The sequence below is a fragment of the Xenopus laevis genome, chromosome 1S (genome assembly GCF_017654675.1).
Source record: "Xenopus laevis strain J_2021 chromosome 1S, Xenopus_laevis_v10.1, whole genome shotgun sequence".
Classification (NCBI taxonomy): domain Eukaryota; kingdom Metazoa; phylum Chordata; class Amphibia; order Anura; family Pipidae; genus Xenopus; species Xenopus laevis.
Genome location: NC_054372.1, coordinates 145,201,061 through 145,451,919, shown reverse-complemented (window position 1 = coordinate 145,451,919; position 250,859 = coordinate 145,201,061). Strand labels below are relative to the sequence as shown.

The 250,859-nt window shown below is 40.1% G+C and overlaps 5 protein-coding genes, 1 long non-coding RNA gene and 1 other non-coding gene across 18 annotated transcripts; 5 read left to right on the top strand and 2 right to left on the bottom strand.

The window, feature by feature from the left end:
• The first annotated feature begins 15,214 nt into the window (after positions 1-15,214).
• On the top strand, positions 15,215-67,913 carry ulk1.S (unc-51 like autophagy activating kinase 1 S homeolog). Of its 5 annotated transcripts, none has more exons than XM_018244169.2 (28): positions 15,215-15,802; positions 17,730-17,822; positions 17,943-17,984; positions 30,312-30,344; positions 31,772-31,808; positions 36,750-36,923; positions 39,407-39,480; positions 40,135-40,236; positions 44,799-44,857; positions 46,278-46,360; positions 47,651-47,701; positions 48,119-48,207; positions 48,786-48,954; positions 49,806-49,866; positions 50,263-50,349; positions 52,378-52,500; positions 52,840-52,991; positions 53,449-53,532; positions 53,715-53,977; positions 54,561-54,754; positions 55,409-55,521; positions 56,947-57,087; positions 57,226-57,413; positions 60,694-60,872; positions 61,025-61,143; positions 61,764-61,921; positions 62,704-62,839; positions 63,751-67,913. In XM_018244169.2, the coding sequence occupies exons 1-28, from the start codon at positions 15,713-15,715 to the stop codon at positions 63,804-63,806; spliced, it is 3,150 nt and encodes a 1,049-aa protein (XP_018099658.1). In that variant the 5' UTR covers positions 15,215-15,712; the 3' UTR covers positions 63,807-67,913. The 5 variants fall into 5 exon arrangements, with proteins under 5 accessions (XP_018099658.1, XP_041436256.1, XP_018099656.1 ...); XM_018244167.2 differs by having other exon boundaries at positions 15,216-15,802; positions 53,712-53,977; XM_018244168.2 differs by having other exon boundaries at positions 15,216-15,802; positions 48,783-48,954.
• Positions 67,914-73,394: 5,481 nt separating this feature from the next.
• Positions 73,395-79,899, top strand: pus1.S (pseudouridylate synthase 1 S homeolog). The gene is made up of 6 exons (XM_018244165.2): positions 73,395-73,844; positions 75,115-75,368; positions 76,671-76,808; positions 76,889-76,991; positions 77,919-78,598; positions 79,484-79,899. The coding sequence occupies exons 2-6, from the start codon at positions 75,153-75,155 to the stop codon at positions 79,511-79,513; spliced, it is 1,167 nt and encodes a 388-aa protein (XP_018099654.1). The 5' UTR covers positions 73,395-73,844; positions 75,115-75,152; the 3' UTR covers positions 79,514-79,899.
• A 2,944-nt stretch (positions 79,900-82,843) lies between these two features.
• LOC108707142 (E1A-binding protein p400) lies at positions 82,844-167,243 on the top strand. 6 transcript variants are annotated; one of them, XM_018244160.2, is made up of 52 exons: positions 82,844-83,015; positions 85,451-86,791; positions 93,530-93,617; positions 94,529-94,615; positions 96,081-96,403; positions 101,438-101,719; positions 102,851-103,036; positions 103,376-103,516; positions 103,927-104,005; positions 107,596-107,633; positions 109,758-109,815; positions 109,976-110,154; positions 112,774-112,951; positions 113,038-113,174; positions 114,353-114,522; positions 115,464-115,635; positions 117,723-117,859; positions 121,255-121,441; positions 121,622-121,788; positions 122,078-122,244; positions 123,671-123,835; positions 125,652-125,816; positions 128,342-128,494; positions 133,468-133,556; positions 134,390-134,673; positions 136,532-136,734; positions 139,371-139,540; positions 140,000-140,196; positions 140,747-140,858; positions 141,644-141,781; positions 142,084-142,239; positions 142,474-142,557; positions 143,610-143,747; positions 143,861-143,905; positions 144,017-144,170; positions 144,253-144,494; positions 144,604-144,777; positions 145,471-145,518; positions 150,502-150,629; positions 151,638-151,694; positions 151,780-151,858; positions 151,936-152,154; positions 152,797-152,842; positions 152,921-153,021; positions 153,648-153,843; positions 154,449-154,597; positions 154,893-155,072; positions 155,162-155,327; positions 155,555-155,670; positions 156,504-156,650; positions 157,531-157,608; positions 165,570-167,243. In XM_018244160.2, exons 2-52 carry the CDS (start codon positions 85,487-85,489, stop codon positions 165,825-165,827), a joined length of 8,718 nt encoding a protein of 2,905 aa, XP_018099649.1. In that variant the 5' UTR covers positions 82,844-83,015; positions 85,451-85,486; the 3' UTR covers positions 165,828-167,243. The 6 variants fall into 6 exon arrangements, with proteins under 6 accessions (XP_018099649.1, XP_018099650.1, XP_018099651.1 ...); XM_018244157.2 differs by having other exon boundaries at positions 82,848-83,015; positions 156,486-156,650; XM_018244159.2 differs by lacking the exon at positions 82,844-83,015 and adding an exon at positions 83,060-83,114 and having other exon boundaries at positions 156,486-156,650.
• LOC121399587 lies at positions 139,739-139,865 on the top strand. The gene has a single exon (XR_005965160.1). It is a non-coding gene; the product is annotated as a small nucleolar RNA SNORA49 (small nucleolar RNA).
• A 5,207-nt stretch (positions 167,244-172,450) lies between the features above and the next one.
• On the bottom strand, positions 172,451-188,856 carry rnf113a.S (ring finger protein 113A S homeolog; the record flags this gene model as incomplete). Its single annotated transcript, NM_001093618.1, is given in 10 exon segments — positions 172,451-172,607; positions 179,649-179,755; positions 181,064-181,157; positions 181,477-181,566; positions 182,203-182,309; positions 182,511-182,620; positions 182,915-183,022; positions 183,275-183,382; positions 183,691-183,764; positions 188,667-188,856. Coding segments are annotated over 10 exon segments (960 nt in total). The 3' UTR covers positions 172,451-172,536.
• On the bottom strand, positions 176,561-178,877 carry LOC121399490. Its single transcript, XR_005965073.1, has 2 exons — positions 178,502-178,877; positions 176,561-177,690 (listed from the first exon to the last, which is right to left on the bottom strand). It is a non-coding gene; the product is annotated as an uncharacterized LOC121399490 (long non-coding RNA).
• On the top strand, positions 185,518-207,002 carry noc4l.S (nucleolar complex associated 4 homolog S homeolog). 3 transcript variants are annotated; one of them, XM_041574825.1, is made up of 15 exons: positions 185,518-185,649; positions 190,330-190,450; positions 191,098-191,204; positions 191,819-191,926; positions 192,012-192,161; positions 193,005-193,107; positions 200,592-200,626; positions 200,711-200,761; positions 200,860-200,971; positions 201,154-201,214; positions 201,371-201,481; positions 201,571-201,731; positions 202,309-202,391; positions 203,909-204,022; positions 206,853-207,002. In XM_041574825.1, exons 1-15 carry the CDS (start codon positions 185,533-185,535, stop codon positions 206,964-206,966), a joined length of 1,548 nt encoding a protein of 515 aa, XP_041430759.1. In that variant the 5' UTR covers positions 185,518-185,532; the 3' UTR covers positions 206,967-207,002.
• Positions 207,003-250,859: the final 43,857 nt, after the last annotated feature.

Below are 250,859 nucleotides of genomic sequence, written 5' to 3'. Positions count from 1 at the left end.
TTGTACGAATCGAGGATTCGTACGATATTCGGACCGTGTGTGGAGAGTCCCGACATTTTTTTAGTCCGGCGGATATCAGGTGTTTGGTCAATCGAACGGGTTAGAAAATTTCTGTCGGCTGCGGATAATATCTCTGCGTGTATTGCCGATCATACGATTTTCAGACGGAGACTGTCACTAGCTTTGTCTGACATAACTATCGTACGATTGCTGTCAGGGGCAGAACATCGGCTGATCTGTTCTTACTACTTCTGAATGGTAAGACTTTGATCTTTATGGTTAGTGGCAGGGAGATGGGAAAGTCCGACTGTACGTTGATTCGTACGATCGGATCTTTGCGTCTGTAGCCAACTTTAGTTTGCAATTTTACCTTCAGCTAAAGAGAATTTCCTAATGTTGTTTACTGTTGTTATTGTAAGAACATGTGTTACATGGAGATAACTGCCAAAATACTGATAAAGCATTGATTATGATTCATAGGCATACTGCAAAATCAGTTTATTAATATATTGCCACACGCTTATTTACTTAGAGATGGCTGCATGGGATCATGGCCCTGTTCCAAAGCTGCTGCCTGTGAAAACAACTGGCCAAAAAAAAGAAAATTACAGCTTGATTTTTAAAACTCAGTTATTCAACAAGTAATTATGTACTATCATTATTCTTTTTTACCTGTACTTGTGCTAAAATACATTACCGTAAGTCACTGGTGGAAACATCTAATAAATTGGTTCTAGCACATTATAAAGGTACACTTATAAAACATGTATATGGGTTAGAGGTTGTCAAACTGTGGGGATTCCCCCACTCTGGGTTACCCAAAGCATTCATTTGAATTGGTGAGTCTGTGCTCCAAACATGGTGCAGAGACCTGCAACTATTCATTTATTTAGAGAGCAAGGTGGATTGTGCCCATTTTTTACACTTTGCAGTGCTGGGCCAAACAGGCTGTGTGCCCTAGGCAGCCCGGCTGGCTATGTCGCCTCCCCTGTTGGGTGCACGTGTGAACAAGGTCACATTCACTTTCAGTGTCGGACTGGCCCACCAGGATAACAGGAAAAGTCCTGGTGGGCCCAGGTGTCAGTGGGCCCTCATGCTGCTAAACATTTCGCCTATTTCATGGTCATTCCCTATTTCTATGAGAACAAAGAGGCTAAATAGATGGAAAAATAGATTATAGTAAAGAAAAGACACTAGGAGAATGGAGGTTGAGTGAGGATAGGAAGAATAATAGTACTAAGAGTGGTCTAAGATTAATTGGTGGGCCCCTGGTCAAAGGTTTTTGGGTGGGCACCTGGTGTCCCAGTCCGACACTGTTCACTTTCACATGCACGTAAGAGTGAATGCATGCACCTACCATCACTAAGGATATAGGAAGCATTGCCAGAGGTGGTCCACACAGGGGCCCAAACTAGGAGATGGCAGCAGAAGAGGTATGTGACTGGCACCCCTCCAGCTTTGCAACCTAAGCACGTGCCTTTTCTGCTTACACCTAGTTCTGGCTCTGCTTTGCACATTGCTTTCACAGTTGTAACTGACCCCTATAATATATTTCACATAGATTGAGAAATGCTAAGAACTTTATTTCATGTCAGATAGATAGTTAGCCTACTTGCATAAGAAATTACAATTGTACTAAGCAATTACACTAAAGCACCTTTTATGTAATCACAAAGATTAATTCAAAACAACCTTCAGGAAAACCCTGATACTCTGGGAAAATACACTCATCCACTACTTGAAACGTGGTCATGCACTGCCAGATCCACTTGTTTGTTGAGGTTGCCAAACAAGCATATATGGGCCCAGTTTTATTATCCTCTCAATGCATCAAATCAGGCTGATCTAATCACTGGCCCTGATATTGGTCAGGCAGGTCCATCGGTGGAACACATGCACTGGGCAATAAAATCGGCTCATTCTAAAGGGCCAAAGAGTTGGTGTTTGTTGGCCAATGTTTGGCTGACGAAGCTTGATAAAGGGCAGGAGCCTGAAACGTAGTCTGGTTTTTGGCACAAATAAACACTTCATAACACTTTTCAGAATGCTGCAGTGTGAATTTTCTGGGTTCCATAACAAAAACCCCCTAAATTATGGAAATAAGACATATTTCATAAGCGAATACAAAATGTGTCTGATTGGATTCCTGACCTCAGGGCCGCTCAGCAGTCATTTTGTCAGTTTTTTTAATAGTTATGCCCCTGACTGTTATTTGCTATTTAGTGTACTGAAAAAGGTTTCAATTTGAGATACAATTCAATTCAGAAAAACTTATCTCACGGTTTATCATGTGAAAATCCTATTTAAGTCTATGGGAAAAAAATTGGAACTGAATTTGGAGAAAACCTTTTTCTCTTCGATTTGAAATCACTTTTCACGTAATAAACCATGAGATAACTTTCTCTCCCTGGATTGAATCTGGCCCTGTGTGCGCAATTCAAATCCTACATAACTGAATTTGTTGAGGTAACGAAACTAAAAGCAACAGAGGACCATGATTTTGGTATTAAATATCTCTCCATGGAATTAGGAAAACTGCAATTTTACTTTAGGGTGCTTATTATCTGTCCCAAACAGCTTGTGTCAGCCTGAATCTGTCTTGCAATTGGAAATATCTGGTATGTACAGAAAAGAAAGAAGCAGAACAATCTCTTGCAAGATGAACAGGGTGAATCTCATGCTCCTTAATCAGCATGAAGAAGTATCTTATATGGGAGGAAGAAAATTTTTTACGTTTTAACTATGCAGAGAGGTACAATGTCAGGCAAGTTGAACAGCGCGTGAAGCGCACCCCGATCAGCATGCCGAGCTGAATCATTCAGGTGGAACGAGCAAGAACACAGAACTCGTGAAAGACACTGTGTCAAACAGATTTCAGAAAAAGAGCAGGAGGTGTGGAAAACATTGAGAAAAGGCACTACATCTGGCAAAGACAAACTATGGAAGTAAACAATAAAAGTGAGAATACAGTGGTGTGGGATTTGAGAATACATTAGTAAAGACCAGTGATTACATAAACTGTACAGTTACATCTTGTATAAGTAGATGTAAAATAGTAAACAATGACATAAAAAAACTTTTGATTCTTCATTCATGATATTATATATGTACCAAGATACTAAATATTTACAAAAGTATTATAACAGTGGCAGTTTAAAGGGATTCTTTCATGATTTTTATGATTTTTTATTTCTAAATAACACTGTTTACACTGCAAAAAAATCACTACCATATAAAATGTAATTCCTAAACCAGCAAGTATATTTTTTCTAGTTGTAATATTGGTGTGTAGGCAGCTAGCTCAGATCATTTACCTGGTCATGTGCTTTCTCCTACTCAGTGTAACTAAATGTGTCGCAGTGGGACTTGGATTTTACTATTGAGTGCTGTTCTTAGATCTAACAGGCTGCTATCTTGTGTTAGGGAGCTGCTATCTCGTTACCTTCCCGTTGTTCTGTTGTTAGGCTGCTGGGGGGGGGGTGAGGGAAGGGGTGATGTCACTCCAACTTGCAGTACAGCAGTAAAGAGTGATTGAAGTTTATCAGAACACAAGTCACATGTTTAGCCCCATGTCAGATCTCAAAATTAAATTTAAAAAAATCTGTTTGCTCTTTTGAAAAACAGATTTCAGTGCAGAATTCTACTGGAGCAACACTATTAACTGATGTGTATTGAAAAAAAATATTTTTTCCCATAACAGTTTACCTTTAAGGAATCCGATGTCTAAGCCAACTGTGAGACAAATCCACCTGTGAGGTCCTTGATCCCCATGCATGGCATTATCCGCTACTGCTTCTCTGAAGATTCAATTTTACTTGGCCAAACACTAAGGGTCACATTTACTTAGATCGAGTGAAGGAATAGAATAAAAAATACTTCGAATTTCAAAGTATTTTTTTGGCTACTTTGACCTTTGACTTCGACTTCGAATCGTATGATTAAGAAGTATGTGAAGTCTGAGTGGAAAGGAACCACTTACCTTTAATAAACCTTACAGTATAAAACTCTATGTTGCAGCCTAGTCCAATATTAGCTTATAAAAGAACATGATATAGTGTTACATAGAGTTTTGCTTTCACCCTACATCCCAGTAAAAGACAGCAAAAGCAGTCACTGTGTGTAATCTGGTAGATATATATTGCCTACTGTAAGAGCCTTGCCAAGTAGTACTTGGGCCAGCACCTGCCAGCCCACCCTTCTGTTGTCCAGTGCTGTAGAACACTTTGGCACATAAATGCAAAGAATGCAATGTATAATGCAGTCATAGAATATATACTAATAAGATCATTTATAAATGAGCTCAATCTACTCATACTCTCAACCCCTCTTTAGTTCCCACTTTATAAACTGCCTTCGACTCTGGGCAGCTTTTCAATATTTTATTTCTGTAACTTTGAACATCGGTGAGATTTGCCATTCTGCTAAACATTAACTAGACATTTAACCTAAATCTAACTGTTCTGCAAATTTCTCCTAAATATCAACATTACCAATTTTAGAGGTATTTTATACTAATTGGGTTGTTTATACTTTACTGCTCTATATTACAGTGTTATAGAACCAGACACTCGCCTCAGGCGGCAGTGCCCCCCTGGTTGCCAGGGGCGGCAAAAATGTCGCTCCTAGTAACTAAGAGCCAAATGTCATTTATGTAGAAGAGTATTAGAAAAATTGAACTCCTTTTGAAAATGTGGATTGATGGGGCTCCCATTTACACCAACATTTTGCATGAGATGCAGCACATGAATCATTACCTATTGTCCCCCTTTCTCTTATGCCTGTCTTGCTATGTGTTTTACTGATCACCATGGTAATATGAAAGTATGTGCCTTACGGCTACGAAATTTTGATCAGCGTTTGTAGGTCAGACCTTATCTGACCCACAAAATAATGTCACGTAACAGCACAAACAGCATGAGATTTCGTTGGATCTTACAAAATCTGATCCCCTCTGCTATAATGTAAGTCAGATCAGATAAAGATGGATGGTGTGTTTTGTTTGTGCATCTATATCCAACAGTCCTTATTAAGTCCGAATTTATCTGATTATTATCAGACCAAACTAGAATCCACGATTGGACCTTATTTAGTATTAAAAAAACACAATTTAATCTGATCCCAATCGTAAGTTTTTTAGTGAATCACTTTTTTTGGGCTTTTTCCCAGAAAAGCCCGGATTTTTCGGATTTTTGCCAGAAAAGTCAGAATCAGTCAGATTTTCAGGCTGATTCCAGCGCAGACCACAAAAACTTGCAAATATGTTAGGGACCTCTCCCATTGGCATTTTACAAACTCGGTAGGTCTGAGATGCCGGATTTTGGACTCTGTCTTTTTCCATCCTCAGGGTTTAACAGATCTTGAAAAAAAAAAAATTTCCAGTAAATATTCAGATTTTCCAGTTTTCGGCATTTGGACTTTAATAAATAACCACCTCAATGTTTTTCAGAATAAGCCTGTCAGACACCATATTTTATCTTGTGAGATTCAGATGCAGCATGCAGCGTTCCCTTCCAATAGCCGTGTTGTGTGGCATGGCAAATTCCATGTAGTTTACACGTGAGATTTTTATATTATTCCCATTAATATTTTTATATCTCATATAACTACATCCAACCTGTAGGATGTGACCTGTAGATTTAACACCATCCTATCAAATATCCTGTTTATTTTAGCCCTGAGATTAAGATGGAAAAAACAGGATGTCACTGTTTTTTACAAAGCGAGACTGTGCTACATGAAAACAACACAAGGGGGCAGTAGAGACAGCATTAATGTAGAATAACATAATATTTGATTATTCTTAAATTTAGATGGGGACCCTTGGGCACTGTAATCATGTAAAATCAAACCCAAATCATTGTCCCTCCTTACCCCACCCCTTTACCTGGCTGCAGTCACGCAAATTGTCTTGCAGTTGTACCAAAAAAATAATTAAAGGTTCTTGATTCAAAGGTACACGTTTTAAATGCAATGTGCCTATTGATCCAGGGAACCCCTGGAGTTCTGCATTTCGGCATGTGCAATTTTTTTCGTGAAACTATGGCAAAAATTTGACATGGAAAAATTTGCCAAGACAAAACGCCCATAAGAAAAAACGCCCATAAGAGAAAAGGCCCATTGACTTTAATGCATTAGGACAAAAAAAATCACCATAAGAAAAAACATCCATTGTCTTTAAAGCATTTGAGCAAGAAAAAATTGTCGCACGCGTAAAAAAATATTGCATGCGAAAAAAGTCAATAGACTTCAATGTGTTTCACAAATTTTTTACAGTTTCACAATTTTTTTGCTGAAGCGAAACCGGACAGATTCACTCATCACTATTCACTACCAACAGCTCCAGTGTTTCCACAGGGATCTTTGTCAATTTTTGCTATGCACTTGTGTTTGAAGAATCAGGTCCATGCTTATTTTTAACAGCAAGCCTGAATTGACACCATCCGGGCTTAAAAATGTTCAGTGCTATTACATTAGATTCACTGCGTAAGGGTGTTTCTTTTAATGCATGCAACACAATTGCATTAGGCGCATTTTCCCTTTGCAACCACAATTACATAGTCACTTGCACTCTACTTTTCCCTTGGCAGACTGCACTTGTGGTCTTATTAGACCCTTTTTGCCTGTAAGTTGACAGATGGGGATAAATCTCACAATGCTGCTTTTTTCCTAAGGTTTTCTGTTGTTAGTTGTTGGTTGTGCAGATAAATGTAGGTGCTAGAAAATGAGTACTTCTAGTGAGATGGAAAGTAGGAGGCGGAGGTTAACAGCTGAGGGATAGCAATTGTTACAAGAGGCTATAGTTGGAATAAAAGGGGGTATAAATGCAGTTCACCCAAACTTGGGAGAAGCTTCACGGCACTTATAAATGATGCACAACTGAACAATGCAGTTTGCTGAACTACAGTTCTCAATATTCACCTGAGGGTGAACCGAACTGCACTAAAATGTACAATAGTAGTGAGAAAACTGTTGCTGCCCTAGTACTTTTAAATTCCTAATTTTTTACTGCACCATAGAAGCTGGTCTGCAGTCTGGGATACAGGGTGCTGCAGGCAAAGCACAGGAGGCTTGGGCTTGTGCTTGTGAGTAAAGCTAATGGAAGTTCTAGCAGTTCTAAAAAAAATCTGAAAAGCAAATGGAAAAAATGCAGTGAAACTATGTGTAATGGAAATGGAAGTCATTACTCACATCCAAGATGGCGATGGCGTCCAAGATGGCGACGGCATCCAAAATGGCGACTCCCTGTACTCTCCATGTGGATCCTGCTGGTAGCAGCGCTATGACACCAGCGTCTTCCCGCCTGCCGATAGGTCGCCGGCGACGGAATGGTCGCCGGCATCAGAACATGCGTCGGCGTCTAAACGTCAGCGTCATGACGCCATTGCGCTAAAACTTTGGCGCCAATCCTGGCCTATATAAAGCCTTCTGGATATTGCAGACATTGCCCAAGTATAGGTTTAACTTCATGTATTCCTGGGTGTGTTATTACTGATGGATTCCTGCAGTAGCGTCACTAGAGGGGGGCGGGCCCTGGTGTGTGACGGGCAGCCGGGCCCCGCCCCCCTCCGTTCGGCCGCTTTTGGCCACATTTGACAGTGGCGGGTGAGCTGCCGGGGGGCCCTGAGGGGGTGCGGGCCCTGGCCCGCTCGCACCCCCTGCTCCCCCCGTAGTTCCGCCACTGGATTCCTGTGTACCAACCTTGCCTGTTATTTCGGATTGACCGTTCGCTGCCTGGATTGAACTATTGCCTGGACTTTTGACTACTCTCTTGCCTTACCCTTCTTATACCGCGAACTTTGGTTTAACTACCTGCCTCCTCCTTGGTCCGCACTCCAACTGTGCCTTCGGGCCCTTACATTATGAAGGGTGAGGTCAAGTGCTTGGAAAACTGCTACCGGGCTGAGCCTCTGGGCCCTGTCAATGCAGCTGTCAACTATTTGGCCTCCTGTATAACTCAGTTGTGTGTTTCTGTTTCCAATAAATGGCAAACAAGAATAATCTTTTTTTATTACACTATAGGCATTTGATATGGTTTAAAAACTATAATATGAAAATCTAAAATGATATAGTGGTAAAATTCCTTATATGTTTTCTAGAGGGAAATATTAAAAAACAAATCCTCACTCTTTCTCACTCGACAAGCACATTTCATTACAAACTAACATTTTTTTTATCTTAGCCCAGATGTCCCTGTTTTGTTACCTTCCTGAATATTGCATAGCTACATGGAAAACAAAGTTTCATTAAGGTGTAGCCAATTATGAAAGGTGCTGCCCTATAATGCTCAGCAGAGGTCAGGTGTTTTTACTCTAAGGACAGATTTTAAAGAAGAAGGAAAGGTTAAAACTAAGTAAGCCTCATCAGAAAGTTCCACCTAAATATACCAGTAAACCCTCAAAGTAGTGCTGCTCTGAGTCCCCTGTCAAAAGAAATACTGCATTTCTTTCCTTCCATTGTGTACTGTATCAGACTTCGTGCCTTCAGCTTAAACCTCATTGCCCTGGGCAAGAGCATGCTCAGTTTGCTCCTCTCCCCCCTTCTCTACTGTAATCTGAGCCTAGAGCAGGGAGAGACTCAGACAGGAAGTGATGTCACACCACATTAATACTGCAGCTCCTATCCTAAACAAACAGATAGTTTCTAGAGCTTTTTTTTTTTTTATGGTAAAACATTCTACAGAATAAATATAGCATTCTAGCTTGCACTATTGCAGCTAATCTATTGCCAATAAAATGCCTCCGTAGCTTTCCTTCTCCTTTAAGAACTTTCTATAAATAACAACATTGGTAGATTATTCAATAGAACCTAAAAAAGAAAATGTTTGAAAACTGATCAGCTGATAACTTCTCCTTGAAAACCAATAATGCTGACTATCTGACTATACTGAAACATCTGCATTTGGATCTTTGTAATATTCCAAGTGCTGACACATAGAGTACAGGGCAGGTTTTAGCTATGTGTTATACCATTCAGTCACCTGCACACTAACAAATACAAACTGAGTCAGCATTCATTTTCTGAAAGCAGCATAAATACTTTCTCTAGGGTTTTTTTTCCTAGCTCATCATTTGCTTTGTCTTTATATTTAGGTTAGAGAGTTCAGGTCAATATGTACTAGTCTTAGTTTCAGGGTCACTTCAGTCACTAATAACTTAAGGTCTAGTGAGCATCTGATTAAAATCACACATAATTCTCTGCAAAAGTCTGCTCTGGTATTGTGCCTGTTCTAGACCCTCTAGCAAGTCTAATAACTTGAAATGTAAAGTTTTTTTCTGAAATCTAAAACTGGATATTATAATGCCCCCTTTAATAACAACACTTGCATTAGCTTTTTATAAATGCTGTTCTTTAACTACTTGCCTGCTTTAGGTAAAAAAAATGGTTTAATGGTTTATGACTTTACTACCGGCACTGTATAGTTTGCATGTGTGTCTGAAGAGCTGAAATGTATTTTAGGGGTAATCGATTTTATCAATATGTGCTCTTTTCAGAAGTGTAGGTAAAGAAATGCTATTGTCCTTCCATGTATCCAAGTGCTGAGTTTAGAATTCAGTATTTATCTCATTCAGCCACCTGTAACAAAAATTAAGATTGTCAAAGTTGTGAAGCTAGGGTTGTGAATGATACATAGTGATGTACAGTAGAAAATGCGTCTCTTACTCTCTCAAGAACAGCACATGACCTAAATACACTATAATAATCATCAAACACCAACTAGTATTTTTAGTGTGTCTGTACAGTGTGTGAGCAAGAGGAGGGTACACATGTAAATAGTAGGTAGCAGGTCTTGACTGAGAATCAAAATAGGCCCAGGCATTTCAGGTACCCAGAGGCCCCAACAGGCCACACAAAGACCCAAACATCACCGCACCAGCCCACTAAATAGTGAGTGTCTATGGCATCTTACAGCAGCCCCTCTGGCATTTGCCAGAACCTACAGATTGCCAGTCCGGGCCTGGTAGGTAGCTTCCCCATCATTCAGGGTTGCTATCAGAAGTCATGTGCATATTTTTGTGCATTTTTGTATAGTAGCCCTATATAAAGATATACATATCTACATAAAAGGCCCCAAGCCCAGTATTAGTTGGAAGCCCCCCCTTTAAGGAGCCTTGCTCTGGATTGGGATGCCAGAAGCCCACCAGAAAACCTTAGACCATGGGCTCACCAGAAAATCTTAGACTGTGGGCCCACTTTCCAAACTATTATTCCTCTTCTCTTCACTCACCCTCTTTATTCTCCTAGTCTTTTATATCTACTTACTATATTCTTCCATTATTAAGCATTTTATCCATAAAGAAATAGGAAATGACCATGAAATAGGCTAAATGGTTAAAAGCAAGAGGGCCCACTGACACCTAGGCCCACGGGAGTTTTCCCGGTATCCCGGTATTCCGATACTGCCTGGGCTCCAAGCGGTGACACAAATAAAAAAATTAGCTCACATACAATGCATATTTGGCCATGCCTGCCCTTTTTTGGTCCAAAAATCAGACCATTCTGTCTGTCCAAAGCCCTGTGACAGGATTCCCACCTACCTACCTGCAAGCACATTTTATTAGGTAATAGGCATGTATTGTTTCCTTATGAAAATTATTTAACAAGGTTAAAGAGTAATCCTGCAGAATCGATGCCATGTGCAACTAGAAGTGTTGTTTCATTTGTGACATACTCTTTGGGGGAGGGTGGCATGACACCAAATACTTTCTCAAATACCTCTTTTCGGCAATTCATTAAAAACAGTTTTATTAAGTGGAATGTCCATGCATAGTAATGTCCCATAGGACTCTGAGTTAATGCTTTGACATAAGGTATAACTGGCTTAAGAAAGGGGACACTTTTCAGGGAAATCTATTAGTCCCATCTCAGGCTTTTCTGAAGTTCAGAATTTTTAGCAACAGAAATTGTCAGCTTAAAGTGTAACTAAACTTAAAAAAATGACATAATGTAATTTTAGAGCGCTTCTCTGAGCACTTTTGCAATTAACATAAATTTTCTTCATAAAGTGATTTCTGAGATATTAGTTGTTTAGTCAGTTTTATACCGCTAACATGTAATTCCCAAACAAACAAAGCTGAAATAAATAAAAACGATGATATAACATACATCATGTTATTTACTTCCACATTCAGTATGTTGGGTGCACAACATATACCGTGAAGTGTGAGAGGTGCAAACACATTGTTTCAAAAATATATTAATAGTCCAATATATACACTTTTTTTTTTACAATGTAAATGAGATTGTTACATGCTGAGGACAAATGCATACCTCCCAACATTTTGGTAATAGAAAGCGGAACAAAAAGATTTGGCGAGTGGAGCGCAGCAAAAAAAAATCGGACTACACCCAATTTTAGGCCATCCATTTTTTGTCTTATTGCAGTTTTGCTAATGAAGGTGAATTGCCCTTTAAGCTGCAAGTCACAGTATCGACAAGAGACCTACTTATCTTAAACTGTTACAATTGTTTCTTTGCTTATTTTACATTGTTACAAAAGTACCTAAGTGCACCTGTCACATATTCTGGGCTCTCTGCCAAAAGCCAATTAAGTTTTTGAAACTTTGTATCTTTTTCTGGCTGCTCAGTGCAGGAGATCAAAGAGAAAGTCAGGACATTTCAGTAACAATCTGGGGTTGCGAGCTGAGCTGTCAAAATCAGGACTGTCCCGCAAAAAACGGGACAGTTGGAAGGTATGCAAATTAATTCTTTTACTTGGCACCTGTCATCCAAATTCTATTTTTGATGTCAACTATTTTAATCTTTTTAGCTATTAGAATGTAAGGCTTTTTCGCTGTGAGTTTGTTTACAATGTTTAGAGAGCCTGAAATACACAAAACATATCCTATATAAAGAAAATCAAGAAAAAACAAAGCATGTGACATGTGTAGGAAAGCCATAAGACATATACAGCAGGATATTGCCCTATATACTGTACATTTCCTCACAATGTTCACATAGTGTGTATTATTGAAACATTATCACTGCTTGTATGAAACATGATACTTGTATCAGAAAAGACATGCATCAATTCAAGGAGGGCATCATTGGCAAGTATGTATTTAGGTAAAGCTCCACTGAAAACAAAACAGTGGGTGTATCTTGGTGCAGACAAAAACCACGATAGCTGAAGAGAGCAGAGGGGATATTTGAAACATGCTGCAATAAAGTAAGGAAGCATGATTTATTGGCAAACTTGTATCCGATAAATTGATTGACTTAAAAGAACATTTTGTATTACCCAAAACACTTCTATCAAACCAAAAAAGTTTTGCTTTGCAACGACAAGATGAATATACTGACATTTATCAGCATATTAAAGATATCCCATTTTTGTTCTGTGTTTAATCCTGTGTAAATCCCTCCCCAGTTAATATTGTTCAGAGATGCCAATATACCAAAGTTTTCTAAAATGTTGTGTTTTAGTTACACCCTTATAGACATGCCTCCAATGTTCCCTCTAATTCTTTCTCAGCTATGTGCATAAAAAAATATTTTGTGTGCAGATTTTAAACTTGTGTGCTCATTTTTAAAACACTGTGTGTTCTAGTCAAAATAAATACAAAATGTTGAATTTCCACACTAAATTCATTGTGTGCACCACAATTTGTTTTGTGTGCTGGCCTCAAAACTTGTGTTAGAGGGAACAATGTTGCATCTCAAAGGAGACCATGTTATGAGCGTTATTTCCTAAATGCTAACTCACACAAATGCTAGAGATGAGTTCAGTATTATTAGTTATTACAAAGTGTAAAAGAGAGTCGTTCCTAGTAGCTTCCTGAACGAGCTGAAATAAAAAGTTGTCATTCAGTATATTTACAAACCTGCTAGCTTTATCTGACTTGGCAACCCCATTACCCCAGTCAATGTCTGGAAAAAAGTCACCCATAATAATAACTTTACCTAGTGGAGAAGCTGCCTCTGTTTGTAAAAGTAGCAGGGTTTGATTCTCATCACTTATACAGGGAGCATTATACCATATATCAGGTTTGCACACTCAGAAAAAACTTTTGTCTTAGACTCAGGTGGTATCACAAAAAATCTTTTTTCTGTTTAAAAGGATCAATTTGGCAATTACAACAATGTTTACAAAAAAATCCAGCATATATAACAATGATGAACATACCACCCAAAGGTGTATACAAAGCAGAAGGAAAGCAAAAAGAAGAGGATACACCTGCAAAAATGAGAATGACCCCAACGTTTCGGCACAGCGGCCTTTGTCAAGGGGATTCTGATGTGCAAGGAGATTGCAAAAACAAATAAATACCCTATTAGATTATGCGTCAATTCTTTCTTTTCGCATGCTACCCGAACTTCCGGGTCTGTGACGTCACATGTGCCAACATCACGTCCGTGGATGGCTCATCCAGTGTGGTGACGTGGCTCCCCATGTGCATAAGGTCTCGGGGGACATAGACAAAGGAAGAGCAGCGTGTGGATGTGTCACATGCTGGGTTATACTGCTTGAGGATTTTTGTGTAAACATTGTTGTAATTGCCAAATTGATACTTTTAAACAGTAAAAAGATTTTTTGCGATACCACCTGAGTCTAAGACAAGTTTTTTGTGCAAACCTGATATATGGTATAGTGAGTATTTGGTTTATCTATGTAGGGGTAACTTTAAGTCTTCTGCACCTCTAAACATATATTGCTAAATATTTTTATTGATTGGTGTGGCCTCCAATTATCTATATTCTTAGGTTTCTAGCATACACCAATGGTAATTTTCTTTGTTACCTTTTTATTACTTATCGTTTGAATTAGGCCCTTTCCTATTCATATTTCAGACTTTTATTCAAATCAATGCATGGTTGCTAGGGTCATTTGGACTCTAGTGATCAGATGTAGAATGTAGAAAAATACACATTATAATAAATATGTATAAATATACAAAGTGCCAATTGGTAAGAGACACAGTAGGAAATAAAGCCCATAGAGTTACAATCTAAATATACTCTGTAAAGCTTTCCCTATGCAGGCTCTGTTTAAATCCTAAAGTATGGGGTATTTATATAATGTGGCAATTACATACTGTAAGAAGCATCTTTCTAACCGCAAAATTTAGCCACTAGAATTAGAATTTAGAATTAGAATACTAGAACACTAGAATTAGAATATTAGAACTAGAAGTAGAATATTAGAACACTAGAATTGAGGCGCTGTTTCACATTGAAGCCCACATGGATTAGGAAGTGCTTCAACCCAAACAAAGCAGCTAAATATGGTTGAGCAGGGTTGGCGGTTTTCCAGCCAAATTGGGCTACTTATTTATAGACCAGGTAGGTTTTGAAAGTACAAACTAGCCAAGGTGCAGATTTGGGCTACTTTTTGGGCTTTTGGCTGGTTTGTACTTTGGAAACCAGCCAAAGTTTTTCCTTGCCCTAATGTGCCAAGCCTGTGTCTCCCAATGCATGTTGGGTAATGTAGTTTTTGTTTAACAATTTGCCAACTGCCAAATTCAATGTAACTTTAATGTAAGATTACAATAACCCAGCACGCAATGGGGCTGAGTTGTGTAGAAATCAGGAGTTACTAGATTTTGGGCTCTGTACCTCAGTCTACCGTCTCTTAAGCATTCTCACATTTTCTAGTGAATTTTCTCAATTTTAGTCAATTTTGGGGCAAAAATCTGCTGGCCACCAAAATGTCTATAGGTTGACCTGTTTTACAAATATTTATAGAAATTGTATATGAATTAGTGCCTTATGGGGCCCCTATACCTCCTGGGCCCCCCTTTGTAGTTACACCCCTAGTGACGGGCGAATCTGTCCCACTTTACTTCATGGGAAAATTTGCAAATCAGAGAAAATTTGAAAAAGGCGTATTTTATTGTGCTACTTTTAAAGTGACTCCTGGCTAGTTTTGGGCTGGTTTTGTAGCTGATTGTGGCTGGTTTTGAAAATCTGACCTGGTAACCCTGTGGTTGAGTTAAATCAGTACGTTTCACAAGGCATTGCTTCTCTCCAGGTACAGATGAAAGGTAACCCCCTTACAAAAGGCTAAAGTATCTTTAATTCTTGGTAGCTGGCAGAAGGGTAAGAGGGAAACATTTTTAATTTAGAAACAAAACTACAAGCACAATACTTCTAGTACGCGGGCACGCCTAGCATAAGAAACAAAATAGTCCAAACGCTGACCTAGTATCCAGTACCGGCATCTTTCTCTGCGCATGCGCGCCGCTCGACAACACAGCGAGCAAGTGCGCGTGCGCGAAGCTCTGCTATGCTGAGAAAGCGCCGCCTGTGGCCTTTATTAGCTTTCAGTGACAGGAGCAGCAGCACAGCGACTGCCTCCATCACCTGGATACAGAACAGGGGGCCTCCCCACTTTGTGCTGTACAAGCAGTGCGGGCGAAAGCTCGAAGATCGCTTTTGTGGAAGGTGCCATAGCTGTGAGCCAGGCTGCATTACCGTTTCATCACCATGGCAGTGTGGGGGCAGTGCCCAAGGGGGCACCCTGATCTCCTCCGCTTCTAGTGGGATCCCCTTCCAAAGTGACTGTACCCCCGTCCTACACCCAGTAACATGCCTCAGAGAAGCGCACAGAGCTGGCAGCAGCAGCCAATGCAAGTGAGCCCCAGGAGTGTGATCCTCAGTTGCCGGGAGGTTGACAGGAGAGCGGCCCTCCTTTTCCAGCTGGTGCCCAGCTTTTGACTCTCACCCCCTCTTACCCCAGCACCGCCGCTTCATCTCTTGCCTCCAGCACCTGATTATGGAGTCCGTGGGCAAGTTTGAGTTCAGCCGGAAGGATCTGATCGGCCACGGAGCCTTTGCTGTTGTTTTTAAAGGCAGACATAAGGAGGTACATCTCTCTATAAATATACACACTCCATAGCTTGATACACATATACCAGCTGCGATCCTACAACTCCCACAAGCCTCTCTTAGGCTTTGGCAACGCAGCAGCTGGTTGGATTGGTTGGTTCTGTGCTCAGACACTTGCTGAGAGATAGTACCTGTTGGCTGTGTATTACTTTAGCTAGTAAATGTAAATATTGCATAGAGTGATCCATCTCTTTGCTCCTTTTTAGATCCCACTAGGCTTGTCTTGTTGTGACTGCAACTGAAAGCAGTCTTTGTTTTATACTGTTTACCCCTTTCTACTCTTGAAACAGTGTAGCAGAAGTCAGGTCTCCTGCAGGCCTGTTTATCAGCTGGCTTCTGCAACATTGTTCCAGGAGTGGAGATCTTGTAAGCAACCGGACAGGTGCTTCTTTCATTAGTGAATAGATCTACAAATGGAGAATCACCGCAGGTATGTAGGTATTGGCAGCCCAAAGCATCTGACCGGGTGCAGGAGTCTCTTAGCGCCCAACGCTGTGCAAGATAAAGAGGGGAAAATTGTAGAATTCCGCACACCGGACTGTTTGTTTAAAAACCAAAAAAAATCTTTATTTAATCCATTTAACATGGATTAAATAAAGATTTTTTTGTTTTTTTGAAAAAACAGTCTGGTGTGCGGAATTCTACCATTTTCCCCTCTTTAATATACAGGTAAAGGATCACTTATCCGGAAACCTGATATCCAGAAAGCTCCGAATTACGGTATGACTGTCTCCCCTAGACTCCATTTTATACAAATAATCCAAAATTATGAAAAATTATTTCCTTTTTCTCCGGTTTTTCTCCTTTTTTAAACACAGTCTGGTGTGCGGAATTCTACCATTTTCCCTTCTTTAATATACAGGTATAGGATCCCTTATCCAGAAACCCAATATCCAGAAAGCTCCGAATTACGGAATGGCTGTCTCCCATAGACTCCATTTTATCCAAATAATCCAAATTTATTAAAAATGATTTCCTTTTTCTCTGTAATAATAAAACAGCAGCTTGTACTTGATCCCAACTACGATATATTAAACCTTATTGGAAGCAAAACCAGCCTATTGGGTTTATTTAATGTTTAAATGAATTTCTAGTAGACTTAAGGCATGAAGAGCCAAATTACAGAAAGATCCGTTATCCAGAAAACCCCAGGTCCCGACCATTCTGGATAACAAGTCCCATACCTGTATCTACTTTAAACCCATTGTCATTATAGTGGTGACTGTATATTGAAATGTTGATTAGGATTACATCCCTCATTATGCAAAAAGAGTTGATTGTGGTTCAGTCCAATCTGATTCTTCCAAGGTTTCTAGTAGGACATAAATGACAGGCAGCACCTTTGTTTTATGACATAGCTAAAAGGGGCAGCGTCAATGTTGCAATATGACTTGCAACTTCTACTACTTGCTTTCAGAGCGCTTAGTGTGGCCAGAGCTATAGGACTGTTATAAAAACAAACTGGTAACCTAGGGATGAGATGGCAGGAAAACCTAAATATAAGTTAGTCAGGAGATTGCAAAGAGTGGGAATGTTGATCTGGCTAATAACAGCACATGAGCTAGTCAGCATGGGACACAGCACTGCAATTTAATAGGTACAACTGTTCTACTATAAAACAGGTTGCACTGCTAAGATCAGACCTATTCTTGGAATCTTTACCTTGGCTAGAAATAAAAATATCTTGTTTTGGCACCGTGTTGCTGAGCCACTGTTAATGCTCCACAATGAGCACTAGTTCAGCTTTGTGCTATTACAGTATGGGGATGTCTGGACATGTCTGGACAAGTGGGACTAGGACACCAGGTTTCAATAAGATCTATTCATATGAAATCAGATCCAGTCTGTTTTAAGCCTGGGCCCACCTAGTGCTAAACTCTGTTCTGGTTGGATTTCTCTTCTAGAAGCAGGATTTGGAAGTAGCAGTGAAATGCATCAACAAGAAAAACTTGGCAAAATCTCAGACTCTTCTAGGAAAGGAAATAAAGATCCTGAAGGTAAATCCAGTTCCATCTTGGCATGGTGGGAATACATAGTTCTACCCTGTTAATAACTGCTATATGAATACATGTTAATAATAATAATAATAATAATAACTGCCTCTTTTCTTTTCTTAGGAGCTGAAACATGAAAATATTGTGACCCTTTATGATTTTCAGGTAAGATAATATTTTTTAAATCTCATTCAGCTTTTTAATGACATAAAGATATTCAGGAGCTTGAAGAGCCTGTTTGTTTGTTGATGGGAGTTGAACACAAGCCTTATTGAGTGATGTTCTTACAATGCGTATTGATTGTACTTAATGATCTGTTAGAATATAGTAACGGATTATTAGTGATGTATGTAAATCCCGTGGTTGTTATGTAATATGTCTCTTAGATAAATATGTATCATTCGATGGAAACAGTCTACATAGACCTCCTCCTCGTCTGATCCCTTTTTCCAGCGGCGTTCTTCCCTGTCACGTGGGCTTGCTCCTTGTTTGTTGACATTGCTTTTGCTGCGTTCCCATTGGCTCTCGGTCGTTGCGCGTCACGGGATTCTAAGAAAACCCTCCCCCCGTTGCTGGACTCGTGGCGTTGATTTCGGGCTTTCGGGGCTTGTAGTTCGCAGTGTTTGTTGTGTGCCTTCTGCTTGAAGTAAGGAGGACTACAACTCCCAGATGTACCCGCGCGGGTTGTATACAAACGCTTGCTTGTGTTGGCCTTGTTCCAAGTTTATTCGCTAGAAATCGGTTGAACTTGAGAGCGGTTTGTTCCAAAAGGACTGCAAAGTCATCTGTGAGGCCCAATAACAAATCTGTGACCCAATGCAGTGCTGTCCTATAATACACGTGTTTGAATTCTGGGACATTATACTGTAATAATAGATCATTTCAGCAGAAAGGCCTCACATATAATGTTTAAATAATAAACAGAATCATTGCAGGACCTAGCTATTTCTGGGCCCCACAGCAAACTCATTTTACGGCAGGAGACATCCATAAGTTTGTCTGATTTACACTCCTGCTCCCCCTGGAAGGTCTAATAAACAATGGTTTTTATTTTGGATTACTCATAATAGCAACAACAAAGACCATGAAATAGGCAGGAAAGACAGACAAGAAAGAGGAGTTTGGATGGATGGATGGACCTTAATCATGTTTTATCTCTTTAGGCAACATATGCCAAAGTGAGTTAGTCCTATTAGTTGTGAATTTCAGTTGTGAGTTTGGAACATTCTAGTTGTGAGTTTATTAGCTGAATCCATCTTAAAAATGTCAGTTGCAAAGGACATGAGAGTCAACCAATAAACTAATATTTAATAAGCATGTCTGAATTCTTTATTTGCTCTAATGTTATTACAGTTTAATAAATGAAATGTACACATTGCTATACAGTATAAAGGAGCATGCTTGCCTCTATTGACATAGTGAGGCAATATTTTTTAACTAAGAGCCCAAATATTGCTGTCATTTGCACTAAGCAAGTCTGTAATGAATACCAAGAATAGTGTATATGGATGTGCACTATTGTTTACAGTTTATGCTTGTGCCTTCATGGTTTTAGGAACATTGTTTTTCTGAATTAAGGTCATAGATTTTTTTTTCACTGATGTGTTTGTCTTATTTTGCATCTTAACATTGTGCTGCCAGGGTATGTAATGATCCATATTACAAAATGTTGTTTTCAATACAGATTCACCGTCTCATACAGTCTCATCACAGTTGTTGAGTTCAGTTGTGATTCTTAGAATGATGCATTGCAGTTGCTCTGATCCAAGTATTTACTGATTTGCACTACAGACAATTGGTCCATCTGCAGTCAGAGCCAAACATGTAATACATCACTTTTGTTTCTAGTAGTCTGTGTCTTTAATATATTTAGACAGAAGCTGACCATCATTTACTAACATTGGTGTAAAACTGCACCAGTGCAGTAGCCCATAGCAACATGTCAGACCTCTGCTTTCACTTTAGGCATACTGTAAGTCTGTCAAATCTTTTTATTTGTTGGTTGCAATGGATTTGGCTGACTGAGAACACTTCTACAATACTATCTACAGAGTTGCAAGTTGATTATCCCCTTCCTATGACATTTATTGAGGTCAGGGTGAAAATAACAGTGGGCCACAGTGCTGGTGGAATTACAAAACACACACATATAGAGAATACTCACAATTAAGGATCATGTGAGAAGTGCCCGTGTGACAACGTGTTCCCTGTGATATGTTACTGTAAGCAACACCCCAGGCTTTAACAAGCACCCAGCATACTTTCTAAAGGACCAATGCTACAGTGTTTTACTATGTCCCATGGGTATACTATATTGCACTTCGGACTGTTTATCTTAAATACTGATCAGGAAAGCTAGCAATAAATGTTCAGGTAAAAGGGTTCATCAGTATTTCCAGGGTCATACAGAAGAGCAGCAAGCTAAAGGTCACTGCCTTATAATGCTATTATTTCTTAGTCAGCATTAAGGGCATATTTTGATTGCACTATTGTTATATGTTTTGTGTTTGATAGTTGATATATGAAGGTCTGTAAACTATAAAAAAAAATTACCTATGTTGTCCAACGATAAGGCTTTTCTCCTTGTGCTATAGATATATGGATGAGAATAATCCTTAAATTGAGCATCCTGGTTGGTGTGGGGGTTTAAGCTCCACATTTATTATCTGCAAGCATTGAATTCAATAAGCACTATGTTTTACATTTAGTGAGTAATTGATACAATCCGTGATAAATAAAGGCTAAATCATAGAAGTGGCTGATGATGATTGGAGTTTAAACCAGTTGCTGAAATACAGTCTATGCTACTGCTTGCCAGACAGCTGCGTGATATAACAATGGTTGCCATAATCTATAATAAATAACCACTGCATACGTACAAACATATGTCAGACGCCTGACTCTCTCTGCATCTGATGCAGGTATCCACAGTTGAATTTGCCAGGATTTCAGCCACACATACAAGTATACCCTCCAGGGTTTCTAGCCAGCTGACATAGAGTGGATTGTATGTCAACAGTCGGCTTAAATGCCTTGACCTGGCCAACCAAAGGTTGCATCTTTGTTCATCTCCATGGAATGTTTCTAAGTGTATGCCTGATTTCCATTCATTTACTAGGGTTGCCACCCAGCCGGTATTTTACCGGCATGGCCGGTAAAAATGATGGTTGATCCCAATGTTATTAATAGGGAAAAAAGATAAATGGAATGATGGAAAAGTGATGTATCCAGTCCTCCAATACACAGTATCTGACAGATTCAGTTGGATTTCCTCTGTAGTGTTATTAAGGCCTACATGTATATTACACCACCTTGTTCTACATGTATATTAGTCATCTGAAAGTGAACAAAGCACTGTGGGGCAAATTCACTAAGGCGCGAAGCGCCGAACGCTAGCGTTTTTTTGCTAGCGTTCGGCATTTTCGCTACTGCGCAAATTCACTAACGAACGCTGGCGTAGTTTCGCTAGTGTTACTTCGCAACCTTACGCCAGGCGAATTTTCGCTAGCGACGAAACTACGCAAATTCACTAACTTGCGCAGTGTAGCGAACGCTACCTTTTATGCTAGACTTCCTTCGCCACCTCAGACCTGGCGAAGCGCAATAGAGTAGATAGGGATTGTTTCAAAAAAAGTCAAAATTTTTTCTAAGTCCCAAAAAAACGCTGGCGTGTTTTCTACATGACGGGTGATAGGCTGAAAAAGATCGAAAATTTTTTGGGGCTCCCCTTCCTCCCCCCTACATTTCCTGACTCATGGCAACTTACCTAGACAGTGGGCACATGTGTAGGGCAAAATAAAATTTTTATTGGCTGATTTGAAGGTTTTCTAGGCATTTGTAGTGCAGATAAGTGTTCCTCCATTGAAATTTGAATTTCGCGCCGTATGCAAATTAGCCTTCGCTAGCGCAACTTCGCGTTATATAGCGAAACAACGCTAGCGCAACTTCGCAAACTTACTCTACCCCTGTGCGCAACTTCGCATTTTAGTGAATTTGCGGAGCGCTGGCGAAAATTCGACTGGCGAAGTGCGGCGAAGAGCGGCGAAGTTGCGCCTGGCGCAACTTCGATTCTTAGTGAATTTGCCCCTGTGACTCAGCACTTAACTGTAATAAGGAAATTATTTCACATTACAAATACTGCTTGGAAATAATCACTCTGTAATCAGTTATTTACTTCATTTCTTAATCCTGAATCATTACAGAGATGCAGATTTTGTTGAACAACGAGAGTCTGGTAGTTTGGTACCTCAAAAAACTGCAATTTAAATCATCTGTGTGCTTTCATAGTGACATTTAGTCATCTTTTGGCAGTATTTCTTTCCTCGTTGCTCTTGAGGAAATACTGAGTATGCTGTCCTTTGCTGAACCAACATACATGTGTTTTAAAAAGAGTTATTTATATCCTGTGGTGTTCTCTTGCCATGAAAAGAAGCACCTTTTAACCATTTGACTGCCATCGGTCTGTGACCTAGCTGCTCTGCATGTTTCCACACAAAACAAATCGACCAAATAATCAAAATATTCATGATTACTGCGTGTTTTTATTATATAAAAGGAAAGTAAGGGACTTGCCTAAAGTCATAGTTCCTCCCGTCTTGTCTAGAATACTATTCATTTTATTGTAGAAAAAAAGAAGCCTATGATTAAGTGAGTTACTCCTGAAATGCGTCAGGCGATCATGGTCAGTGACCTGTTGGAATAAACCACCTTTCTATTTTAAGCAGAGTGCCGCTTTTCTATTCTTTGAGCAAATATGAATTTTATTAACTTTGTCAGAGATACATGGTAGATATTTTAAATGTGACATACACATATTTTCAACTAGTTATCAGCTACATATGTCTGAGAAAAAGCAGAGCAGGATCTACTTTTAAAGGGTGGATCGCCCTTAAGTTAACTTTTTAGTTCATTTTATATGTTATAGTATGACTAATCCTAAGCAACTTTTCAACTAGCCTTTATTTTTTATAGTTTTTTTTTTTATAAAAACTAGCCTTCTTCTCCCGACTCTTTCCAAATTTTAAATGAAGGTCACTGACCTCACATCTAAAAAATTAATGTTTTGTATTTTGTATTAGTCTTTTAGTCATCTTTCTATTTTATTAGTCATCTTTTTAGCCATCTTTCTATTCATACCCTCTGATATTTATATTCCAGTCTCTCATTCAAATGAATGCCTGTTGTTTAGGTTAATTTGTACCCTAGCAACCAGAAAAATGCTAAAACTGTTGCAAAAGTTGCAAATTGTCTTAAAGTTTTTTTAACACATTGAAATGTGCTGCTCCAATAATGCAATGTATTTTATTTGTAAACAGTAATAAAGGTATTAAGTCTTTATTTCTAAAGAGTGGAAGTATTCAGTGCTCCATTAGCATTATATACATGTATTTTCTATTGCAGTTCTTATTTTGAAATGATTTTGAGATTTTGAGGACAACTGTGTCTATTTTATCATATCGGTGACTGGGAAGTAAGATCCATTGCTTTCCTTGGAAATTAATGACATCTGGCACCTGGTGACACTATAGAAAACCATTGTACCTACATGGTTAGGGCTATTCCCTAACCATCTGTGATTAGGCTGAAAATTTTATAAGATAAAGGTTAAAAAGGCTCAGATTGCCAGATTGAGTAAAGAATATACAAATATAACAAATAATTGGTCTGCTGTGCTTAAATTGGCTATATATATTTTTAACTTGTTGATTGACCCCTTTAAGTTATTTATTGTTTCATGTTTATTGAGTCCTGAAAGCTGAGAACCTAAAGACATTCTAGAATGTCTGGCAGTATAGAACACTATCATACTGTTGCTTGTTATTCTTGTCACGTAGCTGCTCATACATTGGCTGAGATAAAAGTTATCTGTAAGAATGTATAGGTAACCTCAGCGACCCGACTAGGATAAAGTTGTGTGTCCTGGCATTACCTTGCTGTGCCTGCCAGCCTGACCTGATTTGTTTTTTGAAGAGCGGGTTTGTGTGAGGACAAACATAAGCTTTTAGGCTTGCTGGATTCATATCAAACTGCAGACCCAATAGAGGGGAACAAAATTAGCTCTGATCATATTAATTAAAGTCTTTGTGTTATGGCAGTTTTCTATTCTTACCAACTAGGTTAAAGTACCATTCTGGGTGGGCAGCTTTTCACTTCATAATTAGCTAGTTTTGTATGACAAACCTGAACAGCATGAGAAATGCCTGCAAACCTGTAAGGGCTCATTTATGCAAGTGCAGTGTGCAGTTTTGGATGCAAGTCACCATGTTATTTGTCTGCAATGCAGTTTGCAGCATAATTTCAGGGTAATTGCACCTGACATAATTGTGTTTCTTGAACCAGATGCAATTGTACTGAAAATCATTTTCGATGACGATCCAAGTGGTGTCTTTGCATGATTATTTAGGTGCAAGTACAATGCACATGTCGATGAATCCAACTGTAGGAACTACCGCTACCTTCCAAGTAATTTAAGTTCCTTAGCATGAAGAGGAGCCCTTGCTCACAATTCAAACCCAACTGAACATTATTAATGTACAGGTATGGGACCTGTTATCCAGAAAGCTCGGGACCTGGGTTTTTTCTGGATAACGATTCTTTCCATAATTTGGATCTTCATACCTTAAGTCTACTAGAAAATCATGTAAACATTAAATAAACCCAATAAGCTGGTATTGCTTCCAATAAGGATTAAGTATATCTTGGTTTAAATCAAGTACAAAGCACTGTTTTATTATTACAGAGAAAATGGAAATAGTTTTTAAAAATTTGGATTATTTGATTATAATGGAGTCTATGGGGGCCTTTACGGATAAGGGGTTTCTGGATACCAGTATACAGGAAATTAGCTTAGAATCCCATTTTCTTTCATTGTGCAAAAACAGGTTTTTGCCTTGAGGCAGCTTTTGACTTGTAACATTTCTTACAAATGAAGCTGCTCGACAGGGAGTCAATATCTGCTCTTATATTAGATCTCTGATTACATTATCTATTCTGCTTTAGGGTCACACAAGGCATGAGTTAAGAAACACTTCCTAAAATGAGAAAAAAGGAAGATGGATTTAATATTTACGATGTGATCCCCCCCCACTTAGCTTTTACCAAGGCTGCAGATATACAAAAATGTTTCTGTAGTCACATATTATTCTGCTATTATCTTAAACAGCGATTAAATGGACCCCCCCCCATCAAAAATGCACCTTAAATTACTTATATGGAGTCCCCTTGCTCCACAATCTAAAAGTCACTGCAATAGAGGCATTTTGGCCTTATGAAGTGCTAGTGTAGTGGTAAAAGCATACAATGCAGGCTTAGGTTTGCTAATGAGAACCAGTGCAGAATCAGATGATCAGTCCCTATTCACACATAGTCATTATATTATTCAATGGCCACCCTCCTTTTGTTCAGTAGCAGCTTGTGCCTTTGTTCCAGGATCACTGCTGTAAGTGTGTAAGAGTCTTTCAGGTTACAGGTGGCACAAAGGATCATATTAGCAGCAGGCACTGGTCTGAACCAAGCAGAAGAATAATGGGCTTTGTTCTGCGAAGATGTGGCTAAATGGTTTGTGATAAATATCCTATAGAATTATTTATTTGGCCACTTAATGCATAATTTATTAACCTACATTTATCATGCACTATTTAAGTTGATTGTCTGTCACTGTAGCAACATATCATTCAATTTCTTATAGTTCTACAATATTTCAGTAAATATAAACATCTCCTAAAAGGTGACGTGTGCTTGGCTATAAGTTCAGTATCAGACATTAGCTGGATAGACTCCATTCACACTCACATACAGGAACCTAGGTAGTAATTTTGCTTTGTGAGCCAAATCTGAAAGCTACATTTACCAAATAGGAATGTATTTCATAGTGTAATTGATAGCCCACAGAACAGAAGAATGTGAATGGAAATGGAAAATATACCATTGACCTAATTCTGTTATTCTTCATCGCTGATTTATCCCTTTGTTAAAGGGTATGGATGGACACTCAAAAACCATTTTTGCATAATGAAAGAAAATCTAATTCTAGCCAACCTTCCATTATATATTCATTAAATATTTTTAATGGCTTTAGTGATATTTGTAAATCTTATTGCTATTGAAATTAATGTTTGTTGCTTTCTATTCTCTGGTTCTGACTCTTGGAAACAATGCATTAAGAAACATCTTCTCCTTCTGTTGATCAGTGCTCCATCTGTAAATCAGCTGGCTTCCGCTACAATAAGAGTCAAACCTATACTATTAGAATATAAACAGTCTGACAGATACTATTGTCCGTAGCAATCATATTTGCAAATAAATGTAAAACCATTAAAATGTAATTAATGTTTCTTAGCATTACATTATTTTTTTTTTCATCTTACAGAAATGAGTTTTTGGCTAGACATCCAATTTAAATAAGAAATGTCTTTCATAGCGTGACTAAATGATACATACAGGTATATACCCGTAATATCAGAGGCTGCTACTTGTCCCCATTTCAGAACTCCAAATAAATATATTTTCATTTCAAATGTCATATCTTGATATCCATTATCCATGCACAAGTGTACATGTCAGCGGGGTCTGTTATTGTTCTTTCAATGTTTAACACAGCAGCACTGGATATAGGTTAGGTTTAATTAAAAGACCACATAATCCTAAATGAATTAATCTGGTGACAGAATGCAGCCCATTTGAAATTGCTTGTGCTGTTTCCCAGCTGTCATTTGTACCTTGTGCCCTTTTCACACACTCCTGCTCAGGGCCAAGAGGTGCTATGTACAAAGGCTTATTGATTGTGGAGTCTTAAGTAGTGTACGGATGGAGGTCACTGACCCTGGTCTTCCAGCATCAAATGAGGTTTCTCTGACAGAAAATTATGTAAATTATATATTTTGTGGGGTGCATAAACTCTGCTGTACAACTGAAATAAGGTACTGTAGGTTTTCTACTTTAATTAGCTGCCAGATAAAAGGACCACTGCATAACAAAAAGTCAGAATGTCAAATGAAAATGACAGGCAGCCTTTTGGTAACATTATCCAGGAGAGTCTTTCTTAGTTCTGGCTCTGTGGCTTTTCATTACCCAGACAGGGCTAGAAGCACTGGCCAAACAACAGGCGAGACTTGGCCTAGTATCCCCCCAGCTCTTTTGTCTTTTGTTAAATAGAGGAAAAGCCGTCCTACATGTCCCTTTCATAAACAGATGGCCTGCATTGGCCTCTTATCTTTAGCAGACAGCTGGTAGTAGATCAGCTGTGAAGAAAGGGAGGCGCTCCCATGTATATGCTTTCTTCTGTTGCTAGGCAGGATAGAAGGCAAAGGTACACACACCGGGTCACCCAGCATTTGCACGTCTCATATGCACATACACACAAACACACACATATGTGTATCTTCTATATATATTGAATAAAGTACCCCCTATTGTAAAATAAAAGGATACTATACCAAGGAGTTCATGGTGCCAGCTGAGCACGCGAATAGCCGCTCCAGCACGCATGTGCGAATTGCCACTCCAACGCGCACACGCTCGACTTTCCGCTCCAGTGCACACGCACAAATTGCCGCTCCGCTGCGCAGGGCGCAGAAATGCATCTAGACGTCAGAATATATGGAGACAGTCGGGGAGAAAGGCGACCGGACATGGGGTAGACTACAGAGAAGTTGCGTGCCTGGCGCCTCCCAGCTTTGCGCCCTAGGTACGTGCCTACTCTGCCTACCCCTAGTTCTGAATAGAGATAATTACTACATGGCAGCACAGAAACCAGTGCAACTAGCATCATAATTTAATAATCAGCCTTGTAGCATCAGCTTATATTACAGACCAGCCTCATTTTCTACTTGATAATTTGAGACGACCCCTAAGCTTAGCTTCTCAACAGCTGTTCAGAGCCCACTGAGCACGTTAGTGTCGCAGACACTAACACGGGGCAAGATGGTGACCCCCTGTGACAAGTTTGAAGTCCTGGATCATTGCTGCTATTGAGAAGCTGAAATTTAAGGCTGGTGCAAATACGTTCATTATATAAAACATTGCATTTTATAGCCATATACATTTTTAGAGTTTAGTTCTTCTTTAAAATATATTCCATTATGCAGTTCATAAAAATCCTTCGATTTCATGCTTCACCTTTGCTTTAAATCAGGCAAAAAGCACTTGTTTGGTGAGGTTGCCAGTTTATACAGTACTCATTCATTAAACCATGCACATTGTTGTCTGACACAAATACCAATACGTTGGAGGAGGCCATGCCTTGCCATCACCTGCTAGCTACTACATATTTTTAAGTAGCGGCAGCTGCTTTGCTGAACAATAAAGGGCATTTGTGCACTGCCTTGAATGCTTTCAGCTTTCCGTTTACCCCCGAGCACCTGCATGCAAAGTAACATCAGGAATATGTATGGGATCTGAATACGGAGTTAAACAAACATCTCTTAAAAAAAGCACAACTTTAAACCCTTTTTGTGGTCTGTTTCTATAAATGTTATATCTTTCACCCTCCATTTGCTGCTTTTTTGTCTTCTATTTGTATTGCTATTTATTTGTACTCTCTATATGTTTTGTGTTGCTGTCACTTATCCACCTGCTGCACTCTCAGAAAGTGGCTTTGCTTACCCGGTTTATTCAGTGTAAATTGCCAAATCCATATTTCCATGGCAATAATCATCAGCTAAATTATATCTGAGTTAATTGTATATCCGTAGAACAGTAACTATCAGACTGGGTTGCCATACATCATTCAGCTCCTGTCTATTGCAATGTCATCTTATTCAAACAGAAATGTGTTATAATTAAACATCCTGAAACAATTAAATAGCTGTTACAGTGTTAGATGTTATAATCTCGGTCACGTCAACCATAGTGTTGCCCACCTTAGGGTCTTTGGAGTATTGCAGCAGTCTGGGTTCAATAATAACAGTTATATTAGATTTCAATCTTCAAACAACACTATCTGAGCGCTACTGTGTTGCCTGCTACACATATAGAATCGAAATGGTCCATTTAGCCACACATACATTTAGCCCTGGGTTCTGTAATAACTTTTAGATTCCAAACCTCAGACCACAGTAATTGAGTACTACTGTGCAGCCTGTTGTCCTGTTCTTATAGAACTTAAATTGTCTATTTCACTCATACATTTAGGAGGTTATTTACCAAAGTTCGATTTCTTCTGTTTTTTTGTGTTTTATTAAACCCTGATGCTGCTAAAAGTCTTTAAAAAAAAGGACCCAATCTCAAACCTGTCAATGGCAGAAAAATAGGCATTCAATAATATCTTTACCTATAATATCAGAATATCAGATTGTCAGCATTATAATAGAAGTTAACTGAAAGTTGAAACTATCCCCCTTTAATCCCTGAAAGAAAAATGCCATAGCAAACATATATTAAATGTTTCGATAACTTTTTCAATCAATTATTACATACTGCTTGTGGCCTGGCCATACTGCTGGCCTCTTGGGAGATCCATTTGATTATTAAGAAGCAAGATTCTTCAATGTAGCCATCTGCCTTGTAGTCTTTAGCTGAAGCACTAGATAAAAAGTATTGAGGATTCTTTGATATGTTCCATGTTCCAGAGCTGTTAAAATATCCTTAAGTTGCTCTTGTGGATTTCTTCATAGTCTGAAAAGTTTCTGTCTGGTGAAAAAAACTGCTGCAATTTATATGTTGAATAAAGAAAAATGTAAAATGTACAAGTTTGTCAGGCACTAGAATAAAGCTAAGCTTTTAATTGTATATATAAGACATTACTTGCATTCTTTTATACCCTAGAACATTTGCTGGCCTTGTATGAATATTTGCTGTTAATGAATACAGCATACACTTTTTAAAGGAGAAGGAAAAGCTTGCAGCACTTGGGGGTGCCAAATGTTAGGAATCTGTTCAATCAGTGGTAATGCAAAACCTGTGCGTGTATTCGGGTGGTGCTCAATCTGGAAACCTTGCTGCAAACCTTGGTTTCATTAATCCGTATATAGTAGAAAATCAGATGGCACACACTCTGGCAAATGTGCAAAAAACTTAGAGCTCAGAGAGCACTTGAGAAAGAAGGTTGTACCTCCGAAATGTCGTATGTAGATCTCAATGTAGATCTCAATAAACTATACGTTTTTTGCACATTTGCCAGAGTGTGTGCCATCTGCACCGGCCTGGGGTTATACCAGTGAGCACCATGGCGCGATCCACTTCCATCTTAATCTGTCTTCAAATTTCCCGGGGGAAATGCATGTGCAGTTGAATGAAATAGCCGGCTTTTTAGTTAAAGTTCGGTTTTTCGTTCTACTGGGCATTCGCAGCGAAGAAGAAGCCGGTAGAAGATTGCTCAGTGGTGCTCACTGGTATGGCCCTGGGGTTTCAGGTAAGTAAATACAATCACTTGGGCCTAACATTTGGCACCCCCAAGAGCTGCAAGCCTTTTTTTCTCCTTTAATAGATTGTTTGCAGTTTTACTTGACAAAAAATAAAGGAGTGACATTTTTGTTCTGTTTTTGTTTCATACAGGAATTAGCTAATTCAGTCTATCTAGTTATGGAGGTAAGTTTTTTTTATACGTTTCATGAAAAATCTACATTATAATCAATTTTTCACTGACACTGTAAATTATAACCTTATAAAATACAATTACCACGAGTATATTGTATATGATATACTTGTAAATAATGCTTAGTGATGGATTCTGCTGTAATTGGTGTCAACTCTAATATTCACCTCCTGTTGTAAAATATTAGAATATTAGAACTCAGAAGGGATGCTCAGGTCAGGAAAAACTCAACCCTCACCCAACCCTAACCCACAAAATGTTGCCATTGTTGGAACTACACCCAACCCATGTCTTCACACTCTGTACGCCACTTATTTGTGCGCCTGTGGTTTCAAGACAGGGAATCTTTGGGAGCAATGAAGGCTTGTCCTTCCCCCGTCTGACCTGCACCCAGCCCTAACCTACAATGGTTGGCCATATTTTAACCTGTACCTGGTGGTCAACCCATGAGTTACTGTGGGTTTTAGGTCAACCAGCACACCACTAGAACTCAGGCTCCAGCCTTGTGCCAGTATATATGGTCATGAAACTTCTTGGTGGCTTATGATTTCCTTTTTTTGCAGTAGGGGGTACATTAATTCCTACATAAAAGCTGTATTTTGATAGAAGATTGCATTGTTTATACTGTAGAAACATTCACACTGGCAAAACATTTCAAAAGTTGAGCAGCTGCCTCTAGCAGTACATGCACTGACTGATGTACTTGCAACAAGACTGAGAAGACGTGCAAAAAAGCAGAAGGCAAATCATGTCATTCTTCATTAGTAGGGCAGCGAATGAAGGATGGAGAACCTAAGCAATTTTATTGCTGAAGATTATAATACATACCGCACCACTACTTATAGTGATAAAAGATACTTAGGGGCCTATTTATTAAACCTCAAATTTTGCTGGTCGAGTTTTTTTTAAAGGGTTCAATGGCAGACTTTAAACATTGGAACATGTTTTTTTTAGCTTTAGGATTCTCCATAGTTTTGGGCTGTTTGTACTGGTTTTCATTCAATAAATTTGATCAATTCAAATTTTTGGGGCATCAAATTGACACACGATTTTGACAACTTTTTCTTGCACCAATTTTTATTAAAGACATTTTAATGGTAAATTAAGGGTATTTGGGTTTGGGAGTTTGGTTGAATTTTTTACATTTTAGTGAGAAAAAGTCGAGTTTTCTTAAATACCCCCCTAAGAGTCACCTCAGAGTTCTGCAACATGTATAAAAGCACTGTACCTGCAGCATTGTGCTTCTATATGGACACAGAATTCCTTCTAATACTTTGCTAAATAGTATAAAATGATCTCGGTGGGCATCATATCATCCTAGAGAACTGATTGATACTTTAAGCTTTAGATTATTTCCTTTAATACATTTTTAAATTATTGTAGAATTTATTGTTCATCATATTTTGATATTATTTTTCAGTATTGCAATGGCGGAGATCTGGCAGATTACCTTCACAGTAAGTAAAGTATTTCTTTTGAATGCAAATTCAAAACATGAGCATGACAGACTTCTAAAACCAGGTATAATCATTCAATAAGAAAGAAGGCTACTAGGCATTCTCCATCTACGTATTTCAGCTGTCCCTGCAACTGATGAGATGCAATACTACTGGTTCTTAGTATTTCTACTAGTGCATTTTTAGTCCAATGGCCATTAGTAATGGTGCTTTCAATTGGTTCACATTACCATTACATTCTGTATGGTGGTAGAGTTTCAGCTTCCATGCCAGATGAAATACTCCAGTGTATTTTCTGCAAAGCTTGCAATACAAGAACGTGTTACTTGCAGATGATCTCAACTGTCAGCAATCGAAAATATGTTTGCATGTGTGTATATTTTTATTTATGTAGCGCTACTTATGCATGCAGTGCCGTATAGCAGTTTTCCTATTGGATAATTGTGTGTCCGTGTTGTTGCCAACTCAACCCTCCATCCTCCAATGATTCCCATATTTTCACGGTTGATAGAGAGTTACATGACACCCCACTGACCTCCCAAGCAACATAAAATATTTTTATTGTTGACAACACTATAATGGATTTTTAATTGATTATATATGAAAAAGTTTCTTATATCCAAATTTTTATGATAGTTCACCTTCATTGTGATTTTAAAATGGCCTTAGCTTTCATTAGTTTTACAGAACTAGCATTTAGAAAAAATGTTATATCTCAAATTCTCTCCATAACTGTCAGAAACTTTATATTGTAATATTGAATTTCAAACCATCCCTAACTTTCATTACCCAGAAAGAAAAATTGCCAATTGCTTCAGCTATATCTCTAGTCATCTACCAATACAACAAGACCAACACAGTTTAGGTTATCTGTAAGCAAGTCAATCGTAAAGCTAAATCAAAGGTGTCATACATTAAAAAATAATAACACAGCCCTGCGGTATCAGATGTTGGAATATTTTTTCTGGGACTGAAAAGATGCAGAAAAGGTGGCTTGTATCAGGCTTGTTCCGGCATGTTGAATGTAAGCTTAGAGAGTGTATGTATATTTATAACTTGAAATTAAGAGTAGTTCTAAGGCACTAAATTATTTTGAGGGTGGTATGGCATCCTCTTGATTCATGCAGAAAGATTATAAATAGTAATATCCTTGTAGTGGCACATTAAGTCATAACTTTGTAGTTATGTAAATTTAAAGTATGCAGAATTCATTTTCATGAATGTTATCTGAAATTTCAGAAACCTAAATATTCTGAAAGATTTTTTTTATTAAAGGGGAACTCCGGCTTCCAAACCAAAAAAGAGGCCCACATATCACAGAAAGCCCTAATATATCCATCACAGTTACCGGTTTCTTCAAAAAGTATGAATAAATGCCATTTTCAATGCTGAAATCCAGCTGTTTAACAGTTCTTCTGTTTCTGCATCATTTGAAATCCTGGCAGGGAAGGAGGGACTAAACACTGATGTTACAAATTGCAACAACTCCTCCACAGCTTACAGACAGCATGCAGGAACTACATAACCCACAATGCATTTCACTGCGATGTTTCATTCCTTATTGAAATCATGTGTGCAGGGAATTGTAGGGTTTGGGGATGCAGGATAAGGAGAGATGGCTGTTGATACAAAGTAACAGTAGTCAGCCAGCTCAGCAAAGTAGTCAGACAGATCAGCAGGAGAGCAGTGGGCTAGGCTTAGGGAACTGTCAGAAACCATTAAAAATCGTGAAAAGTCTGCATATTTTTTAAATGGTGTATATTCAAAGTTGCTGGAAATTATGTTTACTTTTCAAAAATCTTAAGTTATGTTTTTTGCGGAGTTCCCCTTTAATAACTATAGGAAAATGACTGTTGCTTACTCTACCTAAAATTATATGAAGACATTGAAAGTCCATCAGGCTGAAGCTCTCTCAAGTGCCCTTATTAGTTATTTCTTAAGTTGTTTATAAGCTTCAGAGAAACTGAGGCGCCTTTATTCATTTTGTGACTATAGTTTAGTGCTGATAGTCCTGGAAGTCCTTGTACAAAAAAACATATAGTGTAAATCAAAAGGCAAATAACTGCTAAATGGAACTTTATAAACCAAGTAAGTAATTGACTCAGGCCTAAGAAACTCAAGATCAGCTCTGAAAATGAACCGTGTGTGTGTTCTAGAACAGGCTGATCCCATGCCTGTCAGTGCACAAACATTTAGGGTCAGCTTTGGGTGCCATTAGCCCAGTTTTTGTAGTGACATTGAAAATGGTTAAGGACTGACTGATTCATGTGATAGACATGTGAGGCAAATGTGAAGCCTGAGAACCACTGGTTCCCTACAGGCAACAAACCATTATAAATAAACACAGACGAGACACAACCTGTTGTTAGCGACAGCCATAACCTTTCCTCTGTACAAGTGAGCAATGTATAATAAATATTTATAAACAGATCTCTGGTCACAGAAATAGTATGCTTCTGAAACAAGCACTGCTGTAACACAGTCTGTCAGTAGTGTCCCAGTCTTTCTTTGTGCCCCTGACACTAAATTGCACATCTTTTGTCATGTGTTAAAAAATGTTGGCAATACTGTAATAAACTGGCTTAATATTATTAAAGGAAAACTATACCTTCAAAACAAATACATGACCAACAAATAATAATGGTTGTTGTTATTGTAATTATTAACATTTATTTATAAAGCACCAACTTATGCCACAGCTTTGTACAATAAGTTAGTGTATGCATTGAACATACAGTTTACAAACAAAAACCAACAACCAATACAAAAGATAAAGAGGGCCTGCTCAAATCTGATGTAATACGTGACCTAGTTCTGACTACTGTGTTCTAGCACTGTGTCTTCTTTAGTTATGCCTTTGTTGTCTTATTTTTAAGGGCTGAAGTATATAGGTATGAAGAGCATTTTAAACACTATGGATTTCTTTAATACACTACTGTATATGTTTTTTCACATGAGAATGGAGCTTTATATGGTAATGCTATACCTTTAAATCTTTGTTACTTTAAATAAGTTGAATCTGAGTAACATGCTGCTGTTGTTTCCTAGACAGACAAGGTATTAGGACATTGCACAGCACTAGGCCTATGAGTGACCCAAACAGGCAGTTTGTCTTGACCCTGTGAAGCAGACATTGTGCCAAAAGTGATATGAAGATCTAAACAAACTGCTCCATCTCTGGGAAAATCATTTCATCACAGTGTCAGTTCAGAGAAATAAACTTCCGAACACTTAAGTCAACATCATGTTCTGGGATCCAATGCATTCCCATTTAGCGAGTGCTACTGAGAGCACGTGTCACTGCTTCCTCATGGGAGTATCTATGTAAAGTTCATCTTGCTGTGGATTAACCCACTCATTAGCAACATGTTTCTGTATTATTCAGACATAATCTCTCACCATTGGCACAGTCATTTTTAATCAGTGATTCCATGTAACAGACTAAATACAGCTTCAACATAAACAAATCCAGCATCAGGTTCTCAGCAATACACTCACCTGTGCTTTGCAATTTGCTGTCAGCTATTGATTTATTTTTGCACCCTTCAAAAGTAGAATTATGAATCAAAAACAATTGGCGCTGCACAACATATATCCCAGCATGCTTGAGAGTTGTTGACCTCTGCACCCCATGTATCTAGTAAGGAATAGGTCACAATGTTGGGAACAATGCACAAGTCTTATGTCAATGAAATTGCTAATTTGCCAGTAGGTTAACGATTCTTGCAAGTTTAAATCTAAAGATGGCTTTTAAAGGGATAATTTGTAACCTACACTAGTGAAACATTTAAGGAAAATACCCCTTCTGTCTTGTGGAAAACACATTTAAAATGCCACTTTTATTACAGCATGCAAAACATTCTTACTTCATTAATAATACCACCTATATGACAATTATATAGGCGAGGGACAGTGCGCTTAGAAAGTGCAGCCTACTGATAATGCAGCTCCATATATAATACCAACCCAATTCCACAAATTCCAGCAACCCGCCAACATATTCAGTTAGTATTCTGCACTGAACACTGAGGCTAATCCACAAGCTACAGACCATCTATGCCATCCCTAGCTTTTTGGCTGCCATTTTTATAAGGGGCATGAGTGAACAAGGTAACACTAAATGCATTACAAATGCCTCCGTACACAAAGACCAGTTCGTAGCCACCTCAGTAAGCACCATGAAGCCTTTAGTTGCTGTCAAGTATATTGTGTTCGATAGTATTTTTTTTAATGAACAATGCCCTTATATGTCATTAAATAAGCCCTAAGGTCTTTTGGCATTACTAAATTCATACTGCATATTAGCAACAATTTTTTTCACTGAAAAGACAGTTCTTTCACAACATTAGTTAAAGCTTCCTAACATGCTTCATGTAATACTGATGAATGCAACTTAGCTGACGGCTCAGAGAACATTTCTGATTTTATTTTTCTACTTAAAGTATACAAACAGTTCCCACGCTTGTTGGGGAGGAGAGGCTTCCATTTCCTGTGTTGATGCAACAAAGCATCTACTTTCATAAGCAAGGCCACTTATAGTTCACAGTACTGGCTGGACTTACCACATTACCTAACTGGGGAACTGAAAATTCTGCTGTAACCGGGGCTGCCTAATTGGATGTCCAGATGATCAGACTAGAGCACCCAGAATAGCTGGAATAATACAAATATCCTTATAAACCACTGAGAACAATCATTTCACAGAATTTGAACTTTTCAGCCAGTTTACACCCTCACCTGCCTCCCATTCAGTCTAAACACCCGCACTAGAGCCTTTTTGAGCTGAAAAGCACCAGACTAATTGAATAATTCTGCATCTGATTTGTAGGATTCATTCTATCGACCAAAAGAATTCCAGTAAAGGTCATTAAATTTGTGTGAGAATTGGTCAAAATTGGGCACTAATTCACAGGTTTTTTTTTTTCAAATGTCCCCTTTTAGCCATGCGGACACTTAGCGAGGACACCATCCGGCTTTTCCTCCAGCAGATAGCAGGAGCCATGAAGATGCTGCACAGCAAGGGGATCATTCACCGTGATCTGAAACCCCAGAACATACTCCTATCTTGTTCTGAGGGGCGCAAGTCCAACCCCAACAATATTCGCATAAAGATCGGTAAGAACCCTGTCATTACTTCTAGATGAACTGATTATAATGTTACAGGAAATATACTGTATCTGAAGAAACTAAAAGGGCATTATGAGTCATTGCATCCTATACATATCTTGTTTTTTCTTCACAGTTTATGACCCTATTGGCCAACCATACTTTCCTATTCAATATTACAAAGAACATAAAAAGGAGTTGTTTTTTTTTTACACATTTTTACAAACAAGAGAGATTGTGTACGTCTTACGTTTGTTATTGCACCATTTTAAACTCTCAATTTATTTTATTATTCTCATGTTATTTCATCTCCCATCATAAAATGCAAAATACAGGAATCGTGCTTATGTGGTATTCAGGCCATATCTTACAGGAGCTGTGTACAAGTTATCCTGGCATTGTTTCAACTTCCTGTCATGGCGCCATGCTGCACCTCTAAATATAATCACAGGTTATTTAAAGTTAGGAAATGAAGAAACTGTCATGTAGAATCACTCAGAGAAGCATTTTTGGTCTTATGAGCTTAGCGGCAGCACTAAAATTCCAGACAATGTTACACGGTAAAAAAAAACCTTTGTGATCTCTTGAAATTCCCATGTTTAATTACTGACATAATTATGCTGAGAGTCAAAACTAGTTAACTGGAACATTTTATAATTTAGTAGTGCTCATTTAGCATATGTCTTTAAGTTCATGTCCTGGTAGATTTCCTGTAAAAAGATCAGACCAGCTTATTATCTGCTTCATGCCTTGTAGTTGACTACAATTTTCCCTTTATGCCAAATAAACTGGAACAACTACTAACTAAGCCTGACAGCCATCAAGGGAGATAAAGGCAATCATATATATTAAATAGAAGGATATGCTTCCTGCTAAGAGAGTCCTTGGTGCTTAGCTTGATGTCAATGTTCATGTTGCTTTAACTTGAAACATTTGAAAAGGCAATGTCATTTGCCACAGAACATGTTTCCCCCATGAGGTCAGCTAGAGATAGAACATTGGCAGAGGATCTCGCAGGGGGCCCCAGCCAAGGAAAATTGCTATCCATCCATTCTTATTTCTGCCATATGCCTATAAATGACTTGTAAAATGTATTACTGCCTATAATTAATTGTGGAATGTGAATGTCTTAGTTTGTCATAGGCCTCAAGTTGCTTAGTCCATCTACATTGCTAGAGTTTTGCCATTTATTAACTGTAGGGAAGCATTTCATAAAAACAAATCCTTAGCACTCTTGCATATACATTCTTGGTATATGTTATTGACCAGTTATGGGGTATAAAGCAGTACATTTTTATTGAACAGGATACACCCTTGTTTGGGAGATACTCTTTGGAAAATGCATTGGATTTACATTTCTGTGTGTCCCATCTGAAAGTATAGTATTTGGTGCATTGGGGATGCAGTGCATAACTTGGGTGTATGAAAAGGCTGCACTGGTGTATACGAGTATCTTTGCACTAGACTCCACACAACTGCATGAGAATACCATGGCGTGCATTATATTGTTCCGTTTCCCTAAGGGGCAGATTTACTAAGCTCGAGTGAATAATTAGAATGCAAAAATATTCGAATTTCGAAGTATTTTTTTGGGTACCTCGACCATCAAATTGGTCAAATTTGATCGAATTCGATCTAATCGAATCATTTGACTATTCGACCATTCGATAATCGAAGTACTGTCTCTTTAAAAAAAACCTTCGACTTCATACTTCGCCACCATTTTTTTTGATCGAATAAAAATCATTTGATCGATCGCCTAAAATTGTTAGATTCGAATGATTTCATCGTTCGTTCGAACGATTTTTATTCGATTGTTCGAACGATTTTTATTCGATCTAAGCTTTTGCGCTAAAATCCTTCAAATTCGATATTTGAATTCGAAGGATTTTACTTCGAGGCTTTTTTTAACCCTCAAAATTCGACCCTTGATAAATCTGCCCTTGAAATGACAGTTTGTGCATCCAAATCACAGAGCAATGTAAATGTGATTAGTAAGGATTCGTTAGTAAGTTCCAATAAATTGTTGACCCCCAATAAATTCTGCATATGTACCTGCGAAATGAAGGTGAGTATTTATACTGACATGAGGGAGTGAAAAATACACCTTTAATCAAGCCCTTTGGGAATATTATTGATGCATGAATATTTAAGATATAAACACTGTCTATGTTTACTATATAGTGATCTAAATTAGAATAATTAAATAAGAAACAGATTAACAGATTTAATGCTTACTTGTTTCAGCTTGTTAGTTTCTGGCAACAGTAATAATACAAGTTGTGAATATACAGAGCTATAAATTGAGTCTAAAGGTTGTATGCAGGGTCATATACTAATATTTATCTTAGCTATCTGGAACAAACTATGCTAGAGAAACTAAGATGATGGTAAACTTTATGAATGGTTACAATGACCATCATTCCTTAGTCTACGAATTGTGCACATCTGGCAAATAACTGGTTTTTTTTTTGTTTGTTTTTATTTTACAGCTGATTTTGGCTTTGCACGATATCTGCAGAACAATATGATGGCAGCCACTCTTTGTGGGTCTCCGATGTACATGGTAATAAGCTCTGCTTTTACTGGTATTTAATATGTAATAAAACGGAGGGCTGCCTCACTAAAGTAAACTATAAGCAGCCATCAGACACATGTTTTGGTGGTGGGTATGATGGGCATTATTTGCTGTCTATTTTTGTTATGTTCTAAGTGGAGCCTTAAACATACCGTGGCTCAGAAATTGGATATTATGTGATTTTAAATTTTTTAGTCCATTCAGCAGAGGATGCTGAACTAGGGGGCAAAGCTTTGAATGGTGGTTTGGGGGGGGGGGGTCATTCTGACAGCAAATTATCTTGATATTTGATGCTGAAAAGTCTTTTGCTGTTCAGGATATTTTAGAAGTAACATTTTCTATTGGGAAGCAGGCGCTTTCCTCCTGATTACTAAATCTGTTGAGACAAGTAATAGTTTCAGTTTAGCTAAAGAATAACTGCCTTTCCTATAAACTCTTGTCTGCCTTCCATTATTAACTTCAAAATGACATCACTGTATCTTCCTTTGAAGATGCATAACTGGCCAGAAGATTGCATAAATGACATTCCTTCATTATTTTTATTCCTGTTGAATCATTTTCTTAGGTTTTAGTGTTTTATATTCTCAGAAATTGTAAACCAAGCAAGAAATAATTATTTTTTTGTTGTTTTTGCTGTGTCAGGCGCCAGAAGTCATAATGTCCCAGCACTATGATGCCAAGGCAGACCTGTGGAGCATTGGCACCATCATATACCAGTGCCTGACGGGCAAGGCACCTTTCCAGGTAGACATTAGAAATGCACATGGTTCAACATGTTAATGTGGATCTTACCCAAAATGAATATTGCATCTAATATATGCTTTAATTCTGTAAATATTGTTGTGTGTTCTTTATTAAAAGAAACTCAGCTTATGTACAGAATGAGTGGCAGGAGTGATTCAGGGTTTCTCCACTGGAACAAATATTTGCTCATACCCTGAACTTTCTTCCGCCAGTGAGGACCTAAGCCACTGAATTTGCATACAGTGCAACAAAAGAACCTGCAGTAAAGGCATAAATTAAACCAAGTGGACTTTATGCCTCCCTCTAATATTACAGGTCTTTCTGCAGTAGGTCTGTTTATAGAAAAATATGGAGAATTCATGAAATTTGGAGTTGCATATGTGAAAGGCTCAGCTGGAAATTATTTTGTCCTTTCCTTGCAAACATCAAATACAGAGAGGAGGTTACACTGAGCACACATAGAATAGGGTTGTTGTTTCTAGAGCTGATAAAGCTCCCAGCATTCTTTGCCAGTTACATTCGGTTTCTGTGGGGTAGTCAGATGGGAATCATAATGAAGTGAAAGAGAACCTTTGGGTGGCTATTTATGATGTTAAATAAATGCCACAAAAATGAAAGTGTGAGAGAAGATTAATGCAATCCCTGTTATGAAACATCCATGATATTGTGTGTGTGTTGATTTAACTGAACATGTTACTTATTTTCAAGTGAAATCCTGTGTGCGCAATGCAGTCTGCATTATCAGATTCACATGCTGCAAGGAAAGTACCTACCGTATATACTCGAGTATAAGCCGAGTTTTTCAGCCCCCAAAATATGCTGAAAAACTCTACCTCGGCTTATACTCGGGTCAAGCGCAAAAACGGTCGCCGGCTTCTAAGAATAGTCGCCGGCGTCCAAGAATAGTCGCCGGCATCCAAGAATAGTCTCCAAGAATATTCGCCAGCGTCCAAGAATGGTCGCTGGCACCTCCAATGGGAGCAGAAACCCTTAATTTTTTGACTGAAACTTACCAGAAGCTGCTGCATTTCTCACCCTAGGCTTATACTCGAGTCAATAAGCTTTCCCAGTTTTTGGAGGTAAAATTAGGTACCTCGGCTTATACTCGGGACGGCTTATACTCGAGTATATACGGTAGTTCCCTTCAAGTATAAAATTGTTCCCAGAATAGAGGTGTTTCTACAAACAAATCACTACTGACCTCTCTGATCCCCATAAGCAGAGAAAAAAAGAGAGAGCACAGGCAACATTATTGCTCCATGCACATACCAGTTTTTAACGGCCATTCTTGTCCTGAATGGCCCATGGGGAATGTTAAAACTTTAGTGACCCAGTTAGTCAGCCAGTGGATGTGGAATCACAAACTGATGCAACTTTCTAACAAATTGCCTCTTGTGCTGAGAGTCAGAGGTGAAGCGGCATGACTACATTGCCCTGGTCTGTCTGTCTCAATCCAGCCTGCAACTCTCCAGCTCTCAGTGTGGCTTTCCGGGGAGCACTAAAAACTGTATATTAAAGCCAACTGGAGGGTAAAAATTCCTGGGTGAGGCACTATGGATATTAAGGATGAGTATGGTAAATAATATGTAAATCATGCAGTGATCAGTGGAAATACTATGAAGTCTCTTTTAGAAAATAGTAATTTTCAAAATGTTAAGGGGGATATAAAATACAGTTACAGTTATTTTGAAACATAATATAAAAATGAAACCATAAAGTTAAGTGAAACTCCCATCATTATCAGCCATTTAGGGGCTGATTCATTAAGGGTCGAATATCGAGGGTTAATTAACCCTCGATATTCGACTAGGAATTGAAATCCTTCGACTTCGAATATCGAAGTCGAAGGATTTAGCGCAAATTCTGCGATCGTATGATCGAAGGATTATTCCTTCGATCGAACGATTAAATCCTTCGAATCGAACGATTTGAAGGATTTAAATCCAACGATCGAAGGAATATCCTTCGATCAAAAAAACTTAGGAAAGCCTATGGGGACCTTCCCCATAGGCTAACATTGACTTCGGTAGCTTTTAGCTGCTGAACTAGGGGGTCAAAGTTTTTTTTAAAGAGACAGTACTTCGACTATCGAATGGTCGAATAGTCGAGCGATTTTTAGTTTGAATCCTTCGATTCGAAGTCGTAGTCGAAGGTCGAAGTAGCCCATTCGATGGTCGAAGTAGCACAAAAAATACTTCGAAATTCGAAGTTTTTTTTACTTCGAATCCTTCACTCGAATTTATTGAATCGGCCCCTTAGTGTTGCAGGTCAGCAACAGCTGGTGGTAAGCAGTTTTAGAATACCATTGTCCTTGATTTATAGAACAGGGGTTACAACCCTACAGCCCTCCAATTGTTAAGGTGATGTGATGCAGGGAGCTACAACTGAGCATCATCTTCTAGCACCTGAAGGTTATATGGGTTACCTGTAAAGGTGGCCATAGACGCAAAGATCCACTCGTTTTGCGACATCGCCAAATGAGCAGATCTTTCCCCGATATGCCATTAACAAGCATGGCTATATCGGGGGTAATCTGAACGTTCAGCCGTATGGCCGAACGATCCGATTACGTTGCGCAATGGGTTCAGCCGGGATCGGTCGAGTCAAAATCAAACCTGTCCTATCTTCCTAAACGACGTCCGCCGGACGAAAGATGTCGACACTCTCCACACACATTCCGAAAATCGTATGAATCCTCGATTCGTATGATAGGAGCTGTGCGTCTATGGCCATCTTAAATTGGTGGAAGAGACTTATTTGTTTTAGATAAAAATCAGTCATTATAAAGTTTAGTCTCCTAGTTATGGAACTATATCTGTCAGGAATAAACACAATAATCAAAAGTTCCAAATGTTAAAACAAAGGAATATTGGATGGAGGAAATGGAATATATCGGGATCAGGGAACTGCCTTATTTGAATCTCTGACTGTGGTTGGCCTACGATTCCCAACATCTTCCAACAGCCACATTCTGAAGATGCAGGTTCTGTATATGAAGGCTTAGTGGTCATTGGTCAGCCATCTTACTTCAAATTTTCAGATGGTTTTACATGGAATTATTAAGGTCAACAAGCACAAAAACACAACTATGTGACCGCTAAAAATTAAAAGGTCCATGTATAATATTTCAATGTTTTTAAAAGGTTATGGGCTCCATTAAATAAACAATTAATTTTTATTGTGTACATGTTCATAGATGCTTTTAAAGCAAATGTTTGACGATTTTTAAAGCTGGACACACACAGTGGGCACTATGTAGTAAAACGGCAATCGTTTTTTATTTGCCAGAAAGTTGGGTGCATTTGCATGCCCAGCCAAAGTATATTTTTTTCACATTCACAGCACACAGCCTGCACAAGTCTGGACAAGTCTGGAACCGATACAAAGCAAAAGGGATTGGATACATTTCTGAATTTTGAAGGACTACAATTAAAATAATCAGTCATATTTCTGTGCGCAACAGAATAGAACATATTCAGGAGAGAGTTGCTGGTTTTGGACCAGTTAGCCAGTCGATCTATTTGTAAATCTGTCTTTGGAGCATTTAGCTCCTAAGAAGCATTGATTTAACAATATTTTTAATTTAAGTCAATTTCTTTTGTTCTCGGTTTCCTTCTGTGTTCTATAACATAGCAGCAGGAATTTGCAAACCTTTCAATGGGCCTCTGTATTTCCCCGAAAAAACATCTCTCAGCTACATTCTGCAGCCACTCTGGTTCAGTTAACCCTTCCAGTGCAGCTGTGTGAACTACTAAATTATGTCTGTAGTACAGATATTTGCAAAGCTGGTATTTATGTGCCAAATTCCCTTTACAGAGATTGTATTGTAGTAAAAATTCCAGTATATGAGTATCAAACATCTTGATAGAATATTAAATTGGGGGGGGTGTTGAATGCTGAATGAAGCATTAGTACACCATTGTAAATGTGCAATATACAGTAGGATATTCTCTTTAAATGTATCCTCATCTAGAGCATTTTTTACCTAATTGGCCATTAGGCAGCAACCTTACTGCCAGTTGTAGTTCAGCACTGGAGTGAAAGGGGTTACTTTTCCCAAGTTAATGCTATTTCAAAGTATTAAAATGTTGCAAAGCACTATAATTTAGAAGACCATAAGTTCATTTGGGCAGGGCCCGCTTTACCTATTGTATCAGTTATTGGATGTTTTTGTATATAATCTGTATATTCTATGTATTCACTCATTAATTGTACTGCTCTGCTCTATAAATATGTGTTATTAAAAATAATAATATTTGACATAATTCAGGGTCAAATAAAGTATCCTTACTTAACAATTGTGTGGAACCTTTTATAGTAAAGTATAATGTGCTTATCTTATAAAGACCATATTTTAGGTGATGTAAATAGTACCATAATTTAATATTACTAATGTAAGGGTCTGTCATTTCAGCACTTGGAAAGTAGACACAAAATACAAATGTTTTGAATATATTCAAATGTGTCTGAATATACACCCTTGTTATAACATACAGTTGGTTTCTAAAAATCATTCTTAGTCCTGCAAATGATCGGTGAATAAAACTTGCTTCTCTTTCTAGGCCAGCAGCCCTCAAGATCTCCGTCTGTTCTATGAGAAAAACAAGAACCTGACGCCCAAGTAATCATTCTTCCATCATTACTGCTGTTTTTCCTTTGACTTACTCTGTTGACACCTGCTGATTCTGAACTAATCTCCCTAGTTGTCTGTGAGATGGGCATCAAATATTTGGCACCATCTTAAGCATTCCTTAATTAACGCTGCATATCTGCAAGTACCAGAGTTTGACAGAGAAGCCTTTAATCCCTTGGAGCAGGTTATTTGAGGAAACTGTTTTATTGCATTAGATACTAGTCCCTTGCAAGGTCAGAGATTCCCCGCTGCTTTGTTTTGTTTAGGGGGAGATATGAAATACATGAAAGATTAAATGAGAACAGCTGTGCTAAAAACTGTTATGGGTAACACTGGGCACATAATCTATGGCTTTGGGGAAGGGGCATCCCAAACTACCTTACCATATTACATTTTCAGTCAATGCTGGTGTTTTCAATGACATTAGAAATATGCTGGAGCTGCAATTTGCCCATGGCTTCCTCAAGGCTTAAAGGAATTGTATAAAAATAAAAACTGGGTCAATAGGCTGTGCAAAATAAAAAATGTTTCTAATATAGCTAGTTAGCCAAAATTGTAATCTATAAAGGCTGCAGTGACTGGATGTGTAACATAATAGCCAGAACACTACTTCTTGCTTTGCAGCTCTATTAGTTTTCACTGATTAACTCAAAATACTGTAGCTGAAAAGCAGGAAGTAGTGTTCTGTTCTGTTAGACATCCGCTCACTCCAGCCTTTGTACATTACATTTTTGCCAGGTTTTATTTTTACACTGAACTGTCCCTTTAACCACTAAACAGGAAAGTTAACGTGAAATAAAGAATTGTATTTCCCTAAAATTATTTTGCATGTGAGTTGCTAGGAAGTTATTGGTACTGTACTGGTATTGTATCCATCTGGGACAAACTACCAACAAAGAATTCATTGCATGTTAATTGAGACTGGCACAGCCTGAAAGGCTTTATTTGCAAGTCTTGCTCTGCCCCCATTTCAAATTATATGCTTCCCCTGAATGAATTGTAGCACATATCACACTACTAAAATGCATCTCTGGAAGAATGAGAGGCCTTTCACCACCTTCCTAACCAAAAGCCAACTGACCTAGACATATTATGTGTTATATTTGTGGTCTCCTATCACATTGATTGGGGCAGGCCACAGACACCAGATACCTCTTTGTCTTTTGTCACACCTCCTCCAGAAGGATACCTTGTATCATGCAAAGGGGTGGGGGGGGGGTGGGTAGACGCAGAATGCTGCTCTGGGACCTTACAAATGTTAAAATTAAACCTGGCAGCCAGATCCCCCTCTCAGTTTTCACTTGCACAGGCTGCTTGAATATTCAGCTCAGCATTTTTCTCTACAGTGGCTGTTTTTCTGTATGTCGTGTTTTTTTATCTAAGCTGTATGCCTGTCTTGCCTTTATAGCATCCCCAGAGAAACATCATGCCATTTGAAACAGCTGCTATTGGGTCTCCTGCAGCGCAATCAAAAGGATCGAATGGAGTTTGGTAAATCGGTTTTATAAACATCTCTCTTATGTATATTACTTATGTATATTACAAATGTATAACAATTTGGTTAGGCATCCTTGATTCATATTAACTTATTTATTATTTTATTAATTTATTCAACCTGCTCAGGGTGTTTTCTATGGTTAGATGTCTCTGGTCAGTTAGTGAATGACCCTAGTGTCACTCTCCTGCTAAATTGCCCAGTTATTGGCTATTGGGCTAGAGAGGGTAAGTGGTTGGAAGGGAAAATAGGACAAATGTCCCTTTTAAGCCATAAAGCTGAAATTGTTACTTAGAAAAGATGTCATGGTTAAAAAAAGTGCCCATACAGAATAAACCTTTGCCTTTGTAATACTCTTTTAAACACCCTATAAATGGTAATTGTGCATTTTGTTCTCAAACTATTTTCTAATATGCTTAGAAGTAAACAATATGGCAATGCCTGTAAATATGTATAAATGTATATATGCAGAGAAGCCTTTTTTATTTTGGTCACAGTAAATGTGTGCCTTGTATAGTTTAAGGGAACAGCTTCTGGAGAATAAATTAGAGTGCATATTTGCACTTGAACACAAACTTGCCTTCATGCAACCTCTCACTGTGTCAGTCTGTTTCTGAAGACAGCAGCTGCCTGTGACTTGAGTTATGTTTGACTATGCAGAATGAAGTGGGTGGTTCCTGGAGAGTGATTAGTTCAGGCTTGCTGTTTGTGTCCTGGAGAGGGGAGTAGCTGTGGATAAACCGACTGGATGCCTACACCTATTGGAAGCTGTGGGCTAGTAAAGCAGACTTATCTTATTAAGCTCCTGTTAAACATTGTATCTCTTTATTCATAAATATCTGTTTATTTGCCTCTTTTATTCCTTAGTTTTCATTGTAATGGTGAAGTCCATAGGATACAATTTCAGTCCAGATGTTGTAAAACTAAAATTCCCAGAATCAATAAATCTGTTGAGTAATAGAAAAATGATAAAAGCTGTTGATCGGCAATGCACGCGGTGCCAATGGTTGACTGTTGCTGTTTTGAACAAGAATATAGTAGTTCACTGCGCAGGCATATTTTTATTATATATAAGAAGGTTACTAAATAGTTTTATCCAGTATACAACAAATATCTATAAAGATATACAGGGAAGGTGAATTAGAAATTTTCCAGAGACTGTATTGTGCGCCCTACAGTACCCCATATCAAAGGGCTAGGGGGAAGTATGCAACTGTCCCCAGTGAGTGGCATGCATGAATTTGATAGGACACCTACTTAGAATTCTCTTTGTTCCTGTCTTTCAGATGAATTTTTCCATCATCAATTTCTAGATGCAGGCTCCTCTATGAAGAAATGTAAGTGCTGCAATTCTGAGATTTACAACCAGTGCTCAACCAATGCCCAATAAGTTAGTGTAGTCCAACATGAAGAGATACTGTGCTATTTCACTTGTTGGGAAACTGGGCATCATATGCAGTGTAGCAATTTTGATACAAATATTTTGGTGCTGGTCATTATACTCTTTGGTACCAGGTGATGGATAGTTTTCTACTTGCAGTGCCCTGAGCGTACCTAAGTATAGTGCCTTGCCAACTATTGATAGAAACAAACAAAAGTCACATTTGAGAGAGACATTTTATTGATAAACTGAATTCATTTAAAGTAAACTGCATGGACAGCATGTCTCTTTGTCAGACATGGTCCCAGGCACAAAAAGAATATAAGATCCTGTTTATTTGTTGTATATTAAAATGTGAATTGTGTTTATCTAGCTGTGCCTGTGCCAATGCCGTCATATCCAAGCTCAGGATCTGGAAGCTCTTGTAGTAGCTCCTCCACATCACATCTGGCTTCAACCCCTGTGAGTATTTACACCTCCTGGCTAAGCCTATACTTAATAGAGACAACAATACACACAACCTGCATCTAATCTTATCTTATTCTTCATGTAAAAGGTCACATGTCATTCAGTTGTCAAAGAACATCATAATTATGTAGGAAAACTAAACTCATTCCTGATATCATAACCATAACACTGTTCCATTAGCACCTGGATGGCAATATATGGATTGCCAATATATATGTTACATATTAGAAATCATGTAATGGCTATCACATTTATGTCTCTCTGAAGGTTACTAAATGCACTACATTTTTTAGACTTAAGGCTTTGAAGATCCACATTATGGAAAGAACCCTTATGCCAACCCTTATGCCAAAAAACCCAAGCATTTTGGATAACCGTCATCCCTGTATTTGTATAAGAAATGTAGCATTTTTTACTATACTTTATACTCTGAGTTTTATGAGAGCCTCAATTTTAGTAATGTCCTGTTTCCCATTAATGTAATTATGCCTCTGTACTTATATTGAATGCTTTTACTGCTGACTTGTCCATATATCATTCACCTTTACATCTTACCCCTTACTGTTCAGCAGTCCCTGGGAGAAATGCAGCAAATACAAGGGAAAAAACTGGTGTCTCCTATACCTGACTCTCCAGGGTTTCTTCAAGGTTCCAAGGAGTCTGCTGAAAGCAGCAGCAAAAATTCTTCATGCGACACTGATGACTTTGTAATGGTGCCCGCCCAGTTTCCGAATATGCCAGGTTTGTATAAGCCGTACCATATATAAATCTCAGAGTTGCCCCTGCACTCATCAGAGTAGTGGGGAATATATTAAAGTATAAATAATATGCCTGTTTTTGTTGCATCAATTCAGTTGTGTATCAGTTCGAATATTTTTATTCATTCCATGGTTGCTTGTCTCTTGAAGACACACACTTTTGTGCATCCGGCACCAACTTTATTTAATTAAAATACAATGTGTAATGATCATCTGTCTTCTATGTCAAACCTTTTTCTATCTCAATTTAAAAGAGTTTTACAAGTAAATTAGTGCAGATCTACAACATAAACATGCAGGACACTGGAACAGTTGTTATGTTTTTGTTATTCTAGGTCCCTATCCCCTGCATCATTGTGTGGTATGCTGCGGCTAATTACTTCTCTCAGACCTAACACAATAATTAAAGTCTGATGTGCTGCCCAGGCAATTAAAACAAAGCAATTTTATTCTCCCTGCAAAAAAAAAATCCCATGAGCAGTGTTGCCAGGTGAGAAATTTGACTGAGCCGCTGGAAGAATTCCAATTATTTTAGTGAGAAAGGAATATGTAAGTGGATTAATGGGGTGATTATAATGAGGTGATTATATCAAATACATCAGGGATTCAAAGGCTGCCCATTCAGTACTTGGGATATACATCTTTAACTTCTAATTTAATGAAATCGCAAGAAAACAGCTTAACACAACATGGGTCTTGGCTTGTGCAGAAGTGCTTGAGCGCAGTCTGAGCTGTGACGGCAATAAAATACATGAAGAGCACAGAGAACCACAGAACCGAAAACTAAAAGAATACAATGATTTTATGATTCATGGCATTTTCTGATCTTTTTAGGTGATCTTGCTTGTGATGGCATTACAAGCAAACCTATCCAGGATACATTAATGTACAGCGGGTGAGATTAATTTACTTATATATTTGCCCTGTATGCCCTATGATCTGAAAGACTGCTTCTGTCCTATTGGTACAAGTACTCTAAACTGGCAATGTGTATCAACTAAGCTTTGTGCAAATATTTACTTCTAGAACAAAACACAGATACACTGCTGTGAAAGTTTTGAGCATATCTAAGAATGTGTTATGTTTATGCGCTAGCTAAGAATTGTATTAGCCTAATTTATATTTAACTATAAAACAATGGTTATAATTGGCACTTTAAGGCTGATACTCTGCCCCCTGTACTTCTCTTTAATTATTTTTAATGAAATTCTATATGTGTAGACAGATCTTTTTGTTAATCTATTTGAACATATCTGTTTCTAATACCCTAAAACATTTTGTCACTTAACAGATCGCTGCTAACATCCACAGGCCTAGAGAGTCGCGCTCGAACACCATCACCAACTCCTGCATATAGCTGTTCTCCTGGCCCTTCCAGGTAGATTACACTATAGGTGGTTTTTGCACTAATGCTACACAAATTGTTTTGCAGATCTTACCTGTGAAAATATGTAGCATTTTGCCATGGGCTTCAGTGTGCCATCACTATTTACCCTAACAAGCAGCATTTTATGTAAACCAGCAAAATGAGACATAAGCTAGTAGCTTTGTGCTTATCTTGTATGCTTATGCTCCATGAATTCAATTAGTATGATAGCAGATGGGGAGATATGTCACCAGTGGTTAATTCTGTGCTACCACAGGCAACAAATTCCCTGAAAATGCTTTCCCACCAGCAATAAAGTAAAACACACGCAATGCTTTATTTTTCAAAGTCACCTGAAGTTTCCTCGCTTTGGCATCTTTGACCTCTGCAAATGTTTTCTCACTTGCCATATATTTTGCCGGTTGAAAGCAGTTTTGGGAGATTTCTCACTCCAATAGCACAGATTTAACTGCAGGCAATAAACCTCCCCATATGCCATCACCCCTATGGTAACAGTTTAAACAGACAATTATTATTACTGGACTTATGTGTATTGAAAACTTAGTGGTGCTGCTTTGGTTTAAAGTCTAGTTAGTTTCATATTCATGTGTAACGCTAACTTGGCTATACAGGCCAAACAGGGTTAATGTCCAGTCAATGCTTTAAGCATGGGTTACATGTGACTCAAACACTTCAGGCTAGGCCCTTCGCTACATGGAAAATTAAAGGTGTGGTGTAGTGAAACTGCAACTCCCACAGGCTACTGTGCTATAAAACAGGAAAATAATGGGCGACAGGAGGTTCTTGCAGTCAAACAGAATGAACTTTTTTTTGTCAGAGACAAATGGTCCACAGGGTTGTACTTACATGGATACAGAGGCATTTGCAGAATATATATGCACACCCGCTCACACAGAGCTGACAGAGGTAGAAGCAGAATATATATAGGCACACACACACCACTCAGCTCACTCAGAGCTGGCAGGCTCACAAAGAGCTCATAGGTAGAGGCAGAATTATGTAGGTACATAACTCATAGATAGCTTTAGAGGTAGAGGCAGGTACATTTTCCTGTGGATGTAGTCAAGGCAGTACAGCATACCTCCAGGCAGAAATACCTCACACGTGGTCTGGATCTCACCCAGTGGACTGGTCAGGGAGGAGAACCTAAACCTATACAGCCTGGGAAGCTACTCCCTGCTACACCTCCTTGATGGAGCACAAAGCTGCTCTTTCTCTCTTCCCTCTCTGCCTTACTCTCCTAGAGAGTCCATAACGATTATTGCCACTCACTAGTCTCATTCACGGGGTCCCTGCTCCCCGCCTTTCACACTAGAGGTACTGGTCCTTCTAGAGCACATGGCTTTTCTGGGCCTTGTTGTACTCAGGCTCCCCTCGGCACACCCAGCTGGATCAGCATCCAGCAGCCAAAGAGAAAGATCCACCAATTCTCACTCATTATAACAGAATGTGACAGTTTGTGGTCACAGCGCCTCCTGGCCAATAATTGGGATATGTAAATTACATCTAGCTACATGGGCATCTGCCCAGCAACTAGGGAGATCAGGAAGTGTAGGGAATTAATGTCATAGGGACACGTTAACCCTATGGGTCCCTACACATGTTATTCTTAAACTATGCAGGGTCTATTTTTTGTCCCTACAGTTGTTCTGTGGGATACGGAGGACTGCTCAGAGCGGCTTCTGGAATTTTGCTAAGTTTACTTTCCTTTAAAGTTAGGCCTTTTCACTGTTAAGCAGAGTTTTCTGTAGTGGACCGACATAATCTGTCAAATGATTCTATTCTTAAATGGATACTGTCATGGGAAAAAAACATTTTTTCAAAATGAATCAGTTAATAGTGCTGCTCCAGCAGAATTCTGCACGGAAATCTCAAAAAAAAAATTCTCAAAAGAGCAAACAGATTTTTTTATATTCAATTTTGAAATCTGCCATGGGGCTAGACATATTGTCAATTTCCCATCTGCCTCAAGTCATGTGACTTTTTTTTTTTATAATGTGTTTTTTTCTTCTGTTGCAGACTAGCCCAGCCTTCAAGCAGTAGATATGGACAGTCAGTCCCCATTCCTGTTCCAACACAGATCCATAATTACCGACGTATAGAGCAGAATCTGCAATCTCCAAACCAGTTCACACCACCTAGGTGAGGGATTGACTTTTGGATCAAATACCTTATTCTTAGTTTTGGCTTGTTTGCATTAAATTCATTCTATTAAAAGTAATGGTTTACTGCACCCAAATATAAAGGTAGAGCAGACTACCGCAACTACAAGAGCTGAAGGGCTTTGGAAACTGTGATATTGTGATGACGTGTTTGAGGTTTAATCCAAAATATGTCTTCTTTGGTGTGTGTCTAACTGTTGTAGCACAATCCTCTAAAAGTCAGAGTTTATGCAGCAATAATCATACAAGCTGATGGTAATATGTCTAACACAAACAACTCTTTTTGCTGAAGAATAACTTTGCTACTCTTGTTTCCTAGAACTGGCATGGTGCACAAGTCTAGTAGCACAAGCCCAGTGAGTTTCATGAAAGTGGGCACATCACCTCCTTCCCACATGGAGAGCACGTCTGCCCCCACACCAAGGAGGCTTTCATTTGGTGGGGCAAAACCAAACACACCCTCCCCACAAGGTAAAATGCTAAGATTTCATTACTAGCCAGAATTCTGACATGTAAGAACTATATGTAAAGGGCCCAGATGAAGAGAACAGCGAGAGGTAGTTCCTTGCTTGAGTCCGACAGGGCAAATAAAGATACAGCTGCAGCATTTGTCAAAGTAGTTACAAAGATGTTAATCATGTTTGTGTTTTAAAACTCTACTTGCTTCAGGAAATCATGCTACCATATTTACCCATTATTTAATTTGTAGCATGCCTGAAAACTTCTCTTGGCTTTTAGGTCTTATTATTACATGTTGCATTGCACACTTATATTACTGGATATCTATCATTGTAAAAAAAAGTATAATTTATTAATTTGCTGTACATGTGACTTTTCTTGAAAGCTTGGTTTTATTTCTTATTTGCTTTTATTATTGTCAGATACTTTATTGCCTCTTCATATTAAATCTATTTGTGTTGTTTTAAAGTGGGAGCTATCCCAGAGCAGCCAGGCCAAAGCATCACTATAAGCCCAGCAGGAACTGAGACCCAGAACAGAAGTCCCGTCTATGGTATGTTCTTTATAAGTGTATGTTTTATGGAGAAATTATTTGTGTTATGTCATGGAGGATATGTTTTTAACGTTAAAATTATAATTATTATTTTTTTATCTCCATATACTGCAAGCCTTTTGAACATAGAGAGATTTTGGTACAGGACTTTATGAAATTCATGAATTTATCTTTATCAGCAGGTATTCCTGTACCTGAACAGAGCTCCTGTGGAATGGGATCTCGACTCCACAGTGCCCCAAACTTGTCAGACATGCAATCCTGTGGACAAAAAATCAAGAAACAGTATTCTGATCCTGTGATGCCCCAGGATGCTCTGCCCCAGCCCAGTCAGCCACAGCAGATCAACAGCCTGCAGCCAACCCGTCCTCTTAGATCCTCCCCAAAGTTATCTGACTTCATGCAGAGAAGTCCTCTTCCTACTATATTAGGCTCACCCACAAAGGTACTTAGCTAGGCATTCTTATGTCCTTTTTAAAAATGTCTGCACTGTCATAATTTAATGAGAGAGATATCTGGGATATAAGAGACAGACACTGAAAAACCATAAAATGCCACAAAACATTTTATATGTGCAGGTCAGACTGTATTCCACATTGTAAAGTACCATTGGACAGAATTGCTAGCACATGCTCATATATGGCTCTAGCTTCAGGCCAAAATATACCTGCATGGTTTGATTTATTCATATAGATCTTATGGCAATGTAACTTCCTGTTGGGACACTTGTTTCCCTGTTAATTCATTTAATTTAATTTATTTTGTCATTTCTTTGATGGCTACAGAAATTAGTCCCTTTTCCTTTCTTATATTTCATTTTTGGAGGGTTTTCATTTTGCAATTTCTGTGCTTTTTATGACTTGAGAAATGAGTTCTTAAGTTTCCTTCTTAACAACCAATAAGCAGGCAGCAGACACAGCAGGCAGCAGAAACAACAGGCACTTTTCCTCCTATCCCTCCTCTAAAAGATATGCATTTTGAAAAAGGAACCAGACTGCAACTAGAATTTTTCTCATTGTTTTCTGCAGAGCATATCGCCATTTGAGTTCTCACGGGGTCCTAGCTCTCAAAATCTGCTGGCTCTCCTCACTCACCAGGGAGTGATGATCCCTCCCACCAGAAATAAGACTCTCCCTGATCTAAAGAACATGGGTCATTTTCACTGCCAGCAAAACAATTTAGGCCTGCGTCCTGTAGCAGAAGTGAAAGGACCATTTGGCAGGTAAATTGTCACCTGCAGAATCAAGTATTCTTGGTATAGTATCTGTTATTTATTTAGGATGAGTCCAGGAAAACATATGTGGAAATCAGATGTGGACATATGTGGAAATCAGATGCTTGTGTCTCAATAAACAAACTTTATATACCTTACATACTGTATGGGGAAACCAGGCAATTGCTACTGCACAGTTTCAGTATGTTAGAAGTACATTTTCCCCAAGTTTTGGGTGCCCTATGAAGATTTTTCTGTGGTACCCAGTTAATTCAAGTGACATCACTAGGAAGAAGCTTCGGTATTTTCCACATTTATATTTTTTATTTATACAGTTCTTACATATTCTGCAGCACTTTACAGAGATAATACATCATTCACATCTGTTCATGCCCCTGTTGAGCTTACAGCCTAAGGTTACCATTACATACATTTGATGGTAAATTGTATCAAGAACCTATTAACCTGCCAGAATATTCTTAGAGTGTGTATTCTTGGAAAACCAAGATGAAAACCACCACAAACACATGCTGGTTGGAATAAAAATTAGGACCCAATTTCAATTAAATGATGTACATGGGATTTACTATATGCAGGTGAAGAAATTACAAAGGCTTCAAAAGCAGCCCATCATCCAATGATGTGCTTCTTTGTCTCTTTCAGGTCCTTAAGTACTGGAAAACTGACAGATCTGTTGCTTAAGGCTGCATTTGGGACTCAGGCTGAGATTGGAAGCAACGATAGCCTCAACGCAGAGAAACCCATGGAAATCGCAGGTAAGTCACTAAGGTTCCTTAACTCCAGCAAAGAGATTGGGTTTATAGTAGTAACTATACGGCTTTGTTTTATGTCAATAATGGTTTATCTGCAGTCCTGATGTTGCTCTACAATTCCCTATACCTCTCTATCAGCTCTTAGCTGCTGGTGGGATGCAAAAGTCCTGGGCTTCCAGAGAATGTCAACCAGGAGCATAATCAATAGAAGCCAGGACTGTAAAGGCTTCTACTGTACATAGTCTTGGTCAGCAGTGCCTTTCCAGGACTTAAAAAATTAAAGACGAAAAGATGGCAGCAACACCACTACACCACTATGCAGCCATAGCACTGTTACTGTAACCAAGTGATTTGTTAGGGCAGGGGGCATCTACAGGGGCCAATTATTTAAAAACAGGAGTTGGGGTGTCATTCTCCTTTTATTTATTTATTTTATTCTCTGTAATAATAAAAAGCACCATGTACTTGATGGTTACTAAGCTTCATGAATTCATATCGGTGGCAAAAAGTTTTGGGTTTATTTAATGTGCATGTTTTTGTTTTTAGATTATTTAATATATGGTGATGCAAATTACAGAAATATCCTTATTAAAAATTGATACAGGTATGGGACCTGTTATTCAGAATGCTCGGGAACTGTTATGGATAAGGGATCTTTCTGTAATTTGGATCACCAGACCAGATCATTTAAACATTAAACAATCCCAATAAGATTGTTTTGCCTTCAATAAGGAATAATTATATCTTAGTTGGGATCAAGTACAAGGTACTGTTATATTATTACAGACAAAAATGTGAATTATTTGATTAAAACTGAGATTATGGGAGATGGCTTTTCCATAATTTAGAACCTTCTGGTTAATGGGTTGCCGGATAACATTGTCTTTCCCATTGCCACAGTGGGTTATGAATTGAAATATAAGCAAGGATTCATTCTGTTTCATGGGTAGGCAGAAAGGAGGCTCTTTAGATATTGCTGATATACAGGTCCTAGTATTCCACAATGACCGTATGATGTTACTGTGAGATGTAGTCCATTAGCTTCTAAATGCCCTATAGTTGCTTGTGCTTTTCTTATCCTGTGTTTTAAAGCAGTAATAACTTCCTTCATCAACAATTATGTTTCCTTGCATTGACTTTCATATCTTTCATTGTAAAAACCTATGTTCCATAGACCTGGCTTCTCTCGATGATGTCCTGAACTTATTCTAGTAATTTTAGAAGACACTGCACTGCATCCCAAAATATGCTTATTGTTGTTAAATTCTTGTTAGCTTCCTTATGCGGCAACTCCTTCAGATCTTAGTGTAAAATGGCTTAAACCCAATTAGTTCTTGTATAATAATGAAATTCTTAGAAACAGACTATTTTTCTATTTTAGTTTTTCACATTGTAAGAAACTGAAAATTGATCCTGTCTTCTCTGCAGCTCCCTTAATTGGCTTTGGAGGAAATTTGGCAAGTGGTGCACAGGCAGGGTGTTCTACTAGCCCAGCTCCTGTCATTTTTACTGTTGGTTCACCTCCAGATGGAACAACCACTCCCCATGCAAGAACCCGGCTTTTCTCTGGTAAACGTTTATACTCAACCCTTTTTTATTTTTTATCCTCTTTTTTTTTATCCTTTTCTTATTATTGCTTCTACCATTATTATAATAATCTACCATATATTTCCAGTTATATATTTCCTCCATTGTGTTCCTCCACAGTGGGATCTTCCAGCTCTCAGAGCTCAGCAGGCTCTTTTACTGGAAGGCATCTTTTGGTTGGAGCAGGAGGACAAGCCTTTGAATCACCATCCAGCCTCGGGTGCACCTATCCTGATTCTGGGACTGCTAATGCTGAGGGTCTTGTAATGTTTGAGGTGCCTGAACTGCCTGAGGAAACTCTTATGGAGGTAAGGAAAGCCATCTTAGACCGTTAGACTAGACTGCTTAATAATTATTATCTTTATAATGCTAGATTTGAGTGTTTACAGTAAAATACTTCTAGCAAAGCCTAAAAAATAATGCAATATTTTTCAATGGTTGTGCAATATGGAAGCCAGCAAGAAATAGGTCAAATTACAAGACTGTTGACATGTCCTAAGATCCTTGTCTGGAAAATACACCAGAGGTTGCACTAATGCACTAAAGACTAAACATACAACAAAAACAGGTTAGATGAGAAGGAAGACAAGAATAAAACAGAGAAGCAATGCTAAATAGGCTTTTGCGAGTCATATCTATTTATAAAGACTGAGCATTCAGCCAAGTATCCCAAATTGCATGGAACTTAGCTGCCCATCCTCTTGACAAGTAGACCAGTTTTTGTTTGGGTAACACATCATTAATTAGTTTTTTTCCAGAGGGTGAATGCTGGAGCAGATGTGGATTTCCATGTCAACAGTATGGCTTTCTTTACATAGAACAATAGCTGGAGGTAACATAACCGCTGGTGTAACGAGAGACTCGAGTCTTCCAGAATACCTAGTAAACATACTTTCAGACATTGAATGTTGGGGAGTGCCAGTCTCTCGTTCATGTACCATAAATCCTCTGACAAAAACAAGATTTTGATACTCATCGTTAAATCTGTTTCTCTGTAGTCTATAGGGGGGACACAGGTAACTGTAGGGGTTAAGCTCCACCCTCCAGGAGACAGGACACTTGTAAATCAGGTAGCCGCTTTGCAAATCTGTTCTAGTGAAGCGGAGTTGCGCCAGGCCCAGGAGGCTCCTACAACTCTTGTTAAGTGAGCTCGCACATTTTCTGTTTTTCCCTTGGACAGGTAGGCTTGTCTCATCGTCTCTCTAATCCACCTAGCGATTGTCGCATTGGAAGCTACCTGACCCTTGCAGGGGCCAGAGGGCTGCGTGAATGTCGAAATGATCTTGATCTCTCGACGTACCAGTGAAGTGCTCTCTCTATATCAAGTTTGTGTAGCCGTCGCTCTTTTTAATTTCTCGGTGTCAGGATGCCGGGAGCTCCCTCCAGGGAGGTAGTCAGGATCAAGGAGGAAGCCCTCTTGAGGGAGCAAGGTCGCGGTATCCAAAGGGTAAAGCAAGCGGATGGTCAGAGTCCAGGCAAGAGTTCAGTGGCAGGCAGATCAGGATCAAATAACAAGAGTCCAGGCAGAGGGTCAGAACCAAGGCAGGAAACAGGCTGGAAACTGGAAACAAGGTTGGGAGCAGGAATCAGGCAATAACAGGAACCCAGGATTCTTAGACAGCAAATACTATTCTTGGGCGCCATTCTGGCGTCCTGGAAGCACTTTTATATTCGAATTTGGCGGCAAAGTGACGTCATTGGCGTCCTTTCGCCGGCATGTTTGCGCATGCGTGATTACGCATGCGTCTGTGTTGCGGCGCTGGCGTCCCATCGCCCACGTGGGCCAACTGGGCGCCGTCATTTTGGATTCTTCGCCGCCAGGAGCAGACGCGCCTCTTCGCGCTCCCGGCGACCTTGACACTCGGGTCCGGACACAAAGACAGAACTACGATTTCTTGATTCACATGGAACTGAGAAACTACCTCTGGTATGAAGGACGAAAAGGTGCGGAGTACCGATTTGTCCTTATGGAAGATCAGCAATGGAGGTTCACATGAGAGTGCACTCAACTCAGATACTCTTCTGGCTGATGAGATTGCTACTAGGAATACCACTTTTTTGGTAAGTATTGTATCCATAATTGACCCCATGGGTTCAAATGGTGGATCCAGTAACGCCTCAAGCACTAGGCTCAGGTCCCATCCTGGGACAGGCGAGCAGAGGTTGTATATGCTTCACTTCCTGTATGAATGTCCGAATGGAATCATCTAATGCCAATCTTGTCTGGAATAACACTGACAACACCGATATCTGAACCTTCAGCGAGCTGAGTTTGAGATTCAAATGAATGCCCCTTTGAAGAAATTATACAATCCTCGGGATGTTTAGTTCGAGAAATGGTAGACCAGTCTCGTGACACCAATACCGGTATGATTTCCAAACTCTATGGTAGGCTCTGGATGATGTTGGTTTTCGAGCCTTTAGCGTTGTGGTTATCTTCCGACAATTCTTGTCCCAACAAATGACTGTTTTAACAGCCACACCGTCAAAAGGAACAGCCCAGGTTGTGGCTAGCTATGGGTCCTTGGCGGAGGAGGTCGGCTCTGGGAGACAGACGTATGGGATGATCTATCAACATGTCTTGCAGTTCTGAGAACCATGTCCTTCGTGGCCAGTATGGGGCTACTACCACTACTGTGATTTGAGATTGCCTGATCTTTTTCAGTACCCGAGGTAACATTGGAAGTGGTGGAAACACATACCCCAGATTAAAGCTCCAATTCTGCATCATTGCGTCTGTTCCTGCTGTTGCCGGGTCCTTTCGGTTGTTTCTGGATGCCATCAGATCTATCTGTGGTCGTCCCCATTGAGTCGCAAAGTGTTTTAAATCCCCATCTGTTACTATGTCCCTTAATATTTTTATACCTTTGTCTACCCATTGACTAATATCAGGCATTGTTGAGAAGTAGTGCAGGGGCATTCTGCCTGCTTTAACGGTACCCCTGCCATGCAACAGTACCCTATCTTAAGCATGAGTAGTCACGTGATGTTTTTGTACGCTGTGCAGAAACTGAAAATTTAGCATAAGCAACAGCCTGATGCTTTCAGCCTGGTTAGAATAATCTGTTAGTGTGCTCTGATAATGAAGTTCATTTGCAGTTTGGTGATTACCTGTGACATCTGGAGCAGAAAAAGTCACTATTATTATTACTATGAACAGGCATTAATAAAGAACCAGTATTTTCCAAATCATTGTACAATAGAAAAGTATATACAGTACAGCATAACATCTTCCTCTGAGTGTTTCATCTGCCATATTATTCTGGTGTCCAGGCATTCCCTGTGTTAGTGTAAAGCACCAATGTCCGTAATGTGTATGTGCCCTGCTTCAGTAAGTACAGGGGATGCCTGACTCCACAACAACATGGCAGCACAATGCTTGGTGAAAAGGTACCAGGGACCCAAAGTCGGTAAGAGAATAAAATCACTGGGGGGAATATCTAAAAACCTGGTACCCCAGTGATTCTACCTTTCATTATTCTTTAATTCTGTTTTCCTGCTTAATAATGTTTTTAAGAATCTAGAAATGTAACCTGAGAGTGGTGCAATTGTTGGTAATTAGGGTGGTTCCTCAATTTTTTATTGCAGCAGGAGCACACAGACACCTTGCGCAGTCTCCGCTTCACATTGGTCTTTGCCCATTCTGTTATGGAGATTGCATCTCTCAAAGGAACCACTGCCGATGTGGGTGCATCAGTGATGTCTGAATATCAGATGCAAGAAAGTGTTGTGGCCGATCAGATCAGCCTCCTGAGTAGGGAGTGGAGGTACATTTCTTATGGGGGTCCTGTGGAAGGATTTAGTATAATATAGCATATACGGTAGCTGCTTGCATATAACATTGCGTTCTATTCTGCAAGCTTCTGCAGAATATTAATTGTGGCAAATTTTAGAAAAGCCCTTTCTTTAATCCCTTTAGTTATGCGGAACAGCTTGTTCTCTATCTGAAGGCTGCTGAGCTTTTGTCATCTGGATTACAGACAGCCATGGAACAGATCCGAACTGGAAAGCTATGCCTCTCCTCCACTGTTCGGCAAGGTATGAGCCCTGTGTGTTGTAGGTGTGTTATTGGATATGTAACACTGCAAGGTTCCCATATAGGTATGATTCTTGCCTGAAAGCATTAATATTTTCATTTTTATGAAAAAAAGTCTGCCATAATAATCTGGTTTTCCCATTACTATGTCATAATTACTTGCTTTTTGTTTGCCAAGTGTGCCACTGCCTTTAGGTGGATTATAATGCTTAATAATGATTCCCCAGCCCGAATGTTTTTACTTATGTTTGGGTTTTTCTATTTATGTTTTCTTTTTACATTGTTTTTGACAAAAGCCAGATGTCAAGAAGAGTAAAGGTTGTACAAATGTGAGGTTACACTGCCTTCCAGTGGTTGGTAGTATAAGTGATTGATTTCAGTTATGTAACCCTCAAGTAAATTCTTTCTCACAGCAATTGAAATGTTGATTGGCATTATGAGTTATAATAATAATTTGAGCCCCATTGTACTTTGTTGGCAGGGAACACTTCCCACCTGTTAAGTAGTATAGGGCCCAGCCTGTGGGCAGTCCTGAGTTTCATTACTGGGGGTTTATACAATATTATTTTGTCATAGTGTAAGTTGCCAAAGGTTTGACATCCTTCCCTTGTTTTTCTAATAGTGGTGAAGAAGCTGAATGAGCTGTACAAATCCAGCGTATCTTCCTGTCACTGCCTGAATGGAAGGCTCCAGAGGTTCTTTGCTGACAAACAAAAGCTTATGGATCGGATAAACAGTATCACAGCGGAGAAACTCATCTTTAGCTATGCTGTGCAAATGGTAAGTAGTAAAAGGAAAGTTTATCTTAAAAAAAAAAAAGGAAATCAATTTTAAAAGTCTGGATTTTTTGATTATAATGGAGTCTATAGTAGACGACCATTCCGTAATTCGGGGCATTCTGGATAACTGGTGCCGGATAATGGATCCCATTCCTGTATATGTTTGTAGCTATTTGCCATTCAGTCTCCAGTGTTAAATTTAAAATGCTGGGTTGCTGGGTTTACAGCCATGGCTACCAGTTAGAAATGTTATTCTGGGACTCAAGTTTTAAATATTTTTATCACAGTAAGCTATGCCCTATACTTTAATGTAATCCTATCTGTCATGATGCCAGGGTGTAACCCCCCCCCCCCACACACACACACAAACTGCATGCTAGGTGGTAAGGTGGTTTTTGTCTTTTCTGGGTGTTTGTTTTTGAGAGTTATGGGGAACTTAGCTTTTAGGCACAATCATGTTTGTACAAAAGTAAGATAGATAGATAGATAGATAGATTCAAATTTGTCATGCATTTGTTAATAAACTGTACTGAGACTGTGTACCCAGTGGCAGAAGTACCGGGGGAGCAGGGGGTGCGAGCGGGCCAGGGCCCGCACCCCCTCAGGGCCCCCTGGCAGTCCGTTCGCCTCTGTAAAAGACCGGCAAATGCGGCCATATGGAGGGGGACGGGGCCCGGATGCGTGTCACGCACCAGGGCCCGCTCCCCTCTAGGATCGCCACTGTGTGTACCACCTCTTATGAGTAGAGTGAGCAATGAGTGGCTAATATATGTCTACTTGTAGGTACAAACTGCAGCCCTGGATGAGATGTTCCATCATCGGGAGGACTGCGTGCAGAGGTATCACACAGCTTTGCTGCTGATGGATGGATTACTAAACTTCATGACCGATCAGAGTGATATCGAGAACATTAGCAAATGTAAGACATTTTCATCTTTGTAGCATTTATGCCAGATGATTAAGGTGAAGATAACAGATCATTTCTAGATCGGTACCAGTGGGACTCGTTTATAAACTCTGCGCATATTTGCACCTGGGCAGTAGCAACCAATCAGTGATAACAATGAGCCCCAATGTTTTAATGCCTAGATACTATGCTTGATTTGTTAGGGATTTCAGATTAATAACACAAGACAGTCAAACACTGGACAGCACAGCAGATTGAAATTCCAACACAATTTGCTTGTATTAATATGTGGACAAATCATCAATGCTGGCCAAATAGAATCTAAACTCTTCATTTCATATGTGCACTGGACAGTTTTGCTCAAATTTAAATATGCAAATAATGTTTGAATTTGGTTCAATATTTTGCATGGTAAACAACATGGGTATTTATGTTGAAAAGGACAATTGGTATTCTTGTCTTTATAAATTGTTGGTTTTAATGCTGTGGGGGTAGGCAGGTTCCTTAGACGCAACTAGGGGAGGGCAAAATTTAGCGGAAGGTAAAAAAAATCATACTGCTCCCACTGTCCTGAGCCCTGTACACATATCACTGCGTATGGGGGAGTTATATTAAATGTCCATCACTGTCTGCAGTTCTATTTTTGTATTATATCTGTTTGTTCATAACAGTTGTGCATCATTCTGTTTACATTAAGATGCGCTTTTCACTAACATGGTTACATTTTGCCCTGGTGCATTAATTCATTAAACCAATCAGTATCCAAAGAAACCAGTTCGCAATTAGCATAGCAGACTCAGCTAATGCAACTGCAAATGATTGGTGGATATATGTCACTACACTGCAACATTTGCACCATGTTAATAGCAGATCCTGACATTTTTAAATGTTTGTGACTAATGAATGAGTGTCTTTTCTTGTAGGTAAGCTGTGCATTGAACGAAGACTGTGTGGCCTGCAGGGCAGTATTTGTGCATGAGCCTATCTTCATTCTCCAATCTCACCTGTCAGTCTGACGCCAGCTGAGTTCTACTAGGTATTGGATGCATTTGCCAGTGTTATCAAATACCTTCGACATTAAGGAGACATCTATGTTTCTTTTCTATTTTTTGAACATTTGCCAAGATATCGAAGAAGGCCAAGGAAAATATTTATTCTTTATACAACTGTATTGCACCTTGTTCCTTTAGTCCTTATCACCCTCACCATAGCAGTATGCTCATCTTTGCCTCTCCCTCTGGCATAGAACAACCATAATCAGTGCAGCGGTCTAAAGACCTGGCAATCTGAACTGTAATGCAGTGCTGCTCATTTCAGAATCCTTGGACTCCAGCTCTTACATGCCGCCGCTTTTGAAAATTAGAACTGCTGGTGAGTGGTAGGAAAAAGCCTTAGGAAACCAAGTTTCCACTTAAAATGAAGTCAAGACCTTATAGTTCTTTACAAAAGACGAAGTATAAATAGACCAGGAGCAATAGAAGTACTGACAAAACTGTTAATATGTTAGAAAGAGCCTTGAAAAACAAGACACAGGAATGCAGCTGGTTTGCAGTGTACTTTGTAATTCCCGCTCTGTGATGCAGATTTTGCAATGTTAATGTGATCTGGATGTTGGTCAGATCTTCAATTTTAAATGATAATCTCAGCAAGAATGACATTAAGGCTTTGTTTGCACAAGACTGTACAAGCCTGATATGATGGCTTACACTCTCTCTTTCATTGGACTATTAATAGCCGTTGAATGTTAGGGTCAATATTTTTGTGAACTTGTGAAGACAACCACATCTTTCAGGCAAGACTGCAAGGAATGGATGCATACTGACCGACAGGAATACAAGATACATAAAGGAGCACTCCATCAGAGGTCTCCTTACAATGCTCTTGGATGTATAAAAAGTCCACTCTAACTAAAGAATATTGTGCTGCCCAGATCTCACTACTGCTTCAGAGACTGGACCTATTCCAGACAATTACTGCTTCAGTCTGTTTGTTAAGCATTTTGGAAGTTGTTCAACCAGTAAGCCATCTTTGAGCATTATCCCTGTGATTAATAGTAGCTGCATTAATACTTATGATGTGTTGAGAGACCTAATGTCGCATTGGGCACATGGACAACAAAGGGTTACACTGATTAAAGAGCTCAGTGTAGATCTATTCTGTTGCATGGTCACTTGAAAAGAAGAAAAAACAAATCACAATTTTAAGTTGCACTTTATTCACTTCTTTAGATGGTCTGTAAAACAATGAAAACAGTCATCACTAAATATATGGAAAAGGAACATTTTATATTGAAGATTGTTTACTGAGCTATTACTTTGGATTCCCTATCAGCTTTTGAGCCAAGCCTCTAATGCGCTTCACAAGATCACTCAAGGCTATTTCCCAGTCCACTTTAATTTTAATACAATATTAACTGTGTACATATGCCATTGTATATACAACTATATATGTATATAATGTATAGTTAGTCAAATTGTAAATTGATGCTTTGCTAAAACAATACGTTTTGTCTGCACCATGTCCTTTGCCTTGTCTTCCCAGCAAGCAGTGGCACGGCTCTCGCTGATCCTCTTCACATGGCAGTTGTTTTTTTATTATTATTATGCTTATCTGCCTCTTTCCTTAAGTGCACCAATTTAATTGCAGCCTGCAGATTGGACGTGTGCTAGCATTTCTTAATAGCAAAAGGACTCTTTAGTGCCTACGGGCCGCAACACTGGAACCGCAACAACATGCATCAGAGATATCTTCCAGTCCTCAAGTTATTTCATATAATGAATAATGTTCATATAATGGGTCTTGACAAATGCAGTATAGAGTAATTGGGAAGATACATGTGACTATACAGGCAGCAGACAGGGCATTTTTATTCAATCAACTGTTTCAGTGTTTTCAGTCCACTATCACTGGTACATTTCAGTTAGACATTTTCCTTCCTCCAGAACATGAAGCAGTTTGTTGCTGCTTGATTACAGGCCCAGGGAACACACTAAAGCTGAACCACTGGGAATGGCAGGTTAGATATGCATCTGAGTGTAGCTGTTATATAAGAAAGACTTGGCTCAATGTTTTAAAGTATTACTCCATAAACCATGGTTTACAGGTCTTTTTAAGCAGCTGCTCATGTTCAAAGTGTAAATATTTGCACTACCTAATACATAAGCATGATTAGCAATCAAAATGCACACAGTGATTGATTTTTGTCATGTTATCTCTTTATTGAGTATTACACAAGTACAGTACATAAGATTATGTGCTGGAAATACAGGCACAAGTCCTTCAGTACTATTGCAAATTGAGTGTAATGCTCTGTACAAGTTCTTGCTTATGTAGGATGCTCTGAATATGAACAGCTGGTTAAACCTTTAGGGTAAGTCCACACAGGGCGTTTTGGGGCAATTTGGTCGCCTGGCGACTAATTGCCTCGTTTTTGCGGCGACCATTCTCCCCAAACGCCTTCCCTGTTCCTGCGCCGGCTAAAATGAAAAAAACGCCGGCACTAATCACACGTGGCAATTAATTTTCCGAAGTGAGGCAACTCGTGAGGCAACTTTGGAAAACGAACTGCCGCGTGTGATTAGCGACGGCGTTTTTTCATTTTAGCCGGCGCAGGACCAGGTAAGGCGTTTGGGGAGATTGGTCGCCACAAAAACGAGGCGATTAGTTGCCAGGCGACCGAATCTCACCAAAACGCCCTGTGTGGACTTACCCTTAAAGTTTGTTTCTCAATACTTGAAATATTATTTACTGTGGGGTTTTTTGGGGTCAATTAGCTGTTAACCCCATTGATGTCAAGAAGGTATCTCAATGCATGCATTGAAAGGCTTTGGGTAACTAAGGGGTTGAACATTTTAACATTTTGTTTGCCATCAGTGTGCATTTGTATCGCTTTTCTAAGTTGTACATAACATTTCTGAGACAGTATGGTATTTATTAAGTGGTAGCCAAAAATACACAGGAAAAAAAATCACAAAAAATTGTAAAAAAAAAAAAAAAAAAAGTGTCCTTTTAATCCCCTTGCTAGAAGAGACCAACTGAGTACTGCAGATGCCTTGCTCTTTTGGAATCTGCTATGTACTGGGCTTGCTAAGGTTAATCAAAAGGTTTGTATGTGTAAGTGTGCATGGTGTAAGTATCCCTGTTATGCAGAATGGTTCAAAAGACAAGATCTAGAAATACATTTACTATCTACTTTAGCCCTGGCAGAGGGCTTAAGTAGATATCCCTCAGATGACAGTATAAGCTATTGCACTGTCAGACCTTTCCAAGCACCTCCCTGCCTCCCTGTGCCTATAATAACAGAGAACAAATGTTACTTTACGTAGGACTTGCGCATACTGTGTATGTTCTGTGTGGCCCTTGAAATCCAAATTTGGGGTGTTAAAGTACTGCATTGCAGTTTGTGTGCAGCAAAGTCCTGGTTTATGAAAGAACTTCACTTGGAAATAGCATAGACAAACATATAGTTATAGAGTACGGAAACACAAAGCATAGATGAACTAAAAATATGTATGTCTCCTCCCTCTGCAATACTACAATCTTATAATTTCTTATTTTTCTTTTTTCATTTTTGCATACTACACATAAAAAACTATTTTTAAAACGGCCAAATAGAGTCCAATACTGAATAAAAGGCTAGATCTAGGGCCTGCTGACTTGTGGGTTGACTGATGGCCTACCTCTCACAGGGAAACAGCTGATCATATTTTCAGTTGGATGCATAGTTTGATCCAATGGGAATGCGAGATAGTCTGTCAGCCCATATTCAATGCATTGAAAAAAAAAAAAGAGAGAGAATAGCCCTAAGATCTTACCCTGTGTAATGACTTCAAACTTTGGAGTCAATTTTATTCTTTAATATAATTGAATATTTAAGATTGTCGCTATGGATCATACAATCATAAAACATGACAAACATTGTACAGTTATATTCATATATACATAATGAAAAGAGTCCCAGCAGTTGGATCTGTTTTAGGATTTAACAAAACTTGCCTGTTTCTGGAAAATAGAAAATTATCGGACACTGATAAAACTGACAACAAAATGTTTTAAGTGAACTATTAAAATGGCGGATGTGTTATAATTTTATGCTCAAGACATTCCTTTCTGTTTTTTGCCTGGTTGCTTCCTAGTATCCTTCATATGGACAGACATGTTTAACCAAAACACAAACCTAAAGACTAAAGGTGGCCATACACGGGCATACTTTTATCACTCTGCGATGAACGATCGTATCGTTAAACTATCGTCTGACGATTATTTTACCATACAATATGCCATACATGGAGAACGATTATATGAACAGATATAATCGTATCGTTTGCTTCATGTACGGACAAACGTTGTTCAACAAATGAGGAGTGGTGCTAGCATTGTGTCACTGTCTGTAGTATGTAGTCAGTTTCTCCTTCCCTGCTCCATACAGACATATGGATTTATGTCTTGCTATGGCATAATAAACTTTCTTTCACAGATGAGGTGATAGGGTGATATTCCTGCAATCAGCACCAATTTATTTGTTTACATAGTTCATTTGGTTACAAATGAAGCTTTCAGCAAAGAACGTTCGGGTCCTTCCGTATATGTTCGTTGTTCCATATATGTTCGTTGGCTTGTGCTACAGTCCTGACATGCGCAAAGAGGGATTTTTTCCCTGAACGGCAAAAATTTTTAAACTCAGCTGATCAATTTTGCGAACGATAATGTTGAGACGATCGTTCGATAGGTTATCGATATTATCGGAGTGTTCTGGAATCGGTCGTTTGGAAGTAAAAAATCTGCCTGTGTATGGCCACCTTAAGTTAAGTGTAAATGTTGACCCAAAGTATGCTAGTAAACCTACCTAAATTATACAGTATATCTTGGTAATGTTCAATGTTTTCGTTCAGTGGCCCAGTTATTTGGATTATATTACAATTATGATGTAATACAAAGAAGTAACTTGGGTCCTTAAGCAGCCTGTAATAGGCAATTGGCACAATGAAGCACTTGTCCCTGGCATGGCTGCAGAGTAGCTGAACTTCACTTACAAAAATAAAGGGGGCCCTGGATTTAATGCCTGCCTCCCCTCCTGTATGCTCTGCTGCCAGGTGCTGTGCTCTTGTTTGTTTGCTCCCCCACCATCTATTAGCCTTTTAGTATCAGAAACAAATCTCTGCACAAAAATGTATAATTTAGTAAATGCAGTATTTGTAATGCCCTACCAGATTCACATCCGTGACAGTGGAATATATTCCAGTTTTTTTTTGGTATTTAAGGGGCCACACACTAGTAAAATAAGAAGTCTCTGTTAGACAAACTCTGAAACATTGATGCCTGCCAACTATGCATAATGTAATGTCCTACTCTCACGGATCTACTTTGATGTTTTGGGTGCCATAGAGTTTATGAAGACATTTATTGTGTTCTCTATATTGCTCTATGGTACCAAATGGATAAGCAGTGCAATTTCTTGTAAAACAAGACTGCTGATTTGAGCATCCTTGTAACTTGCAGGCATTTTAAAGTTTAAACCACAAGCTCTAGTCTTTGGGAGACCCCTTCATTTTCCACTAACAAGACTTCCTAAGGTCACTGAGTGTGTTTCCATTTTCTTGTCTTTAAATGTTAACTCAAATGAAAAAGCATGGCTGGTAGATGAACTATGGTCTGTTTTTCCTGACCTAATCCCAAAGGATCGTCGTGGGCGGTGTCTAAAAGCGATGTTGGGTGTGTATGTTTTTTTATGTTTAATATACTTTGTTTTTATTATTGTCTTGTGTATGGAGTTGATTTTTCTTTTATTTGTATATCTTAAAGTAAGAAAATAAAGTTATTAAAAACACTTTGATTGGTATTAATAAAAAAGGGATTAGAAAGATGGAGGGTGTATAGAAGGATAGAAGACATCAGTTAGATACTAGAATTAGCCAATAAATTGACAAATTGCTATAGGGTAGACATCATATAAACAGTGACTGCAATGACACAGGTTCTTACTTGCCACAAAGCGGTTGGCATTTCCAGGACCTAGAGCAAAAAAAAAAATTATTAAACCAGCTTAAAATATTGTATAGGTGTGGGATCTATTATTGGGAATGCTTGGGACCTGGGGTTCTCTGGATAAGGGAGGAACCTTTAGAAACAGCCTAAATACCCTGTTTTATTAACAAAACCTTGGCAGGCTGAAGAAAGCTAAAGATAGGTCTGCCCTACTCCAAGTGACCAAATACCCAAGGAAAGTCTGTCTTCTGACCCTGATATGTGCACCTTCTTTGGAACAGTGGTGTACTAGCCTCTAGGATCTGTGAAGCTGCGGGTGTGAATGCCCAGTGGCTCTGCAATAAAGCAGTTACCCCATATGTAATAAAGGCACTAACTTTGACCAGTAGCAGTAACCCATAGCAGCCAATAATATGTTTGCTTTTAAACAGGTGACCAGTAAATGCAACCTGCTGATTGCTTGTTACGGGTTACTGTACCTGGGCAAACGTTTCCACAGACAAATGGAAGTGTTATACATCTCAAGGATATGGTTGTTTGGTGAAAACAGCAGCTGAAATAGTTACCTTGTCTGTTCATAGCACCTCAGCCTTGGCACCAGAGAATACCATGATATCACACATGAAGGCATGAAGGCATACTCCCAGAAAGATGGGTGTATCAATGACAGTACGCTGCCATTAGAAGTAATAGTCTGCTATGCAGGGCATAAACTTTTGTCAAACAGCAGAAATACATTGTAAAAAAAAAATTGTAGAAAATGTCTAAAACAACTCCCCAAAATATAGTGAATGTGTAATAAATCTGTTTCAAAGGAGTATGGCACATTGCTTCAAAATCTATTTAGATGGGACATTCCCAAAGCTTGTGCAGGTCCCCAACCCTGATAGTGTAGCATAGTATAACAGGGAGTGTTCCAGCCATACAATAACTATACAGCATGGAAAACAGAATGGATAAATGTACTTTACACTGAACTTTTCACACATGATGTGACCAAAGGGGCATAATCAATATAAAGCATGTATTTACTAATATCATCCTAAAAATAGGTTCAATTATCTATAACACAAATTGAATGGAGCTTTCATTTATACCATTACTGGGAACATGGTGGACTCTTTTGCAGTTTCAACAGTTCACTGTTATCTAGTACCCCAATGCTTGCCCATTAATCCACATAATTCAATTTTTGGTTTCATGGAAGGTTGATGGGAAAAGGAGAAAGGAGGATAACGGAAATATTCAAACCAGGAGCAAACTTCTCTTCTGAGGCCTGGCTATCAGTGTGCATGCTCCATCTTCTCAGCAAGGACAGCAGTGGAAGCTCTGAAAGGATGTAATTATTGTAGGCAGGGTTGGCAGTTTTTCTGCCTAATTGGGCTATTAATATCAAGCCCAGACGGGTTTCAAACTAGCCAAGGTACAAATGTGGGCTCCTTGGCAGGTTTGCACTTTGAAAACTAACCAAAGTTTTTTTCCCCTAGTGTGCCATTCCAGTTAGGGTTGCAACCTGTCCGGTTTTGACCCAGACAGCACGGTAATTTGAAGGGCTGCCAGGTCAAAACTACCTGCCCAGGATTTCCTATGATTGACACCGCAATCGTCGTAGTCTCAGCATGCCCCCTCCGTGTCATAGCCCCACTCCCTGCCCAGTCTCCACCATGCTAACAGGTGGTAACCCTAATTCCATTGCACGTTGGGTAATATAGTTTTTATTTAGCAAATCCCTCTACAATACCCAGAATGCAATTGGAGTAGAAAGGTGTAGAAAGCAACTCCCCTTTTCATTCCTATTTGCTGCAGTTCTAGCCTATTAGTCCCAACCTGTCTGTAGTTAGGGTTGCTACCTTTATGTCTGGCTGAGACTGGGCAGGGGGGTCTGTGACGTCAGTGGGCGGACCTGTGATGTTAGTGGGCGGGGCTATGACGTGGCGATCAGCGATTTGCCGATCGCTGTGTCAATCAAGGGAATCCCGCCCGGTTTTCCTTATTTGGAAAACCGGGCAGGAAGTATAGACCCGGGCAGCCCCTCAAAATACCGGGCTGTCTGGGTCAAAACCGGACAGGTGGCAACCCTATCTGTAGTACAGCCTATGGCCCGCTGCATCTGGTACGTAATAATCCCATGTGCCATACAAACAGGGCTGCCATTAGAAATCACGGGGCCCTGTACAACAACATTTTTAGGGGCCCCCTGGGCCCTGCCCATACTAGCGCCCAAGCCCCACCCACCTAGCGATCCCGCCCACTCCACCCACGCTAAAAAAGTAACCCCCCCCACACACAAGTTATAAAAAGCTATTGATGGTCAGGGCCCCCTTATAAGTTAAAAAAAAAAAAACATTGGTGCCAGGGTCTCCCTTACAAGTAAAAAAAAATTGGGGCCCCAAAAAATATTTTTTAAAAAAACATTGGCGGCAGGGCCCCCCTTACAAGTTAAAAAAAATTGGGGCCCCAAACATTTTTTTTTAACTTGTAAGGGGGCCCTGCCACCAATGTTTTTTTTTAAAAAAAATTTTGGCCCCCCCAAAAAAAACAAAAAAAAACCATTGGTGGCAGGGGCCTATAGAATATTAAAATAATAAATTGGTGGCCAGGGGATTAAACAACAAAAAACCCACATTGGTGTTCAGTAGAATTGAACCCGTGGCTTCAGCACTTCAACTTCGCCTCCTTTCGTGACTTTGGGTCGTTTCACAGCTTCAGGACTTCAATTTCGGCTGTTTTCGTGACTTCGGGTCCTTCGGCACTTCCGCGTTTTGGCTGTTCGGGATGGTCGCACGCACTGCTTCGGAGGTCTCAAGGGGGACTGGCTCTTTTCAAAACTGCAGCACTGCCTGGCCCCCCTTCATGCTCGGGACACTTGTCCCCCCTGTCCCCCCCTGATGGCGGCCCTGCATACAAATAGAATCATAGTTAGATGCTTCTATATGCTGTTGTCAATAGGGATGCACCGACTCCACTATTTTGGATTCAGCTTGAACCCCGGAATCCTTTGAGAAAGATTCGGCCGAATACCTAACTGAATTCTAATTTGCATATGCAAATTAGTGGTGGGAAGGGGAAAACATTTTTTTATTTCCTTGTTTTGTGACAAAAATGATTTCCCTCGGATTCGGTTTGGCAGGGCAGAAGGATTCGGCTGAATCCGAATTCTGCTGAAAAAGGCAGAATCCTGGCTGAATCCCGAACCGAATCCTGGATTCAGGGCATTCCTAGTTGTCATATTGATGATTGTTCAGTGCACAAATTGGGATACTTTTTAGGCGACTTTTTTGACAGTCTTTGGCTGGTTTTGAAGTATAAATCTGACAACCCTGATTGCAGGTTGCAGTCCAACATAGCACCTGTCCAAACCACTGCAGATCTTTATTCGGCCCCTGAGTATGGGCGGGAGGTAAATCGTATCATAGCAACCAGGCAATGTGATTACAAAAAGGAGAGTTGCTGAAGAAAAAGTAAATTCAAAAGATGTAGAACAATACTACATCGTGCTGTACAAGCGAAAAACACGACTATAATACAAATTGTTAATAGGAACTATTTGTGAACATATATAGACACGCTGCTCTACTTCCAACTTCCGCCCACAGTGCGCGTTATGAGGTGAGGCGTAGTTTGTCTCACTGCGGGAACCGTAGTGTTCAGGAGTGAGAGTTGCCTTTCCCACGTGTTGAAGCCGGATGCGAAGTATGAGCTGGAGAGGTGGCTGTTTTAAAGGTGGATAGAGGCAGAGCTCTGATCAGCGAGTTGACACAAGGCTGTTCTTTTCAGGTGGAAACCAGCGAGCGGGACAGCGGCTTCATTCAGCTTTCTCTTGTGACTGGATACGGCATTGAACCGGCCTCTCGCAATCCCTGCGTGCCCCAGTGCCCTCTGAGCTGTCATGCCAGAATATGATTGACCAGCACATTAAGCTTGTTACTGGCAAAGTGTAAGCACGGGCGTGTGCATTGTTAGTGGGTATCTCGATCAATACTAACGGCACATCAACATTATCTCAGCAGAAAGTGCATTGAGGAGAATTGAGGTATGGGCTCCCTGTACACAAAAGGCCATTGGTGGTGATAATGTATATGTCCATTTAGCAGCTTGAGAGCTTTTTATATTGTACCCCTCTGTCCCTCAACCGGCTCCATAGCTTCCACCTCTTGCCTCTAATTGTATCTGTATTTTTATCTTTTACTTTGTGTGTCTTGCGTAAAAATCATTACTGATGCATAAAAATGGAGTCGTTTGCGCAACTGGCTTTACCTATGGAGCCCTGTCGGAATAATAGAACCATCTTTTCAATATGATTTCAAGTACAATATATGACCTGTTATGCAGATTGCGCCAGGCCTGGGGTTTTCTGGATAATGGATCATTCCAAAATTTGGATCTTTGTACTTTAAGTCTACTAGGGAATCACGTAAACATTAAATAGACCCAATAGGCCGGTTTTGCTTCCGGTAAGGATTAATTATATCTTAGTTGGGATCAAGTACTAGGTATTGTTTTATTTTAACAGAGAAAAGGAAATAATTCTTAGGCACACAAGGCTACTGGGGGAGATTAGTCACCCAGTGACAAATCGCCTCTTCTTCAGGCGACTAATCTGTCCTAAATGCCTTCCCGCCAGCTCATGAAGGGACTTAGGAAAACGTATCAATTTATATTGTAGCCAGCGGTAAGGCATTTAGGGGAGGTTAGTCGCCCATAGAAGAGCACATATGTCGCTCGCCCACTAATCTCCCTTCAGGGCACACGCTCAGATTCGGAGAGATTAGTCGCCCGGTGACAAATTTCCTCTTCTTCAGGGCGACTAATCTCCCCGAACTGCCTCCCGCCGACTAGAATGAAAATCGCCGGCGGGATGGCACTTGGAGCGCAAACGTGAGGCGACTTTGTAAGTGCCATCCCGCCGGCGATTTACATTCTAGGCGGTGGGAAGCAGTTCGGGGAGATTATTCGCCCCGAACAAGAGGAGATTTGTCACCGGGCGACTAATCTTCCCAAATCTGAGCGTGTGCCCTGACCCTTAAAATGTCAGTTATTTGGATAAAATGGAGTCTATCGGACCTTCTAAAATTGGAGCTTTCTGGATATCGGGTTTCTGTATAACGGATCTCAAACCGGGCTTGTTCTTACCATACTTTTTTTTGTCTATTGTTTTAATTAGGATATATGTATGTTTGTCTTGCACTAAAGAAAATGCAAAATTAGCACAAGGGGGGGGGGGTTAGGGGTCGCATGGACAATATACCCTGTTGAACTACTATGCATTGCTGCTTTTATAACATGCTTTTCTTTTTCTTCAGGTATAAACTGTGTACTACTAAACGCCTAATCAGTTCTAATGGCTGATCTTGAGAAAGAGACTTTGTTAGAAACTGTAACTCCAGGGGAAGTCCGGAAAGCAAGTGTTCTTCAGGAGGAGTCAGGGGCACAGGAAGAAAATGGACACCAAGCTAAGAAATTTAAGGGTGACCAAGAGGAGCTGTGTAAGAAGCATCCTAAACGAAAAGTAGTTCTCTTAATGGCCTACTCTGGGAAAGGCTACCATGGCATGCAGGTAGAAAAACAAAAACAGATTGTTCAGTTTAGTTGTTCTATTATATTGGGGTTATTTTATTATTTTCCAGGGTTAAAAGATTATCTTTACAGTAACATTTGTAAAACACATGGCTGTACTATATGTATTACGCATGGCTTAGTCCTTATATTGTCACTTCTTCTTTGTACTGTGTGCAGAAATATTTTTTAATTTATCATTTGTTTAGAAGCATTTTAATCCTTGTGTAATAAAAAGCACAAATTTGCAGTAACCCATTGCAAACTTAAGATGTTTTCTTTTAAATCCACAACTGTTAAATTCTTCCTGCTAATTGGTTGATATAGATAAGACCAGCAGCAAGCTTTGAACCTTAGGTAGCGTTGTCATTGATCATAAACCCACTGCTAGACCGTAAGGTGCTTAAAGGGTTGTTCATCTTTGAGTTACTTTTTAGTATAATGTAGAGCTTATAGTCTGTAATTTTGCAACTGGTTTTCAGTTTTTATTATTTTTTTTTTTATTATATCATAAAGATATGATTAAACATTTTTTTTCTTGATACAAACATGTTAACCATGCGGTATATCAGTGCATTGCAAACTGCTGACTGATTCGGGAATTATAGAGTTAAGGGGGCTATACACTAGCCAATAAAAGCTACTGACTTGGACCATTTCAGAGAATTTGGTAATTTATTGTATGGGCTGCTAGATAATTTGTTGGGTGGATTATGGATGGGTGAGACCCATAAAGGCACATTGATCTGGTTCTCTCCCAACTGGTTTCTCTAGGCCCCCATTATCATCAACCTTATTTGGTGCAGTGTATTGGTGGGCATATTGGTTAAAGATCCAGTTTGTTTGGTGACCTTGCCTTTTATAAGGTATGCCCAGCTTCAGACATCTGTGAATTCTGTTCGCTACAAACAGCATTCTTTTTGCGGCAAAAAAAAAATGAGTTGAGGGACTCTCAAAAAAAATAATTCGCAACCGTAAAGAAGAAAATGCTTCGCTGTGTGCAGACATCTTTCATGTCCCATTAAGTCTTGTCATATTTAGCGCTGACTAAAATATCCATCACTCACTCACTGTATGTGATAATGCTGTTTAAAAAATATTGCCCAATATAGATTTACATGTTTAAAAATATTGTGACACACATACACACACAGGCACGCGCGCCTTGATTTCTTTTTTGGTACAGAATTCATGCAGAGTAGAACATTACTTTTTAGGCTAGAAAATTAGCCCTTTTAAACTCCCCCCTATTACTTGAACAACATATTTCCTGATGTCTATATAATGACTGTATTTTCTGCAGAGAAATGTGGGTTCCTCACAGTTTAAGACCATAGAGGATGAACTTGTTCAAGCATTGGTTTCCTCTGGATGTATCCCTGACAATCATGCTGACGAAATGAAGAAGATGTCTTTTCAGCGTTGTGCTCGCACAGATAAGGTGAGTATTGAAATCATACAGTTTGTCCTGTAATTGCATATTAGGATTTTTTGTCTCAATATAGTTTTGCCTTTTTCCAGGGGGTTTCTGCTGCTGGACAAGTTGTATCTCTAAAGATTTGGTTGATAGACAATGTAGTTGAAAAGATAAATGAAAACCTGCCCTCTAATATCAGGATACTTGGTAAGTAACATTTTACTGTATAGGCCTGATTTTTTTTTTTTTTTTTTTTTTTTTTTTTTAAACCTCTCTTACACAATAGTTAATAGATATCTATATTCTGTATGTTGCTCAAGCAGACTTGTCTTGGACTTTTATTTGGAGACCAGTGTAATCCACAAAATGCCATCTCTTCTGTCAATATGGTTCCTCACCGTCAAGTATGTGGGGAACCATATTGTGGTGTTAACGCTCTAAGATATTTGTGTCCACATTTTTATCAGGTAGTTACCAGTACAGGCCCTAGCATTTCAATTTCCCTACAATGACCCTGTTAGTTTGGGTTTAATATATGATTTCATAGGTATTTCTTGATACTATGCAAATTTCTTCTGGAAATGCTTGAGAGTAAAGTGGTTCTTTAATCCTATACACCATACTTGTTTTTTCAGATTGCTGAGATTGCTTGATTTATCACCTACCAAACATTTTTTTTTTTTTTAAGTTTAGTTGTTTTCAGACAGTTAACTATAAATAAAAACTTTTTTCAGTTACTTTGTATTTGTGACACTTTTTCTAATATTAAAGTGTAAAGATTAATTTTTCACCTTGTGTCTTTCTAAAGTAGTTCTGGGGGTGTCACCAACTCGAAACAACTGTAAACTGTTTTATATTGATACATAAGTTAAGACATTTCTTATCTTTTGCTCTGCTGAGTAGAATCCCCAAGTTTTGAAAAAAAGTATTTTATTTTTGGTGAGCAATCTGAAAACAACTGTAGTAAAAATATATCTGGAAGGTGAACAACCTCTTTAAAAGTTTGGTGAGTCAATCCATAGTTTGTTTCAGTGGATAAATGAATAAAATATATATAGCACTATGAAAGTTTTTGACTTCTTTCATTTATAATTTGATCGATTCTGTAGTCTATAACTAATTTTCTCTTTTAAGGATTGAAGAGAGTGACAGGGAAGTTTAACTCAAAGAACACCTGTGATGCTCGCACCTACTCTTACACTTTGCCGACCTTCGCTTTCTCACATAAAGACAAAGAGACACAAGATGAAAACTTTCGACTGAGCCAGGAAACGCTAAACAGAGTAAATGAGCTTCTTGCTCTTTACAAAGGCACTCACAACTTTCACAACTTTACCTCTCAGAAAGGACCAAAAGATCCTAGTGCAAAGCGTTATATAATGGAAATGCTATGTGAGCCTCCCTTCCAGCAGGGAGGGCTGGAGTTAGCAGTGATCAAGGTGAAAGGTCAAAGCTTTATGATGCACCAGATCCGTAAGATGATTGGATTGGTCATTGCTGTGGTGAAGGGCTTTGCTCCCAAATCTATCATAGAACGAAGCTGGGGAGAAGAAAAAGTGGACATTCCTAAAGCTCCTGGCTTAGGTCTGGTACTTGAAAGGGTTCACTTTGAAAAATACAACAAGCGCTTTGGGAATGATGGACTTCATGATTCTCTCAATTGGGTAGAAGAGGAAGAAAAAATTGAGGCCTTTAAGAAGGAGCACATTTACCCCACTATTATTCAGACAGAAATTGAAGAGAAGTCTATGATTACTTGGCTTGCCACTCTGCCCATCCATGATTATGATGCCACATCTTTACAACAAAACCAGGTAATAAAGTAATAGCCTAGGCCTGAAGTAAGAAGCATTATATATAAATTCAAGAACATGTATACCTGCTAGGAAACCATAATACAGGTCCCAAGTTCACTTAAAAAATACAATAGAGACCTATTTTATGTTTCACAGGGGACAGTGACAAAATAGCATAAATTCCAGAGTAAAAAAGATGCCATTTTTTTCTGGACCATGTAAAAGAAAAAAAATGGGGGGGAAGTAAAATCAGAGTTCTACTGTATTACTCTTTTGTCGCTGGCAGGTCATACAGGAAGTAGAGATAAAAATCTATGGACAAATTGTCAAATCTTTTCCTGGTACAGGTGTGGGATCCTTTCTTCCGAAATCCATTATCCAGAAAGCTTCGGATTACGGAAAGGCCATCTCCCATAGACTCCATTATAATCAAATAATCCAAATTTTTACAAATTATTTTTTTCTCTGTCATAATAAAATAGTACCTTGGACTTGATTCTAACTAAGATGTAATTAATCCATATTGGAAGCAAAATCAGCTTATGCGGCTTTTTTAAAGGAAAACCATACCTCTGAAATTAAAACTAAAACATTTTATATCAAATTAAGTGGAATATTAAAGAATCTTATCAAAATGACGATCCAAATTACAGAAAGATCAGTTATCCGGAAAACCCCAGGTTCCCAACATTCTGGATAACTGGTCCCATACCTGTATACAATTTGCATCAGTAATAAAGATTCATAATTTAAGTTGAAACCCATTAAACAGTATACTATTCAGCTGTGAACTTTGTGAGTTCATAAATTGACACTGTAGGGAGCATGTTTTTGTTTATTAGGAAAGTATCAAATTGGGTTTCTTTCGGGAGTCTTTCTTATATATAACTATTTTGTTTACAGGCAGAAGAGGAAGAGGAGGAATCAGATTGATCTCGGTTGTTTTTTTAAGAAGCCGGAGATGCTTAAGAAGGCAAAGCTGCTGTTACTTTTACCAAACTTATTTTGTCTGCTTAAAATGCATTAATAATACTGTGATTTGTCTGCACAGAATTTCCACACTGATGAGAGGATGACTATTTTGTACATTGATTTTGTCATTCCAAGAAAACCTTTTTTTTTTTTTTTTTTTTTTATACCTCTTAAAAAATGACTTGTGGACATACAGAAGGAATATTTGTCAATATTTTGTATTATATTGTAGTGGCCTGCAAGTAAAAAAAAAACCCCAAAAAACAAATTAACAATACAACTTTTTGTAAACAAAGCGTAGCCAACAATGTAAAATATTATGTAATAAAGACAAAATTCCACTGTAACAAAATATGGTAACAGAAAAAGTAATTGTAAAGTAATTCAAAGTGTATTTGAGGATAAATATTTGGGATAAAACCAAATCTAGTAATTGTATAGGATTTCTGATTGACATTGATCAAAGGTGCCAGAGGCAGTAGGCAATTTCATGTCATTGCTTTTTCTTTTTGTATGAATTTGTTTTGTGATCAGATCAGCACTTACACTGTTTTGAAAGCACAGCCAAAGGTAAGTTCAGCTAGTTATCTATGTTCCTTGGAAATGGAAAACTTAAAAGCAAATCATAACTTCCTTTCTGGGGTTCCTTTTGCTTACACAAGGTCGGGCTTTTTGTCATTATGCTGTCCTTACAAGATATTAGGGTTGCCACTTTTCGGTATATTGTTGGCCTGTAAAATACCATTCAACTTTTGGGTAAATTTATAATACACTTTTTTTTCACATCAATTCCTGCTCAATCTTACCTTCTCTGTCCATCATCCAAAATCTGCCCCACAACCCACCTCATCGCTCTGCCTCTCCTACATCCTGATGCCTTTTGGTATATCCATAGCCAGTGTTCTAATTAACAGGAGGCAATCCTAATAGAAAGGTTGTGTTGAGGTGTAACCATTCACTGATGTGGTTTCACAAATGCTGATGCGAAACACTGAGAGACACTGATGTACAACTGTTTTTAAAGCAGGTCTTTTGGGATCTGTTCATTCCCTGGATTGGCAATGTTATGCATTTCACTCTCCTCAATGTAAATGTGTTGCCATCTTTTTATTTAGTTATTTTAGAACCACAAGGGTGCAATAATTTGCAATGTTTTATAAAAATAAAAAAAAACATTGGTAGTGCAAGAGCTGCCATACCAAAAACCTCCATCTTGGCATTTTATGTGTACTTAAAATGCCAGGGCCTGTTTTAAATCCAAGTCTGAACCTGAACATGTACAACACCAGAAGAAGCACTGAATGAGGCTTTGTAAAATGAATATTACAAATTTTTCTGCCAGTCTCTTCTTTTTTTGTGTGGGTGACTTGAAACCAGGGCTTGTTTAAACAGAGGGAGGGGTAACCAGGGCTGCCTTAACATTTTCCAAGGGCCCCAGCATTGAGATGCCTCAAGTAAAAGTTATCTGGGGGGAAAGGTCTGGACAGTAATCTCGCTTCAGACCTGCTTTCAGTTATTTCTCTCTGCTTTGTCCAGAGTTGGACCCCACCCCTCTTTAAACATGGCTGCCCTCCTGAGACTGGGGACCAGAGTATTGCCATCCATCCAAACTTGCGTGTTGCAGCTCCGCTGCACTTAGGCGTTATGGAAGGCCAGGGTTGCCAGGTCTAATTTTCAAAACCAGCCAAAGTCGGCTACAAAACCAACCAAAAATAGTGCAATATGTGCAGTGAAAAAAGTCTAAAAACTAAAGGAATATATGTCAAAATACGCCTTTTTCAAATTTTCACTGTTTTTCATGAAGCAAAATTGGACAGATTCACCCGACACCAGGGGGTGTAACTACAGAGTGGGGCCTAGGAGGCAGGGTCGGACTGGCCAGGTGGGACACTTTGAAAAAACCCGGTGGGCCCTAGCCCTCATGGGCCCCCGCCGTGCCAGACCCCCTCTCTTAATTTTCTGGCCCTTCAAAAAAAAAAAATTACAGCACCGTTCGCGCATGTGCGCCGCACGGCTCAGTTTGTGCATGTTTTGCAATGGTGGGGCCAGGGGGGCACTGGACAGTAGTCCCGGTGGGCCCCGGACCCCCAGTCTGACCCTGCCAGGAGGTATAGGTAGGGTTGCCACCTGGCCGGTAAAAATTATGGCTGATCCCAATGTTATTACTAAGGGAAAAAAGATAAATATATAGGAAGGCCAGTATTTTTTTTCTAGAATGGTGACAACCTAGGTATAGTGGCCCCATAAGGCCACAATTTCAATAAATATTGGTAAAACAGCTCAACCTCTAGACATTTTAGAGGCCAGCAGATTTTTGCCCCAAAATTGTTTGAAATTGAGGAAAGTCAATTGTAAGTCTGGGAATGAATTACATACATTTTTAAAAAGTGTTTCTTTGTAACGAAAAAAAAACACCAACAGATCCATTGTGCGGCTCTCAATTTCTCCTCCCTGCCTTGTAAAGGAGATATCAGGGAGGAGAAATTGAGCACTGCACGATGGATCGTCGACGTTTCTGAAGAGGAGCGCATGCAGAGAATCGGTAAGTAATTTCTTAATAAAAGCTTTGCAATTTAAAACTGTCTTGGTGTTTTTTTTTTTCATTACAAAGAAACTAATTTAAAACAAAAAAAAATTGTTACTGGTCCTTTAAGAGTGACAGGATACTTGGGGTACAGATCCCAAAATCTGGTAACTCCCAACTTCTACACAAGTCAGTCCCATTGCATGCTGGGTATTGTAGTCTTACATTAAAAAAAATTGTTACTGGTCCTTTAAGAGTGACAGGATACTTGGGGTACAGATCCCAAAATCTGGTAACTCCCAACTTCTACACAAGTCAGTCCCATTGCATCCTGGGTATTGTAGTCTTACATTAAAAAAAAATTGTTACTGGTCCTTTAAGAGTGACAGAATACTTGGGGTACAGATCCCAAAATCTGGTAATTCCCAACTTCTACACAAGTCAGTCCCATTGCATGCTGGGTATTGTAGCCTTACATTAAACTTGTTAAACAAAAATTACATTACCCAACATGCATTGGGAGACACTGGCTTGGCACATTAGGGTAAGAAAAAACTTTGGCTGGTTTCTAAAGTACAAACTAGCCCAAATCCGTATCTTTGCTAGTTTGTACTTTCAAAACCCACCTGGGCTTTAAATTAGTAGTTGCAACAATAGTTGTGAGTCCCTCCACAAACAATCAAGATTATCAAGGAAAAATTGCAAAAATATTTATTAGGACATAGTAGAAAACAGCCGTTCATTGCGACCATTGTCCAGAAGTGAAAATATCTGGCCAGCGACCCTTACTGGCAGAAGAGAAAATTACTCGCTGTGCAATTCCGCCTTTCGATTAGCATTGACTCCCCTCGGCCACCGTAAGCGGGGGATAGCTTGAGCCAGTCAATGTCTATTGTGAATAGAGAGGGTGGCGGAAGCTGCGGCGTACTATTTCCTGGGGTAAGTGTGCTTTTTGCCTCGTTTTGGGGTGGCCAAATCTGTTTGGGGGCGGTCTGGGAAGGGGGGAATTAAAGAGGGAGTTTGTGGGAAACTTAGAAGGTACGAAGTAATACGTCCCTTGTCTCTTGGCCCCTCGTAAAGTATATCCGCTTCCCGTATGAAGTGCAGGCTGAGAGCAACCAAAGCCTACTGGGCCGGCGCCTGCTTCTAGCTTCTTGCTTGGCCATTCTGCTTGCGAAGTGTTGCTGGGCAGGGGGTGTGAATCTACTCAGTCTTCTACTCGAGCTGCTTCTAATAAGAGCGAGCGGGGAGCTGTACCTGCCCTGGAAATGACTGCTTCCCGGGCAGGGACCCCGAACTGGGCGCGGAAGTGTTTGTGTGCGACCAATGCGACAAAATAGCTGCCAGGTATCTCGTAGAAGAGCGACTGGTTGAAGGGGGACGTTTCTGTAATTGCCATATTGTATAATAATAATAATATAATGTTGCATCATTTGCTGCTGCCTGCATCTCTCTCATTCCCTAGGAGGTATGAAATAAAGCTGCAGCTACTGTTTATATAAGTCTTCCGACTCTTCCAAGTTTTCAAATGGGGGTCACTGACCCCATCTAAATGCTCTGTAAAGCCACACATTTATTGTTACTGCTGCTTTTTATTGCTCCTCTTTCTATTCAGGGCCTCTCCTATTCATATTCCAGTCTCTTATTCAAATCAATGCATGGTTGCTAGGGGAGTTTGGGCCCTAGCTACCAGATTGTTGACATTGCAAACTGGAGAGCTGCTGAATAAAAAGCTAAATAACTCTAAAACCACAAATAATAAAAAATGAAAACCAAATTGAAACTGACTCAGAATATCACTCTCGACATCATACCAAAAGTTAACTCAAAGGCGAACAACCCCTTTAAACAATATAATAAACTCCACTGTTGCATAACCCCGTTATTCAGAAGATATCTTTCTCTTTTATAGATATATAGATATACCAGTCTGTTTCCTTAGGGCTATGTCACATAGAGCAATTTGTCCTCCTCTGCCATTCAGCAGAAAACACTGCTAAACAAAATGCCATTCTCCATGTCACCACTCTAATTCTATAGATCAGAAACTGCCCCCTTGTCCATACAGATTGGTGACAGTTGGACCTCTGCACCAAGACACTTTGATGTTGAATTCCAACTGTCACAGTCCTGTATGTGTCTCATTGGGCACCTTTAATGGGGTTGTTCACCTTTGAGTTAACCTATGATATAGAGTGTGATATTCGGAGATAATTTGCAATTTCTTTTCATTTTTTATTATTGAAGGTTTTTGAGTTATTTTGTTTTTTATTCATCAGCTCTTCAATTTGCATTTTAAGCAATCTTGTAACTAGGGCCCAAATTCCCCTAGCAACCATGCATTGATTTGAATAAGAGACTGGAATATGAATAGGAGAGAGTCTGAATAGAAGGATCATTAATAAAAAGTAGCAATAACAATACATTTGTAGACTTACAGAGCATTTGTTTTTTTAGAAAGCTGGAAAGAATCAGAAGAAAAAGACAAATAACTGTAAAACTATAAAAAAAAAAATAATGAAAACCAATTGAAAAATTGCTTATAATTAATTAGCCGTTGTATAACATAATAAAAGTTACCTTAACGGTGAACCACCCCTTTAATGCACTTGTTTTAAGAGAGATGATGGAAGCTACCAGATGTCAGTGGTGGACAAAACACCCTGTGTGCCATGGCCCTAAAATCATGCTTATGATGGGAAAAAAATGACACTAGATAGAAAATGGCCCTTTTTTTAAGTTTGATGGCAAATCTTGCTATTTTGCTTGTGCCAAGAAACAAACAGATGGAGGTTTGATATTCTTGGAAGGGTGCATCACACGATCATTATTTTTATTCATGTACTTCTTGCCTTTAATATGGTTGCATGGACAGGTGTTACATGACAGTAGAATCTTGCCAAATTATACTGAGCTGTTCTTAAGCATATATAATGCCACAAGTAAATTTTCATTAATCACCTAATGGACTTGTCATAGGGGAATGCGTCATTCAGTAAATATAATTTGATATAGGAAATACTGAAGTATAGTGGGTTTTTCTTTAAGCTGCTTTTTTACATATTTAAATAATTGAGCATCAAGTATAACTCTTCTGTGAGGTCCCTCAGAAACATTTGCTCAGTTTGAAACTCCTTCTGTACACACACACACACACACTCCAAACTCAGCCTTAATAGGCTTTACTAGCAACTTGATTGTTCCGTTACCTTTGTCTTTTCTCTGTTCCAATGTTCAATCGACATCCTAAGCAAAAGGGGCCAAAGTTGCTTTTCATACTCATGATTATCTAATGCAAATGTTAGACCTTTTAAATGACATTGAAGGGGGTCAGGTCAGATTTTAATTTTACTTATCTATCTTTCATTTTGCAGGTTGACGTAACAAACTTTTGGTAGTTGGGGATTATAATGCTCCATGGCAACAATCCCCAGGATACACAGCCAACTCCAAAGACAAACTCAGGAAATGATGGAGACCAGCAAAGGACTCAAAAAACTACTCCACCATCTCCTGCACAGTCGTTTACACCAACAGTCAGCTCACCTGCACCACAGTCGCCGAGTTACCAAATCCAGCATCTCATAATGAGTAGGAATTCGATGCCTGGTCAGAATGTAAATATCACTCTACAGAATGTAGGTCCTGTGGTGGCAGGTAGCCAGCAGATAACACTTACTTCATTGCCAATAACAAGTCCGGCTTCACCAGGCTTCCAGTTCAACACACAGCCCAGAAGGTTTGAGCATGGTTCTCCATCTTACATCCAGGTTACCTCACCAGTGTCTCAACAGGTTCAGACTCAGAACTCTACACAGCCCAATACTGTACCTATACAAGCACTACAGGGTGTCCGAACAGGAACTTCATCAGGCAGTTTGGGTATGTGTAGTCAGAGCCCCACTCGTGGTTTTGTGGATGCTGGTTTACTGGTGAGGCAGCTTAGCCTTGGCCCTTCTAATACTGGAACTTTTGTTATTCAGGAGGGTTCTGGAATAACACAGATTGCACAAAGTGCACAGGTGCATCTTTCTCCAGGAACTTCTACAGTCCCAGCACACAATCTGCTTCACTCCAATTCACAGGCTGTTGGCTCTGTACATCAGTTTGGTTCACAGAATTCTGTGGCAGGCTCAGTACAATCTCCATTGACTCCAACCCACTTATCTGCCAACTTTTCGCAGCAGCTAAGCAGTATTATCCAGGGTCAGCTTATGCAACAGCAGCAGCAGGTACTCCATGGACAGCAGGTTAGCAGAACATTTAGCTTTGATGGGACTTCTGGTGGGATGATAGCTGGTGTTGCTGGTACATCAGCTTTTGGAATAACGCCTGCAGCTGCTCCAACAAGTCCATCAAGAACGACCGGTCCTCAGGCACTTTCTAGTCTTCCCTTAACTACAATCATGGGCACCACATTGAAAAAGCAAACAAAAAAGCTTGAGGAGATACCACCTGCTACTCAAGAATATGCTTTACTAAGGAAGCTTTGTTTAGATCATCATCACCAACAAATGCAAGCCCTAAAGGATACCTATACTGAATATTTGATAGAACTTTTCTTCCTGCAACATTGTCAAGGCAACATGATGGATTTTTTGCCCTTTAAGAAAAAACGCAACATCTATCAGAACTTTCTTAGACAAAATGACTTGGATTTAGAAGTAGATGAGGAGGAAGCAGAGAAGAATTCCACTCAGGCTATATATATTCAGGTGAGGCAACAGTATTTGGGTTCTGTGCATAGATTGTTAGGGGCAAATTCACTAAGAATCGTAGTTGCGCCAGGCGCAAATTCGCCACACTTCGCCAGGCATAGTTTCGCCAGCGCTCCGCAAATTCACTAAAATCCGAAGTTGCGCACAGGGGTAGCGTAAGTTTGCGAAGTTGCGCTAGCGTTAATTCGCCAAGCGAAGTTTCGCTAGCGATGGTTAATTTGCATACGGCGCCAAATTCAAATTTCAATGGAGGAATACGTATCAGCACTACAAATGCCTAGAAAACCTTCAAAACATCAAATAAAATTTTTATGTAGCCCTACACATGTGCCCACTGTATAGTTAAGTTGCCATGAGTTAGGAAATGTAGGGGGGAAGGAGGGGAGCCCCAAAATTTTTTTCGATCTTTTTCAGCCTATAATATAGAAAACACGCCAGCGTTTTTTGGGACTTAGAAAAAATTTTCACTTTTTTTGAAGCAATCCCTATCTACTCTATTGCGCTTCGCCTGGTCTGAGGTGGCGAAGGAAGTCTAGCGTAAAAGGTGGCGTTCAGAACAATGCGCGCGTTAGTGAATTTGCGTAGTTTCGTTCGTTGCGCAAATTCGCCAGGCGTAAGGGTGCGAAGTTACACTAGCGAAATTACGCCAGCGTCCGTTAGTGAATTTGCGAAGTAATGAAAATGCCCGACGCTAGCGAATTGGCGGTAGCGTTTGGCACTTAGTGAATTTGCCCCCTAGTGTTTAAAAATAGTCACTCTTAATTGTTTTCATTTTATATACACAACGGATTGTTGTTAAGGCAGTAGTATGTCATAGGAAGTATTTCTGTAATTTTTTGTGGCGTTTGTTCATTTAAATAAATATCACATAACTGCCATTCCTAGAGATATACAGTACAACCCCCCATTTTACGTTTTTCAGGGAACCAGAAAAAATGTACCAACAGGGAAATGTTTTATGCATAATATATAGGTGGGACCAAAAAACAACAATGTAAAATGAGGGGAAACTTAAAATCAGGGAATGTAAAATTCAGGTTTCACTGTATTTTTATGGAACATCAGGTCTTATGATGTTCATTGCTTAAATGTATATATGTTTTTTTTGCGTATTTAAATAATGTGTAATTTATACACCAGTGGGCACACACAAGCCAAATAGAGACACAACCTCAGTGCTATTTACAAGAGAATCATTCAATTGACAACATTTGCTTTCTGGTTGCTGAAATCATAAGGTGCCTAGATTATTTGTAAATTTGATGCAGTTCACCTGTTCCATGCATCCTCAGAATGGGTCTGGTAGTTGTCTACATCAGTGATCCCCAACCAGTAGCTGGTGAGCAACATGTTGATCTCCAACCCCTTGGATGTTGCTCTCAGTGGCCTCAAGCCAGGTGCTTATTTTTGAATTCCTGGCTTGGAAGCAAGTATAGTGCCAAGTAGAGCCTCCTGTAGGCTGCCAGTCCACATAGGGGCTATCAAATAGCCAATCACAGCCTTTATTTGGCACAACTAGGGACTTTTTCATGCTTGTGTTGCTCCCCAAATCTTTTTACATTTGAATGTGACTCACATGTAAAAAAGTTTGGGGACCCCTAGTCTACATGATGCTGAAACTTGACAAACACTCTATGAGTGCCCATTTAGAGATTTATGGGCAGATTGATCAAGAGTCGAATTGAAACTGCCAATTTGAATTTTCAAGTTTTTTTATTTTCGAGTAGTTTGCAGCCTTCCTGACATTTGAGTTTTTTCTGAGAAAAAACTCGAATCTAGTTTTCGGGTCGATCCTATTCACCCGAGTTTTGAAAATTAAATTTTATTTAATAAATTTAGATTTGTCGAATTTGAGTTAATGGGAGTTTGTGGCAGTTTTAAAAAACTCCAATGAATTTGAAATTCAACCCTTGATAAATCTGCCCCTTAGGGTACTTGGGTTCCAGTTACTTTTTTTACAGGGGTTTTTAACCTGTGAGTTGGAAATGAGTCCTAAGCTGTTTTGGGTGAGTCACTAGGATCCCCCTGAGTCACAGTATTTTTTTTTTATAATAGATATTGATTCAATTATTATTAAATTAATTATTAATTAATTAGTATTATTGCATAAGTAATTTGAACTGATTTTAGGTCTAAGTTCTCCAAAGAAAAAGGTTATTAGTTTAAGTTCAGTGAGTTCTAAGCTTACCGTTATTACACACTAAAGGTGCATTTGCTAAAGGAGCATCCAGGAGATTAAATAAGCATTTACCTTAAATCTTAGCTCATGAAAGAATGGCAGCGCGCTCAACTTAGTATTTGTTGAAGATTACTTTACCTTTTAAGGCGGTGCGTGGGACAAAATAGAATAATGTGTTGAAACAATGAATGGTCCCTTTTGTCGCACTCTGTAAATTACTTCTTATTGAAAAATTTTTTATAATTTATGAAACAGTTTTTGGAGTTCATTAATTTGAATTAATTGAGGTTTTTTCTTTTTGATCACGTAAAATATTAAAAAACATGTACAAAATTCATTACGTAAATTTCATGTAAGGCAATTAATTTACAGCATTAAATTCATCTTAACAATTCATGTATAAATATTCATTTGATTGTGTAATTTCTAGCAGCAATTAGAAGCAAAATAAATTATTTGAAAGGACTGAGAGGTATAATGGCTCGGGTTATTTTGGCATTCCTTTTTACGGCAAATATAAGCGGGTTAATCATCAGCGCTTGGATATCACAGTCTCGTGTTATCTGCCATTCATCTGGGAGAAACAAAGTAATAATACAGCAATTAATAACCGCTACTGTTGTTGCTTAAAGAAAGCACTGTAGCGATCAATTGTACGGTAAGTGTATCGACTTTGGCTGATCTTGCAGAGAGCAATATAGAAATAATAGAGGAATATAAATATAATATAAATAGAGGAAACACAAGTGGCTCCGATGTATGCAAGTTAAAAAGTTTATACTCGCCAGGTCTTGACCTCCGTACGATGAATGCTTAACCACCACGTCAAAGCTTGTGGGCTGTTATAGCAACATCTTCTCGGGATCGTTTCTGACACCTTAGGAGTCGAAAGCTTTCTTTCAGCAACAACAGTAGCGGTTATTAATTGCTGTATTGTTACTTTGTTTCTCTTCCCAGTTGAATGGCAGATAACACAAGTCTGTGATTTCCAAGCGCTGATGATTAACCCGCTTATATTTGCCGTAAAAAGGAATGCCAAAAATAACCCGAGCCATTATACCTGTCAGTCCTTTCAAATAATTTATTTTGCTTCTAATTGCTGCTAGAAATTACACAATCAAATGAATATTTATACATGAATTGTTTTGATGAATTTAATGCTGTAAATTAATTGCCTTACATGAAATTTGCGTAATGAATTTTGTACATGTTTTTTAATATTTAGGGGCAGATGTATGAAGGGTCGAATATCGAGGGTTAATTAACCCTCGATATTCGACTAGGAACTAAAATCGTTCGACTTCGAATATCGAAGTCGAACGATTTAGCGCAAATCCTGCGATCGAACGATCGAAGGATTATTCCTTCGATCGAACGATTAAATCCTTCGAATCGAACGATCCGAAGGATTTTAATCCAACGATCGAAGGAATATCCTTCGATCAAAAAATCTCAGGCAAGCCTATGGGGACCTTCCCCATAGGCTAACATTGACTTCGGTAGCTTTTAGCTGCCGGAGTAGGGGGTCGAAGTTTTTCTTAAAGAGACAGTACTTCGACTATCGAATGGTCGAATAGTCGAACGATTTTTAGTTTGAATCGTTCGATAGTCGTAGTCGAAGGTCGAAGTAGCCCATTCGATGGTCGAAGTAGCCCAAAAAACACTTCGAAATTCGAAGTTTTTTTAATTCGAATCCTTCACTCGAGCTTCATGAATCGGCCCCTTAATGTGATCAAATAAAAAACCTCAATTAATTCAAATTAATGAACTCCAAAAACTTTCATAAATTATAAATTTTATTTCAATAAGAAGTAATTTACAGAGTGTGACAAAATTCATTGTTTCAATACCTTAAATCTTACCCTAACCGATTTTTAGGTTTGAGCACCCCAATTTCTTGTTGGCCCCTACTTTTGAACAACAACTTTTTTACATATTTTATAAGCTAGTGCAGAGCTGTCCAAACTGGAGTTCAAATGTTTAGGTTTCCCAACATGCCATAGATCTCTATGAACCTATTTTTATAACATTGTTGTTTTATAATAGTCTGGACTCTAGGCATGTTTAGTATGGCATCATTGACTCGTGGCATGACAATTCTTGGATATCACTGAGTTAAGTAAAGTGGCTTACTGCTTACATTGCAAAATTAGTTGGATGGTGGAGTAGCCATGCTATTACAAATAAGACCAACAAACTGTTTTCCATATGATCAGGTCTGTACAGGACATGGGCATTTTTGGGTTAATCACATTTTTATAATTTACATTGCATTTTTTCTAATAATAAGCCATGCCCAAATACTTGAGTAAGCATTGGGAAGAACATTTGTTGGGCTTTAGTCATCCTTGAAGTAATGCATAGGCCAGTGATTGCATTTAAATGGTTGGCCTGTGATAGTCACATATGAGAATTGACACTATTCTACACGATTGACCGAGTAGAACAGATCTAACTTCCACAGACCTTTACCATCTAAAGCTGGCCATAGACGCAAAGATCCGATCGTACGAATCGTGGATTCGTACGATTTTCGGACCATGTGTGGAGAGTCCCGACATTTTTCGTCCGTCGGAGATCGGTTGTTTGGTCGATCGGACAGGTTAGAAAATTTCTGTCACCTGCCGATAATATCTCTGCGTGTATTGCCGATCGTACGATTTTCAGTGGGAGACTGTCACTAGTGTTGTCAGACATAAGTATCGTACGATTGCTGTCAGGGGCAGAACATTGGGTGATCTGTTCTTATTTGATCGGAATGGTAAGGACTTTGATCTGAATGGTTAGTGGAGGGTCGGGAGATGGGAAAGTCCGATCGTACGTTGATTCGTACGATCGGATCTTTGCGTCTATGGCCAGCTTAATGGTCAGGTAGAAAATCTGTTTATTATGAGACTGGAAAAAAATTGTCAGATTGTTAGCTAAGTCAGTATAAATCTGTGAACCGTTGCTTAATAGCATACTATTGCATAATAATAAAAATGATGATACTAATATTGCTTAATGGTAAATAGAATTTTGAAAAATGATTTCCTTCTCTGTTATGATAAAAGAATACCTTGTACTTAAAGGAGAAGGAAAGGCAACAATCACTGGTGGGTGGTGCCAAGAGTTAGGACCCCCAGTGATTGTATTCACTTCTAGCGAGCACCACAGCGCGATCCTCTTCCTGCTTCTTGTTTCTTTGAATGAATGCACATGCGCAGTTGAATGAAAAGCCAACTTTAAAAAAGAAAAAAAAGTCAAACTGTAACAAAAAAAAAGTCTGCGTTTGTCTCAAGAAAGTATTGGAAGAGGCTCGCTCCAACAGAAGCCTGGGGTATCAGGAAAGTGATTACAATCCATTTGGAGCAGAATCATATATGGTTTTATGGCGATCAAAGTTCTAGAAAAGATCCCTTATCCAGAAAACTGCAGGTCCCCTAGCATTTCTAATAATACTGTAGATACTGTTATCCAAAATACTTGGGGCCTGGGGTTTTCCGGATAAAGGGGTTTCGCGTAATTTGTGTTGCTGCATTGTTTTAACATTTTAGTTGTCTTTAAATTTATTTTTCAAAAATATTATAGAGAGATCAATATGATAGGTATACAGATGGCACGCTGACCCTGGTTTATGTCCACTTATCTAATTATTTACATTCTAAGTAGCTTTACGTACCCTTTTTGTACTGTTGAGCTCAAGTAATTAAAAAAAACATAGATTGAAGTAGTAGGTAAAAATTGTGTTTTGCTCAAGCCCTAATCATTGATGTTACATTATACAATTTGGTATACTGCTCCTTTATAAATATAGTAGAGTAGTTGCCCTTTTTCCCTCTTTGGTTACCTTTCACTAACAAAATAAAATTATCTGGTATTAGAAAAAATTCAGGTAGAGGTGTGGGATCAGTTATCCAGAAAGCTCCAAATTACAGGATGGTTTTCTCCCATACCATTTTGTCCAAATAATCCAGATTTTAAAAGATGATTTCCTTTTCATCTGTAATAATAAAACATTACAGGTATGGGACCTGTTATCCAGAATGCTTGGGACCTGGGGTTGTCCGTAATTTGGATTTTCATACCTTAAGTCTACTAGAAAATCATGTAAACGTTAAATAAACTCAATAGGATAGTTCTGCTTCCAATAAGGATTAACTATTATTTTAGTTTGAATTAAGTAAAAGGTACTGTTTTATTATTACAGTGAAAAAGGAAATAATTTTAAATTTGGTTTATTTGATTATAATGGAGTCTATGTGAGACGAGCTTTCCGTAATTAAGAGCTATCTGGATAACTGGTTTCCGGATAACGAATCCTATACCTGTACCTTGTATGTGATCCAAACTAAGTTATTAACCCTTATTGGAAGCAAAACTAGCCTATTGGGTTTATTTAATGTTAAATTTTTTTTCAAATAGACTTAAAATATGAAGATCCAAATAAAGGATGGATCCATTATCCCTAAACCCCAAGTCCCTGGGCATTCTGAATAATGGGTCCCATACCTGTAATATGATGATCTGCCTTGTATGACTATTACTGTAGCTAATGATTTTTTATTTGTTTTTAGACTCCAGATCCTCCTGTAAGTTCAGTAATAGAGACTCCAGCTGACAAGGAAATCCAAGCTTCCAATATCCTGAAGGAAACTGCAAGTGGTACTGAATTCTTTTGCATTACTGATTATATGCTTTTCCTCAGTTTACGTGTTTGTTGTTAAATAAAACATCTTTCCTTTTTTGGCACTGGTAATTACATATTACTTTGTTTTCATATAGAAAAGATTTGACAACATCGCAAGGAACTTTGAGAGAGGCTATAATAGAGGTTGATGGAACAAACTACACCATTTAAATAATACACAACCACATTTTAAGACATTTTCTCAGAAAAGCACAACCCTATTACTCTTATAAAAGAAGTCTTCTAAGCAAAATTATAGATTGGCTATTTGAGGTTAGATTATGACTTAATCCCTTATGTACTTAAAAATAGCTCCTACTTCTGCCATGTTACTAATAATTTAAATTACAGAAGTAATCTTATTAATTATAAGAGTTATTTGATGAAGTCTGTAACTTCTCAGCTTTTTGCTACCAGAGCCATGGAATTTGGAAGCTATTTTTGGTATCTGGTGTCGGATTTGCCAAAAATGTTCCAATTCCTAATAACTTAAAATGCAAGCAATGAAAATAATCAAATCAAATTGAAGAGCTTCTATGAAGGAGGATATGTCACAAGCAATTCTGTTTCTAAGAACAATGCTTTATATAATTTTGGATTGCATTTAACAGCTATTCTAATGCTATATGCCAGATTCAATTAATATATAAGTTGTTATTAAAGATACCCCTCCTCCCTTGACCTGAACCAAGCATAGTAAGTAAGTTAAGTAAGGTTCGTTGATCATGAATGCTTTAGCATGTTTTCCAGTGTCTTTATATTAGAAAGAGAGAGCGATTCCACACAGTTCTACTTTGTCTTCTGAACTAGTGTACTGTATAGCAATATTAATGTGGTAACCTTCTAAGAAAGCATCTCTAACTAATCTCTAATGATGACCTCATAGATCCAGCAATGAAGCAGCCCCAATCACCAATGGTAACTCTTGGTCTTCCTCTCCTTCCACCTGTTACAGGCCGAAATGCCATGGATGGTAAGCTGACCAAAGAAAAACTGCAATAGTAATGTATACATATGCCTGGCCAATCAACAAATATCAAAATGAAAGACCACAATCACAGGAAATTAATTTAATTCTGTTTTTCCAAACACTTGTCAAAGAAGTCCTACAAGCCAAACTAATTGGTTGTATCAGTCTAGATGACAGAGTATCCTATCCTCTTCTAGTAAATAAATTCTCTATAACCACAATCTGTTTAGGACTAGCTCTCTTCCCCTCCACTACTATAAATGCTGGTAAATCACAATCTTGTGTTGTGTATCTATTGGGATACACAAACCTGGATCAGCCTCTCTTTCTTTTTTTCCACACTAGGCTTACTTACTGTTACCCAACTGTCATCATCTTGCTGCTGTTCTCTTTCCCCAGTACACCATCCTGCTGCTGTTCTCTTTCCCCAGTACACCATCCTGCTGCTGTTCTCCTCCCCCAGTACTATCTGACCCAGCTAGGTCCTGCTTTTTGAGCAAGAGTCTCTTGTGATTGTCCGTAAACCTTAGCTTTGAAGTTTGACTTGAGCTTCTAAATTGACAATTTTGTCAAACCCTATCCACCTCAAACTGAGGTCCATCTAACTACAGGGGATTGCAGCTTTTGGAAAAACTTTGCTGTAAGACCTTTAGACTCATCAAACTTTTTTTTTTTTTTTTTTTTACAATGCTTTTGTTTAGCAAACATAAACAGTTTTACATACAGTGATAAGAACAGTTGTACATATTGCTGAATTTGTAGATTAATAAAATAAAATATTAAACAAACTTTGTTAGTTCAACCTTTTCATGCATTACCAAAACATTGCTGGCCTTTCTTGTAATTGATGTCAAGGGTCCCTTTTTTATTCCTCAACCCTATTACATAATACTAAAGTGCCAGAATTAGGAACAAGTGTGTATGTTACGATGTGTATGCCAGCATCGTGGGCACTCTGGGTTCAGTTCAGGGTTAATTTTGTTTAGTCTTTGGGCAGTAAGATATATCCTTTGCAAAAAGTTTATTTGAGTCATTTTATCTTTGCTTCTAATAACCCCATTAAAAATATTTTCCAGTGTATCCTCCCACAGCTCCTCTGTAATTTGTGGGATATCCTGCTGCCAACTGCAACGCAGCTTACTAAGAGGTGTGCTTCCCACCTTTATCAACTGTGCATAGAACCGTGATAGAGGCTTTTTTAGCCCCAAGTTGTGTATCCCCAGTTCCAGTTCTCCAAGCCCCATCAAACTTTTATATTTATCTCCTAGGAAAGTAAAACCTTTTAAAAAAAATTAAACCTCAGCTTTCACTTTAAAATAACTGAATTATCCATTTTTGTTGTTGTATTATGCAGCCATTAGTCTTTGTAACTGGTGCATGTCCAGTTTTAACTTGTTTTAATTTTTGTGATTTGTTTGTATTCATATTCCTTTCTGTGTTTTGATGTTTCATTCTTTCTCTTCCACAGCTGGAATGTCTCCTTCTAAACAGACTTCTGCTTCTGTTGCTAACAAACAAAATGACCCAGCAAAGGTTTCCATGTTACAGAATGTTGCCGGGGCACAATCTCCATTCAGGACCCAGCTGCCTACAGCATCAGTTTCTTCTGTGCAGGCTACAATGCATCTTGGACAACAGCAACATCTTATTACAGATGCCCAGTCCCAGACAATAGCAAAACAACAGTCTCCTGGCATTGTCAGTCAACCACCGTTGCGCACCCAAAGCTCTCAGCCATCTCAAGAAAGGATGATTGACCATTTTTCCTCCTTGAAACAGCCTCCAGTGCCGGTATGAAAGAATAAAAAGGGGTGCTCAGATACTTTTTTCTGTTTAGGCAAATAATTCAGTAGATGTAGTAAAATGAATACTAGAAAGGGCCCAGATATCTTAATTACAAGAAGTTAATTGATATTGCTTACTCTGTGGATTCATTCTTGAGTGCAATATTTAGTTTACATTTAACATCCATAAAAGATTTTTAGTATAACTTACCGTTAAATCTCTTTCTCTCTAGGCTCTCGGGGACACAGGAACCACAGGGTTAAGCTCCTCCCTCCAGGAGGCAGGACACTGATTTAAAAAAAAAAAGCTGGGCTCCTCCTCCTCTCCCCTCTATATCCATCCTGCTTAACTCCCACTTTTCAGTTTCGATAGCAAACAGAATAACAAGGAACTACGTAATCAGAAGGTCAAAACCACGGGAAAAACGCTCACACACGGTTGATGCCCCAGTGTCTAGACTTTCGAGGAACATGTCGCTCCCGGTTCCTGATGCGGCTGCCTTTAAGGATCCCACAGACAAGCGTCTGGAGAGTTCACTGAAGGCTATATTTACTTCTGCAGGATCCACACTGCAACCCAGGATAGAAGGAGCATGGACAAGCAGGGCAATTGCCACATGGTCCCAGGCTCTTTAGGATGGATTGGGAGATAATACTCCTAGGGCGGAACTATGTTCCTTGGCTTCAAGGATAGTCGAGGCAAATGGCTTTTTGACTGATGCCATTCAGGATGCGATACTTACCACAGCCAGAACATCTGCATCTTCGGTGGCTGCAAGGCGAGCATTGTGGCTAAAGAACTGGACAGCAGATTTAAGCTCCAAGAAGTCTCTGACATGCTTGCAGTTTAAGGGAAAGCTACTGTTTGGAGAGGAGCTAGAGAAAATAATTTCCCAAGCAACAGGGGGAAAGAGCACACCATTGCCACAGACCAAGTCTCGTTATGGATCAAGTTCAAAACGTGGCAGATTTTTTCAAGGCCCCAGCTTTCGTTCCCCAAGGGGAACACAAACATCGGAAACCTACCGCGACAAAGGGAAGTTTCAACAAAGAAGCAAGCATCAGTGGCAGAACCACAAGTCTAATGTCAAGCCGACCACTGACAAGCCCCCCTCCCAATGAGGTCGGGGGACCTCGTTCAATCCGTAGGGGGGGCGACTCGGTAGGTTCCAGGAGACATGGGTGAAGGAGGTGTCCGACACCTGGGTTCAAACACTAGTCAGTGAGGGCTACAGGTTGGAATTTCAAGCCCCTCCACCTCAACGTTTCCTTCTCTCCAGGGTACCAGTAAGGGAGCCAAAGCAAGAGTCCTTTTTCGGAACAGTAAGGTCACTACTACAATCAGGAGTAGTGCTTCCGGTTCCGTCCGGTTAGCGATTCCGATGGCTTCTATACAAATTTATTTATTGTGCCAAAGAAGGACGGTTCCTCTCGTCCTGTGTTGGACCTGAAAGCACTAAACAAATTCATTAGATACTCCCGTTTTCACATGGAATCCATTCGCTCAGTCATCAGGTCCATGAGTAGAGGGGAGTTTTTAGCGTCTCTGGATATCAAGGACGCATATCTTCATGTTCCCATTTTCCCAGGACATCACAGGTTCCTGAGGTTTGCTTTTCTTCAGCAACATTACCAGTTTGTGGCCCTACCATTCGGCCTAACGTCGGCACCAAGGGTGTTTACGAAGATTATGGCATCCATGACAGCGACTCTGCGACTTCAAGGGATTTCAATAATCCCGTACCTGAACGACATCCTGATAAAAGCAGACTCATTGGAGATGGCCACGAGGAATGTGTCAGTCACGGTGGCAACTCTGGAGTCATTCGGGTGGATGATCAATCGTGAGAAATCATCATTATTACCCAGCCAGCTCATGCAGTTCCTGGGGCTAGTGTTCAATACAAGCTCACAGATGGTAACTCTACCAAAAGAGAGATAGTCGAAACTCAGGAACATGATAGCACAACTTATCCTGAACCACACGCCCATAGTACGATTCTGCATGCAGGTTCTAGGGTTAATGGTAGCAGAAATGGAAGCGGTAACATGGGCCCAATATCACATGCGACCCCTGCAGTTGTGCATTCTCCGCAGATGGAAGAAGGGATCTCTCGAACAGACCATTATTCTAGACAGAACAACGGAGAGTCCTTAGACTGGTGGATGGATCCATCAAGACTGGCTCAGGGACAGTCGAGGGAGGCCCCACAGTGAATGCTGATAACAACCGACGCAAGCCTGACCGGATGAGGGGCACAAGGTACATGGTCTTCCGTGGAGTCCAGACTGTGATAAACATTTTAGAGCTCCGTGCCATTTACCAGGCCCTAGTGCAGTGGTAGGATCTGTTAGAGCACAAGCACATAAAGGTGCAATCGGACAATGCAACCGCGGTGGCTTACCTGAATCATCAGGGGGACACAAGGAGTGCATCAGCATTGAAGGAGACGCAGAGTATAATGGAGTGGACAGAACACCACAATGTAGTGGTAACAGAGGTTCACATCCCCGGAATCCTGAACTGGGAAGCAGACTATATAAGTCGAAATCGCCTGGATCCAGTCGAATGGGAACTCCTACTGGAGGTCTTCGCTCTTCATGTTGACAGGTGGGGACGGCCAGACATCGACCTGATGGCTTCCCGCCACAATGCAAACCTTCCAAGGTTCCTTTCAAGATCCAGGGATCCAAAAGCAGAAGGAGTGGATGCGATGACATTTCCTTGGAACTTCCACAGGGCGTACGTGTTTCCACCAATTCCCATGATTCCAAAAATTCTAAAGCGGTTTCGGCGAGAGAGACTGACGTTGATGTTAGTGGCCCCCTTCTGGCCAAGAAGGGCGTGGTTTTCGGACCTGATTTCCCTGGCAGAAGGAGATTTGTTCAGACTACCAGCAAGACCGGACTTACTGCGACAGGGACCGATACTGCACCGCACCCCTGCTCTCTTTGACGCCTTGGCGGTTGAGACAGCTATCCTGAAGCGTAGGGGGTTTTCCGACAAGGTGGTGGAGACCATGATCAAGGCTAGGAAACCGTATCTGCTAAGGCCTACTATAGGGTCTGGAAGGCATACAATGCGTGGTGTGAGAAGCATCAAACACCATTCGAACTATTACGGATTGGCAATGTACTTCAATTCCTCCAGCAGGGATTGGATGGCGGCCTCAAACTATCTTCTCTAAAGGTGCAGGTCTCTGCCTTATCAGTCTTATTTCAAGAACGACTAGCTGAACGCGATGATGTGCGGAATTTTCTCCAGGGTGCGGCTCATGTCACTCCCTTATTTTGTCAGCCTGTTCCAGTGTGGGACCTTAACCTGGTTCTCAGGGCATTGCAGGAATCCCCATTTGAACCTATGAGGTTGGTAGACTTAGGGTCGCTGACGTCAAAGGTGGTGTTCTTATTGGCCATCTGTTCGGCCAGGAGAGTGTGGTGCTGAGGGCACTTTCAGTCGCTCCAGAACTGTTTTCCACAGAGACAGGGTTACCTTGCCTATGGTACCAACCTTCTTACCTAAGGTGGTTTCTGATTTTCATGTGAACCAGCCTATTGTGGTACCCTCCTTATGTCCAGACCCTAAGAACAAAGGGGAAAAGAAGCTACATACCCTGGATGTTGTCCGGGCACTGAGATACTATGTGGATAGGACAGCCTCATTTAGACGTTCAGATTGTCGTTCCCTCAGGTCCAAGGAAAGGAACAGCTTCTATGAAGGCTACTATAGCCAGATGAATTGAAAGGTCAATCTACCAAGCATATGAGAGTTCTCACGGAAGTCCCCCAGCACAGGTAAAGGCACATTTCACCAGGGAGTTAGAGAAAACGAATGGAGAAACTAGGCTTCTGCAGAGCAGCTGTGCAAGGTGGTGACATGGTCGTCAGTTCATACTTTTACAAAGTTTTATTGTTTTGATGTTTTTTCCTCCACTGAAGTTAGTTTCGGTAGGAAGGCTCTTCATGCTGTAGTCATGGCTGACTAAGGGCAGACTGTCTCTTCCCCCCCCTGGTTATTCAGAGGGACTGCTTTGATAAGTCCCAGTGGTTCCTGCGTCCCCCAATAGGACGTTAGAGAAAAGGAGATTTTTTTGTATAACTTACCGTTAAATCTTTCTCTCTAGTCCATTGGGGGACACAGGACCTCCCTCCCTGAGACAAGAGTTTCTCTATATTTAAGTTGAATTTGAATCCTTGTGTTGTTATACTATTCTCAGTTGATATACTAAACTGAGGTAGAAGTTTAAGCACAGGGTATATTATATAGAAGGGGAGGAGCAACTTTTTTATTTGTCAGTGTCCTGCCTCCTGGTTGGAGGAGCTTAACCCAGTGGTTTCTGTGTTCCCCAATGGACTAGAGAGAAAGAGATTTAAAGGTAAGTTATACAAAAAATCTCCTTTTCTCTTACGGCCTCAGGGGACACAGGAACCACAGGGACCTACCAAAGCAGACCAACTGCCTGCTTCAGTCTGAACAGACTGATTGCAGGACGTTTCTGCCAAAACACGCTTCGGCAGAGGAATATGTATCAAAACTATAATATTTTGTGAAGATGTGTATGGAGGACCATGTAGCAGCTCTGCACAGCTGATCAGCGGAATGCAGGACACTGAAAAACTGAGAAGTGGGAGTTAAGCAGGATGGATATAGAGGGGAGAGGAGGAGGAGCCCAGCTCTTTTTTTTGTTATAAGTGTCCTGCCTCCTGGAGGACCTTAACCCTGTGGTTCCTGTGTCCCCCGAGGCCGTAAGAGAAAATAGATTTTTACAAATGAGAGTGTATATTTTACAGTTTAGTTTATTCCTTTTATTTTTTATGTTGCTGCTCTGTATTGAGGTTATTCAAATTATTTATATACCTGTGTATAGAAAGATAGTTCTATATAAACTGTTTTTAAGTGGGTATTAGTCTGAACAATTATGTTGGGAAACAATACTTGGTTGGATACTAGATAATTAGGAATTACTTAAAAACAATGTTGGTATGCAGTCACATGGTTGTCTGTTACTGTAATTAAATCAATGGTTTAATTTTGATACAGGCATCAGCATCGAAGATGGGCTCAGACTCTGTAAAAACCACAGTTCCTGTAGATTTGAAACCTGCTCCTTTTACATCCTCTTCACCCAGCATTCCTGAATCTCTACCACCTTCTGTGGCTGTTTCACCAAAGAGGATTTTATCACCTGGTGCCAGCAAAGCATTATCTCCTTCCTTACGGTCTCCTGGTTTGGCAAGGCCCCAGTCTCAGGAACCTCAGAGCCTTGCACCAGTTCCTGAGGATGCTCAGCAAGAAGCTCTTATTCCAAAACCAGTAGAACAGGTAAAGCTACTTCCTGTATAACAATGATAAACATGTGAGTTTTTTTTTTTTTTTACATGTCTTAGATGTTTACAGATCATCAGTAAATATACTGAGTCAAGAGTGAGTTTATTGTCATTTCATCCATATACGTTTGTACAGTACACAGTGAAACGAAACAACGTTCCTCTAGGACCATGGTACTACACACAACATAGATGTACCGGGCAACAGGCAAAAAGTGCAAGTGCAAACATATGCAACTCCTGCAAGACAGGACAGCATAGTGCAGGGACAGGACAAGAGAGTGCACACATCAGACATGATGGGTGTATCATTGTGTTTTGATAGTAGTAAGAACATGATAAAGAACGTGATATAGTGCAGATGTGCTCATAGAGAACAATTGTATCCAATGGCTATTTATTTATACAATGGCGTACAGTGGCTGTGTAACATTGTGGTATATAGTAAGGTCAGGTGTAGTGTATGTGTGAGAGAGATCTGTCCGGTCCCTGAGTATTCAGGAGCCTTATGGCTTGGGGGAAGAAACTGGTACACAGTCTGGTAGTGAGGGCCCTAATGCTTCGGTACCTTTTTCCAGATGGCAGGAGTGTGAACAGTGAGTGTGAGGGGTGTGTTAGATCAGCCACAATGCTGGTGGCTTTACGGATGCAGTGAGTGGTGTAAATGTCCGTGATGGAAGTAAGAGAGACACCTATGAACTTCTCTGCTGTCTTCACTATCCTCTTTAGGGTCTTGCGCTCCATGACAGTGCAGTTCCCAGCCCAGACAGTGATACAGCTGCACAGGATGCTCTTGATAGTCCTTCTGTAGAAGGTTTTGAGTATGGATGGTGGAAGATGGGATTTCCTCAGCTTGGAACCCAAGGAGACAGTTGGTTAAAGTCACAAAAAAATATTAGTGTAATTTGAGCTAATTAAACAACTGGAGAGCATTACTGATATCCGTTACATAATGTATCCGGTTGTGGAGGGTTTGTGCTAAAAAAAAGGAACATTATAAATTCTTTTGAATTCATTTTTCTGTGATACATTTTAAAAATTGTTTTTCATTATGAGAAAAATAATTAATTTGATTTAGTAGTATAAGTTACATCCGAGCAGTAAGAGGCCCTTTTTTGTTTTGTAGGAAAGTTCTATCCATCAGCAAATTGCAGAGCTGCGAAAGGAAGGCATGTGGTCACCAAGAAGATTGCCTAGACTTCAAGAGCCTTGCAGAACTAAATCTCACTGGGACTATCTTTTGGAGGAAATGTCATGGATGGCTGCAGATTTTGCCCAAGAGAGGTTGTGGAAGCAGGCTTGTGCTAAGAAGGTAATTTTAAAGTTTGAATTGTTCCATTAATGTTTAATAGGTAAATTCAATATTAAAAATATCTCATACACAGTTGAAATGAAAAACATTTATGTTTTATCCATTAAGCTCCTTGTAACACTTTTTAAATTGCAAGTTGTCAAGCCATGGGCCTCCTCATTCATGTACAGAGGTGAAGACACACTTGTAATTGTTAAATTCAATCTCTTGTAGATCTCTGCCTTTTATTGTTTCGTAATTAAATAGATTTACCCTGTTATTCAAGTTGGTACTTGTCAGTCATAAGATAATTTAGTGTGACATGAAGTAATTAGTATGATATTGCATTTATGCTTTTAGCTGGTCAGAACAGCTGCTAGGCATTGCCAGGAGAAACAGCAGAAGGATACCAGAGCCAGGAAGGAGGATGAAGAGCGATTACGTTGCATAGCATGGTTAGCAGCTCGGGAAATACAGTACTTTTGGTCAAATATTGAACAGGTAAAATATCTCTTTGTGATGATACAATCATACTGTTAACCTGAATTCAATGCCCGGGGACATGTGCGTGTGGGTATTCTTCCTTTCAATAAATACTTGTGCATATATATAATATAGATAGATATAGGTGCACATGGGGAAATATTTCATGAATAACTTAACTTTTATTAATGATAATTAAAGGGAAAACAGGCCAACTTTTCGGTCCACATCTAGGAGCTTTCTTAAGAAAAGGCCTTATTGTCAAATTTATTTTTGGTTTTGGTGTCCTGGAACCTACGGACTGTGTGTGTGTGTGTATATATTTATATATAGATATATGTATGTATGTGTGTGTATATATTATTTTGTATGCAAAATCTGTGTTATAAAGATTATAATTCATTTCATTTTGGCTGTTTTTTGAATAGGTGGTTGAGATAAAACTGCAGGTGGAATTACAAGAAAGGATGAAAAGAGCATTGTCCGCGCAAAAAAAAAGACACAAAGGTAGTATTTATTATTAATATATATTATTTCTATATATTAATAATATATGTTTATAGCTTAAATTAAATGCTTACATTTCTCCTTAGCAGTTTTTTTTATTTGCCTCTGTGTCAAGCTAATGTATTTGTATGTGCTCTTAAACGGTGGGGATTTTGGGTTCCCTATTTGGACTGCATACAGTTCAGTGGCAGGCCAGTATAAAAAGACAGTGATTACGAAGTTAACCAGAAATATATTTGTTCTTTTACTTTTGTGCAAGGATAAAATCAAGACTAATTGACTAGAGCTTAGATTTGGAATGGACTATTAATGGACAAATACAAGAGTCCTCTGCACTCAACCCATTATCAATATATTTAAGACAGAGACATTTTGTGCATACTGCTACTGAAACAAACCGGGATTGTTTGTCCATATATTGCAATATATTTAAGATGGCCAACTACGTCAAAGTCATCCCATATCTGGCCAGTCCTATGCTCAATTTTCATTTGATTCATTAAGAATTCTATTGCTTCATTATACATTTTACAAAGGGACTAAGTTTTACCTGCAACTTACTAGCTGCTTTCAAAGTAAAACTCCCAAATTGACTATTAATGCCCAGTCTAAGCCTGGAGAATCTTAAAATACAAGGCAAAGTCAAAATCTAAAATGGTTTAAACTATACTCCCATGGCATGTATGTCAGCTGGGTAGTCCATTTCTGCAGACAATCCTATAATACTGTCAGATCACAGTTGTTCTGTCAAAACAAAGTTTCCCCTACTAATACACCTTGTTGGCAGCTATATGTTGTACCTGTCAGATTCGACAGGTCATTAACCCCCTATTACCCTACCTTTATGCAGATTACTGTCAACAACATGCATCACTGTGTGAGCTATTACTTTCTTTGAAACGTTAAATATCCGGAGCAGTTTTATTAAAATAAGCTGGACCATATTGTTTAATTTGCCACTAGGAACTTATGAGAATGTTGTTGCAAAACAAAACAGTTGTGGTTCAATAGATGTTGTTGAGGTGGGTAAGATAAGCTTTTAAGGCTTTCAAGTTAGCTGGGACAGCTGAAACATTTATCAGGTACAAGGAGGCCAAAAAATCATGCAAAAAAGCCAAGACAAGCTAAAATCGATATGGAAAAGGGTATAGCGGCCAGCAGTAAAAAGAGCGCAAAATTATTTTTTAAATGTGTAAATAGTAAAAAATTAAGCAGGAAGGGGTGGGACCCTTAATATCAGAGGGGGGTCAGCTGGTTGATGGGAACAGAAAAAAAGCAGAGATTCTGAACTGTTATTTTTCGTCTGTCCACACAAATGAGGAACCAGTTAATTAATGTTTCCTTCTTAATAGTCCCAATCCTAGTTATACAACTAATGTTGCATGGTTCACGCATTAGGAAATTCAAAAGAGACTAGAACATGTTAAGGAAGACAAAACAAAGGTCCGGGACTGGATCATATTCATCCCAGGGTACTTAGAGAGCTTACCTCTGTGATTGCCAAACCTCTTTACTTAATTTTTCATAATTCATTGAGCTCTGGCACTGTGCCGAGAGACTGGCACATTGGTAATGTGGTGTCCCTATTCAAAAAGGGATACTGTTCTCAGCCTCAAAAGTATAGATCGGTTAGTCTGACATCAGTGGTAGGAAAGCTTTTCGAAGACTTATTAAGGGAAAAGATACTGAACTTCATTGCAAATCATAATACTATAAGTTTGAGCCAGCATAGTTTTATGCATAATAGAGATTGCCAGACTAATTTAATTTCCTTTTATGAGAAGGTGAGCAGGGACCTTAATTCTGGGAAGGCAGTGGATGTGATCTACTAAGGAATGTTGTTTGTACCTGGATAGAGAAGTGGCTAAAAGATAGATTACAAAGAGTGGTGGTAAATGGAACATTTTCTAATTGGACCAGTGTTGTTAGTGGAGTACCGCAGGGCTCTGTACTAGGTCCCTTTGCTTTTCAACTTGTTTATTAATGACCTGGAGGAGGGCATTGAAAATACTTTCTATTTTTGCTGAGGATACTAAATTGTGCAGAACTATAGGTTCCATGCAGGATGCTGCCACTTTTCAGAGTGATTTGACTAAATTGGAAAACTGGGCAGCAAACAAGCAAATGAGGTTCAATGTTGATAAATGCAAGGTTATGCACTTTGGCAAAAACAATATAGAAGCAAGTTGTACACTAAATGGCAGTGTGTTGGGAGTTTCCTTAACTGAAAAGGATCTAGGAGTTTTTGTAGATAACAATTCTGGGCAGTGTCATTTTTTGCCACTAAAGCAAATAAAGTTCTGTCTTGCATAAAATGGGCATAAACGCAAGGGATGAAAACATAATTATGCCTCTTTATAGGTCCCTAGTAAGGCCTCAACTGGAGTATGCAGTGCAGTTTTGAGCTCCAGTCCTTAAGAGGGATATAAATGAGCTGGAGAGAGTGCAGAGACGTGCAACTAAACTGGTTAGAGGGACAGAAGACTTAGAGATGCTGACACCAGAAATTACATTTTTTTTTATCATAATATTGCCTTGAAAGCTACTTATAACTTTGCCATAAAGGATTAGCACAATGCTTTTACATTACCTGTCTGATGCCCCAGGACTCCGTTAGCATTAGAAACTCTAACTGACAGACCAACAATTACTTACAATTACTCAGCATGACCTATAGGTAACTTTTAATATACTTTCATATTTTAAAAAATAGTTTTTTAGTGTCAGTATCACTTTAAGAAGTGAAGAACTATCATTTGAAGCAACGTAGGTTGTTCTTCACAGTCAGGACAGTGAGGTTGTGAAATGCACTGCCGGCTGATGTTGTGATGGCTGATTCAGTTAATGCCTTTAAGAATGGCTTGGATGATTTCTTGGACAGACATAATATCAAAGGCTATTGTGATACTAAATTCTATAGTTAGTGTATGAGTATATATAGTTTGTGTGAGTGTAAGGAGGGGTCATTGTGTGTGTGTATAGATACTGAGTTTCATTTGGAGGGGTTGAACTTGATGTACTTTGGTCTTTTTTCAACCCGATCGAACTATGTACCTAAATATATGAGTAAGATGTTCTCAAAATTGTGACCTTCCAATTAAAATTTTTTTTTTTAAAAAAAATGTAAGTTTTCTGTAAAAAAAGCATAGATAAAGTATGCGGTACTGTTGCACCCAGGCCCGCTTCTGCCATGCGGCAAGGTGAGACCCTTGCCTCAGGCGGCAGTGAGCGGCCAGTTACAAGGGGTGGCAAAAAGCCACCACTTGTAACTTTAAGAGCCGAACTTCCGGGTTTTAACCCGATTATTCGGCTCCGCTAGTGCAGAGAGCGCCATTGCGCTTAATGCACTAGCGATACTGCCCCCTTAGACCCGCTGCGACGCTAATTTTTAATCGTGGAGCGGGAGAGGAGGGGGCGGCATCTGGGCTGCTGCCTCAATATACTACTCAATATAAATGCAAATGCATACATATAAAAGCTTTTCATTTTAACATACAAGCAGTACTAATGGTTAACAGATTTGTGTGTATATTATAAAAAATACTACATCTGAACATTAGATTGAACATTTTCTGTATTTTGTTTTCTAGGTATTGAACCTAAAAAGCTTGAGTCACAGATTAATGTGGTGAGTTTTCATTCATTTTTGAGGCCTCTTTGTACTTTTTTCTTATTAAGGCTTATTTATGAAAGGTCAGATTTTAGTGGTTTTACAGGTTTTTGAAACCACAACTAAGCTCACAAACTGTAAAACCACGATTGGCATTGAATTTATTAAAGATTCTGTTCTAAAAAGAATGACCAAAAAGATTTTTTTGAGTAGCAAAACAAAATTTCGAAAAGCTCTAAAATTCTGATTGGTTTAAAATATGATCAGCGCATCTCCTATTGACTTCTATAGCACCTCAACAGCTTTTACTTGACAAAGTTTGGCACTAAAGGCTTTTGTTTTTTTTTTCACTTAATAAATCTCCAGTTTTTAGAGCTTTTTAGAAATATACGAAAACCAAAACATTTTTTGTGATTCATGGAAAAAATCATAGTTTGATTGTTCGTAAATAGCCCCCTTAGTATTAATCACTAAGGGACAGGTTTATCAAGGGTCAAATTTCAAGGTGATAGTTTTTTTAAACTCCCATCAACTCGAAATTCGAATTTTTTTCCCGAAATTTATTAAAAAGATCTAAGTTTTTAACTTCCAGTAAATATGCTGTATTCAAATCATAAGAAACAGTTTTACCGTATTGATCGAATTCAAATCAAAGTATTTGTCCCCCATAGACTAAAACAGCAATTCGGCAGTTTTAGATGGCGAATGGTCGAAGTATGAAAGAGACAGTACATTTCGATATTCACATAGTCACTTTTTTTTCAAATTCAAACTAATTTTTGTCGATACGATAGTCATAGACTGGGACCTGGGGTTTTCCGGATAAGGGATATTTCTGTAAATTGAATCTCCATGCCTTATATCTACTGAAAGATCATTGAAACATTAAATAAACCCAATAGGATTATTTAGCCTCCAATTAGGATTAATTATATTTTAGTTTGGATTAAGTGTAAAGTACTGGTGTTTTACAAAGAAAAAAAGACACATTTTTAAAAATCTTAACAGGGGCAGTTAATAAACTGTTAATATAATAATTGGGTAAATCGATAAAAATAATTTTTCTAATATAGTTAGTTAGCCAAAAATGTGATCTATAAAGGCTTGAGTGACTGGTTGTCTAACAGAACAAAACCAAACTTCCTGCTTTTCAGCTCTCTAACTCTGAGTTAGTCAGCGACTTTAAGGGGGGCCACACGGGACATAACTGTTCACTGAGTTTGTAATTGATCCTCAGCATGCAGCTCAGATTCGAAAGCAACAGTTATGACCCATGAAGCCCCGTTAAGTGACTGATTGGTGACTGATTGGTTACTGCTTGGTAACCAATCAGTGGAAACCAAGAGAGCTGCAAAGCAGGAAGTAGTGTTCTGTTCTGTTATGATAGATATCCAGTCACTACAGCTTTTCCTGATCATATTTCTTTTCCTTTCCATTTGCCCAAGTTCATGTACAATGCAGGTATATGTATGTTTGGGTGGTTAGGATTTTTCAGGCCAAAGTTTGCTCCAGAGCTCACACTAATTAACTTACATCTACTGTAATGTTTAGCAACAGCCTTTTTCGTGGGAGTGATGTTATGTTTAGCAACACCTCTTTTCATTCAGTTTATTCTATTCATGTGTACATTGCTATGCAGCACTGCTACTGCCCTCTATAGCAGGCCAGAGAGTATCCTATGCTCTATGGTTGTGACACGGCCATGTGGAGCGTAGGTGACCATTCTACAGCCTGTTGAAGTTCTACAACCAAAGCCTTCCGTGTGAGTCTGGATTTTAAATCTACTGCAAGGGGAATAGCAAGTTTGGTAAAGGCTACAAATTGACTATAGTCTATTAGCATAATAAATAAATTAACTGTTGCTCTGCTTTCAAATCTTGCAGCCTCTCAAGTCTGAATTCTCAAGATTTACATCACATTTTAGCCTGTTTCTTTCACCATTTACAAAACTTCCATTGATCTTTTTCATTTTACTACATCTACTGAAATTGTTGCCGCAAGGGCAACAAATCACCTGAAAATACCTTGATATTGAAGATTACAGGAATAGCAACATTTTTTGTGAAAATGATTCAAAGGAAACTTTGAACCACATTTTGTTTTTTACACTTAGCTTACTAACTAAACATTTTGTCATTGTAGGACACAGCTGTTTTGGGGACCAAGATAAATGCAGAGAGTTCCAAAGTGGCGAATAATGGTTTGAACCTTTTATAATAAATTCTATTCTATGTGATAAAAATGTTTCTTTGTATATATAAACTTTTGTGTGGTCCTTCAGAATCTTCTAACTTGTTTCATATAATTTTCAGTACAGTTATACCATAATTGTGCTAATCTACTCTTTAAATTATATTTAGAGAATGCTGTGAATGCAGATGCAAACCAGAAAGCTATAGTTTCTATTGAGGCCCTTTTGACTATTGAAGGAACGAATACAGCTCAGTCAGGATCAAAAAAACATAGCCGTGACATTGCTGAGGTTGCTGCTGCTGCTGAACTTCTACTTCCACGGGGCAGCTCTCGCATCTCGTGTGTTGTAAGTATATTCAGTTAAAGGGGGCTATGTAGTTATTGAACGTAAATACAAATAAGGGGCCCAAGTATTTGCCAAAATACTCTGTGTTAACTATAGTATAGGGAAATAAAAGGAAAATTAAACAAGATTGCCATTAGAGGTGCACTAAGTATGTTTGGCCACTAGGAGATAAAGTGACTTCTCCAGGGTTACAAATATTTACCACAGAGGATCAAACCAGGGTCTCTAGCATGAGATTCCACATCAAAGACTGATCACTTTTCTATGTCATCTTAGGGGGACAAAGGGAATTATGGGTTTAAACGCCACCCTCCAGGAGGCAGGATACTTAAATCATAATTAAGAGAGCGTACCAAGTCCAGTTTAATCCCACATACTGTACTCATGCAATCAGTTTTCAAGTATCCTGCTCAGAGGAGGATGGACAACCATGAAAAGGAAAGTTTCTATGGTCAACCTGATGCTGACACCCGGGGTAACACCAGAAGCACGTCTACCTGCATCACCCAAGGTTAACCCCCGACATTAAGCAGCCCACCAGAGTCATTCTCTAGCCCAGAACTGCTACAGCACCCACTACAGCACAGGTGCCACATTTTGCCTGCACCAAGTGCCAATCTAAGGTACCCTGGGGTTATGGAGAGCTGCTGTGCAGATTCTGCTCCATGCACCTGCTTCAGGGAGTAACCTCAACTTAACAGCTGCGCAGACAGGGTTCACCATCACAGACAGGAATCCCCTTCCCGGCCTGTTCGTTTTGACGGCATGGCTGTTGAAGCAGCCATTTAGAGGTGACAATGACTAGTGGAAGAATTATTCAACGATGCTGAAGGCACATAAGCCTACATCCTCTACATCCTATCACAAAGTTTGGCAATCTTAAACTGGTGTGAGGAATCCAATTTGCCCTTCCTCGAAATTAACATCCCATGAGTCCTCTCATTCCAACAGCGGGGTCTTCAGTTAAGCTTGAAGCTCAGCTCCTTTGAAGGTTCAGGTATCTACATTATCAGTCCTTATTTTAGTCTCCGCTCATTCCTGCAGGGAGTGGCACACATGATCCCCACATTTCACCTACCGGTCCCAGAATGGGATCTCAACCTGGTACTTGAGGCTCTACTTAATCTGCCATTCGAACCTCTGGGTTCCATCTTTGACACTTAACTCACCTGGAAGGTGGTGTTTCTAGTGGTGATTCATTGACCACTGAGTGCCCTTTCCTGTGAATTTGCATTTCTGATCTTCCACAAGGATAAGGCAGTCCTATGCATGGTTCCATCCTTTCTGCGCAAGGTAGTGTCCTCCTTCCACTTAATCAGGAGATTGTAGTACCGTCTCTGAGTCAGGATCCTAAAAATGACAAGGAAAGATGACTTCACAGTCTAGATGTAGTCAGAGCACTCTAATAGTATATAGAACGATCAAGATCCTTCTGGCAATGACAAATGATGTTCATCTACCATCTGGACCTCGCCGAGGCAGCATCCAAAATTTCCATTGCAAGGTAGCTGAGAGAAACCATCCACCAAGCCTATCTATCCAAGGGAAGAACACCACCATAGGGTGTCTCCAGGCCCATTCCACAAGGGTTATGGGGGCCTCTTGGGCATAGGGGGACAGAGGGCTTCATGCCCTTATGACAAGCTGTTGACCACATGGTCACATCTGGGATAATTCCCTGGTTTCCCAGTGTTGTGGTTACTATGTTGTTTCCTATTATAGCAGTCTCTTAGGGACAAACTGATTGTATCAGTACAGTATGTGGGGTTAAGCCTGACCTGGCACGCCCCTTTAATTATGATTCAAGTGTCCTGTAGAGTGGAGCTTAACCCAGTATAAAAGTATCAAAAATCCAAAAAACAGTTGGACTAACAAATGCCTAAATTTATTGCTGTACAGACTGAGCAAACTAAATGTTTGGTTTTGCCATCTCTCCTTGCTTTGTCTTGTTTTTAGTCAGATTTTGATGGTAACATAGTGAGACCACTGTAGGCCTAAACATGGCTGCCTGTGCATCTTCTCTGTTTTTATGAGTTCTAAAATATGACCTGGGAAAGCAACCAGCGGGGTGGCTATTGAGGTTTTGTGGAGATTTTTGTTTAATTAAAGTAGTAGAAAAAGCACTATTTTTAGAAGTGTATAATGCAAAGTAATTTTTTTGACACAATGGTGGAAATGTAATACACTTCACAAAGAGAACACATTTACAAATAAAAATTAGAATGTTGCATGTAATATTCCTCATTAGGCTTCTATAGAAGTTAATGAAAGGTGTATTTTCAACATTGAATCAGTTGTATTTTTTGAGAGTTTTAAAATTCACATTTTTGCAGGCTCAATGGAAATAACTGGAATAATGCTATTTTGTTTGGCACGTCTTTTGATTATTTTTTCAAGTTTTTTTAAATTCACATTTCCCTTAATTGTGATAGCAATGAAGAAGAAAATTGTAATCAATTAAAAGACAAATCATCTTGTGATTTGAAATCCTCTAACTGAAAAATCAGCCTCTGTCTTTTAAAAGTTGTCACAGTACAATATTAAGAACTAATTTGACAAAATTTTGTTCTGGTCATATGTTTTCACACAAACATTTGTTCTGGCTTGTGTGTTACTCAGGTGAAAACCAGCTATCTCCCTCTTCTCCATGGCACCCTCCGAGACTACCAAAACGTTGGGGTGGAATGGTTAGTAAAGCAGTATAAGAAGAACCTCAATGGTATCCTGGCTGATGAAACAGGACTTGGGAAGAACATTCAAGTGATTGCACTGTTTGCACATCTGGCCAGTAATGAAGGTGAGGAATCAGTAATACTGAAAAAATTGTGCTCAAATGCATGCAAGAGAACTTTTTCTTATTCTAGTTTTTTATTTTCTTTCTAGGAGTATGGGGACCCTACTTAATTGTAGCACGCAGCTATAAGATATTAAAATGGGAATTGGAACTCAAACGCTGGTGTCCATCTCTAAGGATTCTTTTGTATTTTGGCAGTCAGAGTGAGCTCAGAAGAAAGAGACAGGTAGAGCATTCAATTAAAATAACCCTATCTTTAAACTGTATTTGTCCCAAAAACAATGTGTAATATTTATGGAAGACTGTGGGAAACACAGATTTTGAAAACGTGGTCACTTTTGTTCTTGAAAAGAGTATTTTATTTCCTTTTAGTCATGTTGATATTTTCTTAAAAGGCAGCAGTCCTCTCGTATTTGGTGTTTTGTTCTTTCCTTTTTGAAAAATATTGTGGTCAGCATGGTAGTGCAGTTTTTGGTATCTCTACCTCGCATACCTGGGATCTTAGGTTGAATACTAGCCAGTCCTGGTTAAATTAACCATAGTGTTGTGTAAATGTAAGTGGGTAAGCTCCAATAGGATAGGGACATATGTTACTGAAATATATTCATTTCTTTCAAAATGAATCAGTTAATAGTGCTGCTCCAGCAGAATTCTGCACTGAAATCCATTTCTCAAAAGAGCAAAGTGATTTTTTTTATATTCAATTTTGAAACCTGACATGGGGCTAGACATATCGTCAATTTCCCAGCTGCCCCAAGTCATGTGACTTGTGCTCTGATAAACTTCAATCACGCTTTACTGCAAGTTGGAGTGATATCGCCCCCCTCCCTTTCCCCCCCAGCAGCCAAACAAAAGAACAATGGGAAGGTAACCAGATAACAGCTCCCTAACACAAGATAACAGATGCCTGGTAGATCTAAGAACAGCACTCAATAGTAAAAACCCATGTCCCACTGAGACACGTTCAGTTACATTGAGAAGGAAAAAGAGCAGCCTGCCAGAAAGCATTTCTCTCCTAAAGTGCAGGCACAGGTCACATGACCAGGGGCAGCTGGGAAATTGACAAAATGTCTAGCCCCATGTCAGATTTCAAAATTAAATATAAAAAAAATCTGTGTGCTCTTTTGAGAAATGGATTTCAGTGCAGAATTCTGATGCATTTTGAAAAAAATTTTTTCCCATGACAGTATCCCTTTAATAAACAGTTGATAGTAACCAATGGTTTTTACATGCAAATGTTTTGTTTAAGATTGCCGCTCGTTAGATCTTCAGACCTTTGCAGCTCCCAGCACTGTACCATGCAGCCATTCAAGAGACAAGAGTCACAATTACTTATTGCTATTGCTGGAGTTCATAGAGTTTCTTGGGATAATGTGGTCATTTTTGATTTCTCCTTTGACGCAGACATGGAATGAACCAAACAACTTTAATGTTTGTATTACCTCATACAAGCAATTCTTCAAGGGCCATAAGGCTTTCATGAAAATGAGGTGGAAATATCTAGTTCTGGATGAAGTACACCAGATCAAAAACATGACAGAAAAGCATTGGGAAGCCATCCTAAATTTACCAAGGTGGGATTGTATATTTATCTGTCTTCAATGTTAACTAACTAAAATTGACTCCGTTTTGTAATCAACATTGTGAATCGCATACATTTCATGTGCCTTTAGAATAAAGAACATACTTACTCGAGTGATTTGCACACATTTCATTACAGTTTTAACTGGGGTATCTGACATATAGACTGTATTCTACATAGTCTGTACTTCTGTTGTATTCTTAAAATGAATTCAAATAACAGTACTATGGGTTGGGAAAAGATTTGTCTGTCCAAGTTCAATCTGAGGCATAGACATCTTACTCAAAACATCTGGGAAAATGGATTATGTTGGGAGCACCCTGCTCGTTTATTGTGCGGAGATGCTCGTGTGCCGATATCCTTTTTCCCAGACCAATTGTGTGGTTGCTGATCCTCTAATATTGTGCACCGGGCTGATCTCTCTAAGGGTGTGCGATTTTTCTAAATTGCTTATGTGAAAATGGATTATGTAACGTGGACAAGTAAGCTCAGTGCAGTGCTGTTGTGGGAGGTTACATTATCCTGGCCCCAGTACCCCCAAGCCTGGTAGTAACGCACCTCTTAACTGGAGATTGCTTCATTAAACCTTTGTTTATCGGTCAGGCTCTAGCTTTACCTGTCTGAATACATATGAAAAGCATACATTGTATGCACTAATCTGTGATGAATGAAGGTTAACCCTAGGTTACAAAATTAAATGTATGAATTATCTACTTCATTAGCACAGTTCTGGAATTTGTTTGAAATGTCATTTTTATTTTGCTTACTATGCCAGTTCTAAGCTTGGCAAAGACAACATTGATGTGCCAAATAGAATTAACACGGAAACTTTCATTACTTAAGCTGCATATATGCATCGGATATAAAGACAGAAATAATTACTTTCAAATAAAGTAGAAAACCCATATCTTGTAACTTGTATTTTTATCTTAGTCAGCGCCGACTGCTTCTCAGGGACAACCCACTGCCCCACACATGGAAGGAACTGTGGACCATGGTGCACTTCCTCATTCCCGGCTTGTCCAGGGCATACTTGGATTTCCCAGTGAAGGACAGTGATCAAGATCATGACTACAGACACACAATTTCTATTCGATTGCACAGGGTAAATGAAAGGATTGATTTGATCTGCTGAAAATTAGTACTAAAATGAATAATCTGTAACCCAGACATATAGCATCTATAGTAACTTAAGTATCAGTGTCACTTAATGGGTTAAAACAGGAGTGACAAATACAAGATGTCCTCTGCACTCAACCCATTATCAATATATTTAAGACAGAGACATTTTGTGCATACTGCTACTGAAAAATGCCTTACCCTTTAAACAAAACAGGGATTGTTTGTCCATATATTGCAATATATTTAAGCTGGCCAACTACGTCAAAGTCATCCCATATCTGGCCAGTCCTACGCTTAATTTTCATCTGATTCATTAAGAATTCTATTGCTTCATTATACATTTTACAAAGGGACTAAGTTTTACTTGCAACTTACTAGCTGCTTTCAAAGTAAAACTGCCAAACTTGGCTGCCCTTTTATTAGACACAGGAGTGCCCATACTTTACTAATGTGAGGTCTACTTTTAGTGATGTTGTCCCATAATGATCTACATCCATTAAAACATTGTTACCATTCTGTTCCTACTTAAATATTATATTGATTTATAAGAGAATTTATATTGCTATATTTAACAAACCTATATTTCTTATGTAACCTTAACATAAATATCTGAATGGAAATCATGAAACAGGAGTCTGATTTAGTCAAGCTATTTATTGACAGTGTCTTGAGATCTACTGATCACCAGCTAAAGGTCTACTGGTAGATCCCCATCTATCTTTTGGCCACCCCTGGGTTAAAATAAAAATTCCATACAAATTTCCATTAACAATGTTAGTGTATTTTATGAACACTTTTTCATACACGGTACATGGGTATTGTGGGTTTTTTTTCCAAGCAAAAACCTAGTTTAATATTAGATGTTTGCCTCCTTTTGTTTCCATGCTTTAAGTCACCCAAACATCACTTGCACTTGGTTAATGGTGGTTATTTCCTGGAAGAGGAACTAATGCCTTAAGATAAATAGCATACCAACAATAAGTTTGAGAACATATAAATATATTATAAACTGCTGTCAAGTTAATAGGCGTCAACATACATTAGTAACCAGGGCAGTTAATGAATACCTGGAAAGCTGCTAAGAAAGGACTTTACAATAAATATTGTAATAGATATTCTCTTCTGGTGAAATTGGCCCTAGTGTGTTATGTGAATTTGATAGTCACCTAAAAATTTAAGGTCTGCTCTGGAAGGGACTAAATGAAAAATATTCTCTGTAAACCACTATTTAAATGTGTCAGCGCTATATAGTGAATAAAGTACCCCCTCTTGTAAAATATAAGGATATTATAAGTTACCGAGGAGTTTCATGACCATATAAAAACACGAGGCCGAAGGCCGAGTGTTTTTATACAGGTCATGGAACTCCGAGGTAACTTCTAATATCCTCATATTTTACAACTGGGGGTACTTAATTTATTATAATACACAAATTTTAGTGAGTCATGTGACAGAAATGACATCACTACTCACCGTTTATAACTGATGACATCACTACTCACCGTTTATAAGGATATAATTTACAGGATATTCATGGCTTTTGCGTATTATATAAATATAATATATTAATCTAGTCTCCCAGCGAATCCGCTTTCTGTTAAGCTAGTTTCACAGTTGCTTAGCTATACTGCATAAATTCAGTCCTCAATAGTTTTAGATTAACAGTTTTATTCCTTAGATACATGCTTAAGAATCCATCAGCCGGTCAAAATTTTTTTTGATAGCTAATTTTTTCCTGAAAAAAAGTAAATAGCTTGATTTGTTTTCCCTAATTCGTGATTTATATTCATTATTATATACCTAAGTTATTCGTTTAAAGGGAACCACACACATTTTTTTGGTTGCATAGTTAAAGAAAATATCTTTCTAAGCAACTTTTAAATATACATAAAAAGACCAGGAGGGTTTTGTGGGGACAAACTGTATTTTAATTCTAAAACCTCGAAAAAAATTAAATGAATACCAAGTGCAATTTATCTCAATATTACAGCCTTTAAGTGTGTACTTAGTGGTTTTACAAAAAAACAAAGATAATTCAATAGTGCTATATTTGTGTCTTCTTAAATGTAGTCAACACAACCATTCATACTACGTCGGTCCAAGAGAGATGTAGAAAGGCAATTAACAAAGAAATCGGAGCATATTCTCAAGTGCCAATTGTCTAACCGCCAGCGAAACCTATATGAAGATGTTATGATGCAGCCCGGGTAAGACCTTCTAAGACGGGTGAATGCTAGAAATAATAGTTCTTTGATTCATACCCAATATATATATATATATATATATATATATATATATATATATAATTATTTATAAAGAAAAATAATAAAGGTTACATCCTTAGAAAGGAGGTTTAATAAACTTTTGTCCATTAATACATTTTCAGAATTATGTTTGCCTGGTACAGGCATGGGATCTGTTAGTCATATTTAACACCAGTTCTTCATTGTTTTATACAGAACTGCTTTTTCTAATGAGATAGTATCTTGAACTAAGCTGGTATAAAACCATGCTGATGGCTGAACAATCCAACAATTGTTTTTTAACACTTAACTGTTTTTAAAACATTTACATTGTAGTCCTTGTAATTACAGAAAGACCCTTCATGTAGATAACATCAGGCGCCTAGAATTTCCAGATGACAGTTTACATGCCTGTTATATTTAAACTAGGTTTTGAATTCTTTGTCTGGCGTGTTTACTATCCATTACATGTAACATCAGTAAATCTTTAGTTAACATAATTTCTCGGTCCTCTTAGGGGTACACAGGTAATGATGGGGTTAAGCTCCATCCTCCAGGAGGCAGGAAATTTGATAACTACGTCCAGTGGCAACTGGCACCCAGGGTGACACCAGAAGCAGGGCTCACCGGGGTCAATTGCTAGCCTAATGGCTATAAAGACCACCCAGACAGTGCCTGCCTTCCTCGCCCAGAGTAGTGGAACACACTTGCGTTTCCGACTGGCGGGAACCCTGTGAGACTCCTCGAGTGCCACAACGTGTTGGCGCCTGGCGCCATTCTAGATCTGTCTGCAGTGGGACACACTTGCGGTCCAGCAGCCCCATTAGTGCCACGGCGTATTGGCGCCGGCGCACTAATGGGCGGCGGAATGCAATTGCACTTTTTTCACTCGTTCAGATGAGCACACGAGGCAGAGGAAGGATAGCCCTGCAAGTTATTAAAAAGCAGAAGCGCAGTAACTGGCTCCATAGCTGCTGCCATGGAGTGGCACAGACACATACAGGTTGTCTCAGCCCAGCACACTGACTCACCACTCATGTGACTCCCATGGCAGAAGGTAGGCCAGTGGCATTATTCACAAGGGCATGGGGGGGGAGAGTGCCCAACACAGCACAGGTGACATAATTTAACTGTACAAAATGTCAATCCAAAATTACGGGGCAGATTAAGCATGGGTAGAATCATTAGTCAGAGACATCCAAAATGGAGTACCCAGGACTGATCTACTATCTTCTGCGCTAACAATCGCGGAAGCATCAGCTTATTTGTGTGACGCTACTCTTGATACCTCACAGACTTCAGCCCTGTCCATAGCGGACATTGTGGTTTAAAAACTGGTCAGCTGACCTGAGTTCTAAGAAGTCACTAATCTTACTGTCCTTCTCCAAAGTTTGTTCGGCGAGGAACTTGAGAAGATAATTTCACAATCAACAGGAGGAAAAAGTACCTTTGATCTTCAAGCTAAGGCCAGATCTTCAGGGACAGCCAGACGTGGAAAGAATTTTTGCGGGCAAAGCGCACGCTATACACGCAAAAGCAGTTCACCACAACGTTCACACTTTCGTAGCAAGACCCACGATAAAGGTCGTGCCCCATGGAAGCCCAACAAAACCTTCATCAAGCCTGCTGGAGACAAATCCACATCAGCATGACGGGACAGCCCTTCGGGAAACGCTGGAGCAGATAGGGGGCAAGTTACGATTCCGGGTGGATCCATCACTCCTCAGATGCATGGGCCAACGAAATAGTCACAGAAGGCTATCACCTTGACTTCACAAGTCTACCCCCTCGAAAATTTTTCATGTCCAGAGTTCCGTCTCACCCCAAAAAGGCACAAGCCTTTCTGCATTGCATTGCCAAAATGGAGCACACTGGAGTAATTGTGCCAGTGCCATGGCCAGAGAGATTCTCGGGGGTTTTAATCCAATCTGATCATTGTACCAACTTCAGGCCAGTGTTGGATCTCAAACAACTCAACAAGTTTATTTACAAGGAGTGGCACATGCGATTCCTCCATTTCAACCACCAGTTCCCAGTTGGGACCTTAATCCGGTACTCAAGGCCCTGCTTGACCCGCCATTCGAACCCATGAGTTAAATTTCCGACACCTGGCTCACATACAAGACAGGGTTTATGGTGGCAATTTCTTCAACTAGAAGACTGTCTGAATTAAGTGCCCTTTCCTGTGAACTGTCATTTCTCATATTCCACAACGATAATGCTGTACAACGAACAGTTCCCTCATTCCTACCAAAAGTTGTGTCTGCCTTCCATATTAATCAGGAAATTAAAGTACCATCATTATGTCCAGACCCCAGTAATGACAATGAAAGACGTCTCCACAACATTGTCAGAGCACTCAGGTGGTACATTGAAAGGTCAAAGCCCTTTCAAAAATCTCAATCCCTTTTTGTTCTTCCAACCGGGCCTTGTAAGGGTCTACCAGCACCTAAGACAACCATCGCCAGATGGATCAGGCAAACCATCAGACAAGCTTATCTGTCAAAAGGAAAACCACCACAGGGTGTTAAGGCGCATTCCACAAGCTTGGGAGCTTCATCAGCATGGCGCATTTCTGCCTCACTGGAGCAGATCTGCAGAGCGGCTACCTTGTCCTCTACACATACCTTTACAAAATTCTACACACTCGACACAACTTCTTCGGCGGAGTCCTCCCTCGGCTGTAAGGTGTTGCAGTCTGTTTTGCATTAGTTATGTTCAATTGGCTCATCCCATCCTGCTGTTCTGGGACTGCTTTGTGAAGTCCCCATCGTTCCCTGTGTTCCCCTAAGGTGACGGAGAAAACTGGATTTTTTGATACTCGTCTTTAAATCCGTTTCTCTGTAGTCGAAGGGGGGATACAGGGCTTCCCGCCCTAGGACGAGCCGTTGACCAGATTGTCATGTCCAGGATAATCCCTGGCTTTCATTCTTTCATAGTTATTTAGTTGTATTCTTGTTATAGAGTTATTTTGGGAAAAACTGATTGTTGAGCACAGTGTGCGGGGTTAAGCCAAGTATGGCATGCCCCTTAACTATTTATGATCAAGTCTCCTGCCAATTGGAGGGTGGAGCTTAACCCCATGGTTCCTTGTGTCCTCCTTTTGACTACAGAGAAACTGATTTAACGGTGAATATCAAAAAATCCTTCTTTTTTTTTTGCACAAGGTGCAGATTTATTACATTTGAGCTAAAGGAATCCAGAGTATCTCGAGCAGTTGTAGCTTTTTAAGTGTTCTAGTAAATCTCTTTTTCTTTTTTGTTGCACTTTTAAATGTTTCAGTTTGTCAATATTGTTTTGACTGCTAAGACTGTTCTTTGTAAATGTTTATTTTAATTTCCTATTTATTTATTTTATAGGACACAGGATGCTTTGAAAGGAGGACATTTTGTCAGTGTTCTCCATGTTCTAATGCAATTGCAAAGAATTTGCAACCACCCAGAGCTAGTGGATCCCCGCCCTAAACACTCTTCTTATGCTTCTGAAGCTATTAAATACAAAACAGCATCTCTGATCCTGCGTGCATTGCTGCATGATCCATGGAAGGTGGGGAAGTTTTCATTTTCTTCATTTTTATTATGTATATAGTATTGTAACTGAATTGTTTTTAAAAGAGAAGATTATATAAATGGGAACTTTCATGATTAATATTTAACTTTTTTCAGTATTAAAAAACATGTCATTGTCCCATGCATGATGGTTGTCTTTTTTTCTCTTCAAATTTAGAATATGGACTTGGCCTCATTTCTTTTGATTGGGATGGAGAATAAAATGACTCGTTATGAAGCACAAGAGCTTCCTAAGCAGAAAGTGACCAGGAAATTGATCCAGGAGATCTATAATTCTCCAGATCCAAGTGTTAAACCCAGTCATGTTAAAATCAAACCAAGCAGGTATTTAATACCTAGTTTTTAAGATTTTATTTACATTTTTATTTATCGTATACAAGGTTTTACATCAATGTGTCAGTATCTGTTAATAAAACTAACCTGACACCGCTATAAGGTTTTAAAACCAAACCCAGCCCCCCCTTTTACTTACCAGTGGCCAATTAGAGGCTTGCACATTTAAGTAAAGGGGTCTCTGAGGGCAAACAAGGTTTTAGTGTTAACACTTTATACCAGTTCCAGGCAGCTGCAACTTTTTAAGTATTTATGTAAATTATACATTCTCCAATTGTAGGTTGTTTGAGCCAGTTCTGTATGGTCAAAAACCAGAAGGACGGACAGTTACTTTCCCAAGTGCTTCACAGACCAACACAGTAACTCCAACAACGACCGCTGTCTCCCAGCAAGGACAAGTTAGGCGATCACCAGTCACAACACTTGCTGTACCTCAGGGAGCTAAAGGTATTTTTAGTTTCTTCTTACATTTGAAAGTCAGAACATTTGTTTATAGATATCTCATTTTTATGTTCTCCAAGTTTGTCTACAACCCATTATTAAGATTTCATTAGTTAATATATAATTATTTGCTCTGTATATGTTAACTGCAAACCCATTCCTTCCACTCTTTCCATATTTCAGGAAGGTGGTGTTTAATTACATTGCACTGCATAAATGGGAGGCTTAAATGCCCCTTTTTTGTCTATACCGTTGCCAATTCACTAGTCTGATCATGAAATGAGTGGGTTCTTTGTTAGTGCTGCCACAAAAGGGTATTGGTGAAGACCAGTGTTAGCAGGGGATTTCCTGCTGTACTTAAGGGTAAGACTACAATTCAAGGGGGTTCTCCCAACATGATTATTAATTAATGAGTAGTGTCCTGGCTGATGCAAATGGAGCAGTGACAGATGAACCTTGTTGTTGTTCTGTAATGACAATTTTTGCGTAGGTGAATCAGTTGCATGGTGATTTTTTACCAGCAGGAAAGTTGTGGTTGTGTTTTACTTTCAATCTCGATTTCTATAGTATATTGTACTTTTATCCGTTTCTTTTTAAAAAGAGATAATGTGTTGGCAGATTTAGTTTATTTATGCAAAAAGTTTCTAAAGAATTCTTGAGATCCCAACCACCCCCCCCCCCAAATAAATTGTGTGCACATAAATTGTGTGCAGGTTGAGAGGTTCAAACAATTTACTAAATCTTTTTTTACACAAAATTCTCCATGCTCACCATAATTTGTTGGGTGTGCCAAAATTTCTGCATACGGCTTTGAGAGGGAAACTTGCTATAGCTCTCTTGTTAGCACAGTTGTTGCCCTGGTATCTTGGATGCTTACTGTAAAGGAGAAGTAAACCCCTTATTAAAAAAAAAACCCTATCTCCCTACCCTACATAGACCCTTCCCTCCTCCCCCCAGCCTAGCTGCTACCCCGGCCAAATGCCCCTAACTTTTTACTTACCCCTCAGTGCAGATTCACGGCATCGGAGTTCACGGGCACCATCCACTTCTTCGGTCTTCATCGGGTCTTCTTCTGGCGGTTCGGCAATTTTCGTGACTTTCGGCGCATGTGCAGTTGACAAAAATCCGAAGACTGCTCCAACTGCGCATGCGCCAATACGGTACTTACTTCCCAATGAAGACCGAACAGAGTAAGATGGCTGTCGTGAACTCCGATGCCGTGAATCTGCACCGAGGAGTAAGCAAAAAGTTAGGGGCATTTTCCCAGGGTAGCAGCTAGGCTGGGGGGAGGAGGGAGGGGGCTCTATGTAGGGTCGGGCTTTTTTTTTAATAAGGGGTTTACTTCTGCTACTTTAATAACACACTAACTTTTTACTAAAATATTTTACCATAAACTGTAATTTTATTATTTATGATAACATGTTATTTTCAGCACCAGTCACTCAGGGTCACATCCCCCATATGCAAGTGGGAGCCCCAAGACCTCAAGCTCCAGCTGCTTTTGCCACAGCTGCACCTGTAAGGCAGCTAAGTCAGCCGCCCCAGCAGAACATACCATCCCCAAGGCTGGTTCTCAGCTCTCAGGCAAGATTGCCAAGTATGTGTGTTATAACATTTTTAAATTACATTATAACACTTTTTCTCAGCTTTCCTTGGAAAAAAAAAAAAAGAATCTAAATGATTAAGCAGTGCTATCGTTGTTACTCCCAGTTGCTTTTCATTATTTAAAACTTTTATTTTGGAACAGTGCTTAGTCCAGTATACAATATATTTTACACAGATCATAGTTGCTTTTCAAATTAGCCATCCTCTTTCTGCATGGCTATCCTCATGCTCATTTTCTCTTTTAACCCTGTCTTTTTAATAAAGTTTTTGTGTTTTTTAATGTTTTTTTTAAAGAAAAGCTAAACATGTAAATAATATAGTACAATAGGTGTCTGTGTGCGGAGTAATTCAGTAAACTATAAACACAACTGGACACTGATACAGATATATCAGTGACTGATTGTGTGTGTCACAATGGTACTGAAACTTTTTCTTATTGTGCCCTTCTACTGTTTTTCTCCCTTGCATTGTTCACCTTATGCATTATCTCAGCCCGAAACATGTAGTGCTTCAATAAAGCCCCTTGCAGTTTGAAATTACTGCCGTATGCTGTCTGATAATTCTCTAATGGTTTCCCTATTCATGTGCTATTTCAGCCTCTTTCTTGACTTTCATTAGCCACACTATTAGGTCACAACCTTCATTATGCTTTCCCATATGCCACGTTATGTATAATATATGTTTATAATGTATAGAAAGTTACGCCAATACTAATTTGTGCTGTTTTATTCTCTTTGGTAACCTACCAGGGCACACAAAATTACTCAGAAAAAAGCAAAATAATAAAAAGCATGACCTTCCAGCAGAATTATACCACAGTGTGTTTTTTTTAATTTCACAAAATGGGGTCATTTATTTACCATACTTGAGTTGCTGTCCCACACATTTTGTCAACATGTGTTCTTTGCACTCATGCATTGTTGCACTTGGTGCTGCTTGCTGACTCCTTTTCTGAATCAAGTGCTGCTGTGGCTATTGACACAAGGGAGCCATGGAGTTACTACAACCTTCAAACCAGGCTTCCCACGGTGGCCTGCCTAAATAGACACTCCATAGGTGAGTGAAGCTAATTCCTGATCAGGCCAATAAATGTCCATGCCCAGTAATAATCCTTATTATGTATGTTGTAGTGTTGAACATGTACTCAAATGGGAACCTTCTCCACATCTAGGTGAGAGTAAAGCTCACGTAATAAAGACATTGAACTTGTTGCAATTTTAATGGATTGATGAGGACTTGCATTCACTCAGCAATGGAGTTTGTTTTGGGAGTGGGGTTTCTGCTGCTGGTGAGCAAGCAAGTTTTTACACTCTATCAAAAAGCAAATAGGAAAATTGGTTGGAAAGGGTTTCTTAGTCCAAGTACCAAGTAAGTCATGTGAATAAAGGAACTGGTAAAAAGCTGGACATATAACCTTCAATATAACGTAATGTACAATTCCTTTAAGTCCTTTTTTGTGCACTTAATTTGCAATTATTGTATTTTGTTTTTGTTTACACTGCTTAAACCATTAATTCTAACTGGTGATCCCTTTTTAGCAAAAGCTTGATGGAAGCATTTTCTGATGCTTCTCTGTTCCATTCTGTCACTCGGTGTTACCAAATTTAATTCTGTCATAACTGGTGTCCACAAAGACCTATGTATTCCTTGGATTTTAATATACCAAGATCACTCTAATTTTATTGGCTACCAAATTCGTACCAGCTCTCTCTTTAGGTGTGGGCCAGTTCTGTGCTTTCAGTAGCACTAAACATTCTGTTTTTCTAAAGACATTCGATAATAATGTTGTTTCATATTTGCATTTTTAGCTGGGGAACTTGTCAAGATTGCTCAGTTGGCCTCTACTGGAGGAGCTCAAGGCAGAGTGACACAAGCTGAGACTCCAGTTACTTTGCAGTTTCAAGGGAACAAGTTTACTCTATCCCAGAGTCAGCTACGCCAGCTCACTGCTGGTCAACCACTACAGCTACATGGTATGGCTTGTACTTTGGACAAGGCATAGTTATTTATACAATATTTCCTGTGCAATCTTTTCAGCCTGTACCTCTGACTATTTTAATTAGACTTTAGAATACTGAAGAATTAAATGAGGGTAACAACTTGGCTTATCCATAATTATGCTGCTCTGTTAACACTCAGATTCATTGTTGTACTGGCCAATGTATTGGATCCAAAGCCTGCATTATTGGTGTCACTGTAAATGATTCCATGTTCATAAGACAACATTCTACAAATCTGTAAATAAGAGTGTGTGTGAAAATGTTGGCATGTCTGGATATGTTTTTGTTTCACTGTTGGTCACAGAGGAATGTAAACGCTGAGCAGTATCGGCAGTTTTGCAGCAGTGTGGATACTTCTAAATTATACAGAACTGTAAGTTCCCATGCAGTATGACTAAATTGTAAAAATAGACCGCAAGATGGAAAATGAAGTTCAGTGTTGAAAAATGCAAGGTTATGATTATTATTGTTGGGAGTTTCATTAAAGGAGAAGGAAACCTAGTCGGCACAAAAACCCTCCCCCCCCTCCCGTGTGTTGCCCACCCTCCCTCCTCCCCCTGGCCTACCCGTCCCGCTGGGCAAATGCCCCTAACTTGTTACTTACCCTTCTGCGCAGGTCCAGTCTACGGAGTTCACCGACGCCATTTCTTCCAAGCGATCTTCTTCCTCCTCCCTCTCAGGGGGGAGGAGGGAGGGTGGGCAACACACGGGAGGGGGGGAGGGTTGCGCCGACTAGGTTTCCTTCTCCTTTAACTTAGAAGGATCTTGGGTTTTTTGTAGATAACAAGTTGTCTAATTCTGGGCAGTGTCATTTTATGCTACTAAAGCAAAAAAGTTCTGTCTTGCATAAAAAGGGCATAAACTCAAGGGATGAAAAACATAATTATGCCTCTTTATAGGTCCCTGGTAAGGCCTCACCTGGAGTATGCAGTGCAGTTTTGGACTCCAGTCCTTAAGAGGGATATAAATGAGCTTGAGAGAGTGCAGAAACATGCAACTAAATGGAAGGGATGGAAGACTTAAATTATAAGGGTAGACTGTCAAGGTTAGGATTGTTTTGTCAGGAAAAGATACCCTTGTGATGGGACATGATTACACTATAATATACAAAAGTATATAAGTGGACATTATTGGCAAATAGCAGGGGACCTTTTCACCCATAAAGAGGCTCACCGTACCAGAGGCCACACTTTAGACTAGAGGAAAAGAACTTAGGTGGTTCTTCACAGTGGGGGCAGAGAAGTTGTGATGGTTAATTCTGTTAATTCTTTTAAGAGCAGCTTGGTAATTTCTTGAACAAGCATAATATCATAGGCTATTGTGATACTAAAATTTATAATATAAATTTTGGTATGTGCAGTTTATGTGAGTACATGGAGGGTAGGGTGACTGTGTGCATGTATGGATGCTGGGTTTCATTTGGAGTGGTTGAACTTAATGAACTTTGGTCTTTTTTCAACCCATTTTCAATATGTAACTACTTGTATAAGCGGTGAGTATCCGTAAACCAGTATGAGTTTGGGGTTAACTGAGCCAGTATTATGTTGGTGCCAGCTGTAATAGGAAAATGGCAAATTGAGTCATGTGCCATACTTTCCTAATGGTTTGGGGCTAGCTGCCCAAAACCTGTGACAAGGAGATTTTTTTTTTTAAAAAAAAATGTCATCTTGTAAATGGAAGAATTGCTGTTCCTAACCCAGGAATGGTGGAAATGTGTCTGTCCATGGTTAAGATAATTAAGTAAGAAATTGTCGGCTGTTTCAACCTTTTTTTTTATTCATTAGCACTCACTTCTGGAATCACAATACTTACATTTAGCTTTTTTTAGGTCCTTTAACTGGTTTAGTTTGTGCAGCATTAACTTTGAACTAGACATGAGCCAAAGGGTAACCAGTAGGAATGTTTCCAATGCTATATCATGTAACCAGTCATACTACTGGAATATTGACCAGTCGGATGTTTAAAGCCCATTGCCACCTCTGGCAGGAGTAAGAAATAAAATGCCTGGAAGTGCATTTATGTCTTAGGAAAGTCTTTATTAACAGGCAAAGTTTTACCCTGTCCAGTAATGGAATAATCCCATCAGACCTTTACTTTCAATATTCTGATTGCACAGGACTTGTAAAATATGAAAAGTGGCTTAGTTGTTATGTTCTATTGGTACAGGACAAATGTTGGTCATTTTATGTTTTTACTATACTGTACTCGTACATCTACCTTGTAGTATACCTTCAGTATTTCCTGAAGAAACAAGTATGAATTCAGACCATCTGACAGTTCTATTCTATAAATTTTTAAAAACTTTTGTAATTGTTTTCACTGAGCTATTCCTGCTGAGTATGAACACCAATACATATCATAAATAGATCTACAGATAGAGAGAGAAAAATGCATAAAATATATTTATAGCAGGTGGCTTTGCTAGATTATCATTAATGAAAGACAGTCTGAAACCCAGAACAATAATTCTTTTTAATTATTAAATTACTTTGTCACAGGTAATGTTCTGCAGATTGTTTCAGCTCCAGGGCAGTACCTCCGTCCACAAGGTTCAGTTGTGCTGCCAACCATGCCACAAGGTACAGCAACAAATACTGTACGAAACCAGCATCCTGTGGGAGCTTCCCTTCCCAGCACAGTGTCAACAACAGGTCAGTCTCTTTTTTTTTTTTTTTTTGGGGGCAAATCTACTTTTTACAAGATCATCAGTGTTATATTAATTTGATACACTATATTAAAAATTATTAGTCTTTCACCCCCAGAACCCAGTTTGATATGGATTTTGCTCTGAAATTTCTGGTCTGATTCATTAAAGGAACAGTTAAATAAATATTCTGTGCAAAATAAAAAAAAATGCTCTAATATAGTTAGTTAGCCAAAAATTTAGTATTTAAAGGCTGGAGTGATTGGATGTCTAATATAACAAAACACTACTTCCTGCTTTTCAGCTCTCTAACTCTTAAGCTGGCCATAGATGCAAAGATCCGATTGTTCGAATCCTCAAACAATCGGACTTCTCCATCTCCAGACCTGCCACTAACCATTCAGATCAAATAAAGTAGTAAAAGAACAGATCAGCCAATATTCTGCCCCTGACAGCAATCCTATGAAAGTTATGTCCGACAAAGCTGGTGACAGTCTCCCTCTGAAAATCGTACGATCGGCAATACACGCAGAGAAATTATCAGCAGCCGGCAGAAATTTTTTAACCTGTCCAATCGACTGAACGACCGATCTCCGCCTGCCGAAAAATGTTTTGACTCTCCACACCGTCTGAAAATCATACGAATCCTCGATTCGTATGATCGGATCTTTGCGTCTATGGCCAGCTTTTGGTAGTCAGCAACTACAAAAGAACAGTAAAGGTGGCCATAGACTCAAAGATCCGCTCGTTTGGCGACATCGCCAAACGAGCGGATCTTTCCCCGATATGCCACTAAACAGCATGGCTATATCCGGGGGGTAATTCGAACGTTCGGCCGTATGGCCGAACGATCGAATTACAATGCGCCAAGGGGCTCCGACGGGTCGGTCGGTTAAAAATCCAACCTTCCCGATCGATATCGTGGCCAGATATCGATCGGGAAGACCCGTCGGAAGCCCCCATACACGGGCAGATAAGCGGTCAAATCGGTCCAAACGACCGATATCGGCAGCTTTATCTGCCCGTGTGTGGCCACCTTAACACCAAAAAAAGAAAATCTTTTAAAGTAATGAAACCAGAAAGTAATGCTTCAGAAAGACCACTATAGTGTATATAAACAAGCTGCTGTGTAGCCATGAGGGCAGCCATTCAAAGCTAAAAAGGGAGAAAAGGCACAGGATACACAGCAGAGAACCGCTAACTCTGTAGTTTACAGTATAATAGGATTCTTCCAAAATTATCTTTTATCTACTGCGTATCCTGTGCTTGCATAGCTGTCCCCATGGCTCAACAGCAGCTTGTTTATATGAAGTATAGTCTTATTTCAGAAGCAAACACATCAGTTTTACCAGTGCAGGGCAACAGTACATTATATTGTGATTCCTTTAAAACACTTTTTTTTTTTTTTTTTTTTTTTACTGTTCCTTTAAGGGGGACATAATTGTTCAGTGAGTTTGCAATTGTTAACTGTGCAATATAAAAAAATGTTTCTAATATAGTTATCCAAAAATGTAATGTATAAAGGCTGGAGTGACTGGATGTCTAACATAATAGCCAGAACACTACTTCCTGATTTTTAGAACATGAGACATAACTGTTCAATGAGTTTGCTTTTTATCCTGAGCATTCAGTTCAGCTGCAAAAGCAAGCATTTATGACCGTTTATGACCCATTTGCCCCCCCCCAGTCTCTTGTTGGTTACTGCCTGGTAACCAATCAGCTGCAAAGTAGTGTCTTGGCTATTATGTTAGACATCCACTCACTCCAGACTTTATTCATTACATTTTTGCCTAACTAACTATATTACAAACATTTTTTTTTTTTTGCACAGCCTATCTATTACTGAATAATTCATTTAAGGTTGCATAGATGTATGCAAGCTACATATTTGCTCTGGGGAATGTGGGCATTAAGCAAAGGTTGTGCCTCCCCTTTAAAATTAATTTATTTTCCATTTAGATCACTTTAAGGTGCATGTTAATCAAAATGTGAGTTTGTGGGTAAAAAAAGGCTGACTCAAAAAAACAAAAAACAGACAAAAAAATTATTCTCGATTGCCAGCTTATTTAACATAACAAAATATTCTGGTGCACGTTTTTTCAAGGGAAAAAAGTTGCATGCCAGAGAGAATCTCGTTGTCCCATTCATTTTCAATGAGACTGAAAATCTCAAATGTTTTAATAAACTGGGGAAATTAAATAAATACATGTTAGCGAATGTTCCTATAGACTTCTATACAACCTCACCAGCATTTACTTGTCGAGTTTTTTTCTGACGACATTTTGCAGTTTTGTCCTTTGCGACTATTTGAGGTTTCAAAACATACTTGAATGTTTTTTCCGCATCTGTGTTTTTTTTCTCAAAGTTTTTCTTGATTTGAGAAAAAAATGCCAACTCAATTTTGTGATAAATTCACCTCATAGAGTATGTTTTGGCAGGCTTGCATCACTAGTCCACATCACTAGATCTGAATTTTTGCTTTGGAAATCTTGGCCATACTTCACGCACCTACGGCAGACGTTATTTAGTGATGATTACACGTATTCAGCAAAATTCAAAACTTCATCTCAGCAAATAAACACTGGCATACTTTCCTAAAAATTCGTCAGCGCAAAAGTTTCTTAGCGTTACTTTCTTCCTAGCAAAACTTGAATATATGTACACTTACATCAATTTAAATATGGCGGTTACATAAAGGTCATATGTATGTATTTTTTTTTTAGTGATCTTGGTGAAATTGCTGGAAGTGGCCACTTAATTGTAAAAATATCCAAGGAAGCAAAATAAAGACATGACATGAGCCCTCCCTAAAACAAATGTGGCATGAGCTTCAAATGGTTAAACAAGTGTAAATAATTATATTTAACAGTTAAAACTTGTAAACATAATCCCACCTTAATATATAAAAAAAAAAATGCCAGCGTTTTGACTTTTTGGAGTACAGGATATGATGTCACTGACATAATAATGCTGAGGATATAGTTTCATCTTATCAATTTGCCAGCTAGAACCTGACACACAATTCACCCTTTAGCAAATGTGAAAATAGATCTAACACACTCCGTGCAGTGGATTGTGCTAGATTTTGAAATCAACTTTTTGTAGTCAGCACTCACCCACTTATCCACCTCTTAGTAATTCAGGTGGTGCACGTGTCCAGTGGCCTACTGTCCAACCGGTTTCACAAATATTCCCATATACGACACAGCTCCATTCATTTCAAAGGGCTACAAGTGAGCCCGAAACGTCATGTTTGTTGCAGATCTAAAAGCCATGTGCAAATAAAGGCTTTTTAAAGTTATTATCCTGAATAGAGCTGTGTCCTATATGGAAATATTTGTGCTAGATTTTGGACACAGAACCCCTTTTGTTGGGAAAAAGTCCCTTCCCAAGCTAGACTTAAAGTGATACTGATACTAAAAAATTATTATTCAAAATATTCATGTACATTAACAGTTACCTATAGCTCATGTTGATCATTTTTTACTCATATGGCTGCTTTTGCAAGTAATTGTTACTTGAAGTTCCTAAACCTGACTGTTTTGCCAAACTGACTGTTCCTTCTCAACATGTCAGAGTTTTTAATGCTAACAGACTGCTGACGCTCAAATATGGCAGCATCCTCGGAGAAGAACATGGTGGATCAGATGGGTTATGTAAAAGCATCTGTAAATACTTTTATGGCAAATTTATAGATAGCATGCGGAGACAATATTAAGATAGATGTTAAAAAAAGGTTTCATTTATGTTGTCAGTATCTCTTTAATAATGAATGCTAGTCAGCCGTATGAATTGGTACTGGGGATCAATGCATAAATTAACCAATAATGATTTGTCAATGCTATTTCTAACACATAAAGGATATATTAATATATATATCAAGGCTATATAACTGGTATTAGGCTGTAAAGACAGATGGTGTTTAAAGGACAATGAAAGTCAAAAAAATAAAATCCCATTTGTACTTTCTTTAATGAAAAAGAAACCTATCTCCAATATATTTTAATTAAAACATGTGTACCGTTTTTATAAGAAACCTGACTGTATGCAGTGAAATTCTCCCTTCATTTACTGCTGTGGATAGGAATTGTCAGACGGTCCCTAACTGTTGAGCAGGGAAACAATCATACTTATGAACAGCAGGGGGAGCCCCCGCCTTACTTACCAGCCATGCAGAATTCAAGCAGCTTTGTTTATGACGATCCCTAAGCAGTCCAGACTACACTGAGCATGGTCAGGGTCAGGCAAATATGTTTAACAAAGTTACAAGATGACAGCCCCCTGTGGCCAACTTTGAAAGCATAAATCATTTGTTTGATTAGGCATTTCTAGCCTTATTCTATTTTAGACTTTCCTTGTCCTTTAAAGAGATTCTGTAAATTTCAGTAATTCTGTCCGTGGATGCAATATTTTGTGTATAACCATAGGTGCTGATTCAGTTAAAATACAGCATGATTGTAGCCAGTCTAAAGTCTGGAGATAATCCCTTTGTGTATGACTTCAGATAGTGCTGAATGTCTGGGATTGACACTGAACTGAACTATGGTAATAGTTTTACCATAACCTATATGGTATTCAAAAGCCCTGTTGATACTACAAACTGACTCTGCACTTAATATCCTCTTAAATATATTTAGATATATTCAGATTTATTAGGCAGATGGCCAAAAAAACATAGGTAAAGCTTTGTGTAAACAGACACATGGTGCTTGTAAGTATTTGGGATTGAGAGGTTTACTTCTAGCCCAAAGGGAGGGTAGGCGACATATTTAGTCTATTATTTTTTATTTTAACTGATATCCTTGCTTGTCATGTTTAAGATCTTTCCATGTCCACCTATATCTGTACAAAATCAAACAGATTTTTAACTATACATGGCGCCTTCAGTCTGTCGACATCTTTTTTTGCAGAGTGTCAATTTTGCTTTACTGTGAAGTAGCCTTTGCTTTGTGTTTCACTGCTAAATTCTTGTTTACTCAGGACTTGTTGCAGGGAGGAATGTGCAGGCTTTTTCTACAGCTGCTGATTCTGTGCCCAAAACTGCTCAGGCTGTAGTGTGTCCAGCTCAGGTAAGTTAAAATTTTTCTATCTATCTAGAAAATCTATCTATCTATCTATCTATCTATCTATCTATCTATCTATCTATCTATCTATCTATCTATCTATCTATCTATCTATCTATCTATCTATGAGTAGGAAATTCTGCATAAATTTGGGCTCGCCTCTCAAATCTCTTCAACTTCAACTCTATTTCCTTAGTAGAGCCGCCATGACTGGTTTAGAATTTAATGTCACTGGTATGGTTTTTGTAAGTGCCATATATTGATGGAAAAAAAAAACTGCTCAAAATGTATATCTTTATGGAAGATCAGATATAATTATCGATTTACATTTTTTATAGAACATGGATGTATCCTTCAACCCCATCCCCTTCATTAAACGCCTCTTTGTATTCTGTTTAATTGCTTTTTTATCCTGTATTTTGTATCATTTTGATGTGCTCCTATGGCCGTCAATTGCAGCCCCATCTGCCGGTATAAAGCCTAGTAATATAAGAGGCCATGCATGCCATGCTCCTTTTTATGACAATGAATCCACAGCTCAGAAGAACATCATTTAGTGAGCAGAAAGGCGAGTTTAGCATTTGAAAGCAGTTGTATAAATAATGTTAGCTGAAAATGTGTATAGCTTAGGGGGTGCCTTGCTAACCCAATAAAAGTACTAAAAATCCTCTTGACCAAAATGAATACCCTAAATAACCAAATGTATAATAATCTGAAAAAGTAGTAGATCACTTATTCCCAAGAAATTTTGTTCAAAATTTTTGTTTACCTTGCTATCGAAAGACTTATACAAACGAAATGACTGTATTTTGCCAACTTTACACTGTTTTGAAATAAAGGAATCTGCAGAAGAAAAACAGCGTGTGGTAAAAGAGCGCCTGGACCTTCTTTTCTATTGTAATGAGCTACGTTGTGCAAGAGCACCTGTCTACGGAACAGACCTATTATCTTTATGCTCCTTAAACTCTTCTCGGCCTATTTCACTGGACACAGTATGGAGCTGGACTGGTTCAGTGAACTGCTTCCTTTCATCTCTGACCCCTGAGTACTCAAATGATCTTCTACAGCACCTTATTCTGTCCCATGATCAACAGAAAGCAGCATTGGAACCTCTTGCTAAAAGGTTAGTCATTGTTTTATATCGTAGTGTGGTTCGATGCATGTATTCAGTACGGTATATCAGTTTTAGTCTAATTCTAATGTAGTTGCATACTTACAGGCAACAATCTTATTGTGACCTATAAAGAATTGTCACAATGAGAGTCAAGGTGAGACCTATCAGCAAGGTCATTATATACAATGCCCTATTTTGCTGGCAGGGAAAGTGGTGCCATCATTTTGACATCCAAATTATTACTACCCTAAGTTATTATTAGCTATGCTTTCAGTGTCCTTTTACCCTGTCTTTTAGTAGTTAACATTGACTTTATTATTGGCACCAAGATACTTTGGAAATGATCAATTTGTGTTGTTAATGTGTATTTATTTATTTCTGGAGTCTTAACTGATACTAAAAGCTGAGCTTGATGGATTTATAAAGCTTTATATTTTTTTTAAGGTAGAAATATTCCTGTAAGGAGTGGGAGGGTGTAATTAATTTTATAGGTTTTCTGGAAACCTTATATCCATTTCTTCTCCTTCAGATATTCAGTAATGTGTGAGTTGTCAGTGAATGTAGTTATTACATTATAGCTTTCAAGTCAATAACAATTTTGTAACAGCGTAGTTAGCATTATAGGTTTGTTTCCAAGCAAAGCATTATCTTTTTGGAGTGTTATCCATTGCCCCTTTTTTGCACATAATTACTCTTGATACATTGGTTTAGCGGGTTAAAGGAAAACTGTATGCCCAAAATGAACACTTGATCCACAGATTTTTTTTTTTATTAGATTAAGTGCCCTATTAAAGAATCTTACCAAACTGGAATATAGATATTGGTAAAAATGGCCTTTTTGCATCTTTTTCCATGATCTACCATTTTTTGATGATCTTGGAGATCACCTGACCAGAAATAATGCATCTCTAACTGCAACAGGAAAACGTGTGGGAGTAACAGACTTTGTTCATTAAAGGGGTGGTTCACCTTTAACTTAACTTTTCAATTGGTCTTTATTATTTATTTTATTTATAGTTTTAATTATTTGCCTTTTTGTTCTGACGCTTTCCAGCTTTCATATGAGGTTCACTGACCCAATCTAAAAAACAAATGTTCTGTAAGGCTACATATTTATTGTTATTGCAACTTTTTATTACTCATCTTTCTATTCAGGCCTCTCCTATTCATATTTCAGCCTCTTAGTCAAATTAATTCATGGTTGCTAGTGTAATTTGGACCCTAGCAACCAGAAGAAAAAGATAAATAAACACAAACACAAAAAACACAAATAGTAAAAAAAAAAAGAAAACCAATTGCATAATTTCACTCTCTACATAATACTAAAAGTTGCTGCAAAGGTGAATAACCCCTTTAATTGGCTGATCTGACCCAACATGCATGTTGCAATTATCGCCCCTTATACAATAGCACATTTTCTATTTTGGATTGATTGCCCACGGGCACATACTACTAAAAAAGTATATTATTATAAAATGTTTTATTTAGATGAAGCAGAGATTAACATCTGAGCTGTTTCACAAGATATATTTTTATAGAGACCTACATTGTTCAGGGGTGTCATTTTCCTTAAATTGTCACTGATCTCTAGGATTTGTGTGTGTTCATTCATGTGTATTTCTATGATAGTCTGAGACAAGGACTGATGTGAATCATCTATAGAATTCTTTAGGTTCCATATACATGAAGAATAATGAAATGTTTACATTATAAACAAATATATATTCAGACTGTTTATCTTCAAGATATATTTGTAAGTATCATGCATGCAGATTATGTTGTGTAAATGTAGAAAATGTTTGGAAACACTAAGGTGGTTGGTTCTGTTCTTTGGTTAAAATAATTACTCCTTTACTCCTGTTTCCAGTGCTCTTTGTGTGGTCCCACCAGTAGTTGCTGCACCTCCAGTTCTGACTGCACCGAACCCTCCTGCTGCGTACGTTCATAGCTTAAAGATGCTAGAACATGGTCTGCGGGATCAGCTTGCTCCTATTTTACATAAACTGAGGGAGAGAACGACTCCTGACTGCTTGCCTTTTCCTGATCTTAAACTCATCCAATCTGACTCAGGTAGGCTTTTATAAAGAGAAGATTATATATCTTTGTCACTCTTGTACTGTTGTTGCATTATTTACATATTACTTACTGGCCAGTACCAGTTATAGTACAGTAGACACTGTAATAGACTCGTGATAACAAAGTAACAGGTAACAGGTAACAGGCTTATCTTTTTGGGAACAGAAGGAATGAAGACTCTAATTGTATCATTGTAGACCACCGAATGGAAATTCTTTACTTCTTACCAAAGTGCATTATTAGGTATAATTAGCTTATTTTAGCCTTTTGTATATGAAACTTTAGTTTTCAGTTCAAGTTCAGTTTTTATCAAGGTAGCTTCTAGTTATACCCCAACTATCACACCTCTTTATTAGTTAGGTCTCTTCTACTGGTTTTGGTAGCGACTCTTTGTGCAAAAATGATGATGGCACCTAAACTGCTTAGTGAACTCCAGATTCATAGACTTTAGGCAACATACACAGAGGATAATCATGTAGTTTTGATGCATTTCAATTCTTAGAGTGCACATACAGCCTCCTTTTCAGCAGAGGAGGGAATAATACTTAATATAATATATAATATTTGAGGCTATGCTTCTCTTGAAGAATACAATACATTTTATACCCCATTTTTGGTACTGAAAAAAAGCAATGCTGCATAGAGGTTGTTTTGCATGTGTATATGGTAAGGCTCTGAGCATATTCTAAATGGCATTTGGGTAAGATGTGAGCAGATTAAAGTGTTTCTGTGCCTTGATATTTTACATTATACCATTATACTATATGGATGCTGTCTTTTTTTGAAAGTGATTAAAACCTTGCACTTCGGCCGTCTTCGGAAAACTAAGCTCTATGAGTTATAGATTCAAAAAAATGTATGTGCTTCCTATAATAAAATGTAACACCCACTTAGAGTCTCCCTTTTTTTTTTTATTCCAAGCGGCTTTGGATAGCTTCAAGTCACTCAAGGTTTCAGGAATATATCCTACAGCTTGACACGTACTTAGCGATCTCTCTCTTCCCAGCGCCAACTCCTTCACTTGCTCAGTCTCAAGACATAAAAATGACAAAATCCACAAATTGTGCGCTGTCTTAATAACTGCACCGGATCCCTGCTAAGATAATACTTACAGGATCCTCCTGGCACAGTCGCATATTACAGCCTGCTCACAATGACTGGATTGCTAGTGGAACCGTATTGTGAGCAGGCTGTAATACGCGACTGTGCCAGGAGGATCCTGTAAGTATTATCTTAGCAGGGATCTGGTGCAGTTATTAAGACAGCGCACAATTTGTGTTTTGAGGCTGAGCGAGTGAAGGAGTTGGCGCTGTGGAGAGAGAGATTGCTAAGTACCTTGAGTGACTTGAAGCTGTCCAAAGCCGCTTGGAATAAAAAAAAAAAAATGGGAGACTCTAAGTGGGTGTTAAGTTTTATTATAGGAAGCGCATACATTTTTTTGAATCTATCTCTCTTATTTGGGGGTGGAATACCTTTTGTGTGATTGCGCATCCGTGAGTTTAATATTTGCGCAAGGTGTAATTACATACTTTTATATCTAAGCTCTCCGAGTGCCAGTGTGGAAGGCAGTTAGGGAGATTAGTCGTCTCGAAGAAGAGGACATTTGTCGCCGGGCGACTAATCTCCCCAAATCTGACAGTGTGTCTCTGCCCTTAAAGTAATTTAAAGGACCAGTACCATCAAATTGTGTTCCTCTTCAGAAAAGGTGACATGGCAAAGATCCATTGTGCGGCACTTGATTTCTCCTCCCTGGCTATCTCCTATAAGGAAGTCAGGGAGGAGAAATCGAGCACCGCACGATGGATCACCAGATCACCTTTTCTGAAGAGGACCGCAAGCAGATTTTCGTTAAGTTATTTCTTAATAAAGACTTAGCGATTTCAAGGTTTAATTTGTCTTTATGTTTAAAAAAAAATTTGATGTTACTGGTCCTTTAACAAACATGCCTTATACAGTAAAAAATAGGATGAGTTATTGTCAAGATGCATTGAACTTGCTTCTGTAAACAGTTGAGTCTAAAGGAATTCACTTTTAAGAGCTTTCAGTGTGAGTGTTAGTAATTTGAATTTATTCAAGATGAGATTGAGAGCCAGGGACAGTAAGATCTTGTACCTAAGTTTTTTTTACAACATTTCTTTTCAATTACCATGTTTTGATTTTTTTATAAATAAAGGGAACTATTACAGGTATGGGATCTGTTATCTGGAAACCCGTTATCCAGAAAGCTCCGAATTACGGAATGGTCATCCCCATAGACTCCATTATAATCAAATAATCAAGATTTTTACAATTGATTTCCTTTTTCTCTGTAACAATAAACCTTGTACTTGAAACAAAGATACAATTAAACCTTATTGGAAGCAAAACCAGCATATTGCGTTTATTTAATGTTTACATGATTTTCTAGTAGACTTAAGGTATGAAGATCCAAATTACGAAAAGATCCATTATCCAGAAAACCCCAGGTCCCAAACATTCTGCATAACAGGTCCCAAACCTGTACAATTAAAAATATATAAGGGAAAAGTACCACACTCACCAGAGCTATTCAAACTAAAAAGTGTTTTAGTTACAGAAATTCCAATGTTTCCATCACAACATATATATATATTCTTTCCCTATGAACACAGGAAAGCTGGATTCCCTTGCTGTTCTTCTCAGGAAGCTGAGGTCTGAAGGCCGGAGGGTTCTTATCTTTTCCCAAATGCTTCTGATGCTGGACATCTTGGAGCTGTTTCTGGACTTCCATTCTCTGACCTTTCTGAGGATTGATGATCATGCCAACTCTGAGCAGTGCCAAGTAAATTCCACCCTCTTCAGTTTTATGCTGCCCAAGAATAAATGTTTTGGTTTTTTTTTGCTGTAGATATGTCAAAGTAGATATTTTATACACCAAGATAGACATTTATATTTATAATGCATGTTATAGAGCTGTTATGCAGCTGTAAACTGCATTCGGGTATGTCATTTGTTAGCTGGAGAGCTCTTCAGTGTTCTAATTCCTCATCCTTACTCCAGGGTTATTGTTGTTTTTACATTCCCTGGCATTAATGAGGATAAAATAATTGCTCACATTCTACCTTTGGAAACCTGTTTTTCTTAGGGCTGAATAATATGCAAACACTTAATTAAAATTCTTCTGCATGCATATCTTACATATTTCTGAGCCTGGTTGACACCTTATGTTATAGACATGTTCAAGAAGTATTTTCTATTTTGAGTGATGGATTCTTACATGCCCTGGTTAATTCTTCATTAGGACCTGATGAAGACTTTTAATAAAGACCAACGCATCTTCTGTGTTCTCTTGTCTACTCACATTCCCAGTCTGGGGGCATACCAAGTGGAGGCAGACACAGTTATATTTTATGACAGTGATTTGAATCCTGTTATGGATGGAAAAACTCAGTCTTGGTGTGACCTTGTTGGAAGATCAAAGGATATACATGTATACAGGTAAATTATACTTCATACTTCAAATTACTAGAATATAAATGATCTCTCCTAATCTACAATTGACAGTGTGCTGCAGTTATTGGATCTTGCATAGTACTTTCCTAATTTAAGGGCTAAACCTAACAAATAGGAATCCGTTAAACTGAGGAACTGTCCCCTGACACATCTTTATCACCGTGATGCTCAAGATAAATGCTTTGGATGTTTTCATAGTCAAATTTATTGTGTCATTCATTTCTTACATTTGAATCCAGAAAGATTTCCAGCATTTCAAACTTTTTTTCCTATTTAGCAACACACTCCAGTAAACACAGCAAATTTCTATGGGTATCAGTACCTGCCTCAGCTCAGTGCTGACACCCATCCAGATTCATAATACCAGCCAATTATTTTTCAGGCTGGAATGTTTTCTAAAATTCTCATTGCTGTCTGTTAAAAAAAAATACCCTTAATGTATTTCGGTTTTAATCCGCTAGTATGAAGAGCCCTATTAACCAATCAAAGTTACCAAAGTTAACCCATATGTTTTTTGTCCCCCCCTTTACATTAGACTTGTTAGTGCTAACTCAATAGAAGAAAAATTACTGAGGAATGGAACTAAGGATCTCATCAGGGAAGTGGCTGCTCAGGGCAGTGACTATTCCCTGGCTTTCTTAACACAGGTAAAATTTACTGGCTAATTATTATTTTTTTTTCTCATGCATTGTAAATGCACTTTCTGTATTAAGGGGCAGATTTATGAAAATGCAAATTCAGATTTAATGAATAAAATCCTATCTCTACTGCATTATTTTCAACTAATCTCAAAGCAATTCCTCCCATCATGTTAAAGTCAGCAATGTATAGTTTGTTGTCTGTGAGTAGGTTTCTTCCCTCTGTGCCACAAGTTGCCCTGTAATCATGATTATTTTCTCATAAAGTAAAGCTATGCACCCTATACATTGTGAGCTTTATAAACATATAAACAGGGTTAAAATAGTTCTTATATTCAGTGCAATAAAAAACACAGTTTTGCTTTCTGTTAGAAATTAACCACTTCCTGTTTCTGCAGAGCAGAGGGGAGGCTCATAAAACAAATTATCAGTCTTCCGATATGTACCAGAATAACAGGTTGCTACTTATTTTGAATGCTGCAGTTTAATGAAGGTTGGTTTATTCAGAGTTCTTTATCTCCCTTTGAACAAATTACTTTGTATATATTTGAAGAGGGCTGAGCGAGTTTAGTGAAAAACAAAACAATTTTCCACAAGTGCTTTGTCAGTCAGAAAGTATAACATTTCTTAACGGTACATTCATTTCCAACACAAGTCCTGTATATTGTGCTCCTTTATAGCAGGTGTATAATTCTAGAAAAATTAATAACAAAGGACACACATGGTTTACAACACATATTTTTCACCTTTATTATTAAATTACTGTACTTAAATGTATACTTTCATTTCTTCAGCAAACTATCCAGGAGCTTTTTGAGGTCTGCTCTCCTTTGGAAGACTCAGGAGTAAAAGCTGAAGAGTTTGTTCTACTATCTCAGGAACCATCACCTTCTGATACAATCACAGCTAAGGTTGCAAAACCATTTGTGGAGGTACTACCATTCTAATCCTTTTACATAGCTTTCTTTCTTTCTAAAATCTTGAAATACTAAACTTTTAAACAGTGAGCATTGACGTAGTGACATTGACAAGAGTGACATTTTCATATATAACCAATGTGTTGTTAATGAAGTAGCATTTGATTAAGTTGAAAAGATTTTTGTCACTTATTGTAAAATTTTGCATCCTCAATACTCCGGATAGTGGCAAAGATCCTCTTTAAGCTAAATAAATGTTTGATGTTACTTTGTTTCTTATATTGCAATTGTGTCTTGTTTGTTCTCCTTTCTGATAGGCTCTAGTTAAGATTGAGTGCATCAAGGAGGATATTACTGACCCAGTGGAAAAAGATCCAAATCCCACTACTGGTATCAGCCATGCTGATAACAGCGAGCTAGGTGATCCTCCAGGGCCTTCCCAGTTCCAGGAACTCGTTGAACTTATGCAGCAGGTAGAAAATGTTTGTATGCAGTGGCTATTCCTGAATATTTTGCATCCTGATTTGACTTTGAATCGAAATGCTTTTGTGTTTTTTAATAATTGACATAACAGTGTAATTGTGTTTTTTATCTCCTTAGGACAAGTAACTGTACTCAAATTTTTAGCTGTTGTCATTATATCTACTTACCTAGTTCATATTTTACCTAGTTCATATTTGAATGTATGTTCTATTGCTTTTTATCAGCTGACTCCCATAGAGAAATATGCCCTGCATTACCTGGAATTATTCCATGTCCAAAAAGCTGAAGACCATGATGAATGCACTGAGGTGTGTAGAGAAAGCCTTACCTTGAAATGTTTTGCTTTGTTAAAGTAAATTCTCACTCCGTATCTTTCACTCATGCTCTCTAACCATCTTTCACTTCTTTCATCTAACATTACAGATATACAGTATGTAACCCAGCTAAAGACTCATTCTGCCATTTTTTTTGTCTAGGTAGAGGGTTTGCCATATACAGTATTGTGTACTGATTACATATTTTGATTGAAATTGGGCTTTGCATACATATATTGGCCAATGTGTGTAAAATGTCTTTTCTTTGTATTATCCAAACATCCATTCCAAGCTTAGCAACTTTAGAGAACATTGAATTTTTAATGCCTTCCATTATCATTTTTAAACTGGCCCGACTGATATCTGCCTCTTGATAAACTTCTTTAGACCTGTGTTTAACATACTATGAACTGTCATACCACAACCCTTAAGAGGTTATTTATTAAGGTATGATTGTTTTCCTTGGTTTAGTTGTTTAGTAAAGTTGTTTAAAGATTTTGACTTGGCTTGCTCAGACTAGTTGTTCTTTGGCCATCTCCTCCATGTTCTTGTCCTGTGGCCTTGCTGGAGTTCTTGAAGCCCCTTATAAGAAGGTGTAGTAAGACATACAGTAAGAGGAGTACCCAGGCAAAAACAGCCTCCAAATTGTGGATTAGAATATATACAGAGAGTCCACAAAAGGATTTCAGTACTAGGCATATTTCTACAGGATACTTTAAAAGCACAGTGACCCTTTAAGGGACGCCTGGCGACTAATCGCCTCTTCTGCAGGGCGACAGTCTCCCCGAACTGCCTTCCCCTTGCCTGCCGCATGCTATAATGACAATGCCAGCGCCAATACACTTGCGTTGCTTGGATTTCCGAAGTTTCCTTATGAGGCAACTTCGGCGACTTTGGAAATTGAAGAGGCGATTAGTCGCCAGGCGACTAAATCTCCCTGAATCTGCCGTGTGCTTAAACCCTAAAAGTTTCTATATATCTAAGAATATATTCAAGTTGTGGACAAATAATAACAACTTGTACTTCACTGGTTCGTCCTTATCCAGGAGAAGTTAAACACTGCCAAAAGGGAGTGGGACTCTAAACATCTGCGAGAACTTAAAGAGAGGGAGGAGATGATGCAGTGGGAAACAGAAGGGGAAGAAGAGCTACTGACTTACACTCGGGAAGATGCATATAACATGGTAAGTGTGTGCTGGCAGCATTCACAACCAATAATGATGTACTTCATCTGTACTTCATCTTTTTTTGCATCCTAGAATTGCATGTGTTAGAAGTATCACTTTTTCTCTTTCAGGACTTTATTTATGATGGACCAGATGGACAGACTGAAATAATGCCGGTGAGAGCCTTTTATGCATTTAATACATTTCCATTATTTGACATTCATTCTTGTACAGTTGCTTTTCAAACAAATGAGATGTTAGCTAAAGGAATCTGTGATTTTGTTTAGGTGTGGACTCCACCAACCCCACCACAAGATGAGAATGACATTTACATAGATTCAGTTATGTGTCTAATGTATGATACCAATCCCATCCTGGAGTCTAAACTTCCTCCAGTTTATATGAGAAAGGAGCGTAAGCGACATAAGACTGATCCTGCTGGTGAGTTAAGGCTCTGAGTACAAAGAAATATGTTCTGCGGTAGCGGTAACTTCTACATATCTTGCTATATGTTTACTTTTAGCTGCAGGTCGCAAAAAGAAGATGCGACATGGAGAATCAGTGGTTCCACCTCGATCGTTGTTTGACCGGGCTGCGCCAAACCCTCTTAAAGTGCGTAAGGAGGGCAAGGAACAAAAGAAAAACATACTCTTAAAACAGCAAACCCAGTTTGCAAAACCTCTTCCAACTCTTATTAAGCCTGTAATGGAATCTGGGCCAGATAATCCAGAATGGTTGATTAGTGAAGACTGGGCTCTTCTGCAGGTAACTGTATTTGGAAATGGTAAATACTAAACAGCTTTCACGGATAGAAAGCTGGTCTAAAAGCTTTTTATTTTATATTAATTGAAACTGTCATTTGTGCATTCAACAGGCAGTGAAGCAGCTTCTAGAACTACCTCTTAACCTCTCAGTTATGTCCCCAGCTCACACACCCAACTGGGATCTTGTGAGCGATGTGGTGAACTCCTGTAGTCGAATCTACCGATCATCTAAGCAGTGTCGCAGTCGCTATGAGAATGTCATCATTCCAAGAGAAGAAGGAAAAGTAAGAATACATGGTTCATGGTTCTTTTTTTACTTGAAACCCCTCTAAGGGTCACAGAACTTGTCTGAACTTCAAGGGAATTTGAGGGTCTCCTTTGCCAAATAGTTTACATGATAAAACTCTGTTGCTATTGCACCACATTTCAACATTCAAAATGAAAAATCAGTCACACTTAATAATTAGCTAGTATATTGGGTCCAACACTGCGTGGTCTGGGTGTCCTTAATTTAGCTATCTGTGTTGCAAATATGACTAGATTTAAACTTCACCCTCTACAAGCCACTTTTGCTCTTGTGTATGATAGGGTTTCTACTATGTTCTGGCATCTATGAAAGAAAACTTACTTTGACGTGATCACTGCGCAGGAAAAACCATCACTCTGTGTCTCAAACCCCTTTGTCATTTGCTTGTGGAGATTCTACGAACAAAAACATTATATTATTGCTTACTGAGGGTAGTTTTGATCACAAAAATATTCATAAAACAAACTTTTATAAGATGTCTAAAAATTTAATCTGTCACCTAATTTGTGCATTTCCAACATCCCAATCAGGTCTCAACATGCTTACGAGGAGTATATACTAGACTTCATCCTTCCCCATCCTTCACTAAACTCTCTTATTTTAAGGGCTAATAGTCTGGGAAACCTGTGGTATAAAAACAACTTAACATAATCATTATACTTTTTTTCAGTTGTTGTATGATGTCAGTCCAAAGAAGAAGTCTGAAAACATATTTAAGGTATGATAAAGTGAATTACAAAAATGCATATTTCCTATTTTACTCTTATTTTATCCTTTTATATGGCTCAGTTTGGACCACGTTTTTTCTGACATAGGAACAGTGGGGTTATAGCATCTATCACTAGAAGGCAGGACACTAAATACAAAAGTCTCCTCCCCTACCAGCTATACCCCCCAATATAGCCTCACTTGCTCAATTTTTCTACTGTCCTTAGGAGGTACGGGCATGCCTTTAGTAGGCCTATGTCTCTGCTGATTTCTACGGTCCTGGATTAGCAGGGGATGTTCCTGCATACCTAGGTAGTATGTCTTCGGGCATCCCCCTCTGTTTGATTCCCTCCCAGGACTTTAAGTAGTGTACTAGTGAGGGCCACCTAGTAGTTCCTGTACTCCACATGAGCAGCAGATGGCTAGCTGGGAGGAGGGTATGCGCTGATCGTCCCCCAGGGGGCCCCTCACTGTGCGATGATTCAGGGACTCCGGATTAATCTACGTGGATGTCATGACTGAGGGGGTTTGTGTGAGTTTATTCTCCTGGGCTTGCTCCACGCCTGAAAATTATTGGCCAGCACAAATGCTAAAGGACCCTATATGTAACGCATGCAAACCCACAGAGTTTCCTCCAGCACCCAATACAGGTACTTCTGCCTCTGGGGAGACTGTATCCAACACTGACCCTCTACATACAGCTAGAGATACCCCCAGCACTATTCCATCCATTTTTATAGCAAGTCCCCAGGTAAGCATGAAAGCATCCCCAGGCTTCTGGTGAAGCTAGATGCTCTTTAGCCTAACCCATCTCATGCACAACTGGATATTGAATGGGACTCCCCAAAAAGGCATTTTCAGCCTAGCAGATGCTTTCAACATCTGTACACCTTTTCTCAGGAAACCCTTGATGTTTGGTCTACTGCTCTTGTCCAAAACTACCACTCTCCCAGTCTCAGATGCATCTTCTTTCATGGATGCAATGGACAAAAAATTGGTGTGATTCTCCTTTACTGCAGCAGGGCTGGCTTTGCGACCTATCTTTGCTTCTGCGTGGGTCAGCAGAGCAGTGCAGACCTGGTCAGAATCCCTGATAGAGGGCATAACATCAGGTGCTACTTGCCAAGAGCTGGCATAGCTAGACACACAGATTAAAGAGATGGGGTGGCCTCCCTGTGACAAGAGCTCTGATAATGCTGGAAGCATTATTAATAACTTTAATATCCAAATGAATACCTAGCCTGCACTGGACATAAGAGACACTTATCTCCACATTCCCATTTTCCACCCCAATTGCAAATTCTTAATATTTGCCTTTCAAAATTTAAATTTCCAGTTCACTTCCATTCGGCCTGACACCAGCTCCCCACATTTTTACCACATTGATGGCCAGCTCAGCCGCAGTAATCAGATCCAAGGGGATGTCCATAACCCCATACCTGGATGATCTGCTGATCAAGGCTCCCACTTACCAACAAGCACTGACTTACCTGCAGCAAAAGATGACAATCCTGCAGGACTTCAGTTGGAAAATAAACCTTGAGAAGTCCTCTCTTCTTCCAAAACAAGTCATGTTATTTCTGAGAAAGACATTCAACATCCAATCGCAAAGGGTTATTCTCCCCCGAGACAAGGTGTAATGTCTCCAATCCCTGGTTCACCGTCTCAACACCGCTCCTCATCCCGCTATTCGATTCTGCATGCAAGTTGTGGATCCCATGATGGCAACCATCAAGGCAGTGCCCTTTGCCTAATTCCACTTACAAGACCTCCAGTTGACAATCATCTCCTAGTGGCACAGACACCACAACCTGCTTCGGACTGTCTCCCTTCCCTGCAAGACCAAATCCTCCCTAGCAAAGGGCAGGCCTCTCTCTGATCCCAACTGGCAGGTCCTAACTATGGATGCCAGTCTCTCAGGCTGGAGGGTGGTAATGGAGGGGCACAGAACACAGAGCCTATGGTCACTTCTGCATGTGGTATGTCTGGCACAGAGGCACTGACAGACCAGTCTGATGGGACATCTGGTCAGAGTCCTGTCGACAACACCACAGCCGTGGCATACATAAACCATCAAGGGGGCACCAAAACATTGCCCCCCACAAGCGGGGCAATGTTCCCCACATTTCTGCAGTTGATATTTGGAATATTCTGGCATCGATATTTGGGAGGCCGACTACCTCAGTCATTAGATGCTCGATCCTGGGGAATGGTCCCTCAATGACAGGGCTTTTTTTCACACTTGCGGAAAGATGGGGACTACCAGAGGTCAATCTCATGGCCTTCAGGCTGAACTACAGAGTACCTTGTTACTTTGCTCGCTTCAGAGACATAGTGTTGGTCCTTCCAACTGACATACGTATAACCTCCCTTCACCCTTATTGCTGCGGGTCTTCAAGAAATTTCAAGAGAGACAAGGTAACGACCATACTGATCTCACCCTATTGGTCATGTTGGATGTTTTTCTCGGATCTTCTCACCATGGCACAGGAGGACCCTTCCCCAGTACCCAGGCCCAGCATCCCACCCCAGACTCAACCTCCTAAATTTAAAAGCTTGGCTATTGAGACCCTGATTTTACAATGGAACGGGTTCTCCCTCACTGGCTTAGCTCAGGGTGTGGCAACTGTACTGGACGTGGTGTCAAAACCGCCAGCTACCATTGTGGGATCTCTCTGTCCCTTATCTCCTGGACTTCCTTCAGTCTGGTCTTGACATGGGTCTGACACTGGGCTCAATTAAGGCTCACGTTTCTACCCTCTGTACACTATTCTCTTTCAAGATCACCTCGCTCTTCTTCCAGACGTCAAGACCTACATTAAGGGGGCCACCCATGTGGCTACGCCTGTCCGGCCTGAACTGGGCACAATCTCCTGCGAGTCCCCCTTCCTCATCCTCTACCAGCAACGTAACTAGAGGGGGGTGGGCCCTGGTGCAGGACGCGCAGCCGGGCCCCCTGCCCCCCTTAGTACGACAGGAACTGGCCGGAATAAGTGGCGCGCGAGCTGCCGGGGGGCCCTGAGGGGGTGCGGGCCCTTGCCCAATCGCACCCCCTGCTCCCCGGTAGTTATGCCACTGTCTTCCACCTTGACAAGGCAGTTCTCCGCATGGTTCCATCCTTCCTACCCAAAGTGGTTTCCCTATACCACTTAAACCAAGACATAACAGTTGCATCCTTTTGTTCCAAACCCCTCAACCAGAAGGAAGTCACTTTGCACTCCCTAGATGATGTCCTTCTAGGACAAAAGAATTCCGCAAATCTGAGGCCTTTTTCGCGTACCATTTGGCTCTCAACAAGGGCAGCCTGCCTCAAAAACTACCATCGCCAGGTGGATCAAAGTGACTGTCTGCAGGGCTCGCGTATGCCAGCTCTGCTACAGCTACGGGTGCATTCCACTCAGGTAGTAATTACGTCTTGGGCGTTTAATAACCAAGCCTCAGCAGAACAGATCTGCAAAGCGGCCATCCATTCCTTTGTCAAGTTCTACAGATTTGATGTTTTTGTGCCGTCTGACGCATGCTTTGGCCGGAAGGTGCTGCAGGCGACAGTGGTCTGATACTCTGGCTCTGCTTTCTGCCCACCCTTCATCACAGGGGATAGCTTTGGTTTGTCTCCACTGTTTCTGTGTCCCCCAAGTAGCTGTGAGAGAAAAGGAGATTTTATGTTACTCACCTTAAATCACTTCTCTTCTGTCTCTTGGAGGACACAGGCCTTCCTCCCTGGGAAGCAGACCCTCGTTGCCTTCAATAATAATATGGTTTATGTTGGTGCCAAAAAATCTGTATAGGTACTACTACAAAACTAATCAGTAATTCAAAATCAAAAATAAATAGTTAATCATGGGGAATATACTCACAATTCACCCCAGTCCTAGGGTGTAAGTCCAAGTCAACATTTCAAAAGAGAAAAATGTGAGTGTCCCCCAAAATAATGAATCAATCAATTAAAAAATTTATTAGGACATCAGAGCAAGACCTAACGCGTTTCGTGCCTGCTGGGGCACTTACTCATAGGTATGAGTAAGTGCCCCAGCAGGCACGAAACGCGTTAGGTCTTCCTCGTTGCCTTCAGCCATTCTTTTTGTAAATAGTTGTTTGGTTCACATTATGCATTCCATCTTTGTTAGTCAAAACTGAGCAAGTGAGTGTGTTGGAGGTATTGCTGGTAGAGGAGGAGACTTTTGTACTTAGTGCCCCGCCTCCTAGTGGTAGACGCTATAACCCCACTGTTCCTGTGTCCCCCAGTAGACTGAAGAAAAAGAGATTTAACAGTAAATAGCACAGCATCTCCTTTTTGCAAACTGCTCTAGTTTTCCCAGCTTTGTATTGAAATTATGCCCACAGTTTTCAGAATTTTTCAAGTGTTCAGTGTGATTTAGATCTTGATTTATTGCTGGTCACTTAAGAATAGGCCAGCGTTTTGCCTGTAACCATTCCTGGGTGTTTCTTTGTTGTGTGCTGCAACGACTCTCGCGTTAAACAAAATGTTGCAGTTGGCACTTCTGATTGACAGTCGTTAGACTCATGACTGCATTCATTTAGGCATTTGCGATTGAAATTGCTTGGTATTGTATGCTTTGTGACACATTACTGAAAGGCTCCATTGCATCCAAGAACATGCTGTGGCATTTTATTTACTAAAGATGAAGAGTGTTTATTAATGTGTTTATTACCACCCCTGACAAAGGTGTAATCTACTGAAGCACCCATCTAAGAAAAATTTAAGGTGATGGATGCTCTTCCAATTGTTAATGAAATTGCTCCATTGACCTAGATTGGGACTGTGAAGAGTATTTAGTTTTATCTGAGGAGAGAAAACAGTATAGTAGTGTGCAGAACACAGATGCAGAAAGTCTATTGTTATAAAACATGTTATTGTTAGTGTGTTGAACATTTGCTGTTTAATATTCATGCCACACATCCCCAACTTGGTTGTTTTAAGATGGTTCTTTCTTTCTTTCTTTCTTTATTTTTAATTTTAAACTATTTAAAGACCAAACCTTTGCGGACTAGCCAGATCTATGCACAGGATGAAGGTACGACACGCATTCAGTTGTTTGCTACCCGATTCGAACTTATGAAGATCATCGTAGGAAAAAGGAGTCAGCCTAGCAAACCCCTGTAAGTAAAACTCTTATGTAATTAAGGATACAGAACTAATTAAAAGCACATTTAAAGGGGTGGTTCACCTTTGAAATAACTTTTAGTATGTCAAGAGTGATATTTTTATTATTTGTGGTTTTTGAGTTATTTAGCTTTTTATTCAGCAGCTCTCCAGTTTGCAATTTCAGCAATGTGGTTGCTAGGGTTCAAATTACTCTAGCAACCATGCTCTGATTTGAATAAGAGACTGGAATATGAATAGAAGTGGGCCTGAATAGAAAGATGAGTAATAAAATTTAGTAATAACAAAAGATTTGTAGCCTTTCAGAGCATTTGTTTTTTAGAAGGGGTCAGCGATGCCCGTTTGAAAGCTGCAGAAAAAAAGGGCAAATAATTACAAAACTACAAAAAATAAATAATCAAATAACCAATTGAAGAGTTGCTTAGAATTGCCCACTGTACAACATACTAAAAGTTACCTTAAATGTGAACCACCCCTTTAAGGATATAGGCAGGGTTATTGTAAAGTAACATAAGTTCACTTACTAAATTATACCTTATGCCTTTTGATGGTTTCTAAAAGTCTTTTTTTTTGTCAATCCTGTTCATTGTGTTGCCATTAAAATCTGGAATTGTGCCCCTTTGTAATCGCCAGCGTCAAAAGTATAACGTATGTTAATCAAACTGCAATAAGAAAACATTGTTAGCAAGTCCTCTTTAATATTGTTAATGAAAACTACCATCTGGGTACGTCAAGTACCATATATACAGATTAGGAATTGAGTGCTGGATGATTTTCCAGTAGCAGCCATGTGGGTAATAGTTTAGGGATTGCAGGTATAGGTGTCCACTGGCATAAAGAATCCGTCCCCACAGTCAGCTAGGTTGTTAGTTCTAGCTTCTGAAATGTTGTAGTGCACTTCATGAGCTTTAAATGAAGTGATATTGTTTAAGTATGTTTCTACACAATGACCTGTATCATCCTTTACCTTAATTTGAATAACTAATTTCTTGTTATTTATATAGACTTGGAGGAAATCCTTTCCAGAAGAACCCCAAACATGCCTCAGTCCTGGCAGAAAGGTAAGAATAAATGTTATTCTCAACAGTGCATTGATACTATAGATGCCTGATCATAGTTTACAATAAAACCTTGTTTTATTTACAGTGGCATCAACTATGACAAACCCCTTCCCCCAACTCAGGTTGCTTCATTACGTGCAGATCGAATAGCAAAGGAGAAAAAGGTGTGTTGTGTAACTTTATTGTCGGAATACTGAACACTTCTTGTAGGTTTTCTAACATCTTCTTTTATTAACCAAAGGCTTTAGTAGAACAGGCTCGAGCACAACAGCAGTCTGGTCCAGCACAACAGCAACCTCAGCAAAATGGGCAACAAGCATCTCCAACAGCAGCAGTGCAGCCAGTGCAGAGCCAAGCCCAACAACTTGCTGTTACACAGTCCCAGGTGATAGTACAGCAGCAGCCAGCAACCAAGGTACTCAGTACGAGCACAACTCCCATCTCCAGCCCAGCACTGCTGGTAAGAATTTCTGTTTAGATTTTTTCTTTGTCTTATGGTACCATTTATAGTATAAAAGTAAAGGGAACTATTTTGAAAAATGTGATGGAAATAATAAACCTTTTAAATATAGTCTGTTAAATATGATGTACCTTTTCTGAAATCAAGCTTATTTTATTTATAAACCGTTAAGCAATTTTTTCCTCTACATGCAGGCTTTGTATATGTTTTTTGAAAGACCATATCATTTAGGCAAAGGGCACACAGATCAGTGATGTGTTAGAGCAAACGTTCCGTCAAAAAACGGACTTGACATAAAACCTGCATACAGAGAGGAGGTTTGCTGAGAATTATACAGGAAAGATTCACTTTGTTTAAGAAGTGGCACATAAGTTATTTGATTTTTCCGTTTTGAACATACTGGAGCAAACAAACTGGCGCAGGCAATGATAAGAAGGTAGGACCAAGAATAGTTAGAAGTAAGAGAGAAGAAGCGTGGAGAGCATGGGGATGGCCAATTCCCATGTATAACACACTAGGTTTTTTTTTAAAATGGAATTATAGAGTTCAACATTATACCACATTTGATGAAGAGGTGGAAAGATAGCTCAGAAGTGTAGGCCGAAGTCTTCCCATTAAGTGTTCAAGTGTTCTTGTTAACAGACTGGTGCCATCAAGACTGCAGTGCCTGGAACTACCATAGCTACAGGTAAGAGAACCTTAAACTCTGGTGTGCACATAAAGCTGTGAGAGCAAATTAAACAGCTCTTTTCATTTTGGCTTCCAGGAACCGTCAGCGGGAGTTTGGTTGTGTCTGGGGTGCCCCCTGCTACCTTCCAGCCAATTAACAAGCGTCTTGTGTCCCCAGTGGTAACTGCCACTGCTTCTGTAAGTAATGCACTATTTAACTACAACTTTATAAAGAGTAAATTTGCTTGTAGTTCTTGTATTAAATCATCTATTTAAATCTGGTAGTTTAATGATCAGAGTTGTTAATATTTAATTTTTAAATTTGGCATGGTGCTAGACATGATATCCATTTCTGAGGTGCCCCCAAACCATGTGACTTGTGCTCTAATAAACTTAAGTCACTCTTTACTGCTACACTGTAAGTTGGAGTGATATCACCCCCTCTTTAAAAGGCCTGTGTCTCAGGCTTACAGATAATGAAGAGTTAATTATGCAGCAGCTTATAAGTGGATAGTTAATTTTGATTAACTGTTTTCTCTTTCACGTGCAGTTGCTCTAAGGTACTAGTTTTTGTTGCCCTGTTTACTGCAATAATTAGCAAAAGCCATGGATATTTCACAAGCACTTTCCATTAACACATTGAACAAGAGGTTATATTGCCACCTTTATATTTTCTAATGAACATAATTTGTTAATCTTTGACACCTGGTTAAATTCTTAATTTTGCTGTCATCATCTTTTTTATTTTACTACTACAAAACATGCACCCCTTTGTTATTTATTTTTTAAGGAAACAAATTATTTAAGAATGCCTTTCTTCTTAGACTACTCCAGCATCTACTGCACAAATGCTCCAGCAGAGAACAGCAGCCACGGCAACGCTCCCCACTGAGATGGTTACCATTGCAACTAGCCAGGGGGTACGAGCAGTTACTCCAGTAACTGGAGGAGCTGTTGTCACTACTAACCTCACTCAAGTACAGACCCAGGCTCGGGCCATAGTAACCCAGGTGACAACAGGTAATGTGACAGCCAGAGTGATTTTCATATTGTCCCATAAAGGAGTTAAAGTAGTTGGTTTGCTAACCACACCATCCCGATATGTAATATAAAGTACAAAGTTTTTCCAGGTGTAGTAATACATAGCAACTTTTATGTGGTTTGTATTTAAAGTGTAAGTTATGCCTATTGATTGGTATTAGATTATGTAGGTTTCTTTCCTCTTCAGTTGGTTTATGTGTTTGCTATGAAACAAAATTAACCGCAAAATTAACCGCAAATTACAACATTTTCTGCTTTCAATTTGATGTGCTTTTATATTACAAGAGTATATATGCATATGTTGAGCCATACTATTTGTCATTTATGTTGTGTAGATGTAATGTATACATTGGTGTATAGTCTTAGCAGTGCTATAGGTGATTGGACCTAAGGCATACTTTTCTCCTCTTTTTATTTAACCAACAAAATGTGTCCTATTTTCTTATTACAATGCTTTAATAAAAAATAAAAAAGTTGTATTCATTTATGTATTCATTGTTGTTTTGTCATTCTGTACTGCAGCTCTTTCTTAGCAGTTACTGTCTCACGTTATCACTAATACTGTTTAATTTGATCTCCTTTAGCCACCACTGGAGGTGTCCACGGAACTAGTAAAACTTTAACCCCAGCCCAGCTGCAAATCTTCAGGAGTCAGCAAGCAAGTCAAATGCAGGTTCCCCAAATCCAGGCACAGGCGTCAGGTCAAATAAAGGCTGTTACCAAGGTGTCCCAGGTGAGGATAAACATTACATTTTTGTGCTAAACCAAAGTAGAGATTAGATTTACCATTGACGCTTAACTAGTCTTTGCTTCATGTGCTTTTTTTGGGGTTCAGAACATCGGGGCTGTATATGGCAACAAGGGTGGTCCAGTTTAGCTGGGGTCTATCTGTTGTGACCCTTTTATATATAAAGTACCTCATCTTTAAAACAATGGATTGATTAATCTGGGGTTTGATAATTCACAGTATCTAAACTGCCTTGATACACAGTAGATGGAACCAAAGTTCCTCTTTCTTTTTGCTTTAGGAGCAGTTATTAAAGTTGCAGAAACAGAAGCTGCAGCAGGTGGCACAGACTGGAACCCTGGCTGGCACAACAGTACAGGTTCAACCTCCACAAACTCAGCAGCTTGCTACAGTTACTGCTTCCCGTGCTGGAGCGGTCCTTGCTAGTACTACTATGACCAATCTGCAGGTGGCCCGGCTGGTAAGCATTATAGAGAAATATCTGCATATATATATGCGTGAGTCCGTGTGTGCATGTCCACTAATCACCGTGCATATTTCTCACTCAAGTTGCAGGCCCAAAGTCAGATCCAAGCACAGTCAGGACAGACTGCACAAGTTGCCCTTGCAAAGCCGCCAGTTATGTCAGCTGTCGTCTCACCAGGGGGAGTTACCACTTTACCAGTTACAGTAGCAGGAATCAGCGTTTCCATAAACCAGCCCCACAAGGCAGCAGGTATTAGAGTGCGCTAGAATTAAAAAAATAGCTGTTTTACTCCTATATGCTTTGATTTTCGGTGTTTATATAGTTTTTATCTTATTAAGTTGAAAGGTGTGTTTCATATGGGATTTCATGCATCTTTTATAAATACAGGCTTTCTGCTTTTGTACTGTGTGATCTCACCAGCTCTTTTTAACCAAAACTTTTGATCATCTTATAATGATATTACCATGTTCTTGTAGGAGGTCAGACAGTTGTTGCACAACCATTACATATGCAGCAAGTGCTGAAAGTGAAGCATCCTTCCCAACAACAACAGAAAGTTCTCCAGTCACAACCTCCACTGGGGCAGCAGAAGGTATGAAATCAATTTATATAGTGAATAAAGTACCCCCTCTTGTAAAATATAAGGATATTATAAGTTACTGAGGAATTTCATGACCATATAAAAACACGAGGCCGAAGGCCGTGTGTTTTTATACAGGTCATGGAACTCTGCGGTAACTTCTAATATCCTCATATTTTACAACTGGGGGTACTTTATTTATTATAATACACAAATTTTAGTGAGTCATGTGACAGAAATTACATCACTACTCACCGTTTATAACTGATGACATCACTACTCACCGTTTATAAGGATATAATTTACAAGATATTCATGGCCTTTGTGTATTATAGTCATATATACACCACAGATGTAGCAGATAAATTACTTCATATTATGGTGTTTACCATATTTAGAACATTCATTGGTTTAACTGTGTGTTGGGACGAGCAGCCTAAAATTCTAAATATATTTAGGACACATTTTATTTAAGTAATTAGTATTGCAAAGCATAGGTTCGAAATATTTAGCTGTCGAAATACCATTGGCTGTCTCTTGAACCACACTGTAACACTAGTACAAAAACATAGCCAGTGAGATAGCTTGTTAGAATAAATAATTTTGCTTTGTTGTGACTGTTTTTGTTGCTTTTATTGAAGGAGCAAGAAATATTTAATTGCTAAGTAATTCCAGATAAACATTTTCACCTTGATTTTATCTTTATGACATGCTAATACTAATAAGCAGGAAGATAGCTGTTTACTAATACCTGTTGCTTTTGTTTGACTTTGGGTTGAATTTATTTCTTCCTGTCTGCTTCTTTCCCCTGGGCTTTTAATGCTCAGCCTTACCTTTCCCTCCAGATAACGACACCCCAAGTATCCACTGCATCCCAGCAGCAAAAGGTCACCTATGCCACCCAACCAGGGATTAAAACTCAGTTCTTAACCACTTCCTTAAGTCAGGCACAAAAGGCTGTTGGGACTCAGCAAGTGCAAGCACAGATACAGGTAGGATCATCAATAATGCATAAGCCTCAGACATTAGTGCCTTCAACTGGAGCTAGGAGGAGGACAATACATGGACCCTGAACTGAGAGAAAATGAGGTTAATGTTGCATATGTTAAGAGTATTTTCTGCAGTGATTATTAGGTGGCACACAGCTTCCAAATACGTTTCTTTTGTCGAGTGTTATTACTAGTTCTTTAAACTGATGCTGCCATTCCACTGAAAACTGAAACAAATGAATGGATTTGTCCGAGATAGCTCTTCGATCTATCTGTAACATTGACGTTCATGGGCATTAATCTATGATGCTTGAAAGCAGTCATATAATTTATCCTGCTACATGAGCTATGCTCTGGCTGGGCAACCATATCTGTGAGAGCTGCTATCCATGAGCTTGCCTGCAGAAATGTATGCATGACTATTGTGCATAACATCTATTTATCAACCAGGAAGGATGAGAATGACTGTTATGGCAGCAACACCTAGCTATCATATTGTGTAGGTCACTTTTTCTTGCATGTTGGGGTGGGCAAAAAGATAATTCACTTAAACTGATTTCTATTTCAGATTGGATTATATTTTAAAATCAAGTTAAGTGGGACAGTTAAAAGTTGAAATAATTAAACTTGTGTCATGCATGGCAGCTTTGCTATGTTTTCCAAGAACTGTTGATTTTTGGTGGTACAGCTGCAGAAACATTTATGTCCAACTTGTGTAGTGGGCTTAAGAAATGGAGGTGCTATGTACTTTTACTTGGGGTTGAGGGAGCAACACATCTGCCTATGCCTTATGTTTAAATCAGACCTGAACATGTCAGAGAACATGGTCTTTTGATACAGTGTTATGCTTCACATCTCTGTTTGATTCTCTCTCTTTGTAAAGGTTGCAAAAATTCCTCAAGTGGTCCAACAGCAAGCAGCAATTGCCACACTGCAGCAAGTTGTGTCTGCTTCACAGCAGGTATAACAGATTGTTCTTTATTAACCAATTTGGGTTTTGTTTCTCCTTTGTTGTAAAATGTGATAATTAGTGCAGTCAGCCTAATGTTACACTATGCTGTTTCTCCGCCTATGTAGAAAAAAAAAACAAAAAAAAAAAAACAGCCAATGGCGTTGGCCTGTATGCACAAGGAGTGCATTTTGTTAGAAAGATGCATTTGGATCAGCTTTTTCTCCAAAGGCAGTGCTGAATCCTAGTGTGCCAATAACCTTAAATTTTATCATTCTTACTTAAAGTTTAGTTACAATGACACTTATTACTTACATTACCTATATGTAAGTGCCCCATCAGGCATATGTCTACGTTCTTATTCTTTTTGCTTTAATAATGATTTGTTTTCACCACATTAGCCCGTTGGACGAAGTTACCTTTATCTCTATGGGGCCGAGTCAATCTTATTAAAATGATCTATCTTCCCAAAATCCTTTACTTGCTCCATAACGCACCCATATACCTCCCTAAACACTACTTCAAGCGTCTAAATCGGATCATGATCCCCTTTCTTTGGAATAATAAAACACCCAGAATTGCTTGGACCCGGTTATGTGCCCCGTGTGAGGAGGGGGGCCTGGCTCTCCCCAATTTCTATCTATATTATCTAGCCTCACAGCTTTACTACCTGCATTGGTGCTTTCATCCGGACCCGTACAACCCAAACTCGCAGCTTCAGGCTCTCCTGGTAGCCTCCTGGGAAGGTCTCCGACATTTTCCATACCGTTCCCTTAGGGATTACAGTCCCCTGCCAACTACTCTGACCACCCCTCACAAATCTTGGCAGGTAGCCCTTAAAATTTTGGGCCATGCTCCCCCGTTACTGTCCCCAAACCTACCTTTGTGGGGTAACTCATACCTACCTCACTTCAGATATCTCCCGGATTTCATATTTTGGCCTAACAGAGGCATTAAATGCTTACAAGACCTTCTTGATCCCCAGGTGTTTCCCACATATTGTGCTCTTCAGCGTAAGACCCACCCGACGCCTCTTTTGTTATTTCAATACCTTCAGCTTAGGCATGCTTTTTACTCCCAATTTGGTACCCTTGCCCCCCAACAGTCTTCTCTGGCCATAGAGGAAACCCTCCGTGACCCTAGCCCTTCCAAATTGGTGTCCCGGCTATACCACCGACTTCTACTCTCTGGCCCTAAACCCTTTCTGACTACTCAAGCATGGTGGACTGATAAAATTACGGGTCTTTCACAGGAGGACTGGGAGGAGACGATAGATAATGTGTACACCGGCCTTATCTCTCTCAAGGATAAGTTGGTCCAATATAAAATTTTACATCATGTGTATATAACCCCGGTACGTCTCAAGCAAATGGGCCGAATCCCCCTTGACATTTGTCCGAGGTGTCAGCAACCAGGCGCAGACTTCTTTCACCTACTATGGGAATGTCGACTGATTTTACACTTCTGGACGCGAGTGGTTAACTTTCTAGCTGATAACCTTGACTTCCCGAGGGTTATCACCCCCTCCGTTTGTCTGTTGGGGGTCTTAGAAGACCTGGTCCCGGCCAAATACACCAGAATAGCCTTTCGTATTCTCCTTTTCTATGCAAAGAAAACTGTTGCAATGCACTGGATGGGTAACCTACCCCCTTCTCTTAGAGCGTGGGTGCGGCTGGTTAATAATGCCCTACCCCTTTACAAACTTACCTATGAATCCAGGGGCTCGCCTACGAAATTCGACAGAATATGGGGCTCATGGGCTGATATAGATCCGAACCTCCCTGACTGAACGGTGGTTGTGCAGACCGTCTGGGTCATACTAGAGGTGGTTCCACTCATCCTATATTCTTGATGAGGTCCCTTGGGTGTTCGATTATCCCAGAAGTCCATTATTGTCTCATAGCAATGTTTCTTTTATGGTGCTTGTAGTTGACTTGTACGTTCAGCCGATTTTATGTGCCTATGTATAATCTATATGAACCGGTCTGCTTGACTGTCTGTTATGTGTGTATGTTTAAAACGAAATAAAACTTACCTTTTAAAAAAATAATGATTTGTTTTGAAATACTTCAAAACAATATTTAGTATGTAGTTGCTTCATCTTTGCCCTTTAACTAGGGCTAACTATATTGAGCCTCAATTTTCTATTTCTCTCACTTAAATGGGGGGGGGGGCACAGCCACCATGGGGATGAAGATCCTGCAGCTTGGAAAACGGACACTAACATGTTAAAGCTGCTCCTCCTCCTGCACTGGACTTAATCCCCTGCCTCCTCCTGCTAGATCCAGTTTCTTTTAGTGTCCTCAGAAGGAATACACAGACTCACAGTGTCTGGAGCAGATGATGTTAACCATGAGTTAGGGTCATGCCACATTGGGGGCCAGAGAGCACTAGACTCCAGCACCTCCCCAGCCGTCTAAGTTCTCTTTTTCTAGGTACCTAGAGAGACTACTGACCTTCTGCCTTCCCTGAAGCTCTTGTTCCCACTCCACGGAGGTCTGTGGCTGGACAGGTAGCTATTTAAACCCACCTTACATACATACCACAACCTGAGTGCCCACCGGTCTTGGTCAGGACAGGACTTGCTGCCTGTAGGGACCCCTCCACACTCTCAGTGCAGGCAAAGGAGAGCAAGACATGGCCCCTTCAGCCGTCTATTGTGATACCTTCTGCAAACGCCTGTTCGCCATGCCCCCCCCCAGCACCATCTTGATGCTCTGTTCTTGGTGCCTTCTGACGTCCTTGACGTCACACCGCGGTTTCTTCAGCCCTCCTCCCTGATGGCCAGCTTTGCTAGCGCACCAACAGTCACAATGTGCAGGACACTGGGAGCTCTCCCCAATCTTGTCCACAGGACAGTGTGCATGTACAGGCAAGTCCTCTCTCTCCCTCTCTGCAATACATACAAACAATGGAATGGTTTAAGGGGGTGGGGCAGTAACATCCCTGCTTGTTCTTTCAGACATCTGAGGAACAGCACATACCTTAAACGCACAGAGCTTATCCGTGCTCCACTCTGTCACTATCTCCTGCTTCCATTACCCCTCCAGAGCAGAGGAGGGCAGTTCTACCCAAATCCTCAGCACCTGCATGTATTACACATCTGGTGTCCTATTTTGCCTGTGCAGTGTTTAAAACCAAGTTTTCTCCGGCTTCAATTGAAGCTTTGTGTTTTGCATGCAGGACTACCAGTGCCAGTAAGGACTTTTGGCTAAAGGGGGATTTGGTTCTCCTTTAACCCTGCACAAGCACTCACACCACCGCCTACTTCTAACACAACTGATACAGTCCACTTGGGCTCTGAACTAGTGCATGCCCACTCCCTCTGACTGCATCCCAGAGACACTTGACAGAGTCCCTGAGCATATGGCAACTCTGGCACTTACTCATGACAACCAAACAGCTGCTCCCAAGTGGCCCTCCAATTATTCTCCAAGCTCCCTTAGGGCACATGAACATCTCCTCAGATGAGGTGGAGCAGGTCCTTACAGAGAATGATTTTGAACAGGATCCTGATAGACACCCTGAAACTCCCAGAACACAGAGGGAAATAGAGGGACTCATACAAGCGGTTCTCAAAACCCTTAATATTGAAGATACAGCCTCCACTATGGAGCCTAGGAAGAATATCTTCAAGAAAAAGAAGAGCTCCTGTGTTTTTCTGGTGTATGATAAGCTGGATGAAATCATCAAATCTCAATGGAAAGCCCCAGACCATAGAGTGCAAATTTCCAGATGCTTCTTCCAGGCATATATCCCTTCCCACAAGAGTGCATAGACCTGTGGTCTTCACCCTCTACATCTACAAAGACTTGTAGACTTTCAAAGACTTATACTATCCCATTAGCAGACGCAGCATCATTCAAGGATCCAATAGACAAACAGCTTGAAGCTTTTGCAATAGCCTTAAGACCTATATTCGCTGTTGCTTTGGTGGCTAAGGCTATGGATGTCTGGGTAGAACAGGTGGCACAGCAGCTTGGACCAAAGGACCCCTCGACAGGCTTCCTTCTCTCCCAAATAGCAGATGCTACAGCCTACATATGTGACGCAGCACTAGATGCAGCAAAGCTGGTCACCAAAGCATCAGCACATCCATAGTGGCTTATCGGTTTCTATGGCTCTAGTGTGGTCTGCAAACCTGACATCAAAGAGGTCCTTAGTAAGCCTAACCTTTCTGAGGAAAGATAATATCCCAGACCACAGGTGGCAAAAGTACATTGCTTCCACAGAACAAGTCCAAAAGGCCTTCCTTTAAATGGCGACCCTTTTTTTGGTCTGGGACAGAGGACAAAACCACACACTGAAAAGGCCAGCACAGGCACCTGTCCGCAGTACCACAACAAACAGGGAGCTATTTGGTCCTCCTCCAGGGACTCTACCAAGCCCCCCAGGACAAGCCCATCTCTGCTTGAAGGTGTGCCCACACCTGGAGGGATATTCCCTTAGGCGGCCGTCTAAGATCCCAGGAGTCAAGTAAAGGACCAATGGGTCCTTCAAAAATATCCCACCGATAATTGATAGACTTGCCACAACATCACAAATTTTTCATTTCCCGGCTCCCCAAGCAGAACCCCAAGTGGAAGGCATTTCTAACAGCTATCCAAGATCTTGCAATGTCCAGGGTAATCCAACTGGTTCCACATGGAGACAGAAGGAAAGGATTCTATTCAAACCTTTCCATTGTCCCCAAAAAGGATGGCTCTTATAGACCGGTACTGGACCTAAAGGCCCTCAACCTCTTTGTCACAAAATGCCGATTAAGGATGGAGTCAATCCAGTCAGTGTTAATGTCTATGGAGGAAGACAAACTCGTGATAGTCATAAAGGATGCATACTTACACATACCCATACACCCCAACCATCACAGATTCCTGAGATTCTATGCAGCAGGGAACCACTGGCAATTATTGATGTTCCCATTTGGTCTATCTTCGGCTCTGCGCCTATTCACAAAAGTAATTGCAGCAGCATTATGAGAACTCAGGCTAAAATTAGAACAAGGTGAAGCTGAGCACACTCTTAACTTTCCTTACGTAAGGTAGCCTGGTGCACAATGTAGGAGGGTATGGCAACCCCCAATATGTCAATGGTATAGGAATACACTGGCACTCGAGGCAGTTCAATGCAGGGTTATCCCTTGCTATTTTTTCGTGCAAATGAAATAAATAGCAAGGGGTAACCCTGCATTGAACTGCCTCGAGTGCCAGTGTATTCCTATACCATCAACTCAGGCTAAAAGTCATAAGAATCCCCCCGTATTTGGACGATCTTCAGGTAAAGGCCCCATCACTTGAGTTAGCCAACAATCATACCGCTCAAGTACTCCAGACACTGACAAAGTTTGACTGGTTAATCAACTACAACAAATCCAACTTAATCTAAGCACAGACTATGGAATACATAGGGATGATACTGAACTCCAGGAGGGGGAAGGGCCTTCCTCCCAAGGGACAAGATCAATACTCTACAGAGCCGGATTGTGACCCTCCAGAGAGCCTCCACTGTCCCTCTTTGAACAGCCATGTGGTTTCTAGGGACAATGGTGTTGTCATTTCTGATATTTCCTTATTTCGTTCACACCAGAGCCATTTAACATCTGATACTATGACATCAAAGGAGAGATCGCAAGAACTTGAACAGGCCAGTAGTGATCCCGGACCAGTTCCCTCAACTGGTACCTCCACCCACAGCCTAAATGGGTGGGGAGGAGTGATGGGCCAGCATACAGCCCAAGGCTGTTGGAAGCAAACAGACTCCTCCCGATCAATCTCTTGGAACGGGAGCAATCCTATAGTCTCTAGAATACCGGAAAGACCTTCTTCGTGCAAGGGTAGTAGGTATACAGTCAGACAATGTGACTGCAGTGGCCTACATAAACCACCAGGGAGGCACCCGCAGTCCTACTTCCTTAGCAGAAGCAAGAAGGGTCCCAACGTTCCCAGAAAGCAATGTACCGGCAATCTCTGCAGTATACCTTCTTGTGGTAGACAACTGGATAGCGGTCTATCTGAGTTGGGAAACCTTGGACCAGGGCAAATGGAGCCTACACCCGGAGCTGTTCCAGCTGATAATGGCCAAGTGGGGACTCCTGGAGGTGGACTTGATGGCATCTCGATACAACCACAAGGAACCAAAATTCGTAGCAGTAAGCATCAACCCACAGGAAATTGCGGTAGACGCCCTAGTGCTTCCCTGGGCTTTCTCTCTAGCCTATGTTTCCCTCCCCTCTGGCTCTTCTACCAAGAGTCATCAAGAAGATAAAGAGGGAAGGAACTCCAACCATACTAGTGGCCCCCTACTGGCCCCGAAGGTCGTGATTCGCATACCTTGTAGACATGAGGGTAGACATGCCCCTTCATCTTCTGCAGAGAACTGACCTACTTACACAGGGACTGGTTGCCCATCTGAATTCATATCTGTGGCAAGGCTCTTGAAGCCTTTGTCCTGGAAGCATCCGGAGCTCCATTAGAGGCAATTCCCACCATGCTATGGACACGTAAACCGGTGTCAACAAAAATCTAACACAGGATGTGGAAGACATTCATCAAATGGTGTGAATCCAGGCATAAAGACCCGAGAATGGCAGGGTCTCACCAAAGGCCTGGCCTTGAGCTTTCTAAAAGTACAGGTCTCAGCACTTTCTATTCTCTGCGAGGACAAACTAGCAATGAACAGCAACGTGAGAACCTTTATGCAGGGGGCCACCAGACTGGTTCCCCCTATAAGTATCCAGTTCCCCCATGGGACCTGATCTTGGTGCTGTCAGTATTACAAGAGGACCTCTAGACACCATTCCGCTATTCACTCTTACAGAGAATGTTGTATTCCTTCTGCCCATTAGGTCGGCACATAATGTTTCCAAGCTGGCAGCACCAGTCTCCCTTCACCAGTATTCACTACAATAAGGTGGTTCTGAGACCAGCACCGGAATTCCTCCCAAAGGTATCGTCTCACTGGCCAGAACCGGATGTGGTCCGTTCATTCAGAGCTTACTTGGAAGCTACAAAAATGATCATAAAGACATTCATTTTCATTCTCCCAGATTGCCATAAAAGAGGAAGCAGGGCTATTAAGACGACCATTGTAAGGTGTATTTGCTTCACCATCATCAGAGCCTATGCAGTGGGAAGACCACCTCCATTCAGAGTCTGATCTCATTCAACACGGTCACTCAGCACTTCCTGGGCTGTTCGGCACCAAGCCTCTGCTGAGCCGGTGTGACAAGCTACTACATGGTCCTCCTTACACATCTTCACGCACTTCTAGAAGCTTTGCAAACAGGCATTTGCAGAATCCAGCTTTGGGAGGAAGGTGTTATACCCTGAACACCTGAAAAAGGGGGTTAACGTGTCCCGCCCTCAGGGGTTGCTTTAGGACATCCCCATGGTGCCTGTGTCCCCCAATCTAGGCGAGAGAAAGGGGGAATTTTGTACTCCATGTTAAATCATTTTCTCTTTGCCTACATTGGGGGACACAGGCCTTTGTTGGGACATCCCAAGAGTGCCCAAGTAAGTTGTAGTTACTCCAGGTTGGAAGTTTTTTCTCTGTTACAGCAAGTTCTAAGGGAGTGGGGATACTCATTCTTCATTGGAACTGGATCTAGCAGGGGAGAAGTCCAGAGCAGGAGGAGCCACTTTTAACATGTTAGTGTCTGTTCTCCAAGCTGAAGAATATTCATCCCCATGGGCCTGTGTCCCCTAATCTAGATGAAGACAAAAGGATTTAATGATAAGTAAAAAAAAATCCCCCTTTTTCTTTGCTTAATAATTACTATTTATTTACATTGCTTTCTGAGACTGCACAAACATTTCTATATGTCCCTATAAAAAACACCTTCTACTTCTGAATATGAAAAGTTACCTAGAGCAGTTTTAACTAAAAATATTATTTCATAAGCTGTGTACAGGTGCCTGTTTTAAGTTGATAGTCTTTTGTTTCCATAACAAGTGTTTCCATAATATTTACCATAGGTCCAGCCACAAACAGTGACACTGACCCAGGCAACAGCCCCAGGACAACCACAGGTTCAGATGATACAAGCCCATGTAGTGCAACAGAAGCTACTAAAACAACAAGTAATTGCAGCGGCGGCATCACCACAGATCCAGGCAGCAGATGGTCAAAATTCAGCACAGGGTCTGATCACAGCAGATCCTCAGAGCCAGCTGACAAAGTTGCAAGTACGAACCCCAACTGTCCGGATCAAAGCTCCCACTAAACCCAGTTGAGAAGCAAGTGGGACAAATTTGAATCAAGAAGTCTTGTATTTGTTAAAGCCTTTGTGCCTGAGGGGCATTTGAACAGTACTGTAGGACCATTCTAAATCAAGGGGAGCAAGTGAGTGCCAGGAGAAATATTCTTTACTGCAGGGAAATACTTCCATCCTCATCCAAGAGTAAATCAACTTGAGCGCCTACATTTTCGGTTGATTCATATCTTAATTGCTAACAGCTAGCCATTATCATCTTGACAAATCTTTCATTATTTCAGAGTATCTTGAGCTCAGGATTCCATTTGTCTGGCTTACTAGAGAAGAAATAAGCTTGAACTTTCAGGACATTCAGCTGGTTGAAGAGCGTATGGATACTGTAGGCAGCGTAAACAATGCTAATTTATTTACTTGACTGATAAATCAGGTGTATACTATCCATAGTAGCATAAATCATTATCTTATGTGAAGGATCTGATCAATGCTACTGTTGCACAAATTTATTGCGTATCTATATTGGGCTATTGTAGGCATGCTTCCTTAAAGTGTTCAGAGATGGCATGCTACACAAAATTTTAGCTTACTAAGGGGAAAAAGCCATAACTGGAATAACAGGTTTCACATCTGTGGCCTTGTAAAGGTGTATATGCCAATCTATGTACCACTACTCCTGGAAACTTTGCCATTTTAGAGGCCATTATTAAGAAACTGCTTTTTGATTCAGGTTAAAAGGACAATACAAGGCAGTCAGTCTTTGTTATTTTTTTATAAAACCATGAACAATTTTGCGAGTAGAGTATTTTAAAATAAAAATCAAAGCAGAAATATAGCTAAATAAACAAATTAGGTATATATCCTTTATCTGCTGCAAGGGGACACAGCTTTTTTTTTATATACAGTAAACATCTTAGCTGAATTTCAGCAGAATAAGAACCATGATTTGTTATTGGGTGGAGAGTTGTACCAGTATTCTTGAATATTTGTTGTAGTTGTAACAGCATTTTGTTGTATTTTGACATGTACAGAATATATGCTTTTAAGATAAAAACCTATTTCCTCCCCTTAATGTTTTTGCTTACCACTATATCAAAGAATGTTCGGTTACATTGTTGTGTCCAGGGTAATCTGAGTTAATGCTATGTGCAGGCATTACCTTCAGAGTTGGAGGATTTTGTTTGCACAATAATAAGTTAATTTTCAAGAAACCATCAGGTATAAGACAGGGCTGTGTAAAAGGGCCCAAGGCTCGCACAAAGCAATTTTGTACCCTTCCAAAGAACTAAGATGCAGAAATTAAAAATGAAACTTTCTGTTTAAAAAAAATGTTAATATTTTTTTTTCCCGAATTTATTTCCCAAAAATGTTTTGTAAAATGTTTAGTTTTGTTTTTATAAAATATATTGTCTTGTTAATTATAAAGTACAACTAAATCAAACCATTGTCAAGGTCAGATTTTTTTTTTTTTTTCTAAATGTAACTTTTATGCAGGGTACATTTTTTTCAAGCATCAGCTGTCTAAGTTCACTTCTAAAAGGTAAGAGTAAGATATGGAGCTACCGTATATACTCGAGTATAAGCCGAGTTTTTCAGCCCCCAAAATATGCTGAAAAACTCAACCTCGGCTTATACTCGGGTCAAGCGGAAAAACGTTCGCCGGCGTCTAAGAATAGTTGCCCGCGCCTAAGAATAGTCGCCGGGGTCCAAGAATAGTCTCCAAGAATATTCGCCGGCGTCCAAGAATGGTCGCCGGCATCCAAAAACGAGACGCCGGCACCTCCAATGGGAGCAGAAACCCTCAATTTTTTTGATTGAGACTTACCAGCTGCTGCTGCATTTCTTACCAGAAGCTGCTGTTGTATATGCATAATGCAGAGACATTTAGGGGGTTATTTATCAAAATCCAATTTCTTTGATTTGACCTTATCATTGAAAAAACGCGATAAAATAGGTTTGAGAGAAAAAAAACTGAATTTTACAGGCTGTATGCCCGAAACGATCAAATTTTTGGTGAATTTACTCAACCCCCTGAATTTTATGGATTTTTGGCCGAAACTCATCACAGACCATGATATTTTCAAATTTGAAATGGGACCTTTGACTTCTATAGGACCCCAACAGCTTGGAGATGGAGTATTTTCGGATGCTGACTTTTAGCAACCTGGGGGTATAATAAATCACGAAAAATTTTAGTTTTTTTGTGCTTTCTAGTGAAAAAACACTTTTTTTTTAACATTCAGACCTTAATAAATAATAATGTTAGCATTGGGAATGATTTATCAGCCCTCAATAATTTAAAACATGACCTATGGTATTACCTATACAGCAAGACTGATTAATAATCAGAATATGTAGACTGCACTGGGTCTGCAGATACGAATCTCTAGATGGTCGCCGACTGCTCTACAGGGAAACAAACAAAGTTGCTTGAGTTCTGGGAAGTAAGGTGAGGGGGGACTCCCCCTGCCATTTGAAAGTATGATTGTTTCCCTGCAGAAAAGTTAGCAACCGTCTGAAGTTCTCTTGCATTATGGCATTTGTAAACAAAATGCACAGCCTTCATTTATGTATTGTAAAGACCCTAACAGTAAGGTTATTCCATAAAAATATGTTTTAATAACTACATTTTGTCAAGTATTTAAAATAGCTAAATAGAATAAGAGAGCTTGCAATCTATCGGAGAATCCATTCGGAAGGGCCCATATAATGACAGAGAAGCTGCCATCTGGGTCTGAAGGAGCTTAATTGACAGCTTAGACCTCCCCATGTATGGCCAACTTTAGGTCACGATAAAATGAGCTTGCAGATGACAGTCACTGTTGCTTCTTGTGTGATCTGATTGGAGAACCAGTACCCTGGTTAACTTTTCATTTAGTATGTTATAGAATGGTTATTATTTTTATTAAAATTTTTATTATTTTTATTTATAATTATTTGCCTCTTCCTTGACTTTTTATTCAGCAGCTCTCCGGTTTGCAGTTTCAGCAATCTGGTTGCTAGGGTCCAAATTACCCTAGCAACTATGCACTGATTGCAGATAAGAGACTGGGATATGAATAGGAGAGGGACTGGCTAGAAAGATGAGTAAAACAAAGAACCAACGAAAATAAATCTGTAGCTTTACAGAGCATTTGAATTTAGATGGGGTCAGTGACCCCAATTTGAAAGCTAGAAAAAGGCAAATATATAAAGTACTAAAAGTTAACTTTAAGGTGAACCACCCCTTTAAAGGTGAACAACCCCTTTAATGAACAGGGAGCTCCACTTTCACAAATTAACTAATAAAAATAAAAAGTTATTTTAAAAAATGTTTTAATGTCCAGTTTGTTACTGGGGTGGGGATAAAAAAAAAAGTTTATTTTTACCTCCTAAAGCTAAGTTTCACTGTAGTGATGAGTGAATCTGACCCAATTTATTTCACCAAATATGTGGTACCCCGGAGGTACGGGCCCTTGAAATCAAGTTTCCTGGTGGGCCCCAGGTTCCCCAGTCCGACACTGATAGAAACCCAACAGTCATGACATGCTGCTGATTGTGTGTAACTGAATCATTTATTGAGGCTTCTTCCAAATAATAAGTGTTCAAAATAACAATAACTTGTTCCAAATAATAGCAGTGTGGAGTTCAATTAGTGAGCTCATTCATTGTGTGAAAAAAACAGCTGTCAATTACTGTCCTTATTTAAGGAAGGAAAGAGCAAATGTTGTACATGCTGATTATAGTGCATCAGTAAAATGGGTTGTTCCAGACATTGTTCAGAAGAACAGCATACTTTGATTGAAAAGTTGATTGGAGAAGGGAAACGTATAAAGAAAAAAAATATGGCCGCATCTTAAAAGAGCTCCATTCTCAGCTCGTAATAACACTTTGATTTAAATCCTGCAACACACCAGACTGGCATCTATACAGAATACCTGAAAGCAAACAGGGACCCCTCATCTCCAGGCTCTCCCCCATTTTGCAGCCCCGGAAGCAAGCGCACACACATTACCACAGACCTGGACCAAACCGCTCTATATTCCTGTTATACAGTCGCTCCGTACATGAAACCCCGATATCAGAAAGGTACAAAATACCGAAAGCGACGGACTTAGATAAGCATTGCGGTTATGGGAGCTCAGAGACGACCCCCCAAACATTGAATTCAAGCCACAGTACACCAGTAAATGAGCAGCATCTTGGTTCCAGACCAACAAGATTGATGTTATGGAGTGACCAGCCTAATCCCCAGACCTTAATCCAATAGAAATTTTTAGGGGTGCTGTTTCTGAAATACAGAAGAATTGAAATGCAGAAGAATTGTGGAATGTAACAGGTTCCAGAAGTTGGTGGACTCCATGTAACACAGATGTGCAGCAGATCTCAGAAACACTGATTATACAACTAAATATTAGTTCAGTCATTCAAAGGAAAGCAAAATCATTTTCAGTTTATACAGTGAATGTTTGTGTTTGTAAAGAAGAATGCAGACATAATATAAGTTTGATATTTTTTTTCTTCATATTTTGATTTGGAATAAAATGTGCAGTGTTCCAGTGCATTTGTGTGTATGGAAATAAGCTATTTTGAGCTTTATACACAACACAATTATTATTCTCAACACAACTGTACATATAAAAATGTGAGTGTATTGTTAGGTCAGCATATTTCATCATCATCCTATATAATAAAATCCAAGTGTCTCTGCGTCCAGTCCGTCCCTGTGTCCGTGGAAATGCGCTACTGCGCATGTGCCCCACGGACCGTCTCTGGCGCATACCTCCCAACTGTCTCGCGAGAGCTGCGTATATGCTGCAGCCCAGCCGGCGCCGAACAGAGATAAGGGACTGGTACCCTGAATTCTCATTGGCTACCCGCAGTGAATCCAACAAGTGTCTGAGTGTGGCTGCTGCACCAGGGAACGGCACAGGTTCCTGCCCCAGCGCTGACATGAATTCCCCGGCACTGAAAAAATGGCCAGAATGACCGAAAGGGGGTTACGGAAGCTAACCGTGCATTTTTCCCCACTTCTGCTGGAATCGCTTTAGTTTCGGGAGAGCGCTATGCAGCTGAGCGGTGCCTGTCGGGAGTTCTTGCAGACAGTCGTGTTAGTGTGAATTGCTTTAGTCTCGGGAGAGCGCTGTGCAGCTCAGCGGTGCCTGTCGGGAGTTCTTGCAGACAGTCGTGTTAGTGAGGGCGCAGTCGGGGGGGACCTCGGGACAAGAGTGACACGAACAGGGTCCTATGAATAAGCGAATGGCCGCAGCCGGAGGAGACGGAGGACCGGGAACAAGATACGGAGTAGGAGAGATCACGAGTTCCGGCAGGGCTCCATACAGCAAGAGCTGACAGCAGCAGCAGGTTTGTGTACAAATGGAGGGGAGGCCGGGACACGTGAGATTATCCACATACTGATTCCTTGCTAAAGGCAGCAATTCGCCCAGCGAACTTCAATTTTTTAGAGGTGGTCAGCAATTCTGAGCCGGGGGTGTCGGACGTGTGTTGAGTGGGAGAATAGGGAGTCGGCCCATTTGTCACAAGCAGCGGTGTGATCACTGACCCTGCTGTCTGTTATAGGGATTTTCAAATGTAAATGGAGCAATAGACAACACATTAAACATGGAGCATTTTCAGTCAATATAAAATACCAGTCCCTGTGTCCGTGGGATTGCGCTACTGCGCATGTGCCCCACGGACCGTCTCTGGCGATTTTTCTACATATGTTCTAGCGCCCGTTAATTTAACGGGCTTAATGTCTAGTCATTTATATAGCGCTGTCAAGATACGCAGTGCTTTATGTGTGTGTATATAGATAGATATATAGATAGATAGAGAGAGTCAGAAGGATCAGCACTCACTGTATTGACAACCACAGCTTTGTTTTTACAGTGTTGGGAGGCTGAAATCTCTTTTACCCAACTCATGTCCCCGGCACTTTAGTAAAAGGGTATATTAAGTTGAATTAGTAGAAAGTGAAATGAAATAGATGGAAATGAATTGTTCCCATGTAACTTGCTTTTTAAACCATCTCTTACAAGCTTTGGCTGGTAATAACTAGTGATGGGTGAATGTGACCTAAGTTTAAAGTTGAATGTTCGTGTCTCTGGTGTTTGAGTCTGACAGCTCAGTATTTCAGGTGCAGACTCTGAACTGTTACAATTTTGCAACATTTAGTTGATACATTTCTCAGCAGCATCTCTGGAGTATTGGCAACTATTGTATCAATTCTAACATCTGCCTGTAATGAAACTCAGGGATTCTGCTAGCAGGGACAAAGATAAATGTAACACATAAATGTATCACTTTAGAACAGTTTACAGGGTCGCCGACCCCCCTCCCACAGCTGCTTTAGAAGGTGAAATATGACACTTTACACTTATGGAGTGTCTATACAGCACTATATAAATTACTTGCATCTCATTCCAACTAGGCTAACCTTTAGCATTTCCGCAATCAGTTATTGATTAACAATGTGTAAAACCGCCTCACCAATGTTCCTTTAAAGAAGAGAATACACACAAACATGGCTGCTGCATCTACGGGATGCTAATCTAACTTACAACAAGTAGACACATATCACTGGCAGGTTCAAGTGACTGCATCAGTCCTGCTAATAAAGTAGCATGAATTCTACTTCAAATTGAGCAGCAATGAGTCTGCAATGAAGCCTGAAATTCCCCACCTTTTATTTCACCTTGTAATAGAAAAAACAATGATTTATGTACAAAAAGATCTCTAGAGACCTGTTATAGTTATTGCGGTTCTTCTGAGGAGTCCGATCCTTCCTCCTCTGCTTTGTGCTTTTCTAGCTTTGCAATCAGATCTGCAAGGATAAGACAAAATAGATTAAGAGACACAAAAAGAAAGGAAGCAATTCAGACACTGAAATTCATTTCAAATTGCCTTAAAGGGGTGGTTCACTTGTAGCATGTTATAGAATGGCTAATGCTAAGAAACTTTTCAATTGGTCTAAGCTATTTATTTTTTATATAGTTTTTTAATTTTTTGCCTTCTGACTATTTACAACTTTCAGATGAGGGGGGGTCACTGACAGCATCTAAAAACACTCTGTAAGGCTACAAATATATTAGTGCTACTTTTTATTACTCATCTTTCTATTCAGGTCTCTCCATTTCATATTCCAGTCTCTTATTCTAATCAGTGCTTGGTTGCTAGAGTAATTTGCAACCAAGCAATCAGATTGCAGAAACTGCAAAGCTGCTCAACAAAAAGCTAAATAACTGAAAATACACAAATAATAAAAAACAATTGCAAATTGTCTCAGAATATCGCTCTCTACATCATACTAAAAGATAATTTAAAGGTGAACAACCCCTTTAACATCTCATTACCTTCTGAGTTTTGCATTCCATTGCAGTTTTATCAATAACATACATTTAAATCATATGCAGGGCTTGCAGGGGCAAAAAGCACTTGTATCCCTTGACTTGCATTCAAATCTAACTGCAAATGGTGAGTTTCCACTTGCCATAAATATATGGTATTCTGCAACTCTGGGATGATTGGAAACTTGTCTAATTGTACTGAGATTTGAATTCACTTTTCAAGATGTGAGTTCTGTGCAAGATGTCAGATCTGACTTGTGTGAACAGGACCAATGCAGTTTCAGATTAAAAAAAAGTAGTAGTGCAGGTGGCTTTATAGTGATACACACTACACATGAAGTTACAGTAAAAAAGGAGATTTTGTGTACTCACCGTTAAATCTCTTTCTCTTCAGTCGCTTGGGGGACACAGGGACAGTGGGGTATAGCTGGAACCACTAGGAGGCAGGACACAATAAAAAAATAGAAACTTGACCCCTCCTCCTCCTGCTATACCCCTCCTCTGTAGGCAGAGACACTCAGTTCGTACCAAAGGAGAAACAGGAGGTTATCAATAATCAACAGAAAATCTGATAACTAATTACAAGAAGAACAGTCTGAAGCCAAGAGAAGGCCTCTATTCAGGGAGGGAAGCCCTGTGTCCCCCAAGCGACTGAAGAGAAAGAGATTTAACGGTGAGTACACAAAATCTCCTTTTCTCTAGGTCTGCTTGGGGGACACAGGGACAGTGGGGACGTACCAAAGCTGTCCCCTGAATCTAGGGCGGGAAGTAGAGGCCTACGTGGAACCAGCCACTGCAGCCTGAAGTACCTTCCTGCCATAGTGGGTGTCAGATGCCACAAGGTGCCAAACTGGTAAAATTTGGCAAAAGTATGGATCGAAGTCCACGTTGCAGCCTTGTTCCGCTGAGGCTTATTTTCGAAAAGCCCTCTGGTGGAATGTGCCCTGATTGATCTGGGGGAACCTGACCCTGTGATGAATAGGATCTCTGGATGGCCTGCTTTATCCATCAGGATAAGGTGGTCTAAGGACAAGGAGTCCGATAGACGGATGTCCTCAACCCGGTGCAGGTAAAACTTGAGGGCCCTAACGGGGTCGAGGGTGTGCAGTGCTGCTTCCTTAGCATTGGAAAGGGATGGGCAGAAGGTAGGAATCGTAATTTCCTGGTTGAGGTGGAAAGTGGAAACCACCTTGGGAAGAAAAGAGGGAGAAGTATGAAGTACTGCCATGTCGTTCCGGAAGGTCAACAGAGGAGACCTACAGGATTGGGCAGAGATCTCAGATACTCTCCGTGGCAATAGCCAGCAGAAAAAACTGTTTTCCATGTGAGCCACTGAAGTGGAATAGAATACATGGGTTCAAGGGGAGCATGTTGCAGGGCACGTAGGACTAGGGTTAAGTCCCAATTTGGCACCGGTGAAAGTACCAGGAGCTTTATGTGGGCCATTCCCTGAAGAAAAATCCTAACATCTGGGAACAAGGCGAGAGTTCTTTGGAACAGGATGGAAGTGCCGAAAACTGAGATTTCAGTGATCCGAGGGACATGTGCAGGGACAGTCCCTCCTGTATAAGGCCAGAAGGAGTGGAGTGGAAAACTTCAGTGAATTGAAACCATTACATTGGCACCACCAATGGTAAGTGAACCAGACCCAATGGTACGTCTTGGCGGAGACCGGTTTGCGGGCTGCACGCATGGTAGAATGAGAGTGTCAGAGAACCCCTTCCATCTTAGAATCGCAGTTTCAGTAGCCACGCCATCAAATTGAGGGTGGCAGGACAGTGGTGAAGGATTGGACCCTGAGAGAGAAGGTCCAGGATGAGAGGCCAAGGTTCCTCTAGTGAGAGATGTACTAGATCCTAGACCCAGGATCTACAGAGCCATGTTGGAGGATGAGAGTATGAGTTCTCTCTGAAGTTTCTTGATCTTTCTTGGAATGAACGCAAGATGGAAGTCCCAGGGAGAGGTGAGGGCGTCTGCCGCCAGAGGGTCCCTGGACCTTGCAAAGAAGAGAGGAACTTTACGATTGTGATCGACCTCTGGCGTCCCCCATCTTTGAGTGATCTTGAGGAAGATGTTGTCCTTTACAGGCCACTCGCAGGGATCTAGGGATGTCTGCTGAGAAATCTGTTTCCCAGTTTAAGAGACCTGGAATGAAGATGGCTGACAGGCGAGTCGGATTGCCTGTATCTCAAGAAGGTTGATGTGAAGACATTGTTCCGATAGAGACCAGCGACCCTGCGCTGACCGACCCTCTGCACTGCTCCCCAACCGGAGAGGCTTGCATCTGTGGTGAGCAGTCACCATTGTGGATCCCCTAGGGGTCTGTCCCTGGTCAGGTGACTGGTTTGCATCAACCAGAGAAGAGAGACTCGAGTCCTGCGGGATAAACGAAATTCCAGGAGAAGGGATTTGTGCCTCCAGGCCGCAAGAATATTCCACTGAAACTCCCTGAGGTGACGTTGGGTGAAGGGAACTGATTCTATCATCGAAACCATGACTCCCAACACCTTCATGTAGAATCTCGCGGTGTGGGACTTCGAGAGGAGAGACCGCACGAGGGTCCGCAAATGCTGGACCTTGTCACTGGGAGAGTTTGTGTCTGGGTGTTGAACTGCATCCAGAGGAAGACCATGGATTGGCTTGGGGTTAACGAGGACTTGTCCAGGTTGATGAACCAACCAAACTCCTGTAATCGAACCATGGTAAAGTGCAACGCCTGCTGGGCCACTGCAAATTAAGGTGCCTTGATCAGGAGATCGTCCAGATAAGGAGTTATGGAGATCCCCCTGGTGCGGATTAGAGCAGTGGCCACCGACATGATCTTGGTAAGACACGAGGGGCCGAGTTCAGGCCAAGGGGAAGGTCTGTGAGTTGGAGGTGGCGATTTTGGAAGGCAAATCGCAAGAATCTCTGATGGGGACAGAAAATTGGGGCCGCGATGACAGACCTGAGGAATTCCAACTTGAACCTTCGCGGTCGAATGAAAGTATGGAGTTCCTTGAGGTCCAGTATTGGCCGAACAGATCCATCCTTCTTGGGAACTACAAACAAGTTTGAGTAATAGCCTCGGAATCTCTCCTCAGTCGGAAAAGGGATGATGACCTCTGAACGGATAAGCTTGCCGATCGCGTCGTGCAGCGCCTGAGCCTTTTGATGCCCCTGAGGATATCTGGACATGAAGAACCGGCGGGGCGGGAGAGAAGCGAATTCTAGGTGGTAGCCCTGACTCACGACCTTGTGTACCCAGGCGTCTTGAGTCAGATTCTTCCAGGAGTCGGCAAACCTGCAAAGTCTCCCCCCCCCTACGGCTGAGTCGCTGAAGGGAAGTAGGGGTGAGTAATGCAGACGTGGACTTGCGGGACTGCCAGGATGGCCTGGACATTCCACTGAAGCGTCCTCTGCAGGTGGTGGAGTGTCGTGAGAGATGTTCTTGAAGACAAGTCCGCAGTTTCATCCAGAGAGATCTGCGAACCGATACCGACAAGTCAAGTCGGCTGAAGTTCTGCTAATCACCTGTAGCACATCGAGGGAGGCTTCACATAGGTAGTCAGCCTCCTTGATTTGCGAGGCCAAATGAGCGAGTTCTTCACGGGGGACCCTTGTGGCAATCGCTCGGCATAAGGCGTCCGACCAAGTTTGGACGGCTCTACTTACCCAAGCCGAGTCTAGAACAGGCCGAAGGGAGGTACCTGAAGCAGAGAAGAGGGAACTTAGAATGCCCTCAAGCTTCTTGTCCATGGAGTCCTTGAAGGAGGCTGCATCAGGAACTGGTAAAGCAGTGTCCTTAGATAGTCGAGAGACAGGCGCGTCCACTGAAGGTGGGGAGGTCCACTTTTCCGTTAGTTCCTGTGGAAAAGGATATAGTTTGAGAAAAACGGCGGTTAGCCTGGAAACATCCCTCTGGCTTGAACCATTCCTGTTGTATAATTTGCTCGAGTTGAGCATGAGAGAGGAAAGGAAGGTGAGGACCTGCTGCGGCGCTTAAACAAGGAGGTACTGCAACTAGGTTCAGGCTCCTTTAAGTGAAGGGTCTCTAATACTGAAATGAGGGAATCAATAGCCTCGGAGGACAGTTTGGGGGGATTCCCCTTACTCTGGGTCGGAACTGTGAGATAGTTCACCATCAGACAGAGCCGGATCCTCCTCGGAGTCAGGTGGCAGGGATGAAGTAATGATGGACTCCGCCTCACACTCATCCTCGGAAGGAGAGGGGGCTCTACATTTTGGAGGCTTAGGCCGAGGCTTATCTAGCCACGGGACTCCACCAATTTAGGAATGCCGGCGGCAAGCTTAGATGCCCATTCTGGGGGAGGCTGGGGGTCCAGGGTGGTGGAGTCCCAGGGCTGGCCTGATGGGTCCCCATGGGAGGCTTGGCTTACCTGAGGACGGAGTTCTGACATTTCCGAAACTGCATCAGGTGGCTTGCACGTGGAACACAGAGGGTCCTTGTGACCAGATGCGGCATTTGGCACAAGCTAAATACTTAACCGATGAAGTAGTTGCTGGCCTGGAAAAAAGGTTATCACCTGTACCTTCAGACATGGTGTACACAAGCTGTTCCTGTAAGAGAGGAATTAAGTTAACAATATATATAATGTAGGTTATATATATAAAACTGAAAATGCCTCCCCATGGTACTGCTGGGAGTAAAGCCTTGGAGGGGAGTAAAGGCTGATAAGGCAGTAATTACAAAGCCTGCTGCCCTGTGGCAATAGCTAAAAACCCCACAGTGTCAGAAGTACTGCCCTGTTGTAAGAATAGCCCCTCCCCTAGCAGTGACATATGGTGCAGACGCACGCCTTAGAAAAATGGTGCATAAGGCACTGGCGTGCACTTTTTGGGTTGCGCACAGGGTGCATGTACAGTAAGTGCAAAATCTGCCCCAGCCGTTGCCTCCCCAGGTAGAGTGAAAGACAGCCCTGGTGAAGGGCAATAGTGAGGCACAACTGGTGCTAAGCCCACAATAACTCACTTGTGCTGCTGACAGTGAGGACAGTAGTTAACATAAGTGCCATTCCCATTCTGGACAATTTGTAGAGATGATTTGGCAGCTGTGCTCATTATCTCAGTAAGCCACACCCGCTCCAGGTGTAGGAAATTAACTAATTAGCTAGAGTACTGAGAGAAAGCAAGTGAAAAGGCAGACCTTGCTGCTAGGTGCTCTTTATTGCACACAACATGTTTCAGGCCAGAAGCCCTTTATCAAGTGCCTGTGTGTTTGCTGGAGGCTGATTAACATACTGCCTGGGTCTGAACTAGTGACCTGCAGGTTGCAACAAAGTCTCCTATACTGCTGTGCAAGGCAGATGGATTGTGCAGGGGGGAGGGGGCTCAGAGAGTGAATAGGCTGCTATTAAGGATATATGCTTACCTTAAATGAGCCACGGCAGGAGTTCCCAGACTGTAGTGTAGGGATCCTTGGGGCATATAAGGAGGATTGAGCAACAGGATGAACCTGGCTATACCTCAGCCCTGTGTCCCGGCCAGCGCATCCTCTCTCTGTATGTCAGAGGGAGGGAATCAATGCTGGATGGTCAGTGCACAGCACAAGAGACCCCGGTGACATCCTCAAGTAATGGATCAGACTACTCAGTGTAGCTGTCCAGCTCCATATCATGTGAAGAATTGTAATGAAATAAAAATAAAAGAGCAAAATAAATAGTAAAATACTCCTGAATGCAGGAGACGGTCCTAACCTCCTGAGGACACAACGAAACTGAGTGTCTCTGCCTACAGAGGAGGGGTATAGCAGGAGGAGGAGGGGTCAAGTTTCTATTTTTTTATTGTGTCCTGCCTCCTAGTGGTTCCAGCTATACCCCACTGTCCCTGTGTCCCCCAAGCAGACCTAGAGAAAAGACAAATGGAGACGTGGAACTTAAACAATATTTAAGACCATGGAAGGCATTGCATCAGCTCATTCCCCAAACAGAAGAAAAAAGATTTACTAGAGAGTAGAAAACAAATAAGATAAAATCATCCCTTCAACATATGAGCTTCAACTTCTTAGGAACATAGGATAATGTGGGCATATCAATGCTAATCATGAAAACATCCAAATAAAAATGTTGCAGTGTTTGGACAGATGACGGAGGAGCAAACCTGAACAGCTAGATTCCTACTTTCTGTGCAGTGACCAATAAACTGTCATGGCTGCAGCCAAATACATTTCATTGAGTCAAACTGGCCAGTATCAGGCATTTAAAGTCATTGCAACATATGAAGGAGATGGAACCTTCTCGAGGATGACACTCAAAAGATTGGGCCTTCAATACTAATTAAACCAGTTCAAATTAAACTGAGAAAATAAGATTAATACAATAAATAAAGTACAGAAAAAAAACATCCTGCTTTATAAAAAGACCCCATAAAAGTGACATGCGATAATAAATCTACTGAACAGAAAACAAATAACTATAGAAAAGCAGCAATTCCATTTTCCTCACAAACTGTTTAAAAATGAAAGTCGTGCATTGTGAGCTTTAGAAGTAAACAACCAACCATATCGCTTCAAAACTGACCTTTAGCTGGGTTAAAGACACCATTGGTTTGTGTATTGCAGACATAGCAACGTTGGGATTTACGGTAATGCTCAAGTGCACATTTCTCACAGAAATAGTGTCTACATCTAAAAGCAAAGAAATACATGAAAATATATCGTCATTTAGAAATAAATTATTGCACAGCAGATGATTGATTAGAGGGAAAATGATCAAGTAGTATATTATATGGCTTGTGCATCAGCCAGGGTGCCACCCCAAGCCTACAGAACAAATTAAGCTTCAGTTTATCAGGTTAAAATAGAGTTAAAAGGTTGAACTTAATGGATATGTTTTTTTTTCCCAACCTAACTTACTATGAATTTACCAATTATCCTGTACCCAGTTTACTAAATGCAACAATAAGGGGGATAATTACTAAACTCCGAATGCCAAAAACGCCAAAAATGTGTGTTTTTTTGTATAAAATCCATTTTATTACACCCAGAGGATGGAAAAAAGTCTGAATCAGAAAAGCCAGCATCTCAGACCTGCTAAGATTGCATATAAGTCAATGGGAGAAGTCCCAAAGATTTTTTCATATGTGAAGATATGTGGTTTTCGCTCAAAAATCAGAAAAAAAACAGTTTTCATTCGAAAATCCGAAAAATTTGTATGATTCTTTTTTTTCACGATTTTTTCAAGTCTTTTTCCCCGCAAACAAAATTTTCGGGAAGTGTATTAATAAATAAGGAGAAAAAACTTGTGCAGATTTGGTCTGATTTTTCTTCAGAAAATATTGAGATAAAGTCGGACTTTGATAAATGAGCCTCCCCATATACAATTAACATTTTGTATTAAATCTACAACACACCTGGACATTGTTATTAAACCCTTAAAGGGCATGTAAAGTCTAAAATAGAATAAGGCTAGAAATGCTGTATTTTGTATACTAAATATAAACATGAACTTACTGCACCACAAGCCTAATCAAACAAATAATTTATGCTTTCAAAGTTGGCTACAGGGGGTCACCATCTTGTAACTTTGTTAAACATCTTTGCAAGACTAAGACTGTGCACATGCTCAGTATAGTCTGGGCTGCTTAGGGATCGTCATAAACAAAGCTACTGGAGTTCTGCATGGCTGGGAAGTAAGGCGGGGGCTCCCCCTGCTGTTCATAAGTATGATTGTTTCCCTGCTCAGCAGTTAGGGACCATCTGACAATTCCTATCCACAGCAGTAAATGAAGGGAGAATTTCACTGCATACAGTCAGCTTTCTTATAAAAATGGTACACATTTTTTAATTAAAGTATATTGGAGATGGGTTTCTTTTTCATTAAAGAAAGTAAAAATGGGATTTTTTGCCTTTACATGCCCTTTAATAGCCAGTCAAACAACAGTATCTTATTACTAAATGCACAGACATTATGTTTTCAGCTGTACTAGCACTCACTTGGTTATAATTGGATTCTTAAAGGTATCTCTGCAGATGAAGCATTTAAAAGGCAGGTCCTCTTCGTCACTGCTCACCTCATAATTCTCTTCATCTGATAAACAATATCGAGTGAGTGTTTTGGATTGATGAATAGGAAATGTACAATATTTAGCAATCAGGCATTAAATAAAGATTTTTTACAAACATACAAAAAGGAAAAAAATGATCAAAGCACATTCCCTGGTCTGGTTTCAAATCTAAATATTGTATCTAAGCTAATGCATGTTTTTTTGCAAAACAGGGGTTTTTATTTACAAAAATTATAACCACCATAAAATAAGGATTTATAAGTGTTCAGTGCCCTTTGTTAAGGTTGTGATCTGAGCTACATCAGTGTATTATCAGATTGTATGCAGATGCCTATACTGTACCATTTGCTCCATAACGCCCTTCTTCAAGCTCCCGCTCCAGCTGCCATCCATGTTTGTAGTCAGAGCGATCGTGGAGAAACTTGCAGCTATCTGAAAAATAAATTGGGCAAGATGATGTGGATTTTTTCAGCAGGACTCTCCTAAAGGCTTTAAATGTATGTGAATGTGTGTCTATAGAAATGCATGCTGAATGCATAAAAAAATTGATACATGTGTATTCTTGAACATACATGTGTTAATATGCCTTGTTAACTATACATTCTTGTATTTTTAACCTTCTTCATATGCAGACGGTTGCATTTTGAAATGTGCAATGGAATGGGACTGTACTAAGATACAGATTAGAATGCTCATGGGTATAACCAGACAGAATAATATAAAACAAACACATGTGGAAAGGTACACGCAGACTAGGATCTCAGGACAAAACAGCCTATTTTTAAGGTCCGTAGCAACACAGTTTGCTAACCTGTACTTATGCCAATAGCAACCTACGTTTTAAATTAGCCCCAGTATTTGTTTGACAGGTAAGGGAAGCCAGCTGTGAGTAATTCTAAAAATATACAGTGTATTGGCATGAAGGGACACTGAGATTGAAGGCAACAAAAATCAATAAAGGCCTTGTTACATAATAAATATAAGTAAGAGGAGAAAATAAGGGTAACAAGGGCCAAAAGTAGAACAGAGCTCTAATGAAAAGGTGTACAACTTATTTCAGCAACAGACCTCCAAACCCACAGAACCCAGTCTCCTTGTAATCTTTGCAAATATCTGGTTGGTAATCCCAACGTACTGTGGCTCTTAGGTGCTCTGGAGCACGTATTGGCCCTTTTCTGAAATGACAAAATGTCAACGTTAATAATATCAATGCAGACTAATAAAAGGTAGCGCAACTTGCTTCAGAGACTGAGGATAAATGGAAGTGTGCAAAACTTACCACCTGTCTTTTTTTCACAAAGCAAAATGAATTAATAGCCCAACTGAATGAAAAACAAAGTGTTTCTACACGAAAGCAAGATGGATGTGGCACATACCTCACCATACCAGAGGATGCATTCCCCAGAGACGTATCTTTGGGTTTCACAAATTTCTGGTAGTTGTGGATTCCTCGATAGATCTTGTCATCCTCCTTCCCCTTTATCTCCTGTCAGATTAAATCAAAATCAATAGAGGGAACTAAAGTGACATGTTCGACTATGAAAAGATCTAAGTAGAGTATTACAGAAAGCAAAATGGAAAGAGAGAAAAAAAAAAACATGGAATAAAGGGCATGTAAGTAAGGCAGAACACTTCAGGCTACACTAAATACCCTTGAGTGGAGGAGGAAAATCCGCGAGGGGTGAGTTTAGAGCGGCTATTATTTCTGACAAGGCTACACTAATACCTCATGTATTCTTTGGAGATACTCTGATCACATAGAGGTTGACTGAACACTTACTTCTTGTACTTTTTGGCTCCTCTCAAAGATTGCCTGTGCATCCTTGTCTTTTTCAGTGTCTAGTTCATATGTAGCGGTGGCTCCCATGTCATCTGGCCCTACTGGTTTCTGAAAGAAAAAAAAAAAAGCATAAATAGTAAGATAGTGGGGTTTTAGTTATGACAATCTATAAATACAGATTTTTTTTTTTAAAGAGTCATTTATATCCAAACGGGAAAGACAAAACCATTCCCATTCGGTTGACACACAAACCGAAGAATAAAGCAAAAAACGAATGGAATGATGATTGTGTTTCACCGATTTTAGTATTCACCGTATAAAGCCTGTACTAAGGATAATGTAACACCTACAGTCACTCACCGCAGATCGGGTAGATTTATAAGACACAGTGATGGACTTCCCTGATTTTTCCTCTTCCTCAATGCTGCTTGCCTTGTAATCATCACAATCCTTCAGATGCTGCTTGCTCTAAGACATACAAAATACATTTTAGGAGAAACGTCTAAGGGACATACATACATTACACATATCCATTCTGTGACATGTTAATATCTGTCCTACACATAGGGTGACAGGCTGGAGAGGGTTACGGCACATGTTGTCCTGCCATCAGCTGACAGAAGAGGGAGACATGATATCTAGATCATTGGAACACAGGAATCTATATCTGAGGGAAGTGTAACCCACTCTGAAGGATCATAAAGCAAAAAGATTTTATGAAGCTCATCAATACTCCTGCTGCCTCCGGGTGACACAGGGATAACTGTCAATCTAACCTTCTGAATCATGGGATTGACGACATCCTTCTTTATCCTCCGTATCACCGGACCTTTCTCTTCCTCGCTGCTCTCTGCAAGCAAAACAGGAATGGCTTTTTGATTCTCAGAGTAGAATGAATGTGAACTGACACATAAACATGTTTTGCTTGGCTATCTGCTATAAGCAAGGCAGAATCATTAAACACACCAATATAGCAAATGCATATCATACGCTTACAAATTCCTAAATCTATAAATACAAGCGCATGTGAATCCAATGATAAACTAATGGTGTACAGTAAACATGCCATAAGGCTGTATTGTTAGTTCTTTTGGTTGATGTTTTGCTTACATTTTGATGGGTTCATTTTTGTTTTGTCATCTGGATTAATCTCAGTGGCCTGCAAGGGGGTGAGATTGCTGGTGACCTGTGATGGGGGGGGGGCTAAAGCAATTTTGCAGGAAGGCCTGGAACCACAGTTACACCACTGTCAGTACAATTATGGCATGTGTTATCCAAAAACTTGTTATCCAGAAAGCTCTGAATTATAGAAAATCCATCTCCCATAAACCCATTTTATCCAAATAATCCAAATGTTTAAAGGGGTGGTTCACCTTCAGGTTAAAGGTAAACTATACCCCCAAACAATGTAGGTCTCTATAAAAAGATATTGCATAAAACAGCTCATGTGTAAAACCCTGCTACATGTAAATAAACCATTTTCATAATAATATACTTTTTTAGTAGAACGTGCCATTGGGTAATCATAAATAGAAAATTGCCATTTTAAAGAATAACGTACGATTCACTGTGCACACAAACTATACTTGTTAGGTCACATGAGCCAATTAACAGACAGAGTTCTGTCTTTTGCTTCCTGTTACAGTTAGAGCTGCAATATTTCTGGTCAGGTGATCTCTGAGGCAGCACACAGACCATCACAAAATGGTGGTTCAAGGCAAGAGATATAAAAGGACAATATTTACTTAAATTTATATACCAGTTTGGTAAGATTCTTTAATATGCCACTTAATATGATTTAAACTGTTGCTCAAGTATTAATTTTGGGGGTATAGTTTTCCTTTAACTTTTAGTACGTTACAGAATGGCAAATTCTAAACAACTTTTCAGTTGGTTTTCATTATTGATTTTTTATAGTTTATGAATTATTTGCCTTCTTCTCCTGACTCTTTCTAGCTTTCAAAAGGGGGTCGCTGACCCCCTCTAAAAACAAATACTCTCCAAGGCTACACATTTATTGTCATTGCTACTTTTTATTACCCATCTTTCTGTCCCAACCCTCCCCTATAAATATCCCATATTGTCATTCAAATCAATGCATGGTTGCAAGGGTCATTTTGGACCCTAGCAACCAGATTGCTCACACTGCAGACTGGAGAGCTGCTGAATTAAAAGCTAAATAACTGAAAAACCACACATAATAAAAAATGTAAACCAATTGCAAATTGCCTGAGAATATCACTCCCTATCTCATACTAAAAGTTAACTCAAAGGTGAACAATCCCTTTAAAGATGATTTACTTTTTATCTGTAATAAGAAAACAGTAGCTTGTACTTGATCCCAACTAAGATATAATTAATCCTTATTAGAAGCAAAACCAGCCTATTGGGTTTATTTAATGTTTACATGATTTTCTAGTAGAATTATGGAAAGATCCCTTATTAAAAAAAAAACATGCACCGAGCATTCTGGATAACAGATCCCATACCTGTAAATACAATTACTGATTGCTCTTATAATGTACATATTGTATGTCCTCATACTTCCTACTGACCTCTAATGGAAAGTCAGTTCAGTAGAGATGTGCGGTTTAACCAAAAAAATTTGGCCAACCATTATGGGTTCGGATTGGGTGTTGGCCAGACTGGGGAAGTACATTCATCTGATTCCAAAGATTTCCTCTCTTGGAACAAGAGGCACGTGCAGAAGTAGCAAATGGAATGGGAAGACACAGGTATGGCAACATTTTGTGGGTTAGTGACGGGTGTGGGTTGGGTTTCCCCTGAACTTGCACATCACTACTATTCAGACAATAGTAAAGCCATTCACCACCAACATTCCCTTAAAGGTAAGTGGTAATGCCTTAGGAACAAAGTGAAACTGCTAATAGTTTGCCATTGCAAAAGCACAGCTGTAATAATACTGGTTCCCCCCTTCCAACCAGTGTCGGACTGGCCCACCGGGACACCGGGAAATATCCCGGTGGGCCCCAGTCCTTGTGGGCCCCCACGACCACGCTCTATTTTTTATCTTATTTTTTTTAATATTTTTTTGTCAGCGCTCCGTTTTTTTTTTTTTGGAGCAATGGGCCCTGCAGCACTGCCGCTCCTACTCCTGCCGCTGCTGTCAAACCTGCTCACTGATCCTGCTGCAGCTGCTGCTTGTGCCGTGCGACCGCGCCTGTCGCCTGATGATGACGTCACGGAACGTCCTGTGGTGGAGGAGAGCGAGACGCGGCCCGTGGCGAGGGTGCAGCAGTTCTGTAGCAGGACTGAAGATTTAAGATGCAGCAGCTCTTAACTCTACATTGGCAAATTCTTTTCTTTGAAGGGCTCCCTACAAGACACAGTTTGTTTATTGTTGTAAGCAATGTAGTCAAGTGATTAACGTGCTGCGGGTCAGTATCGGCTGTTCATTAGCCATCCCTACAACTTTAGAAATGTTAGTTTTATGTGCACATGGAAGAGATAGCAATGGCTGTCTGTTCCACAAGCAGTGAAGTCAACAGAACAGAGGAATAGCGAAGGTAGGAACCAGGCTGGTTTTGGGAGCAGTGAAATCAGAGCAGAAGTGTATGTACTGAGGTCTGCAGTGGTTGTATGTGAACTCACGAAAGCCCATGTATGGATTTCTGGTGGTTATCTTTATTTACTCTTACATATTGTTTTATAGTTTTAATAAAAAGCATTATCTGACAGTGGTCACAAAGTCATATCTTGTTTTATGGCTGAGATCTTAATTATATTTATAACAGAGCATTCTTTGACAGTGGCACAGATCCTAACTGATCCACATTGTAAGCGGCAGCCCAGCCCTACTTTATGGCTAAGATTCTATCTACATGTATCTGTATAACAGAGCATTCTGTCCCAGTGGCTGCACAGATCCTATCTGATCCCCATTGTAAGCAGCAGTCCTGTCCTGCTTTATGGCAGCTGAGATTCTAGCTATCTGTATAACAGAACATTCTGTCCCAGTGGCTGCACAGATCCTATCTGATCCCCATTGTAAGCAACAGTCCCGTCCTGCTTTATGGCAGCTGAGATTCTAGCTATCTGTATAACAGAGCATTCTGTCCCAGTGGCTGCACAGATCCTATCTGATCCCCATTGTAAGCAGCAGTCCTGTCCTGCTTTATGGCAGCTGAGATTCTAGCTATCTGTATAACAGAACATTCTGTCCCAGTGGCTGCACAGATCCTATCTGATCCCCATTGTAAGCAACAGTCCTGTCCTGCTTTATGGCAGCTGAGATTCTAGCTATCTGTCTGAGTGGCTGCACATATCCTATCTGATCCCCATTGTAAGCAACAGTCCCATCCTGCTTTATGGCAGCTGAGATTCTAGCTATCTGTATAACAGAACATTCTGTCCCATAGGCACAGATGCTATTTCATAACCATTGTAAACTGCAGTTCTGGCCTGTTTTATGACTAAAATTCTAACTGTCTTTATAACTAACCATTCTTGGTCAAATCACTAAGGGTCACAGCTTTAACTTACCAACAAAAAAACAAATCAACTGCAAAATAAAATAGGGAGTAACTGGCTGCTCGGGAGCCTCCAATTGTGAACCCCCTGCTGCAGCATTATAACAGAAGGTGGCACAGGTACTGATTTTGGTCTAACTAAACAAAAATCTAAAAAAACTTATTTAAAAAAAATAAATGTTTAAATGTGTGTATTTGTGTCACTGTTACGAGGGTGGGAATGAGCAGACAAGTTGCAAGTTTTTTTAAACTTCTTAGTGATAGTATACCTATCCCTACTTTTATCTTGTTATAGAATGGACAATTCTTAGCAACTTTTTAATTGCTCTTCGTTATTTATTATTTGCCTTATTTTATTATTTATTTTGCCTCTTTCATATTTATTTTTATGCTATTTGCCTTCTTCATCTGACTCAAACTAATGCCTGGTTGCTAGGGTAATATAGACCTTAGCAACCAGATCAGTGCTGGAGAGTTGAACAAAATGCTTAATGCTTAGTAATTAAAAAACTCAAATTAAAAAAAAAATGAAGACCAAATGCAAATTGTCTCAGAACATCACTCTCTGGGTCATACTAAAAGTTAATTTAAAAGGGATTCTGGTTTATTTCTAAATGACACTGTTTACACTGCAAATAATTCACTCTACAATATAAAGTTTCATTCCTGAACCAACAAGTGTATTTAGTTGTAATATTGGTGTGTAGGTGCATCTCAGGTTATTTTGCCTGGTCATGTGATTTCAGAAAGAGCCAGCACTTTAGGATGGAACTGCTTTCTGGCAGGCTGTTGTTTCTCCTACTCAATGTAACTGAATGTGGCTCGGTGGGACCTGGATTTTACTATTGAGTGTTGTTCTTAGATCTACCAGGCAGCTGTTATCTTGTGTTAGGGAGCTATTATCTGGTTACCTTCCCATTGTTCTGTTGTTAGGCTGCCGGGAGAAGGGAGAGGGTGATATCACTCAAACTTGCAGTAAAGAGTGACTGAGGTTTATCAGAGAACAAGTCACCTGACTGGGGGCACCTGGGGCACCCCATGCCAGATTTCAAAATTAAATGTAAAAAAAATCTTGTGGGCACTATTTTGTAGTGGGGTGGGGGTTTGGGCCCTTGAGTTGAGGTTTCCTGTTGGGCCCCAAGCACCCCAGTCCGACACTGCTTCCAACTCTACAGACATCAGGTTCTGTCTGCAGGAAATCCCTATCATAATACATAAACGTGAATTCCCAAGTGTGACAGCTGCTGCTTTCCCTTTCTCACCGTTCTCTGATTCTTTGCGTTTCCGTCCCGCGAATTTCCGCGCACTTTTCTTAAACACAAAACTGCAAACTGGGGCATTGGGGTCCGCCATGTTTTCTTCGCCGCGTACGGATTACGATCATAGGCTAGAAGGCCACTTCCGGATTCCCTAGCGCACGCACGTTCGCACGCACGCGCGTTTCCGGAAACCACGTTTCCTGCTTTGGGCACGTGACCATTACACTGGCTAAAGATGGCTGCGCGCAAGACCAAACATGCGTGTCGGATCCAGGACAAGCGAAGTGATGCTGAGCGCCAGGATTTGGACACCAAACTTGCAGCCGTACTGGAAAGTAGAGGCAATGCTAACGCGGTGTTCGATATACTGGAGCATCTGGAGGTGAGGGGCTGGTCAGTGTCTTGTTTTGCGCTACATTAGCTGTGGACAAGTCTGAGAGTTTCTAATGGGCTGCCCAATGTAGACTAGTTCCCTTGTATAAGAGTCACGTATCCAATAAGAGCAGTAGCCAAGTGACCTCTTACATATATCTTACACAATGCAACAGCACTCCTGACCACTTACATTTAGAACAAAATCCTCAGCATGAAACAGAAAAACAAAATGACATGTCACAATATAATACAGGGCTTGGTATATCTTCCTCCACAGAAAATGCACTTTCAGCACCTTAAGTAAACTTTTAGTATGTTCTAGAATGGCCAATTCCAAGCTGCTTTTCATTGGGTTTCATTATTTATTTTTTTATATAGTGTTATGATTATTTGCCTTTTCTTTCTGACTCATTACTGCTTTTAAATGGGTGTCGCTGACCCCATCTAAATTCTCTGTAAGGCTAAACATTTATTGTTATTGCTATCTTTCTAGTAAGGTCCTATTCATATTCCCGTCTCTTATTCTAATGAATGCATGGTTGCTAGGGTAAATTGGACCCTAGCTTCCAGATTATTTATAAGGCAAATTGAAGAGCCGCTGAATAAAAAGCAAAACAACTCAAAAACCTTAAATAATAAATCAAAATATCACTCTCTACATCATATTAAAACTTAACTCAAAGGTGAACAAACCCTTTAAAGATACTATGGCTATTCTCATGCAAGCAAAGTAAACCTCTTACTTGATAGTGCGGGGGTCCCCAACCTTTTTTAATTGTGAGCCACATTTAAAAGTAAAAAGACTTGGAGAGCAACACAAGCATGAAAAAGTCCATGGGGATGCCAAGAAAGGGTTGTGATTGGCTGTTTGGTAGCCTCTGTATGGACTGGTAACCAATAGGAGGCTCTGTTTGGCAGTACATCTGGTTTTTATGCAGCGAAAACTTTCCTTCCTGCCAGGAATTCAAAAATAAGCACCTGCTTTGAGGCCCCTGGGAGCAAAAACCCTGCAAGTATATTCATATAAATTAGCATGGTAATACTCCTTCATAGGATTATCAGTCTCTTTACGGTTTCATCACCTGGAACAGCGGACTTTCCTAAACCAATCTGAACCCCAGATACGAGTTTTGTGTCCACTCTGCTACTGCTGCCTCTTTCTGGAGCCAGTATAGGGAGTCATTTAACTTAGGCTCCCATGGTCTGTTTTGCATAACACTGCATTTTTTTTTTTTAATTTTTTTAAAATTCTTCCCACGGTCCTGTAATAACCTATATTTGCTTCTCTTAGTCCAAAAAGGAAGAAGTCGTGCAAGCCGCTATTCGAACAGCTTCTAAACTATTTGAAGTTATGTTGGAGAAAAGGGAACTTTATATAGGAGACTTGCCAGCGGAGGATGGCACCCTTCCAGGTAGCTATGGTCTCAAAATTAGTTGAATCTGTGTTGGATTGATATTTAGGAGGTGATTCATGCACAATTCAAGCCATTGTTTTAATTCAATGTTTTAGAGTTTGTAAATTCACAAATTACAGTTTTTTTAAGCCTATAAACTCAAAAGATTTGAGGTATTCGAGTTTTTTTCACAATAGTAATCAATTACGTTTTTTTCATAAATAAGCAAACTGTTTTTTTTTTTGTTTTTTTTTTTTAAATGTTGTGTTTATTCAAAATACAGAAAAACCTCACAAATTAAATTTTTGATAGGTAAGCCCATTCATTTACCTAAATTTCATCTATAAAATAAATCTACACCCCTGACGCAAATTCTGTTTTTTTTTTTTTTGTTTTTTTTTTTAATGGCTAATGGGCAAGGAAAGCCGTCTGTGCTGGAGGATGCTACTTTAAGCATCCCTCTGTAAATTACTTTATTAACTTTTTTCTCTGGTCCTGTGCTCCTTAAAAAATAAATCCACTGTTTTGGTGTTCAATAAGCAACATGCCACCATCTTACCCTCTCTTCTGGAGCGTGCATATGCAAGTCAAAGAATCATACTGAGGCACAAGAGATCCCTGGCTGTTTAGATTCTCCTAACAGCTTCTTTCTTTGCATGCCACAGACACATACAGTGCAGAAGACAAGTACAAAATGTGGATGAGACATCGCTACAATAGCTGTGCGGCCTGCATTCTGGATCTCTTGCAGCACAGCTCTTTTTCTAATCAGGTTAGTGGTGTTTCCCTTCATGTGACAGATGTGAGAACATTTGGTAATGCAGACATTAAACAATCCCTGACTAGGAGACTATTTTGGCCAAATATATCAGATGTATGTGATGTGGTATAAACCTTTCATGACTGGATAATAGAAGCTGAAATGTAGATGGGCTGCATGCTTGACATACTTATTTTAGAACCCCTTCCCTTGTTCATACCTGTGGTCGAAATTCAAATACATAATCTGCTTTCGTTGTATAAACTTGGTTTTTGTGGGTCTTTTGAGCTGCATTTGCTTTTTTTGTTTTTTATGCCAGTAGGTTAAAAAGTCTGGTAGTGTTCCCCTTGGTAAAGAAATGTCTGCCACTAAAGATTTACAGCAGTGGGCATAATCATGTGTGGATCAGACAGCTCAGTGTTTGCCTGTACATGGCATATTGAAATAGGTCTTGGAAACAGAAAGTGTCAGTTTTGACAATTATTGTCCATTTTCCCTAGTGATTATTCTCCCGTAAACACCTAAGTGAATGTATTGGGGAGAATATGTTTTCTTTGTGCTCTGATTGAAATTTTTTGCAGTTTTGGTCAATGCTTTTAACCCAATGACATCTCTTCTTACTAAAGGAGCTTGCCCTATGCACACTGATGAAGTTCATCCAGCTGGAAGGAAAATTCCCTCTGGAAAATTCAGAATGGAAAGATAGCTACCGGTTTCCTAGAGAACTGTTAAAAGTAAGGTTTGTCATTGTGAAAGTTTTGCTACTGACTGTTTTGTGGTCGATATTTTTTTGTCATTGCTGACTGCTGTGTATTTTAGTTTGTTATAGATAATTTGCTGCAGGAGGAAGCAGACTGTACCCTATTGATCACACGTTTCCAGGAATACTTGGAATATGATGATGTTCGTTATTATACAATGACTGTGACTAATGATTGTGTTTCGCGGGTACAGCAAAAGAACAAACTGGTACGTAAGCTAGCCTTCTCTGCAGTAGCCATATTCCTAATCACATTGCAGTGACTTTTCAAATGAATTGCGGCAACTGATTGTCGTCCCGTGATTCATCAATGCAACTTCTACTCTATGGCCACTAAGTCGCCACGATCAGTTGCTGTGACATCACCCTATAAGATTGGCCTGAAAGATGTGGGCTGGAAAGAATGATGCCCCATAATACAATACTTACATTTATAAATTATTTCTGAAACTTTTTTTGTGTAAGTATTGTAGTACTGGTATGGGGACGTTCAGTGATTTGCAGCACCATGCTTAAAATATAATTAAACATTAAGCAACCCTATACATTTGTTTAGACCAGCATGGCTTTATGTTGGGTTAGTTAATGTGAATCATATTTTCTTAATATTTAAATAAGTAATAAAGTATAAATAGTAGTTATGATACTGTTGTTATGCAAACCATTTCTTTACTTTTAAGAAATTTAAGACCTGGTTAATAATATATTTAATGCACTATGGTATGCGATTCGGCAAAAGTATTTTGTACAGATATACTTAGCAAAGGAAACATTTCAGCAGGTGCTGGCATTTATCCCTGACTGCATTCAATCTCTTACACAACATTGCTTTAACTCAGATCAAGTTTAATTTAATTTAGTAAGGCAGTAGCACATGACTTGATATTAAGGGGGTTTGATTAAGCTTGCTGGGTGGGAGCCAAAATACCCAGAATTTTTCCTCATTGGTTTCAGTAGTAGCTATCACTAAGAACTTTAGCCATAGCTTTTGTTTTCCATGAAATTTCTCTTAACTGGACCAATTTAAGATTTGTTTTGTTTTTTTCCCTTAGGTCTTGCCACCAGTTTTCCAAACCAATGTCTTTTGCTTGCTTTCCTCTATTAACATACCAGTTGAGGAGAGTGCTTTGGGAAATTTCCTTGTAACCAAGAATGGTAAGACAATTCCTCATTCCTGTACTGCCTTTAAGGAGTTCTGTTTATTATATTTTTATTATTCATTATGCTTAGAACAAAGGACGACCTATGCTAGGCCCCCTACTACTCCCTGTTGGCTACTGACCAAATTATCATCTTATTAAGCTATTCACATACTCGATAACTTCAAGCTATGCCTTAAGGTAAAACTACACAGGAGATTTTGATCACATTTTTTGGGTTCGATTTTATGCACCTTGCCATGCACCATGCAACGGCACCAGATTTGTAGGATCCTACAAAATCTGATCCCCTTATTGTATAAGCTATATTATATATAATAGCTATAATGTAAAGTCTGATCAGATAAAGTAAGATGGTATAGTTTGTTCATGCATCTACATTCAACGTATTTTAATGGGAAAGGTCGTTAGACACCATCAGATGTTACAGTTGGATGCAAACATGCCATGCTGCGTCTTCATCCAACAGTCGTGTTGCATTGGATGGAAAACTTTCCATTTTCTAATTTACATATTAGTTTTTTTGTATCGGTCCCATTATATTTTGACCCATGCGACTGCATCCAAATGTGTCGATCCAACACCAGCCTACAAAATCTCCTGCGGAGTTTCTAGCAAATAAATCATGATGCTGCTGTTGGACTCCGGGGGTTTTAAAGGAGAAGGAAACCCTTTTGGCGCAAAACCCCTCCCCGGCCTACCTCTCACCCGGGTAAATGCCCCTAACTTGTTAGTCACCCCTCCGTGCAGGTCCTCTCTTGCCAAGTTCACTGGTGCCATCTTCGTCCGAGCACTCTTCTTCCTGTACTGTTTGGCGGCGCATGCGCAGTAGGAGGCATTTGCTGGTTGGATCTACTGCACGTGCGCCCGAATTTCGCAAAGTTTACGATTTCTTTTTTCGGAAACTTTGTGACTTTCGGCGCATGCGCAGTAGATCTAACTGGCAAATGCCTCCTACTGCGCATGTGCCGCCAAACACAGGAAGAAGAGCGATTGGACGAAGACGGCGCCCGTGAACTCTGCAAGAGAGGACCTGCACGGAGGGGGGATTTGGGGCATTTGCCTGGGGGGGGAGGTAGGCCAAGAGGGAAGGGGGGCCTACGGGGGAGGGGGTTTTGCAGCAAAAGAGTTTCCTTCTCCTTTAAACAATCCAAAACTGCAGTGGTGCAAAGTCAACACATACATAAAAATTACGAAAACAAAGTAATAGGGAGATCATTTTGTATTAACCTTATTTTAATGTTGTAATTGTAAAAGCTAATTCTAAGCACATTTCTCTTACGGCCTCGGGGGACACAGGAACTGTAGGGTTAAGCTCCTCCCTCCAGGAGGCAGGACACTGAGAACAAAAAAATCTGGGCTCCTCCTCTCCCCCTATAGCCCTCCTGCTTAACTCCCACAACTCAGTTTTTCAGTGTCCTGCATCCAAGGAGGTAGGGCTTGGCCTCTAGGAGGCCCCACGCAAGGATTCTACGGTCAGCGCTTAGCGCTGACACCCGGGGTAAGAGGCCGGAGTCAGGTAACAATCCTGCACTCTAAAGGTGAGCCCCCGCCGCGGGATTCCTCGTCTGGGGTTTTGTAAGGCTTGCTGCAAGCGGACCACCCACCATTCTAGGGCCTGCCGACAGGGCAGAGACTAGGGTTGGCCAGACGGAGAGGCTCGTGAGGGAGAGCTGATGTCCCCTGTTGATGGCCTCTCATCTCACGGGACTCCTCGGGGTAAGTAGGCAGCAGGGGGTGGCTCAGTCTCGCCCTCCCGGAAAGTGGGTGAATTGCCTACTCTTTCCCCCCCTCCCCCCTCATGCAGCCTAGTCCGGAGCGCCACCTGGGAGGGAGTGGCGCAGGGCAGTCTATGCGCACGGCAGGCTAAGGCGCGCTGTGCCGTTGGAGGGGAGCAAGCGTATAGAGTGACGTCACTCTCTTCTCTTCCCGGTTTGCGCTCTTCGCGCCGAAAGGGGAGTTTTCTTCTGACGCTTCCTGGGAGGCTCCAGCTGGCACGCTTACTGCGCAATTGCGAGACGGCGTTGGAACTGCTAAACGCTGCTCCCTCCAGGCACGCGGACGTTCTTAGGGCTGCTAGGACAGGTCTGTGGGGTATTTTTTTCTGCTGAACGCATATTGCCAGGGGTCAGGCCTGCAGGGAAACATGTTTTCCAGGGGAGGGAGGGCGAAGGCCACTGCTGCCGTGACCTATCTTGCCTGCACCTTATGTAGTGCAAAGTTTGCCAAGGGACAGGGGGACCCTGTCTGTGCAGCATGCGCAGCTTCAGGGGAATCATCTGCCCCCTTCATTGCACCTGAGGTCGCAGACCAAAGGGAAATTATTAATGCTTCATCTGCCTCTGGGGGCTCGGCGGGCGCTACAGCATCCCAAGCCTATACTGTGGGGGATGTTCCTCCACCCTGGGCGTTGCAGCTGTCCCAATCCCTGGCTAACTTGCAGGGAATTGCGAATCTTTCCACTTCATTGGATAGGTTCGTATCTCAATTATCTGTTCAGCCCCAGACCAAGCATAGGAAGGTATCCAGCAAGAGAAAGCACCTTCTTTCCACGTCGTCTGCAGAATCGGCCGACGACATTGGCGTCTCTGATTTCAGTGAGGGGGAAATTTCTTCCTCTTCATCTGAGGACATTCCTGATCCCGACAGGGAGGTCCCTCATGATATTGAGGGTCTCATTAGGGCCATTAAAACTTCCCTACAGCTGGAAGAAACATCTGGTTCTGGTTCTAGGGCTAAGGGTCCATTTAAGCGCCAGCGCAAGCAATCTGCTGAGTTTCCCTTTCATGATCAGTTGGGGGAGATTATCCAGCAGGAATGGGACTGTCCAGAGAAGAAGTTTCAGCCTTCTCGTAGGTTTTCCCGTTCTTATCCCTTTGCTAAGGAACTTACAGAAAAATGGGGGGTTCCTCCAGCAGTCGATGCTCCAGTGTCACGTCTTTCCAGGAATACAGCACTACCCGTTCCAGACGCCGCAGCCTTCAAGGATCCCAGCGATAAACGTCTGGAGGGATTCTTACGCTCTATCTTTATTTCTACAGGTTCTGCCTTCAGGCCTGTCATTGCAGCAGCCTGGGTCAGCAGGGCTATGGCGGACTGGGTTCAGGAGCTACTAGATGGGATCAGAGATAATGCATCTCGGACGGATCTATCCGCACTGGCAAACCAGGTTTTGGATGCCAATGCATTTTTGGGCGATGCCCTCCTTGACTCCCTACAGGCTTCGGCCAGAACTTCTGCAACAGCGGTAGCGGCGCGCAGAGCGCTCTGGCTCAAGCATTGGACAGCTGATCTCAGCTCCAAGAAGGCTCTAACCTCCTTGGCCTTCAAAGGCAAGCGACTGTTTGGCGAGGAGCTTGAGAAGATAATATCGCAGGCTACTGGGGGAAAGAGCACCTTGTTACCCCAGCACAAGCCCCGCCTTAATACAGGACAGAGAAGGGGTAGGTTTTTTCGTGGCCAAGGCTTCAGATCAGCCAAGGGGGCTTCTTCTCCAGCTTCCTCTCTGCCAAGGAGCAGGTTCCAACACAAGAACCGTCAGGGATGGCAGCCTCGTAAGAACCAACAGAAGCCTTCTACAGACAAGTCTCTGTCCCAATGACAGGACAGGCCCTCCACTCCCAGACCAGGTGGTGGGGGGACGCCTACGCTGGTTTCGGGAGGTGTGGCGCGAATCTGTGTCGGACGCCTGGGTTCACGAACTAGTGGCGGAGGGGTACAAACTAGAGTTTCTGTCCCGTCCTCAGGATCGATTCTTTCTCTCAAGGGTGCCTCAAGGAGATCCAAAGAGAGAGGCATTCTTCACGGTGGTATCAGGACTACTCCACGCTGGGGTCATCGTACCGGTACCAGAAGACCAACTCTTCCAGGGCTTCTACTCGAATTTATTCGTGGTTCCCAAGAAGGATGGGTCATTCCGTCCAGTATTGGATCTCAAGGGGCTGAACAAGTTCATCAGATACCGTCGGTTTCGCATGGAGACCATTCGTTCCGTGATACGATCTCTGAGAGAGGGCGAATTCTTGGCGTCTTTGGACATCCAAGATGCGTACTTACATGTTCCCATTTGGCCAGGACACCACAGATTTCTACGGTTTGCGTTCTTCCAGCAACACTACCAATTTGTGGCACTTCCCTTCGGCCTTTCTTCGGCTCCGAGGGTGTTTACCAAGATCATGGCAGCAATGTCGGCGGTCCTGCGTTTACAGGGCATTTCCATCACGCCGTACCTAGACGACATTTTGGTGAAGGCGGCATCCCTGAAGGAAACCCAGGACCATCTAGCGATTACCATCAGAACATTGGAACAATTCGGGTGGTTGATCAACAGGAGGAAATCATTTCTCCTTCCTTCCCAGGTCATGCAGTTCTTGGGACTGATCCTAAACACATGCTCACAGAGAGTGGTCTTGCCACAAGAGAAGCAGGAAAAGATGCGACGATTCGCTCGGCAGCTCAAACAGATCAGGACGCCGTCGATCCGGTTTGCCATGCGGGTCCTTGGGCACATGGTGGCAACCATGGAGGCAGTACCCTTTGCGCAGTTTCATCTACGGCCGCTGCAACTATGCATCCTGAGGAATTGGAGGAGCTCCTCTCTGGATCAGAGGTTCACACTGGATCAGGTTACACTGCGGTCACTACAGTGGTGGTTGAACCCTCTACATCTGGCCAGGGGGCGGAGGTGGGGAGAGACTCGGTGGGTGATTCTCACCACCGACGCCAGCCTGACCGGATGGGGGGCAAGGTTCGCGCAGAGGTCAGCCCAAGGAAGATGGTCTCCCGTGGAGTCCAGGTTACCCATAAACGTTCTAGAACTCAGAGCAATTTACCTCGCTCTGCGACAGTGGGAGGATCTTCTGACAAATCTCCCCGTGAGGGTGCAGACCGACAATGCGACCGCGGTCGCATACATAAATCACGAGGGGGGAACCCGCAGCTCAGCAGCCTGGTTGGAAGCAGAGAGAATCCTGTCTTGGGCGGAAGCTCGAGTACCAGAGATTTCGGCGGTATACATCCCAGGCATCCAAAACTGGGAGGCCGACTACCTAAGTCGTCATCGTCTAGATCCGGGGGAATGGGAACTCATCCCAGAGGTGTTCGACATGATAGCGCAAAGGTGGGGACAGCCGGAAGTCGATCTCATGGCGTCTCGTTTCAACAGGAAAGCACCAAGGTTCTTTGCAAGAAGCAGAGACCCGCAGGCGGCAGGGGTGGACGCCATGACTCAACCGTGGCGGTTCCAACTCGCATACGTATTTCCGCCCATTCCAATGCTGCCTCGAGTTTTAAGGAAGTTTCGTCAGGAGAATCTGCGGTTGATCGTAGTGGCCCCCTTCTGGCCCCGGAGGGCATGGTTCACGGACCTCATAACACTCTCCTTCGGCAATTGGTTTCATCTGCCGAGGCGTCCAGACATACTCCAGCAGGGTCCAATATTGCATCACAATCCGGACGTACTAACTTTGACGGCGTGGCTGTTGAGACCGCTATCCTGAGGGGTAAGGGGTTGCCAGACACGGTCATCGACACTATGATTAAGGCAAGGAAGCCGTCATCGGCCTCGGCTTATTATCGAGTATGGAGGGCATACGCATCCTGGTGCGATTCTAAGGAGGTTCCCTTTGACCAGTTCGATCTTTCTCGTATCCTTCTGTTTTTACAGAGGGGTCTTGAAGGGGGATTGAAGGTAGCATCCCTGAAGGTGCAGATTTCAGCCTTGTCAGTACTTTTTCAGGATCGACTGGCGTTAAGGGACGATGTTCGCACTTTCATTCAGGGAGCTGCACATGTGGCACCTCCCCGCAGAAGACCAGTCCCAACATGGGACCTCAATTTGGTGCTTAGATATCTCCAAGATGCTCCATTTGAGCCACTCGGTTCGGTTAACCTCCCGATATTGACTTGGAAGGTTGTCTTCCTCATGGCCATTGCATCGGCCAGGAGAGTTTCAGAGTTGAGGGCACTCTCCATATCTCCACCACTCATGGTCTTTCACCAGGACAAGGTGGTGTTACGGACGGTGCCTTCTTTCCTTCCTAAGGTGGTGTCTTCCTTCCACGTCAACCAACCTATTGTGGTGCCATCGTTTTGTCCAGAACCGAGGAATGAGAAGGAGAGACGTCTTCATTCCCTGGATGTTGTCAGGGCCTTGTCAACATATGTGAAGAGAACTTCTGCCTTTCGAAAGTCCGAATCCCTATTCGTGATTCCCTCAGGTCCTCGGATGGGGACAGCGGCGTCCAAGGCTACTCTGTCACGGTGGATCAGAGAGGCAATTCGGCAGGCATACTTAGCTGCTATAGGGGGAGAGGAGGAGCCCAGATTTTTTTGTTCTCAGTGTCCTGCCTCCTGGAGGGAGGAGCTTTACCCTACAGTTCCTGTGTCCCCCGAGTGCCTAGAGAGAAAGAGATTTAACGGTAAGTTATACTAAAAATCTCCTTTTCCAACATATATTCATTGTTAGTAGCTTCCGTTTTCCTATTTACCCTGTTTAGCTAAATAAAGAGCAAAAACCATAGATTTTTTTTTATGATTAAAGGAACAGTAACACCAAAAACAGAAAGTGTATCAAAGTAATTATAATATAATGTGCTGTTACACTGCACTGGTAAAACGCGTATGTTTGCTTCAAAAAGACTACAATAGTTTATACAGACAAGCTGCTGTGTAAAGCCTTGGGGGCAGCCATTCAAGCTGGGAAAAAAAGAAGAAAAGGCACAGGTTTCATAGCAAAAAACAGATAAAACACTATTGTAATAGACAGGGCTTCTCTGTTATGTGCTATGTAACCTCTCCTCTGCCTTTTTTTCCAGCTTGAATGGCTGCCCCCGTGGCTACAAAGCAGCTTATTTATACAAACTACAATAGTCTTTCTGAAACAAACACCCATCTTTTACCAGTGCATGCTCGTATATTCTATTTTAATTACTTTAAAATGCTTTAATTTTTTGGGTCTCACTGTTGCTATAAACAATGGACAAAAAGTACATTTGACACAAGTCCTATTCATTGCACTCCAATTGAACAAGAGGATATAATGCCCCTTTAAAACAATGTAGAAGAAGGCAGGCTTTCATGCTTCTTCCCATGTATACCAGGGTACAGAAAGTTTCAATAGCTTTGGGGTTTACATCCCTTGTAACCCAAACCAGTAAATAGTAGTCCTTCAGGAACACCCACCCACAAGAATAAGGACAAAGAGCTTTTGTGCGTATATTTTTGGATCTCAAAACATATGCTCAATACTGTATGAAGTGACAGGGAGAACTTGATACCACTGTCATAAGTACTGAGGAAGCAGGCCCCAAGGCCATGGGGAGACCAGCCTGGCTTCTGGGGAGGGTTGCAGGTGACGACACAAAATTGCGGTGAGGGCTCCCAAAGTTACACCCCTGACTGATAATTTAGAATCAGACCTGGGAATAAATTGAAGTGGCAAGGGTATGTAAAAAATATTTTTTCTTTTCCCACCGACAGTAAATAATGAAGACTGGAAACCGTCAAAACTAAAGGTAAGTGTTTTTGTTGCATGATTGAATACCAGGAAACGTGTCCTGCTTGCTGTTAGTCATTATATTTTTTATTCTTGTCTTTAGGACCATAAAAGGGTGTTTGAGAGGGTCTGGATGATCTTCCTGAAGCACCAAGTGAGTACAGAGTATGCCTTTACTAAAGGTGACTCTGAGTTTGCCTGTTTGCTCATTATCGCAACAAATATGATTTCCGCTGTTTAATTTCATTTCAGCTCTCGGTCAGTCTGTACAAGAAGGTGCTATTGATCCTGCATGAAAGTATCCTGCCACATATGAGCAAACCCACCCTAATGATAGACTTCCTAACTGCAGCCTATGATGTTGGTAAGTGATAATAAGGGTAATGTAGTAAATCTTGAAAAGTTTGTACCAGGACTAGTAATCCATATCAGCCAGTAGTATTTACTGAGCACTCGTTTGAAAGAAAAATGTGCTTATTTTCATTGCTAGACCAGCTGCGACTGTTGTTAATTGTAGTCGTTATATATAACTTTTATTTTTACCAGGTGGAGCCATCAGTCTACTAGCCCTTAATGGACTCTTCATTTTGATTCATCAGCATAATCTGTAAGTTTTCAAGTGTTATAATGATAACTGGTAACATATGTTAACATATAATTTGGTGTTGGGGATGTGATATTCATACACTTGCATTACTATTTCTTTATTTGGAGCACATTATGCATTGTTGATTGATCTGTATGTGATCTTTTTTCATTATAGGGAATACCCAGATTTTTACAAGAAGCTTTACTCTCTTTTGGAGCCCTCAGTTTTCCATGTAAAATACCGTGCTCGTTTCTTCCACCTGGCCAACATGTTTTTGTCTTCCACGTAAGTTCAAAGACATAACCTATTGCATTAATTGACTGTGGCTGTCTGTAAAGCTCGCTTGCTTATTTTTTTTTTCTTGTATGTCCAAGGCATTTACCGGTTTACCTTGTTGCGGCATTTGCAAAGCGCCTGGCCAGACTCTCCCTGACAGCCCCTCCTCAGGTGCTTTTGATGATTATCCCATTTATCTGTAACCTGATCCGCAGGCACCCAGCTTGTCGTGTTCTCATTCATCGCCCCAGCGCTGGAGGTGAGTGTTCAGTCAGGCTAGAGTTTGTATTAAGGCGGGGGAAATCATCAGTTTTTACATTATCTTTCTGTGTTTTCATATAAATCTGTTCCTGGAGGAACGTGCATTGCGGAAAGATTGCTGAATGGTTTTATTGTAGTTTTGCTTCTGCTGTTAAATGTCTGCCTGTACTATTATTTACTTGCTGCAGGTGGAGTCTTATTCCTGCGAAATAAAGCTACAACCTTAGTTGTTGTAGTTTTTAAACCTCTTGGGTTCATGGTCTGTCTGGAGACCAACTTTTGGCTGGCTCCTTTTTATATGACATTTAGGTTACTGATCTTTATAACTCTATCCTAATGCTTTAGCTTCCACAACACATTAAAAAAACAGAAAATAAGGGTTCACTCCAAAGTCCATACTAGATGGTATGTAGTCTAGGCTGTGTGGGGAAAACACACGCACGTAAGTATATGAAGCACGGTGCCAATCCTCTTTAAGTGATAAATATTAGGTACAGTCTTTATTCAGGGCCTACTGGTTTCTTGTACCTTGCAGTCTCATAAAACTGTTATTGAGTTCTTGGTATTTATTTTAGATCTGGCAACTGATCCTTACATCATGGAAGAGCAAGATCCTGCCAAGAGCCAAGCATTGGAAAGCTCTCTGTGGGAGCTGGAGGTAATAAATACAGTTTTCAATTTCGGAAACCCTTTTTATATAGTTGATTCTGGGATTACAGTACATATGTCTGTGTTATGTATTGTGTGTCTGAAATAGCTGCGGAATATATGAAATTGGGCAAGTTGGTCTATTCTATAACTTGTTAAAATAGAGTAATATGCCCAAAGCACAAATTACATTTTGAAGGCAAGAATGCAGTAAATTGTTCACGCCTTTGATAAAACACACATGTAGTCATCACAGGGATGGACGACCGCACAGAAGATGTTGCTGTCACCATTGTTACAGAAGAAAGGGGACCAGATTGTAATTTAAGAACATTCTGAGTCTTTGGTCCATGATGCATATTTTTTTGCATTTTACGTGTTTTATTAGTTTCATAGACAAGTCAATAATAGAGCAGTACATAAACAAAATTCCAAAATATTGAATGTAGAAGCATAAAAATGCAGTAACAGATGTTGATCTTCATGAACAAACATAGAGCAATAGAGATCCAAAAAAAATCATAAGTTGATTTGAACACAATAAAAATCACATTAGAGCAAAGAAAAATACACGGAAGAGATATAACATTAAAACACTCAGAACTTCAAATGGAAAAAGAGAAAATAAATACATAATTCCCAGGAAATATTTTGACTTTCAATTCCGTTATTCAGATGTATATTTATTTTTTAATAAAAAGAAATGAGCCATTTTAAGAACGAGATTTAAGAACTGGTGTTTTGAAGGGGCTGTTCACCTTCCAAACACTTTTTTTCAATTGAGTTGTTTTTTAGTTCACCATAAATAAATACTTTTTTTAATTACTTTCCATCTTTTATATTTTATTGTTTTCCCAAAATTGAAGTTTAATGTTCGTCTCTAGTGTTAGTCTGGCAACGCCGTAATCCATGTTCTGATTCTGACCTGTTACAATTTGCTACATTTATTTGATATAATTAGTTGATAGATTTCTCAGCAGTATCTGTGGAATATTCGCAACTATTGTATCAATTCTAACAGCTGCCTTTAATGAAGCTCAGGGATTCTGCTCAGCAGGGACAAATATAACAAATGGATCAATTAAATGTATACATTCAGAACAGTTAACGGGTCGGCAAACCAAAAAATGGTTTATAAGACTTTCACCATGTTTCTGGATGCTGCATATGTGCAGTGCCACTCTTGAGGACTTTCTTGTCCCCTTAAGTTCATTGAACAGCCCAGTTACAAAGCTGAAGGGAACTAAGGGGTAAATGATGGTGTGCAGCCAATTAAAACTCTACCCACAGACATTCAATAAGAGGAGACATAAGAACACTACTCTGGAGGCTGACATAGTTTGAGTTGAAAAGAAATGAAAACACACTTAAATTCAAATATGTGCCAAGGAAATTCAATTTTCTGCAGATGTCCATATTTATTAAAGGATACTTAATAATTAATGTCTCGTAATTCTGTGGCATTGTCTTAGCTATTATTGCCTGTGTTTAGTTTATATTTAAGTGTCCGTATTTTGTATTCTGCAGGTTCTACAGCAGCACTATCATGGTGATGTTGTGAGAGCTGCCAATGTGATCAGCAGGCCACTGTCTGCACAGGAAAGTGATATATCTGGGCTGTTAGAGATTTCATCCTGTGAGGTAAGATAAACTCTGACTGAAGCAACACCACGGAAATACAAAATTAGCAAAAGTACATTTCTCCCCAAAGCATTCAGTTCAGAGTCTGCTTGCTTTAGTTCCTGCAGTGCCAGCAGTTCTCTCCTTCTTCTCATCAGTGGACTGGAAAATGCAGTCTAGAAAGAGGTTGCATTTGTAATTATGTAGTTTAAACCACAACCACTTAACCAAACATCATTTTAACTCGCATTCAGATCTGCATGTGGTAGTGAGTCTTATGAGCCTTGTGCTCATACCTCACATTTAGTTGTATGACACTGAGCTTAGTGCATAGAAAGTAAAAATCTGTATGCAATTTCCTGGTACAAGAAATAATATATAAAGCTTAAGCGGTCCATATATTTGTTTATATCTTAAATGGAATGTGCAGAATAGGGAAACATAAGGAAGAGGTGGATAGATCTAAAAGAGAGATTTTTGTACTTACTGTTAAATCTTTTTCTCTTGTCCTATATTGGGGGACACAGGCACCATGGGGATGAAGATCCTACAGCTGGAGATGGACACTAAGTTGCAAATTATGGCTCCTCCTCCTGCCCTGGGCTTCATCCCCTGCCTCCTCCTACTACCCTCAGTTTCAACCGAAGAAGGAGCAAAACAGCCCAAGACAGAAGAGGATTTCAACAATACAAACCACCCAAAATCGTAGAATTTTTTTATTTTTTATTTTTTTTGGATGAACAAAAAACCACCAACTTTTGAACAAGGAACACAATCTAGTTGCGAAAAAAGCAGTGTCAGTATCGGGAGGGAAGGCCTGTGTCCCCCAATATAGGACAAGAGAAAAAGATTTAACGGTAAGTACAAAAATCTCTTTCTCTTGCCTAATTGGGGGACACAGGCACCATGGGGATGTCCCAAAGCACCCCCTGAGGGCGGGACACTGTCTCTCAAGGTACCGGGCTAATCACAGCCCTTAGGACCTTTCTCCCGAAGGCGGCTTCGGCTGAAGCGTGAGTGTGGAGCCTGTAGAAGCGAGTGAATGTATGGAGGGACGCCCACGTGGCCGCTCTACAAACTTGATCTGCTGAAGCTTGCTGTCTGACGGCCCACGATGTGCTGAGAGAGCGTGTAGAGTGAGCTCTCACCTTGATCGGGGGTTCTTTCCCTTTGACAGAGTAAGCTCTGGAGATGATCGAGCGGATCCATTTGGATAAAGTCGTCTTGGCAGCTCTAGTACCCCTTTTAGGGCCGTTAGGAATGATGAATACGGCGTCCATCCTCCTGATGTTTTCAGTACCTTTCAAGTAGAAAGAGATTGCTCTGACGACATCTAATTTGTGAAGTTTGTGCTCAATAGGGCCTGTAGGATTTGGGCACAATGACGGTACGACAATGTCCTGGTTTAAGTGAAATTCCGAGACCACCTTGGGTAAGAAGTCCGGTGTGGGTCTGAGAACGACTTTATCCATGTGAACAACAGTGAAGGGAGATTTGCATGAGAGTGAGGCAAGTTCTGAAACCCTCCTGGCAGAAGTGATGGCCAAGAGGAAGAGAACCTTTTCTGTAAGCGTAGACAGAGGAATCTGGTCCAAAGGGTTCTTCCTGCAGGACAGAAAGCACCAAATTAAGGTCCCGTGGAGGAACCGGGCAGCGATAGGGTGGGATCAAACGTGTTGCACCCTGGAGGAATGTTGGAATTCAATGCCAGCTTTTCCTGTAGTAGAATGGACAAGGCCGAAACTTGAACTTTCAGAGAACTCAAGGCCAAACCCTTCATAAGACCGTCTTGTAAAAAAGATAGTATCTCACCTTCCTTCGCCCGCTGAGGGTCTACACCCTTGTGTTCACACCACGCTATGAAGGTTTTCCATGCTCTGTGGTATATCTTCGCCGAAACGGGTTTTCTTGCGCGTAGCATAGTCGGAATGGCGTTTTCTGGCGCTCCTGATTTTCGTAGAATCAAGGCTTCAAGAGCCACGCCGTTAAAGCCCACAGATGAGAACTCGGGTGAGCGACCGGGCCCTGAGTGAGAAGGTCTTCCCTTTGAGGTAGATGGAAGGGTTCGTCTACCGCCATTGCTACTACGTCCGCGAACCACGACCTCCGGGGTAAAATAAATTGAGGGTAGTAGGAGGAGGCAGGGGATGAAGCCCAGGGCAGGAGTAGGAGCCATAATTTGCAACTTAGTGTCCATCTCCAGCTGTAGGATCTTCATCCCCATGGTGCCTGTGTCCCCCAATTAGGCAAGAGAAAGGGGAATGTCTTTGTTTGTGCTGTGGGTACATTAGAATTGTACACATATACTGTAATTATTGATGTGAATAGTGTTAGAACCTTATACTAACCTTATACTAAAGCTTCTGCTACTTGCTTACAAATTGCACACATCATTTAAAGGAACATTACCAAGGGTTTTAAAGGAATGACAATATAATGTAGTGTTGCCCTGCACTGGTAAAACTGGTGTTTTTGCTTCAAAAACACTGATAATTTATATAAACAAGCTGCTGTGTAACCATGGGGGCAGCCATTCAAGCACAGGATACACAGTAGATAACAGATAAGTTCTGAAGAATCCCATTGTATACTAAAGAGCTTATCTGTTGTGTAACCTGTGCCTTTTATCCAGCTTTGAATGGCTGCCCCCATGGCTACACAGCAGCTGATTTATATAAACTAGAAGCAAATAAAATAGTTTTACAAGTGCAGCACATTATCATATCATTACTTCAAAATACTTTTATTACTGTTCCTTTAATGCATATCACTTGAAACGTTTAAATTTATGTCAGATATAGATTGTCAGTTTCCTTTGTGATAACCTTTTTTTTTTCCTCTTTAAATCAAGCTCTATGACAAGGAGATGAAGAAGAAGTTTAAGTCCGTTCCTTTGGAATATGAACCCGTCCGTGGCCTTCTTGGATTAAAATCTGATATTACTGCTCAACACTTCACATTTTGAATTTGATTAGTGCGTAATAAAGATTGGCAGAATGGATTAGTATGTGTGTTTATTTTTTTAATCTTCTTGCATTCAATGTAAAAAAAAAAAGGGAAGTAAACTAAATCATAATTACTCAATAGATGCAAACTGAGATTATATATAATCATGATATAGATTGATGTCCCAAATCTGTTTTAGACCTGCCTCTGTAAAGTCTGTTCACTTGAGTTCTTCTACTAAAGCTATAGGACCTATTATCCAAAATGCTTCGGACCTTGGGTTTTCCAGATAAGGAGTACTTCCGTAAATTGGATCTCTATACTTTCTGCAGAAAAAGTATTTAAACATGAAATAAACCCAATAGAATTGTTTTGCCTCCAATAAGGATCAATTATATCTTAGCTGGAATCAAGCGCAAGATATTGGTTTATTATTACCGAGAAAAGGGCAATATGTTTTAACATTTTTAATTACTTGATTATAATGGCTTCTGTGGGAGATGGCCCTCCCAAAAGTCAGAGCTTTTTGGATAACGGATCCTATACCTGTAATTGCCTGAGCAGCTCATTACTGCAGTTGGGCTTCTCTGAAAGAGAGTAATTCATGCTTCTGTGTTTTTGTTTGTTTATGCCATAAGCTTAAAAAAACTTTAGCATTCTACAGTGTCCTATTTAGACACAGCAGTCCATGCACCCCAACACGGGTAGCTACCAGTAATTTTACATTGGTAAATCTCACCAACATTTGTCCCTGACAAACTGCATATGGATTTAATCTCAAACTATGGGCCGGTGGTCTCCTTATGGCAGTGGTTGTCAGACATTTTTGGTTCAAGCTCCGGTAAGAACCAATCTTTGTTTAGGGCCCCCTTATCTTAGATTAATCTCACAGATAATGGACATCCTTGATATATTAATCATTCAGCCACAATGCCCACAAGCTAAAAGCTGTAAACTGGTTGATTAACATGATTTCTAATAACGTAGGAGTTAGTAGAAATGTTTGAAAAATAGTAACATACACACAAAAGAAAGGATACATATTGTAGACAAACAAATTATCCTTTACACTGCTATGAAGCTCTGGTTTGTCCATTGACTTTAGTTATAAACTAATTCCTACATTAAGCTATACAGTTATGTTCAGAATAATAGCAGTCCGACATCACTATCTTATCAATCACTGTTTATGTGAAGCCAAGCTATCGGCAAGAAACCCCCGCAAAGTCCCATTGTTTAAGAAAAAAAAAAAGTGTGTTGAACAGGTTACAATTTGCCAAAGAACACATTGATTGGCCTAGAGAAATGGCGCAACATTTTGTGGACTGATGAAACAACATTGTTCTTTTTGCGTCTAGGGGCCGCAGATAATTTGTCAGACGACCCCCAAACACTGAATTAAAGTCACAGTACAATGTGAAGACAGTGAAGCATGGTGGCACAAGCATCATGATATGGGGATGTTTCTCATACTATGGTGTTGGACCTATTGATCTCATACCAGGGATCATGGATCAGTTTCAGTCCATTAAAATACTTGGAGGTCATTTTGCCTTATGCCAGAAATGCCCTTGAAATGGGTGTTTCAACAAGACAACGACCCCAAACACACCAGTAAATGAGCAACATCTTGGTTCCAGACCAACAAGATTGATGTTATGGAGTGACCAGCCCAATCCCCGGACCATAATCCAATAGAAAACTTGTGGGGCGACATCAAAAATGCTGTTTCTGGGGCAAAACCAAGAAATGCAGAATTGTGTAATGTAACAGGTGTCAGAAGTTGGTTGACTCCATGTAACACAGATGTGCAGCAGATCTCAGAAACACGGATTATACAACTAAATATTAGTTCTGTCATTCAAAGGAAAGCAAAATCTTTCAGTTTATACTGTGAATGTCTGTAAAGAAGAATGCAGACACTGCTATTTTTTGAAACAGTCTAATATTCCCTTTTCTTCACTGTAAAGAATAACACAAATTTGATACATTTTTTTTTGTTTTTATTTAGAATAGAATGTGCAGTGTTCCCAATGCATTTGTGTTAATAGAAATAAAAGCTATAAGTATTTTGAACTTTATTCACTTTTTTTAAACACACTGCCATTATTCTAAACACAACTGTATTTTGTAATATTCTTTACAATGTAATGTTTCTATTGAAAATGGCTCACCGGTTGGTACAGTAGATTCCGTTCCTTAGCAATGTTATCCAGTTGTTGGGTCAGTAAAGCTTTCCCAGTCTGGTTCCGGAGGGTAAATGCTCAACATACAGTAGTTTGCGCTGCAATATTATGAGTTTTTGCAAGGTTTCACTCCGCTGTAAGTGTGGCCAGAGCACTATTCTTATTTCAAAGTCTTTTACAGGTATATCTCATGTATAGAAATGTGCTAATTTGGAGATTGTTTATTGCAGAATAATTTGGCAAACTAAAACAAGTGTGCAGCTGTATTTAGCTGCATGCTATGTATATTTTTCACTAGGTACTGCATTATTTAGTCTCCACACTTTTTCATGGTCCATTATTTATGCACAAATGTCTGTGTCTCCTGCAGGTTGTTAGTTAGCTTTATCAATGGATGATCTTGAAGAACAAACATCATGCCCCCTTATCAAAGCCAGCAGCTTGCTTCTCCATGTGCCCGACACCTCCACAGATAATTGATGTTTTATAACACTGCACATTAACTAGGAGACTGCGATGGTGAATGTGATGCTAAGAGCAGCATAAATCAAATGAAGTTTTATTTCATTTTTCATCTGATAGGAGGGGTGTTGGCTGTATTAGTAGGGTACTGAGCAAAAATTCGATTCAAGGATGCATTTCATTGTTTGAATAGTGATTAACTGTAAAAGCACCATCTTATATGTATTTCTATTTAATTCTATTCTCTCTGTATTTTCCCAAATTACTGGACCACAATATTATATGTATAATCCTGTAATGATGAAACAGTATCTTGATAGTAACTGAGCTGAATGAGTCAGTGCTGGTTTGGGTTTATTCAATGTTTAAATGTTTTTAGTTGACTTAAAAGAGAAGGAAAGGATAAATCACTGGGGGGGTGCAAATTGTTGGGCACCCCTCAGTGATTATGATCACTTACCTGATACCCCAGGCGGTTACTCCAGACTTAGGGTACTTTTGAGCAAGCACCATAGAGTGATCCTCTCCTTCCACTTCTTCATTCTTCAGTGCCTGGGGCAAACACTTGCACAGTAGAATGAAAAGACTGGATTTCTTATTAAAGTTTGGCTTTTCACTATACATACTCACCACAGTGGTGCTTGCTTAAGGGTCAGATTCGGGGAGATTAGTCGTCTGGCGTCAAATCTTCTCTTCTTCGGGGCGACTTATCTCCCCAAACTGCCTCCCGCGGCTAGATGGGCCTCATGAGGAAACTTCAGGCTACTTCTGAAAACAAAGTACCATCCCGCCGGCAATTTTCATTCTAGCCGGCAGGGGAGGCAGTTTGGAGAGCCCCGAAGTAGCCCCGAAGAAGAGGAGATTTGTCGCTGGTCATAGTGTGTGTCCTGACTCTAAATGTACACTGTGCCGGGGCAGTTTTTTGTTAAAAGGATCACCGGCCTGGGGTATCAGGTAAGTGATCTTAATCACTGGGGGGTCTAATATTTGGCAACCCCCATTGACTTATCCTTTCCTTCTCCTTTATGGTATGGATATCCAAAGTACAGAAAGATCCCTTATCTGGAAAACCCCCAAGTACCAAGCATTGTGTATAATAGATTCTATATTGTATTGCACTTTGTCATTATAATGTAATTTACATCTACACCTGCAGTTTAACTGGTTATTAGGATTTCAAGAATACAGGTCAATAGTCAGCGGGTTTACAGCTTTATTTTCATGTTTTAACCTGCCGTGTTTGTATTTAGCTGTCAGAGCTTATTTGATAGAAACGTGGTTGTGTTTTAGAAAGATCTCCTCAAAGTCCCCATATGTCGGTTTCTTGGAGAGCACATAAGGACACAGGACCTACCTGCTTCATGCATCTAGGCTACTTTGTTCTCTAGCTAGTGATAAATCACATCATGTTCATTTAAAGTTTGTTTACAACTGGGCAGAGCAACTGCCAGCTCAGAATAAACCGTCCCTTAATGGAAAAATCCCCAGCTGGTTATCTGCTCCCCAGTCTGTCAGCTGCTGTGAATTGACGGCAGAATAAAAATCAATCTTCACCCTGGATCTGTCGTTGGCAACAGCCAAAACCAAGTCTGTTATTAAAAGACATGGCAGTGCAGCTTTTAGATTTCTGTGTCGTTTGTTTCCTTCTAATAGAAGCCATGATGCACATTATCCTGAATCATATTATTGTTCTTTATGCCTGTCATCAGGGGTGACTTTCATAGTTGGCAGACTGGGTCCTATAATTTTTTATATATTTATTATATATGGAGAGCAACTGCAGAACAGTGAAATACTTTACTAATGTATACTGTTAATTTGGCTAGTGAAGTAAACTATAATGTTAAGCAACTTTCCATTATTCTTTAAAGGGGACCCGTCACCCCAAAAAATTATTCAAAATCCTTTTATCACATTAGTCAAGCAAAATAAACTTTAATTACATTATATAAATTATTTGAATCTTGTTTCCTTCAGTCTGGGAACTCCTAATTATAGCAGGAAGGAGCCATTTTGTGCACACTGTTATTAAGACAAGCCTTGTATCATCTCAGAATCTTGTTTGTGCACCAGAATGGGGGACCCGATGTCCATCCCCATGCTCTGGCTACACATTTAAATGGTGAAGAGAACGGGGGAATGTGTGGAGAGCAGTGACATCTAGGAAGTGCTAAATGGAAAGTGAAAGTAATTGTCTGCCCCGCCTCTATGCCTAAGGCATAGAGGAGTGGCAGACAATATTTGATTGACAGCTGAGATTTTTAAATGAGCTTACAACAGCTATGAATGCTTTAATAAAAAATAGAAATTGAATTTCATGTTTAATTTGAAAAGGACTTTGATTATACAGATGTTTGTGTCTGGGTGACAGGTCTACTTTAAGGGGCAGATTTAACAAAGGTCGAAGTGAAAATTCTAACAAATTTTTGTCTATTTCGACTAGGGAATAGTCCAAATTCGATTTGAATTTGAAAAAATTTCAAAAATTTGAATTTCAAATTCATCATGTACTGTCTCTTTAAAAATTCAACGTTGACCATTCGCCATCTAAAACCTGCTGAATTGCTGTTTTAGCCTATGGGGGACCTCCTAGAACCCATTTGGAGTCAATTGGTGGACATTGAAAAATCTAAGTTTTTTTTGTGGGGAAAAACTTCGAATCGTATGATTCAAATGCGCTATCACTTTGATTCCTACGATTTGAACATTATCAAAAACGAATCTGTTCAATCGAAAACTGACCTATTCGGCCAAAAAAAACCTTCAAATTAATTTTGGTTGGTCTTTTGGAATTTGAATCTCGACGTTTTTCAAATTCGACCCTTGATAAATCTGCCCCTAAGTGTGTCATTGCTTTTAATGTTAATTGTCTATTGCAATTGCCTTGATTGTTAGCATGATTATAGAAATATATAAGAAATCGACTCCAGTACAAGCAATAGGGCAAAGTGCCCTAAGTAACACTAAGTGCCACTTTGCAAGGTGCAAATTCGCTATGCTAAATCACTAAAATGCGAAGTTGCATCTCAGCAGCCGAACGCTGGCAACTTTTCATTAGCATTAATTTCTGCCTTGTGAAACTTCATTAGCGCTTAGGTTAATTTGAATAGGGCGGGAACCTAAAAGTCGTATGGATGCCATTTGGTAATGTTGGTGCAAAGGCTTGAAGTGGCCACTTTTTATTCCAAATGTCCAATAAGACATAATAAAGACAGAGGAGATCCTCTAATGCCCTAGATGTGAGCCCACCATTATATAAATGTGGCATGCCCCTCAAATTAGTTAAAAATTATTTGTTCACACATAAGTCTGTAATAGTTTGTACTTTTGAAGTTTTTTACATCTTTAATGCATTTCCGGCATACAGGATATGATGTCACTGACATAAGATTGAGGAGGATGCAGCTTCGTCTTATCAGTTCGCCAGGTCTGAGGTGGTGAAGTAAACTCTGGCGAAAGAGGTAAAATTCACACTGCAGATTAACGACCGTTCGCCATAGCGCAAAGTCACCTAGCGATAGAGCGAGAACAAATGCTTGCGGCGGTCTTGTTCGATAGCCAATTGTCCTCTATGCCGTTAGTGAATTGGCGATGTCCCTGCGGATGAGGTTTCTGGCGAATTTTCTCTAGCGATGACCACTTCACCCTTTAGTGAATCTGCCCCAATGTCTTCCTCAGTTCTCTGATGAACATAAATCGGATATATATAAACCCCCAAAGAGGGAATACGTATAAGAAGCGATCAGCGCCTGTGGCAACAGAAATAGAAAACAAACATAGCGCAATACGTTTGCAATATAAAATATCACCCCGTGCATGCACTGGATGTTGAGTGGATGTGTTTTCCCCTTCTCCTTCAGGTGGCTATTAATAAGTAAAAGTGGCAATACAGGTGAGCAAAGGGGCGAAAGAGTGCTTTTCCTGTGAAAATGGAATATGTTCCAGGGATGCAGGTGCCTCCACCTTCTATATAAAATGCCTACTTACTTTGGGAATTTGGAAGGAGTTGAACGCTGGAGGAGAAACCTGAGAGAGCTTCATGATAAACGCATCATACCACGGCAGTGGTTTGTAAGTAGGCATTTTATATAGAAGGTGGAGGCACCTGCATCCCTGGAACATATTCCATTTTCACAGGAAAAGCACTCTTTCGCCCCTTTGCTCACCTGTATTGCCACTTTTACTTATTAATAGCCACCTGAAGGAGAAGGGGAAAACACATCCACTCAACATCCAGTGCATGCACGGGGTGATATTTTATATTGCAAACGTATTGCGCTATGTTTGTTTTCTATTTCTGTTGCCACAGGCGCTGATCGCTTCTTATACGTATTCCCTCTTTGGGGGTTTATATATATCCGATTTTGGAGTCATATACAGTTGAGAGACTGTGAAGGGGTCGGCAAGAAATAATCTAAGAGACTGACATTTTTTATTGGGCTGCATTTTGTAAGCTTTATTGTTTTTATTGTTATACTCTCTGATGAACATAACATGCAAGGGATGGGAATAGGAGTTTAACTGTAAGAGTACTGACATTTCACACATACGCCCCTAGACATACTATACAATTTTAGGCAACGGGGGGGGGGGGAGGAAGGCCACAGATTTTCCTCAAAGACTGGAGGAATAGGTTTCTATCTTTGTTGTTTCAGTAAATAAATATGACTACTTGACTAGGCTGTCATCTTGTAAAATATGGCCGTCTTGCTCTAGTAAAAAAATGCACTAATATAGATTTAAAACTTTGAAACATTTTCTCTGTTTACCTTTCTACTTATGTTTTTCTTTTTTGCAGTGTTGTTAGAGCAGAGGAGCAGCTGCAGTACCTCTCAAATACCAGCTTTGCCCTTTTCCTCTAGAGCTAAAATGTTTGTTGGGTATCAAATGAAATATTTTAAACTAAAATGCTTGTTGGGTGCTTTTAGTTTCTGTGGCAGACACACGATATAGCTGCAGAGAGTTTTTCTTCCACAGCAAAATTTGCATAAATCTAATCTGTGTAGATCAGTATTATCCTGCTGTTGGCAGAGACAAACCTGGTGCGATATTAATAATTCAACAAGCAGATTGCTTACCTGAAGGGAGACATGTATTAATTCCTGTTTTGTTTTTTCTAGCTCCAGTCAGAAAATAATAGGATAGTATTTAAAGGGCATGTAAAGGCAAAAAAATAAAATCCCATTTTTAGTTTCTTTAATGATAAAGAAACCTATCTCCAATATACTTTAATTAAAAAATTTGTTATTATAAGAAACCTGACTGTATGCAGTGAAATTCTCCCTTCATTTACTGCTGTGGATAGGAATTGTCAGATGGTCCCTAACTGCTGAGCAGGGAAACAATCATACTTATGAACAGCAAGGGGAGCCCTCGCCTTACTTCCCAGCCATGCAGAACTCAAGCAGCTTTGTTTATGACGATCCCTAAGCAGCCCAGACCACACTGAGCATGTGCACTGTGTCTTAGTCTTGCAAAGTTATAAGATGGTGACCCCCTGTAGCCAACTTTGAAAGCATAAATTATTTGTTTGATTAGGCTTGTGGTGCTGTAAGTTCATGTTTATATTTAGTATACAAAATACAGCATTTCTAGCCTTATTCTATTTTAGACTTTACATGCCCTTTAAGACTGTGGTTTCCTGCTGTGTTGAACCTATTAAAAGCAGGAAGGATTATTTTTGCATCTTACCTGGACCTTTCACTATCTGAATATTGCTGTCTTTTAAATAACCCAACCATGGTGTCTGACTTTATTTGTACTGTATGTAACACATGTAATACTATAATTTACTTTTCTCTTGATTTGGCATAAAGTAATAAATGACCTTGTTATAGTCTTGTTATAGACTTCATGATTCATGTTAAACCGCTTACAGTCAGACCAGGCTGAAAAGTGATGGAAAAATCCACACAGTTGTTTCAGCTCCATTAGTTTTATCCACAGTGATATGGTTATATTTTGCTCATACAAGCTTAGCTGTTGGGGGGACATGTGCAACATTTTAATGAATTGTTCAGTGCTAAAATAAAAACTAGGTAAATAGATAGACTGTGCAAAATAAAAAATGTCTCTAATATAAGGTAGTTAGTTAGGCAAAAATGTAATGTATAAAGGCTGGAGTGATTTGATGTATACTGTAACATAATGGCCAGAACACTACTTCCTGCTTTTCAGCTCTCTTGGTTTACACTGACTGGTTACCCTGGTTACCAGGCAGTAACCAATCAGTTACTTGAGGGGGGGGGCCACATGGGTCATATCTGTTGCTTTTGAATCTGAGCCGAATGCTGAGGATCAATTACAAACTCACTGAACATATATGTACTATGTGGCCCCCCTTCAAGTTGCTGACTAACTCAGAGTTAAAGAGCTGAAAAGCAGGAAATAGTGTTCTGGCTGTTATGTTAGACATCCAGTCACTCCAGCCTTAATACATTACATTTATGGCTAACTAACTATATTTATATTAACTATATTTATTTTGCACAGCCTATTTAACCAGTTTTTATTTTCACACTGAACTGTTCCTTTAAATTTGCCGCTATCAATTCTTATTAATATAATAATATCTTTAATGGTGTCTGCATCTTATTTTGGACCAACACTCATCATTGCACTGGATGAGAAAAATCGGAAAGATCAAGCTCTTGACAAAGTTCTTGACACTTTTCCACTTCATGCAGAAAATAGATTAAAAACCAACTTCATTCTTTTTGTTTTTTTGCTATGAAGTTTTTGTTTTTAAATTGAAAATGTCACAGTTCCATAGTGGTATGTTTTGACCGCACACAAAAGTACTTTTATATGGGTTGTTCACCTTTAAATTAACTTTCTGTATGATATTCTGTGAGAATTTGCAATTGGTTTTCATTGTTTATTATTTGTGTTTTTTGAGTTATTTAGCTTTTTATTCAGCAGTCCTCCAGTTTTCAGTTTTTAGCATTTTTTTTGCTATGTTCCAAATTAAAATCCCTAGCAGCCATTTGTTGATTTCAATAAGAGACTAGAATATGAATAGGAAAGGCCTGAGTAGAAAGACGAGTAATAAAAAGTAACAATATCACTAAATTTGTAGCCTTCCAGTGGCTAGCTGGACAACGGGGCAGACGCATCTTCTGGGCACTCTCGGGGCCCCACCCTAAATCTCCCATTATCCACCCATTGAACACAGCTCACAACCTCTCCAGTGGTGGCTAAGGTGTCCGGTTGCAATTCCGGACCAAAACAAGGTTCCTAGCACCATCCAGGCCAGAGTAACGGTTGCGGCCTAGCAACCTAGTAAAGCCGAGGACTCGCGTGATTCCACGCCTCGGCCAAAACTGACCGGCGCCGGCGGCGCGGTTTTCCCTGGCGCAGACCCAGCGCACTGCTGCTGCTCAACTGTAAGCTCCCTATTGGAACTTAAAGGCCATGTAAAGTCTAAAATAGAATAAGGCTAGAAATGCTGTATTATGTATACTAAATATAAACATGAACTTACTGCACCACAAGCCTAATCAAACAAAAGATTTATGCTTTCAAAGTTGGCTATAGGGGGTCACCATCTTGTAACTTTGTTAAACATCTTTGCAAGACTAAGACTGTGCACATGCTCAGTGTGGTCTGGGCTGCTTAGGGATCGTCATAAACAAAGCTGCTTGAGTTCTACATGGCTGGTAAGTAAGGCGGGGGCTCCCCCTGCTATTCATAAGTATGATTGTTTCCCTGTTCAGCAGTTAGGGACCATCTGACAATTCCTATCCACAGCAGTAAATGAAGGGAGAATTTCACTGCATACAGTCAGGTTTCTTATAAAAACGGTACACATTTTTTAATTAAAGTATATTGGAGATAGGTTTCTTTTTCATTAAAGAAAGTAAAAATGGGATTTTATTTTTTTGCCTTTACATGCCCTTTAAGCCCTGCAGCCCAAACAGTTCCCCAGTCCACACACTGCAATCGCAGTATACCATCCATTCCTGTTGAGAACACTATTACAAACATTACAGTTAACTGGACTGTTAACATCACAGCTCAATAGCATTCTCAACACCTATTAACTCCTTTATAGGGCACTTACAGTAAGGCTAAATGTCGGACAGGATGTGCTTCTGAGAGCCTGTGGTGTTATTGATCCTGACACTACACTAATCGGCTAATTCACTGTAAATTGAACCTCACTGAGCACTGCCTAAAGCACGCTTACTATGCGTAGCAGTAGAGGACCAAGAAAGCCAAGTGAAACGATGCAGAAGTTGGACCGGTTTGTAAGGCGGCCTGCCCAAGATGGCACTGCACCTCCGTCTCCCTCCTCTGCACTTACCACGCACATAAAGGAGGTTAAAATAGACCTTTCTCTGATCAAAGTGGATTTACAGGCAGTTAGAGAGCGAACGACAGCTGTGGAAGCCAGGGTCAGTGCCATGGAAGATATGTACACACCAATACCAGCGCAGCTCACTGAACTGCAGCAGCAATTAAAGCAGCAAGCCTCTCTCTTCGATGACTACAAAAATCGTCAGCGCCGCAACAATGTGCGGGTGGTGGGGCTCCCAGAAGGCGCAGGAGGTAATTTGTCCACTGATTTTGCTGAGCGATGGCTTAAACAACTTTTGCCTAATGCACCCTTTACCACACACTATAAAGTGGAACGAGCACACCGTGTTCCAAGCCGCCCTAGACCTCCGGGAGCTCCCCCACGCCCATTTCTAATCAGACTGCTTCACTTTCGGGATAGAGATGCGGCTCTCTCAGAAGCAAGGGCAAGAGGCCAGCTGGTGCATGAGGGGGCCAATGTTTCGCTATACCCGGACTACTCAACTTTTCTGCAAAAGCAGCTTAACACCTTCACTGGTGTTAAAAGGCAGCAGTTGGTTTATGCCATGTTGTGCCCGGCTAAACTCAAAGTCATAGACGCAAACAAAACCCATTTCTTTAACACGCCTGAAGAAGCCTTGAGCTGGATTGAAGCACCACCAAGGAGAAGCCCCAGACCATAACCGTTTTTTCAGCAAATCTCATGTTGAACAGTTACCTGGACTGTTATTAATGGATTCAAACTCTTCCCGGGCTGCTTGGCTAAGAGTTGCAATCCCTATTACATGATGATAATAACTGTGCGCATATTTAACCTATATAAATCTCCAAGGAGTTGCTAATATTCCGGATTAATATTTCTACCCAGTTTTTGCCATATCGACGCTTCAACCACAGCACAGAGAGTTTATAAGCGATGACCACCTTTCTCCCAACATGGTACCTAGAAACAACTAGGCGCTGCCATCAACTTTAATTGGGCACTAATCTGACTCGGGCCCACTGTCTACAAGGCCTCTCATACTGTATATGCGCAAGTCATCACATTTAAATTCCCAGATCTGAGTGTCACATACTTCGATATGCCGTGTGCTCATGACCTATCACCACGGAAGCTTTTCGACCACAACAAGATTTGGTTCAAGCTTGTTGAGGGCAACCACACTCCCCAGTTGATATTATGTTTGGGATACTAAGCCCACCAGACTGTGAGGGTTGGGCAGGGTGGGGGGTAGTTGGGTGGGGGCTTAATTTTTGTGTAAGTCGTTTTAACTATGTCTTTTCTACCTCGTTTCAGTCTTTTCTTCCTTATTCCCTTCCCCGGCTGGACATATATGTATCTGTATGGTGGGCTGAAGAGCCGCAGGGTGGCTGGACACCAGAGAATTACTCGTCATAGAGTGAGCAATTATCCCTTGCGCACAACACAAAATGGCTACTATCAAGTTAGTGTCTTGGAATGTTAGGGGCTTAAATGATAAGGTGAAGCGGGCACTGGTCTTTAACTATATGAAATATTACACCCCTCACATCCTCCTACTCCAAGAGACCTATTTAGTTGGGAGGCGGGCCCTAGCTCTCCGGAAACCATGGGTCGTGTATACTCCTCATACTACATACTCGAAATATTCTAGAGGCACCTCAGTCTTGGTTAGGAAGGGCTTCCCATTTGACCTCATTGAGGTGCGCTCGGACAGGGCGGGCAGAAACCAAATCCTGGCATGTGCTATAGATGGATTTTCCCATATCTACATTCCTCCCCCATTTACAGAAACAATACTGCATGATCTATATCAGACACTATTGCAGTTGCCCCCTGCCCCGATGTGCATCATGGGTGATTTCAATAACTGTTGTAACCCACTGTTAGATAGATTGTCCTCTCCCACAGTGACTACCTCCAAGCTTGCAGATTGGGCCATGGTGTACAATTTGATAGATGTATGGCGCTGGAAGAAACCCCACGTGTAGGGAATTCTCCTGCTATTCTACTACATATTAGTCATTATCTAGAATAGATCTAGCGCTGGTTACCTCGGATCTCCTCCCAAAAGTTAGAGAGGTTAAATATTTGCCACGAGGAATCTCAGACGATGCCCCTTTACTCCTCTCACTAGATCTCCTGTCTGACCCTTCACGCAAAAACTGGAGGCTGAGCCCATACTGGCTGATGGTCCCTAGTGTGGTTGAGGAGTCCACTGACCAAACTGTACTGGAATATAAATCATGGCTCAGCGGACCCCTCGACGACCTGGGATGCTTTTAAGGCAGTGTCCCGGGATAGCTGACGGCACCAGTTGCTAGAGCTAGAAAAATCTCTAAGGACACTCTGCACCGCCTGGAATCACACGTGGCCCAATCTGAAACAGAATACATTGACAATCCCACACCACAGACACATGGGGAATTTGCAGCGGCTCTTAGGCGCCTGAATTTGCACAGGGAAGAGCTAATAAAAAACCCAATCTTGCATGCTACCAGCACTGTATTTGCATATGGTGACAAAAATGGCAAACCTCTAGCCTTCCTAGCTAACCCTCCTAGTTCTGCTTACGCTGTCCCCAGAATACTCTCAACAACAGGAGTGATGTTGACTTCCCCATCTGAGATAGCTTTGGAATTCAGTAAATTTTACTCCTCTCTCTACAACTGTACTGCACATTACTCTAATACCGACCTGCACAATTATCTTAATAAAATTCCTATCCCCAAAATTTCAGTTCAGCAAACGAAATATATGCATTCCCTAATAACGCCGTATGAGATTGCAGAAGCTATATTGTCTTTTCCCTCAGGCAAATCCCTAGGCCCAGGTGGCTTTGTTATAGAATGGAACCGTATTCACATACGGGAGATAGTGCCCAAATTGTATGAACCCCTGATGTATGCCTTTGAGAATTTTTCTTTGCCCAAAACATTCTCAGATGCAACGATTGTTGTCATCCCCAAACCAGGGAAAGACCCCACACTGTGTTCCTCTTATAGGCCAATTTCATTGCTCAACATGGAAATTAAAATTCTCGTTAAAGTTTTGGCTAAGCGTCTTGTCAAGGTTGTATCTACAGTGGTGGAACCAGATCAGACTGGTTTCATGCCTTCTAAATCTACTAGCTTTAACCTCAGGATGATATTCCTTCTCCTGCAGCTAAGGCATGAAAATGTGGGCTCCAGGCTGGTGGTTTCATTGGACACAGCTAAGGCATTTGATTCGGTGGAATGGCCATACTTATGGGAGGTAGTAACTAGAATGGGTTTTGGTCCCTCTTTCACGAAGTGGCTTAAGCTGATGTATAGTGAACCGAAGGCATCCGTCAGGGTTAATGGCATTACTTCATCACCATTCCTCCTTACAAGGGGTACTCGCCAAGGTTGCCCCCTCTCCCCACTAATCTTTGCATTGGCAATTGAACCCATGGCCATAGCAATTAGACACTCCCAAAGAGTAAAGCCAGCGTTTTTTGGGACTTGGAAAAATGTAAACTTTTTTTGAAGCAATCCCTATCTACTCTATTGCACTTCGCCTGGTCTCAGGTGGCGAAGTCTGATGCAAGAGGTAACGTTCAGTAAAATGCCAAGTTAATGAATTAGCGTAGTTACGTCCCATTCTCCATAGCGCAACTTTGCCTGGCGTAAGGGTGCAAAGTCGCGCTAGAGTAGGTCCACTTCGCTAGCAAATTTATGCCAGCGTCCGTTAATAAATCGGTGAAGTAACGAAATGACATCACGCTGGCGAATTTGCGCTAGCGTTAGCCACTTCACGCTTTAGTGAATTTGCCCCTGTGGCTAGGGTGGCTTCACCGGGCTGTCCAAGGTGTGGTGCTTCCGTTGCCAATTTTATACATTTAATGTGGGACTACCCAGTGATACTCAGATATTGGAGGACAATTGTGAACTTTATGGCCACTGAACTAGCACTTGCCCAAATACTTAGCCCTGCTACCTGTTTTCTGGGCCTTCTTGATTCTGTGATACCTAGAGTGAACACTAGATGTCTAATGAGGCTGCTCTTCTTCTACGCAAAGAAAGTGGTTGCCCTACATTGGATGGGCCCATCGCCACCGACACTGAGTAGATGGATTGGGCTAATAAATTCGCAATTGGAACTGTACAAGATCATGTATCTAGCCCGAAGATGCCAGAAGAAAATTGAAAGTATTTGGAATCCTTGGCTTGAATATCCAGCCACTTCAACCAACCTTGATTCCCTCTGGTTTCCCCACGCTTGAGGGGATGCAGTGATACACATCTACATGTGTGGTGGCTATGCCCCATTATTAAGAACTTTAGGTCGGAAGTGTTTCAATTTGCTGCAAAGATTTTGAAGGCTCCAATAGATCCCGCAACCAGAAGCAGCTTAAGAGTGGTGGCTTATGGGGAGATTTAGTTGCCTGCAAACCCCTAAGGGCAGAGACACATGGTCAGATTCGGGGAGATTAGTTGCCCGGCGACAAATATCCTTTCTTGGGGGGGGCGACTAATCTCCCCGAACTGCCTTTCCACCACTAGAATGTAAATCGCCGTCGGGTTTGCACTCGGAGAGCTTCATTTTCCAAAGTTGCCTGAATGTCATCCTGTAGGTGATTTACATTCTAGTCTGCGGGTGCCACAAAGGGCAGCAAACAGAAACTAGAGGTAGACAGAAGACACTTTTACAGGTACCTGCCAAGCATCCCCCTCCTGTTGTTGTGACCTAAGCAAGTGCCTTTTCTGCCTACCCCTAGTTCGGGCTCTGGGCAGTAATATTTGTAAGAACATTGCGTATCACATTTAATTTAAATTGATATCACTTAAATATGCACTGTATCAGATGCCACATATGGATTCTTTTTAAATTCATCCCCTTAGGATGATGAATTTTACCAGTGTTAGCAAGACAAATCTAATCTTGGAAGCAGATTGGACCCTGGTCGAAAGTTCTCTCCATGAGAATTGCAGTGAGCAGAATGGAAATTGATGAGACGAGTCTATCATCCATTTTGTCGAGGATTACGAGCTGAATAATTATTGGTTTGAAATGGATTACCTCTTGCTTCTTGGCCCATTACAGGGAACTATGGATTGACAGTTTGTCGAAAAAGCAATGGATTAATCCTTCCATTCATCTCTTTTCAGAGAATTGCTGAGAGGAATTTATATCTGAATAAAACAGATTAGGCATTCTTGTTGGCCCATTCCAGAAAATTGGGAAAGGAAGATACAGTACATAATTCATGCAAAAAATTGGCTGCAAAAGTCTTAAACTTTTCACAGTGTGCTCATGTGTAGAGCATTATATTAACTCTCTTGTCATTATTAAGGTTCCCTGGACATTTGTAATAAAGTGGTAAATTCAAGCATTTGCACCATCACTAGCGAATTTTCGCTAGGCACAAACGAATGCTAGCGCACCTTCGCTAAGAAATGCTCGCACTGCTGAAGTAACTCTAGCGAAAAGTTGGCAGCGTTCGGAGCCCAGGACAAAACTCAGCATATCAGTGAATTGGCGTAGTCGTAGCGCATTTGCGCCTGGCGAACTGGTGCGGGCTGTGCAACGATGGCGCTGGCGAAAATTCACCCGTTAGTGAATCTACCCCTATATTGATTTAAAGACGTGGATATCCACTTAGGACAGCATTTTTAAAACAATTTGCTCCCATTGGCTTTGCGGAAGGTGAAAAGGGGGGAAGGTGAAAAGGGGCTGTTCTTGATAAAATTAAGAAGTTTTTTTGTGTGCAGCTGCTGCAGACCTGCAAGGTCCCAGACTGCAGGGAAAACAGGAGCAACCTATTCCTTGCAGCATAAGTTGCTTCTGCCTCTCCCTAGAAAGAATAACACATGTTAGTCCTGTCTCCCCTACCCTCTAAAGTTTCAGCACAGCATCTCATTTTTGGCAGCTTTTCGAAATGGTACTATATCAGCACTTAGAATATATAAATGGCCTGGTAAGATTTCAGGCACAATTACCTAAGGGACATTGGGGATGAAAAGCAGATATCTTATGCGTATTGATCCATTGATGGAGGACCACCAATTAATCTGTTACCCCAAGACTTGGCACCAGTATGAACTGGTATAACTTTTATATACAATAGGAGATTTTTTTAATTGTTTAATGCATTTATTATGGGAAATCAGACAGTTTCATGAATGACTGCTTGTGCCAGAAGAACTTCAGTAGCTTATTTGAGGGGGGTGCTTTAATCAGTAATGTGACTGTTTGACTGTGAGATAAAATCAGGAGCCTGAATGGGACTATGGCAATAATGAACAAAGTACCTTTTGAGTTAGAGGAGTCTAATATCTGAAATAAAAAGAAAAATGAGCTGGAAAGTGACTGATGCCACATAGTTTACGCTAAGGAAGCCAATCATGCTGCCTTTCTTAAAAAAAATTGTTGCAATTGGTCTTTTCCATTATTCAATTTTTCAAATTTTATTCACTAATTGATAAAATTCTATTTGGAATATTTGATATGCAGTATGTTGAGCACTTATAATGGACATGGCACAATTAACTTTTCATGAACTTTTTATGGACGTCACTTTCAAGGATTGAATAATAAACAACACTGCAACTTGTTTCGTGATGTCATAGGAAGGGGAAGGATTCATTTTTTCCACCCCTCTTTCTCCCCCTTCAAAGGGCATGTCAAGTCTAAAATAGAATAAGGCTAGAAATGCTGTATTTTGTATACTAAATATAAACATGAACTTACTGCACCACAAGCCTAATCAAACAATAATTTATGCTTTCAAAATTGGCTACAGGGGGTCACCATATAACTTTGTTAAACATCTTTACAAGACTAAGACACATGCACATGCTCAGTGTGGTCTGGGCTGCTTAGGGATCGATTGAAAGATAGATTTTAAGACAGTGTTTGGCACATGGCAGATGTGATGGATACTAAAAGGTATCCTTTTAGGAATGTTGAGCAAAATAAACTTTACTTACACTATATATTATTTAAATGTTGTTTTTTCAGTCTTGGAACTACACAATCACAGCAAGCTGACAGGCACCTTTTGTGGACACTGGTATTAAGACAAATGTTTATCGCCTCAAAATATTGTGTCTTCCAGAAAGCGGAACCTAAGGCCCATGCACAGCGCCCTACACAATTATAGAGTGTTAAAAAGGAGGGGGAATGTGAGGAGATCAGTGACATTTAGGAAGTTAAAGGGATACTGTCATGGGAAAAAAATTTTTTTCAAAATGAATCAGTTAATAGTGCTGCTCCAGCAGAATTCTGCACTGAAATTCATTTCTCAAAAGAACAAACAGATTTTTTTTATATTCAAATTTGAAATCTGACACGGGGCTAGACATTTTGTCAATTTCCCAGCTGCCCCTGGTCATGTGACTTGTGCTTTTAGGAGAGAAATGCTTTCTGGCAGGCTGCTGTTTTTCCTTCTCAATGTAACTGAATGTGTCTCAGTGGGACATGGGTTTTTACTATTGAGTGTTGTTCTTAGATCTACCAGGCAGCTGTTATCTTGTGTTAGGGAGCTGCTATCTGGTTACCTTCCCATTGTTCTTTTGTTTGGCTGCTGGGGGGGGGGAGGGGGTGATATCACTCCAACTTGCAGTACAGCAGTAAAGAGTGATTGAAGTTTATCAGAGCACAAGTCACATGACCAGGGGCAGCTGGGAAATTGACAAAATGTCTAGCCCCATGTCAGATTTCAAAATTGAATATAAAAAAATCTGTTTGCTCTTTTGAGAAATGGATTTCAGTGCAGAATTCTGCTGGAGCAGCATTATTAACTGATTCATTTTGAATTTTTTTTTTCCCCATGACAGTATCCCTTTAATGAATGGAAAGTGAAAGTAATTGATTGCCCCACCTCTGTGCCTTAGGTAGGTAATATTTGATTGACAGCTCAGATATTCAAACACCTTTATAGGGATGTCGCGGACTGTTCGCCCGCGAACTAATTCGCGCGAACATCGACTATTCGCGTTCGGCGAATGTTCGCGAACGTCGCGCGACGTTCGCCAATTTGGGTTCGCCTTAGCTGGCGCTTATTTTTGCCCTCTCACCCCAGACCAGCAGATACATGGCAGCCAATCAGGAAGCTCTCCCTCCTGGACCACCCCCCCACCCCCTGGATCACTCCCCTTCCATATATAAACTGAAGCCCTGCAGCGTTTTTTCATTCTGCCTGTGTGTGCTTGGAAGAGCTAGTGTAGGGAGAGAGCTGTTAGTGATTTGAGGGACAGTTGATAGTAACTTTGCTGGCTAGTAATCTACTTGATACTGCTCTGTATTGGAGGGACAGAAGTCTGCAGGGATTTGAGGGACATTTTAGGGTAGCTTTGCTGGCTAGTAATCTACCTTCTACTGCAGTGCTCTGTATGTAGCTGCTGTGGGCAGCTGTCCTGCTGCTGATCTCTCATCTGCATCTGTTCTTCAAACAACTGCCACCTAGCTGTGTGATCTTTTTCACATTCTGTCTAAATATCAATAATAATACCGTCTCCAGAAACACCACCCGAGTGACGTTTTTCAAGCAGCAATAATATATTCCGTATCCACTGCTGTAGTGTATACGTTGACCTTGCAGGCATTATTTGCCCAGTCTTTAACCAAGTGCCACCTAGCTGTGTGAGCTTTTTCACATTCCGTGTCCAGAAACATCACCTGAGTGACGTAGTGTGATTTCTGCCCTTTACAGCACAAAACGCAGCGCTGTGTCAACAATGGATTTTTCAGATACATTTTTGCCCTTGATCCCCCTCTGGCATGCCACTGTCCAGGTCGTTGCACCCTTTAAACAACTTTAAAATCATTTTTCTGGCCAGAAATGTCTTTTCTAGCTTTTAAAATTCGCCTTCCCATTGAAGTCTATGGGGTTCGCGACGTTCGCGAACTATTCGCATGTTTTGTCGCAAGTTCGCGAATATGTTCGCGAACATTTTTTCCGCCGTTCGCTACATCCCTACACCTTTATACCAGGTATGGATGGTTTAATGAAAAAAAATTGGGTTCCATGTTTAATTTGCAAACAACTTTGATTGCACAGCTTTTTTACATATAGGTGACAGGTCTGCTTTAAGTTGTATACTTAAGAAGTAACAAAATCCCCTGATCCAACATTATTTAAAAGTCTAAGATTTTAAAAAATCGTGTCATTCGCTCAATAAATCATGGCAGTGGCAAAGGTGTGTGTGTTACACAGAAATACAAGACACACTTTCTACTATTGTACAGAAGCAAATAATATCTTTAAGTTTCTCTTTAACTGGAAATGTGTTACAAATGACTCTTCCAGACAATCCAATACAGTAAGATCTGATAACTGGTGATGAATAAGACCAGTCGGACAAACATGTCTTCAGAATTGTAGAGTTGCTGATCTGTAGATCCGTATTTCTTCTGTAATGTTAGCAGTAAATAGGAAGGTTACCATTTCTGTTTGAGAGGCAGGAGATTCTTTTAAAAGAAGATCATCCATCAGATTCAGAGAGTTTGTACTAATAATGCCTGAGAAGTGTAACTGCTTGTAATAAACCTGCAGCTAAAGTGCTTTAAAGATGAAAAATGCAATCTCACTGAAGGAAAACATATAAACAGAAAATATATCCCTTTCTTGGTGCTGATTTGCAGGGACACACCGGGGCACTTACAGTGTAGATTCCAGATGGGAGATTTGCAGGCTTTGGACAAAATAAGTTTCTCCACCCAGGGTTAAAAACCAGGGTCTGGCTAGTATATAACTCACTAAGATTGCAGGAACAGTGATTACTATATTCAATATAATAGGCAATAAACCACACTGTAAATACTCAGCAAAATGTACTATATTATACAGCAATGGCTGAAGTAATAACCAACAAGAGGAATGAAATGATTATTATTCCAATAACTCAAGGTGTAGAATACCAAGGATTACAGGATCTCCTCTGATTGACAATCACTGATCGCTACACCGTAGCCCCTCCCATGTGATGTAGCATGCCCCAAACGCATTGTCACTGACCCTCCCCTGTGAAGTCATGGCCCCACCCCCTGCCCAGATCGTGAGCTGCACAAAGGTGGCAACCATAAAATCCTTGGTGACAGTATATTTTACATTAGATAGTACATTATTATATTATTATTATTAAAAGGGGCAGTAAAAATACAGAGCATAATTTAAATTTACTTCAAAAGCCCTTGTGCCGGTGCACAGGCAGCAGTTGCTTTGGGAATCATATTGTAATGATTCCAGGTAACTATTCTGATAACTTGCTTAAGGGGTCTTTTTTTATCATGCTATTTAATGCAGTGGAGAGAAACATCACCAGTGATGTTGACAATAGCAACCAATTGGATTTCAACAGTTAGAAAACAAAAGCAAAGGTCTAATTGGATGCTATGGGCAACATCACCAGAGATGTTTCTCTCCACTGTTTTACACAGCATAATAAATCATAACATATTAATCAGTTTTCAAATGTTATTCCTTTTTATTACTTATCTATTCAATCTTTCTCCTATATATAATCCAAACCCAACATTTTATCTGTAATTATACCCTCAAAATGAATAACTGAGCAACAGATATATCAAATTTAGTAGCATATTAAAGAATCTTACCAAACTGGAATATATATTTACGTAAATATTGCCATTTTACATCTTTTGCCTTGAATCACCATTTCATGATGGTCAGTGTGCTGTCTCAGAGATCACCTGACCAGAAATACTACAACTATATCTGTAACAGGAAGAAGTGTGGAAGAAAAAGACAGAACTCTGTCTGTTAATTGGCTCATGTGACCTAACATGTATGGCTTGTTTGTGTGCACAGTGAATCCTGTGATCCCAGGGGGCAGCATTTATTTTTAAAATGGCAATTTTCTATTTAGGATTACCCAATGACATATACTACTAAAAAAACTATATTATTATGAAAATGGTTTATTTACATGAAGCAGGGTTTTACACCTGAGCTGTTTTATGCAATATCTTTTTATAGAGACATTGTTTGAGGGTATAGTTTTCCTTTAATAGCTTCCTAGTACTTTGTGCTACTGATCCCTCTATGTCTAGGTATATTTATACATATTTTGCCTGTGTTCAGCAGAATGTTTAACCCCTGGGGTAGCTAATCTATTTTAATAGCAGCATGGAGTTTCTGAGAACTCAATTTCAACAGGGCAGGTTCTTGCTATGAGTAGAAATTGCATCACAAGTAAAAGAAACCATGTCAGCAGCAGCAGCAAGGTTGAATTGAGTTAAAAACTACGAAAAGCAATTAGACTGAGAAACCAATGAATAATAATTTTTTAACACAGGAACTGCAGAGCCCAGCAGTGAAGAAGAACACACATGTGTCTGCAGGCATACATAAGGAATAAGTAATATGGGATGGTTACAAATACAACAGAAGCAGAGTGCCTTCGGGTTCTTTTAACCACAATGTGCCTCTGCTGGTATGGGGCACAATATTTTCTGTCTGACTCTGAACACTGATGGGGCATGATCACAATGAGATCCTTTACACCCAGGGTGAATTTAAAGAATTACACTATGGGGCAGTTTTATCAAGGGTCGAATTGCGAGTCGAATCAACTCCCGTAAACTCAAAATTCGGAAAAAAAACGACCAATCGAAATTTATTTTAAAAAAAAACGTTTATTTTTCAAAAACGAGTGAATAGGATCTAATTTGATTCGAGGTTTTTTCACCAAAAAAATTGTTTTGTTTTTTCAAAAGTCCACCAAAAGTCTCCAGATTTCTGGAGGTCCCTCAAAAGACTCCAGATTTTTTTTCAGCAATTTGTTTTTGTGCACTGCGAATCCTGCAATCCCAGGGGACAGCATTTATTTTTTTTAAATGGCAATTTTCTATTTAGGATTACCTAATGACACATACTGCTAAAAATGTTTATTATTATGAAAATGGTTTATTTACATGAAACAGGGTTTTACATATGAGCTGTTTTATGCAATATATTTTTTATAGAGACCTACATTGTTTGAGGGTATAGTTTTCCTTTAAGAGCTTCCTGGTACCAGGCAGAAATGCTAAATATATTGTACTTTTGCCATTTTGCACCCATCATCACCCAGTGCAAGATATAGTGCCTTTATAACATTTATTCTTCAACCAACTAAAGTGCCATTTCTTTATGTTATCATACTCTGACACAGCACTGGAAGAAATGTGGACACTGAGAAGGATGCAACTATAATTAGATAGTGAGCTCCAAAGGTACAGGTAAAGTAGATGCAGAGGATTGCATGCTGGGAGAATACAGGAGCAGTCTGGTGTTGCATGAATGCTCCCAATAATTGGGCTCCATTGTTTATAGCAGTGCTTATTCTTTTATGGAACAACCTCTAAATCTATAATAAACATAATTTCACAAAGAGCAGTTTTACATGTTTAAATTAATTTTAATTACCTGTGTGCAATTGAGCTTGTACTGTTTGGAACAGAACTCTGAATCCTCAAGCTCAGGTTTATTTTCTCTTATCAGGATTTACATATCTAAATGGATACGTTGCTTTGAGGCTATTGTCTGGCTTACTATGTGTGTCTGTGTTTCACATGGGCTCCTGGCACTGTACGAGGCAAGAAGGAAGAAGATTGACAGGCATTCTATTGTACTACTGTCATCACATCACAGCTTGTGAAAATAAATCAATAAGATAGCAATAAACTGATTTTCTGGTCTGCCATTATGGTTTCTTATTAAGGCTCTTTTACCCATCTCAGTTGTGATTTGATACAGAGACAGCAAGCAGGCCTATATTTTACTTAACCATTTTAAATCTAAATCAGTTATGCACAATTTCTCTTTTCTTACTGTCACCTTAACACTGAAGGAAACCCAAAATAAGTGAAACCTATTTCCTCACTTCTGTAAAATCAGTTCTTTCTCCACTAAATAAAAACTGATCCATGGAAATCAAAATATCAGCTCTTCTCTCACTGTCACCTTAAAATTTTCAGACATCATAATCACTTCTAAATTACTAACTCACATTAGAGAAATCAAATGTCAGCTCTTCTTCCACTGTCCTCTACCCTCTGAAATAAAAGGCCAGCCCTTCTTCTCTCACACATTTGTGCAATAGAATTGTGTTCCAGGAAACAGAAGGTTTAGAGCGGTGAAACATAATTCTAGCCATTTGTTTTCTGAGTTTATGCATAATGTATCAAAGTACACAGCAGCAGGGCTTACATTACCTATTTCACAAAATATTCACAGGGATATACCATTTTAGCCTAAAATAAATTCCACTCCTACTTGCATATCCATCTGGCATATATCCTTTCTTTTTCATTATAGTTACTTAATAGTTAATGAGCTGTTGGTACCTGTGTACTGTTTGGAAGCGATAAAGAGATTATAAGGCATCTCAAGAGATAAAGTTAAAAGCTTTTCTTTTAGTGCAACCTAAATACCAATAATGGCCACAAATTCTAGATCATATGACAATTAATTGTGACTATAACAAGCCTAGGAAATGTGTCTATGTTTCTAAATAATAAGAAGGAAATGTTATTTTGACTTGTTTTGCTCTCGGGAGACTTTAAATAAATGTCTCTGCAGGACTGGAACATATTGTGATAAATGGAGCCTTACTTTGTGTAAAGTCATTTACCTATTACCTTCAGTGGAATGCCAGTATATTGGATATTTATTTATGGGGCTTTCCCTGAATGGTATTTATGAACTGTCTGAAAGATAAATCTCCCTATTTGGCTGTCGTGTCATATAAAACCTGTTGAAGAAGGAAAGTAGAGGGAGCTTAAAGAAAAGCAGCAAAAATCAATAGTATATTAGAAATACATTATGTAGTGTTTATTTAACCCATTTGGGGGCATCAGTAACACTTGATTATGGCATCACTTTAAAGCCAGGTCCCAATTTGGATTGCAGAAAAAATAAGGTCTTTGAATGGATTTTCCGGATTCCATTCCAAAAAAAAAAAAACTAGACTTTTTTTCTAGAAAATCTGTAATTCCTATGGAAATCATTGCTGTTGGAAAATCACCCCTGCCATTTCCCACTGTGGTACACCATAACAGCATGGCTTTGAGTTTACAAAGAATGATGTACATGAGATACAGACCTGACACTGGTCAACACATTGGCTTCTGCCTTATACTAGTGCTTGTTTCTAAGCAGAAGTTGATAGAAGAGCCATTATGGCTCCGGCTTTTTGTCCAGCACACACTCTCTATGTTCTCTTACCCTCTACCCAGAAACTCTAGCGAGACAAGCGGGCAAATTTATTAAAGGGTGAATTTTCGCCTTTGTAGGCTTCGCCACACTTTGTGCAACTTCGCCAGGCACAAATTTGCTACCACAACGCTTATTCACTAAAATGTGAAGTTGCGTCTCAGCAGCTGAACGCTGACAAAGTTTCGCTAGCGTAATTAACGCAAGCATTTCACTAGATCTTTCACTAGCATTCTAATCTGCCTAGCGAAACTTCATTAGTACTCTTATGTCAATTTGTATAGGGTGAGTACATATAAAAAGTAGTAGTAGTTACAACTTTTAAAGACGATCCCACTTTAAAATATGGAGAAAAAACCACAGCGTTTTTTAGAACTTTTATGACTTTTCAGCATACAGGATATGATGTCACTGACATAAGATTGAGGAGGATGTAGCTTCTTATCTGTTTGCCAGGTCTTAGGTGGCGAAGGAAACTCTGTGGAACGTTCTGTAAAATTTGCACTTCAGGAGTAACGATCGTTTGTCTGAGCGAAAATTCACCTGGCGATAGGGTGTGAAACTTCGCTAGCCTCTTTTGCAAGCAAATTGTCGTCTACACCTGATTTTTTCGCCCTTTAGTAAATCTGCCCCAAGGAAGGAAGCTTTTAAATCCCAGCTAATTCATTAAAATATACCTGTGCCTGAATTATATTCTTCTAGGCTGAGCAGCAACTAGAAGCAGTATTTAGCTACAATATAAGCACTTGGCCTAATGCAAGCTGTACAATTGACCAGCTGTAATTTTTTAACAGAGCTTGGTGTTACCTACAATCTGGAGTAGACAGATGCTACAAACTATATACAACCATTATTTGCACATATAAAACAGGTAAAAACTTAATACTCAAATTTAGCCTGTGCATATCCATTGAAATCCATTTAAAGTACCACATTTTGACCAAAATTTGTACAGTATGCTCACGTGCCATGTGTTGTTTGCATATGGAATCTATTTTTCGGAATGCTCAGTACCTGGGTATTTCTGGATAAGGTATGTTTCTGTAGTTGGGATCACCATACATACTGCATGTCTGCTAAAAACATTTAAACATCCCAAAAGGAATATTTTGCTATCAATATGGATTTATGCAGATAAGTTACCCTCAAGTACAAGGTACTGTTTTATTATTACAGAGTGTGTCCAGCAGACACTCTGAATTAATTATCAATTAATACAATTAGTACTTGTAAAGTGTAATCATGTCCCTTCTCAAGAATCTTTTTTCCAGAGAAAACAACCCCAATATTGACAGTCAACCTTTATAATTTGTCTTCTGTATATACAGTATTCTTTCTGTCTCATGGACATTATTGTCATAAATGTAACTCTTAATCCAAAACTCCATCTGTTTAACTCCTACAAGGATGCTGTTGTTACTGTTCCTGCTTCTCTTTCTCAGCCTATTGCTTTCTAGCTATTGTTGAACTATACTGTATATCACCAATAATTGTCACACAATTTTTAAATGTAATTATACTTATGCAGTTCCCTGGGTCCCTATTATTTTTTTATGGGCCCGGTGAAAATACCCTTTTTCTCTACCTGAAGGACTGTCCCTGTGCCCCACAGCTGTTTTTAGATTTTATTATTTTTATTATGGTTACAGCAGTGAGAGTGTGACTGCCCCATCCCCTCGATCATCCCTGTGGATCCTGTTGTGCGGATTAAAGGCAATACATATGCAGAGAGCTTTATCAGCCAGCAGCACCTGCTAAGGATACAAATTACAGGATGGTCTAGAAATGCAGCAGCACTTACAATGATTTATCTTACCTGTGTAATGACATAAGGTGCTTGGGTCTAGATATTAACACCCTACTATCTATTCTATTAACAAGGTGTCGCGCAGAGAGCCTGTCTGCTTGGACAGGTGCAGAGGTTAATGGCTAACATAACTGGCAGCGACAAATTCATTCTGACTTCTAAAGAATACATTTCTTCTCAAGTATTATGTGTCATTCAATGCAATAAAAGGAAACATAAAACCACAGTAATAAGCAGACTTTACACATTTAGCACAAAGCAATTGTTAAATTGATAAATATAGAGGGTTAGATATGGGTACATGCCAGTTTCTGTGGCACGCAGGTGTTGCAGACAGAGACATTTTGTGCATACTGCTACTGAAAAATGCCTTACCCTTTAAACAAAACAGGGATTGTTTGTCCATATATTGCAATATATTTAAGCTGGCCAACTACGTCAAAGTCATCCCATATCTGGCCAGTCCTATGCTCAATTTTCATCTGATTCATTAAGAATTCTATTGCTTCATTATACATTTTACAAAGGGACTAAGTTTTACCTGCAACTTACTTGCTGCTTTCAAAGTAAAACTCCCAAACTTGGCTGCCCTTTTATTAGACACCAGTGGGATCACCTGACTATAGCTGGGAAGGGTGGGAGCTACAACATCGAGCTGGTCACTGCTCCTGTATAAACTATAACAAACAAGGGAAAGTTGTGCTCACCACTAATTTTTAAAACCATTAGGAGGGGGTGCAATGAGGCTGTGACCACAAAATACATATAGACAAATACAAGAGTCCTCTGCAATCAACCCATTATCAATATATTTAAGACAGAGACATTTTTCAGTAGCAGTATGCACAAAATGTCTCTGTCTTAAATATATTGATATTGGATTGAGTGCAGAGGACCTCTTGTATTTGTTAGAGGTGATACATGCTTGAATTATCCACATTAGATGAACTCAGTGCGCTACAATAGGAAACATCATTAATTCTGTACAAGTTTCCTCATTATAGGGCTGTGATACCTTCCTTGCATATGAGCACAATTTCCTAGCTTTACAGCAGAAGAAATAAATCATAGTAGGAAAAAAATTAAAATATTTACTGAGTATCACTGTGCTTTTCACGTATTATCCAGTGATAATTAGGTCACTAAACAAATTATTAATGGCTCAAAGAAAAAGCATGAAACACCACATTTCTGTACCTGTGAGACACTCCGTGCATCAGCACAACACGTTGTTCTCAAAATAGGTTCCAATTAGCTCTACTGCCCCTGGCTAGTTATATGCCTTAAAGCAGTGATCCCCAACCAGTAGCTCGTGACCAACATGTTGCTCTCCAACCCCTTGGATGTTGCTCCCAGTGGCCTCAAAGCAGGTGCTTATTTTTGAATTCTAGGCTTGGAGACAAGTTTTGGTTGTATAAAAACCAGGTGTACTGCCAAACAGAGTCTCAATGTAGGTTGACAATCCACATAGGGGCTACTAAATGACCAATCACAGCCCTTATTTGGCACCCAAGAACATTTTTCATGCTAGTGTTGCTCCCCATCTACTTTTACTTCTGAATGTTGCTTACGGGTTTCTACAGGTTGGGGATCCCTGAAGACAGTATACACCACTTTTTAACATAAGCTGAATGAATAGGGCTTGTTCTGAACATTATTGTCTATTGTTTTAATTAAGAAATGTCTATGGATTCTAATATCTATGGCACTAAACAAGAATATGACGTCAGTGTCACTTCAGTTCTACATGTTACTTCTGGTCCCATAGAAGATTTGATAAAATGAATTACCAGTCCACTGAGGAGCCCATGATAATGAGCTGCTGAAAAGGTTGATGCTTAGCGAAGGGAGGGGTTTGTTTGTTTAAAGGTAGATGGGGTGCTCTGAACAAAGTGCTCTATTTATAAAAGAAAGGGGAGGTGAGTTCAGTGGATACAACTGAACTTTCAAGTACATGCTTTATAAATGGAAAATAGGAAATAAGGATTTTTAAAAAATACTATTTAAAGCATTTTCAGAATGTAATTTCAAAACAAGTCCTATTCATGGTGCTCGTGTTTTTCAATCAAATACAGGGGTCTAATCATAATCTAATCCTAAATTACCTTTACACTCAGCATCCAAGAGACAAATATGCACTCTCCCAAACCTCACTCTATCTGATCCTTGGGCTGAGTCTCTCAACCCACAGCTCTGGGTACCACTCAAGACGACAGCCCCATTGTTAGAGAATCTCTTGTCTGGATAGTCATTGAGGAGGGAAGAACTGGTCTGGATTCTCACCAAGGACCTTTCTGATGCACTTCATTCCATGAGTACCTACTGTACATGCATCCTGGGAATGCAGGGGGCATACACACACCACTCAGATTTATAGGTCTAGCTTATTGCTGCCCATCCCTAGATACTTGGGCTCCTCAAGAAGCAATTTCAATAGGCAACCCTTAGATAAATGAAAAGAACAGTACCATCAATTTGTAGCCCAACAAGCAAAATCCTAAACATTAATAGCTGTTGTAAGTAACTATAGTACAAAATATACCAGGTAGCTTTCCAAATTGGTCAGTTTGGATTTGATTCGCAGGCTCAGTGTTCCCAATCTTTCATCAGTTAAGGATGTCAGAACATACAGAACAGACATTGTTATCCAGGCGAACTGTTCAAAAGTGAAGTTATTTCAGCTTTTGCCCCAATGTTCAATGTTCAAGCTGTTTAAAGGAGGACCCCCAATACATTTATATACTAGTTTGAACCTGGGTTTTTCTGGATAAGGGTTCCTTCTGTAATATGGATCTTCATGTCCAAGTCTACTAAGAAATAATGTAAACATTAATAAAAAATAATGAATATATTAAATTATATCTAAAGATATTAAATTATATCTTAGTTGGAATCAAGTATAACGTATGGTTTTAATACAGAGAAAACATTTTTTAAAAAGTGAGTTGTTTAATTAAAATGGAGTCTATGGGAGAGGACCTTCCCGAAATTCGGAACTATCTGAATAATGGGTTTCCGGATAACAGATTCCATACCTGTATCTTATATGCACAAACAGAATAATCAAGACATGCGAGTCAGGTATTGTAGGGTACACATGAGATGCTCTTGTATTGATGCTGTGCAAAATTCAAAGTCAGTGCAGCACTATTGCCTTCTGTATTGAAGCTATAGGCAGTTTTCCCCTCGTTTGTAAAAAATGTGCTCTCTAAGAATTATGAAAATCGTTGCGGGTAATCCTAGCATCAGGGACTATCAGTGTCGGACTGGCCCACCAGGATACCAGGAAAAGTCCCGCTGGGCCCAGGTGTCAGTGGGCCCTCATGCTGCTAAATATTTGACCTACTTCATGTCCATAACAAAGAGGCTAAATAGAAAAATAGAGTATAATATGTAAAGAAAAGAGACTAGGAGAATAGAGGTTGAGTGGGGAGAGGAAGAAAAATAGTACTAAGAGTGGGCCCCTGGTATAAGATTAATTAGTTGGCCCCTGTTCAAAGGTTTTTGGATGGGCCCCTGGTGTCCCAGTCCGACACTGGGGACTATTCTTGTCTGTCTCATCTATTAATGATTTATCAGCAGGTCTGGCACGAGGCTGAAAGCTGAAGTTTGGGAGGCCCATTTTATCAGCTACAGGACCTTGACACCTTTTATTTGGCAATTTTTTTTGTGGTTTTTATTAAAATCAAGATTTTTGGAGTTTTAGAGAAACTAAAATTAAATTGCATGTCTACCCTGCATTTCATCTGGTCCATCAGCAGGTGTCACTTTTGTTCCTCATACAAAATCATTAGGAAAGTATCTTTCACCAGAATTGGAAATAAGAATTGTCACAATAACTGGAAGAAAAATATTGTACTGTGACATTGTGTGTATGCACATTATATATGTTTTGTCCTCTTTCACAGCTCTAAATAAATAACAACATTTTGAAGAATACTAATTACACACTGCTGCCTTAAGGGCTTTTACACATGGACGTTTTGGGCTGCGCTCCCCTGCGTTCTGTTTCAATCCGTTCAACCACAGGTGAAAGGAGGCCCAGAAGTGGTCAATTCTTCTTTATGGGCCCTTCCTCACAATGACACAATTAAGCACTGAAGACAGGTGAAAGCATTTGTAAATGCCCATGTGTACGAGCCCTAATAGGTGTTTCCAAATTCTTGTACATGTAGTTATAGAGGCTAATGATTGTTGTAAAATTCTGTGTTAATATGTTGCCTTTTTTTCTCAAGTTCAAACAGATTTTACTTCTGTGCTGGATCAGTGTATACTGTAGATATTACAACTGACATGATGAAAGAAAATTAATATCATACTTACCGGAATTTTCTTTTCCAGTCCATCCTCCCCGTCAACATGAAAATTCACCAATGGGTTAATCTCCTGCTACTCCCAGCCTGGACAGACGATAGTTAATTTTAAGAACCCATAAAACCCACCCCCTTCTGGCTCACATCAGTCTGTATATAAAGCCACCATAGTGAGGGCATGTTGACGGGGAGGATGGCCAGGAAAAGAAAAGTCCGGTAAGTATGATATTCATTTTCTTTTTTCCTGGCCACCCCGCGTCAATATGAAAATTTACCAATGGGTCACACCCAAGCAATTAACCACATGGGAGGGAAAATAATTATTCTTCAATTTATATGGCCCAACACGCTAAAAAATAAGAGAACTAACTGTCCAAACAGGACCTGAGATGAAGACATACAGTAACCTCGAATCTGTAGAGTCTAAAAAGAAAAGTAGTAGGGGTAACTGCAGATCATTTCAGAAGACACTCCTGCCTCTGATGCCCATGAGGCTGCCACACCAAGTGTCAAATGTACCTTACTCCCCTAGGCAAATAGTTGCCCTGCTATCTATCGAAGGGCCTGGCCCTAGAAGGGCTGTCGTCAAAAGTTTGACTTCACAGCTAACTAGGAGTAAGCAACCACAAAGAACTTGATCTAAATGCTCAGTCGTGCAGTAGAGAGGGATCTCCGATCAAGAAGAAGACCCCAGGTTGGACAAATAGACCAGTTCAATGGTGGACGAATTTTGAGTTTTGATTGGAAAAACGTATCTACTAATGGATCTATCGACCACCTCTTCTCCAAATTGCCAACAATGCAGTGACTTGGTCTTTCAGAGTGCTGAGACTCAGACCCTTTTGTAGCCCTATGTTAAGAAACTTCAGGATATCCACCACAGCTGGTGTTATGGATTAAGATGCATCTCAACAGCCCAGTAAGAGAATATCTGCCATGCTTTATAATATTTACAATTTGTATTGCATTTCCTGGCATTGATGAGGCTTTGACCTGAACATTCATTCTCTCTTAGGATCCTCCTTTTAACCTCCACACCATCAGTTGGTGATTGGGTTTGGATGCTTCCAACTGCCCGGGAGAAGGAGACCTCTGGTTTGTGGAAGTAGTAACAAACACAATTGACAGTCTTCTCAGGAGTAGATACCAAGGTCTTCTGGGCCAAGTGGAAGAATGGTCATCATGTCCATCCTTGACAATAAGATCCTTCGCAGGACTCTCCATATTATCCATACTGGAGGAAAGATGTAAGCAAACAGCCCCTCCCAACTCTGGGAGAAGGCATCCACTGCCACAGTCCCGCACAAGGGACTCTGAAGAGGAAGTTCTGAAGCTTGGAGTTCAGATCTATCGCCATCATATTCAGCTCTGCAGGGCTGGTCCTATCACATGTGGGGCCCAATTGGGACCATGTTGGCGGGGCCCCTAGACAAAGTGTTGCTGGCTACTGACACACCAAGTATTTAGGAAAATAAGGGCATACAGGCACAAAATAGAAAGGAAAGGGGCAGACAAGGTAACATAATAGGGGCACACAGGGTAAGAGAGAGAGGGAGGAAATAGGAGAGTGGACTGGGCCAATTAGTTTGGGGCTGGGCCGATTCAGCTTGGGAGCAGGCTTGGTTGGATTGGGGGCAGGCAGGGCCTATCAAGGTTGGAGGAAAGCTGGGCCTATGAGAGTTGGGGGCAGGCTAGACCTATGGATTTGGGGATGGGCTGGACTCTCAAAGTTGGGGGCAGGCCAGGCAGCATCATGTGCTGAGGGAAATATTATCTGTGCTGCCCTGTGATGCGGGGCCCCCCAGAGGTGCGGGGCCCAATTGGGCCCAATTGGTCCAATTGGCCTAAGGCCGGCCCTGCAGCTCCGGACAGTCCCAATAGCTGCTGGCTGAGATAATCTGCCTCAAGATACTGCGCTCCTGGAATGTACAGAGCAGTTAAATCTCAAACCCATTCCATGATTGGGACAGTCTCTTTGAGCAAGAACTTGCTCCTTGTTCCGCTTGATTTCTAAAATAAGCTGCAGCCACTGCATTGTCTGATCTTCACTACAGACCCTAGAAGAACCACAATGAGCTCCAAGATATTGGTCAGTATCTAGGAAAAGGTCTTCTACCTGCCTCTGGGGCATCTGTGAACACCTCTATCCAAGCTGGTTTCCAGAGGGGAAACTCCTTGCAGGGATTGCTGGGTATTTTCCACCAGGCTAGATGTCTCTTGCACTCTTGTGTTGATCTGAAGTTTTGCCAGTTTCAAGATATAGGATCCTACTGCCTGAGAAAATAACTGAATAGACCTCATCCTCCATTTGGTCCATTTCACCAAGTTTATAGTTGAAATCAGAAGGCCCAGAATGATCGCGAATTACTTCACAGATGTGAATGACCTCTCCCAAAATTGCGTTACCTGAAGGACAGGTGTCAATTTGAGCTCCAAGGTATGCCATTTTCTGGCATGGTATCATCTGACTTTTGGCTACCCTTATGATCCAGCCAAACTTCTCTAAAACCTCCTTTTTATGAGATGGATGATGATGTGGCTGGATCACTCACCCCTAAAATAAATCATCCAGGTAATGGTAGATCTTTATGTTCTCCTGCCCTTATCACAACAAGAACTTAGGTAAAAGTTCTGTGAGAAGTAGCAAGGTCAATGCGAAGACAGCAAAATTGGTAATGTTGGTCTTAGAGACAAAATTGTAGAAATCTGTGATGTTCTAAAGCAATGGACACATAGAGTCTAGCCAATCTCTTGGAGAAACTACAAACTTTATAGTAGCAAGGGTCTCAGTTAAAGTTTGGCTCTTCGGGAATCTGTTATTCCTCAAGGTCTAATTTGGGACTTAAGTCTCCAGTAGCAAATAGCAGAGAATAGAAAACTCTTCCTTCTTCCTGAGATGGAACCACTGAAATTGCTCTCTTAACAACAACCCTGGAAACAGTGGCGAGAAATGTCCTTTTCCCTACGTCTTGAGGAATTGCAGTAGGAACAAATAAGTGAAAGATACATACGTTTTCACCCATGAATCTTGAACCTTTCTAGCCAAGACTTCCTGAAAGGTGAGCAACCTGGGGTAGGCTGGACGGAGTGACTGTAAATGAGCTTTTGGGGAAGGTTTGGGAGATCTTGGGACTCCAACTATGGACCTGAAAGAACCTTGTCCTGATCGCCAAGATGAAAATCTAAATTATTCTCCGTATTGGAAATTTTTGGAGTCCTGCCTTCTTCTGGAGAAGACCTACAAACGTTCCTGGAATTGTCATGGAACTGCATTGCTTGGGAAAGAAAAGTGTCATCTAAGACTTTCCCAAATAATCTTTTCCCTTCAAAAGGCATCTTGAAAAGAAATTCCTGGAGCCAGTATCTGCAAACCATGTTTTAACCCAAAGGGCTCTGCACTGCAACTTCAATGAAAAAGAGAAAGCTGATAGCTGGACAAGCTCTAGAGAGGCTTATTCTGAAGTAATCCAGACCTTTATTTTTATTAAATACTTTTTTTTTCTGGGAACTTTATCCTCAATGATTTGTTCCAGATTCTTTGCCCACATAGAAAGGGCCTTTGTAACAGCGACAGAGCTACAGTAGGCTATAGGCCATCCAGAAGACATATAACATTTCTTTAATTCCTGGGATGTTTCGGTGCTGAAATGTCATCTATTGGCAAAGCTGCCTTCTTAGCTAATCTAGCCATTGGAGTCTGCCATCAGATCCACTCGTCTCACCTGAAAAAAAGGATACAGCTCTTACACTTATCTCTCAACCAGAACTCTTTTGGAGATTTTAAACTACTCTGCCTGAATAAAATCTTAAGTATTCATCAAAGGATCACAGCCGGTATTCAAACTCAAAGCTCCACAGCCGTAAACCAGGCGCTACGCAATATGGTCTGAACCCTTGGAAAAAGAAGAGAAGTGGTTAGTTGGTCAAACTCCTCCAGGTTGAGGGTACATCTAACAGTATTAATAAGGGGATTGAAAGCTTTTGGTCAAATAGCGAGATCTCTCTCTCAGCCCCCCTTCTTAAGCTTTATAAAAGGTGCATCTTTAATTTTTCTACAAGACAAATGAGTACAGCTGTAGGCTTTCTTTAATAGCTAACCATGTCACTGAGCTTAGCTGCTTGTCCTATATTAAAGGAAATTTCCTAGATATAGAAAACCTTGATAGGCACAGAGAGATCTTAAGCAGAAGCACTGTCTCTTTAAGAGTTTGGAATACTGCTCTCTTAATTAAAGACTCCTGGTCTGGCAAGGAGTTGGAAGGAATGGCTGCATAATGTGAAACCTTCTTAGAAAGATATTCAATGAAAATATATTACAAATTCTATGCCCTTCATTGCAGACTTGTTAAATGCTTCTGAATCTCACTTACCCACTTTTACTGGGCTCTTCAGAAGGAGCAGAGGCACTTAAACCAGTAGGAGAATGCATAATAAGCATAATACTCTGAAGGGTCCCTTCCTGACAACGCAGTTGTCATACGGAACAGGGGCTACGGGTGGAGAAAGAACCTCCAGAAACAAAACTGCACCCGGTAATCTGCAATTTGGCAAATAAGTGAGTACTTTCTTGTCCTGTAAAATAAAGAAAAGAGAGTTAGTTTAAACTGTTAACCCTCTCACACTATGCCCAGGCTGGGACAGAAGAAAAACACTGATGTAAGCCAGGAGGGGGTGGGCTTTATGGGTTCTTAAAATTAACTATCTTCTGTCCAGGCTGGTAGTAGCAGGAGATTAACCCATTAGTGAATTTTCATGTTGAGGGGGGATGGCCAGGAAAATATATTTCCCTAGACGTACTCCATGTCAGTACGTTACGGGATAGCCCCTCCTCCCTGCTCCAATTAGAAGGAACCTCCCCAAGCCTTTAAAAGGCCAACCACACCCACCTACCGGCGTCTTTTTTTTCCTTCTCTTATGCTCTTGGCTTTGTTCTCTGAACAAAGGCCTCAATCATTAGAAGCAAATTTTTGTTTTTCTCTTTTACGCCTAGGAAAGCATTAGGCCTGCCCGGAAGGCGTCCTAGGGACAGGGGTTTTGGTCCATGGGACCTTTTTTCCCCCCAGCACACTACCTCAGACCTGGAGTCTTCTGAACTTCAGCTTTTGAATCAGGTAAGGCACTGAGGTGCAATGTTTGCTACTCCTTGTCTGCCTGTATTTCAGTTGCCTTCCTGTATTGCTATCAAGAGCATTGGGTGGCAGGGGCTTGTCCCCCCATTCGTGTGCCCTCCCGACCTGCCCAGAGGGCCTCAGGCGGCACTGGTGTATGTGGCCCCTACACCCCATTTTTACGAATGGGCGAGGGAGGTGGCAGTTAACTTAGGCTAATTAGTTAGGGGCCTGAACCTTACTGCCCCCTGTTACCTTTGTTTTATTTTTGTTTTAATGGGGGCAGGTCATGGCCAACTGCCTCCCTCAACAGACTTTCCTAAGGTGGAGGTAGTTAAAATAATAATAAAAAATAAAAAATATAAAAAAGTTTCGCTATAGGCTTCATATTATAGCAAACTTGGGCCTGTGCAGGAAGCACCAACACTAATTATCCAATTCGCCTCAGTATAACCTACGCAGTTGCTTTGGGTTCCCTGCCTATGCAGACACCAGCTGAGTATAATCAACCCCCCACTGAGTACAGACACCAGCTGAGTATAATCAGGTCCAGCTAAAGCAAGTGGAGATGGCCCCGCCCACTCTCTAACTCAGCAAGCGAGGAAGCTGCAGCCTCAGGTAAGTCCTGCTGTTGTCAGTAAACTTGTGAGGCCTGTTATTCCGTTAACAATAGTGTCCTGGAATTTGTGACATTAAAGGGTCTGCTTCCAGCCTTGCATAATGAGCAGCAGGTAAGGAGTGTGTCCATATGCTGTTCTGCAGTGTACTAAAGTCTAACTAACTGCTTGCATGCTATATATTCATATGCTTATCTGCACTGTGCCTGGTTATGATTGTTTCCTGCCTGAAAGCACAAGCCATTTACAAATAGGACACCAGTAGCCCTATTGAATATGGATCACTGGGCTGGGGGGGCTGCTAGGCTCTGATATATACTTGCTATAAACATCAGATAATCCATAATATGTATTGCGCTATTTTTGTTCTGCATTCTATGTTTTGGCTATTGCTCACATAGAACAGGTAGCCATAATAGAGGTCGAGCAAAGGTCTGGCTGAATGCTAGGGCCTGATATAAGCTTGCTCTATGCAGCAGCTAATCTAAACTATGGACCTCATGTTTCCGTGATTGTACCTGTGCTCCTATTTTGTTCTACAGCTTAAGCTCTGGCTATTGCTCACAGGTAAAACGTGGCCCTACAGGATGTAGAGCACAGGTCTGGCTGGCTGCTAGGCCCTGAGACATGCTTGCTCGAAGCAGCAGCTAACCTAACTATGTATTTCATATTGCTGTGATTGTACCTGTGCTACTATTTTGTTCTACAGCTTATGCTCTGGCTATTGCTCACAAAGAAAACGTAGCCCTGTGAGATGTAGAGCACAGATCTGTCTTGCTGCTAGGTCCTGATACATGCTTGCTATAAGCAGCAGCTAACCTAACTATGTACTACAGGTTTTCTTCAGTTTACGATTTGGCTATTTCTCTCATGGAACAAGTAGCCCTAATGGATGTAGAGCACAGGCCTTTTGAGTTGCTAGGCCCTGAGATATGCTTGCCCTAAGCAGCAGCTAATATAAACTATGTATTTCATGTTACTGTGATTGAATCTGTGCTTATATTTTCTTCTGCAGTATATACCCTGGCTATGGCTCACCTGGAATAGGTAGCCCTAAGGTATGTAAAGCACAGGCCTGGGAACGGCTAGGGCCAGATTTACGCTTGCCCTAAGCAGTAGCTATTGTTTTATGTATTACATGTTGCGATGATCATATCGGTATGCTCCTATTCTCTGCAGTATGATATGCTCTAATTATTGCTCACCTTGAACCAGTAGCTCTAATAGATGTAGATCACTGGACTGGGTGGCTATGAAGGTCGGATATAGGTTTGCTCTGACTGCAGTTAACCTAAACTATGCATTACATGGGGTTGTAATTGTTTCTGGGGTACATTCAGGTTTAATCCAGATGACTACTGATAGGAATACCTACATATGAATGTCTTTTCATTCCATGGCATTGCTCCTGGGATAAGATATGGCTTAATAAATTAGACACTAGGCAATATTTTTTCCCGATGGCAGGTGAGCTTAACTTTGTCTTGATAAACACTACAGGAGTTCTGAAGCCTGTCTGTCATAAGGATTGCTGGGTTAACAATAACCACAGGTATGTACTACTTTTGGGACCATTGAATGTAAATTTTTCCAGATTCAGCAGCCTTGTATCACCAATCACTGCCTGAACGAATGGAGGACCAGATAATTGCTTTGCCCAGTCAATTGTGCAGTTTATTACTACCCACGCAGCTCGAGCTCTGGGGTCGGGTACTGTGCTCTACCAGGAGCTTAGGACTCTGACCGAGGTACATATTATTATCACATATTTTAATATATGCTTGCACCATGGCCCACATCCTGCAGGGGGATTCTACTGCCTTCAGAACAAATGCTCAATTAATGGATAAACTCCATAATACAACTGGTCTACCAAGCAACATATATGCTTGCATCTATAAGAGGGTCATAGGCAGGTGCATATATTTTAATACTAAGGCATGTATATGAGTGTGTATATATGTTTGCACAGATATCTATATATGATTTGTGTCCTTGGGATGGGTTCTTTTTTGGAACCAGAAACGTTGGCTCAATAAACCTATATTTTTATGCAACATATAGTATTTTTGAAGATTCCTGGAACAATCCGAACTCTTCATCCATAAATTTCACTATAGCAGCCAGGACATCTGGCTAGTTTCTAGGGGTGCAACCTGTGGAAATTCCATATTCATAGGTTTAAGGAAGAACAAGGTATACAGTTCTCTATGCTTGGCTGAAGGATCCCCAGATGTATTTCTACCATTTTCTAGGGTGACTCCTTTGTGCCTCCTACAAATTAGAGAAGGGAGCCACTACCCAGTGTTATTCCTATACTATTTCTACTGATATTCTTAATGTCAGGATAGATGGGACATTTTATCTGCCAATACAGGGTGTCTATAGAGACAGGGTACACATACATATCAGGCCACTGGGGATTTGCATAAGGTATATATTTCAAACCAAGGGTTTTCAGGCTAAAGGAGTCCTCAAAGTGTCTTGTTAGTCCACAGAGATGACCTCTGTTCAAGTCTGGCCCAGGATAGGGATATTCTGCTTATACTACCTTATACTATTATCAAAACGGCTTTGTGACTTAAGGCTCTGTGTCCAGAAGGCACTTATTTTGGGCCCATTTATTTATTTTTTTTCTTCAATTTCTCAATCCCCTAGTTAGTGGTTTTTTAGAATACAGGGCTGGCTGTTCTTCCACACCAGATAGGTAACTGATAGGACAGCAGATGGAGGCGTCCTAGGAGCGTTAATTATTTTCCCTCTCTATGTCTGTGCCCTCTTGGAACACCAGCAGTTTCGGATCTTCCTCCTTACAGTTACATACTGCAGTTGCTACTTGTCCTATTGTTTCGGCCGAAAATGTACTTGGCTCTTCTGAGCATGATCATAGTCTTCCCTTAAGTGGGACGGTTGCAGTCATTACAGTAGAGTGTAATCTCTTACCATTTCCAGTCATTAATTTCATTGAGAATGAATTAAGGATATTTTATGTATCTGTCCTACAGGTTTGTCTAGCTTCAAATGGGAGGCTTGGAAGTATTTTTTTTTTTTTTTTTTGTCTGTTTTGACCATGTCTGTCACATTATTCCCTATGCTAGGGGGATTACATTTACACCTGCTGAAAATTGTGTCTGAAACATTCGCACAGAGCTCAATGTCCAGGTAACTTCCAGATACAACACTCCTATTATCCTGGTTTGTTCTCGGATTCACATTCCTGCGCCACTCCTGATACATATGACCCAGCATGACTCTAGTAGATCAGAGGCCCTTCTGACACTTACTGGAACATCCATAGTGTCCCTCCAGTTCCAAGGTCAGCCTCAACGATTAAATATGTAGTATAGTTGATTCCACATATAAGTGGGTCCCTTATGGGTAGAGAGAACACAGGTTTGTGGGTGACTATAAACATTTATCCAGGGCATATAATCTGCCTCCATAAATCTTGGAATTAGTCCTTTAGTTGCACTGTGGTTATTGGGATCTGTAACCTTAGGGGTATTCAGTTATACCTCTCAGAGTACTAGGTTGGGTCAACCAACAGGGGCTCTTTCTTAGGTACTGGAGTTGCTCAACTCTTTACAGTTAATTGAGTCTGCCTCATCACAGGACCTTACACAGGGTAAGGAATTCTAATCCCAATTATTTTCTCAGGTACCCTTGTCTCCGATCTTTAGGATCTGCTTTCGGTTAGAACAGTCCTGACTAACATGCATTCTGATATGAAGATATTTATGGTACTGGCCTTGGGTACCTCAGGGTACATTGGATATCCTACATTTATGGATATATCCTAAGTAGATCATTTCTATATTGTGTCTGTTTTGGGTTCTTACTCCTACCAAGTGTTTCTTACAGGTACCTTGCAATTTGCACTGAATTTAGGCATACATATGATGAATGCTTTTTGGTGAGTAGGAGAGTAAGTATTTCAGCTTGCTGAATTCGCCTTTTACAGGACTGTCTTCCTCTCTCTCTCTCTCTTCTGGAGGGTGAAGTGGTGGTTAATGAGCTAACTTGTTCCTCACTCTCAGTGGGCTAACATCTCTCTCTCGCGCTCTCTCTCTCTTTCTCTATAGTATATGCTATACTATAGCTCTATTCTTAGCCTGGTGAACTTATTCTGGGGTTTTCACCTGGACACTCTATATTAAGGTAAGGAGTTTGCATGATGGTGGACTATCTAGTCAGAGATACTCCTTTCCTTATTACAGTTTCTTCTTAAAGCATATTCCCTCCCATGGGATAACGTTAACTTGCTATGTCCCGTAACGTACTGACATGGAGTACGTCTAGGGAAAAAGGAAGATTATTTCATACTTACCGAGATCTTCCTTTCCTAGACGTACTCCATGTCAGTACACCCGCCCTTTCTTTTCCAGTAATTTAAGAGCTTGTTACAAAGACGCCGGTAGGTGGGTGTGGTTGGCCTTTTAAAGGCTTGGGGAGGTTCCTTCTAATTGGAGCAGGGAGGAGGGGCTATCCCGTAACGTACTGACATGGAGTACGTCTAGGAAAGGAAGATCTCGGTAAGTATGAAATAATCTTCCTTTTTACTGGAGTGTTCCGCTACTACAATTCTATGGAACAACAAACATAATATATGCATATGCATACACCCACTCCTACACTATGGCTGAATTTCATATAGTATTACACATATGGGATCCCTTATATGGGATGGGCATCTACCAAAGAGTATGTTTTAAGCAAATAATTTTACTTTTTAATTATTTCCTTTTTATCTGTAAATCATAATAAAACAGTAGCTTGTACTTGATGTTAACTGAGTTGCATAGATCCATAATGATGACTAAACTATCTTACGGGCCTTATTTAATGTTTATATATTTTTTAGTAGACATAAGGTATGATGATTAGGGATTCACCGAATCCAGGATTCGGTTCGGGATTCGGCCAGGATTTGGCCTTTTTCAGCAGGATTCAGATTCAGCCGAATCCTTCTTCCCAGCCGAACCGAATCCAAATCCTAATCTGCATATGCAAATTAGGGGTGGGGAGAGAAATCACGTGACTTTTTGTCAGAAAACAAGGAAAAAATGTTTTCCCCTTCCCACCACTTATTTGCATATGCAAATTAGGGCTCGGATTCGGTTTTAGTCGGCCGAATCTTTCGCAAAGGATTCAGGGATTCAGCCAAATCCAAAATAGTGGATTCGGTGCATCACTAATGATGATCCATTAAGGAAAGATCCCTTATCTGAAAACCCCAGGTCCCATGTATTCCTGGATAATAGATTTCATACCTAAATACAGTAATATTATATGGGATCTATTATCTGGAAACCCTTTATCCAGAAAGCTCCGAATTATGGAATAGTTGTATCCCATAGACTCCATTTTATCCAAATAATCCAGATTTTTAAAAATGATTTCCTTTTTCTTTGTAATAATAAAACAGTAACTTGTACTTGATCCGAACTAGAATATAATTAATCATTATTGGAAGCAAAACAATCCTATTGGGTTTATTTAATGTTTAAATGATTTTCTAGTATATTAAGGTATAAAGATCCAAATTATGGAAAGATCAATTAACTGTAAAACCCCAGGTCCCGAGCATTCTGGATAACAGGTCCCATATCTGTAGTACCTTTGCAATTCACATGGAACTTCTTCTGTACTGTGTAATACATTTATCTCATCATGTTGTACCATGGCTGAGGCTTGACCCATTGCAGTAAACTGGCAATTAGCAGTAATTGCCCTCACACAGTTGTAATAAATGGTATGGGTTTTTACACCTTTAGAGTTTTATACCATGTTAAAGGACACATTAGGAAGGAATGTCTACCCTGTAGAGCTTGCAGTCTAAGTGGGTGGATACCAATAGAAAGGCAACATGCATAATGGTTTGGGCAGCTTTTGTACACTTTGTTCATTTAAGCTGCACTGGAAGAAAGTTAAATTAAGTACTAACATGATTCATTTTATACTGCTACAAATGTTCAATTATTTTAAACTCATCTCTTCTCAATTACGCTTATCTTTTTCTCTTGCTGATATAGGAACAAAACTGCTTCTTTGCCATTATCTTGTCATTCATATATGCACAGTAAACCACAGCACTATACAACACAGTGAATTTTGGCAAACAAGTGACAGCACAGTCAAAAGATATTATCAAATCAGAATTAATTCATAGAAGAGCTTCATCAATTATAGCAGGGGTAATGTACTCCCTACAATGCCAGGATATTATAAATCACAGAGGAGTTCATGGAGCATTGAAAAGCAGAGGGCCATGGGATGAGTGCTTTTATACAGGTCATGGACGTCTGACTGGTTTGTACAGAGCTTAATACAATTTTTTTGCTGATCTGGTTATTTGGAAAAACTTGATATAAGGCAATTTATCAACTTAAGAGAAGGGCTGAAATAAGAATAGGTCAGAAGCTTTGGTCCCTGCATCAATTTCCACCTTGATGTCACTGGGAGTCACATGGACAGAACTGCAATGATGATGTTACAGCACATTGGCCAGATCTAAAAAAGGATGTATATTTGACATTGGGGCATTAAATGTACGTTTTCAGTTTGAAATGCCTTTACTAAATCAATCATTCATTATTAGCTCATTTCAAAATAGCCCCTAGAGATTGTGTAGCATTGCCCATTGTGATGTCATTAATAGCCAAATACCAAGCCTTTCACATTTACATACATTGCTACTAATATGCGTGATGGGCTTTGTTATGGATTTTAAAATTCACTGAGCTGAGTATCCTTTTTGTGGTAAAAGATCACCCTTAGGCAGTTTAAATTAGACCTATATAGTTTGTATAACACACATCAGATTACATGGAAACAATACCACTGAATAAAGCAGGTCTTTGTCAAAATATATCACATGCATTTTTTCATGAATAATATAGTTTTTGAGTAGAATGTTCAGTTGGATGATCCTATTTTGAAACACTGCCATTCTAAGGACT

Excerpts from the sequence above, each read along its gene's own strand:
- ulk1.S (XM_018244166.2), top strand. The coding sequence starts at position 15,713 with ATGGAGTCCGTGGGCAAGTTTGAGTTCAGCCGGAAGGATCTGATCGGC. Across the intron at positions 30,345-31,771 it reads CAGTCTATCTAGTTATGGAG|TATTGCAATGGCGGAGATCT; the intron begins GTAAGTTTTTTT and ends ATTATTTTTCAG. Across the intron at positions 62,840-63,750 it reads TATCGAGAACATTAGCAAAT|GTAAGCTGTGCATTGAACGA; the intron begins GTAAGACATTTT and ends CTTTTCTTGTAG.
- pus1.S (XM_018244165.2), top strand. The coding sequence starts at position 75,153 with ATGGCTGATCTTGAGAAAGAGACTTTGTTAGAAACTGTAACTCCAGGG. Across the intron at positions 75,369-76,670 it reads AAGGCTACCATGGCATGCAG|AGAAATGTGGGTTCCTCACA; the intron begins GTAGAAAAACAA and ends TATTTTCTGCAG. Across the intron at positions 76,809-76,888 it reads GTTGTGCTCGCACAGATAAG|GGGGTTTCTGCTGCTGGACA; the intron begins GTGAGTATTGAA and ends GCCTTTTTCCAG.
- LOC108707142 (XM_018244157.2), top strand. The coding sequence starts at position 85,487 with ATGCTCCATGGCAACAATCCCCAGGATACACAGCCAACTCCAAAGACA. Across the intron at positions 123,836-125,651 it reads CTCTCAGGCAAGATTGCCAA|CTGGGGAACTTGTCAAGATT; the intron begins GTATGTGTGTTA and ends TTGCATTTTTAG. Across the intron at positions 134,674-136,531 it reads TTGGAACCTCTTGCTAAAAG|TGCTCTTTGTGTGGTCCCAC; the intron begins GTTAGTCATTGT and ends TCCTGTTTCCAG.
- noc4l.S (XM_041574825.1), top strand. The coding sequence starts at position 185,533 with ATGGGTTCGGATTGGGTGTTGGCCAGACTGGGGAAGTACATTCATCTG. Across the intron at positions 192,162-193,004 it reads TACAGCAAAAGAACAAACTG|GTCTTGCCACCAGTTTTCCA; the intron begins GTACGTAAGCTA and ends TTTTTCCCTTAG. Across the intron at positions 201,482-201,570 it reads AACATGTTTTTGTCTTCCAC|GCATTTACCGGTTTACCTTG; the intron begins GTAAGTTCAAAG and ends TGTATGTCCAAG.